Raw genomic sequence first — 288,358 nt, forward strand, 5'->3', positions numbered from 1 at the left:
AACATGAAGCTGTGAGTCCGGCTGCTCTGCTCAGAGACATGGTTCGCTCGCGCAGAGCAGCCAACCGGTCCTGTTCGGGCTCCAAAGCCTCCTCTGGAGCGCCACACCGTCCACGCATGACATAAAAGCCAGTGCAGTAAAGACTCACATTCAAAATAAATTGTTTACATGCACCACGATCTGATCAACAATTGGCAGAACCCACCTATCTCTATTGGAAGGAAAATTGGATCTGAATGAGTCTGATCGGGGCAGAGTATTCCAAATGATGTGTTTACATGACGCGGTTTTATTTCGATCAGGCATTTATTCTGATTACTTCTGTCCATGTAAACGCAGCTATTGTCTCAAATTTGATCCACACATTTTTTATACGGTTTTACTGTATTATAAATAATTAATTGTAAACAAATTTTGCATTTTTTCATATAGCAAGTGTTTCTTTTTTTGAAAACAACTAACTATGGATTAGTTATTCCCACAATAAAGTTTTGAAAATAAGCAACATTCTTCCCACCAAGTGTTGTTGAGATTTCATGGAAGCAGTCACTTTGAAATCAGCAGTTAAAAACCCTCTACCCTCTGCCCCATGGTGATGGGGCAGAAAACATGGACCAAACTTTTGTTAAGGAAAGTTTGGATCATACTAATGAGATGGGGTCTCAAAAATGCCTGTATCAAATATAATATGAATGTTCATATAGGATTAAAGTGATGCGAGACTGAATTTTACCACCTAAATAAGTGCGTTTGTGTCCAGAAAACCTAGAAAACGTTGTTAAACTCCCAGTTTTAACCAGTACATTAAGAGTTGACCATTCACAACTACCTAACTATTTTCGCTGAACTTTAGAAAGCCTAACAGGGTTTTCACTCAAACACAGCAACAGTCGGGGCAGTTCTACACTGGATTATACTCTGCAGGAAACAGACTCTGCAGACACGTTATCTTTCCAGGCCGGATGTTTTCTGCTCATCTAAACCTTCTTGTTGGACCTAATCTCTGCTGCATACCTGACCTGCCCTAAGCATTGTGGGAATCAACAGTAACAGCAGCACAAAGATCCAGTTCAATCAGGAGACCATTTCTTTCCAGTTACATTCAAATGTTCTTGCAGTGTTCAAAGCTCCTCACTGCCTCTGCTCCAGATCTGTTCTTCAAAATGCATGACAGTGCTCCTTCCCTTTACATTATTTGACCAATTGCAAACCAGGTGCCACATAGTTGACAAGACCAGAAACTATGTGAAAACTACAGATTTGAGGACTGTACCCCCCTAAATATAAACAGCTGAGGTCTTGTAGTCGTGCATGCATATCTCACAGGGGTGCAACATTAATCGACTTAATTAATTAATCAGTTTATATTCTTATGATTCAATCAGATTCAACTCACAACTCTTTCGATCCAAATCAATTAAATTCAGTTCAATTTTGAATTTACATGGTTTACACATTTAGACATATTTGTATATAAATGCATTAATAATCTATATATGTCTTGAATATATTCATATTCAGTCAGCGATGTATGTGGTGGTCGAGCAAATGTTAGCATTGGCCATCCTGTGGGAACTTTCATTATACATTAGCATCAAGCTAGCAGACTTTGGCTTTACGGTAATTTTGTGTTAGGAAAAGGAAAGGCATAAAAGATCGATCTCTATTTTTATGGATCGATTATTGATTTATTAAGCTTGGGTTGATTCAGATCAAATAATCAATTTTATCAACCCATCCATACTGGAAACTTTTAATTTGAATTGAGGTGCCGTATAGGTTTATTTTATTACAATGTTAAGACGACCATCTTAATGTGCATCACGCATCTTATTGATGTCTGATGCACTCCATAATTAAGTCCAAGGAAACGCGTTGAGTTTAGCAAAGTTGTGACCATACAGTGTGGTAGAATGTTCTATTAATGTTCCCTTAGGAAAAACAACAGCGGGTGGAACTTTATAAAATGTGAATGGATTTGCCATTAATTCTCATTCACTTGTTTGTTTGTACACATATTTGATTTACACTTGATTATCTAGTAAGAAAAACAAGGAATCTGGAAAATGTCACCTGCACTGTTCAGGTATTTCTCTCTGAGTCTCACTGATTAAAGTTTTGGCTAAAGATGTCCTGAATCCATTTTAGGTCAATGAATCAGATCATTTAAAATGAACCAATATCGACTATAAATTGCATCATCAATCACAAATTATGATGTCAATCGGATAGTTGTTCAAAAGATTTGGTATACCCCTGATATTTCCTCTTTTGCAGAGTTTTAAATATCCTTTGGTTTCTCGATGTTATGCATGCTTCCAGCCCAAGTACAAATTTTAAAATCTTGTCTTATTGGAAATAGTTTTTCTTTGAGCCCCCACCTTCTGTTTCTAAAATCAACACAAATCTTTCATTACGAAATGTTGCAGTTCCTCAAATGACCACTGGAGGCCGATTTTTAGAAAGGCAGTTTTCCAGTGACTCCTATTTTATGTTTAACTCAAGTTTAGACGGCTATTTTTTACAGTATAATCTTTTTTTTATTTTACCATAGTGGAATTTTTACATCGTTAAGCCTTTAACATTCTTTCCACTACTTTAACCTTTAACCGTTTTACAGAATGAACGTTATTTTTATTTTTTTCATTCATTATGCAACACTTTACGTTGCAAATTGTATTTCGGTGCAAAGCGGGTTTTAATCACGTCAGAATCAGCTGATTCGTGCTGATTGCGTAAACGGTTGAAAATCTACGGCTTTCAGAGAGCGTGTATTAAGGTGTCGCTGGCGAAATCACCAGTGTTAAAGAGTTAAAGAGTGTTTTTTCTTTATCCAACCCACTTTCAGAATTTTCTTGAAGTGGGACGTTTTCATGACGCCCTTTAGGCTTGATTCATGGAATCCCTAAGGTGGCATTAAGTCAATGATTTTACCAAGCTGAAACAAGATGTCAGCATTTAATACAACCTCAAACTGCTTTATAACATGTAGTTGCTGCTAAAGACATAGCTACTTGAACTTTCTGAAAAACATAGCAAAATGAAACATTTTACACCAAAACAACCAGAGTCCAAATAACTTCCAGAGATTATTTTAAATATACTAAGAAAGTTTTTTTTTTTAATCAATTACCTTTGGTGTAAATATTCACTTTCACACTAATTAAAGCTTAGAACTGTGGCTACCGGTTGATTTGTCGATTTGGACAATTATCAACTGAAACCGTTGTATTCAGGAGTTTGGTGGAGTATTGAGGGCATCTGCCCCACCCAATGATCTCCAGGTTTGTTTGTTTTGAGGATGCAACAGCCTGATGCTGACATAAATGTTGATAATAAACACTTGAACTCCTTGGAGGAGTAAAACACACGACTCCCATCCAAAACTTTGCAGATTGCAAGTTGCAACAAAGACAATAGATGACAGCGTCACCTGCTGGTGGGAGGACATAATGGCAAATCAGATGGGCATTTTTTCCACCAAAAGGTTTTTTACAAACACATGAATAGAACTGAATAAGAAAGAGTAGAACGATGCCCATTTATCTTCATCAAATAGACCACGAGATGGGTTTTCCATTGGAGCTAAATGGACCAATGAGAGCTTCTCCCCCACAACCTGCATTAGTGAGAGTCTTGAACTGATTCCTCAGGACCTGAACCGGTTTCTTTCATAGATCGGAGTGGCGGCGCTCTGCAGCGTTCAGCCTCCTCTCCGCCCCAGAACCGGCGCAAACCATCAGCTGTATGTTCGCAGGCTCCAGTCGCATGCGAGGAAACATGAGCGCAGGCAGATATTCAGGGTCCCGGGCTGCCTCTTAAAGAGGAGGAGGAGACGGCGGTCCGTGCGGTCAGAGCTCAGGAACTCAGGAGGGGAACATGTGAGCGGGGCATGGGCGGCTGGAAACGGGATTACAGCTCAGCAGAGACGCAGGAGGGACGCGGACCAGGTAACCCAGACAAACGCGGCGCGCGCTGTTTGGGAGTGAAAAACGGAAGCCCGCTGATGCTTTTGAATGGACATTTTATTATTATTATTATTATTAATTTTTCAATAATTTTAAATCTTAGACTCGATATAAACCAGATTCAGTTTATTTCTGTGCAGAAACGTTTCACTTGGCTGCTGCGCATCCATTTGCGTGATGAGAAACCTGCAAACAGTTCACACTGCAGCGGTCACGTTTGTTTGTTTTGCTTCAGAAACTCTTCCTAAAGTAGGAATCTCTACTAGAAGAGGAAGAGAAATATTTCAGGAGTTTAACTTGTTTTCTCCCATTCATTAATACATGTAAATAAAATGCGTTTAACTCGAACGAAATCCAAGTCTTACGCACGAGTGCCAAATCTTCCTCATAAACCAAATAACATTTATTTTTCCAGATTTATGTGTTGTATATAATCTGCGCAACAAATAAGCGGATTTTAGATTTCTTTTGGCCACTCTGCACAAACATTGTTGTTGTGATTTAGATTACTTGCAGAGCATGAGTGACGGATCAAAGCTGCGCGGTTGCGCATGACTTTCATTTAGCTCGCTCTGCTGCGTTCACACTAACTTATATATAAACTCACAGAGAGCCTTGTTCACTATTGTTCTATAAACAAATAGTGTAGATATGTTCGTTTTATTTTTTCAAACCTGCACTTGTTTTCATAGGAGAGACACGGTTCTCAGTCTTTACGCACTGCAGAGACGCGTCCAGACTGTCAGAGAAAATGAACACCATCGTGTTTAACAAGCTGAGCACTCAGGTGCTGTTTGAGGACAAAGCGAAGGAAGTGGAAATGAGCAGCAGAAACTACTTGGAAGTGATTGACGGGCAACATCCAGACCTGCTGTCCGGAAACCAGAGTAGAGACAGCCAGGGGATCCGGCACCGGCGGAGCGGGTATGTGTGCGCGTCCTGCCGCTGTGGATAAGTGCTGCTGAACTGCATGTTTGGATGAGTTAAAGCTTAATATATGAGGAGGGAATACCTCCGTTTCAGTCATTTCACGAAGTTGGCACAGAGTGAAATGTTCTATTCCCATGATATTTGCAGAATCTTTGCGTTTGCATTAAAAAGAAAGATGCAAAATAAACTTCTAGTTAATTTTTGACTTTATGATCTTTATTCTTGTACATAATAGTTTTCAATAGGAAAAAAAAGTTTATTGGAGTCTTCTCATTTTAGCTCCTGCACCTGCGCGTAATTAAGCACTTGTGCGCAAAATAATTGCCGTTTGAGTTCTGTTTTTTTTAAAGCAGCACTTGTGTTTTATATCTCTTGATGGATCTTTACTACTTATTCAAATAATTATCACGTGCCTGAGTGGATCACAAAGCCAACATTTGGCGCTTTTTATCCTGGTCCTCTTGTGAGCGCTGATGTTCACAGCTGATCTGAGCTACTCAGAAGCCACCTTTAGAAGTTTCCATCTGTCTTCGATAAATAAATCCACCCCTTGAGCTTTCTGTGTGGTCTGGTCCATCACATAAAGACCAGTATTTAAAGAAGTGTGTGTTTGGTATCAGTTTCTGTAAAAAGTCTAGAAGATCTTCTTGTTTTGCTTATATTTGGATGTTTTGAACCTCATGTAAAGAACGGCTTCACAGTGGAACCCTCAGTGAACATGAAACAGACCAATACGACTTATCTGACTTTAAAACCTCACTGAAAGCTTCCTGAGAAATTAAGAATCTCAAAGCAGAAGTGTGGACCTCTGTGTGTGAGAGTTAAAATCAGAAGTTCAGAGCACGCTGTGAATCGTCCTTTTGGATGTCCACGAAAGATCTAGATTACAGGGAAAATATTTGTAGAACATGAACCTCAGACTTTGAGGTTAGACTGAAATATGTTACATCTGCACTCAGTTGAGCTTTTTTTTTTTGGTGAGATAAAGGGAGATGAGGAAAACGGCACCATACTGACATCTACAGGTCCAAAAAACCTGGAGCTGGAGCTGCAGGTGAGCAGCCAGCAGATTCCTTCAGTCAGAAATGCTCCACCAAGACAGTTTTTGGTTTCGTGGGATCTTTGACTGGTATAAGAATTGCTTATTTGGGTCTTTAAATTTGAACAAATATAGTGGATTTTCCAGATCTTTCTGGGATTTAATGACGAAGTTTAAAAAAATGTAAAAATTAAGCTTTTTGTTAGCTCCCATGCTGAAAAACGTTGTTCTACGTCTCCACACTATGTAAAGTGAATCTGGCAGTGAGAAGTTTGTGAGCAGAATGGTTTTGTTTGTTTTGTTGGTGGTTTGTAGGACACACTGTGAAGAATAAACTGGCTGCTCTCCTCTCCTTGTCTTACATGATTCAGCTTCTATAACGTCATCTTTTCTTTAACCCAGCATCCATTTGTGTAGCTGCAACAAGAAAATCCAAAATAAAAACAGTAATGCATCTTGCACCTGCTTTTCATAGAGGCCGTCCCAGCGGTGGAAAAGTGCGGCACAAACGCCAGGCCCTGCAGGACATGGCACGGCCGCTCAAGCAGTGGCTCTACAAGCACAGAGATAACCCCTACCCCACCAAGACGGAAAAAATCCTGCTGGCGCTGGGCTCACAGATGACTCTGGTGCAGGTGAGTCCGATCCCTTCTGGAGTTTCCTCTGTGCTGCCTTTCGGGTGACAGAGAGTATAGGGAAAAGTGCAACTTTGCTGCTTTCCCTGCGGGTTCGGTTTGTTGAATCTGGTTCTGATGGAAAAGAAAGGAAGTGATTTCATTTTTATGGATCATCTTTAAGATGTAAGACCTTTCCAGATGATCTTCTCTTATTTACATAACAGATACAGAAAAAAAATCATAGAAAAGCCACAAAAATGTTGTTCTCCTGAATTGTTATACTTTTTAAATTGTCATTTGTATAAAACCTCATTTATTTTGGTAATTTTTATATAAACAATGGACTCCCGGCCATTCAGAAATTGCAGAAACTCAACCAGCCGAAAGTCTTTGGCGCACAGAGGGAAGGCAGCGTCGGCCGCGTGTGTGTTTGGCAAGCGGCACGTGCAGCTCCGGGTGTGTGTACAGTATCATCTGGCTGACGAGGTCACTGATACGGCCTCAGAGAGTCTGCAGCGGCTTTCTCGGGCTGCCGGCCACTGAGCTTAATCTGCTTCTCATTTCGGGGGGCCCGGCGGAGCTGTTTGTTTTGGTGAGGGCGCGGCAGAGCGCCGAGGAATGCTTTGTGTTGGATGCTGCGCCGCCGCCACACACGCGCACGGAGGAGACACCCCAGTGCCAGCGGCGGTGTCAAAGGTCAAGGGGGAGGTGTTGCTTGAAATTAAACGAGGGCGAGGACAGACGGAGAGATTACCATTGAGAAATATAGCAAGTAAAGGAATCTGAAGCTTTTTGATTTGTTCCAGAGAAATCCTAAAAGACGATTTTATTTTTCAATTTTGTGAATTTGTTAAAAAAAGAAAAACACACCTGCATGATGTCCTTTTTTCCTGACTGGATTCCTCAAAAAAGCGGTATGAAGTTGGTTTAAACTGCGACTTCATCCTTCTTCTTTTCCACTGGGGTTGGGTCCAGACAGACGGCTGTCGGGCCTGCCGTGATGCCCAACATTTCCCATGGAAAGCCCCACCTGGAGCGAGGTGTTCAAACCAAGTGATGTTTCAGCAAAACAGCCGCATATTTTTCCGTGTAAATGTTGGGATCCTCCAGAATCGCTGCCATCTCTCCGCCGTTGCCGCCTCAGAGCAACCGCAGATGAAGCTTTTTTTTTTGTTTTTGTCATCTCTCGTCTCACCTCGCCTCTCCTGTCCTCCACATCTGTCCAATCCCACCCCCCGTTTTTAAGCAGAGCTGGCCCCCAAACAAAAGGATGTCTCAGTTAACTGGAAATTCCAAAAGAGGGGGATCTGAAAAAACGAAGGCCTGGTTTCCGCCCCTTCATAAGCAGCTTGAAACCTATTGAGCATGAAGAGTTTTTCTTGTATAACATCTAAGAGTCGAGCGGCAGCTCAAGTGTCTTTTATTGCATCTTGAAGTCCAAGTTGGAAAAAAAAAAGTCATTTTGGAGAAAGGCTGCGTGAAGCAGAAGGAACACACATGCACGTCAGAGAGAGAGCGCTACTTTAATGAAACGTCGCCCTTCAAAATGTATGGCGTCAATGCGAGACGATGCCTGCTGGGGAGTCTGGGAAGTCAGAGCTGCTCTTGCAATCTGACCCCACCCACGGCAGCAGAGCCTGGATTCAGAGCGCTCACCCCCTCCCTCTGCCTCTTCCTGCAGGTTTCCAACTGGTTCGCCAATGCCAGGAGGCGGCTGAAGAACACAGTGAGGCAGCCGGACCTGAGCTGGGCGCTCCGCATCAAGCTCTACAACAAATACGTCCAGGGCAACGCCGAGAGGCTGAGCGTCAGCAGCGACGACAGCTGCTCGGAAGGTAAAGGGGCACCTCCAGATGTGCGCGTGGCAGCTGGAGGCCATGATGGGATGTTCTGCCTCCATCCTAATCCCTGATTAACTAAGACATCATGTTAAAGACCCACTCCTAGGAAAATGGTGTTTTAATATGTTCTTGTGGCATTTTCCTGATGATGGAGGACATATAGAAAGAAATTTACAGACATTGCAAACACACAATGGCAAATAAGGAGAGAGCCTTATACAGTATACAAACGTACAGAGGAGACATGATTTATGATTTTTTACATGCAAATACTCTCTACACTGTTTTTGTATAAAATGTGTTAACAACGGGTGAACAACTCAATTTAAAACTATAAAAATGAGACAGACGTTTAGAGACGGCTGGTCATTTTAAAATCCAATACTTTATATTTACTAAGAATCTTACCATAGACTCTTTTTTTAAATAGGGACTTGAGTGGCTTCACAAGTTTTAAAACCATGTTGTCAGACAACATGTTGAAGACTAAAAATCAATGAATAGATGAATACTTTCACTGCCTTAGTTGTAAGATCTTTTATGTCTAAAGTTTATTAAATTAAATGTAATAATGCTGGAAACCTTTTCTGCATAATTTTTAAAGGGTAAATTTGAACCAAAGATAACACCAACATATTTATTTAAATTGTGTTTGTGGTGTTTTCATGGCATTTTTCTGATGATGGTGGACAGATATCAAGAAAATTAAGCTTAAAATGGCATTTCTGAGTATTTCTTTATTCAAATTGTTGGGAATTGGGAGCAGATGAATACATGCAGTTTGTGATGTAGAAAAAACAGCACAAGCTCCATTCTGATGCATCCACTTGCAGACAAAGATATTCATGTACATCTTTGTTTTCCTCCCCTGAGCTGGAACCTGGAGGAAATGACTGGATAGCTCTGATATTGCTCGTTATTTTTGTTTTACTTCTAATGTTGGGTTGGAAGTGTGAGGGGCTGTAAGCTAGTGGGAGAAAGTGTAAACAGATGGAGAAGTGAAAGAGAGATTACTCCGTGCCATCATCCTAGAAAACGACACAGGTTTTTGGATTTTGGCTAAAAATGACATAAATGCAGCGTTAGGGCGCTCGACCCATCGTAAGATTACAGGTTCGATTCCCGCTTTGCAGGCCCATGAGTCGAAGTGTCCTTGGGCAAGACACTGAACCCCACCTTGCCTCTGGTGGTAGGTTGGCACCAGTGTTTGGCAGCGGAGCCGCCACCAGTGTGTGAATGTGTGTGTGACTGTGTGTGTGAATGGGTCTGTGACTGTAAAGCGCCTTGGTCCTTGTAGGTAGAAAAGCGCCATATAAATATACGCCATTAACTGGGAATGCTTTTACAAGAAATCATAAATCATAAGATGATCAGAGTAACAATAACAGAGAAACATGCTGAACTCCCAGACTTTGTGAAACCATCCTGGGTGTAACAGAGGTCACAGAGATCACTTCAGACAACCAGAACAGGGTTTCGAAGGAAAAACTGTGCCTACACGTTTACACAATGTAGTGAATTCTTTGTTGTAGCTATTTTGAATTTTATTGTTTCCACAATTCTAAAGCAAAGACATGAGAAGACATCATATGAGGGGAAGCATCAAGTAGAGTTAGGTAAAAACGTTTGTTTTTGTAGCGTCACAACTCCCACCCACTGTCTTCCTGAACAGAGATGTCTGTGGTGGATTTCTGCAGGAACGAGGGCGCAGATCTGAGCTGTGGAGCAGAATCAGGGCAGCAGACCAAGTAAATAGACCCATGCAGGAAAGGTTGATCTGTGAGATTTTGATTTCTAAAGGGAAAAGGCCTTAAAACACATATGTTTATGTAAATATGCTCCATCAGAGCCAAGGGTCATTTCCATCTTTCATGTCTTGGCAGGTCAAAGCCAGGCGCAAACCATGTTCACAAACAAAATATTTCTGTGTTTGAGTCTGACAACTGCTTTATGAAACAATACATGTAAAGAAAAATGATTCTACCTTTATTTCCATTCTTGGGAATTCACAGTTTAGTGCTCAAAACTTTCCTGACTTTAGATTCAGGAGGTTTTTATCATCCAAGAAATGTTAAAAATCCAAACAATCCATTTTTTCGGATCATCTTAAACAAAAATGAGGAAGACAGTGAAATGTTATCCTTTGTTATTCCTTTGAATCAGTTAAAGTTTAAAGACTCTGACATGTCAGATTGCTTTCATTAGCTCTCAGCTTGATGTGGATCCCATTCCTTACCTGGAGAAACCGAAAGCACCTGAGTAACGACCCTGCCTCATTCTGAGCTGAACAGGAAGGAGGCGCTCCGCCATTTCACAGGCTGTTGGCTAAACTACAAAAACAGTGTTTTCTGTGGGAAGAACCTGCCCTTAAACACTGTATATCTGTCACTTCAGGCCCTTTCTGGGGATTTACAGATGTTTTCCAGCTGAGATAGTGTTTGTCTTTCCCTCAGCCCCACCCACACACAGAATGCCCCGCCCCCTTCTCATGATTTGCATCACGTCACTGCAAAAAAAAAAATATATATATATATTTATATATATATATTGTTCCCACAAACAACCCTAACACTGCAGCTGACTGTGGCTTAAAAAAACTTTTTTTTTTAAGTGAAAAAGGTAAAGAAACTACGGTGGGCCTGAAGTGCCAATCACATTTACAAATCACGATGACAATTAAAAAAGCAAAACAAATATTAACCCTTGTGCTATCTTAGATGACCCCACCCTTCACACATTGATGTGTTCTCCCTACCATGACAAAGGTGGATAAAGGTGGAAAGACTTCATGTAATCCAGGGACACCAGTGAAGATCACAAATCATTGAAGAAAAAAGTTTCAGAGCACTGTCTAGTGGGGTCTAGATGACCCAACTCCCAATGTTAAAGTGCCTAGGATAGCACAAGGGATAAAAGAACATTATATTTTGAGAATAAAAAAATATATGGAAAAGGAACGTTTTGGAAAACAAAAGTAATTTCCAGAAATCAGAATGAAACATTTAAAAACGAAACACAATAAGTAACTGGAAAAGGTAGGCATGCGTTCACCTTTTCAACCAGCATGGTAATATATTTTCTCATAGACGATAAATGAGCAGGCAATTAAGGGGTTAAGCATCTGGCCACAGTCGCTGAAAACGTTTGTGATACATCCAACTTGATGTGAAACAGTGCAGAGTTGCTTTAGGAGAACTCTATGCATGGACCATTTTGAAACGGCCTTGGAGAAAGGTACATTGTCTGCAAGACAACCCCCACCCCCCTCTAGCAGCACTCATTCTCAGGCTTTTTTATGCAAAACAAGCTCTGAAGGAAATTTACAAAAAAAACAAAAACACCGTAGTCATTCAGCCAGTGCAGAATGAAGTGCAGGAAGACAGAGCGCCATGGCGTTAGTAATCTCTAATTAAGCATGTGAGGAGGAGAAGCCGAGCATGTGGCTCGCAGAGGAATGCGTGCACAGTGTTTGCATTGTGTCTGCCGCAGGCCGCCGTACCACCGGCGGCTCCGTATATCTTCCTAACTCCTCTTACTGTCACATTATGGTTATGAAGCTGTCCGCAGCCTGCTCCCACTTCTGACCCATGCAGAGAAAGGCCTTCCATTATGATCTTAAGCCTATGCTTTTGTTCCACAGACTATTTATGGGGCCAGCTACGCTCCCACTGACCCGGCGTACATTTCTCTTACACTTCTGTTACAGTCCAGCTTGTTGTGTAAGCTTCATCCAAGGGAAAGCAGTCTGCTCTTCTCTGTGGCGTAAATATGCTGCCGACTTGGCGTGAAAAGCTTTATCTAAAAATACAGCGGACATATATTTGGAGTGACAGTGTCGTGGGATTAAAATGAAAGGTCAGATGTGTGTTGCGAGAGTCCCGCCTCAGACAGGAAGCTGAGCCATGTGTTTCTGATATATGGGAGCTATAATTTTAATTTGGCCTCAGCTGAATCAAGTGTCCGACTTGCCCAAATTACAGAATTACAGTCTTGGCGAGGATCATTTCTAGAGTGAATTCTCCCTGATTGCCCCACTGCCAGAGGATATCTGGTTATTCGGTAGTGTTTTGTCTTCCTCTTGTGTGTTTCATCAGGTAGGATCTCGTGCTTTAATTCGATCTCTTCAGCTGCGTAGAAATGATTTTATTTCTGCGGGGGATAGGAAGGGCTTTTGGAAGGAGAGGAAATCGTTTGCCATCCGTTCAACTGGGGTTTCTGCTCTTGAGGTGCCGCCAGGAGTAGGGCGGCAGTGCCAGTTTGAAAATCTGCCTGCTCTGGTTTTAGATTGAAGATTTGCTGGGAATAAGTAACTTCTGTGCTGGTTTACTTCAATATCAGTCTGGCTGAAGCTAATGGGGTTTCCTCAAAACAGATTTAACCTTAAAGTCCCTCTCCGATCATCTTTTGATCTATTTTAAAAGCATTCCTAATGGCGGGTAATATTGGAGCATCCAGCTGTACAGTTTTGAGCCAGATTCCAGCTCAGGCGACCAAAACAAAGATGTCGAAGGGTTTAGCTCAACAATTGATTCATCAGAATGGAGCAGAACAGGAAGCTTGTAGTGTATTTTTGTCACAAATATGATCTTTTTCCAACAGCATTTTTTCCTCTGCTCCTGATTTACAACAATTTGAGCAAAGAAATACTACAAGAAATGCAATTTAAGCTTTATTTTCTTGATATGTGTCCTCCATCATGAGAAAAATGCCACAAGAACATGTAAAAAACATGTAAAACACCAATTTCATTGGAATGGGTCTTTGAGGACACAAGCATATTTCTTTCTGCTTTTCAGCTGTAGTTGAATTTATGGATTCATGTCTGTTTGGTATCAAGCCTAAAACTTTTACTCTGTCATCAGGTGGATGAATCAGAACGATAGTTTGGCCTAGTATTTATAGGAAGAATCAAACGATTTCTTTTGACACAAGAACTGATTATTTGGAAGGGAAATTCACTGCAAAACACGACATTGTTAGTATTTTGGTCTGGGCTTGTTGTTGCCGTTGCTCTGCTAGATTAAAGTCTAGATTTTAAGCTGCAAGGTCCAGACTCTACAGCTGGGTACCAACCTTTTTCAGGCCATGAAGCAGTTTAATGTCAGATAACAAGGCTGAAGTGGGCATCCAATTTTCTTTTTCATTAGCTTCCAGTCTCTCTTAACTTTTGAGGGTAAAGTTGATCTTTATCTTCTGTAAAATATCTGCATCTGCTTTAAAGTTTATTTGCACTCTAGTTTTTGTGTAGGAACTAGGAACAAGTCTGTGGAAGCAAAAAGTCTGAGTTTCAGGGTGTGAAAGATAAATACAAAAAGAATAAAGGTCACTAAAACTGTTTTTTTTTTAAATATAATAATAAATGTCAATCCACCATTTGAGCAACTTTATTAGCAGCATCCTCTTAACATTAGAGAGCTGGTTGTTGAATATTATCCATTATTACTATGGTCTGTGGGAACAACTGTCACTATAAATCCATATTTAGATTAAAATCTCCTGATTTTTGTCTGTTAAATGCAGATTTATTTTATTTTGAAGTCAAAGGCTCGTCTTCTGTTTCCTCACTGGCTCTTTTCTGCAAAAATAAGCTTTTCAAACACGTTTGTTTGTTGTCAACTTAGCTAGCCTGGCGGTCTCAATGAAGCAGCTGGAGCAGCCGCTGCAAGTGGCAGATGGATTTTGGACACTTGACTGAGTGGGATGTGGTAGAAAATCCATTTTTTTTCCTAAATAAAAATTCCTTTAGAATCAGATTATTTAAAAAATAAGAAACATTTAGGTCCTGTACCAATTGTCCAATGGACTGGTCCTGGGATGTACTGCAGCCTGGGGGCTCTACATGACCCCCACAGAGCTTCATGTGCAGTGAAAACTCTAGAAACACTCCAAAACGTTTCTTTTGTAAACTTCATCCTAAAAGAAAGTAGGTCATTCAGGAGGACAGCCACTCCAAACACACACGCTGTCCTAATGCCAGCGTTAGTGATGAATAACAAAGTTAGAGTTTTGGGATCTTCAAGGATAAGTCCCGACCTTCATCAAGGAAGAAAAAGATTAGTGGTGCTGGAACATGCTGTTCTGCGTCTGATGGGATGTGCAGTACCTATTTCTTAGATTTAGCCAACAACAGCTTTCTAAACGTCTGTTCTTTTATCTTAATGTTTCCAGAGATTCCTAAATTCTGTTGTTTTTTTTCCTGTAATTTGTCATTTTCTAGATGATAAAAGCATTAAAAAAAGCAACCATTAGGGTGATGAATCTGTATTCAGAAACCTGGCAAAGAACAGGTTTTATCCTCTAAAGGAGGTCAGGTATAAAAAGTTAAAAAGCAGCCAATCTTGTTGCTCAAGATCACATCTATAAAAACTAATTGGTGGTTGAAACTTTTGACCAGACATGTTTGTCTGAGAGACTCATAAAATCTAACAGCAATTTTAGATAACAAGAGTTCTTGGGAAGAAAATTCACGACACTTTATTTATTGGTTGAACTTGGAACTCGGAAAAGATGAAGAAACGAAAACTTGATCTTTGTTCCTATAATACTACAGATGTGGACAACCCGCAGAGGAGCCAAAGCGGCCCGCAGGAGCTGGGTAAGCCCATGTACCAGAGCGTGATCAAGAAGGAGGGCTCCTCCATGGTGGGCATGGCCATGGGCATGGGCGCGGGTCTGCGTTCGGAAGCCGCCTCGCTAGCAGAGGACTACGTGTCTCCGCCCAAATACAAGAGCAGCCTGCTGCACCGCTACCTGAACGACTCCCTGCGGCACGTGATGGTGGCCAACGCCGTCATGGATGCCCGCAAGAGGAACCACTCCGGCTCCTTCAGCTCCAACGAGTACGACGACGACCTGCTGTCACCGTCTTCCTCTGAGGCTGAGGCGAACTTTGTTTACCGGGCTGGTAAGTAGCCACATTTCTTGCATTTTTTCCCTTTGATAGTCTCCAAATCCTCCTCCTCTGCCGCTTTTGTTCCTTTACTTCAATTACACATTTAGTTTCAGCTGCTCTATTGCTTCCAAACGTCCACCTCTCCAACGCTGCTGAACCCTGTTCTCGTCACTTCTGAAACAGAGAGGTCATAAGAAGGCCTTGAAGTGTTTTATTAGATTTGAGCAAAGGTGCAGTGGCTCATCAACACCAAGAACTAACTTACTCTCGCATGCGAGCTGTCCATCACCCACACCAGCCAAGCAGAGATGGAATTCCCACCATCCAGCTACCCTGACCGGGATCGGGAAAGGCCAGACACAACAAGGCCGATCCACTTTCAGGCTACCGTTTGGCATGCTTTTGATCCTGCTGAGGCCCTGCTGAGAGCAGGGCCACCGTCTGTGTGTGCAACAAGCTTCTTCTCTAAAACCTTCTGAGTACAAATTCACAGCCTCCTTGATATGAAAATCCTAAAAAAAAGTTGCCTTAAATTGCAACATATTGTCTTGATTTCTCAACTCATAGCAGCTGCGCAGAGTTTCTGCATAAAGAGTAGCAGCTAAAGTAAGGAATTTAAAGTAAAAAAATTACATTTCAGTTCATTTCTAAGCTCATTGTTTTTACTTGGGGTGTCAAAATATCACTGATCGCGATTAAATAATTAGACAACTTCATGTTTTTTTTTTAATCGAATTAATCTTATTTTTGTTCTATAACGTTAATTTTTCTGCATGTGATTTGTTTTAAAATGAAATCTATTTTTAGTGTTCAAGTGGCGTCTTCCAATGAAAGGTCCAAATCTACATAAATGTGCCTTTCGAGCTTCTCCATTCAAAACTCTCACGTTCTTTTTACGACCCTTTTTTAGGCTCTAAGTACAAAATGTGTGGCCATTGAACGACCATTAAACCAGGTCGAACCTTGACCAATCAGGGACTTGGAAACTCACCAAACTCGGAGTGTATCTAGTTTACCTGGTGAATCCAGACACGACGACATCTGCCTTTGTTTTTCAAATAAAGAAAAACCAAGACCACTCTACGGACATGATGGTAATCCATATCCACCATTGCAAGGATGCTAGCATCTTTTCAATTTGAATGCCTAATTTGTGAGTTTGTTTCGGCTTCGACATTTCACACCAAACCTCTTCCAACTGTAGGTGGTAGACATGAGCTAGTAAACAGTAGAAAAAGAAGAAGAAGCCCCTCCCTGCTGTTCCAGTGTGAACACCATGGGCTAAACATGCTACAAATGCCCGATGTGTACATAGCTTAAGGCGTTAACTGATGTCAACTTCCAGTGAGAGCAAGGTGAGAAGAATTATTCATAAAACTGAAAATGGAGAAGCACACGCGAGTAGTCGGTATTAAGGGTGGAAAATTCGCATTCCGAACACCGCCCAATGGAGCCATAGATGAAAGGGAGATGATGTGCTTTCTTTGTACAAAGTAGTTAGCCTACCACTGAAGAGGCTCCAGTTTAGTATATTATATCAAAGCACCCAGTTGTGGATGCAACCACGGCTCAAGATAGCAGCAAAGACAATTTCATGAATTTAAATTAAAAATCCCCAAATTATCCTTTTTCACAGCAATTTTTAGGTTAGCTTAATGATGAATAATCTTAATAATCTCATAATTAATGAATCGCTCAAAACAATTAATTGCATGACAGCACTAGTTTTCATCTAATGCCAGGCAGGTTGCTGCTTCCTAAGCTCCCATCTTACTTTACTGATCACTGCGTCCTTTTTGACTCAGGCCAGTTTGAAGTGTTTTACAACGATTTCTCTCCCAACTGTGAATTTATCTGGAAATCTTTGCAAACGGGAAAACTCTGCAGGCTACAAAGGCGTGTGCGGCGTTTGCGCTCGTCCAAGCCGTGAACAATCCAGGTCGGCTCTGTCCGCCTGGCCGGGAAGAACACTGGGCTTTTGTTCAGGCGGACCTCACGTCCAATAGTAATGTTTTCACTTGCTGCTGAGCATGGACAGAAACCGCAGGGGCCGGATCTGAAGGTGTGGGTTGTGCAGCGACGGAGGGAAGAGCCGGTTTTACTTGTAGAGAAATGTGTTTTTTATTATGTGAGTGTAGGAGAGGGTCTGTGCTGGGTTTGTATGAAATGCATCAACGACTGGGACAGCTCTTCTGATCAAAAAAAAAACAAAAAAAAACTCTGTGACCTTTCTGAAAATCAGGGGGTTTGACAGTGGAGCACCTGCTGAGACTCCCAGATGGAGAGGAAAGAAATAGATGAATAGACCAAGAGAGACTTATAACCTTCACTCCAAGAGATTTTAATAAGAGAAATCCAGAAAAGGGATTCATTCACCTGGTCGACCTGCTGTTTTTAATAGAGAATAACTATTTTATCTCCCTGGTTAATATAATTTCTTGGCATCGATCTCTCCCCCTTGGACTCCCCCAGCTCTGGCTCGTTTACAGAAGCGTTACTCTGTTACATGCGAGGAAAGCGCTGCAGTACGCACATGGAAAGTTTTCCGAGGCGGCGACGGCTCGAGGGACCAAGCACCTGCCGGGCAGTTCTGATCCCATCATCCCAACGAGCAATTGACACAAAGGGAACAAAATGAAATCTTAATTCCGTGCCGATTCAGACCTGACGAGAGAAATCCTTTTTCAAGCTCGGGTTTGCATCATTTCCTCTCCTTTTTTTTTTTTTTTTTCATCTGTGGGCCACACATTCCAGATATTTCTTGAGCAAAGACATTCCTTCTTTAACCAATAGTTTTACTATGTTTTCATAATGGGGGAAAATCTGTCCCTGAGTAGCGGGCTTCACATAAATCTGTGCTTTTATAACCCCCTTCCTTTTTTTTGTTGCATTGACATTTTTCAAGAGGTGAACTTTATTCCTAAAAACCTCATCTTTCATGATGATCCTATTATGATTATTCGCAGAGTCACTCCAGTGAAAATGGCGTTTTGGGAATGGAAATTTAACTCAATATTGCATTTCTGAGGATTTCTTTGTTCAAATCGTTGTGAATCAGGAGCAGACGAAAACATGCCATATTAAAGGGCAAATTTATGATTTAGAAAATACGCCAGCAGCTCCCTGCTCTGCTCCATTCTGATGCATCCTCTTGTAGACAACTGGATCTTGGTTTTTCTCATCTGAGATGGAATCTGGCTCAAAACGGTACGACTGGATTACTCCAAGATTGCTCAGAAATTTTGATGCAATAGGTTGGGGTTGTGACGGGCTGTAAGCTAGCGGGACAGTGTGGAATCAAAGGGATGATGGGAAGCGGGAGCAGGCTTACTCTGTGCCAACAACTCAGAGGTGAATTTCAAATGAACAACTGCCGCTCTGCAGAAACTTTGTCCTAGAAAACGATAGTTTTAATTTTTTTTTGGTTAAAAACGGCAGAATAAAATTAAAAGATCACTGACCGCTTTAAAAATAGAAAAAAAAAAAGATATTACAACACAGTTGTCTCAACGGGCTTCACTAATTGTACAAAACACAAATTAATTTTTGTAAATACAATTTTCTAAACTGCTAAACTAAACTGGACATCCCTGCCTTAGAACCTCCTACTAAAACAAAAAAAATAATAAAACAAAACTCGATTCCAGAGAAAAAAAGAAATGGGTCTGTAAAGCAAAGATGGTGTGCTGCATGTTGCGTTTTCCCATGGGGTTAAAGTTTATCACCGGTGCAGCTTATTGTGGTGGGGGCAGCCCGAGCCCCTGCAGCCACAGAGGGCAGGCCGACGTGGCAGAAGATGGAGAGCGTGCATTTGATTCACCTCAGTGGAAAACTAAACTTCTGTCGGCTAGAAAAGGACCTCATTTACAACTCACAGGCTTCAAACAAGCAACGTGCACGCATCCAGCACAAACACTCGCTCGCTCTCACACTGCAGTTCAACACAGGGAGTTTGGTTGAACAGTAGAAGCAGTAGAATTCCATCCCCCATGCCAGGGGGCGTGGGGGAGTTCATGCCAAATTACCCTTTAATGGGATATTAAATAGCAGGAATCTGCCCCAATGCTTTTTCTTCTTGCTTTGTGCCACATTTCTCTTCGTCTGATAGAGAATCAGATGGGTCAGCGTGCGCCAAATGAATGCGTCTGTGGACAGAGACTGAGGGATCTCATTCAGACATATTACATACTCTCTTTAACCGGCCCTGGTCACAGCTGCAAACAGTAGCGCCATGTTGAGCATGGAAAGCTTGCCGGTGCATCAATTGATGCAGAAAACTACTAGCTGTTTAGAACTACACATCTTAATGGCCAACTGCATATTTTCCAAATGTACATTTTCTTAATCATTGTTTTGACATGCCCTTTCCATTATGGTTTTCTCTAAACAGTTTGCACTGCTGACCTTACGTATCCTAACAAGCTAACGCCTCAGAGGCCTGTTTTCGTTTTTCTGTTAATCAAAACATTTTCTTTAACTAAGTTAAACCATTGCTTTATATGAGAACTGGACTGATTGACCCCTCCCACCTGGTATTCCAAACAGGAAGTAGCTGCTGGTTCCAAAAAGCCAACATCCCGTAGACTTTTATAAAGAAACACTCTCTATTCCTTTTGTCAGAATCACCATCCTTGCTCTGCTACCTTATTTTAACACCCCCAACCTAATATTAGCAGTGCAAACAAAATGGCGAGCAATATCGCAGTTGTCAGTCCAAACAGTTTAGAGCCAGATGCCAACAGAGATGAGAAAAACAAAGAGATTCAGGGATCTGTGTGTCTGCAGGTGGATGCATCGGAATGGAGTGGAGCACAGAGCTTGTGGCCTGCAGACTATAGCAGCTGCGTCATAGATACAGACTTTTTGAAACTGCAATTTTTTATCTGCTGCTGATTCACAACAATTTAAATAACGAAGTACCCAGAAATGCAATTTTAGGTGTAAAATGTCTTTATATTTGTCCTCCATCATGAGCAAAATGCCAGAAGATCACGTTAAAAACACCAAAAACACAATTGTCATAGGAGAAGGTCTTTAAGGACATGTTTTGGTCGTTATTGGATCCTGTCAGAGTACTACATACACTTTATGGATCACATTATGTGTCACGCGAATCCAGAGGTGACGTATTGTAACTTAGAACCATCTGTCAGTTTATCTCTACTAGTAGAGATGTTTTTCAACCTTGAGCTCCTTATGTCATCCAGGACATTCATGACAACCCATCAGGGAGTGCTCAGCCTGTATTGTAGCGGTCGATCGAACTCAAAGCCAAAGCTAAAGACTTCAAAGTCCATCTTCCATGTTTTTCCATCGATCGTTGCTTTAAATCAAGCCTAACTGGCATGATAACCTCATTACGATGACAACCTGCTGGCTTTTAGCAGGTACTACGTCTGACATGTTCTCCATCTTTATTTAGCATGATAGCGCTCCAATGTTTTTTTTTTTTCCGAGCACTAACCCAAAGGCTCACTAAGACCTCTGTAGATGTTATTAGTTTTGCATGCATCTGATCATAAACCAAAGCCCTGAACCTCATTTAAGGGACCACCAAAGTTATTGCAGCACAAATCATGGTGAAGGGGAACATGAGCGTCTAGAGAACCCAAAAATAAAGCACATATGTTCAGAATGGCTAAAATAACCTATCGGCGTCTGGTATGTCAGCTATTTCATCCATATGAACCAATCTAATATATAACAGAGAGCAAAGGAGGCTAGCCACGTCTCACTTTGTTCCATTTTATTTCTAACGGCGTTGCTGCCGTTGGGTTCTTCAGAGGCGATCAACATTGTCTGATGGCGGCTGCTGAGACTGCTCAGATTAGGTCACAGGAGGTGCCAGACAGTTATTGAATCATGGAGACTTTAGCGGCGCTTAAGCAGCCGCTAAAGATGGAAGGAAGAAAAGTCCTGTTAATGTGGAAACACATGAGAGTTTTTGGATTTCAAGAGATATAGAAATCAAGAGAACATGTTCTATTTAAATTTTCATCCAAGAAGATATACTTTTGGTATATACCCTACAGGAATTCCTTTACTATGAACATCTGTCTTGTTTTCCTTCCAAAATAAAGCTCAACTGTGGGGATTTATTGTGGAGGCACTGTGATGTTTGTGTTAGATTTAAGACTTTGATGTCTGCATCCTGATTGATGATCAGTAGAAAATCATAGGAAATCTACAGGAAAGACAGTCCTCGACCTGCAGCCACTTGATGACAATGAGCCACTCCCAGGGAATGATGGATGTAAACTTCTCATCCCAGGAATCCAGAGATGTGGACAGACTGGCTACGATTTCATCTTTCCACTGTTTCATTGGAAAGGTGAACGAAAAGGCAGGGAGAGAAGAGGGGGTTTAGGATGCCGTTCCAAGACGGCAGCTCTTGCCAAGATTCGCTGAGTTCAGGATCAGCTTTGGAGATCGGTGTAGAGGAGAGAAGAGATGAAGAGTTTTATCTACAGTGAGCATCTGGGAAAAGAACGGCAGCATGGAAGACAGAGAAAGCTCACAAAGACAAGAAGATAAGAACAATTCGAAAAGGACAAATAACAAAAAAAAAAAGTAGAGAAAAGTCTAAAAAAATAACCAAATTAAGAAGAAAACAAATTAATATTTTATTTATTTTTTATCCAAACAGCTTTAGACTGGAGTAGATTATTGGCATTATAGTGATTACAATGTCCGTTTTGCTTCTTGAAAAAGTTATGACTGTCAGTCAAACCTACTGCAAAATAATGAATTTCTATGTATTTTTACCGTAAACCAAATGTAAAACAATGCTAAAAAATTGATTTTATTGTTACATTAATTTTAAAGATGCAAAGTAAGACTTTAAAGGGTTTCTAAAGAATAGCGACTTTGTGACTGTGGATTAATGTAGTTAAACTCTTTTTTGCAGAGTTGCATTTAAAGTTCATTAACCAGCATCTCAGTCTGATTTGGCTGTTGCGTCCTGCTGTTTTATGAAGATTAAACTTAACAAAATGAAGAAAAGATAAGTTATAATATCAATGATATAATAATAATTGTCCCCTTTATGAATACAATAAAAAACGTTGTTGATCACACAAAGGGGAAATGACCTCATTACCATAGGTCTATTAAAAACAGCTGCTAGATAATAAAAACACTGACAATAGACTAGTGAAAATAAGAACTAACAATAATATTTGTCAAGTGACTATGAGATGAGGTCAAAAACACTCCTTCCTGCAGCCAGGTTTTTCTGAAGGAGCTCCCCAGTGCACCCATGGTTTCATGCACAGGAGGATGAAAATGAAGGGCACCGTCCATGATGGCTTTACCTCAGATCAGGGAATATTGGTTCCAAATTTTTAAAGATAATCTGGACCTTTGTGATCTTTTCAAATCACAGCAGGAAATGGTGCTCTTGAAGATCTGCTGGTGTGTTTTACTTCATCTGACAGCTTTAACTAAGTGATTTCTTGATGGGTCTTACTGTGGTCAAGTCTGGATATCACAACTGAGACTGAAATATGTTTTCTGACAAATGCAGCTAATGATACACCGTTTCGTCTTAGCAAAAGGAAGGAATGACTTTTTCATGTATGGTCAAAGGGTTTGGCTTTTTTCCCTTAATTTAAAATCCACAGCTTTGTTGATTTCCATCTCCTGAAATAAGTAAAACTATATAGCCTTAATTTTAGCATGGTTTGGTTGGAAATGAACATGGTCGCTAAAGAAAACTTGTATGAGCCATAAAATTTTAGCTGAGTCAAACAGTGGGTTTATTGCTCATAAAGTTGTTGTTTTGTAAAAAAAAAAACTGAATCATGCATGGAAATGCTACGAAGGACTGGGAAGAGGGAATTGGTGAATGGAAAAGTGGAAGAAAGAAAAAAAAAAGCTTCAAGGTTATGTGGTGTATTGGCGGCTCTGAGGTTGAGGCGGACTCAGACTGTTTTCATTCCTGCTGTTGGTCCTGCGGAGACGAGTTGGGAGACAAACACGGACGCGCTCTTTACACGCCAATCCCCAACATAGAACTGAGAATAATAGGCTGTGTCGTTGTGACCGTTTTCCAATTGCTGTCACGCCAGTGCTTTCTGTGGAGATCACACACACCATGTTGGTCGTCAGCTGTTGGAAACCCCAGAGTGTTTTCCTTTTACAGCTCGCGCCTTGAACAATGAGCTGCCTTCCCACGGAACGGAGCGGAGCGGAGCGAGGCTTAATTAAGCAGCAGAGGTGTGACTCAGTGAATACTCTCCACACCCAGAAATTCCCTGTGAGTGTGAGAGCTGCTACCGCTGTGAAGAATCACAACATAATAATGCAGTGAGGGCCTTGGAAACATATCATTTAGCCTCTGCATCCCAAAAAAGGACTATTTTTGTGCACATGTAAACACTTAAAACCTGAATAATGTTTACTTGCAGTGTTTTTTTTCTTTTCTTTTTTTTAGTATTCTGTGTGATTTAGCACGCCGCAGACGACAGAAATGTTCAGCTACGTTCACACCGCCCTCAGGAAAGTGCGTTCAAGCGACCACTTTCAATGAAAAGTCTACGGAAACGCGTCTATATGCGCGGTGTACAAAACTCACGTTCATGCATCGCGACGCAAGTTTCTGCAGCCGTTTTTGGACTCTACGAATAAAAAACATTGAACACGGATTGAAACTCGAGCCAGTTGAACTTTGACCAATCAGGGACTCGGCTTTGATCGTGAAATATGGATGGTGTTCCTTTTTAATTCACGGAAGTGCCAACCATTTGAAAATGGGTCATGGAGGAGAATTTAATAATTGCGTTCTTTTCCCGACTGGTATACTGACACCAAGTTCTTCAAATATCGCAACAGAGCTGTGAAAGAAAATGCCTGGAGAAAGATTCAAGAGATTTGTACCACTTTGACATTTCACACCAAGCCTCTTCCAAGTGTCGGCTGCAGATTTGTGCCAGTAAACAGTGGAAAAAACAAGAAGTCCCTTCCTGCTTGTCCAGTGTGAACACCATGGGATAAATGCACAATCCTGCGTTTCTTAATAGAGCATTTATCCCATGCCGTCATGAATTCAGCACCTGGACCCCCGTTTGCTTCCAATGGCGGATTTGTCCTCTTTATTTGTCCACAGTACAGTGAAAACCAAACCAAACCCACAGCATTCCTACCTCATCACGACACAGATCTTGCAGCTCCTCGTCGTCAACATGCTCTTTTCATTTAGGCTGATTTTCTAGGGCACTGATTGCTCTCTGTTTACCAGCGCTCGTAAACACAAGGACAACCTGGCAGGCTTTAAACGGTCTCAAACACTGTTATTATTTCCTCATCGAGCAAGAAGACACAAGACAATCCTCATTGCTGGGTTATCTGGGCCAACCGCAGCCTCACCAGCGTGTCATCAGCTGGGGAAAACAAGGAAAAAATTGTTCAGAAACACACACAAAAAACTGCATTCGGGTTTGGTATCCGTCAGTCCACACTTGTCGTTTTTAATAGCACAGGAGCTAATTATTCTGTACTTTGGAGCTACGAAAGTGTGGTGAGGGCAAACAAAGAAGGAATTAATTTTACACCATGTGTGATGTCTTTGGCTGATGGAGTGGAATTGACAGTTCAGGGTTTTGAAAGGAAACACAAGAAGGAATGGCTGGAAAGGGCAAAAGAAAAGTCGTTGGCATGGCATGAGGCAGTAGAGCACCAAGACATCTCTGAATTCATTTGCAGACTCTAACAGACATAGAATCCATTAACAGATATTTACGTTAAAAAAAACATTTACCCTGAAGGCGACGTCAGAACAAAAACTGCAGGTCTAACCTGAAGGCTTTGTCACATCCTCTTCAGTTTTTGATCCAGCCAGTCACACATCTGCACATTTGGAATCATAAAATGACAAAGCTGCGTCTCTTGGCGTTGCTGAAGTTAAAGCCTGCGATTTTTCATCCACTGCCGATTTATGACTCATATTTTAATTGCAGTAAGTCCTGACTCAGGCCTGAAAGAGGCTGCATAAACTGTTCCCTTCCTGACTCGGCTGCACAGGTCAGCGATGAGCAGATTGTCGAGCTTGCAGCTCGGTTTCTGTTTTCAATCAGACTCTTTAAAGGAAATGGGCTCATTTCTTTTTCTTTATCCAATGAGTTCACAATTGCTTCTGTCTGTTGGCCTCCTCTCTCTGGTTTAAGTAATCCTATATCACTAGCAAAACATTTTTTCTTTTCTTTTTTTCAATTTTTGCTATTATTATTAAAGCTTTTTTCTACTTGAAGTGATTGTTTGACAGCAACTTCCAACAATGTTTTATTAGATTTTTGATGTTCCTACTGTAGAAAACTGATCTTTTTTCAAAGCTTTTTTCTCATGACAGAGAAATATAAATGTTTGCCCCCATAATTGGAACGATGAGGATTCATCTTTCCCTCCCACGGTGTTATAAATCCCGTTACTTCATGTAACATTCCCTCATTGCTCAAAAGGGATCTCCTCTTTCAGAAACAGCAACAACAGAAATGTTTTTAATGAAGTTAGATTTGTTGCAAAAGTATTGTCCGCCCGTAGAAAAGATTTGTGCTTGTGTTAAGAGATTTGTGTGTCTGGTAAAAAATGTTGTACTTATTGATAACAAATGCTCGTCTGTAAAACAGAAAAAGAAAACGGAGGAAAAGGAAGATATCGTTAGAATTTTTCTGAAACTAATAATAATCAACACTTCTTTTATTTAGTTACACATAAATTACCATGTTACAGGCATCTTCAACCTTTTCATCTTGTCACCACTTAGATTAGGAAACTCATTTTTCCTGGCATAGATATCATGCATCTTATTGGCTGGCCTTCTGATTGGGTGACAGTGAAAGGCTGCTGATTGGTTGATTTATTGTACTGGTAACTTGGGATTGTCACTGTAGATCAATGTTCTTGTTTGTGTGCATGACGCTTCACGCACGGACGAAACATTTTTCCGGACAGAACTTTTCCTATGAAACAATTTCACAGACAAAGACTGTAACATTGCATTTATAGTGATTGGGTGGAATTAGAATGGTCTGTGTCAAATTACTGGTGGAAAACTTCTGCACATGGTAAATCACACCACTTTACTCCAGGATCCTCTCGACAGGTGGAGTGTCAGCCACTGTTTACCCGTAATTTTCCTGATTTTTTTTTTTAACGTTAGATTTTTTCTCTCTCCCTTTATTACCCTGCCATAACGTTCAGTGAGCTAATATTTTTGGACTTTCACTGAGGTGCCAGAGACCAGCAGACTTCTTAGCTTTTCCCTCTGGCGGTGCGTGAAATCCCACTGTTAAAAAGCCCAAAGGCAACAGTGCAGTTCAGTGAGTGTTCAGTAGCAAAGTAGTAAAACAAACAAAAAAGAAAAAGGAAAAACACAGGTCCTCCATGATTTATTGGCAATTTACTGTCTTGCTGGCTCAGATTTTGTTTTTAAAAATCTAAGTTTTAGATGTTTTAGGCAAAGGGGCTTTGGAAATAGTTTTTTTTTAATGCATGCTCCAGCACATTTCCAGATCCTAGTGTTATGGGCTTTTGAAGGGTCTCATTTGGGGTGTTATATTGGCGTGAAACACTTCTGTGCCCTCAGCCTGTTCTCCCATTACTGGGAAATATTCTCAAAAACAAAAATATAAATTTCAATTAACAAAGTTAAGCAAATGTAACTTTGCATTATCACCATTGATATACAGGTTTTATAGATTTATGATTTTAAGCTTATGAAATGTTTTTTTTTACCCCTCATAATTTTACGTTTTACGTCGTAAAATTTTGACGTTTTTCTTCATAAATGTTTGAGCATTCGCATCACATTTGGACTTTTTCTCTTATTATTGCACAACTTCATTTACATACAATTGGAACTTTTTTCTCATTATTTTATGACTTCATTCATTTCGGCTTTTTTTCATAAGTCTGTCACTCCTTTCTAAAATTGTTTGTTGTTATTGTTGGGCTGATTCAAGTCCCAGCTGAGGAATCTGAAAGAGAACACCAAGGGGGGACCTTTCTGTGTGGAGATGCATGTTCTCCCTGTGCATGCGTGGGTTTATCCGGGGACTCTGGCTTCCTCCCACCATCCAAAAACATGCTGCATAGGTTTAATGGTTACTCTAAATGGGTGTGAATGTAAGTGCGCATGGGTGAGTGATTTGTGGCCCTGTGACAAACTGCCGACCTGTCCAGGGTGTCCCAAGCCTTCGCCCGCAAGTGGCATCTTTTTAGTTTTTTTTCTTCTTCTAAGTATTAAAAACAAGGAATTTGCAGTTTAATCTTTTTCTTTTTTCAGGGTGGAATTTATTTTTATTTATAATTAATTTCTTTAATTGTTAAAAAATTGTATTAAAAGAAGGGATGTAAAAAAGTAGAAAACAGGAAGAGCAAGACAAATACAGCAATGGAACAAATACGACAAAAAAGCAACTACTGGTACACACTTTTTGTCCGTTTTTGAGTGCCTTTCTTTCTGTTGTTCCATGCCACACACACACACACACACACACACACACACACACACACACACACACACACACACACACACACACACTGGAAGCACTCACAGCTGAGAACAGAAGAACTCAAAATGCTGCCACTGGCCGCACACAGACTTTTCCTGCCTGTCTTTTTTTATCTTTGATGTCTCTGCCATTGAGTTCTCCTCCGCTTTCACCAGCCAATCTTTGCAAGACAGCGGTAAACATTGAGCTAACATAATTTGGGGTGAACATAAACAACACATGAAAACAGCGCACTGAGCCTGTAATTACGATGCTGTGATTATTGAGAGTGGTGCACATTTTTAATCAGGACCAATCTGCTTTGGAGCACTGGCAATCATTAAGATATAGACGAGAGAAAAGAGTGCAAAATTAAGAAGAAAAGGATGGAAAAAAAGGTAAAAATAAGAGATGTGGAACATCAGAGACTTTTGAGAGACACCACATGGCCGCCTTTTATTGAAGCAGACGGGAAACATTGCATCTGTTGTGATTGGGTGGAATTAGAATGGTCAGTGTCAAGTACTGGACCAGACATTGATACAGCATATTTGTGCGGTGAGAGGGGAGTGGGAATGAGGGATGATCACAGAGTAACACACTCACAGATAGGGCTGTGTGGAAATGTGCAGACAACCAGATGAGAAAAATTGTTGGAACACAGCGACTGATAATCTCGTCTTGTCGTTTGTACCTCTGGGTTATCGTATTCTCACCTCGCACTCTCGCGTGTGCGCTAACATTCCTTTTTCTTGCAAACTTGAGAGATCTCTTCCAAGACTGAGGGGTCTGTCTCTTCTCTGCTGAATTCAGTAATTGCAAAATGAACTGGAAATATATCGGAAATTCTATAATCAGCCTCACATTTGCCTGCGGTACTGCAATCCCTGTACTGTCAACATGTGTTATGCTGCACTGGAACTGATTTAAAAAGGAATAGCTAGGTGTTTACGGCCACCTGCGATGTCAGAGCACTGGATTTAGATATTTGGAAAATCTACAAGAGGTGGTGAAAAGGTAATAAGCCTGAATGGGTAAAGGTTAGTTGGGTGGGGTTTGCTGTCACAACTAAACTTTAATAAAATAATCTAAACTGTTTCCAGTCCCATCCTACAACCATTAGGAATAATGAAGGCAGGAGGTTTCATTTATTTGGAAATGTGTGTCAGTAACACTTGTGCTATCCTAGGTACTTTATTATTGGGAGTTGGGTCATCTAGACCCACTAGACAGTGCTCTGAACCTTTTTTCTTCAATGATTTGTGATCTTCACTGGTGTCCATGGATTACATGAAATCTTTCCACCTTTATCCACATTTGTCATGGTAGGGATGACACGTCAATGGTCATCTTGACCCCGTAGGATAGCACACGGGGTATAAAGGAATGGGAATGGAAGTCTTTTGACTTTCCTAAGTTGTCTAGTCATTCACACCCGGTCAACTGTTTATGTCTTCGTCAAATGCATCATACGGGTGCTGCGTATGTCTGGGAGGGTCGTAGAGAGGAGCAGACGCATCTTAATGGGCGACCATGTGGGTCTTGCAGTTCTCTTGAGGCCTGTGCGACCACTGTAAGAGACATCATGAAAATAGATCGTACAACTGTTGTGTGTGTTCTAAGTGTATCGTGAAGTGTCTATAAGGACAATTCACGAACTTATGACACGGGTGATGTGTCAAAGAGTGCCCTTACGCCACACTCTAGTCATTAGTAAGTGGTGAGTACTGGCTCCTTACTGACCGTGCGCAAATGCTGCAAGCACAGTGTGCAGGTGATACATAAGAGTTTGGACGTACATGTACGTTCTGGTTAACTAATTTCCTAGTTTCGAACAGGCGGGCAGCACGCAAGGAGCACGCACTTATCATGTGAACAGCACTAACGGGCCCCTTGTGCAGTGCGCATGGTTCAATTGGTTGAAAGAAAAGAAAAGTTCGTACAACACGCCTGCGTTTCACTCACCTCATCCTTACCCTCACATGTTAAGTGTCCGCTGCAACCTGTTGCCCAAAGCCAAGATATGCATGTTTGCCCATATTGTGCTTGTATCCACCCGTACGGGCAGTTGGTACTAAGGCATTAAGAGCTCTCATGGCTTGTGCTGTGTAAGGTCATTTGACTTAAAGAGAGCTTCTTCAGGCTGCACGGTTACAAAATCCAGATGCGTGTTTCTTCTGTCATGCCTCATAAGGTACAAAGCTTTTGTCATTAAATCGACGGATGGCAGGTCCACAACAAACCCCAACACTCGCACTGAAATAAACACACTGAAGAAAGTTTGGTTTCATTGCTTAATGACTTAGCTATTCCCCGCTAATGTCTTACATATGACACAGAGATTGCTCCCATTCAGAGAGAACCAGAAAGAGGCCGTCCGTAGTTCTGACGCTGACTCCGTCTCTTCTCTTTCATTCCTACTCAAATTGTTCACGTTCAGTCATTTCCAATCTGGATTTCCTCAGACAGCTCAACTAGACTGCCTTTGTTCTCCGACAACATAATAAAGACTGGAGATTATGAGTCATGAGAAACATCCTTTCATTTCCATCCTATGAGGTACCTTGCTGATGGATTGCTTTGTATAAAAAAAAACATTCTGTTTGTCCCGTGTCATGGATGAAGAGAGAAAATAGAACAACACGTTTGCACAAAGAAAAACTCAAAAACGGCTTAATCCTTTCTTCCTGCATGTCCATGTTTCCTGATAGATCCTCATTGCACAATTGACCTTTTATGTCTACTTGTGCTTTCAGAAACCGCCGACCATGGATCAAGTAAATGTGACAAGTAAGTGGACCTTGAAGCTCCTGAAAACTCTCTCCAGTTGGGGCTGAGCGTGACCTCTAATGCTCCTTCTGTTTGTGTTCTCTCTGTGCATGTTTGGCTCTTCTGGTGATTGTCAGTGGCAGCGGTGGTGTCGCAGCTACGCAGAAGGAAAAGGTGAAGGGCAAAGATGAGACGTACTGGAAGGAGATCAACGCCGCCATGGCCTTGACCAACTTGGCACAGGGGAAGGACAGCGTCTCGGGGACAACCAGCTGCATCATCCAGAAGTCCTCCCATATAGCAGAGATCAAAACTGTAAAAGTGCCGATGGTGCAGAAGTTTTAGTTTTGGACGTCACTGCCCCATCCTTCTATGCAAACCAGCAATCATTCCTCTTTTAGTAAAACCCAAATAAACACCTCCCGTGGGCGTTAAAGTGAGAAAAACTCATTTGTTGTTGCTGATTCTCCGAAAGAGGCCTTGACCATCCTTTTCCTAACGGGGCTGGTTTGGAAGTGTTTCTGCAGCATTTCCTAAAAACAAGACACTTTTTTTTTTTTTTTGTAATGTTAACTTATTTTTTTATGAACTTTTCATTCATTATTGTTTTTTAAGCTAAACTTTTTTACATTTTTGCCAAAGTGCCTGTGTTACCGATGGTGGCATGCATCTACCGTTTGTGAAGGACTGGAGGGGACAAAGTCCCTGCAGCATCGTGTGCCTTAAGAAACACAGAGAGGCAGGCAAATACTCTTGCAGAAAATTGCCAGCTTGTTCAGAGACTCTGTTTTTATTTTGACTGAAGTCTTCATTTTGACTGAAGCGTGCTTTGTCTCACCCGCACTCTGGCGTGCAGCAGGCCATGCGTAATGGCTGCAGATAAGCAGCCTCCTCTTTCCTCCTTGTCTACGTCACGGCCTTGGATTTCAAGAACCAGCGAAGGATTCCTCTCTTATCGTTGCTTTTAGTTGCTAAAACGTGCACAAGCGCTCAGCTAGACCCAAGTGAGGACACCAGTGGAACAGATTCAGCCGTGACCTAAAAGGGATGTTTTGGTTGTTTTTTTCTTTTTCTTTCACGTTATCAGTGTTCTCACGTTTGAGCACAAGATAGCCTGAGCAATGGAAAAGCCGAAGAGAAAAAAATCCTCTGCACCCTTCAGCCTTTAAATTCTTGGCTCCCTCAGCTGCTTAACATTACGCTCAAAAGACTGTTTACAAGAAACCAGAGGATAGGCTTACATGTTTCACTTTTTTCCCCAAAACGTCTCGATTCCACAAAAGATTTCAGTATTATATGTTTGTCAACCAAGCAATTAATGTGTGCTCCCAGTATGTTTGGTTGTGTTGTTTTTAATCAAATGTTGTGCATTAAGTTTTATTTTTTGGCATACATGGAAAACTCACTTGTTTGGAAAAGTAATTTAAACAAAATTTGAATTCATGTACCATATTTTTCGGAGTATAAGTCGTGATTTTGTGTATAGTTTGGCCTCGGGAGCGACTTCTATGTGATTTTTTTTTAAACATTAATATTGGCTCATATGTTGTTATTTTCCCATAAACAACCGGTTGCCCTTTAGCGGCTGTTTCCCACTAACAACCACTAGATGTCACTGTAGGTGTGTGTATCAGTATTTGCTACTGACAGCAACGCAGAAGAAGATGCCCTGTCCAAAACAAACATAGTGGAGAATCTGAGCATTCCTTCCCTGAACCTCATGATAGTTTTTCTGGTTCGTATAGAGACGTTATTTTCATTTTTTCGTTCGTCGGACGAATGCAGGACAGCAGGTCGTCAAACTGGGTCACAGAGAGATAGAAGTACCGCTAAACACCCCATCATTGAAATGCATTGAAAAAACAGACATGGGGATGTGTTTACCGGTGCTTCTTCTAGAGCTCTTTACATTTATAAACCTGATCTCTCAATGTCATCCGTGTTTTTCATGCATTTTAAATGTGATATACAGTCAATGCTTCTCCATTAGCTATGAGGCTAAAAACGTGACGGAAGCTATTCCCACACGCGATAGGAGAATTTAGTTTATCAACACATTTTTTTGACCAAACACCGAGTTTGATGTGCATCAAAAAAGAGGCAGTGGATGGAAATGTGACGCATGAATGGCGTTTGGTGTAAAAGCGTCATTATGCACGACTTGGTGGATTTGTTCAAAGCATTGCACTTTTTCCCCCAAAGTACAACTTATACCCTAGTACGACTTATATTTGATTTTTTCTTCTTCGTTATAATTTTTTTTTTTTGCTGCGGCGACTTATAGTCCGAAAAATTGGGTAAATTTTTTAAGGTGCTGTTTAATGTATGACACTTTTTGATGAACCATGACTCTGCGACTGTTGTGTTCAAGGAGTTTGAGTGGGAGCAAAGATGCACCAAGTGACTTTTCGACGTTTAATTGTTGTGTTTTGAATGTGCAAACTGTTCAGAAAAAGCTGCACTTCTTGGCTGTCGTTGGAGTTTTGACCAAACAGCGAAGAACGGTGAAAGAAAAATGAAGAAACACAGTGTAGTGTTTCAGTCAGAGTGCCTCTGGAAGTGTAATGAAATGAATCACACAGGCATTATTTGCTTACACAGTGGGGGGGGGGGGGTGCACACGTGTAATTCATACAGCTGATTCAAGCAGGACAGCAGGGGGGGTGGGGGTGGGGGGTGGAGAGCCTAGTATTCCTAATCGCTCCTCTGGACCTCTGGGCCGCTCGCGACCCTCACACCTCACACAATAACCCCACGCTGAGGGGAGATGGAGCAAGAAAACTGGGGATTCATGGCTCCCCCAGCACCACACCAGTATTAACAAATGGGTTTGTACAGCCACGACCTTGGTACTGTACTTTGTCTAGCACAAGCGCCATTTATTAAACCATGCAGACAGATGCAAAGCAATGGTATATTAAACTTATAAATTATTACTACTATTATTTTGAAAAGAAAAGCAGAGACCACGTTGTTTTTTTTTTTAATTGTTAAGTTATATAAATTGAGATTTTTGTTTTTGTTCATTCTGAAAGAGACTGGATTTCCAATCCAATGACCAAATACATATCTCCTTGTATTGTCTCATTTGCTCTCTTGTAAAGTTTCTTTTGTAAAAAACATTTGTTAGTTGCCCAACAGCAGTGAATAAACCTCTGAATGAAATAACTTGCATATATTTTTTATATGTGTATTCAATTCAGACAAACATCATTTATTTAGACCTAATAGGGATTTTAACTTTACACCAGAACCCAAAATGATCCTTTGGCAAAGGTAGCTAACTCTAACCCTGTCAAAAAACAGCTTTTGGGTTTTGCTGTTGCTGGATGGCACAAAACAGTCTAGTGAAAAATGTATACAGAGGAAGCGCTATTTTTAACCCTAGATGACCCCACCCTTACATTGACGTGTTATTCCTACCATGACAAAGGTGGATAAAGGCGGAAAGATTTCATGTAATCATGGACACCAGTGAAGATCTAGTGGGTCTAGATGACCCAACTCCCAATGTTAAAGTGCCTAGGATAGCACAAGGGATATATATATATAGATTAATTTTTATATCAAATGTTGCACCTGATAATAAGTCACACCCCCAAAATATTAAAAAGGAGCAATTTATACTCATGCACTAATGCATAAATACGGTAGGTGCCCTGATGAAGGACTGTGATGTCTGTCATGAAGATCTAAACAGAACACATCAAGTCTTTAGATTTATGAGCTTTTTGTGTCATTTCTTTTATTACTGTGAAGTCACCCAAACAAAGGAAGAATTTCCTTTTGTTTTTTTTAAGTCAGTGTCTTCCGTTTTCTGCTGCATCTGTGTTGCTGCCATGCGGGGCAGCTCCCCAGTCCCAACGGCGATACAGAACATGTTGGTTTACACAAAATATGAAGGGGGTTGGTTTTCAAGAGCTAAACAAACTAATCATGAAAACCACCAGAGGAGGAGCTGCTTTAAGAGGACATCTGTGCCTGACCACGTACCTCACATTAGCGGTTTGAGACCCAGCTTTTGTGATCTGTGTATTTTTGCTACCTTAAGAAGCAGGAACCGCTTTATTTTTTCAGGCCAGGATTAGATCTAAACCGGTCTTTCTGCAGCTCAAGGGAGCAGAAGAAGTGAGATATAGACGCTTTGAAGCAGAAACTGCATAAAGTTTGGGTTTTCCATATCTGTTTTTGGCGACCAAAGGGAGTCTGCTTATATAAACCGAAAGCTTGAGGTTTTGTCATTCCTAAATGAGAGACTTTGCAGATAATGGGCCTTTGTGCAGTGTGGTATCTCGGGGAGGCAAAGGGACAACTGAATTTACTTCTCACTCATATGAGGTGTGTCCCGTTCAGTCCATCCCATCTGTTTTCCAAACTTGGTTTATCCCTTCTGGGATGCTGGAGCCTATCCCATCCACTGTAGGGCGAAAGTGGGAGATGATGGTGTCCAAATCCTTCAAAGCTAAGTCTCCAATCCTTTTTTTATGTGTGTTAATTATCTAAGCATGCATCTGCCAGCCTCAAACTACAACTAAAAAGATGGTCCCCACCTAGTAGGAAGCCCCTGTACCTGTGTGGATTTAGCAATCAGGATGTACATTAAGAGATGACTCAGTGGCTTCGAGATCAGCATCCTATGGGCTCTCACTCCCTAAAACAGGTTTTGACCACTTATCCCTGACTGCCTTGGGCTGGCCAAACCTCAAATACATTGAGTCACATTTTCCAACAAAGGCCTAAGTAAGATTCCATTCCGCTGCCTCTCCACTCTCCATTTTCATCCATGCCTCCAGCGAGTGATGCTGAAACATTTGACAGACGTCCCGGAACCGCACGGTTATCTCGGAGCAGGAGACGGACAAGTGGAGATTCCCACTTCAGCGCGACCCGCCTGTGTTGCCTCCAGGCACTAATTTAGTAAATAAGTTAAAATGTTAATAGTGGTGAATTTGAATGTTTAAAACGTTAAAAAAAAAAAAAGAAAGTAAGTAAATTGACCGAAAATAACAACTTCCGGTTTTTCCGCGCAACTTCCGGTTGGCGGGCAACTTCCGGGTTCCGGCCTCATGTAATCAGATCCGACGAAGCCCAGCATGAGGTCAGAGATATCTGTCGCCATCCACACCGAAGCTCAGGCAAGGCAATGCCGTAAGTTCATATTGTTGTTTATTTACACTCAGGGAAACATATTTTTGTATTATTTGTATGGTACGCTTAGTTTAAAGCGTAGATAAAATATTTATTTTTGTGTTATTTATACATCATTTTTAGAGAGAATCGTGTACATTTGTTTTCAGTTTTCACCATCTGGAGAAGAAATTAAAAGCTCAAAAACGTCCCTAGTGGTCCTGGTCTTCTTCAGTGGTTTATCTGCGTGTTCAAGTGGGAACATAACAGTGAAAAGGCAGCATTCAGAGCTTCATCGTGGTCAAGATGGCAGCCAGCAACAGATCTACAACAAATGCATCGGGGGTCACGTCTTCCTCTGCGACAAGCGCAGCTCGTGCTCGAGCCAGAGCAGAAGCAGCTAAGGTGAGAGCGTCATATGCAAGCAAGGAAGCACAGCTGAAAGTGGAAAAATTAAAAATCGATGCAGAATTGGAAGTGCTAACATTACAAAGAGAGGCAGACGCCGCAGTAGCTGAAGCAGAAGCGCTAGAAGAAGCGGAGGCAATGCTTGATGGAAACCAGAGCAGAAGATCAGTCAGTTAAAAGAGAAAGAACAAGAGAATATGTGCAATCACAAATGAAAGTGAGCAAACCTAATGACTCAGCACCAGTACCAGACACACAAAATCAAAATGTTGATTTAGAGGGCTCATTCATAACTTGGAGTCCTCCTAAAAACAACGCTGCAGACACAGAGCCACAGCCCATCAGCGCCAGGCAAAGGATCAACAACCACCATAAAACTTTGCCTATCCAGAATACATCATCCCTTCACAACCAGAATACATCATCCCTTCACAAAGTTGAGAGTGAACCAAAAGTTCAACCAGCATACAACGCTCTGAATCCATTCTCAAGCCCTTTCAGGTCTCAATATAACACACCTGCAGGCGTGCCACATCCAGCTGAACCATTTGCACAATACATGGCACGTCGTGACCTCATCATTTCCGGTCTTTACCAATATGACGACAAGCCAGAGAATTTCAGAGCATGGTACTCCTCATTTACGGGTGCTACAGCCGAAGTTCACCTCACTCCCACTCAAGAGCTCGATTTGATGACAAAATGGTTGGGAAAAGAGTCAAACTGTCAAGTCAAGCGCATCCGCTCTGTTTATGTCAACAACCCCACTATGGCTCTACAGAAAGCGTGGGAGCGACTTCATGAGTGTTATGCAGCCCCTGAAATAATTGAAAAATCACTATTTCAGAGGTTAGACAGTTTTCCCAAAATAACAACAAAAGATAACATGAAACTGAGAGAACTAGGAGATCTGTTACAGGAGATCCAAGGAGCAAAAGAGGATGGATATCTACCTGGTCTTTTCTATCTGGACACATCTCGTGGAATAGGACCAATTGTGGACAAACTTCCATACGGAATTCAAGAGAAATGGATGTCACAAGGTTCACAATATAAAGAAGAGAATGAAGGCTGTTTTCCACCTTTTAGTTATTTCTGTAAGTTTATATGCAAAGAAGCTAAAAAACGCAACGATCCAAGTTTCAACCAGCCGAACACACAAACATATACAAAATCAGAAAGACCAAACCTAAAGAATTTCAGCTCTGCTAAACCCATATCGGTGTACAAATCAAACGTCACATCTCCTAATAAGGACATTAACAAGAACTGCCCTCTGCACAACAAACCCCACCCACTCAAGAAATGCAGGACGTTCAGGAACAAACTGCTCGACGAAAGAAAGGCCTTTCTTAAAGAGAAAGGAATCTGTTTCAAGTGCTGCGCTTCAGACACTCATCTTGCTAAGGACTGTAGAACTACAGTAAAGTGCTCTGAATGTGAAAGTACAAGGCATGAAACCATCATGCATCCTGGACCTCCACAGCAAGCCTTCCGGGCTCCTGCCCCTGCTCAAGAGGATGGCGGGGAGGAAGAAAGCTGCTCGGACAGTGTTGCAGTAACTGCAACATGCACCAAAGTGTGCGGTCCAGGTCAGTGGGGTCGTTCTTGTTCTAAAATATGTCTCGCGAAGGTGTATCCCGAAGGTCATAGAGACAGTGCAGTTAAAACTTACGTCATACTTGATGACCAGAGTAATCGTTCCTTAGCTGGCCCAGAGTTCTTTGAACTTTTCAACATTAAGAACGAACCAGTCAATTACAATCTAAGGACATGCACTGGGATTGTAGAAACATGGGGAAAAATGGCTGAAGGCTTCCAGCTTGAGTCTTTAGATGGGTCAGTGGTAATCCCACTCCCTCCTCTTATCGAATGTCAGGACATTCCTAACAATAGGAGTGAGATCCCAACACCAAGCGCTGTGATGCACCAGCCGCACCTGCAGCCAATTGGAAAGTACATTCCAGAGCTAGACCCAAACGCACAAATACTCTTACTGCTAGGGCGAGATGTTTTACGTGCACACAAAGTCAGGGAACAGGTTAACGGCCCTCATCATGCGCCCTTTGCACAACGCCTAGATTTAGGCTGGGTTGTAGTGGGAGAGGTGTGTGTAGGTAACATCCACATGCCTGCAGTCAACTCATACAAGACAGTTATTCTAGAAAACGGTCGTCCCACAGTTTTTGCACAGTGTGATAATTTCCGACATCTTAAGGAAACACCCTGCACTAACTCGCTTAGCAAAGCACCAGAGCAAACTCTGGGACAGTCAGTTTTCCACACCAGCGAGAACGACAACAAGCTGGCTCCCTCCATAGAGGACAAAGTCTTCTTAGACATCATGGAGAAAGACATGTACCGAGATGAAGAGAATAGTTGGGTTGCCCCACTTCCCTTTAAAGAGCCTCGCCAGAAAATGCCGAACAACAGAGAACTAGCAGTCAGACGTTTTTTGTCCCTCAAAAGAAGCATGCAAAGAAAACCACAAATGCAGCTAGATTACGTGGAGTTTATGGAAGGTATTTTCTCCAATGGTCATGCTGAGGTGGCACCAGAACTTAAGCAAGGAGAAGAACGCTGGTATCTCCCAACATTTGGGGTTTATCACCCTCAAAAGCCCAACAAGATCAGGGTGGTTTTCGATTCAAGTGCCCAGGAAAACGGTGTCTCACTCAACAGTGTACTCCTCACTGGCCCTGACTTAAACAACACGCTTATAGGAGTTCTTCTCCGATTTCGAAAAGAAAGCATTGCTATAATGGCTGACATACAGCAAATGTTTCACTGTTTCGTAGTGCGTGAGGATCATCGAAACTATCTCCGCTTTCTGTGGCACAGGGACAACGACATTGAAAAAGAGGTGATTGACTTCCGAATGAAAGTCCATGTATTCGGCAATTCACCATCTCCTGCTGTAGCGGTCTATGGACTGCGCAAGGCCATCAAAGCCGGAGCAAAAGACTATGGGGCTGATACAGTCAACTTTGTGGAGAGGCATTTCTACGTTGATGACGGCTTGATTTCTGTGCCTACTCCAGCTGAAGCAATTGATTTGTTGCAAAGAACTCAAGCTTCACTTGCCGAGTCCAATCTACGTCTGCATAAGTTTGTTTCTAACTCACCAGCAGTTATGCAAGCCTTCTCCCCAGATGACTGTGCAGTGGTTCTTAAAGATCTGGATCTAAGTGGTGAAGAAACACAATCGCAGCGCAGTCTAGGCCTCATTTGGGAAACTGTGACAGACACGTTCACGTTTTCTGTGACCACAACAAGCAAGCCATTTACGCGGCGTGGTGTCTTGTCATCTGTCAATAGCATCTTCGATCCATTAGGACTGTTGGCACCGGTTACCATTCAAGGAAGGGCTCTACTAAGAGAACTCACAGTGGAGAACTCAGGCTGGGACACGCCACTTCCAGAAGATAAACGGAGCAAATGGGAAGCTTGGAGAGACTCTCTGAAAGACTTAAAGGAACTACATGTCCCAAGAACGTACACCTCTACATCTCTGAGTCAAGCAATACACAAAGAACTATGTTTGTTTTCGGATGCATCAACCAAAGCCATAGGTGCCGTAGCCTACTTGAAAGCAGTTTACCTAAATGACAAAGTGGAGGTCGGGTTTGTCATGGGTAAAGCAAGACTAACTCCTCAGTCAGAACCAACAATACCAAGACTTGAGCTGTGTGCTGCTGTTTTAGCTGTGGAGATGGCTGATCTCATCAAGACTGAGCTGGACATACAGTTCGACAAGGTTAATTTTTACACAGACAGTAAGGTAGTCTTGGGCTACATCTACAACGAATCCAAGAGATTCTACACATATGTCCACAACAGAGTGCAGCGCATTCGTCAGTCCTCAAAGCCGGAACAGTGGCACTACGTGCGCACAGAAGAAAACCCAGCGGATCATGCATCCCGCTCGCTCACAGCATTCCAGTTACCGAAAACAACTTGGTTCACTGGACCCTGCTTCATCCATCGTCCACTCACAGAGACAAAACACAAAAGCAATGAGTTTAAATTAATTGAGCCAGACAGAGACTGTGAAATCAGGCCACAAGTGAAAACCTGCGCCACCAACCTTCAAGTAGTCTCCTCCAAACGCTTTGAACGCTTCTCTACATTCAAGTCCTTAGTCCGTGGAGTTGCCTTTCTCATTCATATTGCAAAATCCTTCAATGGAACCAACTCAAACTGTGAAAGCAAGGGGTGGCACACATGTCAGTTTCCTCGTTCACCAGATGAAATGGATCAAGCAAAGCTTGTCATTCTCAAACAAGCACAACAGGACGCCTTCGAAAAGGAGTTGTCTGCCCTCAAGGCTGGCAAGCCCGTTGCCAAACAAAGCCCTTTACATAAACTCAGTCCAGTCCTAGGTGATGGCATAATTTCAGTTGGAGGTCGACTCAAATACTCAGAACTGGAAAAATCTGAAAAAAGTCCAATAGTCCTTCCAAAAGACCATCATGTGTCTCTCCTGCTTACTCGCCACTGTCATGACAAGGTCAAGCACCAGGGTCGTCACCTCACAGAAGGTGCAATAAGAGCAGCAGGGTTATGGATATTGGGCGTAAAGAGGCTTGTCAATTCTGTTATCCACAAATGTGTTATCTGCCGCAAACTGCGTGGAAAAGAGGAACAGCAACTCATGGCAGATCTTCCTCCAGAACGACTCAAAACATGTTCCCCCTTTAGCTATGTTGGCCTTGATGTTTTTGGGCCTTGGATGGTAACTACCAGACGTACTAGAGGAGGGCATGCACAAAGCAAGCGTTGGGCCATCATGTTTAGTTGCATGAGTTCAAGAGCCGTGCATATTGAAGTGATAGAGTCTCTTGATACCAACAGTTGTGTAAATGCCCTGAGGCGCTTCTTTGCTGTGAGAGGCCCTGCCACAAAACTCTTATCCGATCGTGGCACAAATTTCATCGGAGCATCTAAGGAACTGGGTATGGACAAGGCCGTGCAACAGTACCTTAATGATCAAGGTTGCACCTGGGACTTCAACCCACCTCATGCTTCCCATATGGGAGGCTCATGGGAACGGATGATCGGCATCGCTCGGAGAATCCTGGACGCAATGCTGCTGCAGAGTAAGGTGCAACTTACTCATGACGTGTTGTGTACACTAATGGCTGAGGTCTCAGCAATCATAAATGCTAGGCCACTCTTTCCAGTTCTTTCTGACCCAGACAACCCATTCATTCTCTCTCCCTCAATGCTGCTAACTCAGAAATCATGCCTCTCACCTCCTCCTGGAGATTTTCTGGACAAAGACCTTTACACCAAGCAATGGAGACAAGTTCAAGCTCTTGCCAATCAGTTTTGGTCTCGCTGGAAGCGAGAATACCTGCCTTTACTACAACAGAGACACAAATGGACTTTACCATGTCGAAACCTACAAGTTGGTGACCTTGTCTTGCTCAAGGACAAACAAGTTCCACGCAACAGTTGGCCCATGGCTAGAGTCAGTGCGACCTTTCCAGGCAAAGATAGTCGAGTCAGGAAGATTGAGGTTACAGTAAATGACAAAAGCTGTAAAAAGACTTTTATGCGACCAGTCACTGAGGTTGTTCTTCTTTTGCCAAAGGACTGATTCTAGTTAAGTATTGAGTTAAATTGTGACCTCATAGAGGCCAGGCGGGGAGTGTGTTGCCTCCAGGCACTAATTTAGTAAATAAGTTAAAATGTTAATAGTGGTGAATTTGAATGTTTAAAACGTTAAAAAAAAAAAAAAGAAAGTAAGTAAATTGACCGAAAATAACAACTTCCGGTTTTTTCCGCGCAACTTCCGGTTGGCGGGCAACTTCCGGGTTCCGGCCTCATGTAATCAGATCCGACGAAGCCCAGCATGAGGTCAGAGATATCTGTCGCCATCCACACCGAAGCTCAGGCAAGGCAATGCCGTAAGTTCATATTGTTGTTTATTTACACTCAGGGAAACATATTTTTGTATTATTTGTATGGTACGCTTAGTTTAAAGCGTAGATAAAATATTTATTTTTGTGTTATTTATACATCATTTTTAGAGAGAATCGTGTACATTTGTTTTCAGTTTTCACCATCTGGAGAAGAAATTAAAAGCTCAAAAACGTCCCTAGTGGTCCTGGTCTTCTTCAGTGGTTTATCTGCGTGTTCAAGTGGGAACATAACACCGCCGCTTGACGCGGTCCAGACCTCACCTTGGCCGTACAGCACACCACACTCCAAACTGCAGACAGCAAATCAACACACGTGCAGTGAAATCCAAGAACATAGAAGTTCTGAAAATTGTTTCCCATTTGATGAGGAAACATGAATCCCACAGCATGCTAAAGTAATTAGTTACCTTGGTGTAAAAGGATGCTCAGAGGAACCCCATTGCTAGAGCCAGGACTTGCTTTGTGTCTACTTACAGTGGTGAACAAAATTGTTGGTACCCCTTAGTTAAAGAAAGAAAGAAAGTCCACAATGCTCACTGAAATGACTTGTAATGTTCAAAAGTAACAATAAATTAAAATGTATTGAAAATTAAATAATCAAAACCAGCCATTACTTTTGAGCTGTTGATTAACAAAATTATTTTAAAAAACAAACTAATAAAATAGGGCTGGACAAAAATTGTCATGACTAGCTAGACAAAACAGAATCAGACGCTGGAACCCGGAAGGAGACACAGGTGAGTATTGAGGTGAGTAAGAAAGTTTAAATTCTCTTCTTGATGCTGTGGGCTTTAGGTGTAGCAGGAAAATCCGAGGCGGACCCACGACGTGGCTGGATGATCATGTGTGGCTCGTGGCGTCACTGGAGGATACGACTGTGGCTTGTGGCGTCACTGTAGTATCGGCAGAGGCTCGTGGCGTGACAGGATGAAATGAGCTGACAGAGGCACCACGACAAAAATGATGTTACCCATAAACTTAATATTTTGTTGCACAACCTTTTGAGGCAATTACGTCAATGATACGGCCGGGCAGTGGGGAAGCGGACGGCGGGCACAGAGGACTGTCCAGAACTGGCTTAATCTGGGAGATATGGAAGGATGGGTGTACCTTGAGTGCCTTGGGCAGATGGAGATGGACGCAGGTAGGGTTGATGACCTTGTCAATGACATAAGGTCCAATAAACCGATGAGGCCAATTTCCGAGAGGAGCCTTGGATAGGAATGTTCCGAGTCGAGAGCCAGACCCTCTGTCTTGGTTGGTAATCAGGTCCCACCACCATGCGTCGATTGGCAAGGCGGCAGTTGCTCTCCTTGGTGCGGAGGAGAGCAGCCCTAGTCTGATGCCAAACGCCATGACAGCACCGTAGGTGATGTTGGACAGAGGGCAACGCCAGATTGAGTTGCTGCGACGGAAACAGTGGTGGTGAGTACCCGAGGCCTCGAACGGGGAAACCCCTGTTGCAGTGGAAGGATGAGTATTGTGGGCATACTCGATCCAGACCAGAAACTGGGACCAGTCCTGTTGGTTCTGTGCCGCCAGACAGAGAAGAGCTGCCTCCGATTTCTGGTTCGCTCTCTTCGCTTGACCATTGGATTGTGGGTGGTATCCGGAAGTGAGGCTGACCGTGGCCCCCAAGGCCGCGCAGAACACTTTCTAGACCTGGGAAACGAACTGGGGTCCACGGTCGAAAACAATGTCAAAGGGGATTCCATGATGACGGAAGACGTTATTGACTCAATTTCGGTGGCTGTGGGTAGCTAAGGTAACGGGATGAAATGAGCCATCTTGGAGAAACGGTCGATTACTGTAAAAATGACTGTATTACCGTGAGAGGGGGTAAACCAGTGACACAGTCTACAGCCATATGAGACCAGGGACGGTTAGGAGTGGGAAGAGGATGAAGGAGTCCAGCTGGAGCCGAAGATGACGATTTGGAACAGGCACAGGTAGTGCAGGCGGAGACAAATTCTCGGACGTCCTTCTCCATAGAGGGCCAGAAAAACCTCCTCCGGATAAGATGTAGAGTCCGGTGCACACCTCCATGTCACGCCACCCGGGATAAGAGTCCCCATGAGATGATGTCGGGCCTAAGTGATGATGGTACGAACAGGGTGCCCCGAGGACAAGGTGGACGATCAGATTCCTCACCTTGGGCTTGCTGGACCTTAGTTTCCACGTCCCACGTGAGATTTCCAACGATACAGGTGGAGGGTAGAATAGTGGTGGTGGGTCGTTCCATGGGACTGTATTTGCATGAGAGGGCATCCAGTATTATATTGCGGGTTCCTGGTCTGTAGGTGATGGTAAAACGGAATCGATCAAAAAAGAGACACCAAACAAGCTTTCCCAGAAGCTTTGTGGTTTGTCAACATGCATTTTTGCAAATTCTAGTCTCGCTTTTTTAGGATTTCTTTTCAACAGTGGTGTCTTCTTTGGTCGTCTCCCATGAAGTCCACTCTGGCTCAAACAACAACGAATGGTGCGATCTGACACTGATGTACCTTGATCTATATGTTCACCTTTAATTGTCTTTGGAGGCTGTTCTGGGCTATTTGGACATAGTCCGAATTATCCGCCTCTTCAATTTGTCATCAGTTTTCCTCTTCCAGCCACGTCCAGAGAGGTTGGCTACTGTCCTGTGGGTCTTAAACTTCTGAATAATGTGCCACTGTTGTCACAGGAACGTCAAGCTGCTTAGAGATGGTTTTATAGCCTTTACCTTTACCATGTTTGTCTATAATTTTGTTTCTAATGTCCTGGGACAATTCTCTCCTTTGCTTTCTGTTGTCCATGTTCAGTGTGGTACACAGCTTTTCACCAAACAGCAACGTGACTATTTGTCTCCCTTTAAATTGGCAGACTGACTGATAATGGGTTTGAAAACAGCTGTGATGTCAATTAAAGGACATACCTGAGTTCATCATGACCCCCTGGGTAATTAGTTCTCAGTCTTTTTGGAGGTACCATCATTTTTGTCCAGCCCTATTTCATTAGTTTGTTTTATATAATTCTGTTAATCAACAACTCAAAAGTAATGGCTAATTTTGATTATTTAATTTTCAATAAATCTGAATTTATTGTTACTTTTGAATGTTTCAAGTCATTTCAGGGAGCATTGTGTGGAGTTTCTTTCTTTAACTGAGGGGTGTCAACAATTTTGTCCACCACTGTACCCCTGGAGACCAATTTGAGACAAACCGCTGGGACAAACTGTTACATTACTTAAATTATCGACTGATTATAAACCAAGGCTGATTGGTTTACTGTCTTTGTAAAGCCAGGACTTTTGGATTCTGATCACTTTATATATATCCACTCCAATGAAAATTGTGTTTTTCATTTTTTTAATGATGGAAGACATTCATAAAGAAAACTAAGTTCGAATTTTAATTTCTGAGTATTTCTTTATGCAAATCTTGTGAATCAAGATCAGATGAAAAAATGTTTGAATAAAAATCACATTTATGATGTTGAAAATACGCTTGGCGGGCCACAAACTCCCTGCTCCACTCTATTCCAATGCCTCCATTTGCAGACAAACAGATCCATATGCGTCTTTGTTTTCCTCGTTTGAGCTGGCATCTGGTTCAAAACTGTACAGCTTAATAGCTCCAATATTGCTCACTGTTTTTGTTGCGCCGGTTGGGGTTGTGAGGGGCTGTTAGACAGTGGTAAGGGGATATCAGGGGATAGGTATAATCATAAAGAAAAGTCCACTGGGAAACCTTTTAAAATAAATCAAAAGATGATCGGAGTTTTCTTTAACATATAAGGTTAAAAAAAATGTAGGGATCAAATGCTTGGACCATTGCCCAATAGTAGCTGGGATAGGCTCCAGCAACTGCATGACCCCAGAATGGATTCAGCTGATTCAGAAGATGGATGGATGTCCAAGTTACTGCTTCACTAGAATCCTTTTCACATAACACATGGAAATGGAGGCTGTTCTGAACAGGAGTAGCCTGCTCACTGCTGGCTGACCCAAGTGGAAGTTTCACTTCCAGTGTATTTTTTTTTTGGGTCGGGGGGTTAACATTTGATTTTCACTCCAAAGCTCGCTGATCTTCTCACCCAAGAAAAAAAAATCAATCACAGCATCCATTTCTAGACTGTATTTTTGCTATCTCACGATCAGTTTCATTAACTGTCTTTCACTCAAGTCATTAAATTTAAAGAGAGAAACAATATTTCTCTTTTCCATTCCAATATCCAAACAAAGTCACATTTTCTTTTCCTTTTTTTTTTGATAGGGTCTTCTTTGCGAGACAGTTTCTGAGTCTCATTTTTGTTGAGCTAACCTAAGGCCACCGAAAAACATTTCCTGTCTTTATTTTTCATAATAAACCTCAACAGAAATGACCAAGAACAAGCTGGAGAGGCTAATGCTTACACGAAACCGCACAGAAATGCTGACTTTGGCCGAGTGAGGACGTACTGGCTGTTATTCCAGGTGGACATCTTCGCCACTTTGTTTTGTGAGAAGGAAAAATCTGACACACACCAGTTGAATGCAAAAGAGGTCAATTGCACATATAAAACATTGACGGTTTAGGCGTGCACGCTGTTCTGACCTGGAAAGGTTGAAAAATTGAGGAATGGAGCCGGTTGGTTTGCCAGAGACAATTGTTCCTACAGAGAGGAGGATGCTATTTTCATGAGGGTGACGGGAATCAGACTCTGAAAGCGAGGGGAATGCTTTGATACCCGGAGTTGAGTTTTTGTTCTTATACTCCTGACCGCCATGACCACTGCACGAAAAACAGATGCTAATAATGTCCTACAAAAGACGTAATCCTGGTTATAGTCTCGCTCTGAACCCACGTTCACACCGTACAAGGGACCAATTTAATGAAATGTTAAACCCGCGCTTATTCACGTTACGGGCTTCCACGTTCTAAACTCTCGCCTTCACGCATATTTCCGCAGGTTTCTACGACCGTTTTCAGGCTCTGTGTAAAAAACGAGCGTCCACCAAGCAAGCGTTAAAAGTCAAACTAGATGAACTTTGTTCATCAGGGACTTGGATTTGGTAGTGACATCTAGATTTGAATATTCATGGCAGTGCCAACCATTTGAAAATTGATCATGAAGGAGAAATTACTAACTGTGACTTGTACCTGGCCAGAATTCTATGACACTGAGCTTTTCATATATCAGAACAGAGCTACGAAAAAGCCTGGAGCAAGATTCACCAGATTTGTACTGCTATGACATTTTAGCACCACACCTCAAGGGGCGACAGTGGCTCAGGTGGTTGAGCGGGTCGTCCAATGATCGAAGGGTTGGCGGTTCGATCCCCGCTCCCACCAGCCAAAAAAAAAATGTCGTTGTGTCCTTGGGCAAGACAGTTCACCCTGTGTGGCTCCACTGGTGTGTGCATGTGCATGAATGATCCCGGTGATGGTCAGAGGGGCCATAGGCGCGAAATGGCAGCCACGCCTCTGTCAGTCTGCCCCAGGGCAGCTGTGGCTACAACTGTAGCTTACCATCAACAAGTATAAATGAGGAGTGAATGAATAATGGACACAATGTAAGCACTTTGGGTGTCTTGAAAAGCACAGATAAATCCAATCCATTATTATTATTCAACTGTGAGTGCCTGCACTAGTATCAGCCAGCGACAGTCCAGTGTGAACACCGTATGATACGGGTCGCACCACCACAGCTCTCATCTTCACAGACATGCCCTGAGTTTCCTTATTAGTTTATCAAAGGATCGCGTTCTTTAATTTCTCATTTGGATCCGTGAGTCCATCTAAGAGTCACAAGGTATCAAGACTGGACAAGCAACTCCTTCCTCCCAGACAAAATGCTGCTAATTGGTCTTCTCCAGAGACAGCCTAACAAACCAGCTGCTCCAAACAATAAGCCCCCGTCCAGGAGGGCTGTAGGTTCCTGTCAGCACACAGCTGCCAGCGCTGGATCTGGCCAGAACAACCCGTGGAGAGCAAAGCTTCCTGCAAAGCTGAGCACTGAGAATCCGTGCTTTCACTTCAGCTTGAGCAAGCAGAAGTAAAGATGGCGTGTCTGTTTATATAAACACATGAGATCCCCTGATGATAGTTAGGATTTTAGCATTGAAACTGACCCTGTGAATGTTTAAACTCTTTTTTTTTCCAACTAACATGCCTACTTCATTGTCAGTGTTTAAAATTCCCCCAAAATAGCTTTCAAACTTCAACGGCTGGTCTCACTGGAGGATCTGTGAAAAGCTTTACTTTGCTGTTTCTCTGCTCTGGTGATTTGGACAGTTGTCCACAACTTGGAAAATAGGTTTTCTTTGAGTTATGGCTCTTTGATTTAAAAAATAATAAATTTCCATGTTTGACAAAGTTCACTCTTTTGGGAGGAAGTTGGGTTATTGGAAAGCAATAAACATTAAGGACTTTGTGAGACTCTATATCTCCACAGAAATTTTCTAGAAATATTATTTTCCTACACAGCAAACATTAGGCTTTTTAAGTCCCATTCCAACAATATTTTGATTATCTTTTGATTGTTGCCAGTGGTCTTTTCATTATGATTATGCCATTTTTAGCCAAAATCAAAAAACCTTTATTGTTTTCTAAGATATAGCTTCTACAGAGCGTTATTCGAAATATACCAATGAGTTGTGGGTTGTTGGTGCAGATCAGCCCCGCACTTCCTTTCCATCACCCATAACCGAGAGCTTTCAGTTTACATGCTTTTCTGCTAGATTACAACCCCTCCCACCCCTAACCTAACATTACCGGTGAAACAAAAAATAGCGAGCAATATTGGAGCTATCCAGTCATACAGTTTTGATCCAGATTCCAGCTCAGACAAGGAAAAAATAGATGTACTTGGATCTATTTGTGATCAGATTGAAGGGAGCTCGTCGCTCTGTGTATTTTCTGCGTCACAAATGTGATATTTTTCAAACTCCGGATTCATAACGATTTGTCTAAAGAAATACTGAGAAATAGAATATATATTTTCTCCATCATGAGAAAAATGCCACAAGAACATGTTAAACCTTTTTGCACGCAAAAGTGGCTTTGTGCCATTATTCAACATTTTGTGTTAGTAATGTGTGGCATATCCGTGCTAGGCCGAAAGGAAAGACCGCTGTTGTCCGTGTCACTCTGATCATGTGAACGGCAGTAGGGTACCTCATAAAGCGCGTGTTTCTGAGGTGTTGCTGGTGACATCTGTGGTTTCAAAGGGTTAAACACCTTTCTCATTCATGCTATTTTCAAAGTTCAAACCTTCACAGAAAAATAATTCCAGTTTTATAGAATGAAATCAAAGATCGGATAACGATAAACCCTTGTGCTATTCTAGGCACTTTAACGTTGGGAGTTGGGTCATCTAGACCCACTAGACAGTGCGTTAAACCTTTTTTCTTCAATGATTTGTGATCTTCACTGGTGTCCATGGATTACATGAAATCTTTCCACCTTTATCCACCTTTGTCATGGTAGGGAGAACACGTCAATGTAAGGGTGGGGTCATCTAAGATAGCACAAGGGTTAATAATTTATGTAAATGTGGCAAACTGAATGTATTCTGTACTGGAGGAACGGTACGGAGGAGAATAATTGACAGTGCTCAATAGCCAATCAAGACGCAGAACACAGTCCATTGTAAAAAAAAAAAAAAGGCATGCAAAATTTCACTGAAAAAAACCTGTGAAACAGTGAGACTGTAAAAGGCGGACTGCGATATAGTGAGGGTCCACCGTAATACAGCAATATCGCCCGAAAACTATAAAAAAGCTTTGCGTAACCCTTGTGCTATCCTAGGCACTTTAACATTTGGAGTTGGGTCATCTAGACCCACTAGACAGTGCGCTGAACCTTTTTTCTTCGATGATTTGTGATCTTCACTGGTGTCCATGGATTACATGAAATCTTTCCACCTTTATCCACCTTTGTCATGGTAGGGAGAACACGTCAATGCAAGGGTGGGGTCATTTAAAATAGCAAGGGTTAAAGAAAATGTTACAAGTTAAGAATTCAGTTGTCAATAGCATTTTAGAACCATTAGTCCCCTAAATCTGTTGCATCTATAAGTCTAAATGCAACTACCGGATGCTAGTTGGACTTCATCTTAGCCCAGACGGGCTGAATCAGGGAAAGAGGGTTTTCTTCAGTGGGAACTTCCAGAGAAACCAACCAAAGTCTCTCAGCAGAAATAACTCAGCGTGGGATCAAGTGATTGTTAACTTATTTTACTCACGTTGTGTCTTCACCAATCCTTCCTGATCAGAGAAGCTGCGGTGCTATCACTCTCACCAAGATTTCTTGGAAGGCTCTAAAATTGTTCGCCTGTTTCTCCCCCTCTTTTATTTTTGAGACACAGACTCATTATCTTTTCAGAGCGTCTTTAAATGAAGTCCTCTGGAAAAGCCAAATGAGACGGTCATGCTGATCACAGCTGTACCCTGAAGCTGTAGGCTGTGATTTGGGGTAACACTCTATTTTCTCCAAAGTGATCTCACCCAGAACAACGACCATAAACTAGACTTTAATCCATAATCCAGACTTTATCCATTAAGAGGAATTCGAAGTTAAACCAAATTGAGGTGTTTTGATTGGAATTCTTGAATGAAACTTGGATATTGTGGGCCGCTAAAGCAGCTTCAAACAAAAATAAAAATGACGGCAGCACGAACTGATGAGTGACCATGATTGCAGTTTTCCAAAGTGTGTGGTGGTGTGTGGCCACTTTCTGATGTTAGTCCTCCAAAGCTGATGTGCCCGCCTGTTTCCCAGGAGGTAAACCCTTTCAGCCAGGCACGGAAATGCCAGTTTTGCACCAAAGAAGTGCATTGTTAACGTGCATCCCTAGATCTGCAACAAAAGAAAAACCTTAGATTTTTGCTTAAAGATTTGCTAACAAATCCACTTTTTTGGAGCATAAAATATAAGAATAAAAACAGATGTTGAGGCTAAATATTTCAGATTTATTCATAAAACAAAAAGAATCACTTTAAATAAAGAAATGAATAAAAGGATCATAAATAAATAATTGGCCGTTAGAATTGCTATTCTCATTTTATTTGGGGTATTTTTAAGCAATAGTTACATCCTAAATAAAGTAATTTACTTGTTACTAAAAATAAATTTGAACACATTAACGAACAATAAACCATTGATGTTTATTACTTAATCTTGTTTAACACATTAAAAATACATTTTTTTTAAGTTTTACGTTTTAAAATGTTTCATATTTAAGTGGTTTAACTGATAGTGAATAAACTTAGTACCTACCTTTGTTTAGGGAAGAAGATTTGCACTTTGTAAGAAACATTCCACAGTGAATAATTATGGTCACGTTATACTTACAATTTTGAATAATTGTCACTAAAGGGACACATGTTTGTACTTTGTAATTAAAATTCAAAAACCATACTATAACAATGAATTTGCATTGAGAAATGTTTTTTGTCAGGCTTGTAATATTAAATAACATCTCACTTCAGCTCAATGATGATTTACACAGCCTAGGAATAAAAAATGTCACCTATAGCGGTTTATTAATCCCCATCCAGATTACATGCAACATACAGGGTAGATATTGAACTCTATATATAAAACCACAATAAATGAGGCATGGTGCTGAGGTAGAGCGGTCAACATCTGACTGGAATATCTCAGGTCCGGTTCCTGTCCTGCTCGCCGACGATTTCCTTGCTCCTGGTGGTTGAAGTTTGGCGCCAGTGTTCGGCAGCAGATCCGCCATCGGTGTGTGAATGTGTGTGTTTGAATGGAACTGTGGCTGTAAATCACTTTAGGCCTTCGAGGAAGGTAGAAAACCGCTGTATAAGTATTTGATATTTACCATGATGACTGCAGACGTTACCCAAGGCATGATAATGTATTAGCAGCTAACATAGTAATACATCCCTAATGCTAAATAGTTGTCAAATGCAATTGTTTTTATGCTTAGTAATGCATTACATAATGTTGAGTAACATATTTTGATAAGCTTATTGCTAATGCATTCAACCATATGCTTACTACTGCTTAAATGCAATTGTTAATATATTAGGTAATGTTTAATTAAGGTTTAATAATGTGTTAACTAACATTAATTAAAGGACCCTCATTGTAAAGTGTTACAGATACAATAAATTCATGACTTGTGATTCAATTTTAATGGGAAGTTCCATGTTGGGTTTTGCAAACCAGCAGGAAGCACGGCTCTGCTGACAGGGGAGTAAATGGAGAGGACGACTGCTGTAAACACTCAGAGAGTTTAATGTTTTTTTCACTACTGTTTCTAAAGTCAGGCTCAAAACTATGTAGTAAAGACCAACCCTAACAATTCTACAAAAATATTCAGGGATGCTCTTTCTTGGAAGAACTCTACCAGCAAACCAAAAGAAGGGTCTGTATTAGATTTTTCTTTTTATTTATTTTTTACAGATGATGCAAATGCTGGTCGTCTTTCCAGAAAATACCTTCTGCTTATCTACTTTCCATTGCAGTGGCGTGAAGTTCTCTTACCGCATCAGCTTGTTGTTAAACCACATGAGGTATCCCACTATTCTCGCCTTGTCCCATTTCCTAAAATAACTAAGAAGCAGACATGTTCTACAGGTTAACAGAAATTCAGGCTAAAATGACTCCACCTAGCGAACAACAGAACAGACATCTGCTACTCTAGGAAAAAAGCTGGACTAAACACACATTTGTCAGAAAAAGCCCAAAAGTTAAAATTAAAGTTATTGGTTCCATGAAGCATAACAGATTCATTAAATTAGCTTAAAAGTGACTGACAACAAGCAGGAAAAGATTTTGTTTGTGCCTTTTTTGATTTATTAGTTTTCCTGTTTGGAACTAGTAGATTTTGAATGGACTGTCAATTGTAATACATGGGTGAACATAAACCTTATTTTACACACCACAGGGGGGGGGGATTTGCCTTTGTGGGCAGCCGTGGTGCAGCGGTAGGGCGGTCGACTTCTGATCAGAGGACTGCAGGTTTGATTCCTGCCCTGCGGGAAGCGTCCTTGGGCAAGACACTGAACCCCACCTTGCCTCTGGTGGAAGGTTGGCGCCAGTGTTTGGCAGCGGAGCCGTCATCAGTGTGTGAATGAATGTGTGTGTGAATGAATGTGTGTGTGAATGGCACTGTGACTGTACAGCGCTTTGGGCCTTCGAGGAAGGTAGAAAAGCGCTGTACAAGTCTAAGCCATTTACCATTTGTTTGTTTGTTTTTAAAAAAATAACGCACCTCATATTTTGATGTGCCTTGTAACCCTTGTGCTATCCTAGGCACTTTAACATTGGGAGTTGGGTCATCTAGACCCACTAGACAGTGCTCTGAACCTTTTTTCTTCAATGATTTGTGATCTTCACTGGTGTCCATGGATTACATGACATCTTTCCACCTTTGTCATGGTAGGGAGAACACGTCAATATAAGGGTGGGGTCATCTAAGATATCACAAGGGATAAATTGATTCATTCTGGTTGTGTTTATTGATCTCAAAGTGATTTTAAGAGGAACACAGCGCTCTCTCAAAATATTTGGTTGGGCGATATTGTCAATAAGCTAATGCAGCTAACATTTAACAGTATCGAACTGATTTATTTTTTTTGCGTGTTACTAACAAGGCTGGGAAAGTGTATGCCAGGGTACTGGAGAGGAGAGTCCGTCCGATAGTCGAACCTTAGATTCAGGAACAACAGTGCGGTTTCCATCCTGGTCGTGGAACAGTGGACTAGCTCTACACCCTCTTAAGGGTGCTGGAGGATTGTGGATTAGGACTAAACACTGGTTAATAATTATTTCTTTTGTTAGTGGCCACGGTATAAATCAGTTAATGGCCTTCGAAGTGTGCATTATCCCTTTTTAACGCACTTCGCGTCGGACGGTTCAGACTTCCACGGCATGCGATAAAAAGTGATAATCCACACTAAGTCTGCCTTTACCCCCTACGTAAAGTGCAGGAAATATGGTAATGAGTTACTACTAAAATTAAAAAGTATTCTCTTATACTGCTTAGTGGCAGCAGAAAGAAACATTACTGTAAGTCAAAATGGGCTGACAGTCATCTTCTTTCCTTATTCTGCTCAGTTTAAAAAGGTAAGAACAAGGGGAAACAACAGCAGCTTGATTGTTACAAAACCCTCCTAACCAGCCAAAGACGGTGAAGGGTGGAGTCTCGATGATGATGATTTGGATTTGGAGCAACAGATCCTGGACGCCGGGTCAAGCTCTTTTCAAGACTAATGTAAAAAATGAAAACTTGAACTACTTATCATATCTCTGGAAATGTACAAACCGCTGCTTATATTAGAGGATAAATTATGCGGGCTCATGTTTCAGGTATGTTGCTAAAGGTCCGGTGCAGATGGAGTATTCCCAGCAGCGTGATGAGTAGCAGCAGCAGCAGTAGGATGGAGCGGACTACAGAGTCAAACAGAAGCCACAACCACTCATAACATAATGACAGCTGGGGGATTTTGCGTAAGAAACAGTATGGAGGGGGGTCTGGTGTCTCTGTGTAATATTTCATCACAGAAAAACTAAATAAATTCCTTACTACTATGAAATGAAACCACGTCAATCGGGCAGATGTAAGAAATGGCAGCTACTGGAGGGAATGTGGTTTGGCAGAAAACGTAAAGTCTGCAGAGAGTAGAGGGTCCTCTCACGTTCACACTTTGTGTTTAGAAATACAAAGACTGACCGAAAAAGGTTCAGTTATTTCTGAATGAGGGTCAAGGTGAAGAGGTCCCTCACAAAATAGGGAATCTAGTCTGGATTAACTGAGATTATCTGGTGGTATTCCTTAAAAAAAGGTAAATAAAAGCAGTTCAAATACTGTATTTTCCATACACTTGGGCCCACCAATGAATGGTCTATTCTGAACTTATGTCATATACTGTATAAGACGTACTGAACGACGCAGAGACAAAAGAGTCAGAGATAAGTCTGTCTGTCAGCCAGACTTTATGTGTTAATAGTAACTCTAGAACTTGTTTGTAACACGTTACCCAATTAGAAGCGTTGGTGTATTCACAATACCTGTAGCTGCCAACCTTGTTTGAAACACACACCAAAAAAACAGACTTAATGTTACTGTGACTACGCTAACTTCTAACCTTGTCAGTAACACGTAAAAAAAAAAAAAAAAAAACAGGCTGGCACCACCAAATCGTTTACAATTACCTGTAACAAACCAGTCTGGCTTTCAACACGTAAAAAACAGACACATCTCGCTAAAATAAGTGTTACTGTGACTACGCTAACTTCTAACCTTGTTAGTAGCACATAAAGAAGCAAGAACAAAGTGCGATTTCCCTACACATTAGCTGCGTTAGCGTACTTACAAAACACCCAGACTTGCTTATATCTCATAAAAAACAGACTGACAGAGCGCAATATACCTCTCAAAATCACTTCGACATCAGTAAACACAACCAGCATTGATCCAAATATAAGGTACTCTGGATTATAAGGCGCCATGTCACTTTTTGGAAAAAATTACGTATTTTAAGTGTGCTTTATAGTGCAGCAAATAGAGTAAGTATAAGTTGACACATTAGAGGCTCACAGTTGTGGAGACGTTGAACAGTCTGCATGGCAGCCAGCTCTGACGGCCAGCAAACTCCAAGGCCTCACTCCGCTGAAGCGCTCAGCCAAGGCTGTAATGTTACCACGAATCTGGAATCGAGCAGTCAAATGCAGCCAACGCAGGAGCTCAGTCCTCCAGATGTTAGTTATGGAAGTCTTCTTTTTATTTTTACCAGATAAACGTACACATGTTAGGCGTAAAATTGCAGAGCTGAGCTGTCTGGATTCTTGTTTGGTTAAGTCAGGTTGAGACTTAACTCGCTGCAAGCGCTCTGCTCTGGTCCACTGACATTCATCAGACGAAGTTCCTGCGGCACACAGAGCTCATCTTTCTTTTTGAAAGTGGCTGTGAGTGGTTATTCCTCTAAGCTCAGATGGATGCTGGAGAACCACATGGAAGGCCTGTCTAACTTTGTCTACATGGAGTTTTCTATCCATCCGGCTGACTGTGGTCTGACAAAAATGAAAACGCTCTGTGTAGTTTTCTCTCCTGAGCGAATAATGTTTCCCATTACTAAGTCAGGTTTACTGAACAGTGTACTGCATTAACCTCAGCAGAAACAACAAATACTGAGAGTTGATGATAATTACTGTCATTTTCCATGACACGTGTAATCCTCTGATCAGAAAAGCTGTGCTATTCCTGATATCACAACAGTGATAGATTGTAATTAAATGCACACAGGTCTTCATTGAAAGGCCAACTCCGATCATTTTTTGATCTATAGTCAATTCGTTCCCAGTGGTCTTTTAATTACAGTTTTTCTCAGTCGCTTTAGTACAATTCTCAGATCAGAATGAAATTCCCAAAACTATCTTCACATCATGATGTCACTTGTGCACATCATATCAGCAGTTTCTCACTTCTTTGAACAAGTTGCAATTGCTTTGGTACATCCATGCAAATGATTATGTACAATTCTCTGTTCTTTGCTACATTATCAATTGTTCATGTCATGTTGATCAAAATGTATTATATAGTTCACTGTGCAATAGTCTTACTCCTCAAAACACCTAGTCATTAGTTCATCGTATAAGTCAATGTAAGGGTGGGGTCATAGGATAGCACAAGGGGTAATCTGCTTTCTGTCGGCTGCTGCTTTGTGAATTTCAGCAGCTCTTTCAGAATTCTCTGCAGTTCCGGACCGACCGGACTTTCACAGAGTCACTAATGCAGAAAAACCACGTTGTGGTGGAACGTTTGCCCACCTTCAGCTGAGGTTACAGGCCTTTTGCACAACCAGAACCCTTTGACATGAACAGCTTCGAAGTCGTGTTCTGGAAAACGTGAGGCTGTGACTGAGGAGGGCTCTGGTTCAGAGCTCACAGGGAAAAGCTCATGTCAAGCAGCAACATAAGACTAACTAAAAAAGATGCACTTCTTGCAGGTTTAAACGAATGAAATGGGATTAGTCAGATCCATAAGCCTTCAGTTCAACCTTTTAGAGTGACTTCAGAAAAATGAGTCAGAATTGTTCCTGTAACAGGCTAGCATGATTATTTCAGGTACCAGTGTTAGCAACAAAAAATGTTGGATTTGGAGTGACTAATCTGTCACATAAACTGAAAATGACACTATTAAAGTGCTTTTTCAGCCGCTCAGATGTGAGTTTGGCTTAAATTATGCTTCAGTTGCAGAAAAAAACCTGCTTCAGCTCCTTAAATTGTGAGTTAATGTGTTTCAGAGTGCTTAAACTGTTATGAAGAAATAAAAGAAAATGCAGGATCAGTTTATACAGCAAGTGAAGAAGAACCCAATGAGTAACCACCAAGAAAAACACTATTACCACTGATGATTTATCCAAGAGACTTTCCAAAAAAATATCAATCCTAAGTTGCTTAAAACTACTTCAGCTTTTTAGAAGAAAAATCTATCATGGGACGACGTAATTCATTCTAACAATATGTTGTTTAGTTTTTGGGGTCACCACAGCGAATCAACTTTCACCGATTGGCACAGGTGGTAAAGCAAAGATTTTCCTGCCGAATGTCCTTCCTGACACAACGGCGTACTGTATTCTGTCTGGGCTAGGCACCGGCACAGTTGGCCCCCTGGTTAGGTAGTAGAAGGATTAGGACCCACAATGGATGATGTCTTCCCTGGGAATCAAACCCAGCTTTCCTGTGCACCAACTTTGCACCCAACCAACTGAGGCATCCATTGCACCAATGTACCAATAAAAAAATCAAAAATCAAACAATGTGTTTTCCTGGATCCATTTTTTACATTTTGTCTCATAGTTGAAGTGCATCAATGATAAACATTACAGACCAAACTCATCTTGCAGAATTGGTGACTGACAAAAACGTATTTATTCCAATGTATTCATATAAATAAAAAGACTAGACAAAATGGAAAAAGCTGTCTTAATGTGTGCAAAAAATGCATATAGAGTGGACAATTTTCTTTTTTGGTACACACTAAAGTTATGTTTTGTACAGAAAGTGTGTAACAGACCAAACATGACACCCAAACTTGGACTCTCTTGTGGCTACATACATATATGAAAGTGAGAATGATAGTGAATGAGACAGAAGGTTTGAATTTGAGCCTGAGAATACTTATCTGACTGTATGAATATATAAATATAGGAGGGATTGTGTGGGTGTGTGAGAATAGATGCCTATGAGAGGGTCAGTTTAAATAATAGCCTCCGTGGTCTTTTTTCACTTGTGTGTTTGAGTTTGTTTATCAAAGCTGAAGCTGTCTCCTACAGTCCTGAGAAATTTAACTTGTGAGGACATCTCAACCTGATTTCCTCTAAAGCTGCAGATCGAAGCACAGCAGGAAATTTGTCAGCATCAAAGTTGAATCCGGGAGGACGAGACCGAAAACTGAAACAACTGATGCAGTGTAATGAACTTTTACTCTTCGGAGACAGGAGACACTCCTCTACCCCACACTGAGAATAAATATTTGAAAAATGTAAGAATTGCGTTTGTGCGCGGCACAAACAGAGCCCAAGTATCCAGAATTTAGGAGCCGCTTGGGAAACAGACCTATCCTGCCCTGCCTGGTGCTCCGGTATCAGCTGACAGGACAGCACATGGTATCAGTTTAGAGGAAGAGAGGAGATTTTTCTTTGATCATGGCATCACTGCAGGTTCTGTGTTTTCAAAAGCTCAGGTAAAGGCATGAACACGGAGGGAAGAGATCCGTCTGCTCTGCTTTGCTTGAGCAGAAGCTGCAGCTAAGCAGGATAATAACACATATTGATACTGAGCTTAGTAAGGGGCACACAAAAACAGGAGAGCCTTAGTTATGGCTGTCCAGTCTCTGTATAACCGGAGCAGGACCTTGGATCCCATAGCCGGCAGTAAGTCAGACCTGTTCCCGGTGCATGTTGGACTCCAGTAGGGCTGCCCTTTATCACCGGCTCTGTTCATAATCTTTATGGACAGAATTTCTAGGCGCAGCTGGGGATTGGAGGGGGTCTGGTTTGGGGAACACAGGATTTCCTCTCTGCTCTTTGCAGATGATGATGTCCTGTTGGTCAGCACCGCTGAATCTGAGGCAAAGGTTCTCGACCGGAGAAAGGTAGTTTGCCATCTCTCAGTTGGTGGCGTGTCCCTGCCCCAGGTGGAAGACTTTATAAATCTTGGGGACTTGTTCATTAGTGAGGGAAGACCGGAGCGCGAGATTGGAGCAACCTCTGTCGTTGTGCGGTCGCTGTACCGGTCGGTTGTGGTGAAGAGAGAGCTGAGCCAGAAAGCAAAGCTCTTAATTTACCCGTCGATCTTCGTTCCAGTACTCACCTATGGTCATGAGCTATGGGTCATGACTGAAAGAACGAGGTACCGAATACAAGCGGCTGACATGAGCTTTAGGTGTTTCGAGCATGTACCACTGGACAGAGGCCCCGGGGAATACACAGGGCATGCTGGAGAGACTTTGTCTCTTGGCCGGCCTAAAAAAGTCCTCGGGGTCCCCTTGGAGGAGCTGGGGGAAGTGGCCGAGGCGAGGGATGTCCTGGCATCTAGGCTGCTGCCCCTTTGACCAGATGGATGAGTAGAAGAATGGATATAGAGCAGAATTATCTGGTGCCCTGGATTTTAAAAGCAACTCAGACACCATGCTCACTACTCCTTTAATGTTTTATATTACAGTAAATGGGATGTCAAAGATTTACTGGAGTAAAAACCAAATAAATATGAACATTTTACGAAAACTGTGAATCCACTGTTTCTGATCATCTAATGAGCATCAATGCCCACTGGTTTTTCACAAAAACTTCAAACTTCAAATTTTTAGGACACTGGATTTTGGAATTGTAGAATCCAACAGTACTGCAAATGAGGAATGCATTAGGAAGATAGATAGATAGATAGATAGATAGATAGATAGATAGATAGATAGATAGATAGATAGATAGATAGATAGATAGATAGATAGATAGATAGATAGATAGATAGATAGATAGATAGATAGATAGATAGATAGATAGATAGATAGATAGATAGATAGATAGATAGATAGATAGAGGAAGGGACGGACGGACGAATGTACAGGTAGATGGATAGACATGTACATATATATTCATATAGGCAATAACTCCGCACACACATTTTTTTGTCTTAATCATAAAATAGACATATTTGCACTTACACAGTTTTGATTGGTTAATCACACTTAAAATGCTGCATGAACGCTGCTCGTTTTAGGTTTGGTGGAATAAAAAAATTGCATTAAAATGGTTCATTTCTTTTGTCCACTGTAATTGACAGTTTTGTTTTTCTGATGCGTCAAAGCCTCGCATATATATCATCTAAACCTGGATACAGATTTATGATTCAGGCTCAAAACTTCGTCAGTAAATTTGACTATTTGAATAAGTTTTCTTTTTGCATTTTCAACCCTTGTGCTATCCCATGGGGTCAAAATATGACCATAGAGGTGGTATTCCTACCATGACACAGGTGGATAAAGGTGAAGAGGATTTTGTCATCCATGGACACTAGTGAAGATCACAAATCATTGAAGAAAAAGGTTCAGCGCACTGTCTAGTAGGGTCTAGATGACCCCACTCCTAATGTTAAAGTGCCTGCCGTGAGCTGTCTTGACTCAAAAAATAGAATTTGAACCAGAGAAAAAGACTCTTAGTCTTACTTTATGGAGTTACTAAACACCTGACACCTTTTTATTCAATCTAGATTTAACTACAAAGAAATTCTACAACAGAGATGGACAACAGTAAATAGTTTGAGCTTGCAAGACCCAGCTCTGATTTCCTTTGAGGGCTTTATTCGACTTAGGCATACGGGGGGAAGGTGGAGGCTGTCTTTTTAAATTCAATAGTCTGTCACTGAGTAGAGCCGCCTAACCTTGATGTGGTGTGAAGTAACAAATACTGAGCACAGAGGACCACAAATGGCTGGACAAAAAAAGAGTGATGTGAGACTTCAGCTATGTTACAATCTATTGATCAGGTAAGTCAGAAATGTCCCCCCTCCTTGCACTCTGCAGACCAGAGGTGTGGTCTGGTGCTCAAACCTCTGGCAGGCGTTTGTGTCCACCAACTCAACCTCATTAAATCCAGAAGTCTTTTCAGTAATGGTGGTTTAAAAAAATAATAATAATAAAATATGGTCCCTAAAAACTTGGAAAAGAAAAATAAGCAACACAATTACTACACAGAGGCTTGATTTATTTAAACAGAGTAATGAATTTGTTTCTATACATGCCAATCATTTCCTCCAAAATGGAGTTCATTCATTTTTTGGATTTTATTTTTCCTACTGGGAGTAAAGAGTTACAGCCCAGCATGCATCTACTTCATGAAAATGTTGGAGGCATGTGGAAAACTTACACCCAGCTCATGTTGACTCTGTGTGATTAGTTTATTATGGAACCCAACAGGCTGAGTACATGGCTGCTTGCTCCCATGTCGTAGCAGTAGCCCTAGTGGGAACTGGACTATTGTCATGACAACAGAGGGGCCGTGTTTGGCTTCTCTGACTCACTATGAACTAGATAAACCGTGAACGCTGTTTCTCGTCCATCCATTTTTTGTGTTGGATCGTCGCAGCTTTAGGGTTTATTGTGACAGAAATTTGAGGCGTGGATGAAAGCAAGCCCAATGGCAAGAAGAGGTTTCTGCCCAGGTTTTCTTATGCTTTCTTTAGAACATATGAGTCTGTGTTTTTGGAAATAACAAGAGTCGGTTACAACAAAATCATTTAAGGTTAAATAAGATGGACAGGGTATCAAATATGAGGGAACTCAATTAAGGCTGCATTACTGACTGCAACGGCTGACATGGATGTGAGGCCTGGGGTTCACACCAAACAAAGACAGGTTTCAGGCTTGAAGGGGCTTGTTCCTATTAAGCAGGTCTGATGGGTCTGCAAACATGACAAGGCTGCCGCCTTTTTATACACTAATAACATTCCTACCAAATCCCAAAGTGAGATATCCTCCAGGAAGGTGGTCAGCTGAAACAATATTCAATACTGAAATAGGTTGAGTCGACCACAATAGGAGGTCCTGGGATTGTCATGGAGTCAGAGAAAGGGTAAGACGGGGGCTGACTGACCTTTGTGTGGCTCGAAAGGTACAGAAGGTCGCATATCAGAGCAAGACGCTTCCACCTCCTGTTGAAATGTCAAAAGGGTCTGGATGGGAATAAGTAACACACGAGGCTCCAAGTAATCAAAGTGTTTTCACCTGCAGTGACAGAGCCATCAGTTCTAGAGATGGCAGGCATTACCTCACCGTCTTCTGGTGCTCAGACGGTAATCGAAGAGAGACCAGAGCCTGGCTCAGGTGAATGTCAGAGGAAATACGGAGAACAAGTTATGGGGAACTTCCTCCACTTCACTATGGAATTTAAACAGAGAAACACTTTGCAGACCTACATGAAAGTTCAAGGGTTTTGTTTTGTTTAAAGGTTTCTTCCTCCAGATTAAAAGTGCCAGTTGTCCAGAACGTAGTTTATTTTGCTGCATTTGACAGGTTTAACCCTTGTGCTATCCTAGGCACTTTAACATTGGGAGTGGGGTCATCTAGACCGACAGTGCTGTGAACCTTTTTTCTTCAATGATTTGTGATCTTCGCTGGTGTCCATGGATTACATGAAATCCTCTCCACCTTTATCCACCTGTGTCATGATAGGAATAACACATCAATAGTCATTTTGACCCCATAGGATAGCACAAGGGTTAAAAGCCCATTTGAGCCATGCGGAGGATGAGACAAGTAAACTGAGGGATTCCGTTGGCTTTTAGATGAACCAGTACACAGCTAACCTAAGCAGAAATGGACACTGGAATGAATCTGGTTCAAGTCAATGGGAAATGACAAAAACATCTTCATTAGGGTTTACTTTCACACGTCAGTCACGAAAGGCAACCATACACTCTGTTTGAGAGCTGGATGGAGTGGTTGTGACATCATTCACAGAAAGTGGTTTACTTCTGGCTCTAATGAAATGAAGTCAACTCGATCAACATTTTTTTCTCGAAATGGATGCCACCATGTTGGAGCCAGACAACATCAGTAAGCAGTGATTGGTCGAAATCGGTAATCGTTTCTATGGCGACCACTCGCCAATCAGGAGTGAGCTTGTTGGAGGGCCACACCTCTATCTCTGAAAGCGGGCTCAGGAGAGTCTGTCGATCACACTTTTCAGTATGAGGCCACATTCTTTTATTGAGGCATCTGATTGGTCAATTTAGTGATATCTTGTCTGTAATGCAAGATGTCATTAAAAAAATGGAAATGACTGAGTAATAGCTCAGGGTGGGGGATGGGGAGGGGTCTCATGTACAGTCAATGGAGCCAACCCACCTGCAGGGGAACGTTACCCACCTGCTTGCTTGTACACCTCATATTTTGCCTTATTTTATAACTTATTAAGACATTTTCCACCTTTTTTGATCCCTGACTAGCACCGTGGGATATGAGCTACTGTGTAAAAAGCAGAACTTTAAGTAAAACAATTTTTTTTTGGTTCCTGCTGTAACCCTTGTGCTATCCGAGGCACTTTAACATTGAGAGTAGGGTCATCTAAACCCCACAATAGAGTGCACTAAACATTTTTTCTTCAATGATTTGTGATCTTCACTGTTGTCCATGGATTACATGAAATCCTTCTCACCTTTATCCACCTTTGTCATGGTAGGGATTACACGTCAATGTAAGGATAGGGTCATCTGGACCCCATAGGAAAGCACAAGGGTTAAGCAAAAAAGGAAGAGCTGGATTCATGCATAAACACGGTAAAGTCAGTGAGAAGCAGCTTAGAACATAGTACTATATAAAGTAGTATGAGTGAGTTCTGCAAGTTTTTCTTTTTCTTGCCTTACAGTACACCTAAGTGTACTGTGTAATGTGTCTAGGTGGTTTGATCCACTTTGAGAGGTTTAGGATAAAAAAAATAAACTTCCCACCCAACCAATCAAACCAACTTTCCGGGATTCTCCTGACATTGATGCCATCGGTCCAGGTAACCTACCATAAACACTTAAGAGGCCTGATACTCCCTTCAGGTGGTTGGATAATCTTTCCCTTTTCTGTCTGTTTTTCATTCTAACAGTCAGCATGGCAAAACAATTACCTGATAGCAGCCAGGCAGAGAGGATGACAAAGTGAATGACATTTAGGAACCCAACACCTCATGAAACGAAGCCCAAAGTCTAATAACTATTTTACACAGGACAGCGTGGCGGTTGTCTTGAGAGACTCATCTGATTGTAAATCCATACGGATGTGGGCGCAAAGAGGAGACAAGGCTGCTCTAATGGGAGCCAGATCTGCCCGTTTTGCTCAGAGCCTAGGTGGATCCTCCAAAACAGACAGCAGAGGAGCGCAGTAGTCTGTAAAAGTGTCCCAGCACAACAGGTCAGAGCACAGCCTCTGGTTGATTTCAACAACAATTCTTTGTTTTGTTTTTTTGGTGCAAAATGTTTTTATGGCATACATGCACAATAACATTTTGTGTCTGGATCTGAAAATGTAATCCCTCATGATGATGACTTAGACACCTTTGACCCATTGGTAACAGCTGGACTTGAATGCAAAAGACTCTCTTTTTGAGCATGACAACTATTTTTTATGTGGGGAGATTGGATGTAGAAACATAACTAGACAAAATACTTAGTCTCATCTGCCCTTACAGGTGGAGACAGGCTTCTGCAGGCAAAAAAAGGGTAAAACCTTTACAGAGCACACAGTTGGCCCACACAAAATGTCAAGATCATAGACCACTATGACCTAAATTGTTCATGCACATTTTTTCTTGGGGCATGCTGCAGGTAACAGGTCACACTTATAGAACATGTACGGGTAAGTAAAGGTGATGAAGGTGAGACACAGGCACATTGTAGGAATTTTTTTCTCTCAACCCCCTCAACACCTTTGCACCGCGCAAGGACCTCATTAGTGCTCTTAGATGACCCCACCCTTCCATTGACGTGTTCTCCCTACCATGAAAAAGGTGGATAAATCTGAGTCTCTGCTCCAGTCCAGAGCAGCATAAGTGACCATAGGACACAAACTACACCCCAGTGGTAGGGCGGTCAACCTCTGATCGTAAAGTTGCAGGTTCAATCCCCACCTTGCAAAGATTCAATAGAAAAAGGTAACTTTCAAATCAAGTTGGTGGTGTGTCGAAGTGTCCTTGGGTCGGACACTGAACCCCACCTTGCCTCTGGTGGAAGGGTGGTGCCAGTGTTCAACAGCAGAGCCTCCATCAGTGTGTGAATCTGTGAATGGGACTGTGACTGTAAAGCGCTTTGGGCGTTCGAGGAAGGTAGAAAAGCGCTGTACAGGTATACGCCATTTACCATTACCACATTCTACATAACAGGTGCAAAATAGACAAACGATTCTGTAAGAAACGCATTAACCAAGAATTTGTTTTAGGATTGGGGGAAGGCGTATGAAGGGCAAATGCCTTGTAGAGTGGCTAGTCCCTCCTAATGAACATCACAAAGTTGCACAAAGTCCCTTTGGTTAAAGCTCACAAATCAAGTAGCATACTATAAAGATTCAACATAAAAAAGGTAACTTTCTCATCAAGTTGGTGATATTTTCTGAACAAATTTGATAGAACTGCGCTGTGATCCGCTGACTTCTATGCCATAAAATATCTCTGACTAATAAGTTAACTGAGGATGTGAACTTCCATTTTCTCCACTTAACACAAATAATTACAAAAGTTAATGATGGCAAATTGGCCATTTTTTTCAGCTCAGCCTTAAAACACTCAATGTTTTTAAAGGAAACAGCAGACCTGCAGCTCAGCACACCGACAGGCCACATGAAGGCATTATTACGCCGTTGTTGTTTGACTGAGACATATTTCCAGACAGATGCCCAGACTGTGGCGAGAGATGAAGGACGCGCTGCGAGGGGAAGAGGCCTCCATGCAGCTGCCAAAGCCAGCCTTTCATAGCGGCGCAGAACGACGCACTTCCCAGTTACGGCACTGATGGAGTGAGTTATAGCTGTGGTGATGTTTCCTGAGAAGCTGGCCAGGGAGATGATTTAGACGGATCACACGTCTGGGCTCTGAGGGTTCCTCGGACACTGTTCAAACACCGGCCTTTATTCGGAGGACAGAGGAATGCGGAGGGTGCTGAGTGAAAAACCCATCACCTAACAGTAAAATTTCCAACATGGCAACCACGACAGCAGTAATTTCTTATCCTCTGGGAATCAATATTGCTCCTCAAGTAATATGTCAGCAGCTGCAGGGGCTATTTTCACACCGAGGTATTCACTTAAATGGGTGGAACGTTACAGATCATGCAAGAATTACTCCTGAAAAGTGCTAAAATAAACACTTTACATCTTTTGACTCCCTTATGGTCCCAAAAACAGCAACATCTGTTCAAGATGTTAAAGCCTACTTTAATTTTAAACGATAAGTTATAAAAAGCAAGCAAATAAAAGCAAAAAGTTAAAAAATAGGTAAACCCTGTAAAGTCCACTACAGCAAAGACTTTTAAACACTTTAATAACAATAATGTATGCAATAGAGATAGTACCCATTAATAAACGTAGCAACTTATGTATCTCAAATTTGATTTACACATTTACTAACAGGGTGTAAATGTGTATAAAGAATTAATCATCAACTAAATTAGCTTTGTGTCAATACAGCAAGTAGCCATTTCAATGAATAACAATAGAGCGGTTATTCTCATCATACATTTGTGAAAATCAGTTAAGTGCTCTCCCGCCGAAAGTGTTTTTGAGATTTCACGGAAGCAGATATTTTGAAATGAGCAGGAAAAGCCCTTATACTGCCTCTAGTGGAATGATGATGTACTACAGGATAGAAAACATGGAGCAAGTTTTAAACAATAGGTTTTTAGGGAAAGTTTGGATCATGATAATGAGTTGGGGTCTCGAAAAAAAGGCGCTGACAAAATATATTGTGAATGGTTATAGGGTTAACCACAAGCTTTGATCCAAAAAGAGGGTTTAACCTCCAAGTTTTGAGATTGACAATGACAGGGCCTCCCAGAATGCACTCTGACTCTCAGAGAGTACAAACATGCTCAGAGCTCAAGGGTGACAGTACCTTTTTAACCCTTGTGCTGTCTTAGATGACCCCACCCTTACTTTGACGTGTTACTCCTACCATGACAAAGGTGGATAAAGGTGGAAAGATTTCATGTAATCCATGGACACCAGTGAAGATCACAAATCATTGAAGAAAAAGGGTTCAGCGCACTGTCTAGTGGGTCTAGATGACCCAACTCCCAATGGTAAAGTGCCTAGGATAGCACAAGGGTTACGAGAGATGGGAGTGCTGCAAAATCCATCAGCAGTGAGAAGCTTTGATTCTGTGGATCGACCCTCATGACTCACTGCCTTGCTTCAAACCCAACACTTTTCCATTGTCTGTGACACAAAGACAAGAAGGAGAAACTGATATTTCTGATTGTATTTGTCTGAGTGAAGCGCTGCCAGCAAGTCGCACTCCATTAAAAGAAGTTGTCATGACAGAAGCGTGCAATTTGAGGCGTTTTCCTCTTTTTCAGCATCATGCGGAAAGCAAGCTGGTACCAGAATCTTTGGTTCATGCGCTCATCCTAACGCTGCAGAGGGGTTGGGTCAAAAGAACAAAGCAGGAGCAGAGACATGATGCAACCCTTTACTGTGAGCAGAGAGAGGGAAAACATGAGACCTGGACCAAGTGAGTGTGACCTTACCCATGGAAAATGGCTTACTTCCTGCTCCAACCAAATGTACAAATAAAAAGACAATAATAATGAAATACATAGATAATTCTGATCTTAAAATAATAAATGAAAGACATTGGTGTCATTTTTTTTAGATTGCCTCAATCTAAACAAAAATAACAAGATTTAACGAATTACGTCTATTGTTGTGACCCTTGTGCTATCTTAGATGACCCCACCCTTACATTGACGTGTTCTCCCTACCATGACAAAGGTGGATAAAGGTGGAAAGATTTCATGTAATCCATGGACACCAGTGAAGATCACAAATCATTGAAGAAAAAAGGTTCAGCTCGCTGTCTAGTGGGTCTAGATGACCCAACTCCCAATGTCAAAGTGCCTAGGATAGCACAAGGGTTAAGGTTATTTTGGAGCAGAAGTGTTTGATGGATTTATGTGCATAAACAGCCGTTAAGGGGTTCAACTATTTATTGATTATTTGTGCCAAAATTCAGAGAAAAGGGAAGAATGGGATATAAGACATTTTATTGATATTTGACAAGAGATAAAACTGACTGAGAAGGAATTTAAGAAAAATTTAGACTAAATTTGATTCACAAATAAAAAAAGGGGGATGGGGGATATTTCATAAAGTTTGCCTAAGGAAATTATGAAATAAAACAAGCACATATTTAAAAAGATGCTAAAATAGGATTTCTAAAGCTGCTGTGATTCGTGGGCTCCTGAACCTTTTCAGAGATGAAGGAATTCTCCTCATTGGCCTGTAAAAAGCGTAGAATGTTTTCTTGTAGATTTCATCCCATCTGTCTAACCCTAACCCTCAAAGTTTTACTAAAAAAAAAAGGGAATCTTTTGAAAATCACAATATTTAACCCAAACAGTTTTTTAAATACAAACTCATTTGTAGTTTAATGACATCGTACACTGTTGAAAAGCTCAGAGAGAAGCAGGAAGAAGTGAACCTATTGTCCTGCTGTCTCTAAATAAAAAAATAGAAATAATACAGTATCCAGAACTGGAATAAAGCGCCTAATAATTCTAGTCATCTGTGGCTTTGCATGAATAAATCTGGGGGGACAATTTCAAAAAGAAAAAACAAAGGATTAGTTGTCAAGAAAAGAGATGTATTTCGATGGAGGATGCTTCTTTATTTACCCCGAATGCCCCCCTGAGCCTAGTTTAGACTAGGGTTTAAAACCGCTCCTGCAAAACACACCAGAACTTCAGGGGGAAAATTCTTTGAGGGAAAACCAGGACAGATGGACACCATCAGCGTCCGCTACGCTGAATATATAAGCAGAAGGCTCCACCTTCTGGTGGAGATGCATGAGACAGATACCCTAAAATCAGCATCTCTTGTGAATCTTTTGTAATGACACATGTGAAAGACTGAAGGATAAATACAGAATAAACTTTTGGACACACCTGCAACAGTCACTTTTATTAAATAAAAAATAAAAAAGACAGTTGACTTTGGAAACAAACCATTGCTGATTGTGTAGCATCAGCATGCAAACTGACCAAATCTGATCTGACCAAAACATGTAAATGTAACTAATTTAGAATTCCTTTAAAACATAATGTTTCCATGAACATGAATCCTCACTCTAATGAAAGTGTTGTTTTTGGTGTTTTTAACGTGTTCTTGTTGCATTTTTCTGATGATAGAGGACATGTATAAAGACCAATTAAAGCTTAAACTTCAATTTCTGAATAAGTCTTTATTCAAATCGTTGTGAATGGGGAGCAGAAGACAACATGCAGTTTGAAAAAGGAGCGTATTTGTGACGTAGAAAATAGGTTGGGTTGACCACAGGCTCTCTGCTCTGCCCTAACTCTGATGCATCCACTTACAGAAAAATAGATCCATGTACGTCTTTGTTTTCCTTGTGTGAGCTGGAATCTGGATCTAAACTGTACGGCTGGATAGCTCTGATGTTGCTCGCCATTTTTGTTGCACCGGTAATGTTAGGCTGGAGGTAGTCCTTCAAACCGTCTAACTTTTTTTGTTTTTCTTTGTGGAGAGATGTGGCCCTCCAGCTTTCCTCTTTGACTTTGGTTTATCGTTCTTTTTATTTGCTCTTTTATATGCTTCTATTTATATGTTGTAGTTTACAGACTAGTTCCACCGCTAGCGGTAGAACATGTAAACAGAGACCTCTCAGCAACAGGGAGGAGAAGTGTGGGCGGACTTGCTCTACCCCAAGAGTCAGAGGCGAATTTTTAATGAATGGATTTTTTTAATCAATTAATTTTTCAATTAACGAATTTTCAATGTCCTTGAAAACACTTTTTTCAGTAAAACGCCGGCTCTGTAATGTTACAAAGAAACTTCTAATAATGCTTATGCTGTCCTATGACTCCACCCTTACTTTGACATGTTCTCCCTACCATGACAAAGGTGGATAAAGGTGGAAAGATTTCATGTAATCCATGGACACCAGTGAAGATCACAAATCATTGAAGAAAAAAGGTTCAGAGCACTGTCTAGTGGGTCTAGATGACCCAACTCCCAATGTTAAAGTGACTAGGATAGCACAAGGGTTTATTTATAAAATACTGATTATATACATGTTATATGAATGATTTGAATCTTACAGTCGGCTCCGTGAAAATATAGTCTGATTTTAAACTGCTCTGTGATCACATAGGAGACACACAGAACAGCTTGTTACCATAGCATGATAGCATCGTAGGATGATAGCATCAGCGTGTAAGATGTTATTCTGGAAATGAACTCTGTCTCCAAATCAACACTAAAGACAGAATAATCATAATTAAAAGACCACTGGAACAAATTTTACAATAGATTAAAAGATGATCAGAGTGGGACTTTACGATGTTAAACACCTCATAAGTGACACGTCTTAAGGGGCAACCTGACCCAAATGATTTAACTTGAATTATTGAGGCCTAATCAAGAAATGTTTATGAGGTTTCTCTTCTAGAAAAGTGTTAAAAGGAACAGCCTACTGTAAAGTCAAAACCTGGAAAGACAAAGGTCAGATGGTCTTTCTCGCTGACCCCATGACCTTATCCTGCTTCAGCCTGATGAGTCTGACAGGTTATTTTCAAATGTTGTCAAGAGTACTATAGCCGCCTGACAGGATATAATTATTGGTGATGAAAAGTGACCACAGAATGTCTTTGAACCTCTGCTAACCCTGGTGATGCACACTGGCATGGTTCCCATCCTGCCTTTGCCTAGAACCATGCCGTTAAATTATGATACGTCCACCGCAGACGGACAGACGCACGGCCTGCTTTCATGTGCAGAAACAGAAACAAAGCAGGTCTGTTGCTGAAAGCGCCACCTGCTAGACTCTTCAGAGAGAACCTCCTTCCAGGTCTGTATGACTAGAGGTTTACATGAAATCAACAACGCTGCTGTGTGAAGACCACCACAGATCTGTTTTAGCATCCACTGACAGATTTACACCTGGGAGAGTTTGGCAACCGTCCAGGGTGTCCCCTGCCTTCGTCTACAAGTGGCCAGGATAGGCTCCAGCAGCCCGTGACCCCGAAAAGGACTAAACGGAAGAAGATGAATGAATGAATGAATGACAGATTTACCAGAGAAAAAAAATAGTTTTTTTCTCTAACAATACTTTTGTGTTTCAAAATTAACCTAAGCTATATTTTTGCAATACAGATCTGCTTTTAATCATTTCTGTTTACAATATACAAAATCAAATGAAAAGCAGATTAAGATTTGACAAGTCTTTGTGAAATCCATGCTACATGTAAAAATAGCTAAATTTAATAGCTTTATTTTGTAAAAAAAAACAAAAAGAATTGTAAATTTGCATTTGGGGGCTGAATGGTGCAGCGGTTAGCACTCTGACCTCACAGCAAGCATGCTCTGGTTTTCTGTGTGGAGTTTGCATGTTCTCCTTATGCATGCGTGAGTTTTCTGGGGGAACTCTGGTTTCCTCCCACAGACCAAAAAAATTCTTCATCATAGGTTCATTAGTGATTCTAAAAGTGAGTATGTGCGTCCCCGCCTTTCTGCAACAGTTGTAGGGATAGGCTTCAGCATCCCCACATCCCTGAAAGGTTTAGAAAATGGAAAGAAATCTGCCTTAAGTAGATAAAAAAATGATGTCCTGAGCTTAGCTTTCACATATTAATCCTACTTTCAGTAAGTTTGGACATTTTATATAATTTTGCAACATCAGTACAACAGTTTCTGTGGCGTGAATGAGCAAAAACCCTTAAATTCAGTACCAAAACATAAGGAAGCACTACATGTTGCAATTCCCTTAATGACCACTAGAGACGGGTTTTACGTGAGCAACATTTTCCAATCCATGCAAAAAAATACACATGAAGGAAGGAAATGTAGTTGTTTATTTAGTCTTTTTTTGGTATTAGACATTTTTTGATTATATATTATTATTTTCAAATTTCTCAACTTTTTGCATAATTAGCTGCATTTATTTTTTAATGGCAAGTGGGCGGGACCAACAAATCTCTTCCCTTTTCTGTCTGGCCAAATGTAATAATGTTTTCCAAAATTTTCTAAGACAACATACATGAACAAATGGATGAAAACACTAGGATTTACTGTAAACAAATGTGAATATGTTGGCGACGTGTTGATGCAGCCACTCAGGACACACGCAACGTTTTCCGTGGTTTTCTCATGTTGGACACAACTTTGCTGCTGGAAGTCAGCAAATGAAAAACAGACCTTTGCCATCTGCACACAGTTAGGACTGTGAAACAAACACACTGAGGGTATGACAACACGCCCAGCTGGCTCCAAACAGAGATCCACGGGCATTGGGAGAGCTCATTTGTCTGCATAATCTTATACTGATTCATTTCCTCCAAAATGCATGAATACATTATTTAATTTATTTTCTGATTGTCCTAGAGGGAGAAAATAAGAGAATGTTGCTTAATTATTAGGGATTTTTTTTTCTTTTGAGCCAAAATGTTGGTCAGAATGTAAGCAGACCGGAATGAAATGATCTGTCTGGCAAAGAACCGGCCAAAAAGCCGGTAGCAATCAGCAAAACAAAGTGTTTTGATGGTCTAATCCTCTTCTGGACTCAGAACCTCCATACGCTTGAACAAAAACACTACTGTTGTTGGCTACAAGAGGTCAAAGAAACCTCTGTAACCCTTGTGCTATCCTAGGCACTTTAACATTGGGAGTTGGGTCATCTAGACCCACTAGACAGTGCGCTGAACCTTTTTTCTTCAATGATTTGTGATCTTCACTGGTGTCCATGAAATCTTTCCACCTTTATCCACCTTTGTCATGGTAGGGAGAACACGTCAATATAAGGGTGGGGTCATCTAAGATAGCACAAGGGTTAAAATGTAAATGTTGGGCTGATGAATGTCTTCTTGTACATCCTTCAAGATTGTTGAACTCATCAAAAAGTGGCACTTTTATCTGGTTTCTTCAGTAGTTTAACCCTTGTGCTATCTTAGATGACCCCACCCTTACATTGAAGTGTTCTCCCTACCATGACAAAGGTGGAAAGATTTCATATAGCACAAGGGTTACAAACCTACAAGTTAAACTCTGTTCCATAAAGAAAATCTTCATAATTAAGACACAAGTCCAGAGTCCAGACTAGACCTATAGAAAATGCCTTACCTTTGGCTCCAGGGAAATGAAACAGAGGCAGTCGGCATTTTTTCACAATCCAGGAAATCCCATTGTTTAATTTTTAACGGGGATGCAAACTCCACGCAGAAAGGTCCCGCATTTTTTGAACAATGGTGCAGAAAATTCATTTATTTTTGACTTTGTTTTTGCTTTCCTTTAAGTCTCCCCATTTTATTCTATTTTTTAAATAAAAAATTCTCACATTTTTGACTGGGCGTTTTCCAATACCTGCACGATTCTTTGACATCATGTAAGTTTATTCTATGGAAGGGCCGATATAAAATGTTTTTTAACGATCATATGAACTTGCTGTGGCTTTGCTGCCACCTTGTGTTCGCATTCTGTCATTACACTCTTTATAGTTTACTCCAGTGCTGTTTCCACATTTTCTATAAATTTTACTACTCATAATTATTTTTTAAACGTCATGTGCTTAATATAAACATATTACTTAGTAGAAACATTTTACTCTAACTTATTTAAGAAATAATTAAAGTTGGATTTATTGATTTACAAATCCTCCAGAAATCCGCTCTCATTAAAATGAGCCCTCTTATTAATCAGATGCTTTCCTAGATTATTTTTCTAAATCTGTTAATGAAAATGCCTCATTCCTCTCACGCTTTTCTGTGTTTCTACAACCTGCAACCCCGGATCCATCATTTCCATTGTGGCTTTTGGCTTTGAAGAAAAATACTAATCATTTAATATATAACAATGGTAAAAGGATGAATCTACTGTTTTATTAGAATAAGATTAAAGAACATATTTTTTAAAATTTGATTCTACACCAATGAATAGTAAAAGGGGAAAAAAAGATAACAGAAAATTCCATGTTGGACTTTCTTAAGTAAGTCTGCTGCTGCAGTAATAGATTGTATTTGACACAATGTGTTTTGTATGTTTTAAAGGATGCTGCTATCAAAAGTAAAAGAAGTCAAGATTGTTATAAATACAAAAAACTAAAACTTTTATTAGTAAATTATTGCAAATGTATGTTCCAAAATAAATAGATTAATGGCCAAAAAGTCATCAATAAATTGTATTTTTCTAAAATATTATTTGGAACTTAACTCATCTCAATAGAAGTCTGTGGGATTTTAGCGGCTACTTCCTGTTTGGAATGTGTGAGGGGAGGGGTCACTCAGTCCAGTTTCCATATTCTCCCTGGTTCTTACCTTTACTCGAACCTCCTACAAGTTAAAAGGAACAACAGTCGGTCGTGAAAGGCGAGAGGATTTTCTGCTGACCCAGAAACAGTTCATGCAAATGAAACCTTTTCCTTCTTGTTGGTTGGGGTTTATTGTGCAGCTGTAAGTAACATCCCAGCAGCTTTACAGTTAAGATTCACACCAAAATAGTGGCTTAAAAACAGGATTTCTTTGTTGTTTAATACAATGGGCGGTTTGTAGTGGAACATTCAAAATGACAGTTCATACAGAATATTAAAATACAGAATTTACAAGGTTTACATCTTCCCCTTGGCTTTATTATCCCAATACATTGTAATGTATGCACCGTTAATATTTAACTATAAGTTAAATGGGTTTGTAAATCTCCTCTTGGACAAAAACAAACAAATACATTGGCACAAGGCGCTCCCATGCAATTAAAAAAAAGTTTAAAAACAAACTTAATCTAGTCTGTTTTACACACCAAGTTTCAGACAAAGAAACCTCATTTCCCAGAATGCACCACAGCTCTCAAACAGTACAAACATGCTGCTAGATCCATCAGCTTTGATCTTTATCTAAACTCTGTGTCTGTGACACAAAGACGACAATGACAAACTGTGACAAAGGAGGCGTGCAAACTGAGCGGCGTGATGCCTTCGATGTGTGCAGACAGAGGGAGGGAAGACAGCATGAATCAGCATGATGGGGGGTGCAAATCCCGTCCTGGACTATCCTGCTTTTTTCCTGGATATTGTTCCCTGCTTCCTGATTACCTGGATCAGGTGTGTCCACCCAATCAGAAGCTTGGAAAAGAAGCAGCACAGAGAGTTTGGATGCAGAAAAGCAAAAACAGAAACGCACTAAGGCAAAGCGCTCCAGAGAGGACATGCTGTCAAACTGTTCCACCTTTGGACTTCCTGATCCGACTCATTTCTCTGCACATCGTTGAGGCAGAACTTGAATCTTTTGACGAAGGTTTTAAAGTGAAGAGAAAAAACTCTTTCATTACCGGGAAGGCTGAGCTGCATTTTAGTGCAGCGTTATTAGAAGAAAGTGTGCAAAAGTGTCTTTGGGTGGAGGCAGAGTGCGAGCTGGTGACCCACCCCGCCCCGCCTTCACGTCTGAGTAGAGGGCTCGGTTGGCTCAGCGTGTGGATAGTTCCTTTGTTCTTCCGCGTGTTGGTCGTCCGGAGTCTAAACCAGGGAGCAGTAACCTCCGCAGCTTCCGCCGCCGGCATCTTCGTCCGTCAGCTGCACGGCTCGGCCGTGGTTCTCGCTTTGCCACAAGCCGGGCGTCTGGATGACCTTCTCCACCAGCTCCTCAAACGCACACTGAACGCCATCCTTTGTCTTTGCACTCGCCTCTGAAAGAGAGTTTCAACAAGAGACCGGACATTAAGCCGTGGGTGGCTACCCGCCCCCGCCAACCCAACATTACCCCCCTTTCATCTCGGCCTGTCTGGCTGAGCAGCTGCATCAAGGCCCTCAGTATCCAAACTCCTCACTTTTTCAAAGTGGCAGCTTTTCTGTTGGTTTTATCACAAACTACGGCCAGACCCGGCCCGCCTCCTTGTTTGGTCCGGCCCCCAAAACAATATCGGAGCCGCATGATTATTTTTTCTTCCAAACACCACATGAATGCAAAATTTCTTTATAAGTACATCAAGCCTTTGGTGCAAGTGGCTTTAAAGTTAGAACAAAAGAAGTTTTGAAAAAAAACAACTGAAAATGTTCTGTTTTCAATTATATATTAATTTTAAGTTAATTTTGATTCCAGGTTTTTTTTCACTTATAAGGTGGATTACCAAATCACTTCACTCATCTGCTCCTGGTCCGGCCTATGAAGACCACAAGTTGAAAAGTTTGCCCACATCTGTTTCATCGCCATAGCAACCACTTTATATTTTGATCACCTGGGAGTGGCTGGGGGAACTAGGTCTATGTCATTTTTGAAAGAATCAGAAAAGTCTTGAGATGGAAAAGAGTTTAGGAGAATTAACAAAAGAAAAAGACAGACACGGCCAAGAAGAGGTGTGAACGGATTCAAGTCTGTGTTTTCTGTTGACATGTCTGCGTTCTACACGAAGAGAAGAGAAGAGAAACAAAATGAACCTTTCCAAAGCGTGTTTTGCTGCTCAGTAAAACACCAAAAACACAAATTCTGGCACTCTCCCTCCTCCTTTTTACATTCCATCATCCATGTTAGAGGAACATAAACAATCACTTGAGCAGAGGGGGGTATTCCAAAAAACATGTTTAAACTACCCTGACTTTAAGCCTGAACTGAACCTGTTAATGCACGTGCACAGCAGGTACATAAAGAAATTCTCAATGGATCGCCGATTTACGGAGTAACCATGGAAACGCATGGAGAAAAAAAAGAAGCGCGACAATTAAGTGAGACGGAGCCTGAGATTTTAATGGCGGCGTATGAAGATTATACGTCCATCAAAAAAGTAATACGGCTGCATCATCAAAAGAAACAGTTTCTGCTTGGAGAAAAAGAACAGACAAAGTAAACGCACCAGTTTTTGATCTTGTTTCCATTTTCATTGTGACGAATATATATATAAATATATATATATATATATATATATATATATATATATATATATATATATAAGAAACGTATCCAATTTTGCCAACTTAAATGAATTACTTCTATTGGTAACAAGTAATTGAATTAAATTTATTCAACCTAATTTCTTACGTCTATAAAACTCAATAGTTGTTAATACAACTCAAATTTACATATTTATCTAACTAAATGTCACATTACTCCAATTCAAGTAATCTTTTTTCCATCTTAGTTAATTATAATTCTTGAACTCTTATATGTCTAAGTTTAAGCCGGCAGATATCCTCATTTTTATAACAATAAAAAGAACAAAACAGTATGTGTTTAGTGCGTTCATTCATTTAGGAATTATCGATATTATCAATATACTTTTTGACTGTAGGGGTGCTATATAAACTCATCATCCTCCCTCTCCCTCATGGTGCAGAGACTTGACCAAAGTAGGAAAAAATAACTCTGCAAAACACAGTAAAACAGCTAAACAACTAAACACATTTGGTCAAAAACCCAAACTTAAACCCCAATCCTTCCAGACAAGCAAAGGGAATGGTATCCCACAATCCCTTGCGCTGCCAATCTAACAGCAGCACCAAAGTTACACCTACTTAATTGAATTAATTTGAATGAAAGGAAAATAACTGTCTGAAAACTACGTGTTATTTTTAAACTGACTAAACAAAAAAATGATTTATCTTAACTGAAGCAAATAATTAAGTTAGATTGTAAAAATATTTATCTTTCCAACATCCATACCTGGTATTTTCACCCTCTCACGGTGGAAAAAGTATTATCTGAGCTTCTTCATCCACTAAATCATCTTCAAATGGACACGCCATGCTGCTTCACCTCTCTGTAAACAAACTAACCTTCAACTAAACCTGCTCCAGACCAGGTTATGTTCAGAGCATGAGTTGCCATGGCAACTTGACCTACCCTGAAACATACCTCCATTTCTGGAACCGAAAACTGAGGTTATCAACTTCCTTAGCCTCAAACTTACCGTGGGAGCTAGCATAACCTGCTTTCTGGAATACCCCCCTGGTGTTAGCTCACCTTTGCACTAATATTTTGCGTGATTGAATGAAATATTTCACACTAGTTGGTCTGAATGCATAGGTATGGGTGTGTGAACAGCATTTGTATTGTGTACATGTTGACATGTGAACATTTTTGGAGTCAACAGGTGTGTTCATAACATTTGAGTGTGTGTGTGGACAGGCCCCGCCCCTACAGACGTGTATTACATCTGAACCTCACTGTAATGATAATAACCATCCAGCAACTTGTTGCTTTATGCTGCTTCATGGTTTTACCCCCCTCCTATGATCACCCTCCTATCCCCCCCCCCTCTCTAACATCCATCTCTCTTCTTCCCTCCTTTCCTTCTCCATCCAGTCCAACACAAAAGATTTTCAAACATGATTAAAATTAATAAAATTTGCCCTCGATTACAAAAGGGGTTTATTCAGACATACCACTCTGGTTTGTCTGAAGATTAATAACCCCTGTTGTTAAAGTAAAATATGTCCAACACAAGAGGCCTTCAGCTCTCATCTGTTTGCCCAGCTGTTGGACAGGACAAGTTAAAAAAAACAAAAACAAACACCAATTCTAAGAACAATTGATTGATTACTCGCGTTGAAGAAATAATTAGGTTGGTTGGTCAATTGGTTTTTGGGTCATAGTTTCGTTTTGGTTTGATATTTGATTTGTGTACCACAAAACAACACAAAACCTCATAATTTGGGGAAAACAAAACATTTTTTTCTAATAAGCGAATAACAATAAAGAGAAACTGTTAGCTTTTCCTAAACTGGGTGTAAGGCAATAATAATAAATCCTTCTTAAAACTGGCACAATTGTTTACCTCAAAGTAAACAGTCAAGATGCAACAATTCGGTTTAACGGTTTTACACAGGCTTTGGTATTAATATTAAATCTAGCACGTCTAAGTTTGTACTTCTGCTAAACTGCTAGTTAGCTACATGCTAAGCTATTCTCATCTACAACAAAACTGCAGAGTCAAAACTGCGATGTCCTGCAACAACAAAAATAAAATACTGCAATGCAGATAAATAGTCAAGTGGATCAGCAGCAAACAGAACCAAAACCAATAAAGATGGGGATTTAGCAAAAACAAACAGTGGAGGGAAGGAAGCTGCTTTCCTGGTGGGAATCATCCACTCTGAACATTTCAAGGAGAACGTTCTCTTACCTATAAAAAGTGTAGAATGTTTTCTGGCAAATTTCAGCCCTTCAGCCCTGTCCACTTCATGGCTTTCCTAAAGCAAAGGCAGAAATATTTGAGGTCTGTGGGACACGGCTGCTGGATCACAGTGAGGAGATGAATGTTCACAAGAACACATTCAAATGTTTTCTCCACCATGACCCATTCTAGATCTACAGAAGCTAGCCCCGCTCACCTTATCGATTTTATTCCCCACCAGCATTTTGACCAGGTCGTTCCTCGTGCAGTACGTCTCCAGCTCGTTCAGCCAGTTGTCCAGCTTGGTGAAGGTTTCTCTTCTCGTGACGTCGTAAACTGTTGAGAAGTTCAGAGGGAAGCAGGAAGTGAGTCTGTGTACCCAAAAAGCAGCATCCAGGACTGGAAGAAAACTCCTTGTAATGTAATTTTCTACACTATACGGCGCACCAAAAAGCTTTATTTATTTACTTATATTCTTGACCCCCTATATATAGATTCATTCAGGTTGTGCTTACTGATGTTGAAGCGATTTTGAAAAGGTACATGGTGGTCTGTCAAAATGCCAGTTGTAAACAAGGTTTTGTGTTTACAAAGATGCTAACGGAGCTAACATGTAGCGACGTCGGACCGTCTTTTTATACGTGTTACTAATAAGGCTGGGAGTTAGCGTGGACACAGTAACATTTGTTTAAGAGGTATTGGTCTGCTATTTATGCATTCCAAACGAGGTTGGAGTGACAGCTATGCTAAATATGCTAACAAGGATGTCGCAAACACGTTCTAGAATTTTTCCATTAAGTTCTGACTCTTTTGTGTTGCTGAATGCGCCTTCTGCTTCAGATGACAAAAGATCCTAAACAGACTGTTCGTTATAATCCGATGTGCCCTTTAGTGCAGAAAATACCGTAAAAATAATCTGTAAGCTTTGCATGAACAAAGCAAGAACTTCAGAGATGAAGTAAGAAAGAAAAGACAAAGGAGGATTTTATTTACCCAGAATGACGCCCTGAGCGCCGCGGTAGTAACTAGGTGTCAGGGTTCGAAACCGCTCCTGTCCTGCAGTGTCCTGCAAAACACACCAGAGCTTCAGGGAGAGAATCTTTGAGGGAAAACCAGGACAGACGGACACCACCAGCTGGAAATATAAGCAAAAAGCGCCACCTTCTGGTGGAATGAAGTCATGTGACAAATCTTACCCATATTGCCAGCTTTGCCTTGTTTCCATCCACAGAAATGGTCTTTACTTTAAAGTCCACACCTGGATGAAGACAAAGGTCAGACGGTCACTCACGCTGACATGAAGACCTCCTGCTTCAGCCTGATGAGCCTCACAGGCTCCTTCAGTTAATGCCAACAATTCTGTTATAATTATCCAGATGAAAAATGACAGCTGGAAGGATGCATACACGCCCACGGCAGACGGACAGACGCACGGCCTGCTTTCATGTGCAGAAACAGAAACAAAGCAGGTCTGTTGCTGAAAGCGCCACCTGCTAGACTCTTCAGAGAGAACCTCCTTCCAGGTCTCTATGACTAGAGGTTTACATGGAATCAACAACGCTGCTGTGTGCAGACCACCACAGATCTGTTTTAGCATCCACTGACAGATTTTTCAGAGAAAAACACGCCAGTGGCTTTGTGTTTTTACATGTAGGACCGCTGAGGGAGTTCAGTTCAGAGTCGAGAAGAAAAATGGCTTAATGTGAAGCAAACTCCCTAACAAGATGAGTCAGCTTCACTGCAGACTAGAGGGCTGCATTGGGATCGGGTCCCGCGGGACCCAACCCAAATCTCGCGGGATTGGGCGGTTTGGATTGTGCTGCGGGCGGGAGCGGGCGGCAAAAAATAAACCCCGCGGGATCAGTGCTGCCATGAATATCTCATGAATATATATTAACGGACTACGTTAGGCTGAGCGGCTGTTGGATTCTTATGTACTGAAGCTCCGTGAAGGCACCAGGTAGAGACGCCCAATGGGCTCTGTCATGTAACCTGATGTTGGGGGTGCGCCCCGCCCCGCCTCTTACTAAGAGCGCGCTTCAGGCCGTCTGTCTGCGCGCACACAGGGACACTTTTAACCGAACAGGATTTGTGAAAATATATTTAATATTTAAGTTGCACATTACACAAGAGGAATGCATCAAAAGATGAGGCTGGAGGAGGGACATGAATCTCTTTAATAATATCAATAAAAATACATGTTTTTTTCCTGCGGGACGGGGGACGATACAAAATCAATGCATCTCTATTACTGTGCGGGACTAAATTCTCTGAGTTTTGCGGGTGCGGGCGGGAGTGGACATACATATTGCGGGAGCGGGCGGGAGTGTAACGCATACGTTGCGGGAGCGGGCGGGATTGGTCAAAAATTCAGCGGGCGGGAGCGGGATGAAGAAAATAGTCCCGCGCAGGGCTCTACTGCAGACCTTTGACCCATGTACTCTAGGCTTTGTGGAAATTAATAATGACAACAGCAGCACCAAAACACAGGAGGCTTTTTACCTGGCCATGCTTTGGGTGATTTCTCTACACTTAAATGTCCTTGAAGTCTTTTGAAGAGGTCTTTTCCGGTTATGGGACACCTTACTGTCCAGTTATGTAATCGCTGACTCACAGCTGACAGAGACAGAGCTCGACTTGGGTGTCAGGAACAAGTTATGCGGACTCCATTTATAAAAAATGAGTCTTGCTGCCACATGTCTTAGCCATTGACTGTAAATGAGAACTGGACTGAGTGAGTGCGATGTCACTCACAAAAAATAGTTTAGTCCCAGCTCCAACCAAATGAAATAAATAAATTTCGTTGCCGCTTTTTAGGGATATGGATGCTGCCATGTTGGAGCCAGATGTCATCAGAAATCAGTCCAAGTCGGTTTGAGTCATTGTTTCTACGACAACCACTCTCGTCAATCAGGAACTCACTGGAAGGCCACACCCCTACCACTTGAAAGCTCAGGAGAATCTGACAAACGATTCGAATGTTTGATGTAGGGACACATACTTTTATTGAGGCATCTGATTGATCAGTTTATTACTTAAATAACTTGAACTACAGAAAAATGTGATTTAAAAAAGTTGGAATTAGCAAGAGCATGTTAAAAAACAGTATCGGAGCAAGAATGGTTATTCTTTTTTACCATTACTCAGTCTAATAAAAGGACTGAGTAATGGCTGTTTATTTCTCTATAGAAGTCTACGGGATTTTGGCTTCTTGGCGCCAGCAGGTACTTCCTGTTTGGAATGTGGGGGTGACGGGGAACTCAGTCCAGTTCTCATATACAGCCAATTGTCTTAGAAAATGTTGCTTTTTATGTAGTACAAACAAACAGCCTTTGATCAAATGAGTGTCCATACAGACCAGATTATGGTGTCTTAACGCTAAGCTAAGACTGCAATATTAGTTTTGCTATGATATGACTTGCAAATAGCAAAACAAATGAGAATATCATTTCTTTTTCTCTACGACCGTTTTATTTAAATAAAGGTCAACAAATGATCCACTTCTACATAGAGGGTGGGCTTTAACATAAAAGAGATCCATTTGATTGGTCAAACGCGTCAAGGGCTCTATTGGAATGGTCACATTACTTTAAGATTCTGTGAAATTGATTTAGCATGCGTGTAAACTTTTAAGGCAGGGGTCGGGAACCTTTTTGGCCAAGAGAGCCATAAACGCCACATATTTTTAAATGTAATTTCGAAAGAGCCATACAATAATGTAGTGTCCTTTTCCCACACGGAGACTTAACCTCTTTTAAGGTTCTTTATTCTGGTTAATGCAGGCTGTAACAAATGCCGTAAATTAATTCAGCAGCTCCTGAATCTCTCCCGCCGAGACGAGAGCGCTTCTCCCAACTTTATATTCCCCCCTCCCGCTCCAGCCCTCCCATTTCCCTTATTCGGCCCATAGCTGAACCCCATTGGTCCAAATTAACTAACAACAGGCTGAGCGACAGAACTAAGAGCCAATCAGATCTCTGCTTGATGCGTTCAAGGAACTCCAGAACTTTTAACGCGGCCCAACAGCCAAGTTAAACTCAGTCCGCTACAATATGTTTAAAACTAAATATTCAAGTGAATGTGTGCATTTGATATAATTTCAACACTTTTAAAGTACAATAAGTCTGTGGATTATTTTTAATAACATTGTTATGCTGTTGCTAATAAATGATGAGTATTTCTCGTGGTAGTTTTGTTGATGGTCTAGTCTGGTTGATACGTGGTGAGTTTCTGCTTCGTTCAGGCGTTGAGACTTTAAACGTGATCATAGGTCTGAATGTTCTGTAAATGTGAGACAGACTGATCACATGCAGACGCGGAGCCAAACACACACACTCACACGCTGCAGTGAGTGACGGGCAGCAGGTTTTATGTTTTTACAATCCCTGCGCGGTTCACCTTACTGACCGAGCCCACAACTCCACCCTCACCCTCTGCTTTCTCCCTCTCAGTCACATCCCGTCCCCGCTACTGCGCGCTCTTTCTCAGAGACGGGGGCGCGCAATTTTAGGCACGGCAATTCACAGGTTTCCGGCTGGTACAAACTCTGTGAAATAATAGATAATAGTAAAGTGATAATGCTGGCGCAGATCCTTCTCTCCAAGCACCGCTACTACTGTGCGCCTCTGCCATCGCATCGCGCCCGAGAAGGACTGGTCTAATGAAAAAGAAAAAATTAAAAATGTGTCTGCGAGCCACATGTGACCATCAAAAGAGCCATATATGGCTCGCGAGCCATAGGTTCCCGACCCCTGTTTTAAGGTAACCATTTATCGCAATTTACGCCTTCTTTAGTGAAACACATATCACACAGGCCAACATCGCGTTAACAATCCAATTGAGATTTATTGTGCGGGCCTAAACGAAACCATACCTGTCCTATGAAAAGCTAACATACCTGAAGAAAGGGTGAGCACTGAAACACAAACATCAACAACAACTGTTTTTAGGAACAACAACAACAAACATTGAAGCAGAGAAACGTAGAAATGCGTCTGCTGCCAAACACAGAGAGATGAGTCCCTTCAGTTGACTAATCTAGGACACATCTCTGCTGCTGTAGGGCCTTTCCCATCAAGCACACGGACAAGCATCGGTTTGTAACCACAGCACAACAAGATGCAACACAGACCGTAGGTCACCGTCAGCTCGATTATTACACATCTGTACACAACTGTAGGACATAGAAAGACCATCACAACGTGCCTGACTGAACTCAGACAGAGGATGTTGGGCAGTTTGTGACTAAATCATTTCTTTCTAAATGCATCAGAACATTTCTTCTAATTTACTTTAAAAAAAAACAAATAAGAAATTGTTGCTCAGTTATTCCTTACGATGAAATGTCAAAGCGCCAGTTTGTAAAAGAACGCAGATGAAGATGAACTAAGGAATCCATGGTGGCGGTACATAGCATTTGTCCTTTCTGAAACAATAAACTGATTCTAGATTTTCTCTTCATCAGAACTTTAAGGATTAAAAATGACCTTGGAGTTGTATTCAGACTGGAATAATGGGTTGGTCTGGACCCAGTCCGCTTAATTCGGTCCGGATCGTGTCCTGAACTTTGCGTTTTGGTCTGTATTCACTAAGACTGCCGTCAAGTGTTGATCTGTCCACATGTCTGGAAATATCACTGATCATATTCTGACGCACTTTGCAATCATCCATTTGCAAACATGTTTGCTATCACATGGTGTTTCAAAATAAAATAAAAAATAGAAAAGAATATTGTGCTTCAATGTGAAAGCTAGATGCACTGATATGCCCTAAAATTCAGACAATCACAGCCCAGCATGTGTAGCACTCACCTATTGTAGCAGACTGTTCTGGATCAAACGTATCTTCTGTAAATCTCAACAGGAGGCTGTGGACAGAGAAAGACAGATGGAACATTTTATGGACTATAATTAAGTCCATGTTCTTATTATTCTGCTCCATACAGTCAGTCGGGTATCTGTTTCCCAGATCACCAACCTTTCAACAAAATCTGCATTTTTTAAGAATCTTTTTCAAGTGCGTTCTTCATCATTGCCACGCTGCAGACAGGACAGGGTTTCTTTGTTTGCCGTGACTAAATCAGGTGCAAAGTTCTGACCAGGCCAACAATGAGAACATTTTTTACCTCAAGCATGACAACAAAAACAAAGCATTTATTTCCCCCCCAATCAGCTCACATGAAGGAGAAATAAATGTTTGTTGTTTGAGCTCCAAAACAGCCATTTGTGGGAAATTAGAAATGATTTAATGCAGGAAAATGGAATCACATGGATTCAACGCCAAGCAGAAGCTGTGATTGGAGGAACATTGATTTATTATCAGAGAGTCATTGAGAAGTGAGTCTACCCGTTATGATAATGCCATGTTTAGCAAAAATTAAAAAAACAAACTGTGTTGTGTTTTTAAGGACATAGCTTCTGTTAATAATCTAGAAAAAAACACAAGCAAAAAGGACAGAAAATGTCTAAAAACAGCTCACCTATCAGAGATCTGACTCTATTTGTGTCCAAATTTGACAAAATAAATTAGTTTTTTATCCCCTTACATGTGTTGTGCTTTCTAAATTAACAATACCACTGATGATTTAATAGATTTGGTGCTGTCTGCTTTGTAAAGAAGCCATTACTTAAAAAAACAGCTTAAATTTAAGGAAAAGATGAAGTTTTAGAAGAAGAAAAAAATGAAAACTGCTGCCTCGTGGCATCTTCCCACTAAAACTTTTGTTACAAGTGGTAGAAGGGTATAATTGTGTTGTTTGTTGACATTAAAATTAAAACATTAACATAAAAATAAAAATAAATTAAGTAAATGTAGTTTTTTTCTCTCTCAAGACAAGAGTTGTGTTAAAATAGATAAATAAAAACAACAATTCAAATGTTAGCTCTACGGCCAGATCATTTTTTCTTTATATTTTTGTACTAAAGCTTTGAATTTTCATCTATATTTTAATGTTGTACATTTGCAAAATAAAAGATTTTACAATTTTATTACCCTTTTATGATTAAATTCACACCAAATTTCATGTAATGTTTCTTTCAAGCAGAAGTTAAGTGAAGTTAAGTTAAGATAAGTGTTTTTTTGTATGTTTTTTTTTTTTTTACATAAACCGTGAATAATTTTTTTCCACATCAACAATCACTTATAAAACTTACGTCAGCTTTATTTTGTTTACACGATTCAATTCAATCTGTTACGAGGTTAAAACATTCGAGTTTTTGCTTCAGATCGGAACCAGAAAACTGGGATTTCAACACCTCAGCAGCATCACCTTCGAACAAAGATGACACGACGTAAGTACCGCTTTAGCTTAAAAACCACAGCAAAACAAAGCATTCTGCTTTTTGTTTTTAACCTGACAGTGAGACATATTTAAAAGAAAAATACTACTGAACATTTGCTCTGCATTTCTGCTGCTAAAAACGATCATTTTTTGACAATATTGTCATTTGGAAGCTAACGCAAACGAGCTAGCTTAGCAATTCAGCCACGACATCAGTTTTTCAGAGACAGCTTCGTCTTACCTGGACTTCCCAACGCCGCTTTCACCGATTATTAAAATTTTCAACGTGGTTAGGACGTCGTCTTCCATTTCCCTCTCACACTTCGCTATGTTACACGTTATAAATGGCTAAAAGAGGCGTAGGTTGCTGTTTACAGCTTCACAGCACAGATAGTTTATCAGTAAACCGTGGAAAGATGTCTCACTCCAACCATTTCCGACTATCCAAAGGCTACTTCCGGTTGCACAAACGCGCATGAATCATGCATGTTACATAATATGTTAAAACGGACACCGGTTTTTCCACTGAAAATGATGCAAGGAACAGCCTTTGGCAGATCGTTTAAAATGCATACTTTAAAATGATCTAATAGAAACCCACTAAAATGGTGTTTTGCTGATGATGGAGGTCATATATATATATATATATATATATATATATATATATATATATATATATATATATATATATATATATATATATATATATATATATATATATATATATATACACCCCCCCCCCACACACACACACACAGACAGACAGACAGACAGACAGACAGACAGACAGACAGACAGATAGATAGATAGATAGATATACAAAATTAGGCTTAAAGTTGCAGTTCTTATTTCTTTAAATGGTTGTGAAGAGACAAAAACATTTCATTTAAAAAAAGATCACGTTTGTGACAGAGAATAAACAATTAATAAGTAATCCACCCACAGAAAAATGGATCCATGTAGGTCGTTGTTTTCCTCGTCTGAGCGGGAATCTGGCTCTAAACTGTACGCTGGAAAGCTTCAGTATTGCTCACCATTTTTGTTGCACTAATGTTACATCAGGGCAGCATGTAAACAGAGAACTCTCAGTTTGATGGGAAGGGGGGTGGGTTTACTCCATACAAATAGTCCCACCCACAACTCAGAGGAGAATTGCTAATGAAGTCCTTTGAAAATCGATCAAAAGGTGACTGGAGTTGGTGTTTGAATATGTTAACTTTTACGTTGGAACTACAGCTTCTAGTTTAACACTTTATTGTATTTTCCAAAACCTTATATTGACAAAATTAAAACTTTATGCATTTATAAGTGCCACCAGACATGTACAGCCCATGTACTCAGCTCTGTTGCCCATCAACCAAAAAAATGTTCCCTACAAATATGTCGCAAACTACTCTATTTATTTTTTATGGGTATAAAATTACAAAGAAACACTGTCAGATGAAAATATATATATATATATATATATATATATATGTATGTATATTTGTGATCTGTAGGTTCTCTTTCCTTATACTCAAAATCTACTCGTGTCTAAAATCCAAGCAAAGGATGAAAAACGCATGAAATAAATCAGTAAGATGTCATGTTGATCATGATGATGTGTTTTTTAAAAACACTTCTGGGAGTGTCATTTTGGAAAGTCACACTCAGAGAGGCACAAAGGTTTTGTGTATTGTTTAATAAATATCTCAGGAACAGCATTTGGAGATGTGATTGAAAGGAAAAGGCACTTCGAAACAAACACAGTTAAGCTTAAGAGTGTGGTATTTTTGTGTGTGAGCAGAGCGGATTTATACCGACACGACATTAAAAAAACAAAACAAAAAAAAAAGTGTTCCCTCAAGTTAATAATTTGTGGCTGCAAATTTATATTTTGTGGAAACAAATTAGCATTTTGTGGCCAAAATTTCTGATTTTGTGCGAGCAAAATAAAATTTTATTTGCACAAATTAGCATTCTGTGGCCACATTTTAGCACTTTGTCCACATAAGTTCATCTTTTATGCGCACAAGTTAGCATTTTGTGTGCATAAATTAGTATTTTGTTTGCACAAATTAGAATTTTGTGCATTAAATTTCACCAAAAAAAAGCAAAATTGTGGCCACAAATTACTTGATTGTGGCTACAAAATACCAATTTGTGGCAACACATTTTTTATTTGAGAGGACCTTTTATTTATTTATTTGAATGTCATGTCAAGGCTCCATAGATTGATGTGACACTGCAACAGACACGCAAGTTTTTCGTCCTGAAGTCGTGCCATCACAAGATAACTCAAACCTAATCAAGAAAAAAGCTGACAAAAATATATTTGGTGTAGTAAAAAAAAAAAAAGAAAGAAAGAAAAAGCACCTTAGAACTGAACTAAACTGCAGAGATAATTTCTCGCTGCATGACCGCCTTTAGTGTCAGAACTTTACAGATCCTCTGATTGTTCCTGAAGGCAACAATTTCATAATTTAAACCAGTGGTTTACACTCCCTTCATTTATAGAACTGTACATCAAAGTGAACATAAAAAACTTACCTTCATCCTATTTCGCTTAGTCATGATTGAATCTTAATGTGAAAAAAATCTAGCTTACAACCACCGTCAGGTCGGTTAATCAGAAGAGTCTAATTGGAGCGGATTGTTATGAATAGACCGAAGAGGTGCAGTTTTATGCTGGGTTTATACTTCATGGCGATCAGCCTTCGTAATGCTTCGCTGCCTCAAATGTGCGGTCTAGTTCCTACCAAGGTTGGCTGGTTTCGCTTGCGACTTTCCGCCTAAACTACGATAAACGTTTCAGTGGTTTGGTATTTTACTAAAGTTTTTCTGAAGATGTTTGCATCTAATTGAGTTTGTGGTTAATTAATGGTGTAAACAAGTTAATTTTTTAAAAGTCTCAGTATTACAAATAACTATACTTTAAAAAAACCTCCATACCTTAATGGAATATAGCTAACGTTATAGTTGTGTTTTTTTTTTTTACTATTTAGAACTGGGTCAGACTGAAATGATGTCTAACCCCGTTTGTATCTTAGAATGCAGTAAAAGCGGCCTCATCTAGGAAATCCGGGGTCGTGGAAACTGAAATTTTCTGGATGGAGTTTGCTCTGATCCATTCTAATCGCTAAAATAAGTCAAAGTTAAAGATGCACGTGATTGTACTACGGCTGCAAAATTCCAATGAGGGATGATGTCATCGGCTTGTGTCACATTTCGCAACGATTCCCTTCACTTCCAATGCGGTTACAACATCGCCATGAGGTATACACCGGGAATTATGGGTAGACAATTAACACAAAGAGGCAAAAGAAGTCTGGCACATGGTGGTGTTCATCCACACAGTCCACAAGGTGTCGATAAAAACGGCTAAAAAGTGAAGAAGTCCTTCGCCCAAACCATCGGCAGATTTCAAAAACACAACTTCTGCAAAAATGCACCTTCAAAGTATATACACAAACTGAATACTGTACATCAAACGCATATAAAGCATGTGTGTTAGCACAAATATCTGATGCAGTGGCCGGATGATACATGATGCTGATAAAGTGAAGGGATAAAAAAAAAAAAAGAAGAAGTATTTCTTCCGTGTGCTCCGTCGAATGCGGCGGCGCTCAGAGTTCACTTCAAGCCTCCGGGCCGTTATTTGCCCTCGTATTTAGGATTGACCACCGTCGTCACGGCGCTTTTGTAGATGGGATTTTCCCCCTGAAAGAGAGGAGGCATGAAAAGGGGGAATGAGTGGAGAGGAGGTTTGGGCGGTTCGGACTGGCTGGTGCAGTTAGTCTCCCGTTTTCACCAAAATGACACCGTTGAAGACAAAAGAGGTGGAAGCCCCGAATTCAGATCACACACTGCAGACGGCCATGCTTCTGAGGGATAACACTAAAACCAAATAACACTCTGTTAAAGATCAAAGTTAGGTTTTTGGTGTTTTAACATGTTCTGGTGGCATTTTTCTCATGATGGAGGACATATATGAAGAAAATTAAGCTTAAAATTGCCTTTCTGAGTTTTTCTTTGAATGAAATCATTGTGAATCAGGAACAGATGAAAAAGAGCTTATTTGTTTCGCAGAAAATACACATTCTGATGCCTCTGCTTGTACACGACTAGAACCGTGTACGTCTTTGTTTTGCTCTTGCACTGCTAATGTTAGGTTGGGGTTGTGAGGGGCTGTAAGCTAGCAGGAGACGTGTAAACAGAGAGCTCTCAGCTAAGGGGAGGGGGGTTACTCTTCGCCAGAGGTCCCCCTCACAACTCAGAGGTGACTTTCTAATGAACTACCGTCACTCTGCTTTGAACCTAGATGATCGGCGTGGGTCTTCACAAATGCAATCATGGTGAATGTTTGTCTTTAAAACTGATTTAAACGGCATTTTTTTTACATTTTATTTTTGGGCATTTGTGTCTCAGACTCTCCATGTGTGCATGTTGATTTTTTTCGACACACAGATGTGTTGCTTGTGTTTGAGTGGTGCGTCTACCAGGGAGCCTCTGCCTTAAATAACTGTTTTTGTTTGTTTGTTTTTTTAAACATAAAAAGCATCTCTCCTATTTTTTAGTCCTTTGGTTCATACAGAATTCTTTATTTTCCAGGTATTCATTTGGCTTTTTCTCTCCTTTTGAGGCAAGAAGAAATTGTCCATCTTCTTCTGCTTCCTCGTTTTATCAGTAGGTTATCATATTTTTACACCAAACTGTGAGAAAAGACGATTCATTACAAAGGTTAGAATCTTTCAAGTATTTTTCTTAACTAGATAATTTCTAGATGGTACTTTATGAAAGCGATCAGAATAATATTTGCATTGTTAAACATTCCAGTTTTATTCATTTTCATTTAATTTAAACCCAATATGGTTGCAGAACCCTTTTAAAGGCTCGGTACTTGATCATTTTTTTAAAACCCTGCAAGCACATTTGTAAAGATGGAGAATTTGCATCTTACGTTTTTGTGTTTTCTTTCCTCTCACAGCACAATCATGCATTTCTGGCTGGTTACTTATTGCCATTAATGTTCTAGAGATAAATGCTAAAGGAGTGGGCTAATATCAGAGCACGCAAAGGGGGCATGCATGAACAGAAAAGGAAATACAAACTTAAAGAACAGGAGCTTTACGTCCGTAGTTGGGGTTCTGGAACTGATTGATTGGACTCTTGTAAATGGGGTTTTCTTGCTACAAACAGGTTGACAGTGAGGACACAGAAGATTCAAAAGAGAAAATGAGCACAGAGAAAAAAAGGTAGCCTATGCAGGAATAAAAGGGGCATGAAAGTGACAATAGGGAGACTGAAATAGAAGAAAAAGGTTAAAAAAAGAACAAGATTTAGAGACATTTTTATAGAAATGTCACCTGATGATCAGAAGGGTTTGTAGATGGAGCAATGGAGACATCATGAAGCAAGTTTGCCGGGAACTTTCCAATGATCTGTTAGCATTTAGAAGTGAACCTGCCCTGCTCATAGAAATGCTATGGAGGCCTGGAAATAATTTTAAAAATAGAAGTTGGCATTTTTGCACAAAGATTAATAGTTTGTGGCTACAAATTAGCATTATTTGTGCAAAAATTACTTTTTCATGGCCATAAATGAGCTTTTCATTAGCAGTTTGTAAGCAAAAGTTTGTAGTTTTTCCACACAAATGAGTATTTTATGAGCACAACTTAGAATTTTATATATTAGCATAAAATGCTAATTTGTGCGAACAGAATGATCATTCGAAGAAACAAAATTCTTGATAGATCCATCGGTTTCCTTCATTAAATCCACATTCCTAGAGGATATGACAGCTTGCGACCACTAGATGGCGAGATTTAACAGCAATGCCGAGCTTTGGCGGGCTCAGGCTTTAGGTCATATTGATGTTGGCCACAACGAGACAGAAAAAAAGAGTGGAAAGTCGTGGCCACTCCCCGTATGAAGTTTTTGGGGAGAACATAGGAGGGGAAAAAAAGGCTCCAGACAGCAGCTTTCGACCTCTTTTTTTTACTTTTGAGGGCAGTTACAAAGCTTCAAACTCAATCTGTCTGTGCAGCTGCAGGACTGCCAAGAAGAAAAGAAAAAAAGAAAGGTTTTGATATCAGTGTGTCTGCAAATCCTCATCTGCAGTCAAGAACAAGAATTTAGCTCCACAAGCTCATTCCTTCACAGCTAAACAAAAAGGCCAGACTGCGGCTGCTTTTCACAGTTGACTCACTCAACCACACTCCTGCCAAAACTCTGCTACAGTAGCCCCTTCTCAGTTTTTGGCACAGCTTCCAGCTCCTCACCGTGTCCCACTTGGCATTCATCTTCTCCTTTTCAAACTTGGCGAACTCCCTCCGGTCGTGGATGATCATCAGCAGCTTCCAGATGAGCAGCAGGGCCAAGCCGATCAGGACGATGCCGGCCACCACGCCAGCCACGATGGGGATGATGTCAGGACCTGAGGGGCAGTCTGACGCAGAGCAGGGGGCAGACATCAACAAAGGGCCTATTTTTACAGACCCCCCATAATTTAGCTTCTGTGGAAAAAGCGATTTGGCGAGACTTGCGGCTTTCTTACCAGGAGTTTCCACCACGTGAACCACTTTTTCTGTGTTGTTGTTGACGGCGTAGGTGTAGTAGAACCAGCAGTCGTTGGCGTCCCGCTCCTTGCAGTGCATAACGGGGTAGGAGGCGTCGTTGGGCTGGGGCAGCTTGTCTCGGTCCTTCACTTTGATCAGGGTAAATGTGCTGCACATTTCCTGACATTTGTCCTTCATCTCGCCGGTGCCGAAGGCCCGACATTCCACGCAATCCCTGGAGAGAACACGGATGTTCTTAGCCGTCACTAGCTACAGATGCACAGCGTTCCAACAGAAAGGAAGGGTCAGAATGTGCACTGGAGAAGCAGAAGTTACTTGTGCTCAGTGCAGACTCCGGGACAGGTGGGGCAGGCTTCGCAGGTGGGACCCTGGAATTTGGGGTCAGTGCACTTGCAGACGCCGCATTCACAGGTTCCTCTGCCGTTGCAGATCTGCTTGTTGCTGGCCAAACACGTCCGGTTGTCTTGAGAACACTCGCAGGCACTTCCCGTCCACATGGGGTCACATTTGCACACCCTGCACTCGCAGGTTCCGTGCCCTGCCAACCGCAGACGGGCACAGCGTCACCGGCTCAGCTCCGTTTCTGTCTGAGGCTCGGACTCGAGCGTCACTCACCTCCGCACAGCAGGTTCCCAGAGCGGTCGCAGTTGAAGTTGTCGCACTCGCAGTACAGGCCGCTGTACCTCTCGTTGGGATTCTCCCTCTTCTTGCACTCGCAGGTGCCGCACACGCACTCGCCGTTGTTGCTGCAAATGTCGGTGCTGTTGTCCTTGCGGCATGTGCGGTCCATGTCCTCAGTCGCCACGTCGTTGCTGCTGCATTCGCACTGTTTGCCCACGCGGCCTTCGTTACACCTGACAGGGAAGAGGAGCCTGTGGGTCAGAGGAAACCTGGAACACTGGAATAAGGGAGGGCGAGCATGCTTCAGGCTTACTTGCAGGCTCCGCACTCATACGTCCCGTTCCCAAAGTGGCACTTGGGGCTGTTCTTCTCACCGTCGTTGTGGCACTCGCACTCACAGATAAAGTTGAGGGTGAGTTCCACCTCCTCGGTAAATCCCAGAGGCTTGATCTTGATGGTTTCCGCCGTGCCTCCTTTGGGACAGCCTTTGGATGTGATGCTGATATTAAATGTGACCTGGAAACGAGAGAGCAACAAAGACAGCCTGACTCAGAGCAGACAGAAGGCTGAAGGTGCATTACTGGATTTTGGATGTGGCGCCACCAAGATGTGCAAACATCCTAAAGATGTCTTAGGACCAAATAAACACTAAGTCAGTGTAGCTGTGAGACAGCGGTGCTAACCTATGAATGTATAACAACAAAGGAAAGAATTTGGATGGCATTCAGACGTTTAAAGACCCACTCTGATGAAAATAGAGTTTTTGGTGTTTCTAACATGTTCTTATGGCATTTTTCTGATGATGGACATTGCTGGGCAGGTTTTGCCCTTTAGTGATGTGGTTTGCCAAGACAGGGACAGACAAAGGATAGTTTTGTGAGTAAAACAAACGCAAAGCTTAGTGGACGGTTCTTGTTGTGAAGACAGGGACGTCCTGGTCCAATCATGGGATTGGAAGTCGGATGTGGTATCCCGTTCAAGGATCCAGTATTTATTTTATTATTATCAGTTTAAGAAACGGTGTATATATCAAGCTTATTATTACAGATAAATACTCTAGTAGAAGTCTGCAGATCATTAACAGATCAAGAGATTCTATTGCTGCAAAGGGCAGCAGAATGCAGCACCAGTTTGAGCAGGAGGGACACAAAAACAGTTTGGTAAAATATATTATATAACATATTCACAGATTTGGATTTCCAGGCTCAATAACTGTTTTTTAAGAAAGTTTCGCCTTTAGTAAAAAATAGGGACCGTCCATAATCTCTTAAGAACAACCAGAATGAAGAAATGGTTCCATGGCTCTGAGCGAGTCATGAACACTCATCATCATATTCATGTAACAATCATAGAGGAAAGTTTTTAGTATTTAGGGATGTTTTATGAGGATATGAATCACATGATCAGAAATGTTTAATAGATCTGAAGATCCAAACTTTCTCACATGACTAAATATCACCTATTCTTAATCATTAACTATTTCCTGGTTGACACTTAAGTGTTAAAAGATAAAAGAAGGGGAACAAAATAAAAATAGAGGGAAAGTTGGATCTGTTTATTACATTTTTCTCACTTTTTAATAAAAGTATTGGATCAGGACTTTGTTTCAGCAGACATTCAAAGTCAAATGGCTCAGAATCAAATCGGGCCAAAAATAAAAGCCTGATCTGGACATTACTGTGGGATATCTTTTGGTGCTTTGTGATTCAACATCAGAAAAAGAAACCGTCTGTGAAGTTCCATTAAATCTCACATGAAACCCTTTTGCAGTTCCAAGTCTTTCTGTGAAGTTGATTTACTTTGGTATGATGGACAAGTACACAACAACAAAGTGGGGTCCTGCTGCTCACCTCATCTCCAATGGAGATGTTGGAGCACTTGCGTCCACTTTCCCCCTCGCTGACCACTCCGTTCTTGCAGTGCGATTTGTACGCTATGGTCACGCCCTCTGGAAGCTTGCTGTTCTCCAGGATGACCTCAGATGACAGAGACTGCCAAAAAAGCAGGAGATAACAGCATCAGCGTTGCCTTATCCAGCTCTGGAATGCCATCTGGTAGCTTTGCTTTGACAACAATCGATAAACAAAGACTTAGCTGTTCCAGCTCTGCAGACTCTCAAGTGTTCTGCAGCCCAGGTAGTAAAATCCCTATTCAAGTTTTAGACAATTCAATTTGTTCAAGTATTGCCTAAACTACTTACATTGTAAGCATCTATGATGAGGTTAATGACATTGCTGGAGTTTGCCGATAAAGTACCGACTGCAGACTTTGGGATCAGATTTTTCAGCTCCTGAAAAATAAGAAAAAGTGTTTAATTCCTGCTTGGATGCACTAATTTATACTCAAATGACTTCTATCTGTGGGGGTTTTGATACTAAAAGTTTGACATTAACATAACAGAATGTTAGAACTTATATTTAGATAGTCGAGTGATCTTTTAATTATGATTATGCCGTTTTTAGCCTACATCAAAGAATCTGTGTCGTTTTCTAGAACATAGTTCCTGTAGAGCGGCAGTAGCTCATTAGCATTAGTAGCTCTGCTCCATTCGGATGCAAATAGATCCATGCACGTCTTTGTTGTCATCCTCCGAGCTGCATCTGATTATCAGCTGTGCTCGCCATTTTTCTGTTGCACCAGTTGAGAGTGTGAGGGGCTGTAAGCTAGCAGGAGAGAGTGTAAATAGAGAGCTCTCAGCAACAAGGAGGGAAAGGGGAGGGGGGGGCTGCTCTGCTTCCACAGCACAAGTAGAATTTTGAAAGAACTACTGCCGCTTTGCAGAAACAATAGAAAGCGATACAAGTTTTTGATTTTGGCTGAAGACGGCATAACTTCTAGAAAACAGATCAAAAGACAATCAAAGTGGGACTTTAAGCATACAAATACTTATTTATGAGACTCATTTTAAAACATTATCAACAAAATAAAAGGTGTTCAACCTGACATGAAAATTACAATTGAAGTTACAGAAACCGATTGGAAAAAAACATCCGATCTTTGAACTTAACGCAGGTCATTTTAAAGCTGTTTTACAACTGAACCAAACCTGGTAAACCGGCTGGAACTCTTCAGTTACTGCAAAAATAGTCTGGATGTTGTTGTCGCTCAGCTTCTGAACCAGGTGTGCGATGGAGGGGTAGTCCTTTAGGCGAAGGACAAAAGGCACGTTTGTATCTCAATGTTAACATAATCCTTCCAAACGTGTCTGGGCAGCATCAAATCTCTCACATAGTAGTGGCTCATGGTATAAACGTTGTTCTCCAAGTGGCATTTTCCATCATTGGGCAGAACAATGCCTCCCAGTTTACCGTCTCCAGCAAAGTGAAAGCCGGCGTCAGTGGAGAAAACCAGCAGGCGAGTCACGTTTCTCCATCCAATCTGCTCCTGAAATGGAATTTTACAGTTTGCTGAATCCCTTTGTCCGAATATGCAAAAACGCGGTGACTTTTTCTGGAGGTGCAGCTCTATTGGATAGTGGTGTCACGCTTACCCCACACACAGCCACTTGCATGATGGCATCAAAGCCTCCTTCTGGGGAGTCCAGGTTTCCTGAAATGTGCTGCTGGCCCACCAGCGTGTTGAACAACTTGCCATCTTCGGTCAGCTTCAGCACGTTCTTGTAGCTGAACGGGCTGGTGCAGTTCTGGTCGCCTGTGCACGGGTTCCGCAGTTTGGCTGGGGTGGTGCTGATGTAAGGCATGACGGTTTTCTCCACAAAAGACCCAAAACCTGCAAAAAAATTTAAAAGAGCAGATTCAAAATTTCACTTTAATTTATTAAGGAAAGAGGGATCACAATGCTTTGCTGGATTTCTTGTTTAGAGATTCTAAAGGGGATATTTTTTTTACAACTCATTTTGCTCAATCTTATGATAACAGAGGACAGAAAAGCGTTGTTGTGCCATAATTATGTGTAATAAATAAGACCCACTATTATCTATTTTCAAAACTTTCCTAGTGGCACTTTAATTATGATTATGTCATCTTTAACCAAAATCAAAACCTGTGTTGTTTTACAGAAAATAGTTTCTGCAGAGCCGCAGGAGCTCCTTAGAAATTCACCTTTAAGTTTTGGCGCAGCCCATTTTGCCAAACCTACATAAATGGTCAACTGTAATCAGGGGCCTCATTTATAAAACTTTGCGTAGGATTTGCGTCAGAAGTGGCGTATGGATGAAACATAGGACGTGCGTACGCACAGAAATATTCAGAGTTATAAAACCGTGCGCACGCACATCCTACGCATCTTACCCTTAATAAATCACAACCAATTCTAAATGCTGCGCAGCTTTTGCGGCTGTATGACACACCCATAGTTGCCCATAAATAGTCCGTGAAACGCCCACAAATGAATATTCATTGATTGCGAAACCATGGCACACACCGAGAGGAAATGAAAAAAACGTAACTTCACTCAATGTGAAGTAGAAGTTATCGTTGGCGAGGTGGAAAAGAGGAGAATAATGTTGTTTGGAGGGCACAGTGTGGGCATTACTAATGCCAAAAAGGCACGTGAGCGGCAAACGGTGGCAGACGCCGTAAATGCTGTAGCCTCACAACCTCGGACCGTGGCCGAAATAAAAAAGAAATGGTCGGACATCAAAGTCAAGGCAAAAAAACGTCTAGCGCTGAAGCCCCCACCCCCCACCCCCACCTCCACACACACACACCCGTGTCTGCCACGGGTGTGGGGGGGGGGGGGACACCGGAGCTGACCCCTCCTGATGAGAGACTGGCGGCAATAATTGGGGAATCCCTTTTAAGTGGAGTGGTGACTGAGGCGGAGGGGGACACCGACGCGCCAGATGCACCGGGTGACACACCCCCAAAAGCCCGCAGAGGAAGTCGGAACCGGCTCATAAGCCACTCGTCCTCGTTTGCCAACAAGTCTCCTTGCTGTCTAAAGACACGTTCACTCCGAATTCTTCCATTTGCCACATCTTCTAAGAGCGCAAGATCAGCCATTGTGCGTCATTACGCATTGTGATGGGGCATTTTATTTCCATCCATTTAATTACATCTGAAAAGCTACAGATGTCGGGAATAATCGACGTGGAAATGGGAAATTTATCAGCGCAAATGTAATTTCTTGTTGCTTTCTGAATGGTTGAGACATACGCCATACATTGTTTTATGAAAAATAAAACAAACTAAAGGCATATGCATGAATACCATAATTCTGTAGCTTATGAAGAAATGTTTTACTATGAAAACAACTTTCCCTAGTGGACAATTAATGCATCTCTCTCTATCTATCCATCTGTCTGTCTGATTGCACCTATATCTGCTCCGCCAGACGGACACATTGACGGGAATGTCAGTTTTGTACATTATTTCGTTCTGTTAAATATATTATTTATGAGGATGAATTGCACTACATGCCAATATTGCAGAACATATTTCACTTTTCTTTTTCCAAATATGTGTTCATTTGAATTTCTGTTGTAATTTTCGTTTGATTTTTTTTTTGTTTGTTTCACTGCTGATCGATCAAACAGGTGTTCGTGTAGGCTGTTAATTGTAAGACTTGCTTTGTGAAGTTTTCATGTTATTTCTGAGAGGCAGTATTGTCATTTTCACTTTCACGTGTTTCTTCCATCTGCCGACGGTATCGCCGTTTCTCATTTCATCCGTTTTTGTGCGTACGCCTGGGTCAGAGCTTGCGTGAAGGACCGCACATTTTCCCGTCAAGTTTGCTTTTTATAAATCTCAACTATTGCGTAGAGAGTGGCGTACGCCTTCTTTTGTGCGTACGCAACGTTTATAAATGAGGCCCCAGATCTTTGTTTTCATGCTATAACACTGGACACATTTTTCCATGAAGGTTGGAGCTTTGAAAGTTTAAACATGAGCGTTTAGTGTGAAAATGTGTATAAAAAGTGTATAAAGTGTGTAATGAGGGGTTTTTCAGGGTCGGAACACCCGTCAGCCTACTTTGCAGATTTAACCTCTCGCAGGTAATTTTTAGAATGCAACTCCTGCAATAAAGAAGAGAACACTGTGCTTCAAAATGTGGTCCCTTATGATCCCCACCTATCCTGAAGTCAGATGTTATCTTTGACATCTCCGACATTAGACTGGTTCCCAAGTTCTTCACGTTCTCCAGATCGTCCGCCATGGAAAAGGACAGATCCATCAAGTAATAAAGGTCGATGGGATAATCCTCGGCTCGCTTGAACTTCAACTTAAAGGACTGAGGCTCTCCTGTAGGAAAGATATTAAAAAAATCTATCAACCAGCATAAACAAATACAAGTTTTTTTCTTTAGAACAGTCAACTCAGATATGATCGCACCAGATCGAAGGGTTAGGTTGAGTTTCTGGGGCTGGATCTGAGTGATGTCCTCCGGCTTTAGCTGCTTTGCTCTGGATCTGTCTTTAACTTTCTTGCGGTTTGTAACCGTTTTGTTCTGCAGGACCTTGTGCTCTCCGTGTGGGTCTTCAATCATGTCCTCAGTGCAACCCCTCGTCAACAGAGACTGGAACTCATCACAGCGGGTTGACAAGGACTCGCCCTGTTTCAAAAAGTTCTGAAAGTAGAACAATAACAAATGAATGGGAGAGTTCCGATAAACGGCTGGAAAGACAACACAAGCCAGTATTCTTCCAATTCTGAAAAGACCATTTTTTTCTCTTTATTATTTGAAATGCCAAAACTGCTTTTTTGTGTCAAACTTTTAAGACAATTTATTTCAGTTTGATACAATTGTAAAACTTTATGAATTAAAGCTGCGAGCAGCATTGTACAGCTGAGCGGGCCTAAGCAGCTGCTTCCCGCCCCTTACTCTTCCTCCTCTGCCTCCACCAGCTTCGTCAAAGATGCATGTGACAGCTTCATGATTAAAACCCTTTTTTCAAAATGGCGGCTTTTCTGTTGGTTTTATTTCCATAGCAACCATGTTGTGTTTTGGTCGCCTGGGAATGACGAATAGGTCAACGTCATTTTTAGAAGAAATCGGCAAAAGTAAATATTTGGATTTCCTTGGCAGCCTTGGCGTTTTTCGTTAACCACGCCCACCTTCCTAATATGTTCATTTTGTATGTTGCATCATTTCATTCAGCTTGAGCTGGAAGAGGATTCGTGTATACAATATTCCACATTTGCCTTTGAGACGTTAGCAGTTGATTGAAGTAAAGACAAAAAAATATTTTAGCTCCTCCTCCTTTTGGGGGTTAGACCTCATGATTTGACATGAGGTCTAATTACGCAGAACACCCTAATGAATTACAACCGAACCTTTACTGTAACTTACAGCTTCAAATGGTGCGTTTGTAAATAAAAGTTTTCAAAAAACGTTTGAAAACAACCATTTTAGCAGATCTGAATGGTTTTTAATGACATCACAATGGTTAACTCTAGCTATTCAACAAATTGTTCTTATCCAGAATTAAATATTCATGAGCCAGCTGTCACTCATTGCCTAAATCAAAGGCATCCACCTGCAACAATGGCTAGCAGATTTAGCAGCCAGCTTTTGCCAACATACCGGGTCTTTGCACCAGCCACATTTGGCTCCAGCTTGGATACACTCTCCACAGTATTTGGCATTGGCGTTGATGCACTCGTTCCCCTCTGCATGTGGACAAAACAGGAGAAAGGTCAGTCACTTGGCTCCTCCTTCCCTTTTGGAGTTCAGCTCATTTGAATCACTGCAGCTTGATGTAAACTAAGGACTGACTCAGATCGAATTCTTTGTCCTTCAGTTAAGCTTAGCTAAATCGGTATCGCACCCTCCTTTGGCTAAAGAAACCAATAGGCTTATTACAAATTTAATACCTAAGCTGATTATATGTTCAGTGGCACTTATTGTGGTTTACATTTTCTCTTCTAAATAATTATTTTAATATGAAATAATCTGTGACATCATTATGTTACAGTTCAGAAGCGAGACATACAGGTGTCATAAAAACAGAACACAACATCCGCAGTTTGGTAGTACTTTGGGATCCTTCCTCTCTGGTGCAGCAATGCCGAGAGTCGTCTTCCCCAAATGTGGCGATTTGCCTGAGAGTACTTGTGTGTCTGCGCTACAAGCTGTTCATCCTAAGCGCATTTTCAGCAATGCGTGTAAAGTGGTCGGACCGAAACGTGCCGGGTTAAAGCCAGACAAAGTAAATATGCTCGATTTCTGGCCAAAAATCTTTAGATGTGCTGCTGTTTGAAAAACATTTCCCGTTTAAGGTTTATGGGCCTTCAAATGCACTTTAGATCAACATGCTGCTGTTTCAAGTCAAGCCTGTTGTTTAATTTAGCTTAATTTCATAAATCAGGGTTTTTGCAGTTGCTCGGAGCGCCAGCTCACACACACGCTGTTTCAAAGCAGAAATGTCGCTCCGTCATTAGTAACCGTTCAAACAATCTACATGGATTTGTGTTTCCAGTCGTGTCCAGACAAAATAAAGGCTTAAGTTATTCCCACATATTTACGTGCAGCCAAGATGCAGATTGCGGCATGGACTTTATTTTCATCCAAGGCTAAATGTTGTTAGCGCGTTAGCCCTCTCATGAGTCCTTTACCGCAGTAAAATGTGGAGAAATATTGACGGTATTAATATTTGAATACCTCCCAAGTCTAGAAGCCAACATTTGTCTCCAAGACAAAACACAGGCTGACAGGAAAAAAAAATACTAATCACAATTTACCATAGCGTAATTCAAGAATCCAAAGTCCTTAAATGAATCTTACCTTTCTGAGCAAAACAGTAACAGAAGATCCCCAACAGGGTAGTCATCAAAAATAGCTTTAGGTCCATCTGTAAACATACAACAGATTGTAATTGAGTATTTAAAAAAACAACACATCAATACATTTTCAAAAAAATCTAAGCTTTGTGGCCTAAATGCTTACATTGATCATTTGAGAAATAAAGCTGCGAAGAGTGTGAAAGATGACAGATATCGTCTATGAATGAGCTGGTTTTAATGAAAGATACTCAATCATCCAGAGGCGGGAAAGAAGCTAAAGTCCGCTAATTTAAGCCACTTTCATATGCCTTCATGAATCCACACAAACATGCACAATCAAGTTGCCCTTGGCCTAACCTGAATTTGCCCAACCCCTTTTCCTCCAAATAAAATAGGATCCCTAGAGTCGTCATGTTTATTGATTCCTTGTCTGACAACAGGTTCTCTGCTCAGATGGCAGTGATGCACTTCAGCTACCCTTAATGCAAGCTCATGACTTACTAATGGATAGAGTGTGGGGCCCCCCCCCATCTGTGACCAGTGTCACAGGTATCACTGAGGTCTACAGACACACGTGAAGCTCTATGGAAGTGGCTGCAAAAGGCAAATATACGACAAATGAAAGAGGAAGTGGATGTGAGGAATGGTAACCATAGGGCCAAGAATAACCTCCAAAACATTCCAGGTGAACTCCTTAGTAGGGGTCCATTCACTGTTCGATCACACCATTAATGCCTAGACACAACTGCGCCTTAAAACGGACTTCCGGTTCTGGCTAATGTCAGGGCGCCATGTCATTGTTTGCAACCAGTTCCTGTTGACTTTTTGAGGCTGCTTTGCTGCATCTGCCACAGGCTGTCCTGAATCTGTGCAGGCACGAGGAAAATTCAAAACTATCCATTAAGGGTGTAACGATTAACTGACTTAATCAACGAATTGACTATAAAACTGTTTCAAAATGAAATAAATCGATTATATGGATATTGGAAAATATCATTTGGATCTAGACACGGTGGGTTTATTTCACTATAATGTAAAAACGACCAAGTGCATCACAGTGAACAACACGCGTGATGGCAGCAAAAAAAGGATCAGTCCATCATTACAGTCCAATGTACAGAAACACCTTGAATCTATCAGAGACATCTGACCGACAGTTTGGTAGAATGTTCCAATAATGTTCCCTCCCATCAAAAATTATTTTGATGTGGAAAAACAGCATTGGGCCGAACTTTAGGAAGGTAGAAGGTGACTAAATTTGTCATTAATTCTTGTTGACTAGAAATACAAGAAATCTGCACTGTTCAGTACCCAACTATTTATTGAGTCACAATGGTTGGATTTTTGGCTAAAGATGTTCTAGATCCATTTTTATGAATGTTCTATGAATGGTATCAGCAACCATAAATTATGATTTGATTCGAACTGTTGTTCAAATGAATTGTTACACCCACACTATGAACCCCATGCATTCTGGAATGCAATAAGAACACAACAATTTTTGTCCAATTTTGTTTTATTAATATGACTATTTTTTTAAAGATTCTGTTTAATAACAATTGAACATCAATGCCTGATTGTGAGTTTGTACTTGTTTCAGTGACCTCTGTGGGTTTGCTTTCATTAACAGAAAAGTCCCAACAAATCTTATTGTGTTGGAAACTTTTGTTGCTCTAAAACGACATTGTCACTCTATGTTAGCTGCATTCTACTTTACATTCACTACTGTACATGCATGCTTGTGTGGGAGGAGAGGGAGACGAGTTGACAGGAATGCACATACTTTCATTACAACAGTGTGTTACATTGCAGTGTGTTCCTTTCAGAAAGTCCACAAATGTGTGCACTTTTTCTGCTGCCAGTACTATACTTGTGCGACAAGAGAAAATGTAGAGGAAAATCATTTAGATTTTAGGATTGCAAGTAGTGTTCTAAATGCATTAATAGCCGTCCTCCCCCATCCCCAACTCAGTGCTTTATATAGAAAACAATGCATAAGGGGTTAAGAGAATGAATGGGCATTCTGAATCAAAGGGCTCTTGTAGTTTGCGATGGACTGGAACTTACTTGTGTCAAATCTCACTGGATTTTGTAAAGTAAACGTGTAGTATCGCATTTTACATTAAATCTCAAACTTTAAAGAACCATCAGTAAACTTTCTACGGAAGCTGACATGGTTCAAAAGCTTTTATCGGTTAATTTTTTGTAGGGGCTTAGTTAAGACAGCATTCCTTTACTCTGCTACTAAAGGATGCTTTGACTGGTGAATTCCTAAATGCCTCTGTGACTGTGTCTGGTGATTTATATAGACACAGACGGCCTGTCTGTGGGCCCCCTGGGTTGGATCAGATGGCCTGGATCTCCACTGCTGTAGGTGAACACTCAGTGAGGAAGCACGTTTTACTTCTATGATATAAAAGCAGTTGTAACCCATTAGTAAAGCTCACTATTAAAATACACTTTTAAATATTTTGACTGTTTCATCAAGTCTGCATTAACCTAGAAATATTTTCCACTGAAACGAAGCCTTAAGCTGAAGAATCTCAGCTCAAATTCCTGACAAAACAAAAACCACACCAGCATATTTTCCTTTCCTTCTGACTAAAGCTCCATCTTCAGCTTGAGTTTGCTGTTCCAAGGAGTCAAACAGAAGGCAAACGAAGGCTACTAAGAACTGTGATAAAAAAAAAGGCAGAATGGCAAACGCTGCCGAGGTCGGTGTAGGTACCATAACCAGTTGGCCTACAACAACCGTTCAGGGCCCTTTGAGTAGTGCTGACGTCACATTGTGTGACTGCTGTCCAAGAAGAAGATATTATGCGGTCTGTTTTAAACAAACAGAGCTCCGACATAGAGCAAGATTATCTTCTAAATGTGCTTTTATTATTGTAATGGTTATAATTAAGTGCATTTGCAGTCGAACGGACTGTGGTCCGAACCCTTCTCCGGACCGCACACTGTAACAAATCACCTTCCCTGCCTGCGAACACGAAGCTACGAGACTCCAGCTGCTCTGCTCAGAGACACGGTTCGCTTGTGTAGAGCAGCCGGTTCATTTTAACAGCCACAGATCCTTTTACAAAGTGGGTTGTGGTAAAATCTCTTTATAAACATTACAAAGAAAAATGTCAGACACAACTTATAAAGGAAAAGAACTTTGGGTTACAAAAGGAAACGTGAAATGAAAATATATAGAGCCCGAGCAGATCTCCACCCTATGTAGTTTGTCCAAGTGGGGCTACCGTACTGTGACGTTATCCTCAGTCGAAAAGACCCCAACGGTTATTGCAGGCCGAACGGTTATGGTACTTACACCGGCTCTAGGTTGACGTCATGAAATGGGCGACACCCACAAGAAGAGAAAGGCGGTGCCTCAGAGATCGAGTCGCCTTACATATTTACTTAGGTGGGAAAATAACTAACATTTCATTTAAAAAAAAGTTCTTTAGTGCCAAAAATATATTATCATACATATGGATACAGTTAGGTCGTCGTCGTCAAAAATCGGAACTTATCATAAACAATTTCCCAGAGCAGAAACCAAAGCATATCACCTATCACTATGATACTAAATACTTAAAAATAACTAAATCAAAAATCATTTTTCTTGGGTTTCACCTACGCTTTTGATTATTTTGAAGGACTACAATGCTAATTACACATCAGTTATTATGGTGATCCTAACACATACATTGTCGCTAACACAGTTGTTTTCATAAATGTTTGATTGTTCTAACAATTCATAAAATATTTGTAAACGTGAAAGACACTTTCACAGAAAATGTTTAGGCATAAAAATGGACTATAGAATAGTCTAATAGTCTTCATATTAGGTCCACTTTACATCTTTCTTAAATCAATCTTTAACTGAGCATTTAGCAGAGTTTGGACTTAATGTTACATAAATGTAGAAATAATAGAAACTCTTCCCAAGGCTATTTCAGTTATTTCTGACATCTGAGACTAAAGCAGAAAACACACAGTTCAGTTTCTACTGTTTATTACAATGCAAGAAGATCCCAAAAAATTGAGGTTCAAAAGAAGAAAGGCATTTAACAAAACCTAACAAATCACTAAGATTTTACTGATATTGCAGGAATTTACGCTTTGTGTAAATTGCTTAATGAGTATATTTAAATAAAGACTAGAAAATTATTAGTTTTAAAGTTTGTTGCAAGTTTATTCACATTTTGCTCAAACTTAAGCCTGACTTCTTTTCCTCTTTTTATATAAAATAAAATCCCTAAACTACGCACTCCTGATAGAACACTACTGTCCCAAAACCACTAAGAAAGCACAAAACTAAACAATTTGTGAAAGACCAAAAATCCAGCCAAGAATATTTGCTTGTGTTATTAAGTTAGACTTATCTTAATTACTGTATTTTAGGGCTGCACGATATGAGGAAAACTTGCGATATGCGATATGAGGGATTAATATTGCGATAACGATATAATTTGCGGTATATAAACAAATAGCGAAACTACCAAAAACATCATTCCCATTTTAATGCAACAGTTTAAGAATTGTACTCCAAATGACCCTCGTTGACATAGGAGGGAACATCTAACATAAAAGGGCTCCATCTGATCGGTCAACAACTCTAAAGGCTCTATCCGATTGGTCAAATGCATAAAGGGATTTATTTGATTCGTTAAATAATTTAAGCTGCCATAAGATTGTTTTAGCACATTTAAGGTAACCATATATTGCATTTTTTGCTGTGTTTTGCGATATGCATATTGCACAGCTTGATCTTGCGATAACGATAAATTTGCGGTATATTGTGCAGGCCTACTGTATTTCAAATATTTTTCCCCTTTAAGAAACTATTTAGACTTTTTAAAGAAAGTCCTATCTGTTCTCCAAGCATCTGCATAATAATCTAAGTTCTAAAATTATACTTTTGTTAAACGACCACCAGGAGCACTACGGAAGCCTCAGAGGGGAGACTACCTGCATGATTTTATGTCCAGCAATAAGCGCGATTGCTTTGACACACACTCAAGCAGCCAAACAGCATGGACCTAGCTTCAGCTCTAAGACACGTCCGTCATGGTGCAAGAAACACCCATGCTCAGCCGCATCCCACAATCCTTTGGTGCCATTAGACCCAACGTGCACGTGACCGCCACTACAATATGATGCAGCTTTCAAGTTAAAAGCAATCGTTAAAAGCAGTGTGAAAAAAATCCACCATCACCAACGGGTTTGGAAAAGTCGGTCTGCTGCGTGCCAGAAGTTTCCTTCACTGTTGTGGAAGGAAACTTCTGGCGCACGCGCCGCGCAGAGCCGCATAGACCTCGCATAGGCCCGTGCCGCGCGCACTTACAAGTCACCGTGCTCTCTTTTACTTGTATGTTTTTTTCATCCAGCCCGGTTATTTCCACATTGCTGCCGTGTTATAGGCGTAACGAGGGGAGAGCTGCTCTCGCGTTCCGCTGCAGCTCCATGCTCTTTCTTAAACACGCATGCGGTTTCAGTTTCAGGACATATACATCCTCAATCTACAACACAGTGTGGCGAACCAGGGTTAGCGCCGCCTTAAACCCCTAAGACTCATGGGAAGTGGGGAATCTGAGCGTGAATTTCCACACCATAAGTGAGGAAGCCGTTAGCTGATGTGACGTCCATGCTGTTTGGCCGACGTGGGTATATTCAAATTAATAGGCTATACTACTGGTTACTCCTCCCTCTCTGAGACTACTGTGGTCTCAGTGACATGCCAATTGAATTGCCACAACATGCGGCTTGTGTATGTAAAAAGTGGTTAATCCTCATTAAATTGGGTGGGTGCGGCTTGTAATCAGGTGTGCACTATAACCCGGCATTTACGGTATGCTGTTTTTAGCCAAAATAAAAAAACTGTTTGTTCTTGCGGTCCTTTAATTGCGATTATGAAGAGCAGGAGTAGTTCATTAGAAATTCGCCTCCTATTTGTGGGCGGGAAGTAAGCTTGTGCTGATTTCCCATGATCCTTTTGTCGACACTCACTCCCGTAAACACGCCGTTCGGAATACTCTGCGCCGATCAGACTCGATCAAAATTTCTTTTGGATCGAGATTGGTGGGTTATGCTGATCCGATCATGGTCCATCTAAACAGTCTATTCCGATCGTGGGTCACTACTGCTCTGGCTTTGATCCGATCAAAGATATTTTGCACATGTAACCGTGGCTAATGGAGCGGAGCAGGGAGCTTGCAGTCCAGCGACTGTGGCTCCTAAGTCACAGCTGCCTGCTTTTTCCAACTGCCTTTTTTTCATTTGCTCCTGATTCAAAACAATTTGAAAAAATAAATGCTCAGTAATACAATTTTAAGATTAATTGTTTATGTCTTCCATTATCGGAAAAATACTAAAAGAACATGTTAAAAACACCATTTTGATCAGAGTGGGTCTCTAAACTACGCACTCCCAAGAGAGTGCTGCATTCCAAAAACCATTCCCAACACTCTAAAACCACACATCTCAATTGTGAAAGACAAAAAATCCACTCAACAGTATTTGCTCGTCCTATAAAGCTTGATGTATTTGAAATATTTTTTCCTCTTTACACCCAAAGCGACTATTTAGACTTTTTACTTAAGTGTTGTCTTGGTGCGACCACCGGCATTTTAATCTAACAACTAAAATGTTTCAAATAAGAATACACAGAGGAATCCCGCAACAATATGACTGACTAGAGCTGGTAAATAGAAGTTAATATAGGTGTTCTGGTCTCTCAGTCAGACAACTTTTCCCCTCCACCAACAGCTGTGACAAATGAGAGCTCGGTGTTTCATGAAGCCTGCAGAGCTCTATCAGTTGGCAGAAAGTGAAGTCTGGCAGACACTGTGGTGCGCGACTAAAACGGGCTGAGCTTCTCAGGCATTCCCGAGCCTCCCAATGGTGCTAACCCTCAATGCTTTAGGGAAATGTGATCCTCACCACCCATGATGCAAACACAAGGCTTGTAAACCCCAACTGCTGGAGCTCTCACTCTAGTTCGCAGGTATACCAGTAAGGCTGCAGCATTTATCTTTAAGGAAATAATGCATCGTCAGAATAAACACATTCGAGTCTTTGGCAAGTATTTGGGCCATCAGAAAAGAGCAGCAGTTGAAAACCAGCAACACATTTGAAAGCTGTACAGCAGCAGCAGCAGTAGCAGCAGTAGCCGTAGGAGGTCTGGTGCTTTTCCCCACTCAGAATGCCTGCTCTCCTCAGTCTATGGAAAAAAAATGGACTGGAAAAGAAAGAAAAACAGGAAAGGGCGGGACACGGCTCAAAGAAAGAGACCCAGATCCATAGAAAAAGAAATCCCAGGCTTTCCTCGCCTCTAAGGTTGCCTTTTAGCCTCTCCTGATCCACACTACCCCAATTCCACGATGTGTTTCACTGTAAACAGAATATTTAGGACTATGAAAGCAAACAGGGCTCTGTGAAAAAGAGCTCTGTGTGGCTCAGTTTAATCCTATAGATCTTTATCGCCTAAAGGTTTTAATGAATTTCCTTTCATTCAACTCCCATCCTCCCTTTTGCTCTTGCCCCCCTCCCTCCCCACATTTTTTCTCTTCACTTCCTTCTCCATGAGCAGAACCAGACCAGCGGTCTTTCAGACTCCCTACAGCCTTCAGCTGCGCAGACTGGGGAACATGTCAGAGCCCTGGGATGTCCACGCACAGCAGAACTGAAGGAGAATACCAAACACTGTCCTTCTGTGTCTGACCCCCACCCCCACTTCCCCTCGCCATCCGGAGGGTCCCTCGCAGGGGAAACAAAGGAAATAATCCGTTCACCCTCAGAGACCACGACAGGGGGTTTGATACTTCAAGTGTCCCCACTTACAGCCCACTTCTTTGCTAAAAGACTCTGTGTAACAAATAACACTAATGAGCCTTGATGAAGCCTTTAATCCCTTCCCTTAGGGTACGGATACATGAATACACTTCTTTTTTGCACTTAAAAACAAACAAACAAAAAAATGTCACGACTAGCGACATAAAAAACAAAAATGAATAAAGTTGACATAGTTTCCACATTGCTCAAGCATTCCAGTTTTCGTACAATTCCCAAAAAGGAAAAGCTCGGAGAACACCTTTAGGAACAAATAACAGAGGTGACTACGTAAGAAAGAGAAAGAAATGCCAAGAATGTTCATTCACATCTGCCTCATTTGGATCCATTAGTAAGAAAAGATTCACAAGTCAGACCACAGTTTCTATTTGTTTTGTGTCTATGAGGAAGTGACTAACAGTAGCTAACAAGCCCAATACCTTTAAGGTACAATAAAACAATCCTCTGTAAAAAAAAAAAAAATGGAACAAGAGTGGTTTGACAAAAGTATTGTAGTAGTGCTTTTTTGCATTGTTTGGAGAGAGTTATACTCAAATGCGACTTATATGTCATTTAAAAACAAAAAATCGCTACAACCACCATAGGTGTGTGTATCAGTATTTGCAACTGACATAAACACAAAGGAAGAAGTGTCGCTCAGTCTTATGCTGGGCTTGATGGAATTGTTCCAAAGCGAAACAGACAAAGAATTCCACAGATTTTGTGATTTTTTTTTTTTACTCTAGAGGGACTTATAGTGCAGGGAATACAGTACTTTTTATAAGCATACTTAAATGTTTAACCTAAAAGGCTTCCAGAAAATGTTCCGTGCACTCCAAGTGAGACACCTCAGCCTTCAGCTTCAGCTGACTGACACCTTCAGCTGTAATTCAGGGGTAAGGGTATTTTTCTTAAATGTGACGCATTTATTCTCCCAGAAACCCCTCATTCTGTATGTCAGTGGGTATTTATTTTGAGAGGTTGAGTAAAATTACTGGAAATCACACCAAGTACTGTGCTTAAATAACCACAAAAACACCGGCATAAAGGATTATGTTATATGGATATATATTTAAACAGAAGTTAAACAGATTTGAGCTTCAACTGTTGAACAAAAATATCAAAAAAGTTGTTTTAAAAAACTCCAAAATAAAGACAATTTGGCAGAAATGGTTGCATGCCAGTCAGTTTTAAAGTTAATCATTTTGTTTTTTGTTTTTTTACCTACATAGTCTTAAATTCCATTTAAATCTGATTAAAATAGAACTTTTCTAGGAAATTCTGATGGAAAGATAACTACAGAAAGTGTGAACGTGCAAAACATGTAACTCACTGATGCATGATTGACTGGAAGATCTGTCTATGTCAATTAAAATAAAAAAGGTAAAATCTAAAGTCAAGATCTATTTTATTCCAAACTGCTGAACATTCATTAGACCTCTCTGATGCTCCATCTCAACCAATCAGACACCGTAAACATGACTTATCAGCTGTAGTTTAGAGAGGAGAACAACACGGATTAAAAATAAAATGATGAGCGAAAAGGCGCTTCATAATATTCAGAACATTAATAGAAGAAGTTTTTGGAAGATCATTTTGTATATTACAGAGCTGCGGCTCACTTTGTTTACAGTGAGACCCATTTCCTCTTCCGGTATTTTCAACACTACTGCGCATGCCCAAATGATTTATTCCGACCGAAAGTGTGACCATGTGAACGTTTGTTATGATCGCAAAAAGTTTTTCTGGGCCCATGTACACGGTTGAATTCTAATCCGACCATTGATCCGATCGAGATGTTTTGCCCATGTAACTGCGGCTATTGAGAGATCAGGTTTATTTATTTTGAAGAACTCTACAAAAGCATCAGTAAACACATTTCCATGTCTGGGTTCATTCAGAGACTCTCCCAGTACGGTAAGGTTCACCATCTACTGCAGGATCTGTGTCTGAATCACGACCACTTTCAACAGTACTTCAGTCTCTCTGTGACCCAATTTGACAACTTGCTGTCCTGCATAAGTCCCAAGAGGGAAAACACAAAAACAAGTATAAAGTAGAGGACCTTTTTATAATTGTCTCGACACAAATAAAAAAAAGATCACAAAGATCAGGAGCAAAACGAGCAGGAGCTAGAGAGAGTCTATTTGGGAACCACGTGAATTCATTGATGTTTTTTCAAGAGAAAGGGGGTTATACATCTGGCTTCCAACTTAGACCTTCAGTTAGCGTTGGGATGGTTTGCAGTTGAGTGTGAAGTGCTGGGATGAAGATTAGTGCTTCCACGTCTAAGGCTATGGTTCTTTACCAGAAAAGAATACCTTCTCCTCTCTGGGTAGGTGGAGAGCGCCTCTTCCAAGACGATACAACAAGTACATTGGGATGTCGTTCATTAGAAGGGACAACTGGAGTGTGAATAGGTAGATACAGTGGGGCAAAAAAGAATTTAGTCATCCACCAATTGTGCAAGTTCTCCCACCTAAAAGAGGCCTGTAATTTACATCATAGGTGTACATCAGCTATGAGAGACGAAATAAGAAAGAAAATCCAGAAAATTAACTGTGGGAACAATTATTAGAAAATGGAAGACATACAAGACCATGAATAATCTCCCTCCATCTGGGGGTCCCCGCAAAATTTCCCCCGCAAATGATCACAAGAACGATGAGCAAAAATCCTAGTGAATGACCTGCAGAGAGCTGGGGCCAAAGTAACAAAGGCTACCATCAGTAACACACTACACCACCAGAGACTTAAATCCTTCAGTGCCAGATGTGTCCCCCTGCTACAGCCAGTGCATGTGCAGGCCTGTCTAGAGAACATTTGGATGTTCCAGAAGAGGATTGGGAGAATGGCCTATGGTCAGATTAAACCATAATAGAACTATTTGGTAAGAACTCTTCTTGTCATGTTTTTGAGGAGAAAGAATGCTGAGTTGCATCTAAAGAACACAATACTTACTGTAAAGCATGGGGGGGGGGGGGGGGGGGGGGGGGGCATAATTCTTTGGGGATGTTTTTAAGCAAAGGGACCAGGATGACTGATCCGTGTAAAAGAAAGAATGAATGGGGCCATGTATGGTCAAAATTTGAGCGAAAACCTCCTCCCATCAGTAAGGGATTTGAAGATGAAACGTGGCTGGGTCTTTCAGCATGACATCGATTCCAAACACACTGCCCGGGTAACAGAGGAGTGGGTTTGGAAGACGTATTTCAAGGTCCTGGAGAGGCCTAGTCAGTCTCCAGATCTCAAACCCATAAAAAACTCTTTAGAGGGAGTTGAAAGTCTGTGTTGCCCAGCGACAGCTCGAAAACATCACCGCTCTAGAGGAGATGTGCATGAAGGAATGGGCCAAAATACCAGCAAAGGTTTTTGAAAGCATTCTCAAGACTTAGAGAACACATTTGACTGCTGTCATTGCCAACAAAGGGTGTTTAACAAAGTATTGAGTTTAACTTAAAATACTTATTTTCCACCATAATTTACAAATGTGATTTTCTGGCTTTTCTTTCTTCTCATTTTGTCTCTCATAGTTGAGGTATACATGATGAAAATTACAGGCTTCTGTCATCTTTTTAAGTGGGAGAACTTGCACAATTGGTGGTTAAATATCCTATTATCTGTCAGTCCATCCATCCATCCGTCCGTCCTTCCGTCTATCTAATACAAATCTCTTGTATTTAAAAAAAAAAAAAAACGTGGTTGTTTTTTTGTGTGTTTTTTTATAGGCAGTCTCCAGCTTTGTGGATTTTAACACAAAATAAAAACAAACATTGGATTTTAAGTGCAGTTTTAAACAACATAAAACAAGTTGACTCACTGAATAGTTGTGCATCACTGTAAGGAATGCAAGATTTTTAAGTGTGATTCTTTCCCCCAATGAGAAATTATAAGATAAAAAAATGATTACAGGTGTTTTACATTTTCCCTGCATCACAGCAGTATTTTAGCTGCATCCGTTGTTAAAGGGAAGTTTCTGGTTTTAAAAAGATCTGTACTTATCACAAAAAACAGCTAACCACATCTGTTCTCTCAAATGTTGCCAACATTCCTCTCGTGTGTGTGGCAAGGTTCAAGATACACTTCCAAAGGGAGGAGCGGTCCTGAAAACACACCCAAATAGAAAAATCTATAACACTTTAGCAGCAAAAATGTATTGGCATTGATCAAAGTTCAGTCATCATCAGATCCTTTCTCCAAGCAGCTAAATAAATAACAACAGAAGCTACACCATGACCTCTGGATGAGAGCCAAGTTCTTCTCAGCAAGGCTCCATCTCTGTGTTGAAAATAGCAGTGGTGTGCTAACAAGCCATTTCTGACCTGTCCTCCCATTTGGTTTCTAAGAGGACTCTAAAGAGTGAACTAAAGCCTCTTTTAAACTGCAGTCCCATCATCTCTGAGACTCATTCCAAAGGCACTGGAAGTGAAAACAACTGTCCACAACATCTGCTCCTGATGTTTTTAAACCAACCAGCCAACGACCAAAAAAAAAAATAAATAAATAAAAACGTAGAACATGTGTTACAAATATAGAGATCATCAGGGCTGCTCTGTCCACTCCTGTCTAGAATATAACATAAGTATTGATTTGCACTTGTTGATCAATATCAATAAGATTTTGTTGACATCACTAATTAGGTTTCATATTTGCTAACAGAAAAAGAAGCACTAGTGGATCATAATGGTGCTCTAAAAGCTGAGTAGGGTGTAATTAAATCTAGGATGAGAAACATTGAAAAAAACCGTATTATCCCTAAAAGCCTCTGTCACAGCTGCCCTTCTGGTTAGATACAAATTGTCTGTAGGCAGGAAAAAGGGAGGGAAAGTTGTATGGGACACGCAGGTGGCTTGCATGAAACATCAAGGTCAGTGAGCCCTTAGAGCAAAAATCTCCATGCACATTTTTCAACTGGCCTGCTGCGAGCAACAGGTCATTGCAGACTAGGGCTGGGCGATATGGCCTAAAAATAAAATCTCAGATTTGATTTATTTTTTTCATTCGATTTCCGATTTTCTCCCAATCCCCCCCCCCCTTAAGGAAAGCAAAAAGCACAAACGTCAGACAACTTAAAGCAAATTTTGCTTTGATTTAATCAAACGCAAGACAAATGCAACTCCCATTTCTGGGATGAATGATAACTAAATGAACAGACTCTTGGAATCAAAGTTAAGTACAAGACTTTTCTTCTTCTCACGCCCTTTTGGACTTGTGTTTTACATAATTTTTTTGTTTTATATAATTTTTGTCTTATTTCGTTATTCTACACTTGTTTTCACTTGGCCAAAATAAAAAGGTTACTTACTTAAAGTCCCAGCTGTGTTTTAAGTCACACTTTGTAGTCTAGACTAAAAGGAGAAACATTCACCTTGAGAGTAGCAACATATTCTCAAGGATTAACAAAACAGCTCATATCTGGGGTCTAAGGCTTTAAAACCCCGTCTTCTCCACGGAGAAGATGATGAAGCAGCAGGAGTCGCTCCAATCATCCAGCGGACAAGTAATTATTACAACGCAGTATTCTTTATTAACAAATAACAGTAACAATTAACTATCTAAATTATGAACTAACTATATAGGCGTTTTAGAATGATGTTGTGTATGTGTGTCGGGGCTCTGCGTGTGTAAGAGGACTGAGTGCGTGCCACGCGAGTGAGAGCCTTTGACTGCGATGGGCTTTAGGCAAATGTTGCAGTGTGGGGTCTCTTCCTCCACGTCTGTGGCAGCAAACCCATACCAGTTCCAAACAACAGATGATTTTATTCCTTTCTTGGGAAAAAACTTCCCACTCTCACCGGTAGCCATGCTGTCGCTTGCTGTTTCATGTGTGCTATGATGTTGTTTGTCGCTTGCCATATGGCCGTGTGATACTAACGCTACGGAAGCTCTGGGGAGCCAAAAATGCGCCATTACAAAAAAACTCGATTTAGTTATTTTTTTAAATCGCCCGTAACAAAAAATTTGAATTAATTCATTCAATCGATTTTTCGCCCAGGCCTATTTCAGAGCCTTATTGGTTAAGGCACATTCATTCTATTTTTTTTCTTATACTGAAAAATATTTTGTTGGGGAAATTAGACACAACTGACACTGAAATCAGACACAAAAGAAAAACACCTCCACAAGAGTACGTGTGTAGCCTTACTGTTGGAAAAAATTCAGACAAAAATTAGACAATCAGGATGTAGTTTGTTTGAGCATCTTTCAGGCGTTGTACAGCCATTTATGTATCACGTGTGGCATGTGCGCTGGGTCGGCAAGGGCCAGTTTTCATACCTTACTGACCAAGACTGTAGCACCACCAGGAGCAATGAGGGCGGGGTACGTCATCCCACCCAAGGACACTTTGACACATGGGTGGGTAGGGCAGGAATCCAACCTGCAATATTCCAATCAGAGGTTGACCACTCCACCTCTTATACACCTAGTCCTCTCAACGACCCTCAAAAAGCCCAGACAGCCCAAAAACCCACAGCACCCATATGTGTCAAACCTAGGACACATGTGAATAGGGCTTTATATGATATCAGGGGTGTTTATGCTCACTCGCAAAACAAAACCTCCATGTATTAAATCTCAATGCAAAGTGTTTTCATAGTTTTTCAAATTCGAAAAATCGACAAAGAATCCTGTTGTCCCAAGCCATTTTGCTTAAACATTCAACAGACTGACCCTTCCCAGATGGAGAACCTTGTAGATTTTTCCGAAATGTTGCTGATAAACTGTTGGTTTCCATTGTTTGTTTTTGCAGTGTGCTTCCTGTGTTCCCCCCTGAATTGCTGCCCCAGAGAATTTACTGTTGGGAAATGGTTCCACTCTGTGGGACAGAATCTCTCAATGTGAGGTGGATTTTTGAGAAAAGCTCAGAACTTGACACCAAATTCTGCTCATTTCTAAAAGAAATAAAAAGGACACATAAATGTCAAAGGCACTACACCAGTTCAACTCACTAGTTTAAGGTAGTTTGGCAGAGGAAATGTTTAAATAGTGCAGAGAATCATCAAATGTCTGTTTTAAAGCTGCCCTCGAGAAGCAGTTTTTCGAAATTAGCAGTTTTAAGAACGTGACTGAATGGCTTTGATTAGTTACACCCATGCACAGTTTGTGGCCTGAAGAGCTGCTGCACAGTACGACTCCCAAAAATTCCACACATATGCAGAGTCTGCCATTCTAGGCTGAAACACAGGACGCTATCCTTTAACACACAGGAAGCCTGTGTGAAGATGCACGGAAGGCAGCCAAATCTACCACTGGAGCAATGTTAAAAAGAAGAAAAAGAAGGCATGACAACGTATTCTGCAGAGCTGAAAAGCTGCTGGTTGCCAAAACAGCAGCGCCTATTGTCTTTGTGAATCAAGCACGTCTAATCTAAACCTAAACAAGGGAATAGCAAAATTCCAAGTTATGGGAAAGGCCAAACAAAATTTGGAACTGTTCTAAAACAATGACAGTAAGAAAGCCAAAAGACCCAACTGGAAATAAACAAAACAATGACAAGGCCATTAATTCTTGAGAACAATCTACAAATATGGGCAGAACACATGTGCTGCTAAACAGTGCGAGGAATTATTTATGTCCATGACAGCGCTGGCAAACGTCTGCAGCTCTGGAGGATTTAATGAATAGCCTGTTGAGACAGAGACGAGAATAAACGCATTCGCAACACAGCTAATGGTTCCAGCACTAAATGTTAATAAAAAAGAACTGATGCAGCTGGGAAACAGACGTTCACTCCACTTACAACTGAGACCCAAATTCATAGTTAAATGAATCAACATTTAACTGAAGGAAAGTGTGAAAACAGTAAAGCCTGCCTGACTACGATAAACATAATAGAGAAACAAAAAGATGAAGACCTTCTAAAATGCTTGTGTGTAGTCCACAATTTAAATTCTCTAATGGTAACAAATATATTTCATTTTTCCAGAAAGAGGTTTACTTGGCATAGATTAAGTGAAACTACAGCACAGAGATAAATCTCAAAGATGGCGTGTTATCTGCGACTAAAGGGACCAGGATGGATGCTATGTCAAAGGTTTATCAGATTTAACCTGGCAATAAGTCAGCTGTGCACACCTCCAGGGTAGGCAAAACTGCTGAGGCTGCAATACTGGTAAACAGACAATAATGAATGTCAGATGTCTTTCATTTGGCCGCAGACTTCACACTTCAACTGGGGGGCCTCGGTTTGCAGCAACAAGGAGGACAAAAAAGCTGTGCAGAGATTAGCGGTACGTGCTGACTGTTTCAAAATGCGTTTGCTTATGGAAACAGAAAAAGTACTTTTATCATATTTTATTCTAATTTCCTTCTTAGATGCCATAGACTTAATGCCTGATTGGATAATGCAAAAAACAAAATCTAAAACTTAATTGTTCCATACAGGCGGCTTTATCCCAAATGAGTAGGGGTGTGTATTGGCAAGAGTCTGGCGATACGATACATATCCCCATATTGTTCCAGAACACTTTTTTTTTTTTTTTTTTTTTATAAACATGACTTTGAAAACAGTACCTGAATGTCACTAAGTTTTATGATCACGATGTTAAGCACTGAAACATATATAATTTGCTTTCACCAAGGCAAATTCGTAATGCTTTTATTTTGGTAACTTAAAATGTATAAAGGGAACAGTCAACATCATCTGTTTTCCACAACAAAATATTTTTCAGTGTAAGAAAAAAAAAATAGAATGAATGTGCCTTAACCAATAAGGTTCTGAAATAGGCCTGGGCGAAAAATAGATTGAATTAATTAATTCGAATATTTTGTTACGGGGGATTTAAAAAATAACTAAATCGAGATTTTGTGTAATAGCGCGTTTTTGGCTTCCCAGAGCTTCCATAGCGTTAGTTTCACACGGCCGTGTGGCAAGCGACAAACAACATCATAGCACACATGAAACAGCAAGCGACAGCATGGCTACCGGTGAGAGTGGGAAGTTTGTTACCAAGAAAGGAATAAAATCATCTGTTGTTTGGAACTGGTATGAGTTTGCTACCACAAACGTGGAGGAAGAGACCCCACACTGCAACATTTGCCTAAAGCCCATCGCAGTCAAAGGCAGCAGCACCACAAACCTATTTCAACACCCGGGGGAAACCTTTTATTACTGTTCTCCTTCACTCCGTAACTCCAAACATGAACGCGCGCCCCCAACACTTGTGCACGCTCTCACCCAATATCGCGTGGCACGCGCTCATTCCTCCTACATACGCAGCGCCCTGACACACAAACAGTCATTCTACAACACCTATATAGTTAGTTTATCAGTTAGATAGTTAGTTGTACTGTTATTTGTTAATTAAGAATACTGCGTTGTAATTATTACTTGTACTGGTATTCATTTGCAATGCGGCCGGCGGCGAGGGTGGGGGGTAGGTGTTGACCGCTACTCCTACTGCTTCATCAGTGTGATGATCAAAAATCCCACACCGTCACAGCTCTAGTTTATATCTTGTGGGACACATTTGCATATCGCCAAAGACATGGTACCCATATATACCGTGGAGAGGACGGGGTTTATTAATTTAATTAAAACCTTAAACCCCAGATATGAGCTGTATTGTTAATCCTTTAGGAAATGGTGCTACTCTCAAGGTGAATGTTTGTCTCCTTTTGGTCTAGACTACAAAGTGTGACTTAAAACACTGCTGGGACTTTGATTCAAAGAGTGTGTTCATTTATTTATTATTCATCCCAGAAATAGGGGCTACATTTGTCTTGCGTTTGATTAAATCAAAGCAAATGTTGCTTTAAGTTGTCTGCCGTTTGTACTTATTGCTTTCCTTAAGTAGGGGGGGAGAAAAAAGAAAAAAAATCGGAAATCGAATGTAAAAAAATAAACTCTGAGATTTTTTTTTAAACGGTTCAGGAGCCTGAATGGTGCTTCAGAAATAAAGGGGGGGGGGGGGGGGGGGCACTAATTCTTTCCAGAAACAATAAGGTGTGATGATGAGGCAGCATGACAGGGTGAAGGAGAGCGCTTTAATGTAGCTAAGATGCTTTTGTCTATATCACTGCTGCAGGCACACTTTCTCACATGCAAATCGCCACGATGTCGGCCTTTTTTCAGAGAGTTGTACACACAACGCTGATCCATCAGGCCGCTAAACTAGAATCTATTGCTGTGAGGTTCTGCAGAACTTTAGTCCGCTTTGCCGATAGCATTTGCCTGGTGCTCCATGCATTAGCGACTGGGCAGCTGCAGTGCTTCACTCGTTCTTATCTGAGGCCACTAAAAAGCACCGCAAGCCGCATTTCTATATGCTGCTGGCAGCAACATGGCACTAAGTTAAGGTTCGGTACCCATCCAAAGTAAAAACTAAAAAAAAAACTGCCTCTAGCTGAGGTCTTCCTGTTGTTTTGTGCAGAGTAGAGCAAATGAACTGTTGCGATATATCGCCAAATCGATTTTTTCTAACACCCCTATAAATGAGCCTTGCAGTAAATCCTTAAGGGGGATTTACAATACAATTGTGAATATATCAATCCCTTGTAAGCCCAACTGCTGGTCCTAAAATCGTTGAAAAGGGGTCTAAAAAAATTCCCTCGCCATGACAGATACAAATTAGCGTTGGCCCTCCTGACTGTATATGAGAACTGGACTGAGTGATCCCTCCCTCCTCGCTTTTCAAATTGGAAGTACCTGCTGGTTCAAAGGAGATAAAATCGCACAGACTTCTACTGGGATTTAAACAGTATTTACTCAGTCATTTTATTGGTCAGGTTAACCATTCTTGATCTGATAACCTTTTTGAACATGTTCTTTAGTTCTGTAGTGTGAGTTATTCAAGTTCTAAACTGACCAATCATATGCCTCAATAAAAGTATGTGGTCGTATGTAAAACGTACAACACATTTGACAAACAGATTCTCCTGAGCCTGCTTTCAAGCGGTAGGGGTGTGAACCTCCAACAAGCTCAACCCTGTTTGGCAACACTGGTTGCCATAGAAATGTTGACTCAGATAAATCATTGCTTACAAACGCGAGGTCCGCATTGCAAAAAAGGCAACTGAATTTACTTAATTTCATTGAAACCGGAAGCAATTCCTTTCTTATGTGACATCATACTTACTTGATCCAGTTCTCAGATACAGTCAATGGTTGTCCCCTATGACCCTGTGCTTTTGTGAGACAATCCATTTAGTAATAAAAAAGATTAATATTAGTATTACCACCATGCAGAAACATTTCAGGATGAATTTTAGAGTTCAAGAAAATAGCCAAAGCATGGTTGCATGTGCTCCAAACTCAAGAGTTTTCTAAAGGATCATCATCAATTTGATATTATTCAAACATTGCTGTGGCCCACAAGAACTGCACCCTATTCACCAATGTTTCACATGCCTTTTCACCATGTCCTAGCTGCAAAGCAAATGGGCTATAGGCTTCTGTTACAGAACACATACAGTATATTACTGGACAGCGTGACCCCTCCCCCCTCGCATTCCAAGTACAAGTACCCGCTGCTTCCAAGAAGCCAAAATCCCATAGACTTCTATAAATACATCAAAACCTATTACTTAGTCATTCTATTGGTCAGAATAACCATTCTTGCTCTGATACTTTTCTCTTATCTTCTTGCTAATCTTAATTTTTTTTAATGATACATTTTCTTTGTCACAAGTTATTCAAGTTATAAACTGACCAATCAAGGCAAGGCAAGGCAAGGCAAGTTTATTTGTATAGCACAATTCGTACACAAAGTAATTCAAGGTGCTTCACAAAACAGAAAAATGCATTAAAATCACAATACATCATAGAAATAATCAACATAAAATTTACTTTAAAAGAAAAGAAGAAAAAAAAAGATTTAAAAAGAAAGGAAGGAAAGAAAAGTGCAGATAGGACCTTTCAGTCATATACACGGCTAAACAGAAATGTTTTAAGTCTAGATTTGAACATGAACACAGAAGAGGCCTGTCTTACGCCTTCAGGGAGGCTGTTCCAGATCTTAGCTGCAGAATATTGAAACGCTGATTCCCCTTGTTTAGTTCTGACTCTGGGTATCAACAGGAGGCCGGCCCCTGAGGTCCTCAGAGTACGAGATGGTTCATATGGCACTAACATGTCAGAGATGTATTTTGGTGCGTGGCCATGGAGAGACTTGTACACAAGCAGAGCTGCTTTGAAGTCTATTCTTTGAGGTACAGGGAGCCAGTGCAAAGACCTGAGCACAGGACTAATGTGATCATACTTCCTGGTTTTGGTCAGGACTCGAGCAGCAGCATTCTGGATGTACTGAAGCTGTTTTACAGCTCGTTTGGAGAGGCCGGTGAGCAGGCCGTTACAGTAGTCTAACCTACTGGAGACAAATGCATGGATAAGTATCTCCAGGTCTCGCTTTGAGATTATGTTTTTGATTTTGGCAATGTTTTTCAGGTGGTAAAATGCCGCTGATGTTACTGACTTGATATGGCTGTTAAAGTTCAGGTCAGAGTCCATGATTACCCCTAGATTTCTGACTTGATTTGAGGGTTTAAGAGACAGAGAATGAAGGTAGCTGCTGACAATTTCTCTTTGTTTCTGTGGGCCAAAAACAATAACTTCGGTCTTGTCTGAGTTTAGCTGGAGAAAGTTGTCCTGCATCCACGCGCTGATCTGTTGGAGGCAGTGGTTGAGTGAATCCACTGGCCCATATTCACCTGTTGTCAGTGACACATAGATCTGAGTATCATCTGCATAGTTGTGATAAGAAATGTTATTACTGCGTATTAACTGCCCTAGTGGCAGCATGTAGAGGTTGAACAGAAGGGGTCCCAGGATCGATCCCTGGGGCACACCACAAAGCGTAAACAGGACCGATCCTGTTTACGCTTTATATGTTACCCCTAGGAAACATAATCAGGAAACACAGCATTAATTTTCATTGTTATGCCGACGATACGCAGTTGTATTTATCCATGAAGCCTGACCAGAATGACCAGATAGAGAAACTGAACGCCTGCATCAGTGACATCAAGACCTGGATGACAATTAATTACCTCCTCTTGAACCCAGAAAAAACTGAGGTCATTATACTTGGTCCTAAAAACCTCAGAGATGCTCTGTCTGCTCAGATAGTCTCCCTGGATGGTATAAGTATAGCCCCCAATTCCACAGTTAGAAACCTTGGGGTTTTACTTGACCAGGATTTATCATTTAAGGCTCACATATCTCAGGCATGTAGAACTGCCTTTTTTCACCTGCGGAATATTGCTAAGATCAGAAATATACTTTCTAAGAGTGATGCTGAAAAACTCATCCATGCATTTGTTACGTCGAGGCTGGATTACTGTAACTCCTTGTTAGCAGCGTGTCCTAAGAGTTCCTTAAGAAGTCTCCAGCTTGTTCAGAACGCAGCTGCTAGATCAGGGGTGGGCAATTCCAGGCCTCGAGGGCCGGTGTGTCTGCATGATTTCCAGATAGTCTTGCCCTACTCATGGCTGATTACCTGGTTCAGGTGTGTCCAGCCAATAATCTTGCCCTACTCATGGCTGATTACCTGGTTCAGGTGTGTCCAGCCAATTAGAACACGCCAGAGCAGGGTATGCTGGAAAACATGCAGGAATGCGGCCCTCAGTGCCCACCTCTGTGCTAGATTGTTAGCTGGAACCAGCAGAAGAGATCACATCACTCCTGTGTTAGTTTCGCTCCATTGGCTCCCAGTTGATTCTAGAATTAAGTTCAAGATCCTCCTGTTAACCTATAAGGCCTTACATGGAATGGCCCCGTCCTATATTAAGGACCTCATAGTCCCTTACCAACCAATCAGAACACTTCGCTCGCAAAATGCAGGACTGCTTGTGGTTCCTAGAATTAGTAAAAGTACGGTTGGAGGTAGAGCGTTTAGCCACCAAGCCCCTGTCTTATGGAATAAACTCCCAGCTCATGTAAGAGAGGCCGACTCAGTTTCTACATTCAAAGCTAGACTGAAAACATTCCTCTTTGGACAGGCTTATTGTCAGACTAGCTAGTATTCAGAGATTATTTAACTTAATGTTAGTTTGTTTAAATTAAACTTAATAATAACTATTTCTTTTAAAAGGCTGCTAGAAGTTGAAGCTGGGGTAACTATGGTGCACTGGGGTTCTGTCCTCTTTCCTTTTTTACTTCTACCCTTCCTCTCCTCTATTCTTGATCATAATTTATCATTTAGTTCTCCATGCCTCTGTTTGGTGCAGTGCGATTCATGTATTGTCCCTCTTTTCCTCTCCCCTCCTGGGGAGTGGGAGTGCTTCCAGACTCCAGATGGCTCATCCGTGCTCCAGTTCCTGACCGTTTACCTCGCCTTTGCTCCTGCTCCTACACCTGGCTGTGGATCCTGCCTCTGGATCATCTCTGGCTCGTCTCTGCTCTGTACCTGACCGAGTACCTCGTCTCTGCTCCTGCTCCTACACCTGGCTGTGGTTCCTGTCTCCGGCTCGACTCGCGCCTTTGACTGTCCCCACAACCACGGCTGGATGAAGCTCGTCTGCTGGACTTTTATATATGTAGTTGTAGATTTAGATAAGTTAATTCTTCTCTAAGAGTTCTGGTAAATCGCCTGTCCGTCCTGGGGGAGGATCCCTCCTTCATGTGGGCACCTCTGAGGTTTCTTCGTTTTTTCCGGAATCCGGTTTTTTTGGGAGTTTTTCCTTACCGCGAAGGGGGGTCTAAGGGCAGGGATGCCAGTATAGCTTAGTCAGTTTGTTAGTTCATTTTAGTATTTTTCTATTGAACTCTTTGTATTCGTGATCCTTTTGATTTCATGTTTTACTTCGAAGCCCATCGAGACGACTGTTGTTGTGATTTTGGGCTATACAAATAAAATTGAATTGAATTGAATTGAATTGAATTGAATTGAATTCAAGCCCATGTAGTCTGAGACACAACTCCCAATTTCAACAAAATATTTCCTGTCTTCCAGATAAGACTTGAGCCAACTTAGGGCAGATCCAGAGATGCCAACCCAGTCTTGGAGTCTGTGCAAAAGGATCCCATGATCAACAGTATCAAAGGCAGCGCTCAGGTCTAGCAGGATTAAGACAGTGACTTTTCCATCATCAGTGTTCAGGCGGATGTCATTGGTTACCTTGATAAGAGCAGTTTCTGTGCTATGATGGGGTCTAAAACCTGACTGGAAAACATCAAACGAATTGTTTAATAAGAGAAAGTCAGTGAGCTGTTGGTAGACAACTTTTTCAAGGACTTTTCCTAAAAATGGCAGATTAGAGATAGGTCTGTAATTATTCAGTACAGTGGGATCAAGACCGCTCTTTTTCAGGAGGGGTTTAATCAAATGCCTGTGGTGCCCGCTTGCCCCCCACCTTGAACATTTGACAGATTTTCCTAAGCTCACTTTCATTGGGAGGTGTGTGGACTTCGAACAAGCTTTTTATGATTGGTGACAGCAGTTGCCCAAGAAATGTGACTCAAACCAACTGGAACCAATCCATGTCAACTGAGGCTATCACGGGAAAATGGCGACTGAATTGGCTTCCTTTCACTGGAGCCAGAGGTAAGGCTTTTTCTATTAATGACATCACAGCTGCTTTGTCCTGTGATATGCTGTCTATGGTTTAACTCCTAACCTCTGTTTTGAGCTTTTTGCCAAGGATACCAGGGTCCCATTCACACCTGCCAAAGAAAGAATTAACTACCCCCTCTGATCTACATCAAGACCCCAACCAGATTGTTGACTTTTGTACCTACTCACTTTTCAGCCACACCTCTGATGCAGTAAGCAAAAACAGTCAGTATTACCATTCAGCTGATGGCACCGAAGAAGCTACTTGGATGTAAAAAAAAAAAAACTATTTAAAAAAAATGCATGTGAAAACAGGTATTTAGATAAAAATGTTTTGACAGATTAAGTCATGTCACAGTCCTAACTCTAAAGGAAGAATTCCAAGGCAGTGTCCAGTTTGAAACCATTTGTTTCTTGACAAACTTAAGACTCTGGACTCACTTCCTGTCACCTCCCAACAATCTCTTATCTACCAGCTTCTTATCTCAAAACAGAAGCTGGTAAGGAATCCATGTTTGTTACCCCTCCCAGTTTTCATTTCTACAAAGTTAATGTCTCCATCATCAGCTCTGCTGTAAGTGGGAGGGGAAGTCTGCCCAGTGGTTAAGCTAAATCTGTACTGAATCTATTTATGGCCAACATGGCACGTTCGGCTTCGCTTTCTGAGCAGGACCTGACCTCAGAGGCTCGTTTGGGAAGCAAGAGGCACCGACAAAACTTGCTCAGAAGGAGAAGAATGTAGACAAATTGGCTTTGGGACAAGCTATTGGGGGGGCTTAAACTGTCTAACTGTTATAAGACCACAGTTGATACATGGCCTTTCATACGTGTTCAAGAAACCACACGTGTTTAGTCCATAGTGTTCACACCAGACAAGCAGGGAGGGGCTTCTTCTTCTTTTTCTACTATTTTCTTGTACACATCTCCCTCCTACAGTTGGAAAAGGGTTCGTGCAAAATGTTAAAATCTGGCAAATTGAACACAGAAACGGTTCGGTTCATTGCTAGCATACCTGCAATGTCTGATATGGATTACCATCACGTCAAGAGAGTGGTCTTGGTTTATCTTTACTTCAAAAACAAACAGACGTCCTCAGGCTTGCCGCCCTGTTTGGATTCAGCAGAAAAACCAGCTACGTTGGAAACGATGAGTTTCACCCCCTGCTCCATACATCACTACCAAACCGGAGTGGTCAAAGTTCAACCTAATTAACCTGGCAACACGTGTGTTTTGTACGTAGAGGCTGAAAACGGTCACAACAGCTTGCAAAGCTACACGCGAACGCGAGTTTTGAATGTGGAAGATGGAAACTCACATTTACGCATGTTTACATAGACCTTTTATTGGAAGTGACCACTTGGCCACATGTTTTCCAGGTTATCCAGTGCACAGGTAGCTTTGAAGGATTAAAAAAAAAAGAATGGCAGTCACAACAAGAAAAGAACAGCACATTAACCGTTTTCACTCTTGCAGCAACAATTTGACGTATAAGAGCACTAGCTGACATGACCAAAAAAAAAATTGAATCAAGTTTCTGTCTGTTAGCATAAATCTTGCCTACTAGTTAACCCCAAAAGCATTGCCAGCTCAACTGTGTTTCTGTTCTTAACTGTTAATTTTTCTCTGTGAGTTATTGTATGTGGGCCACTATCAAGCTTCGGTGAAGCCTGTACGACCGTATGAAGTATTTTTTCTTGCAGTATTGACATTTTGCCTCTTGAGTGTCAAAAACACCCATTAAAGACCGCTTGTAAAACAAATGTCTGAAGAGCAGAAAGGGGAGGACAGAAATTTGGCGGCATAGAAAAATCCCACTTTTACGTTTGATTTCTTATGAGATAGAAACGGCTTGGGCGTGGCTCTGTGTTGAATAAATAGCCTCATAAATCAGGTGGGACCTGGCTTCTGCAGTAGCAGCTGCTCCCCTGGGGGATGTGTGTGGGTGTGTGGGGGGGGGGTCCTGTGGCCACATTCATTCAGCTGGTAGCCACTGTTTCAGCTTCAGACTTTCAACTCCCCTACTGTCCTACATTTATCCTTCTCCACAATTAGCTAACCCCCCCCCCCCTCTCTCTTTCATACCCCCCCCCCCCCCCACACACACACACACACATCTTTATCTCCCCTTGACCCCCCTCGTTGTCTCTACCCTTCCTGCTTCAATTTTCCTGATGAAACCTCGTCTCTTCATCTGTAAAGTCAGCAAACTGAGCTCTTTTCAGGGCGTTGATCCCGTTGCTCCTCCTCAGATCAAATGGTGGGGGTCTGGTTGATTCAATCAATGGAAAACTGTGCAGACCGTCAGTCCTGAACTGCAAGAGCAGCAAGCTCTATTCAGTAAAGCTCTACATGCAGTCTCACATCTCTCTAGTGTATTCCGTTGCCAGACTGAAGCTATGCACAAAGTTCTGTGTTCTGGCAGCTAATTGCAGAAACTTTAATTCCTCTGAAAGTAAGACCAAAAAATAAAATCATTGTTTTATTTCTTTTTTTATAACAGCTCTGTTCCCCTGGGTGTCAACCTCATGTCTTGCCTAATTGATTAGCTTTACATGTTGGTTTTCCCTTTAAAGTAGACATGCAGAGCCTGTTGCATTGGAATAGGCCAAATAAATAGGCCCTACAATACCAGAAAAAGAATATAATGTTGGCAATATAATTATTTTTAACCCAGATTTTTCAAGTTTAATTTTAACAAAATTTCTAGTCATTTTCTAAAACTCTTATTTTGAAATTTGATGTATAAAAACTGAGGTAAAACAAACCTGGGCGAAAGCATTTTGTCTAAGCCACGGGGGGAAGACAAAATTGAGTTAAAAAGAAAATTCTAAGCTGGTATTAAAATTGGCGTGGATATATATACATATAAAGATTTATAATATACAGACACAAAAAAACTTGGAAAAATAAATTAAGGTTGTACCAAAATAAAGAAAAAATATTAAAGTATTTTTGTCAGCTTACCTTGCCGCAGTGATGTTTATATCCGAGGCAACATGCAGTAAGCTAACCCTCGTCCAGCTCGCGGCGAGAGCAGCAACTATCTGCCCTGTTGGCACCGGGGGCCACTCTCTCTGTCAACTCAAAGAAGACCTTTCCTGCCGCTCATTCCCATCAACTTTCCTTTGAGAAAATTTTCTATAGGATGTGAAGTATCAAGTGCCTAAAAACTCCAAGAGACACGGCTCCCCTCTCTAGCGTGGAAGTGAGGCTCTCCTATCGTCAGCCTCAATCGGGCAAAGCCGAGAAGTAAGTAACCCCCGCTTTCCTTTGCTGTCTTTTAGCGAAGCTCACTACCATTGCAACTTCCTGCCCTTTCCTTTAAAAATAAAAGCCATTTTTTCCCACCAATAAGGTAAAAGTTGAAATAAAGTTATTTTCAGATGACAAATGTATTATCACTTAAAAGAATTTTCGAGATAATCGACTAAGTGATAATATTTTTTATCTTAGCGACAAATCTGGCGTTCTTCAAATAACCTAAACTGAGCCTTTGTTTTATTTTGAAGGGTGGTTGGTTTGTTTTATTTTTGCCAACTTAAATCTCAGCCTTGAGTGTACGTCATCGTTACGCACCCCCACTCAAATAATTGCCTATTTATACAGATGCTGCTGGCACGCCTGCGTCATGCTCTCGCGCTGCATCAGTCAGTCATACCCATATATATCTACATGTAAACTCATGGGAAATAACCTAAATAAACACTTTCATCATTTAATTTCATTTGGTTTATTTGAGGTTTAGTCTAAACAATAAACTCTGCCAGATTTGTTTAAATTATAGAGCAAAGTTATTTTTCTGGTAGTGGCTCGAATGTTTAATAATGTTGGTATATCACCTTTGGTATGGACCACAATATAACCCTTTTTTAAGAGCCCTACTTTGACATTCATGATTTTTCTCTACTATTTAAAGTATTACCAAAAACTGTAGAATTCGCTGATAACATGTTTATTTTTATTATAACTGAAATGTATTACGAAATAAACATAATGTGATCTCTACATCTAAACAATTATTTACATTTTCGCTAGAATCGAAAAATACACTCTCTGGCCACTTTAGATACACCTTGCTAGTACCAGGTTGGACCCCTTTTTGCTTCAGAACTACCTTAGTCCTTGGTGGCATAGATTCAACAAAGTACTGGAAGAATTCCTCAGGGAATTTGATTCATATCGACATGACAGCATCACACAGTTGCTGCATATTTGTCGGCTGGACATCCACGATACTAATGTCCCGTTCCCCCACATCAAGGTGCTCTATTGGGTTAAGATCTGGTGACTGTGGAGGTCATTTGAGTCCAGTGACCTCATTGTCATGTTCAAGAAACCAGTCAGATTATTCCAGCTTTATGACATGGTGCCTTATTCTGCTGGAATTAGCCATCAGGAGATGGTACACTGTGGTCTTAACCCTTGTGCTATCTTAGATGACCCCGACCTTACATTGATGTGTTATTCCTACCATGAAAAAGGTGGATAAAGGTGGAAAGATTTCATGTAATCCATGGACTTCCGTGAGGTTCACAAATCACTGAAGAAAATTGGTTCAAAGCACTGTCTACTGGGTCTAGATGACCCAACTCCTAATGTTAAAGTGCCTATGATAGCACAAGGGATAAAGGGATGGACATGGTCAGCAGCACTACTCAGATAGACTGTGGAGTTGGAACCATGCTCAATTGGTACTAAGGAACTCAAAGTGTGCCAAGAAAACATCTTCCGCACCATTACACCACCAGCACCACCCTGATATGAGGCAGGATGGATCCAGGTTGTTGATGCCAAATTCTGACCCTACCATCCAAATGTTGCTGCAGAAATGGTGACTAGGCAACTTTTTTTCCAATCTTCTATTGTCCAATTTTGCTGAGGTTGTGTGAATTGTAGCCTCAGTTTCCTGTTTTTAGCTGACTGGAGTGGTACCCAGGGTGGTCTTCTGCTGCTGCAGCCCATCTGCCTCATGGTTGGGCGTGTTATGCGTTCAGAGATGTTGTTCTGCAGACCTCGGTTGTAACCAATGGTTATTTGAGTTCCTGTTGCCTTTCTATCAGCTAGGACCAGTCTGGCAATTCTCCTCTGACATCAATCAGGTATTTCTGCCCACAGAACTGCCGATCACTGGATATTTTCTCTTTTTCTGATCATTCTCTGTAAACTCTGGAGGTAGTTCCGCGTGACAATTTGAACAAACAATAAGAAGAAAAACTATAGTGTAATTTTTAGTCTAGCATCTGCACTGGCTCTAATTATCACATGATGACTCCTCTGTACTTAAGAGAAGTTAGATTGCTCAAGATTATGTGAACTTCTCTCCTTGAAAGTAAAAAGGGCTCAAAAACCGTGTTGTCTGTTTTTTGTTTTAGTCTCGACATTTTTGGTACTTCAAGCCTGATTCCTTACATCTCCAATCTGAGGGAGAAGGAAATGGTCAGTGCTAAAAGTCTATCGACAGTGTAGTGAAAGCCCCATGGGTCTGTAGAAGGAGGACCTCCACAATACAAAGCCTAACTACATCATAAAGAGGATATCCAGAAGTTTCTGGTCTAACTCCATAACCCCAGCCTGTATCTATAACCAGAGTCCAGGCAGTCTGCATACAGGTTGAGAAAACAATCAACTTATTTCAATAAACATCTGGCAGGAACCCCAAATGGGAATTTGGACCAGATTTAGCCTTAGCTTATTCTATGATTAAAGTTTCAAATCCCCATGGTAATAGGAATCAACCCATCATACAGGTTTACTGATAATAGACTGAGTTTCATATAAGAGACATAACCAGTGGAATGGCGAAGCTTGGCCAGTTAGTCAACCTCTGATCTGCCAGGTAAAGGTCACATATTAGCCTATGTAGATAATACAGTATTTTACTTGCATCTAAAAGTAAATCAGATCAGATTGCGATGTTAAAACACCTGGCATAAAAAAGACTCTAAGTCCATCCATCCATCCATTTTCTGAACCTGCTCAATCCCTTTCAGGGTCATAAGGTTGTTAGAGCCTATTTCGGCTACTGTTGGGCAAAGGCGGGTACACCTCGGACAGGTCACCAGTCAGTCACAGAGGACATAAAGTCCAACCATCCATCTTCTTTATCTACTGAATCCCTTTCGGGGTCATGGAGTTTCTGGAGCCAACCCAAATGTGGGTACACCTTGCACAGGTTGCCAGTCTGTTTCAAAGGACATATAGGCCAAATCCGAAATGCTTCCTTCCCTACTTCTCCGGCTCTTCCCTATTGCTCCAATGTAGGAGCATTTGAAACTGTAATGCTGTTAGAAAGTGTTAAGAAGTTGTCGTAGTGACTGCTGCTATCCCTCCGCTGGTAGGGTAATCCATGTCACACTGTGGCTTAGAGGAGCAACACATTTCTTCTTCTAAGTGTGCTCAGAAGCCCAAAAGTTTACACTTAAATGTAAGTATTGAGGTTTTGGTTTTTGCATGACTTTTTAAATGTATAAAACCAATGTTGTGATGTATTTTCTGAGCGCTGCAGTTACATGTCATGTAATTGACCGGCAACTGTTGATTGCTTCATCAAGCGTTAGTAACGTCCATATTTGAAGACACCATTTTTTTTCCATATCTCTCCACTTGGACGGACAAATGCAGGGACAGGGCGAAGCCATAGGCATAGGGAAGCCATTTGGATTCGGCCTTAGCCTCAAAACAAAAACTACAATTATGGCAGAGTAGTGTAAAGTATTTAGGACACACCCCTACAGCAAAAGGTCGAAAGTTAGATGAGGCCAGGAAGCAAGCCATTCAACAAATGCTGAAACCTGGAACTAAAAAGCAAATGCTGGTTTTCAGAGGATCAATGAATTTCAATCAGTAATGCTTTCGGATTTCCTTAGAAATAACCAAACCTCTCTGAAACCTTAATAAGAACTCCACATCAGCAGGATGTGACATAGTTGAATAAAATGCAGAAGGTGAAGAACCTTTTTTTAAATAAAAGTAACAATAGCTGTGATAGAAACAATTGTATTAACTTGTCGTTATTATGCTTGGACTTGAAAAATGGCCATGGGATTTCTGTATTACTCCAAAACAAGGAGAGAAAAAAGGCAGAGAGCGTATTATTCAACCAGACTTGACCGCGTCACGCTGTCTCTGCCTCTTTTTGAGCAAACTTTGGTTGCGTGCTTAAAGGCAGAGCAAGCCTCAGCAGCAGAGATGTTGTTTCACCCCCTAGTTCTAAAAGTAACTCATTTAGTTTCAGACACTTGCTTCCTGAAAGTAAAATGCAATATCTGCCCCTAGAAAGGCATTTGTCATGAATCCCCTTTTTGTTATCACACATTTAAGTGCTGTGAGGTACACTTCTCTAAATCCAGCTAAACGTAATATGACAACTTTTATTAGAAGCACAAAAGAGTGAACAAACATCAGAAAAACATGTGGAGAACAAAAAAACTTTAGAAAAAAAAAGATGACTGACTTTACTGTTTGAACAGCAAACCAATTCTAACCCAAGTCTTTTTTCAAATTACATACAAATTAATTGTGAAAATTTGAATGTACGGTTAACACATAATGGTAAAAGAAATATAAAGCTAAAAAAAAACGTTTAAACATGTATGTATGGATTTTGTAGATTTAAATCTTTGTGAAAATACTATCAAGTAATGTATAGATCCTTGCTCTATATGAAGTCATTAGGATGTGACCAATGAAGTCCGTTAGTTTAGATTTATTGTCGTCTTGACAGCAGCAAAAGCTCTATTAACCCATACCAGCCTATAGAAGACTGCAAACATTTTAGCCAGCTAAAAAAAAAAAAAATGTGAATCAGAAGATGTTGTACCGGAGCACAACATCTTCTGAAACTGTAAACTCATCTGGAAAGGACCTAAATAAATAGCTTAATTCTTTAAATTAATCTGGTCATACTGGATCAGTTTCAGTCTAAATAATCAAATCTACAAGACCTGTTTGTTTAAATTTAGGTGGAAAGTTGTTACAGCTTCAGCCGAGGGCTGGAATGGCAAAAATGTGGGGAAAAAACAAACGCAGAGGACCAGAGGTTCATTCGCTCCTGTTTATTTGCAGAGTGCTATAAAAGGGAGTCCAGCTTTTTATATCCCTGGCCTGCTCTGGTTTAAAATCCTTTTAGTATTAGTGGTTCAATGAACCTGCTGTAAATAAAAAATAATCTAAACTACTTAGATGTTGAATTTGTTGAAACTCTTTGTTTGCTTCGACTACACTAATAAGAGCCATGAACACACTCTGATTTTCTAAAAAAAAGGCTTAACAATTTAAGTGTAGAAAGCTTTAAAGTCCCACACGGATCATCTTTAGATCTATTTTCAAAGCATTCCCAGTGTTTTTTTAATTATGCCTTATTAGCCAAAATGAAAATCTGATTCAGAAAGATTTAAATAACAAGATAATAATCTTTTTTATTGGAGTTTGGCTTTAATTGATTGGATTTAAACTTTTTTTCTGTTTTTTATGTTTTCATCACCACAAAATGTCTCACTGTTATGAACGCAGAAAGATGTCAATACATCCTAGTTTATTAAATGAAGGACTTTTAGACACACTTTAGATCATTATCATAGTATAATTTCAGTGTTTAGTCTGTTTTTAGAGACTGTGACCATGAGGTCCTGCTGTGGGACTCTGACATTCCTCAAAAAGCTGGAGCCACCTTGTGGCCAACATAAGAACTGCATTGTCAAGTTGAAGTTACTGCCCCAAGGATTAAAATTTAAAATTTTGCCCGTCATATTCAGATTTAGGAGAAATTAAAATAAATAAACAAATAAACAACACATTCCCCAATGTTTACCGTATATGTGCAAAAGAAGCAGTTCATAATAGGAAGACTATAAATAAATTGAAGAAACAAAGATAAAAATTGCTCAAGTTACTTGTTTACTTAAGGAACCTGAAAGCTTAAAGTTACTTAGTGTCTTTTGGTGCAAGTGTTGATCATTTCTACGTCTCTTCTGGAGGGAAGGGAGGCTGCCAATGACATTGACTGTGCCATCAACAGATTTTGTCTGCTACCTAATAATGGCTAATCCTTCTTTGTTGTTAGCCATTTCTGTTCTATGTGGAAACTTTAAATAAAGTGCTCACATGTATTTACAAGTATTTTTTATAGACCGTATTGTTGTTAGAGTGTTCCTGCTGGTATCTTCATCCATGATGCAGCCGATTGTGTTGACCTCAAGATCTCAAGCAGGGATTAATAACAAAAAGGAAAAATAGTCACACACATCAAAAAATCTGCTATAATTGAAAAAAGTTGTCTGCCGTGACTACATTGTTTCTTAAGCTCTCTGTTCTTATGTTGCCTTTGAGCAAATTTCACCAATGCAAATGACTTCTAAATCATTCAAATTTTGTGGCTGTTGCTTCAGCTCTCTCCGTAGGTTTTCTATAGGATGGATTTTTAATCCTCCTGGCTTAAGGAGGGAGGTTCTCATTCAGGATTTGAGGGTTCATGGTTCCGTCCATCCGCCATTCACGTGGTGAAGTAGTCCTGTGCAGAAAAACACCCCCAAAGCATAATGTTTCCACCTCCGTGCTTGACAGTGGGAATGGTGTTCTTGGGGTCATAGGCAGCATTTCTCTTTCTCCAAACCCGACGGGTTGAATTGATGCCAAAGAGCTCAGTTTTGGTCTCATCTGATCACAGCACCTTCTCCCAATCAGTCTAAAGGTGGTTACTAACAAAAACCAGGCGGGCCTGCACATGTGCCATCTTAACCAGGAGTACTCTGCGATCACTGCAAGATATTAACCCTTGTGCTATCTTAGATGACCCCACCCTTACATTGACGTGTTCTCCCTACCATGACAAAGGTGGATAAAAGTGAAAAGATTTCATGTAATCCATGGACACCAGTGAAGATCACAAATCATTGAAGAAAAAAGGTTCAGAGCACTGTCTAGTGGGTCTAGATGACCCAACTCCCAATGTTAAAGTGCCTAGGATAGCACAAGGGTTACACCAATACAATGTAAAGTAGTACCAATGATTTTCTTGGTGACTGTGGTCCCAGCTGCTTTGAGATCATCAACTTATTCCTGCCGTGTTGTTTTAGGCCGATTTCTCACTCTTCTCATTATCATTGAAACCCCACCAGGTGAAATTTTGGTTGGAGCCCCAGACCTAAAGGTGGACTGATGCTCATGTTCTTGTATTTTGGGACAATAGTACCAACAGTTGACCTTTTAACCCTCAGCTTCTTGCTGATGGTTTTGTAGTGTATTCTAGTCTTGTGCAGATCTACAATTTTCTCCTTTAATCCACTGAAAGCACTTTGGTCTTTTCCACGTTGGCGAGTTTGGAGTCTGACTGATTTTGTGGACAGGTGTCTTTTCTACAGGTGATCAGTTCAAACAGCTGTCTTCAATTCAGGTCACGGGTTAATGCAGAGACTCTAACCAGTCTGTGTGAACCAGTAGTCCTAAGGGTTACTATAGGGGGATCAAATATCTATTTCCCCTCAATGAAATCCAAAAGAAAATCTAAAAATCCTCGAAAGTGGATTTTGTGTCTCTCACTGTTCAAATGAATCTACCATTAGAATGACAGACTGTCAATTTCTTTTTAGGTGGGCACATTTCCAAAAATTGCATAGGGATCAAATACTTATTTTCTTCACTGTACATTTGATAAATTTGTAAATATAGACAAAAAGGACTACATGTAGAAATCCCAAACCCATAAAGCAGTACAGTACAGAGGACATCAGCTTGTCATTAGGGGTCTGTCCCCTCCAGCTGTAATTTTGGTCTTTTGAAGTGTTTTTTTTCTTCTTCTAAAAATCTTCTATGGATGCATCCATCTGGACATAGATATCCACTTTTTGCAGATTAGAACTTTAAATGAATTTAAAAAAAACTAACTGGACAAAAACACATCAGCTAATAAAACAACCCAGAAAATGACCTTTATTTCAGATGAAGCTGTTTTATTGTATCTTTGGAGAGAAAGAAAGTTTTGATGATTTTTGTTACACTGCATCCTCGGTGCAATGGTCGGATAGAAAAACCAGCTCTTAACCAGACCGCCTGCTACCATGAAAGTAATAAAGGAGTGAAGAAAAAAACAAAGTTAAAGTCTAATACAACACAGATGTACCCAGTTGGATTTAAGGCCTTTGCTGTTTATTTTTTCCCCTCTACAACAGCAAAAAACAGAAGCAGTATTGAAAATAAGTCTTATTTTCTCGTTTGTGTAACAAAAAGCAAAAAGGAATCGGCACAAAATTCATATTACAGTATAAAATGATGCGTCAGTATGGTACATGTTTGGAAAGGAACATTACTGTTGAACAAAATGTCCCATCATTCTGAAAATGAAAACATTTCAATAGTTGTGGTTTTTTTTTTTACATCTCAGATTCATGTTAGATCATCTGAAATCAGGTATAAAAAAGATGGAACTAGGTTTTTTTTTTCTTTTTTTAAAGCTTTTTCTTTGCAAATGATCACTATAAACACATAGACCTCTTCAATATATTTGTCAGTGCAACATTGTTGGTTTGGAGTTCACGCTACAGTATCCTTTTTTCTCTACTGCTGCAGTCCTCAGCAGCTAACAGCGCCGGCTGCAGATCGTCTGTTCCAAAACGTACGAGCTGAAAATGATTTCACCACGTCACAACATATAAAGTACATTCTAAAAAAAAAAAAAAAGACGTTCCCCTTTTTCCAGATGGGATTTTTTTTTTTTTGATTGTATGATTGAGTTCCAGGACCCGCTGGCCCCTTTTGTGTCTGTGTTCAGTCAGTCTCACCCTCAATATCACCTCCTCTTTGAGCGTGAACCGGTGGGATTGTCTCATCTGTTCATCTGTAAACCAGAGTCTCAACAGAAGCTCGACAATCATGGTGGTGATTTATGATGCTTCCTTCCCAGTGTCGGTTTTTGAAGGACCAATAAAGAAACACAATCCATCGATGATGCAATTTGTGTGTTGGTGACAGCCCCCCCCCACCCCCACCCCCCACATAGACAAAACAGGGGAGGGGGCAACAATCCTTTGGTGGAGCCACAGAGGAAGGCCAGATGACCTGATGCAGGTAATGCCGCTCGTTCCCCCTCTGTACTAATGTCCCATCCTTATGACATCAAGTCTGACATCACAACAATATGGCTGCTACATGAGGAACACATGAAACTCTTTGTGGCCCAAAAAAAAGAAGGCCTTTGGCTACACAATCGCATGTGTACAATACAAACTAGGGGTTCACCGTGGAATTGGCAAAAATGACTGATAGCACCATTCTTCAGTTTAAACTTGCCTGGAACGGACTTCTCTTGTAAGAGGCGCAGAAAACAAAGTGCATTCAAGCTGCATTGTCCTGCAGGGGACAGTCCACAGTGATTTTGAGGGGGAATGAGCTCATTTGCATTTGAACTGAAAGCATTCACTAACTAGCCTGTTTTTGCAATGTTGTCAACCTCCTTTACTTGTACGACTCTCCCCTCAAACTGAGAAGAGGCAGGACGTGTGACGATCAACAGGAAGGAGTATTAGTTAGGAGTATAGTTAGGCGTATTTTGGTTGCAGCTGTCCCGTTGTTATTCATTTATTTTGCAAGGTGGGAGTATGGATGACAGATGGCTTGAATGCACGTTGAGATCGCTGCAACATCAACACACAAAAATCTTGCTTGCCTGAGCTACAAACTCTAAAAATCAACACCGCACTTTGCACAAAACGGACTGTATTTACACACACTCACGCACACACCCATGAAAAAAGGGATACTGCAGCTTTTTTTTTTATGTTTCTGTTTTTTTACTTTCTTTAAGAAGGGCAATAAAATATATTAAAACTTATTTACAGTGTGGGTTTTTTTTGGGACAGAACACAAAGCAGAAAAAAAGCACTATGATAAACCATAATCCTGTTCTCCAGGAGTTTAAAAGTTAATGTGCCCCTGTTTCCTGCCATCATAACTTAATCAAGTACAGTAAAAAAAACACAATTTTCAACAGCGGCGGCCAACGAAAAGCTATTAAAGGCACTGTCAGAACCATATGTTGCCATGACTGGGACCCTCACTTTAGAGTGAAAGGGGTCAAAGGGGGAAGGGTACATGTTTAGGGAATAAGGTTAAGGGCACACTCTTTATGCCACACCATGGGGCAAATCTACAGTTTTGCCGAATATGGTTCATTAAAGATTTCGATACGTCTCTTTGAAAACTTCAAAAGAAACAACAGCTTTCATGAACTGATGCTAAAAAAAACTCCTCACTCTCCCAGAAAATGATAAATACTTTTGACATTATTAATAAATTGGTCTCAACACCAGCATTCGATTGTAAAAATGAATGAAAATTAATAATACAAAATTAAAATATCATCTTTACATATTTTTTTTTCCTGTACGTCTTTTGTACACAGTGTCCCCTATTGGTAGGTTGTTTTACTGCAGCTCCTGAGAAAAGCGTGGATCAGTCCAAACCTCCCACTGATACCTGAACCGGGCCCTCATCCTGTCAGTTGAGGGCGTTGGCAGTTCCATTGAGCCTGGCGTCCCGCAGAGATACAAGAGGATATGCTCATTCAGTCTTGTGCGAGCTTTGCCCATCATACACTCATGCCTCTGAGTATGAGTTTTGCACATTGAGTTTGTCTTTCTTTAGCTTTACACCATCTACCAATTCAAAGTTATAGTTCTCCAGGGCTGATAAGTTCCTCTCTGACATGGCGCCGTGTGAGCAAGCGCAGTATAAAACCACTCCGCAGATGGCCCCGAGGAAGACCCCCAGGGCAGACATGGCAATGATGGTTATAAGGATGGGGTCTAGCTGCTTCAGCATGTTGCCTGCCTCACTGATCTGGTTGGTCTGTACAGAGTCGGGATAGTCTGTGGCTGTCTCAACTGCAAAAGACAAACACAAATTTTAGATAGTCTGTAAAACAAAACCCTAACTAATGATATGATACGCAAAGTAAAGGCATACTTATTTCGTTGAATCTATCCTCAGGTAGCATCGGCTCTGTGGGCACATCTGGATCTATAAAAAGAATTGATGTGCTTAGTTTTATTTCTTAATAATAGTAATAAACGTTTATGTTAACAGCAGTAATAGATGTTACACCCATGTTTCCTTAGACCAGAGCAATTCATATCAGACGGGTCAGGATAGTACAGCTGGGGTTTAATTTGCACTTTTGAGTGTACCAGTCATCTGGCAATAGCTTCTTTAGCTATATACCAACATGACAACACTAGTTACATTCAATGCAGGCAATGAAGTCAATGAACAACACAGACGAGTTGATGAAGAGGCTGAAGCAAAGTGTTGTAAATTGACTGCACATCTGAAGAAATGGGGAACTAAACAGTCACATTGCTTCAAACTACATTTTCAACCCCCCAAAAAATCATTCAAAATAGCTGCAAATTCTGTGGTAGACCTTGACAGGTATTGTAGTTCTACGGTTTGGGATTTCCCCAAAGCGGCCTATAAGTGTGCAGTCCCTGCGCAAAATTTGACAATCAAAGCGTAGTATGTGTAGGCATACTACGGGTGTCCTACTGGCCCTTATAAGGCACCTGCATGCCCCGTATTGTACGCGAACCTTACTAACAACTTGAGTGTGGTGTATGGGCACCGTATGAATGCTTCACCCATACAAATCTTTCACTATACACTTACCACACCATGACAATCGGACGTTTCATTTTCAAGACATCCATTGAGGTGACCGTGCGAGCCTCAGGGGAATTACAAAACACACCCAGCTGGTCCTGTCTACAACCCTCCAACCCTCCACAGGCCTAAACAACCCAAAAACCTGCAACATTTGTACAGGTCAACCCTCCATACGAGTGCATGTGACTAACTTTAATAACCAACGAGTGGACAAAAGAGGTCTACTGTTCAGTGAATCCCAGCAAAAGAAAACTCACTAGGAAAGCTTAGTAATCTTAATATTTGATGACTATACAAAATAGATTTTCAATGGAAACACAGCCCAAAAAACTCACCTTTACAGTCTTGCATGCTGAGGCCATCGAGAACCTTGATGTCATCTACAGCAATGTCTCCCCATCTCTTTTCCTCCACAATGCCTTCAATCACCACCTGGATAGAAGATGTATATAATCATGTGGGGGCTCTGGCATTTATTCACAAAAGAGTAACATCCATTTCAATTAGCACAGTAAGGAAATGCATTTTTGTTACCTGATAGGGATTATTGTTACGAGGCACAAAGACACGACCCTCCCGCCAACGGTTGCCTTGGTGACCGCTGACAGCCCAGAGCAGTATGTCTGCTGGCCCATCCTCTGTTTGCTTGCGTTGTTTAATGTGCAGCTTTCCGATGTGCGACCCAAACATGTGGTACCAAAAGGACATGCACAGGTCTGCGTCTGGGGAGGTGACCGTAGGACTCACCAGTCGAGCCACCTCTGTTTCCTGAAGACCAGTTGCTAGGGTGTAGATGAAATTCCCTGATCCACCTGATAGACAAGTAAACTCAGATTAAAAACAACAAACAAATCCAGATTTGGCTGTCAGCATTAGAATTAAATTGTTTTGGGGTGTCTCAACTGACCATAGTACTTACCAGTGTGGTCCATGTTGGGTCCGGTATTCAATGTTGGGGTGCCACTGGACTGGATCTGCCACCGAGAGCCAGTGTCCTCAGATGTCCAGCTGCAGAAGGATGGATTATTGGCCCAGCCAAAGTCGCAGGCAAACCACTGGAAAGCTGCAGGTTTTACAAGGTGCATTAATATTATGCATTAAATGTATTGAAATATCAACACAAAAAACTCATGACTAAAGCTGTTGGATGCACTTACTCTACAAATCTGCATGGCTCACTGAGGTTTTCTTATTATAAACTTTGATGGCTATAAGCACTAGAGGGCAGCAAAGGATTGCAGAACACAACTCTACTCAGAAACGGAGACAAGTTTCAGACAGAATATGAATAACATCATGAGAATGACTGACTCAATGCAGCCCTGACATTCTCCCAAAAAATATTATGAATGACTGTAACCAGGTGTTTTAAAACTAGAATGGAATAATGGTAAGAACAGGACAAAGACAGGGAATAGAAAGTGGGGGTAAGGACTAGTTCTGAAATAAGTCCACTAATAAATGACAATTTTAATGAGAGCAAGGGTTTGGGGTACGAAGACAGCTATGGCAACAACACCAAATCCCTTTCCAACAATGCAATCCCCCATGCCACACCGATGAAAACTCCACAGAGGCCAAAAAATATGTGAGAGCTTTGGTGTTTATCAAATTGGACAAAGGAAGACTTCCAAGAAACACAAGGGAGGGAGATGTTTGGGATGTTAGCCATGGCTGTGAACTCCTTTATGGGATGGCTTAAAGATACGACAAGGCTGCTTTCCAAATGGCAGAATATATGAGAACATACTCCCTTTGATAACAGGACTGTTTTAAAATAGCTTCTGCAGGGAAAGAACAATTTTCCCAATTAAACACAAAGGATGGAATTCTCATGTGGAGCCACATGTCAGACTCAAAACGACTTTTTTTCTTGATAGAAAGTCCAGTTAAAATAGTTTTGGTTTTTCCCTTTTATGCCCTCTTGCCAGGGCTCTCTGACTGAAAGATCAAAAACTTCAGTAAAATATGAATGGCCGCACCAATCACTTGTTTTTTATAATGAAGTGGCATTTCAAGTCTGATTTACATCATTGCGCCCATACATGGATGTATGGGTGATAATGGGTGAATAAACTTTTTCCTAAGACACTGATTTTTTTGTGAAAATCTGTAAATTTAAAAACAGCCATGATGTCACCCACTGATGCTCCAGCTACAGACAGGCCAAAGGGCCAGCTGACTAAGTGAATTGTGCTGGGTGGAGCCTAAGGCCCATTAGTGAAGGTCAAACTGGAGCAGAGTCTCTCCACTGACTGCTGCCTCATCACCCTACTCCAGGAGTATTTTTCCGTCCATGTGACTCTAGAGTACACCTAATTTCCTTTGGTCGCCTACTTTGTGTTTTCCGGTTGTGTGCCAATGAGCAACTGCCTTTAGTAATTAGCGATTATGCTGAGAAAGCAGCAGCAGAGCAACAACGCTAATCATCAGCTAACCCTGCAGCACACAAGCTCCTTCCAACTGTCAACAGGAGCCCTTCAGGGCAACATTGTCAGCTTTAATAACAGACGCACATCACAGCTGGAAAGCTGTACTTCCATGTATTCAATGAAATGAGTCCAAACCTGGTCTTAAGCAGTAAGATATTCACCCAATAATCTAATCTACAGTGGCCCTGAAGTGCAAATTACACCAGCAAATTACTTAATTAAAAATATATTGAAGATCACAATGAGAATAACAAAAAGCAACACAAATAATGATAAACAACATGACATTTTTTAAATCAAAACAAAATTCCCAAATGACTCGAAAAGTTTCGGAAAAGTAAAGTTAGAGTTAAAATCGAAAAAACTGGAAAAGGTAGGTGCGATGGGACATCGCTGATTGGATGACAACATTTTTTTCCTGTTTGGTTTTGCATTGAGTGATTTGTTGGTGTGATTTGGACTTCAGAGCCAGCATACTTATCTCATTCTTTACATACTGTATATAAAAGTCTTTGAAGACTACTTGTTCTGCAATGAAATAGCTAGAATATTTTTTATATTCACCTGGCGTGGTAACCACTTCGGCAGTAGTGGTGTCTGGTGTTATAGTCCCGCCTGTCAAAACAGAAAACAGAATGGTTAGCGTTCCCTGAAAACAATCACATCTGGGTTTAACTGGTTATGCATCAATGTTGGCACTAGTTTTTTTTATTCACTAGGTCAGGAGTTGAGTTAGTAGATAATCTTATGTAACAGCATTATTAGGCATGACTCAAAATCCATTGAACCTTTGGGTCACACATGGTCAAACTGTCACGGTTTTAGGTTCTTTGCCTTTATGTTCTAGTTGTTTTATGTTCGGGCCTGTTTGAGTTACTTCCTGTTTTATTTTGTAGCATTTCCTGTTTTGTTGTTGTCTCAAGTTTTACCTTTCCCCATCAGTCCTGAGTGTTTCCACCTGTGTCTTGTTCCCTTGTATGTATTTAAGTCTTGTCTTTCCCTTCCTCCTGTGCTGGTCCATATTCTCCTCTTCCCCAGTTTTGCGTGTTAAGTGTTTCGAGTTTCGAGTTGTGGTTTGCCTGCTTTTGCAGTGGTTTTTGGTTTCCTTAGTTTAAGTTATTAAAGCTCCTGTTTCCCTGCAACCTCCTGCCTCCTCTCCTCTCTGCGCCTGGGTACTCCCTCATCCTCTCCCCGTAACACAAACTCATTGTAACCCATGAGAAAAGTTTGTCTCTTGATGCAAAAGCGTCTCTAAAAAATAGAATAACTCACATTAAGTGCAGTTTGAGTGCTTTTGGTCTCATAGCAGTTGCTCGTAAATGAGCAACATTTTTGCAAAACTAGCCAAGATTTGGCCTAAACGTCTCTGCTATCTGGGACAAGTTTGATGTTAAGTTGCCAGTCGTTCTCTGAGTGCCAAATGGCATCCATAGAAAAAAAAAAAATGTTGGCCATATTTGCTGGATATGATACCGCATTCAGGTGGTGCCAACAGTATCAGTAAAATCCCAAAATGGACAAAAGATAACTGCAAACATATTGGGTTACATTATGAAGGTACCTGTGCTCATGCAATTCTTTATGCTTTGAAATATTTATGCCAACAGCAACTAATCATAATTGTCTTTTGTCCATGAGTCTATAGGAGAAACCTACAAATGAAAAAAACAAACATAAGAACTGGTTCATGCTCATCATTGGAGACTGCTGGTTAATGGGAAGTGCAGGGTCAGGAATTTATGGGAGCAGAAGAGTAGGGATGAAAGAGAGCTGCATAGCTGGCTATTAGGCGCTTTAGAAGCAGGTGTGTGCAGATCAGTTTCTGGTGAGGGAGCATTAGCCCTCTCCTGTGAGTTTCCAGAGGTGGAGACGATAAGAGACAGATTGAGGAGAGAGGTGGGAGCTACAGGTGCAGCTAATTGGAGTTGTAACGAAGCCAGCACACAAGTGGATGCGCGGGTGCTAGCAAACATGCGTGCAAGAATGCGTGCAAGAGTGCACACACCCACATAAACAGCACATTAGCTGCAGAGAGGAGAAAAGGTGACATTTAATCGAGGGTAGTGCCAAAGCAGAGTGGGGGATGGCATTGGGGGCAAAAGGGGGAGGATGGTCGCAGTCTCATGAAGGCGATGTTAGCACCTGTCACATCGTAGTCATCACCTGTGCCGCTGTGGCAGTTCGCCTGGTCGTCGTCACACTCGTCAGATGGGGTTGTGCTCGGCATGGTAGGAGGGAGTGTAGGAGCTGAAGGATGAAGAATTTAAACATGGATCAGCGTGGAGGCTGAGGGTGAGGATTTCATCAATGGATACACATTATTTCACCATTTAGTTGAGTTGGCTACGTGGAAATTGTTTCATTCAAGGTTATCAGCAGTACGTTTTGTTTTCCACATCACTGAACCAAACTACCGTATTTGCTCTATAAGGCTCACCAGATTATAAGATGCACTTTCAATGAATGGTTTATTTTTGAAGTTGTGTCATATTAAAGCACACAGAACTATAAGGCGGATTAAGCGAGACAAAAGAGTCAGAAATAATTCCATCAGTCATTCAGACTTTATTGATAGCGTTCACAGTAATTCTAGAACTTGTCGGTAACATGCTACACGTTAGGCGCGTTAGCATAATCACAACACCTGTAACTCCCAAACTTGATTGCAACATGAAAAAAACAGACTTATACCACTAATTGTCACGTCCCACAGCTACCTCGTACATTTTGTGCATTTTCCACATTTGGAATTTCAAGCTTTCATGATACATGAGTGATATACGCAATCCATCAATCATCAATGTGCCCAGATGTCCATTGAGGGTTTCGGCCGACGGGTCTTTACGCAAATTCAGTTTTAAGCTGTTGTAAATTTTTGGGCAGTTAAGAATTGTGCAGTGTATGCATATTTTACATAGTTTATATGCAATTGTTACGTAAACCTTACACAATTGTGTGGCAAATTTGTGGTTTTCCACGACTGTCCCAGGTATATCCACGTATGTCTAACAGGCTTTTCACGCATGTACCACTGATGCATAACTTTTATATCACGTATACGTCGCATATCACATTCAATTTACGTAATTGACACACTAATGAATTCCATAAAAACAGTGCAATAATCACACACGGTTTATGTCCTATTTACGTGTTTTTTGTGTGGTTTATTCGTACTTCTTCCGTGGTTTTAACTTGGTTCATTTGTGACACATCAGTGCACCAGGCGCAAAATGTACATAGTGGCAGTGTGACACGGCCTTAAAACGAACGTTGTTGTGACTACGCTAACTCCCAACCTTGTTAGTAACACATAAAGAAAACACAGTCCGGCATAGCTACACATTAGCTAGTGTACAGTAGCTGTGTCGTTGGTGTATTCACAATAACGCCTAACCTTGTTTGCAACTTGTACAAAAAAACAGACCAAGATTTTGAGAGAGCGCTGTGTACCTCTTAAAAATGTTTCCATATCTGTTTACATCTATATGTAAGGCATTTTGGATTATAAGGCTTACTGTCATTTTTAGAAAAAAATTAAGGCTTTTAAGTGCACCTTATAGTGTGGAAAATATGCTATAAGGCCTTAGAAACTGCAGGTGTTTGCTGCAAAAGTAGTTTCTTTCATGTAAAAAGGATAAACGTTGCATTTTTTAACATGGCAGCAAGAAATGAACATAACAGGCAATAATATATTCCTGCTGTTAAATTCCTCCTATAACCAAGTTGTGGGTGTATAAATAGTGACAACTGACGCTAATGCATGGTGCTTGGGCGGGTAAAAAACCAGACTGTGTATAGGCAGGGCCGATGTGGCCTGTCATTAGAGCCTGGTTCACTGAAATGTGGCCGACGGCCGAGATCCGATCTACGCTCCGCTGCTGCACAGCCACCCTGCAGTGTGTGTGCGCTTTGCTGAATGTTTTCACTAACTGAGTAACGATTAGGCTTCCACAGTACAGGTGGAAGAAAAAGAAGGAGCAGCAAGAGAGGCACAGACAGATTGGGGTAAGCTGTATGAAAAATGTGGATTTGTGTTTGTGTGTCCATGTGTGTGTGCTCCTGTTCCCGCCCTCTCCTAGATGAAAAATGAGGCAGATCAGCCCCTGTCAGATTGAGGGTGGGAGAGGTCGAGGATGGGGTCAACGCTGCGTCAGGGGAGCCCCCTCACAGAAATGAGGGTTTAGCCCTTCTGCTGTGGCTTGCTAAACACACAAACACGCGGACGGGCACCTTCCATTGTACTTCTGCAGCCACCAATTTGGAGTGGTGATGGTGGTTTTTTCCCCAGTGTGCACCTCTCCGTATGTGTGTTCAGCATTAACACCTAAGACAAGCATTATCGTGTGACTAAAGCTCCCGGTGGGAGCCCACGAGGCTTACAAGAGAATGGGCCTTCCTGAAATCCAATATGTAAATCCACTTAGAGCGAACACGCTCCTGCATCACTGAGCCGCTTCTGTGCTTCATCAGCTTTAAGAGGGACAGATAAGAAAGAAAAAACAAGGGTAATTTCAAACACTGCAAAGTGTGTGCTGGTCCTTTGAAAGACGAAAAGACAAAGCAGCAGCTGCGACGAGCTTGATGAGGACCAGGCTGCCGTTAACCGAGCTGGTCAGGTGTCCTTTTTATGCTTTCATTTGATTCCCTCCGGAAGAAGCTACCTGTAGGGGCAGCTTTGATCAAACGAGGGGAAATCTTTCCTGTTTGGATAAAGAGCACAAGCTGAATAATTGTGTGTTTAACAGACGGACCCTCAGGTACATTTTTAAATAACCATGTAAGGTGATGACAGATCTGGTATACTTAAAAAACCTTCATTCCTACAAGGGCTTCTTCGACTGAAACAAAGTTTAATTCCTACTTTATTTGGGTAAGCGTGAAAGGGGAGTTGGAATGTGGTAGGCCTTAGGGGTTGACCCACATGGTTCTATGGGTTTTTAGGGTTTCCGGGCCTGTGGAGGGTCGTAGAAAGGAGTGGCCCTATCCTAAAGGGAGCACAGGGGTGTCTTGTAGTACTTTTGATGCTCGCGCAGGCACCTAAAGGGACATCATGAGAATGGAACTTCTTAGTTTCTAGCAGCCAGGCTTCATGCTTATCGCTTAAACAGAAATTACGGGCCTCCTTGCACAGTGCGAAGAGTTCAAGTAGGTTTAGAAAATAAATAATCCATACAACATTCCTGTGTATCACCTACTTCACCCTTACTGACCATTGCGTATTAAGTGTTTGCTGTCGCTTGCAGCGTGACCGTAGAAAAGAAAAAGTTCATGAACATTTTCACTCTACAGGCTCACCAAGTGGTCAACAATCTTAAAATTTCATGCGGGCTATGCCCTGTACAGGTTTGCCCATTTTTCATCCGCAGACGCCCCATATCCAACTGTAAGGCCAGTTGTGATTAAGGTTTCTCAGCATTGCCTACCCCTCTGCGCTGAGTGGGTCTGTCCTGTTCTGAGCCTGAATCAGAACTTTGTGGTTAGAAGATTGTAATTTCTTTTTAATGTTTTGACATTCGTACTGGTTTAAAGGTTTTTCTCCAATAATAAAGGTTTTTCTCCAAAAAAGAAAATATAGAGACCAGAGAGAACCAAACATTTGACTGATGATTGCATGTTCTTCCTGCTTACCTTCGACTTCACAGCCCAGCAGCTCGAGTCGTAGGCCCATTCCGGCAGGAGGTGACCTATCCGGATAAATCCTGATGAAACGGGTCAGCAGGGGCTCCACTGTCCTCAGCTCAGGAGTGTCATAATTGCTGTTACCTTCAAATATCTGTCAGAGAAAGCAACAACAATGTTATATTTCTCTTCATCTTTCTAAGTTCTTAAGTGACATGCAAAGATGAAGAATCATGGGTTTGAGGGGGAAGGGGGGATACAATAATGGAAACCTAACCTATGAGAACTCTAAAGAACCAAAAAAAGAAAAAGCAAGTTTCTTTAATTTAAGCTTAAACTTTTAACAAGGCAAAGACAATATTGAAGGAGAAAGAGGCTCAAAGCAAACGTAAGACAGAGATAGAGGATTGATGGATGTGGATTAATGGATGTGATCACGTGAAGGATCCCAGAGAGCTTTGAATGCTGTGCAGAAACACAGCTAACCAGGACAGGCTGGATATGGATTCCCCTCACTCCCTTTATAAATCAACCCAGCACCCATCTTGATCAGATTTATGCCCTGCCAGAAACACTTGTAATTGGGGACAGGCCCTTCTTGAAAATGTGCGTGGCCGGCCGCATACCCCTGATAGGTGTCTTTTGTTTTTATATATGCGTCCAATGAGAAAAGCATTTCTTCTTTCCACAGAGTGATGCTGGCAGATAAATCTACGATTGCTTCTCTCTGAGTTTCACATCATTTCCTCTCTTGTCTTTGGTCTCCCGTTTTCTCTGGACTCTTCCCATCCCGCTCTCCTCTGGGGAGATTTCACCATCCATACGAAAGGCTGAACGGTGTGTGTTGAGCAGAATACAAAGCAGGAAACTGAGAAAAGGCCTCTGAGAGATTTCAGATGCTTATCCTAATGTGATTCAGCGCACTGCTGAAATTGACTTACAATAAGTGACTCATAACTGCGAGACGCAACGTCCCACTGACCGAACTGCGTCAAAACAGAAATCAATCCCCTGAGGGAAAGTTGAAATACCCGTTTTTCAATTTTGCTCTTTGAATATTGTACTTGTGTTGGAAAATCAAACTATCCATCCATTCATTTTCTAAACCTGCTCATTCCTGTTTGAGGTCATGGGGTTGCTGGAGGCTATCCAGCCGCAGTTAGGTGAAGGTGGGGTACACCCTGGACATGTTGGAAAATCAAACCATCCTAATCAAACCTGAATTAACACCCAATTGCACACCAAGTAGGCCACAAGGAGGCACAGTGGTTCGTGCTCTTGCCTCACAGCAAGAAGGCCCTGGTTCAAATTCTTTCTCCAGGTACTCTGGTTTCTTCAGACAATCCCAAAAACATGCTCTAACCCCATGACCCTGAAAGGCCTGGATGGATAGACACAGAGTCAGACCTACCTTTGGCTTGTTCCCAGTGGGGTCCAACACCATCCTCCAGTCAGAGCCGTTGCTGCTGTAGCCCAGGCGGAACTTCTTCATGAACACCTTGTTGTCACGGTGCATTCCTCCCTGGATGATCAACCCTTTCACTCGCTTCTCCTCCCCCAGATCCACCTGCAGCCACTCTTTGCTGAAGGGCTGCGGCTGGGGCAGCAGGGTCCACCCCGTCCTGCTGGTGAGGAGCCGGGCGTTCTCAGGTACCCAGTTCCTGTCGGTGTGGGACGATGCAGTGATCTGGCTGTCGGCGATCAAGCCTGATACCATTCCCAGCATGCCAGAACACGGATACTCTGTCCGATAAAACAAGATGAATTAACTCTTTGATGTAAGCCACTGAGACAAACTCAAAAAAAACTTTATCCAAAAGCTGGAGGTTCAGCATTATTTATTAAACCATCAGTCAAGTTTTAGTAGGACTCATGCAGGGAAGCAGGGACAGCCAAAGCCAAAGAGAGAAGGACCTTTCCTCAAATTCCTTGTGATGTTACTGTGATCTCTTTTTCTCTCTGTCTGCAGATCTCATGCATTCCCCTTGAAGCTGTTGTCTCCAAGCAGCCAATTAAAAGGCTCACCTTGGTTTCTGCTTCTACCTCCTGCATTCTGAGGGACCTAATTCTTTTCATCTCTCTCCTTCCCTCTCTCCTGACAAGCCTTTTCTCACAACACTTTGTGTTTTATCTGCAGCACTCATCGCTGCTCTACCTGTCAACATCTGTGAGATCAAAACTTAGTGTCCACTTAGTGTCCTGCATGTTTCCTCTTATCCAATCTCATTTTAGATCCTCATAAGCACTTAGAAGTTAGACAGCCGTCTTGAAATTTATCCTGATTTTTTGGACTTAACATCCTTCTGTCTGAAGCTACGTTCTGCCGCCCTCGACAAAGCGCTTTCAAGTGGTCACTACCAATGAGAAGTCTATACAAATGCGTGCTTTGGGCATCCGGGTTTAAAAAAATGGTCTTCACTTATAGCTATGCAAGTTTCTACAACTGTTTTTCAAGCTCCAAAGACAAAATGTGCAGCTATTGAACGCACCCTGAAAGTTAAACCAAGTTGAACTTTGACCAAACGGAAACTCGTATGGTAGTGATGAATGAATGGGGTTCCTATTCATTCAGCCAGTCATTGGAAAATTGATCATGGAGGACAAATTATTAATTGCAGTGGGGAACTGCCTAAATTATTGGACACCAAGTTTTTATATATATCGAAATAAAACTATGAACGAATAAGATTCACAAGATTTGCAACTTATTGACATTTTGCACTAAGCCTCTTCCAACTGCAGGTGCAGTTAAGCACGTCCTTGAACGCACGTCACATGCTCAATGTAAACATAGCATAAGCATGATGTAAGCATTTGCATTCTGATTTGATTTTTCATTTTTTTTACATTGAATTTTTGTCCAACTTCACAGAAAATTGAATAAAAAAAACGCCTAAATGATTTTTTTTTTATAATTTCCTTTGCAAACTTATAAAAAAACTGTTTCTGCATCTTAGCAAAAGCAACAAACACTGTTAATGTGGAAAAAACTTTCTTTGGTGTTTGGCCAGCGTCTGCTTGACAAGATCAGAGGAGCTAGCCTCTGGCTTTGAAGAGGGAGGATATATGTGACAGGTACCCGCATGTGATTGAGAGTGTGGGAGAGAGGAAGACTGATTTAGCCACTCAGGCGAACTCCACGGATCATCTGGAGCTGTTAATCAACATCAGCTGCAGAGGCTGCAGAGATGGCAGGACACACCCAGCGGAGGGCAAGAGCTGGTGTTTATGTTTGTGGATGTGGAGGAGATGTGGGCCACGTGCAGAGTTAGGGTGGAGAGTGCTGCTTGATCAGATATTTATACATTAAAAGCACAAGTCAGTCAATCTTTTTATTTTAATAAGTAGGGGGTGTGATGGAGGGATGTGGTGTTACATTTAGGGATTCAGGTCATCATGAGATCAAAAGTCATGATGATCAGAGAAAAAAAGATTAATTTAAAGTTCCACGCCCATCAGTTTTTGAGCTATTTCAAAAGCATTTCTGACAATCTTTTAATTATAAATATGCTGTTTTTTTAGCCCCCCCCCCCCCCCCCCCCCCCCCCAACAAAAAAACAGATTGTTTTCTAATAGTTCAACAGAAATTCACCTCTGAGTTGTGAGCAGGACAGTTGGCGCAGAGGGACCCAACCCCCCCTATTTATTTCCCTTCCCATTTCAGAATTCTCCGTTTACAGCCCTTCACACTCCAACCTAACATTACTAGTGCAGCAAAAATGACTAACAATATTGGAGCAATCCAGTTGTTTAGTTTTGATCCAGATTCCAGCTCAAATGAGGAAAACAAAGACGTTCATGGATCCATTTGTCTGCAAGTGAATGCATCAGAATGGAGAGGAGCAGGCAGCTTGTGGCTCAACCCAGTGTATTTTCCACATCACAAATATGCTCTTTTTCCTCCGACATTTTCTTTTCATTTGCTCCTGATTCACATTGATTTGAATGTAGAAATACCCAGAAATGCAGTTTGAAGCTTAATTTTCTTTAAACACGTCCTCCATCGTCAGAAAAATGCCACAAGAAGATGTTGAAAACACAGAAAACATATCAGAGTGGGCCTTTAAGGCTCTGAGTTGGAGCTTTTAGGACGTTATAAGCAAAAATGGTTTGTTCTAAAGAATTCATAGCTCAGTGCAAAGAAACCTGATGTCGCTGGTAGCATACAGCACAGTTGGCAGCATCTTTAAGGCACCCACGGTTGCTGACGTCACCCCAGAGGCCCTGTGGCAACTTCAGTCCTGTGATGTGGTCTGATTATGTGCCCCGAACACACGCCCAGACTGGAATCCCGCTTCAGTATTACACAAGCATACATGCTATAAGCGCCTCGTTCCATAAAAACACTCAGATGCTTTAGTTGGTTACGAGAAACCATGACCCTGGCTTTAATCTGAGGCTGACAACGCTGACAGATAAAGAGCTATTTCTCCTCCTGTCTGTCCTTGATATACTTCTAAGTGCAGAAGAACAAAGCCCAAAGGCAAGCTCTAATTAGAATTCAACACACATGTTCATAATCCCACAGAGATGCCGACAGATGTGCTAAAACCCTATGAAAGGGAGATGCGCACACACAGCATTTTAAAATATCATCAACAAAAAGCAAGACGAGAAGAGCGAAACCAAAGCTTTATTAGTGGAGACAGGCTGCGGCTAAAGAGGAGGCTGAGACACATCATCGGGAGGGAAGGGGGCTTCGCGGAGCCCACCCAGTTCTAAGTGTCTCTGCCTGCCAGCTGTTTACTGCATTTATATTGAATGAGGTACATGTAAACATTGGGTATCATGATCTGGTCTTGTGCTGTTCGGATGGATTTATTGTATTTAAATTCTGCGTGTGTGCAAGACGGACCCGAAAAACCCTAAACAAAGTCAAACCTGCTCAGTAATGCATTTTAAAAGAGTTTTTTCCGATGCAGCTGCCGGCAGAGCTTCAGTTCATGGGTGTGCATGACGAGGATTAACTGCTACGAACCTGATATCTTACAGCCGTACACTTCGAAGCGCAGCGCGATGCCCGTCTCCCAGGTAACAGGACGGATCCGTACGAAGCGCGTCAGCGTGGGTTTGGGCAGCTTTGTCTTGGCAACGTCTGTTGGGTTGGTGTTGCCTTGGAAAATCTATGAACAGAAGAGGAGAGGATCAAATTCATGAGTGAAGACCTTGGCAACTTACAGAGATTTCAATGGAAAAATTCAACTCAGAAAGGCTTTGCGCTGTTTCATTGACCTGACAGAAGTGGAGGAATTTCAGAGTAATGAAACATTTGAACAAGATGTGATTACTTTGAGGTTCGTAGTTGTTTAATTCTACGTTCACACTGCGCATGGTGTTCACACTGGACGAGCAGGGAGGGAGGGGCTTCCTCGTCTTCTTTTTCTTCTTTTTACTAGCACATGCCTACAATTGGAAGAGGCTTGGTGTGACACGTCAAAGAGGTACAAATCTCGTGAATCTTCCTCCAGACTTTTTCTTTCACAGCTCCATTCTGGGCACAAACTGCAATTGTTAACTTCTTTATGATTAGTTTTCCCAAAGTTGGCAGTTCCTTGAATTAAGGGGGACGCCATCCATACATCACTACCAAATCCGAGTCCCTGACTGGTTAAAGTTTGACCTGGTTCAACTTTCAACGCCCGATCAATGGCAGCATATTATGTGAGCAGAGGAAAATAGGGGAAGAAACGTGCGTAGCGTCGCTTCAATGTGAGAGTTTTGATCGCAAAAGCCAGAAACACGCATTTAAGCATGTTTACGTAAACTTTTCATTGGAAGTGGCCGCTGAAGTCACCTTGCCGAGGGGTGTGTGAACGTAGAATGAGACAGAAGCTCGATAAAACAGTTTCAAAGAGCTGCTAACTTCTGCCCTCGTGGCACATGTTGCAGCCTTTGAAACGCGATGCCGGATGTGCATCATTGACGACGGCAGATTGGCTAAAGAAACCCCCCCCCCCACACCTCGCCACCTTCTGTCCTCTGTTTTCCAATCTAGTGCAGGTTTTTCCTGCAGTCTCTCACTGAAAGGTCAGCCGTGTCAGCATTCTCCCTGGAGGTCAGTTGACAGTTTACTAGCACCATACGCGGATCCCGGCCTCCCAGTCGACCAACTCCCCACGGCCCATCACTTTTCATTCCAAGTAAATGAATCTCAAAGGTGACTGCGCGGCCTCCTGACCCCACTGACTGAGCAGTTATGGGACAGAGAGGAAACCAGCTGAGAGGGGAGGGATGAACAGAAGGATGTCAATACAGCTCATCTTTGAACTAAAACACCACCACGCCTGACCCATCAGGCTGACTAACACTGAGAGGAAAATCTGCCATCCCCATGTTTCTCCCAGTCTTTTTCCTCAACTCTATAACTGCAAAGTGGCTTTTTCTTACCAGAGCAGCACTAAGATGCCAAACTGCAGGCTCAGCATGTAGCAAATGGTGCCCTTCCATTGGAAAGCACTTAAGAAGGCAGAAAAACACAGTCCCAGCTTACAGTGGCACCGTTAAGCCACCACTTTACAAAAGGAACAGTGTACTCCGGATAAAAGAAACATGCCTGGGGGCGTATGAATGAGCCGCTCTTCTTCCGATTGGTCTGCTCAAACGCAGAACTTCTTCTAACTTCTGCTTTAAAATGCGCCCCGTTTTATTTTGCAAGCCACGCAAACACCAGAACCATGAGACACACATGCTTCCTTCCATGCACCTCCAGGCGCCTCCAGATGGACAAACCGGCCTGTCACACTCCGGTCAAAGCTTCCTGTTCTTTATCTGGTCCCACCTCCACCAGCTGCTCAAACATGACAACCACTGCTGTCTCAGTCTATCCCAGTCACCCTTCACTCCCGTGTGTCAAGTCCTTTTGTCATTGCTGCCTCCTGCCTGACACAAAACAGTGGCAGCCTTCTCACGCAGATACTTCACAGCTATATTTGGCCTGCGCTGTAAGTGCCTCTCACTGATCACTCTGCATGTTAGGAGGATATACAGTTGGGTATTTCCCTGTTAGCTGGTCTTAGAAGCAACAAAATCACATGTGTGATCAGCTGAGAGTGCTGTCATGACAGGAAAACGGAGCACATGTGCAGGGAGATTCAAAGGTCAGCTTCCCTCTGGTATTTCCAAAATGCAACCTGTGATGCTGTAATGTGACTCTCTTTTAATTGCAAAATATTTTTACATTTGAATTCACTCTGCAAAAACAGGCCCCGTGGAAATGAGTCATAAATTCTAACCTCCACTGGCAGATTTTCTTTATATAAGCGAAGAAAATCAGCCAATGGGAGTGAAAAAATGGTCTTACTATGACATGATGTCTTAGAATAAAACTTTCTTGATAAGATGATTCTTTTAGAAAGACAGAAACATTTTTCATGGGTCTTTTTACTGTCTCAAGATTCAGTTTTTGCAGTGCAGAGTTCAGACTAAACATGTTGGGTGGTACCTTCTGCTTGGAGCCTTCTTTTAGTGTGATCCAATCTTCTCCGTTGGAGCTGACGTCTACTTTGTAGGCCTTGACGTAGTAAATCCTCTGGGTTTCCTGGGAAATAGCGCCTTGGGTACCGATGGCTGAGACAAACCGCAAAAACCCAAGGTCCACCTGAGGGGGACAAAAAGAGGAGGGGCTTGTCTAAATCTGGGAACACAGAACTGCTCTCAAATAACATAAACAAAATTCTTCATTTTGGTCTTTTCTGGAAGAAAATTTTTTGCATTTTTTAAACTGTAAAGTTGTTCTCCATCGTTAGACCAGTGGTCCCCAGCCTTTTTCAGGCCACAGACCGCTTTAATGTCAGACAATATTTACACGGACCAGTCTCAACGAGACTAAAGTGGGCGTCTGATTTTTTTCTTTACCTTCCAGTTTCTCTTAATCTTTGTGGGTAACTATTTATTTTCATCCTCTGTAAAATATGTGCAGCTGCTTTAAACTTTGTTTATGCACTAGATTTCATGTAGAAACCATTCAAATATGAGATAGATTTTTCTTGAACCCATAACTTAGAAAGTGGATGCCAAAAAATCAGACACCAACTTCAGCCTTTTTCGACTTCTAAGATGCAGAAAAGCTTTTTTTTTAAAAGGTTACTAAAACTGCCAAATATAATAATAATCCACTGTTTGAGAAACTTTATTAGCTGTGTCTTCGTAACATTAGGCAGCTGGCAGCTGAATATTATACATTATTATCATGTTTTGTGGGAACAACTGTCACAATAAATCCATGTTTGGAGTAAAGACTCCAAGGATGGATTTTTGACATGCGTCAAGATGCGGTGGGGAATCCTCTAGTTTTCTAAAAACTTTGATAAATTACGTGGAGCATTTTCTTTCTTTCTTTTTTCTCTGCAGCCCGATACCAACAGTCCCATGGACCGGTACCGGTCTACACCCCACGGGTCAGGGACCACTGCTTTAGACAATGATGAACTGTTTTTGAGGTTCAAAATGCATCTTAAAACTATTCATAAGGAGTAAATTCTGCAGTAGCTGATGGAAAATGTCCCCTTTTTCCATTCAATAAGGCAGATGAGGATTGATAAAGATAAGTGGTAATGCTCTCACATATAACAAACTATAAATAAAAGGCTTTCTTCACACAGGCTGCATGAATAATACAAAGAGAAGCTTGAGGAATTAGAATGATCGCCTTTCCATCTCAATCACCTCTGGCCACAGTTTCATCAGCTGCTACCTGGAATTTAATAGACAGCCAACGACAAGATATTCACATTAATGAAAAAGACTCAGGATGACAGCTTAATTTCCTGAGATGGGAGACAAGAGCTTATTGGATAAAAGTGAGCGTTGAATAGATCAGGCTCTGCAATCGCATTATCAGAATCGGCCAGGAGGAAAAGAGGATACACGCTGAATTTCAAATATTGTGCCGGTAAAGCTGCTGAGGGGCTATTGCATTTTCACCGGGTGGCAGTGAGAGTCTGAGGGGTCATAGCGGCGTGTGAGCGTTTGCTCTGTTCTCAGAGCTGGTTTGTTTCCTGTTTGTTTACGAGCGATCTCTGAAAAAAACAACAACTTTATCACTTAAACGCTGCAGGTCTGGGTAAGAAACTTCTTCTGTGGTATTTGGATCACTGTAGAGGCTACTTAACCCCACATTCCATCGTTTCATCCATGACTGCCAAAAAAAACAAAACAAAAAAAAACAGATGGTGCTAAGGTCCTGTAAGAAAAAGCAGCATGCTTAATTTTAACAAGCATTAACACCACCACTGACAGGACGAGCTGACATTAATGAGGAGTAATGGCGCTGTGTGCAGACACCGGTGATGCTGGGAAGCCATGGTGCTGGTGGAACAGGTTTTGGGGGGATTGCGATGAGAGACAGGACTCTTTGATGCTGAAGAGAGATGGGAACTGGCTCTGATGAATGGCAACCAGGGACTGGAGTAGATTACTGCATTGTCTGGGAGGAAATCATCGGTGTTCACGTGTGTGGGTGTGCAGGGAAGACCGACTACAGCAAAATCCTTTGTGTGAGACTGAGAAGAAAGACAAATGTGTGCAGATATTTTGGAAAATTAAAGCCAGGCTTATGCATCTCCAAACACATTAATGGATCTCCGGTGCTGTTAAAGCGTATAGCTAAAAGTCAGCAAACTTAGATGCTTCGTGATTTTGAAGCAAGGCGGTTCTCCAAATGCGCCACCCCGTTCAGCAATACTTGCTTCAAAGTCATTTGGCAAAATGGTTCAAGGTGGTTTTGGACACCTCATCCAGGTATCGTATCTTCTGTCCTGGATTATGAGGCGCAGCAACAATAAATGGTCTATTTTTCAAACTTCTGTCATACATAAGGCAGATCGCACTATAAGGCGCATTAAGCGAGACCAAAGAGTCAGAGATAAGTCAGTCGGTCAGTCAGACTTTAACTGCATTCACAATAACTCTAGAAGTTTTTCTTAAAGCAACGCTCACACCGCCCCCGGCAACGTCCATTCAAGCGTCCATTCTCAATGAAAAATCTATATAAAATGTGCGTAAATGAGTGGTTCAAGCTTCTACATTCAAAACTCCCACATTTGAAAGTGGCGACGGAAGTTTCTACGACTGTTTTGGGTCTACGTACAAAACATGTGGCCATTGAGAGCACAATCAAAGTTCAAACAGGTCAAACTTTGACCAATCAGGGACTTGGATTTGGTAGGAATGTATTTACAGTGTCCCTTTTAATTTACGGAAAAGCCAGTCATTTGAAAATCAATCATGGAGGAGAAATTAACAATTGTTAAAATTCCAGGAAAATTCTGGAGCGATACTGACAAGATTTAAACCACTCTGACATTTCACACCAAGCTTCTTTCAACTAGTGGAAATGTGTTAGCTAACAGTAGCAAAAGGAAAAAAGAGGAAGCACTTCCCTTCTTGTCCAGTGTAAACATCATGGGCTTCTCTGCAACACACACAAAACAAAATGACTGATGCCACTAAAACAGATGTTACTGTGACTACACTAACTCCCAACTTTGTTGGCAACATGAAAAAAAAGTCCAACACTGCATTAGCATATTTACAAAAACACTCAACCGTGTTTGCAACTTGTAGAAAAGACAAACCTCTTAAAATGCTTTTGTTATCAGTCAGCACTAGAATACATCTATTTATTAGATGCTCCAAATTTTGAGGCACACAGTCATTTGTTGAAAAAGCTTTTAAGTGCAGTGACTAGTGCAGAAAATTCACACCAGTCCTTGCAGCTGGTAGAAATAAAGTGTGGGTTTAGCAAGAAAACAAGGTGGTTAGCAAATCTCCGGAACCGAAGTTGGGGCAGTCCTGATCTATAGGGCAAAGAGCGAAATAGGGAACCTTTTCTCTGCCACAGAACAATGGTCCTCTCTGCTCCTTAAGTCCAGTTTAAAATTAAAAAACAAAAAACAAAAAAACAGATGGGAGAGGCAAATTAGATCCTGGCATCCCATTTACTCATCAGGATTCAGGAAGAACCGCATCCAGACACAGATCACTGTTGTTTCTTGTCAACAGACTTATAGACGGATTTGCAGAAAGTCCCGGATTTCTTTTGAATGCTCTAATAGAAACAAATCAGATCCTGTAAGCCTCAGACATTCCCATTTAATAAGCCAGGAGCTGGAATTCTCGCTGCAGGGTAAACGCCTGTATTTGGTGGAGCTGGTTGGACACAGCGATGGATGGCAGCAAGCTAATTTAGCTCTTTGCAATATCTGCAGTCATCTGTTCTGACAGGAAGGATAGTTCACGGTGATATTACTCAATACTGGAATATTTCAATCAAAATCAGCTCATTAGTGAGACACGTTAAGTAGCTTGAGACTTTATGCAAACACCACTTTGTACTATTGACTGTATATGAGAACTGGACTGAGTGACCTCTCCCCCCTTGTAACCCAAACAGGAAGCATTAGCTGGTTCCAGAAAGCCAAAAGACTTCACTAAAGAGATAAACAGCTATTACTCAGTTATTCTAATTGTCAATTAACCACTCTTCCTCTAATATCTTCTTTTTAACATGTTTTCATTACTTTTTGTTCTCTAGTGCAAGTTATTTAAGTTATAAACTGGCCAATCAGATACCTCAATAAAAGTATGTGGTCTCAAGTCGAAGGGGTGTGTAATTCCAACAAGCTCACACCTGATTGGTGAGAGTGGTTGCCATAGAAATGTTGACATAGACTGACTTGGGCCGGTTCCTGACGTCGTCTGGCTCCAAAATGCTGGTGTCCATATTGTCAAAAATGGATCGAATGAATTTCATGGGTGACATCCGCTTGTTAGTGACTGGCACAGACTGTAGGATCTTGATTGAATTAATTGGATTTTCAAAATAAGAGCCCATCGCACACAACCACTTTTAGGACATGTGCATCAGTTTTCAAAATGTGGTCCAGATATTGCCTGAATTCCAACTCTGATCCAGGTCGTGGCAGGCCCTTTGAGGGCCAGGAGTGGCCCTAACCATATCCATGTTTCAGCCTTGACTTTCAGTGATATAATGTTAAAAAGACGAAGAAGAAAGAAAAGAGGAAAGAAAAGAGTTATGTGCTCCAAGAAAGTAGAGTTCACAGAACACAAAAGGATTTTAAAGTAGGCCTCCAACACTGATGCCTTGCAAGATGTGAAGGACAGAGGCATGGGGGTCTCCCCAGTGCAGCAGGCAAGATTAATTTCCCAGACAGGGGCTGATAACAGGGCACGAGTAATGAGGAGAGCATGATTTATTAATGGCTGCTTGTTAGTGAAACAGAGACTGCGCTAACAGAGGGAGGTTGCAAGGGTCAGAGAGAGAAGATTGTCTGCAGAGATGCTTGGATGCAAAGTCCACCGTAAACCACAGAAACCGCAGGCCCAGATAATGATTACTGCTGGGACTTATTTTAGCTCGGGTCCTGGACAGCACTCGGTGACCCACATGCACCCACTGAAATGAAGAAACTGCAAGAGGATTCTTCACTTTGGCCGAACGGCTGAGTCATGCTGCTGTAATCACTTAGCAGAAGGTGGGGATTATAATTGCTGAGCTGCTGAGCAAACAAAGCAAAAATCTGCTTCATATCAACCATATTGTTTGATATTAAATGCAACCCAGACATCATCGCTGTCTCTGGAGGGACCACACCAACTAGGTCGTAAAAATGCTAGGCAGAGGAAAAGAATCAGCCAAGATCTGACATGCAAGTGTCTGGGTTTTGTCAGAGTTTCTATCTCTGGCTCTGCTTACCTGTTTTTCTTTTTCTTTTTAGTGAGTCATGACTCAAAGTCTACGGTGCATGGCTTTAGCGCTTTCACAAATTGACAAAGTCAGGAAGGTGAGCTGAAATCAGCCATGCTCGGGCTTGTTGTGGTAGCCAGTTAAAGCCAGGGCGTGCTTGTTTTTTTGCAATTAAGGTGCAGGCATTTGAATGGAGGTAAATACCATGATTGCACTGAATTCAGGAACAAACGAGGGAGGCGACAAACAGCCGTCCATATATGAGTGTTTATGTGTTTGTGCAAGTTTAGTTTAATTTAAGAGAACTTCTAATTACCTCCCCCAGTGGAAGCGGTGGGTCTCCAACTGATGCACTGTGCTCCACCGATCCAGATAAAAAAGGTTGCACGATGTATATTTAAAGCCAAAGCCTTGTCAGTGTTGTGCAGGCGCCGCAGGTGGTTTATAAAACCAAAGCGAGGATGAAGTTCAGGAGGCGGCTAAAAGAAAAGGCGCCCAAACTCCATCTCTCTCTGCTTGATTTGCTTATAATTGAGTTGGCGAGGAGCTGCATGCAGCGATCTGTCCTCTGGAAGAGGAACTAAAATGTTTCTTTTAAATCCATTTCTCTGTTTCCCCAACAGAGAGAGAGGGGGGGGGGTGGCTTCTGTGTGTGTGGGCTGCTGCTGATTGAATAACCAAAGCCTCTGGGGGATTGGTTTATTCCTTTTTTTTCCCCTCCACCACTAGAGACGACGACAGAGAAATGCCAAGGGTGGAAACAAAAGGTAGAGCTCCTTGCAGCTGGTAGAAAGAGGCTCGCTTCAGGAGACGCAACCACTTTGTGTGACTGTGAGCATGATATGGCCAAAAGTCAGAACATTATCACCACCTAAAATCTGATTATAATTACCTGTAAGTGGTAATGAGTGAAAGCTGACATTTTCTGACTATGTTTGTATCTCCAAAGGCAGCACTTATAAAGCAGCTTTTAGCAATCTGCCCACCAATTTCACCCACAGTGGGTGGTGGAGGAAGCCTGCAGGAATAACTCCCTTTACCTGAGAGTGTAATTAATCCTTGTTTCATGAAAATTGCATCACGGCAGGACCTGTGAGCTCCACTCCCGACCTCTCCCATCTATCACATCATTCACCTGACAGAATTACAGTTTATTTTTAGCTCCCTGACACCTCGTCGGTGGCCTTAAATTATGCATGTCTTCCTGTGCACCAATCATCTGTTATATTGCCAATGAACGACGTGTTACTCATGCTGCAGCGCGATCAAATCAAAGCCGGTCTTTGCTTGTGAAATGTCCTCAGACTCCTGAATCATTCCCAAGTCTTCCCACAGACGCACGAGTCACATGCTGAGTAATGATTACAAAAGCAAGAGGCAGGGACAAGGATAGAAAATAGGGCGGCCAGAGGCTATAGTATGTCTGGAAGCTGCTTGTTCCCAGTGTGCACTGCTGCACATGACCGTTCAGTGATGAATGATCAGGAATGGCTTTAAAGCTACGGTCACAGCGCTCTTGACCAGTTAAGAGTCTATGTAAAAATGCATCTTGGGCTTCTTATGCGTGGCTATGCAAGTTTCTACGACCGTTTTTGGGCTCTACGTACAGATTGAGCAAGCGTTAAAAGTTATACCAGGAAAAACTTTGACCAATCAAGGACTCCGATTTGGTAGTGATGTATAGGTGGCCTCCCTTTTAATCCCCGGAAGTGCCAACCGTTTCAAAATTGATCATGAACGAGAAATAACCACTGTCTGTTCAGAGTATGAATCACTTGTTTTTCATAGTTGGACCAGGGGTGTTACTTATAATCAGAAGTGACTGATTTTTTGAAACATCAAACTGATCGTTCTCCTCCTGAACTTTATATTTTTTTTCCTCTTTGCATCAAGACAACATATATACTTGTTCCTTCCTTAAACTAATGCGGGACAGCAGGTCATCAAACTGGGAGACACGGAAGAACAGCTAAAATCGCCATCATTCAGACGCAGCTCCTGCAGTAGAAGGTAAAAAATTGCCCCCAAAAAAAAGACTGAATGATCTTATGATCCCAGTCATGGAGGTGTGTTTACTGATGCTTTTGGAGATATTCTTAATAAATAAATCAGATCTCTCAATGACATCCACATGCAGTCAATGCTTCCAAGTAGCGCTTAAGCGAAAAACTTGGCAGTAGCTCCTATCCACACATGACAGGAGCGTCAAGTTAATGATTACATTTTTGGAAAAGCATTGAGCATCTGATGCGGGCCAAAAGAGGCAGCGGATGCGAATTTGATGCACCTTGAAACAGAATTGGTGGACACAAATTTGACACGTAAATTACGTTAGTTGTGAAAGCAGCATTAGCAAGAATTTGTTTCTTTTCTCTCAAAAGTGCGATTTATACTCCAGGAAAATACAGTAATTGTGTTTTTTATGTCCAGCCAGGATTATATGACATCAAGTCCTTGATATTTTGGAACAGAGCTGTAAAAGAAAAAGCCTGGAGCAAGATTCACCAGAACCTTTTCCAACTGTAGGTGGCAGACATGTGCTAGTAAACAGTGGAAAAAACCCGGATGAAGCTCCTCCCTTCTTGTCCAGTGTGAACACCACGTGCTACACGGACACGTTACGCATTCTCAAAAGTGTCTCACACTATGTCCGTATCTTTAGGCGTTTTTCCTCTCTGCATTGCTGACGTTCAAATTGATCAGAGCCAATTGCCCCTTTCGTCCCTGTATACTTACGCCTAACTGTTTCAATTCATTACATCATGCCATCCTTCAGACTTTGATTTGCAGTCCCACTTCTTGGCACGCCTGGGAGTCTCTATCCCCTTCATTGATTCCCCAGACAAGGGACACAGATGGCATCCGCTGTTTCCATCCGTAAGACACAGTGATGACTTCACTAGCAGCTGAATCCCAGTAATGCTGCACTTAATACGGAGAAGTTGTGGTTGATTATCAAGTCCACACTCTGATCTCTCAGCGCTCGGCAGGGTGGAAGTACCCTGGAATGTGGACGGAAGTCAGAAGAGTTGCGACGGCAAAAAGGGGGTGTACATCGTAAACTGAAGTGCATTCAGAGGAGAAAGCAAAACAGGATGCAGGGTGGTTTAGCATGTCCCCATCAAGTGTTCATCAAGGAAGCGTGCAATCAAAAGTCATTCTTCTGATCAGCCGGTTGTTTGCTTTACGGATCACAGGAAGCATGGTCAACACAAGACATGCCACCCCCGACCCCCCTCTAGGGTTCCCAACTGCCATGTTAAAGCTATTGTTCTACCGTCAATGCTTCCCTCTACCTTGAGATGAATCATGCGGGACGGCGATAAGTAACCATTTTGTGCCAACAAACACTTTTATGCCTCTTAGTTTTTGTCAAGAGATTAAAGGCTATCTCGCATCAGATGAACAGAGAGGTGCCAGGCTTATCTCTGCTTGTGATTAAACAATGCAGGCAATCAGAGACGCTGATGAACTACTGGTAAATAACGCGAGACGACTGAAAGCAATGGAGGAGCTCCTGAAGCAAAATTGCAGATATAAACAGGATAAGATATGTTTTGAATTCCTGTTATGACATGCTCAATATGGAGGCTTTCAGGTATTGACAGTCTCTCCAAGACAGTCTAAATTATTGATGCGGCGCGATCAATAGCAGCTCCTTGACAGAGTCTTGGAGTCAGTCTTTTATTGGACCATTCGGATGCCATAGACCTTTGGTGGCCGTCAGGCACTTGAGCCGACAAATCCTACAAAGTCATTTCCCATAATGTCTTAGTCATTCCCAAATGTCCCAGAGGAACCATTAAGGCAGTCTGTAAACATGCCATACCTTCCCCTTGGAGAAAATGTGTTGCACAGACGCAGGTTTTCTCCCCCTTGTCAAAGCTATGTGAGTCCATAAAGAACGACCGGTCACTGACTGGTTTAGAACGGTCTTGTCTCATTTATTTCACCAGCTTTTCTCTGACTTAACACACAGCTACACTTTTGCTGAACAGGAAGTGAGGACTCTTGCTTCTTTTGTTTTCCAGCACAGAACCTCCACAAAGGACATCTGTCCATCTCTGCACACCCAAAGACTTGATTAATGACCTGGCTAACCCAGCATTCAATAGCAAACCCCACCAATCTAATTAGCCAGCCAAGAGCCTCTCCACAGCGGGAAAATAAATGAAAAATCTAGATCTTGCTCAGAAAAGAAAAGCAGAGTGAAGGAAGGAGCCCAGGAATCAAAGGCCGCCTGTCATGAATAATAAAATCGTCTGCAGTCGGGGAATGATCATGAAATAAATAATGAATTGATTACTATGCATCAGACTGTGCGCAGAGATGATTTGTACACGCCGCGAGGGTGCCTGAGCTTGTTGCAACACAGCGGACTGACTTAATGAAACAGGAATGAGAGATTCTGCTCTTTTAATAGCACTTGTGATAATTGGAGCTCAGGCTGCTCGGCACAAGTGCCTCGCATTTCTTAGAAAACATAAATTACAGGACTCTTCTGCTGCCTTTTGAAATGAGGAGCGAGTCTGTGTTTTCATCGACTTGGAAATCAGCGCTAGCGCCAGCTTTCGGTGCCAAGACAAATCCTCAATGCGATTAATATCATAACAGGGAGAGGCGGCGAATCGCTGCCATCGCTTCCTTGGGAGAGGCAAACGTTGGAAACGTCAGACGGTTCATCTGCAGGAGGATGTGGCGAGGGGAAGCCATGTTTCTTCTTTGCTCCACTCAAACACATGCTGCTTTCCTCTGCAGGACAATATGGACTCTGTCACTCACCCAGAACCCCAAACACACTGACACGCACTCGAGCATGGGAGCATAAACCTGCACACTCGGTTGCACCCTGATTAAATTACTATGACCTAAAAAAAAAAGTACCTCCAAGACAACATTTTCATTGCTATAATAAAGGAAAAGCTTGTTTATGACTTTCCCTTAGCAAATATTTGGCTTTGGGTCAGCTGTGTTATCCATCCCTTGAGGAATACGACGCGGCTAGGTTTTCAGTGATGAAGCAAAAAGTGCAGGAAAAGGGAGCAGGAACAGAAAGACAACCGGGGTATTCACGAGGCTTTAAAGCTCTGGGTCAATAAATCAAACATACTGCAAAATGCATCTAGGTAGTGCTGTGTGTCACTGGGGGGTTGGTGATATGAGTGGACTTAGTATATGTGTCTTATCACTGCCAAGCCAAGAAAGAACTAAATCCTTAATCTTCCCCCATAAAGTTCCCTTGGTGGGTAATGATCGCTTTGTACAGATAAGCTGACAGAGAAAAATATGACAGTATTTGTGTGTGTGTGATTGTGTGTGTGTGAAGCTGGGCTGGATGCCTGTGCTAAGCCTAAGCATCGCCGAAAGCCACCTCCGCTATCGACCAATGGGACGTTATCAGGCAGGACAGGAAGACAGACGCAGAGGGAGACGCAGGAGGACAGGCAGATAGTGACAGCAGGGGAGGGCGTTTTTTTTTGCAAAGCGCCAGCTTCGACGGGACGGTGGGCGAATGCTTTTTAATCTTTGAAGGAGAAGATGTGCCCAAACAGTGCAGAACATCTGCACTCCAAAAAGTTTGTTCTTTTTTTTAATTTTTTTTTACCTCAGGCTCTGCCCACATCACTGAATGCAAACTCCAAAAACACTTTCTAAGACTCGCGTTCCAATTTTAAGAGGAAAGTTTGAATCTAAGATGGCTTTCACAGCCAAATCTAGACTTGGTTTAACCAGGCGAGGATAACCCAAAGATTTGAACACCTTTTCAAGTCAAAGCAAGTCAAACTCTTTGGTTCTGACAAAGAAGTAAAAAATGCACAAATAGAACAGGTTCATCCTGGCAGTTTTCTGACTATCATATATTGATGTTTACTAACAAAACCTGTTCCATCAACTGAATGATTCACTCTACTGATGTGCAGCAGATATTCACTGTATAAGAGAACTGGACCAAGTGAATGTGATGTCACCCATAGAAAATGACTTTCTGCTGACTTCAATGAAGTCAATAGGGAGGCCATTTTCTTGTGATATGTTGGAGACAGACATCGTCAGGAAGTAGTTACTGGGTCCAAGTCGTTCTGAGTCAACACTTCCATGGTAACGACTCTCACCAATCAGTAGGGGGCTTCCTGTTCTGCTTCCTGTTATCCTAACCAGCAACCACATTTCTTTCATCCCCTAATCTCTTTATTTCTGCTCTTTAATAGTTTGCTGACTTTTTCAACTATATGCAACAGGGTTCACTTGCAAGTGAATAGCAATGCTTATTTTAAGATGGAAAAATATGTTTGTTTTTTAGACTATATTGGAGTTTCAATAAGCTTTCACATCTGCCCAAATGAAGTGGACTGCTGAGTCCAGTGGGAAAATGCCCTGAAATGACATCAAAAGTGACCAAAAAAAAGTTTAATTTGTTCTGGTTTTTTATGAGGGTGGAGTATAAAATAAAATTAAAATCTATGATCAAAATTCATTTACACAGAAAAGCATTAATTAAATATTTATTTTTAATGGTTCGGATTAGGATAAAGGTACTGGGTACTGCAGTAGGGTAATGCATCAGTACTGTGGTTTAGGATCTAGGAGTTTGACACAAAACCCTTTTAAGAACTTTAGTTTTCTAGATTAAGTCTCAGAATTCTGTCTTTAACCTCAAAACTTTGACTTTAGCAGAATCTTACTTTTTAGAGATTTCTAAAATAATGTAAAGTTCTACAGAAAACACACCAAGCCTTTTGTATTTAAAGTTATGTTCGGACTTCTCTTTTATTTTTTTATGAACTCACTTCTACTTTCACTTCCTCTCAGGGTTTTCTGTATCACCTGATTTCTCAAGCTTCTTAAAAAAAAAAAAATAGCCCTGAGCCAACAAGAATCTGGCTAACTTTAAAAACTTTCTTGTTCTCATTCTTCACTGCTTACTGTACAGTCAAATGTTGCAGCTGTAGCCTGAAATCTGCAGCATCATGAACAGTCTGCTTCCTTTGCACACACTATGTGCACAGAAACGTGTGTTATGGTGGATGTCTGTGGTTGTGTGGGGAGATATTTTCTGAGAAGGAGCGGAAAAACACTAATTCGGTGGTGGATCTTTTGCACAGATGTAGTCCCAGACAGTGACTCATCAGAAAGACGATGACTTTGCGGCTGCCTCCAGGAAACAGTTTTCCGTGGCGTGTCAAAAGAACGGCATGTTTGAGGCAGCGTTACCTGAATCCACTCTTTATTTGTGTCGTCTGCCGGCGTCCACGCATTTTCATAGTAGTTGAGCCTGGAGCGCTCCGGGGACCAGCTGGGGTTGTACTGGGAAGAGGCCATGATTTGGTCTGACGTGATCTCACCCGATTCCATTCCCAGAGGATCGCTGCAGTCGAAGTCTGAAAGGGCAAAGGGAGTCAGAGAGAAGACAAGCATGAAAGGGGCAGAGTGGAGGATGTTCAGCTGACGTGTGAGCAAACGGAGAGGAGTCAGCATCCCCGTAGTGCTGGAGCTTGTCTCCAGGGAGGGGGCCACCTCATGTCAGGCACTCAGCTCCGCTGTTCGGGGAAGGAACGGGGCATCGGCCGGGCCTCTAAATCCTTTCCTCTGTAGTTTTAATGGAAGCTGGATGGAAGCGTTCCACATTAAGACGTAAAAATGTCTTCATAAAACATTCAGTGCGGTTTACGCCGGTATTAGACTTTAGAGCGACTTCTCTCCGGTTATTTTTTTTCCACTGACTGAATCTGTTTACCTCACCTCCCTCAGGGCAGTTTATCTTTTTTGCAAACAGTAACTTATTTTTGTGTGTGTGTGTGTTTATTATCTGGATCTGGATGCCATATTTCACACTCAATGGCCCAAAGCTTTGGTGCCAGGAGGTGACTTCCCTTGTTTGTGTTGACATGGGGGCCACTGTTCTTGGCTCCATGGCCTGAAGACTCTGCTAGGTCACTTTGAGGTCAGCCTCTAAAACCCCAGTGGGTCAGACGGACTGACCCCGTTGAGGAGCAACGGTTGGAATGACATGCAAAAGTTTAACAAACTTCACACCACCGTACTAACATATATCCTGCTATTGTTTGGTCATCCTTGTCTTTACTTTGAAGAGGTCATAAAGGAATACATGCTTGCAGGACTGTGTGGCTGCTGCCTGAAAGCTAACACAGGTGGTCTAACCATCTGCTGCAGGGGGAGCTCACTCCTGGTCAACTGATTTTACACTGTAGCTGCATATGCATGCTTTGCTGCACGCGGCTCTGGATCTGCGCAAAGGGGGAAACATTCTCTCAAACATGTTACACCCAAACTCAAGCTGCAAGAAGCACAAAGAGGCATCTGTTGGCTGCGCGGTCTATCTGATCATGTGGGTTACCGAGCACAGTTGATAGCTGAGAAGATAGAGGGTAAACAAAGAGATTCAGGCCAAGAGAAACTTGTTGGAACTATCAAACAAAACCCTCTTTTCAGCATCTTATCGCCTTCATCAGATTCCACGCCTTCCCTCCTGGAGGAGATATGGGATGGGACTCCCAGAGGATATTCAAGTGTAATTAAAAACACTTTTTCTACTAACAAATGAGTGCAAATAGGTTCTGGGCTAAACTCAACAGATTTGTCTTTGGTAAATCTGTGTTGCATGTTTTCATTGCAGGTCAATCATTTTCAGCTTTACATTTTTTACAACTGATTAACGTTTTTAAGAATAAGTCTGTGTAGTTTTTCTGTTTACTTTTATCTATAAAAAGATAAAAGACAGCGACAACTAAATAAAAATAAGCTCTTTAACATACCGCAACTCCTAAACTGCAATCAACGTGAATCAGCTGATTTCAGCTTTTTATATCTACTTTGCACTTTTCCTAATGTAAAGTGCTGCAAAACTAGTGTAGAGTGTTGCATAACATTACTAACATAAAGTTTAGCATATCTATACTAATGTAAAGGGTTCCTTAACGGCACAAAGCCAGTTTTCTCCGCATCAGAACCAGCTGATTTACGTTTCTTGCTTAAGCCTCTCACTTCTGTAAAGTGTTGTATTTCAGCGCAAAGCTGCTTTTTCTGCTTTAAAATCGACCGGAATTATGTTGATTGTGTAAACAGACAAAGAATGTCAACACTGAAGCTGAAGCTCCGGTCATAAAGGGTTGACCAGTCAAATTTGCTTCTAACGGCAAAAGAGTTCAATGTAAATTTTGGATAAAGAAAATTAAGAGGTTCAAGCCTAAAATGAAGGAAAAGAGATTCCTTCAGAGACTTATCTGCGGTGGAAACATCAGAGTTTATGGTGCAGACCGAGCGACTGGCTTTAAAGTCGAGGTATTTAGTGATCGTAAGTCAGTCGTTTCACTGCGGCTCTTAAAAGTTGATTTGTGTAATCTTATCTCAGATATGTGATTAAAAGCGCTCATGCAGCTCAGAAAACTGACATCATTACTCCAAGACAGGCCCGCTTTACTCTCTGCATGTGCGCATGTGAGCACTCGCAGCGCCTGCGGGCGAGATTAAACCCTTTTTTTTTTCAGGGTCTGATAAGTAGACTTGTTGAATCGCCCCGGCTGCCATTCAAAGACTCTCTGTGAGCGCATGTCTTTGTGCATGGGGTGGTCTCGCTGCTGGACAGATTTATGACTCCTACCAGCGCTCCTCTTCCTTAATGAAATGTTTAGATGGAGCATTTTGCAAAATGGGGTCGGCGGGGTCGAGCCCCGTGACAGCGATGCTGCATGTAAATGCCCTTAGGTGGTGGTGGGGGGTGTTGTTAGTGTGTGTCCAGGCTTTCGGAGGCCGTCTGGGGTGCTAGTGTAAAGGTAAATGTTGTAAACTCCCGGTTTTGTAGCACATTGTCCAAACAAAGAGGCATAAGGCGTTTATTTAATAACTCTTAAACTGTGTTTAACAAGTGGGAATCTGCAGAAACGGGACAACATCTGCTTCTTCTTACGTGCATAAATACTCCTCTGGTGGTAACTTCACTGCTGGCGGGTTTTCTCACAGTTTTCTTAACTGAACAAACACCTCGACTTTGATTTTTCTCCTGTTTTTTACAGGTTTTTTTATTTATTTTCAGCTCAGGCTGCGGCGTCCTTCTGTTTTCTTTGCAAGGCTCACCCTCCGGAACAGTCCTCTCGATGACGGTGAAGTTGGCGGAGAAGCCTTCCTTGGCGATGGCGCTGTCGGTGTTGATTGTCAGGGCCAAGATGCCCGTGTAGGAGATGATCCGGCCCGGGGTGTTCTGCCCGCAGTACCTGCCGATGTAAGGCCCCACTGCGGAGAGAACAGAGGGCAATAGGGGGGAAACGTTGGTTATTCACAGCCAACCCAGAAAAGCAGAAAAGGGTTTAACCATTAACCCCACTTCCCTGTAGAGGTGGTGTTAAATGTGGTGTGTGACCGACACTATGAGGAGGCTCAAAAAGTGGGGCGGAGGTCTCTCTGACTGAAAAGACAGGTAAATAAAAACGGAAGAAAACAAGGATGGACGGATGCTAAAGAGAAAAGATGTAGGGATGAAGGTGAGGAAGAGCAATGACCTTGCCCCGTGCTCTTTGATGTGTGCCGTGATCCATGCACATTTATGAGTGTGCGCTCCTGTCAGTGTGCAGGGACCTGCAGCTTATCTGTGATTAGTAATGCTGTGATCAGCCTCCCCGCGGCCTCCTGTCATCCAGAACATGCCACTTGCAGCCCGGCTGAGACATGAAAGGCAAAGGCCAGGCCGTGGGGGGTTATGAGGCGGCGGCGTGATGGCTCAGATTAATCTTTATAAAGCAGGTGTTGTATGTCCCTGAGAATACTGTGTGCCTTAAAACCCAGAAAGACCAAAGCTGAACGGGGGGAGCAATATCTGGTGGATTATCTGCATGACTCCCCAGCTCGATGAAATTTTAAAGAACCTCGCTATGAACTCTGCGTCCTGCCTGCCTCCAGTTCCTCAGGGAAGATGAAGCAAGGAGCGGAGGTTCTTTCTTCAAACTGCTCCTATACCCACTGAGGTGTGCTGTAAAAGGGTGGCGGCCTGGGGAGGTGTGACTCCCCCTGCTGCTGGCCCAGACATCTCCCACTTCAACACACTCCGTCTGCGCTAATGCATTATCGAACGGAGAGGCGCAACGGGAAACGCCTGGCAAAAGCCAACACACTATTTCTTTCTCTGGGCTTATTTTTATAAAGCACTGTCTGTCACATGCGTCAGGGCCGGAAGGTGTGATGCCACATGAAGCGTGAATGTCCACTCTCTGCCCTGGAAAGACACACTGCTGGACAAAAGGGAAATTATTTTCTGACCTTTCACTTCTCTCTTAACATTTTTCTGTTTAACTCAGAAGTTAAGAGGAAAAGGCAAAGGAAGTGCTCTGATTTCAGTGCTAGAATTGCTCCTATTTTGAAGAATCTTTGAGAATCTCCATCAATTTTCAAAACAAAGTACTCACTCATGGAAACAAGTACATTTTTAGGGACCATCAATAAAAAGTTACCATCTTTACCGATCTGGACCTTAAAGATTCCATCTAATCAGCTTTTGATCTATTTTTAGTTGTCTTTTGATGCCGTTTTTAGCCAAAATCAGAAAATCTGTGTTGTTTTCTAGGACACAATTTCTGCAGAGTGGCAGGAGTTTATTAGAAATTCACCTCTGAATTGTGGGTGTTGGTTTGGAGCAACCCTGCCCCCACTTCCCCTCCCTGTTGCTGAGAGCTTGGAGACAGTAGCTTGTGGCTCACCCAATGTATTTCATAAGTCATAAATACTATCCTTAAGACCTTAGGGGGCAGCAGATTATAAGCGGCACTGTCAATGAAAGATTTTTTTTCAAACTTATGGTTTACACATGGCGCACCTAACTACAAACCTCATCAAGCGAGAACAAAGAGACAGAGATAAGTCCGTCAATCAGTCCGAAATTCTTAAGTGCATTCCCACTAACTCTAGAACTTCTTTGTGACACGCGTGCCCCATTAGAAACGTTAGTGAATTCACAATACCTGTAACTCCCAAGCTTGTTTGCAATATGTACAAAATAAAAGCTGACAAAGCTAAAACAAACATTAATGTGACCAGACTAACTCCCGAACTTGTTCCAAGTATATGTCAAGGCTTTTTTTTATGAAGGCTTTTAGTTGCACCTTATGGTGTGAAAATACGAGTCTCAGAAATGCAATTTTAAGATATATTTTCTTTATATATGTCCCCCCATCATCAGGGAGACACCACAAGATCATGTTGAAAACAGCAAAAAACATATTTTTCTCGGAGTGGGTCTTTAAGAAAAAGAACCTCCAAGAGGGGCAACGATTAACACTTCAACCCCATCACCTGCACCGCCAAAACCCGCTGAATACTGATGAGGAGCAGGTTGGATAATATTCAATTTTCGGTCTCTGATGGCTTTCATCTTGTCTGCACCCTACGTCGGAGGAGCCAGGGAGAAGAAGAAAAAAAAAAACCTAGAAGATGCAATATCGCGCGTCTGAGTTCAAAGCCTAATCCCGGGCTGTGGAAGCCAGGCTTTGAACAGGGCTACCCCCTTTTCTCATTCCGTCCGTCACCTGCTGGTTTTTAAGATGAATGGATCTGAGAATGCCGATTTAAGGCGGTATTTGATTATGTGGTGCAAGTCGATGTGAGTGCCGCAGGCTGGAGCAACCCTGCAACTAGATGGTTCAAACTGTTTCAGCTAAATTGGGCAAAAGTGGACGCCTCCCCCTCCCCGCCTCCCCCACACACCCCTTTTTGGTGGGAAACACAGAGAACCCAACAGAGGAAATTCCTGTTCGAGTCACTTTCCTGCACGATGGGGAATGTCACACAAAAACATAAATATCTCATCACAGATAAGACCTTGAACTCCCGAATGAATGAACTCCTAACAAACAGCAGGACACAATGCAGAACATAATTAAAACAAGGAAGGGTGGGGACTGCTGTGATGAGGAAGTGTTTGGCGTTGAGCAACGACTGGACATTGCTTTCATGACAGCTGCAAGATCTTGGTTTACAATGTGAAGTTTTTTTTCCTCCAAATTTGCTTCTTCCAACTCCTTACCAAGCATTAAATCAAGCTCTACTCAAAAATGACTTTTTTTAATGAATCTAATGTGACTTAAGCGTGACTTTGTTTTTGTTTATTTGTTTTTTTAATCAATGCATTTCATTATTTCTGTAATGAACGCAGAAGGGACGTCATGAAAATGGCACATATTACTGATTGTCATGTGGTAAGTGCATCATGTATTTGGAACTTACACAGACTTATGACCTCCACCCCAATCTAGTCGTTTGTAAGCTGTGTGTTATACTGGCTCCTTACGGACCATGTGTAGCTAATATGTAAATGCCCGTAGAATGCCCAGACAAATTACACTCTGATTGGCTTATGTTCTAAACTCTAACAGTCAGGTACTTATCACGTGAAAAGCACCAACAGGCTCCTTGCGCGACGTGCAGCATTCGGAGGGTTGGAAAAAAGTCCATATGACGTGCCAAGCTTCACACCTCCTTCACCGTTACCTACCCTTACATGTTTAAATCTTCACCACAATCTTTCAGTCGCACCATTTACCTATTTTTCACCCGCGGACAACCCGTATCCACCCATAAGGGCAGTTGTGACTACAATTTCAGCTGTATATATATATATATATATATATATATATATATATATATATATATATATATATATATATATATATATATAGTGCTTCCACTGTTTGTAAAGCTTAGCAGATAAATCTTCAGATGGTGTGCAGAATCACATGTGCTGTTGTTCAGAGTCCCAATCATATTTATTCATTTATTCAGGTCTGTCTGAAACCACGCCCCCTTCTGTCACCTTGAAATAGCTGCTTTCAGCCTCACTACTTTCTAATTCCAGTGCAGACAGAACGTTCAGGTTGTTCTGTAGAATCGTCTTTTACATCCTACATTGTCACTGTCACTGTCCCTTTAAAGGCTCTACCCTGCAATTAAGACATAATTAGCCAGTAGCTAAAAAATCCCTACAATGTAGATTATCTGTATGTACCCCATTATCCTTTAGGTCATGCATTTTATTTTGTTCGTTGTACCCCGTAATTGGGAAATAATTACCCAATAGGTACATACTCTATGCAGTAATTACAGGGTAAAACGTGGGCTGTATTCTAAGGCGTTACCAAACTGGTAGCATTAAATATCTTTGCTTTTATTATCTGGAATCATGGCTGTTTTAAAAGTAAACAACCAGTTGTAATTGCGTATATACAGTCAAATACAGAACTTTATCCACAGAAACTTTGACAATGTTCAATACTGAGCTGAGAGTATCATATATCTTCACCTATCATTTTGAAAAACAGGTACAATAATAAACTTTTGGGCTCACCTCCAGGGAAGCCATCCCAGATCTCCAACCGATCGTAGCGGCAGAACACACCAACAGGGGGCGTCGCGTCGGGCTCCAGCTCAAAATTCTCAAACTCCAAAATGATTTCAGACATCTTTGGGGCAAAGATCATGAAAGTGCAGTCCAGGTTGTTGGGGTACTTCTCTGGAAACCCGGGCGACTTTATGACGCCGCTGCTGGAGGTGAAGTTCCTGGAGCACTCGGGACCTGCAGAGAGGTTGAAGGTGAGACGGAACGTGAGATGTTAAGAAAAGAAGAACAAAGCAGGAGCAAGAGGTCACGACTGCAACTGGCAAACGTGAAAGTGTTTGGCTTGGGTTTGTTTACATGGTAGCCATTGTGAAGCTCGGTTCCCAGCTGCTCTATTGACCGCAGCAGTTTACGGCCCATAACTGAGGGACCACCTTGATTCTTCTGTTCACAAGGAGCCACATCTGGATCTTTCCACTTTCCCCTGTACTGCTCTTTCTAAGGCCCCTTTTTACCTCTTCTTAAAGCAAATAACCCTCCAAAAAACACTGTTTTTTGAAAACCTGGACTAAAACCGTAAACTTTATTTGTAAAATTATAAAGGCAACAGTAACCAGAGTCAATACACGATGCACAGTTTGATTCACGCCTTTTGTAAAAAACCTCCTGCACACTTGTTAACGGATTTCTGTGAAACACGCTCAAGCGTAAAGCTCCACTGATGGAAGCAGAGACTGCACACATCATCACATACACAGTTTTACAGCCAGCAAATCTAAAATATTTATGCACAGCCTCCCAGAGAGTTGCCTCTTTGCCGATGAAGAGCATTAGACCTTTTTTTTTATCGTTTCACCCTCTCGGATTATGATTTTAGAATGAATGACATGATAAAAAATTATGCTAACAGCTGCAGGGTGATTTTTTTTTTTTTTCTTAAAGCGTGGTAAACGGAGATTTTCAGGCTTAAGTGCTGGTCGGAGCTCTCCTTCACACAAGCGCACTTAAAACAGCTGAAAAAATAGATGTACTGTGCTTTAAGGCAATTATTTGATACCATTAGTTGCAGAAATGTACCCAAGATAATATAATTTTCCTGCTAGTGTGGCAGCTGGCGTGATGGGTGCAGATGTGGCCAATCAAACCGAAAATTGCAGGGAGTTATCGCTGGCTAGAGCCACAGTTCATCTGCCATTGTAGCTTAAGTGAATGTGGCAAACTGCTTTTGCCAGAGTCACTCAAGCATCTTGCTGGGCCCCCTAATTGAAGACCATCAGGCCCACTTGAGCCTGTCCACCAGCAGACAGAAAGAAGGGATTGAGAGCTGTATTGATTATGTTTCTCCCAAAGATGAAAGCCAAGGCAAGCTGCATTTTCACTCCGAAGACAGCTGACATTTAGCGTCGCAGCTAAGCCAAGCTTTTTTGTAGCACAATAGGTGCCATTCAAATTTTACCATTGTATTTCCTGAGCAAAAATGGTGAGTTTTAGGGTAAAGAGCGGCCATAACTTCACCAAATTCCACAGTGTGTAACTTTTTGTTGCAGGTGGGGGGCTGGGGTGGATTGGGCGTAAAAGGATGGAAGCAAAGTTGGTGTTCGAATTTCCACCCTAACGCCTATAACTACTAAAAAACTATATAGTGCGGGGCTTTGAAGTGCCCTGGATTTTAAAAGCAATTTGGACACCATGCTCACTACTTTTTTTTTCTGGTCTATATTCGACAATCTAGTGAGCATCGATGCACACTGGTTTTTCACAGAGACTTCTGGGAAATTTCTAGGGCACTCGATTTTGGAATTGTAGATTCGGACAGCACTACAAAATGCCGAATGCACTATATAGTTCACTATGTAGGGGTTAGGGTGGGAATTCGGACATAAGTTTCAGATATCCAGCTTAACAGTAGAGAAAGAAAAATCTATTCAATTTGAATATCTGTCATTAGATTATACAAAAAGCTAGAATATGAAAATTGTTAAATGAAACATCGTCTGTTCAAAATACCAAATTTTCTGCACTACAAGGCAGACCTAAAAGTCTAAAATCACCTTAGGAGCACCTTATTTCTGGCTTTTTCTGCTGAAAACAAGTTTGGGTGTTAGCGTGAATATGCAAATGAGGCTAACATGTAGCGGCGTCAGACTTTTTTTTATTTTTTCTACGTTACTAACAATGTTGGGACACAGAAATGTTTGTTTAAGTGGTATCAGTCTTTTTTTCAAACAGTATTGGGAGTTACAGGTATTGTGAATCCGCTAACACGGCTAACGTGAAGCATGTTATAAACAAGTTTTAGAATGACTGAACACAGTAAATCTGACTGACTTACGCACTTATTTCTGAGTCTTTTTTCTTGCTTAATGGGCTTTATATATGACATAAATAAATAAAAATACAAACATTAAGTGCACCTTATTATAGTAGTAGTGTAGCGGAGAATACAATAGTTACATTTTCTTCCCTAGAGATATGTCTGATTAATTGGGTCAAAAAAAATAATCACCCTGACCAATAAAGTATGTTATATATGTCATATAACTTGTTTAGCCTCTGAACTGATTTAAACCAGATGCATAAGGTCAATATTCAGTTTATGATTAAAAAATCCGATTTTATCTACTTTAAATAAGTATTCAAGTTTATAATTTACAGCTACATTAGCATAGTATTAATAATAATAATAGTGGATAAGATTTATCTGTGCTTTTCCAGATGCTCAAAGCATTTAGAATGTGTCCATTATTCATTCACTCCTTCATACTTGGTGATGACAGAGGCGTGGCTACCAGTTTGTCCCATTACTGGGACATTTATACACATTCATAAACCGGTGGAGCCACAATGGAGGCAGGGGGATAAGGTGTCTTGCCCAAGGACACAACGACAGTTGACTGGGGGGATCGAACTGCCAACCCTTCAATCATTGGACGACCTGCTCAACCACCTGAGCCCTTTACAAACTTTACAAGTTTTCATTTAACTACTGATTTGGGAAAAACACAGGAAGAGTTTGCATTATTAATACTGATATTGCCTATTAAAAGATAAACGCAAAGCAGTATATTTCTCCCACTGAGTTACAAGAAATTCCATTAAAGAAAAATCTATTTGTGGATTTTAAAGATTCATATTTTGTAAGTGAATTGATTCCACCAGTCTTTGTTAAATCTGGGACTAACCGTGGGTAAAAATGGTTTTAAAAGCATAAAAGGTAAGCTACCTCATACATTTTATCTTGAAAAAAAGAGAAAAAACTTTTAACAAGAGCAGCAGAATCTACTGCAGGAAGTTAAGGCAAAGAAAGAGAAGCAGCTTTGAGTTCCCAGCTAGCACTCTGATGTTTGGTGTTGTCGGTTTCTAAGGAGCCTTTACATAGTGAAAGGGAGAGAGGACATATGCCATTTGCCACTGGCTTGATGGGTGATCAGGGTTTGTTTCAGAGGTAGAGTCGTAGCCTGTGGAATGGTGTTTAATGGAAGTTCATTCCAATCCAATTTCAATCTGTGCAAGTGTTTGGGATTTATAATGAATCTTCAATAAATATGTCTCCCACATTAAGAGAGCCTTTCAGCTGTTAGTCTCCCTGATGACTTGTCCTCTACATCTCCATAAAGCTGCAACTCTCAGAGTTAATCATTACACCAACACAGCACCGAGGAGCAGTTAAACCTGACCGCCTCCTCCGCTTTTTTATTATGTGCACATTCTCGGCTTTGTTTTTGCCCTACGAAGTAAATGACCACTGTTTATGCAGCATACCCCTCCCCTCACTAACTTTGCCACCACCCCCCTTTTTGTTCTGTCCTCATGTCCCGTTGATGAAGGGTTAATCGCTGGTGGAAAATCAACTCTTTCAGCACTAAATCAATCATTGTCCTGAAGCATGTGGAGGGGGCCTTTCACTGAAACAGATGGAGAGGCAGATTCACGTGAGCGCGCTCACTGGCAGTGCCGTATTTAGCATGTCATCCGAGCCCATGATGTCACCCCTCCCCGGCTTTAATAGAGGGAGGGGAAAACTGCGCTGAAAAAGGGAGCAGGAGGGTCTCCCTTTCAAGGAACTTGTTATCCTCCTACGACGCCTGATGACACAGCGTCTCCATGCCAGATGTGACCGCGCACAAAAAAGCTCAATGTTCCACAGAATTTCAAACTGTTTGGACAGGTGGCTGCCATTGACTGTATAAGAGAACTGGACTGAGTAACCCCTCCCCCTCATATTCTAAGTAGGAATACAAATATAGACAAATAAACATTTGTCAGAATATTAGGGGTGTAGCGATTTGTTGTAACGATTCGATTCGCATCATAATCTTTGGCTGACGTTGCTATTTGGTGACCTAAAATGCATTCAAGACATTTTTAGCTAGAACTTTAAATTAGTGTGACTCAGAGAGAAATACCTGAACAGTGCAGTCGACGTTTTCCAGATTCCTTGTGTTTCTTACAAGATAATCAACTGTAAATTAAATATGTGTACAAACAAACAAGTAAACAAGAATTAATGGCAAATCCATTCACATTTTAGTCACTAAAGTTCAGCCCACTGTTGTTTTTCCACATAAAATAATGCAAAGGGAAGATTAGTAGAACATTCTAGCACACTGTCTGGTCACATGTCTTTGCTAAATTCAAAGTGTTTCCACACATTGGACTTAATGATAGACTGATCAGTTTTAACTGCCATCACATGTGTGTTGTCTTGGTCGTTTTTACGTTATAGTAAATTAAACCTACCATGTCTCAATCCAAAGGGTATTTTCCAATATCCGTTTAATTTATTTTGAAATTATTTTCATACATTATTATTTTCTAATGGTACAGGTTGTTTCGATAACCAACTTGCCTCAGACAGATACATGTGTTTGGACCGTAGGAATAGAAATGGATTAATTGATTTTGTATAGCCTGCGTTCAGGTAGTAGGGGTGTGGCCTTCCAACAAGCTCACTCCTGATTCGTGTTAGTGGTTGCCATTGAAACATTGACTCAAACAGATTTGGACCAATCACTGCTTACTGCTGATTTCCGGTTCCAACAAGGTGACAAGAAAAAAAAATGCCGACTGAATTGACTTCATTTTGTTGGAACCATAAGCAAGTCATTTTCTATGGGTGATGTCACACTCACTTGGTCCAGTTCTCATATTCAGTCAATGGTGCCTGCTCACACTAGAAGCCCCCCCGTGGTCAACCGGGCCTTGAAATGATTGTAAGCAATGTAACGGCACAGGCGTGGGCTTGTCTGGAAACTTACAGGTAAAAAAAACCCTCTGCTAGTCTTCTAGTGGATCTATGCAAATGGCAGAGCTGTTACAGTAAGAGAAACATATATCTGGCATGCTTAACAGGATTTCTCTTATGTCACAGGACAAAAAAAAGCACAGCTCCTGGAATATATCATCCCCACTTTCTTTTGGGAAACAAAAATACATTTCTTCAGCTTTTTCACCCGGAGTTTGATTACTGTCTTGATGTCCAGGGCCTCCACACCGACAGACACGACCACCAGCCTCCCTCTCCTTCCTTCTCATCTCTCTTCCTCGTCTGCGGTCAGACTTGCCAGTAGAACAAGGCTGCCAATTTGCAAGCAATAAAATAAATAGCTTATGCTAATTAAAATGGCTGGATGGGACTGAAGAGGAGAGAGGGACAGACGTGGAAGCAGCCAGAGAGAGCCGCACAACAACCTGCTCTCCAATTAGACACTTTGCAGGCCGCGGCTGATCAAAGCCAGAGCTGCGAATGTTTTTTTTCAAGTGCGAGTGAAAGCGTATTTACATAGTTTACAGCTTAAGTGGGCCAGCCTGCGCATATAAACATGCTTTTATAAGTTGGCATGCGGTTCCTAGGGGAAGTAGGTGTTTACACATGTCGGTTTGGTGAGTTTATCCATCTTCTGTGTGACCTTTGTTTGTGTAAATCCCAGAGGTCGCCTTGCAGTGATCCAGGCCCATAATCCCTGCAATAAACAGCCGGTGTTCTTTGCATTTCCATTTCATTGACATGCAAAAGCCTCCCATTCCTCTATCTGCAATCAGAGCATCTGTGCATCATCATTAACGTAACACGTGTTAGCCAACACAATGTTTTCCCAGCTAATACCCTGTTTGTTGATAAGCTGCGCTAATCAGCTAGCTTTGTCTCTCTCGTTCCGCGCGCCTCTACCACTCGCTCTAACAAACAGAGCTGCTAATTGAACTCAGAGCCTTGTTCTTGGCGAGAGCGAGAACAGCACTAGTCAAAACACGAATTCCAAGCTCGCCGAGGGTCTGGATTCGCTGAGGCTGAGATGGCACACCCGTGGTGCTCCTCTCAGCGCTGGGGGAGCGCAGCGAGGTTTGAAAACACCCAGATGAAAACGGCTTGTTCCTCCACACCAGCGCCAATTTGGAAACCAAAAGCAGCGTTATCACAACTTTCTCTGCTCCCTCAGAAGCCTGCAACCATGTGCGCCACTGGCGAAGGGCACCTAACGCAGCTCATTTGTAATCTGGTTAATAGAGGTCGCTGGGAAATACCGGGCTAATCGTGGAAAGAATGCAGCCGATTTAAGCGGCCTATGGAGGCGAATGGGGAGGTGCGAGCGGACGGGTCTGTGTATGTCGAGGTGGAGCATGGCTTTGATCTTGTAAATGGACCCGCACTCCACCAGCTGCCCAGCTCCGATGGGGACACGCGCAAAGTCACAGAAAAACAGGCACACAAGCCCAGATTAAAGGAAGGAGGAACCTTGCCAGGCCATCCATCATGTCTCAGAGGTCATGAGGAGGCTGTCCTATGGACTGCTGCTAAGGTTAATTAATGAAAGTGGAGTCTCTGGCACCTGTCTGACTGTCCTCCTTTTTCCAGCCCAAACAAAGAAAGGCGGTATGCCAAACGAAAACTCTCCCTCACTTTCCATTATGTTCTGATTAGATAAACATCCCCTGAAATGACGGAATGTGACCCGCAGATCTTACTTTTGGTCGCTGCATTCAAGATCCACTTGAATGAAAATTGTGTTTTTTAATATGTTCTTGCATTTTTTGTTGATGAAAGACATATTTACAGAAAATTAAGCTCAAAATTCTATTTCTGAGTATTATTTTATTCAAATCATTGTGATTCAGGAACAGATTAAAAAAAACCTGTTGGAAAAAGAATTTAGAAACTAGAATCAGGAGGCCACAGGCTCCCTGCTCCGCTCCATTCTGATGTATCCACTTGCATACAAGTAGATCCATGTATGCCTTAGTTTTCCTCATCTGAGCTGGTATCTGGATTAAAACTGTACGGCTGCATAGCTCCAATGTTGCTCAGTATTTTTTGTTTCACCGGTAATATTAGATTGCGGGTGTGAAGGGCTGTAAGGTAGCGGGGAGAGAGTGTACACAGAAGGATGACAGAAAATGAGTAGGAAAACACCCCAACAATCTCGCCCCCAACTAAGAAATGAATTTCTGCCCCTCTGCAGAAACTATGTCCTAGAAAATGACAAGTTTTTAGCTTTTGCCTAAAAAAGGCCCGATCATAATTTAAAGACTACTGGGAAACGCTTTGAAAGTGGATCAAAAGATGATCGGAGTGAGTCTTTTAGGAAAAGTTCGTCAACCCCTTCCCGACCTCACTTCAACTAATTTCCTTTCCATCCGCCGGCAGATTGTTGGGGTGATAACAACAGTTCAAACCCTGATTTCTAAACACCATCTGACTATCCCCGCATTTGTTCAGTCACTGCTCAGCAAACTTATTGCAAAATAACTCACTCCAGATATAAACTACAATAATGGAACATATGGGGACGATGAGTCATTGGTTTTGTATGTGGCCCAGAGCTTGCAATAGTCCATTTACATAATTTACATAATGGTGATACCCTGATGTCTTGACTAAAGCACAAACAAACCATGAAATTAGACAGAGAAGGCGCTTCTTGCTTCATTATCAGAATTGTTTCTGCAGCTCATGTATCTGCTGTTGGTAGAGTCAGAAGTGCAGAAGCGTTTAGTGACCCTCAAACCAAGAGCCCATTAACATGGGGTCAAATTAAATCTCCCCAAATGGAACACAAGTGTAATAGGTTTATTGCGTACTAGGGATGACACAATGTTCCGTTTAAAAGCGAGCCGTGTGTTACACCGTTGAACTGAATCTTGGGGAAAGTGAATTGTAGCATCCCTACTGCATACCATTATGGAATGTTCACACCGGGCTCAGAAACGCTCGCTGGGCGACCACTTTTGATGAAACGTCTTTGTAAAGGCGTGTATGTGTGTGTTTCAGACTTCTGTGCTAAAAACTCTTACGTTCATGCATGATGACCAGGAAAAGCCTTTCTACTGCCTCTAGTGGACTGATAGTCCAATACAGAGCAAGAACATGGACCAAGTTATATACAATGGGTTTTTGAGGGCAGTTTGGATCATGCTATTAAGATAATGGTCTCTGTAGGGGTCTCTGTGTCAAATTGGAAGCTACAGCCTCAGCATTCAAGCGGCCACTCCCAATGAAAAGTCTATGTAAACACAGATTCATGAGATTTGTACCGCTTCAACATTTTGCACCGAGCCTCTTCCAGCTGTAGATGCGCTAGTTTCTGGTAGCCACAGTCCAGTGTGAAAAACTGTGTGCTAAAGGGGCGTTCAAGAACCCACGTTCCATCATATGCCTGGTGTGTATGTAGCATTAGGTCCACGTTTAAAGTATCAGATGGGTCTTGTGCTAAATTTAAAAATTGATTTGTTATTTATTGTTTTATTACATGACACCAGGCTTGGTATAAGCTAACTGAAAGGATTTTCCTCATTGTAACTTGCTTATTATTAAATTAAAAAAATGTAGTTTTACATTTTTTTTTTTTTTGCTGTTTTGTAAAATACAAATCCTTTATTGAACCGAAACAAAACCGTGACCCAAAAATTGAGGTTTTGTACCAAATCGTCAAGACAACGTATCGTTGCATCCTTATTGTGCACAGAGATGTGTTGTGTTAATGTGAGCTGCTAGAAATGTTCGGTATGCGCCAGCAGCTTACCAGTCTTAAAGATCTCGTATCGGATGGAGAAACCAGCTCCATGGGTCTCGTAGTCGGACACAAACTTGATGAAGAGCTGGTTCCCTGAGGAGACGACTGGGGACGGGGCGATCTTCCCGCAGTACTTCCCCACCAACTGCCCACTCTCGTCCACGCCATCTCGCACCTCGACGTAGTCATACCTGGACACAACAGAAAACCAGGGGTCTCTCAAAACAGCACTTTGTTTTCTCCGAATTTAATGGCTTATGAGTGATATTTATCCTCGGAGGAGCCCAGCATATTGTGCAGGTAATGTGGTGGAAAGAAAACACCGTGTGCTAATGAGGTCTAAGGTTAGAACTCAGAGAACAGGTGGGGAGGTAATATACTTTCATTAGGAAGACGCACGCAGTCACACGCGCACACTGATGAGGTTCCGTGCTCCCCGTAGGACAGAGATCGACTTCCTGTAACCCCATTAACTACTGAAATTCCCAGCAATCCCCCCCAAAAAAGGCTTCCACAAACTTTTAGCCATGGATCCTCATAGGCCCTTAAAGTGTCTTCGGTTGCTTCATCTGACTAAACCAGCAATCTGATATCAATTCTGCCCGAACACACCCAGTAAATTCAGAAAATGTGTAGATTTGATCACTTTTTACGTTGGGATTATGCAATAAAGGGCTGGAACCTCGGGGGTTGAGAGATTCACAAACAGTTATTGGTCATGTTAACAAGGTTGAAACTTTATTTTATCATTTCAATTAACGTTTAGAGGAGGACTTACAGCTGAACTCTTATCTCACATAACCAGAAAATATCTGCTGCTCAGCATGTGTGTCTTTTTCCATTCAGTAAGAAAGAAATTGGATTGGAACATAATTATATTTTGGCCTTTGGCTTCGATTTGTGTGAAAAAAAAGAAAAAAAAGAACAGGTGTTGAAAGTTTGAAAAAGCTGCAGACACTCAGAGGCTGCAGTTAAATGGAATTTCAGACCTGCGGCTATTAAAGGGAGCATATTAATTGAGCCTGCAATGATTTGGGGAGCAGAGGAGGTGAAGAGCTTTGCAGGAAGAATGGAGACTCACAGACACGAGCATGATGGTTGGCATGCAAAAGCTAAGTCAGAGGAGGAGAAATTAGAACGCCTTAGACAACATTGGTGGTCTGTGGCCTGGTGTTATCGGTTTGTGTTTTCAGGTAGCTTTTCGGAGCGTGCATTAAATCTTTCTGAGGTGTGGTTTTTCGCTCTTCTGCCTCCCGGCATGAATGTGTCTTTGAAGGATGAGATAACTTTTCCAGGTTTTGTTTCAACTTAAAGTTGCTCCAGAAGCAGATTTTAGTTTCATCTGTGTGCAATTTGCCACAAAGAAGGCTCTGCCAGGTTTGCAGCTCCTCTGTCATAAATATTCTGCTCCAAAAATGTGACGGTGTCGCCACCAGCCTCTGAGGAAACCAGAGCGCTTTGAACACACGCAACCCGATCCGAGCGTACGCGAGTCAGACTTCCAGCAGGTGTGTGGTCACGTTCAGTTACACTCTCCTTCCCAGACTCTTCGGAAAAGACGCGCCTTCCGGGCAAAGGGGCCAATTTTCATAGTTTTGCTTGATTTCCCCAAATGATTCTGAACCCACTTAATGTGTGGCTTTTTGCACGCTAAAGGGAGCTTAACCCAGAATGACGGCGTTGTTCAGCTAAACGCTTTGGATGCGCTTTGACCTGCATCAACATGCACCCAAATGTGCCACCTTTTTAAGAAAATGTTTGTTTTTTTTTCCTCCAAGAAGGCATTTTTGGGAGCTCGGTAAGGATTTCTGGGGAAAGGTTTATCTTGTGATCATCTTAACCCCTAAACCCCTGAAAGAGACCAGTCTTCAATAACCAACAGCTTTACAAACTGCCCACTATATCCCTTATATGGTCACAGGGTTGCTGGAGCCTGTCCTGGCTACTGCTGGGCGAAGGTGGGGGAACACCCTGGACATGTCGCCACTCTGTTCCAGGGCGAAAGAGCTGCGGTACTGTAAAAAATAACAGACCTCTGTATTGATCTTGAAGTTTCCAAATTTTGGATCATCTGGGTAAAGTTCCTTCAGAAAGCCCCCCCCAGAAATGTCCTTCTGCCGCTTCTATTTCTAGCCACGAGTACCGTATTTTCTGTACTGTAAGGCACACTTTTTAGCTGTAATTTTTATTTTTTTTAAAGAGACAATGCAATTTTATAATCCCTAGCGCGTTGTATATAAATTAACTCTGGTTTAACCATATAATCCAGTGCACCAAATAGTACAGAAATGACTGTAATTCTTTGTTTTAAAGCCTTGCTTGATATTTTTTCATCAAATTAAATAGATCTGTGTATGTTTACACTTCAAAGTTAAGGTATGCATTGGTTTTTTTTCCCGTCAGAGATCGCCACAACTAATCAGTCTTTACCGATTTGCACAGGTGGTTTGGCGGAGAAATTTACGCAATCCAAGGTTTCCTGCGGGCTAGTCCCACACTTTGCTAACTGAGCCATCTAGTCGCTGGGGTGCTGAGGTTTAAAAAATACATGTGTTAACTTAACAGATACCCCGTTCTTGCATGTACGTGTACCCCGAAATCTTTCCAAAAGTTCTTAAGTTTAGCTTTTAACAGATCTTGCAGTATTTTTGTAGCTAAGATGAGGAATTAGTTTAAAACAGAAAAGGTAACCGCAGTCTGGCTGTTAGATATAGTTTGGAAGGATCTGAAGAAAATGACTGAAGACCACTGTAGCTTTAGCTCCACTATTTTTCCAACTAGCAAAAACCGATATTAAAATGTCCGCATCAGCTGATTGACATTGAAACGACTGAAGAGTACGTCAAACACCGTGCGTTAAAGGGTCAAAACTGTTCTATTCTTTACAGATTTAAATATCTCCATTTGTATGGGTTGCTGCTTGAGTTTCTCTGATTTCTTATTGAACAACGTTTTGACCAGATCTTCATCTTTTTTTCTTGGTTTACACATCCACTGCTGGGATTCTTAAAAAAAAAAAAAGAGGAAAAGCTTGTTTCCTGTAGTGTTCACAGCTCTATCCTTCCTGCGGTGCGACGAAACCTCCAGGAAGTCAGTCATTATTTGGTTTAAAAGGCTCCCCTGTGTAATGATGTAATATTGTTTGATGGCAGGAAGATCTTATTGTTGTAAAAGAACAGATATTTTTTCTAAATACAGAAAATAGTGTCGGATCTGTGGGTTGAACTCTGGTTTTAATCACAGAAGATGCATCAGTGCTTCTGCTCCTCCCATCCGCAGTCTTATAATTCAGCCCGGTGCCACTGCAGATGTCTCAGCCTTCCCCAAATCTGAGAGCTTGAGCGACTCCACACACCTGAAAAATTGATGCAGAGAAGCAAGTTCCTGCGTGGGTTGGTTTTTAATGTACACGCGTGTGCAGATGCGGCGGCGGTTTGCATTTTCTGTACACTGTATCAGGCAGGGCACACACACAAATAACATAACCTAGGTTTTCCAGTCAGATCTTGTTTCTAACATCCAAAAAGGAGAAGAAAATATTATTTTTTGGCTCACATTCGACTCCTCGTTTCTCCAGAAAAGCTGTTTACTGTCTGGGCCCATAACCAGCTCGGATGGGCCTCGTCATTGCGACGCAGCGGGGCAGAGAACGCAAATGGAGGAGAGAATGCATCCCAGGAGGATGCATTCTGAGCAAGATAGGAACCCATTACATCAAAATGTCTCCATTTGTGCCTAAATGAGTGGTGTGTCAGCCAGAACTCCAGCGGTTCTGCTCCGACGCGTCCACATCCTCCGCTAACACAGATCCATTCCGGAAAGGGGTTATGGGAAATGCTCCAAACTATCGCCTGATGCTAAATGTGGCTCTAATCTATCCCACCAAACACCTGTGGGCACTTGCTTCGGTGGTTAAGAGCCCTCAGGAAGGACAGAGGACGGTTAACAACCTCTATGTAGGACCATTAAACAGTTCCATGGACACGTCCTACTTCCAAAGCCCACACGGTCCAACAGTTTTGGGTCCATCCAGCCAGGTTAAACTTAGAACTCTCTTTTCACTCGAACCTCATGACAATACAATCATCCACGCCACTATTTATCCATCTGTTCTGCCTCTGGTTTGGGTGGGCTGGCGACTACAACACAGATAATTGCACACACACACACTAAGCAGCCTACCACAGCGCTAATAGTGAAAACGGTTTGCCAATCCAGTGGGGAAATTAAAGGGGGGGCGTAGAAAGAAGAGAAAATGGGGGTAGGAGGGGGCTGTAATTCTCCTCGACCTTCGCTTCAGCAACTCAAATGTATTAGCCTGCCTTCTTTCTTCAGGCACAGAGAAAAAGCAATCCGCCAGTGTCAAACGAGAGCATTAGTCCTCCCTGCAAAGCCAAAGAGAGCGGTACAAACCACCACCCTAACAATATAACTGCTATATTGCCTCAAGCTTTCCCATGGAAATAATCTGTCCTCCCTCCATAAATGTCCGCTTGATCTGGTTCTACAAAAGCAATGCAATCTAAGGCAATGAAATAACGCTATGACAGAGTGTATAAGCCTCGCACAATTGGTTAGATTTCTCAATCAGACCATTTATAAGCTGAGGCATTCTGCGGAAAGTCCCACAACAAGAGCCCTTTCTTTGCCGCTGCCCTCTGGTTCAGCCGCATTCAGAACAAATGCCACAGCCTTTCTCCCACTTCTCTCCAACTGCTTCGCTGCTGACAATGTACAGCTTTGCTGCTGTATGAAAACATGTCACCTACAACATGTCAAAACACATCTGGGTAAGTGGAAATGCCTAAACACTGAACTCTGGGCGGCTCCAGACAGCCCAGGGAGACTCATCTGAAACAAAAAGAGCTGGTTGTCAGCTGTCAGGAAACTCCAGCCAGGGGACTCCAGGTATTAACGAGTCCCGTCGCACAAACTGTCACTCGGGTCTCAGGCAAAACATCATTAACGTTTGTACAAGGGGGGCTACGACAAAACTGAGTTCTCCGTGCCTAGAGGGGACATACCTCGCTAAAATAAAATGGTCTCCTTTTCTCTAGTTTCCATCCAGAGCTGCCTCCCCACTGCATGTGACATTCATTAACCCCAACTAGAATAACAGGTTTCCCTTTTCCTTGGGCACCGATCCAGCTGTAATGACCCCCGTTTGGGTTTGCCAGGACAGACAAGTTGAAAAAAAGGAAAAAAAGGGGCCAGCAACCCAGGTCTGACTGCTCCTGGTTAGAAACATTAACCCTAATTGACTTGGACATTAAGATTTTTATTGAAGGGGAAGAGCAAATCGTTTTAGATGGACACTTGATCTATGCATCATAAAAAAAGAAAAGATATTTGGGAGGCAATCAGGGTCTTTGCTGATTCTGTGACTCTGCAGGAAATAACTGCAGAAACCACCGACCAATCGGATCGGTTCCCTGTTGCACCACATGTGCTTCCACAAGCTCGACGGAGTTGGAAACATGGATTAAAAAAGAGTTTTTTTTCCGCCGCCTTGATGGTCCAGCTGCAGTGGGCTCTCCTGCTACCACGTCACTGCAGTTTTCCACAGCATATTTAACAATTATCATTAGCCCTGATGAATTTAGCACACTTACATCCATTAGCTTTCCTAATTATGCTGCAGAGAGATTTGCTGTCGCCAGCAATCAAATTAATGATTTTGCCTGTTTGGACTATTACATTGCACCCCCCTCCCTTCCTGCACAGTAATCCTTTATTTAAATATGAACACATATTGACAAGATGAGGTGGTTTTTTTAAGGTTTTCTGCTCCCTAAAGACTCGAGCATGAATTGGTGGAGGAGGTTGGAGAACAGAAGGAAGTAGAGGTGACCACAAAGGCAGCCAGTGTTCGGTGGTGAGCACACCCCCCTCGCTCTGACAGTAGAATAGTCTTTGAACCCTGAAGATGCTGAGACAGCTGACTGTCCAGCTGATGCTTTTCCGTGCCCATGAAGGATGGTATGAACCATGACTTATCCCTTCCTATATCCAGGATCATGGTGCACAAGGCATAAAAAAGTTTTAACAAGTTTCTGAAAGTGAAAACTTCTTTATTTGTAAAGAAAAGGTGCAGTTTTTTTCCGCCTGAAGGTTTCAAATAAGCTTGTTTTCATGATCAATTCCTTATCAATGAGTTGATTAATGCATTACAATACATATTTAAGAATGAAACTACTTTTATTTAGCATAAATTGACATACATGCGAATATGTGGTCAAACCATAAAGTCTACTAAGACTTAATCACAAAAAATATATATAAACAATAATTTTCAGGCATATAAGGCATGTTTTGATGAACAGTTGTTATAGCAAAAATTCCTTTGGTTTAATTTTAAATTGTCAAAAGACTGAAAAACTATTTTTTAGTCCTGTTCTGAGAAAATTCTAAATCTCAAAAGTATTTTTCAGTTCTACATTTTAAAATACATAGTTTAAAAACTCTTATGGTGAAGGGATTTACATGTGATTTTTTTTATTCTCATAGGGAACCAGAATAGCAGCATAGTATATTAAAAGCACACCTTGTTTTCTTTCCCAAATACTTCCAAAATCTGTCAAATAACACTTACTGACTCATGAAATCTTCTAAAGTTGCATTCATGATACTGACCGTAAGCAAAAGTTGAAAATAGTTTTTGCTTTAAAAAAAACTTTGACTTTATATGTAAACTAACAATTACTTAATTACCAATATTCCATTAATACTAATTTTTAAATAATGGCAGCTAAAATGAAAGTTTTTCAAATTTTTGACCGTTAAAAAATAATTAAAAAAACTTGTTGATATTTAAATTTCCAATTCCTATTTAAAAAAAACAAATTTTGCACCAAAATTCTATGTTGCTTTTATCAGCTAATCATAAACAGGTAGAAAGAGTGGTAAGTCATCGCATTTTCCCTGTAAAATGTCTGAAATTTGCTGTCTAAAATGCACAGATTGTTTGCTTGTCAGCGTCCAGATGATACACATTGTGAATGGTTGCATTTTAAAGTGACCCCACCAGTTCTTTGGAACATTTTCTAAGAGACCCTTCTTGTAATCCAAGCAGAAACTCAGTGATGGCCTTATTAGAACATCATTGAGACCGATCGGAGTGAAATGCATCAATTATGCATGCTCTCTTGAAAAGCATGTTTTATTCACTGCAGACCGAAACTGAAAGGATCTACAAAGCAAGGCAAGGTAGTGCAAAACCAGGAAGTGCAAAGCAAACTGGATTAAATAAAGGATACAAATGTAGAAAATAAAAAAAGAAATAGGAAACATGGAACCTATTATTGAAAGAAAATGGCTCCCATTCCTCTCAACTTGAGATTCGATGGAATCTGTGATCACACAGGATAAAGGGGTGGACGCTGTTACAACAGAAGTTTAGGGGGGACGTTAACAAGGTGCCCGGAGAGAGGGGTGATGTGGCACAGCTGGGTTCACTTGTACACCTGTGTTTTCTGAAGACAGCACAGGTGCAGCGGGTTGGACAAAGGAATATTTGCACACCCCGCTGAGAGGACAGAGTTACCCCTGGGTGAATTATCATAAAGGGTTCAGACGAATAGCGTCCAACAAGTGTTGGTCAAACATGCTTGTGTGTTTCGTGAGCAGTACATGGAGTTGGTTCTTTATTGCTAAGTCACTTTTAGGTCTCTGCCAAATCCTGGCACTGACTCATATTGTGGTACTGCCAATCAGAGCTACAATGGCTTTTTAGTACTTCAAGAATCTGAACGGCTCTATGACCCCATCATGACAGGGACACTTCATGCTGGTATCCCACAAAACTAAGTTGCAGCACAATTTGGAGCTTTAATACAATCTCCAAGACTGATTGAAATTTGAATTTACCAATTATGTTCTTGCCTAAGAATGAATACCTTGAATGCCTAAAAAAAAACCTATAGTTACCAGAATGTGTCTTGTTGCAAAGCGTTTTATAATTGAAAAGTTCACTGAAACAAAAAAAGCTAAGAGGCTCTTGGAGGAAAGACCCAATCAAAAGGATCTTGTTGATGTTTTAAGAGAGAGTTTTTCGTAGAAGTTTAATGAAAGGTTTTGTGCGATGACATCATTGGTACGCTGACGTTTTTTCAAAAAATATGAAAACATTTGTTAAAAGTCTCAAAACTGGCATCAAATGTGACTTTACCATCTTTTCTAGGTTATGAGTCGCATTATTTTTCAGTCCCTGGGAATGCAACTTATACTCAGGTGCGACTTGTATGTGGTCTTCTTTTAAATAAATAGCAACAACCACTAGAGGGCACTGTGGGTGCATGTAGATGGGTGTTTGCTACTGAGAAGAAGAAGCAGTATTTCTCAGTCTTCAACCAGGCTTGAGGGAGTTGTTCCAAAGCAACACAGAAGAACTAAACAGATTCAAAACTCTAGCATTCACACGTAGTTACGCACATTTTAAAGACCATTTTGGGGCTCTACGCACAAAGCGTGTGGTCATTGAACAAACCTTGCCAGTTAAATCAGGTTGAAATTTATCTGGTGAACCCAGACATGGCGACGACCCTGACAACGTCTGCGTTTGTTTTTCAAATAAAGATAAACTAAGGCCACTATGCTGACTTGATATCAATGAACCGTTTTGTGACCAAATCGTGAGATTTGCACCTAGCCTATTTAAACTGTAGGTGCCGGACATACGCTAGTAACCCATAGAAAAAGAAAAAACAGATAGCAAAGAGAAAGCCTCTCCCTGCCTGTCTGGTGCGCTAAGGGATCGCGGGTCAAATGTCCGGTGTGTATGTAGCTTTAGGGGGAACAGCCCACTCAGAAAGTGTCTCAGTCTGAGAAAAAAGGAGAGGAAGGGACGGCGGAGGTCAGGCAGAGGTGACGTGTTTGGTGTCGGTTGAAACTGTCCTGCCGCTCCACAATAGGCAGGAAGAGAGCATTGTGGGTCCAGAAGGGGGGGGCAGGATTTCTGCGTGAAAAGGAAACTGCTGAAGGAGATAGAGAAGGAATGAACTACTTGGTGGATGATAAAGCGAGTGAAGGAACGATGACAAAAGAGAAACATTGTGCAAATAGCTGATAGAAGTAATTGGCAAACAGATGGAGGCAGTGAAAGGATCAGTGGCACAAAGCCCACCTTCTCACGGAGATTGTAAAGAAAAGGTCGCCAAATGACAAGGGAGCTAAAGGGGGAGCACCAACGATAAGTGCTCTGGGAATTATTTAATTAAACAGCGGTGACCTCCCCATAGTCGGTCAGGGAGCCGGCTGGCCCATGTGCGCCATGACCCGGTCATCCGGCCGATAAAGACGAAGCCTCGGGTCAAACCATTCGCCTTCCTGCAAACTTCAGTCCACAGTTGGTGATTAAAACGCACAAATCCGTCGGCCCTTTTTGATCTGTAGTTTCCAAAGAGAAGTTTTGTGCAGGGATGCAGCCGTCTGGAAAGCTAAAGCAGCCCGTCTGAGCGAGCCACGTGCCAAACGCCGCATCTCCTCAGCGCTGCCAGCCGCAGAGCCGGAGTTCTTGGCATTACAGCGGTGATTTAGTTGCTGATGGTTGGCCAGCAGCTGCCAGCCTTTTGAAGGGCAAAGTGACACTTCCACTTACTGGTCTGACAGTTCAACCTCCCTGTCATTTTGGAGTGGGAAGTGGAAAGTGTCACTTATCCTCGTGCAAACAGGGGTCATCCTGCACAAGCTGGGCAGGCTACAGAGGAGCAGGCTGCTAATAATACTTTCAGCACTTACCCCACCGAGATAATGCTGAAAAAAATGCTTTTAGTTTGAATTTACGTCACTCCTTTTCAATCGCAGCCATCTAATAGAAGAAACAAGAGAGGGAAAAAGTACAGAAAGACCTCCGCAATTTCGTGAGGAGAGATCAAGCTAGGCGCAAACAAAGCATGGGATTGTGAGGGGCTCTAACTCAATCATAGAGCAGTGGGGTATCGCCCCATCAATCACTGTCTGCTTGCCCCCATGGTCGGATCAGGCAGGGCTGAGTGGTAGAGAGACGCCATTGAAGCAGAGGCCCGCTGAGCGCCAACGGTGACTGAAAATGACCACGGAGATCCAGAGCAGAGCTGGTTCCCACTTCCCTCTTACCCTCTGTAAACAAACTTTGCTTCCCCTCAAATCCCCTTTGGGGAACAGTCTGATTTGATGAGTGGGGAGCCCTCCGGACGCCCCCGATTCCTCTCCTCCTCCTCCTCCTCCTCCCACCTGCTGCCCCTTTAAGCACTGACGCATTAGGACAACAAACAAACTGTGTATGGCTGCAGCCACATCAATCAAAATCACAAGCCCCATTCAGGGTAAGAACATGGAATAAAACACGTCTGACAAGCACCAGCATGGCGTATTAAGGCGCCCAGATCTCTTTCATCATTTTAGCTTAAAACCCTCACAAACAAGACATTCTGAGGCAATGTCTGATTTTTGGTTGGTGTTGTGTTTTTTTATTTGCTCTGCCACTCACGTATAATGAGCAGAAAATATATTACCACTATGATGTCTTCTACATCAAACATGTGGAAGACAATTCTATTTTTTGGGGAGATGCCCATAAGATGTTTTTGTTGATATCCAACAAAGAAAAGGTTGCAACATCATATTTTATATGTGATGTATATCGAGCGATAGATAGATAGATAGATAAAGAGAGAGAGAGAGAGAGAGAGGGCATTGGATATGCTAAAATGTAGCAATTCCCTTCTTCCATTTTCTCTCTCTCTCTCCCTCTCTTTCTATATATATATATATATATATATATATATATATATATATATATATATATATATATATATATATATATATATATATATATATATATATATATATATATATATATATATATAATTATCTAATTTTATATATATATATAATTATCTAATTTTGACCAGACATTTTTGAACATACATCCAATGGCTGGTGTGTACGTGACTTAATACCTTTGGTTGTACAGAATTTAATCATTTTTAGATTAGGTGAAAACTGACAAACGGGTGCTTTTCCTTTGAAAACAAATCTTTAAATCCTACAGTGTCTTTTCAAAAATCTCTTTTTCCTCAGATAAAAGGAAAAGATCAGACGACTGCCCTTCCGTATAAGGAAGCTAGGGCAGTTTTGAAGCTGGATAAAAAAAATAAAAAACTGCCAGGAAAAGGCTTAGAGGCAAAAGGCAACACAAGTTGCTCACTCCACCTCGAGATGAAAAGCCAAACAGGAAGACGTGTGAGACTGTGAAGCTTTTGTGCTGGCACAGATCCCCAGCAGAGGCATGGCTTATTTATGAGCAGGAGCCTCCTCCATTCCTCCCTTTTTCCCACTCCTCTCTGCTGTGAGCAGAGCTCGCGTCCCGCTGCGAGGCGGAGTGGCTCGCCTCCCGGTTTCGGTCAGGTTGTGCATGAATCAAAGCGGTGACAGAGCAGCGGGGAGGATGGCAGATGCCGCGGTCGGAAGGCTTTTCAATCAGGCTGCCCTTCCAAGCCGCGGCCAAGGTGAAACACCTCGCAGACAGATGAAGAAAAGAGGGACCCTCAACCTCAAGGTCCCTCTCACCCACACGGGGAAGGAGAGCCTTATTTTAATCCAGCTCGTTAGCCAGAGAGTAACCCCTCTATGAGATGAAGGGTGAAGCTTTCTGCTGCCCTCTGCCTAATTAACAAGGTGAACACTTCAGATGCATCAACGCCGCTGCTTTCCTTCCCCGTCTGCCTCATCTCTGCAACAGAAATGCAACACGCCAGGTGATTTCTCCACGCTGACATAATAAGGTTGGCCATAATTGCCGTGAAGTGCAAACAAATTCAAAGCAGATTGCTCTTTGAGATGCTGCTGACAAGCTTTTCTGTTTTTTTTTTTTTGTGTCCAAGGGCTTCACAGTAATTGGAAGTCTAATTTGATTTCCAATGCTTGGGAACTGCGGGAGGTCAGCAGAAGAACGCCAGGTGCGCCAGAAGATGATGTTTTAAAAGCTTGATTTTTGAGAGGGTGGACGCCTCTGTGACATGAACTTTTTGTAATATTGTTTTTATTTTGATTTTTGGTACATTATCAACCATAATCACAAGCTTTACATCCAATTTGTATATGTGAACTAAAATAGAATAAAGAAAATAGAACAGAGAAAAAAAAAACAACTAAACAATAACAAGAAGAACAAAAAACAGATCAACCTTTACTAATCAGGAAATTAAAAAAAAGCCATCTTTTGATACATTTTTCAAATAAATTTTTTTTTTTTTTTTTTTTTTTTTAAATACTGAAGGTTTACAGAGTATTCTTAGTTAGTCTTGGTCATCCACAGATCCATTCTCCAAATTAAGACTCCTCACAAAACTTTTTAGAGGACCCCACATTTCTGCAAACAGTTCCAACTTTCCTTTCCTAATACATGTAATCCTTTCTAATGGAAAAACTACGAGCATCTGTTTCACCCAGTGAGTCAATTTGGGCCTACAGGTTCTTCTCCAAAACATTGCAATGGTTCTTTTTGCTTGTAAAAAACACATGTCAATCATAATTTGTTCGCTTTTACTAAACTTGGGATTTGAAGGATATATACCTAGAATAAACATAACAGGATTTGTTGGAACAGTTTTTGAAACAATCATCTCCACTGCTTTTCTAACCTCCTCCCAAAAAAGTCTTATCTCAGGGCATTGCCACATGCAGTGGAAGAGAGTCCCTTTAGCCTCAGCACACTTACAACAGATATCTGGGATATGACTGTCATATCGGTTCAGTTGCGCTGGTGTTATATATGTTCTCATAAGCCACTTGTATTGCAGAAGCCTAAACCGAGTACTGATTATCTGTTTGTGAACTTTGCTACAAGCTAACTCCCAATCTTCCTTTGACAAGGTTGTTTTGAGATCCTCATTCCAGGCCTTAAATTTAAAATCAGAGTTTTCCTTAGAGTTGGACAACAAAAGATCATAAAATTCGGATATGGCACCTTTATTCCGACTATTTTTAGTAAGCATTCTTTCAAGTGATGTTTTTTTTGGCTTAGCTAATTGATTACCCTGCCTTTCTCTAATAAAACTCCGTAACTGAAGGAATTTAAAGAAACATTTCTTATCAATGTTATACTTGCATGTCAGTTCGTCAAAGGACATTAGTGATTCTGAATTTGGTAAATATAGATCCTGTATTGATTTTAATCCTCTCGAAGACCAGTCTTGAAAGATAATATCTGCCCTCCCTGGGATAAAATACTGGTTTCCCCAAATTGGGGTGTACAAAGATAAGTTATTAGTTTCATTAGTATGCTTGTATACCCTAGACCAGATTTTTATCATGTATTTAACAATTGGATTTGAAGTTTTCTTAATCAAATTAAAAATCGTATCTGAATAAAGATAATATGGCAGTGGTAAATCTAGACCAACAGATTCCATTTCTTTCCACTGGGGGGCATCAATAATTTCAAAATAAAATTTTATTGATCTTAATTGTGTAGCCCAATGATACCAAATTATATTTGGACATTTTAACCCGCCCTGGTTATATGGCAGTTGCATCATGGATAACCGAATTCGTGCTTTATCATTTTTCCAAATAAATGCAAGAAATTGTTTTTTGATTTTTGAAAAGAAATCATCAGGTGGGGGCAATGGTAAATTCTGAAACACGTACAACATTTTGGGGAGAATATTCATTTTTATAGCATTAATTCTTCCCATCAAGGACAGAGGTAAGGACATCCACCTATCAATAGACACTGTAGTTTCATTTATCAAAGATTCATAGTTAACCCTAACAACGTCGTTTAGTTTACGTCTGATTTCTATACCTAAATATGTAAAATGATCCACAAGTTTGAATGATAAAGCCCGCGAGTTAGGATTGCTAGCTTGTTTTTTTTGAGAGCTGGTGGGCTTCTGCATGACAGAGGAGGAGAGCCAGCTTCAGACTGAGGTAATGTGCTGCAGTCAGGGCCCGAGCACCAACGGCAGCAGAGGCGCTGCCCTTCACAGCAGGACAGGCCGCTCTGCAGGGACAGCTCAGCTTGAGGCTGGAGAAAAGGAGCAAAGAAAGCTCCCAGTTTCAGCATCAGATTGCATTCATTTAGGAGAGGATACCAGCTCATCCACCTTCAAAGCATCCTACCTAAGGATGCTTTGAAACATGAACTTGAGAGTTTACAGATCATAACCCCCCAAAGTGATGACCTGCTCTGCTTCTGGTAAATTCTTGAATCGTTTAGAAAAAAAAAAAGGACTTTCCCCTTCTAACAGCATTCCTAGAATAGCTCCGCTTCCCGGCACCACCCTGCCGTGCATCTACCTCTGACCTCCCCTCCACCCGCTGCCACATGAGAACCCCAGAAAGACGTCCAGACAGATAAGAAGGCAAAGAAACGACAGGAGGCCGAGCTCCTCCACTCTTCCAACACAAACAGAGCAGCTCCGACTGACTGACTGCGAGGAATCTCAGCCCAACTCTTTGGTTTGGTCAGCAAATCCGATGCTATCAATGATTCATAACGTTGTCGGGAGTGCTGGGGTCTGAACAGAGCTGGCTGTCAGCAGGAGGAGAGGGGGTGGAGACAGAAAGATCCATGAGAGGGAAAGTTTTCTCCAACATTTTCTATTAGACAAAAGGCTCTGCATTGTTCCTGCGTGCAATCGTCTTGTCCCCATGCTTGGATTTAAACCAACACAAAAAACAACAACACCTCGCTGGTATCTTCATCCAGCAGTTCAAGAAGCCAGAAAAACCTGATACTTCTTATCGGATCAAGAAAAAAAAGGAGTGTTTCTCATTCGGCCACTTTTCCGAGCAAATTGACTTTAAATATTTGCCTGGATGCGGGGTTTGACTCTTTTCTTCGACCTCATTAACCACAAGAGGCAGCTCTGTGAAAGTCCACAGCGGTGCGTGAAGGGTAAACACGCTCTGCGTTCAGGATTGCCAGGCGGCCTCCTTATCTCTGCGATTGAGTGTTTTCCTCCTCCCGCTCTCAGGATACAGGCCCCCGCACTTCCCCAAACAAAACCTGACAAGTGAGGCGCACACGTGCAACAACACGGCGGCCGCCATGCACCGCCCGCTCACAGACGACTGTTTTTCTTTTTACCGGCTCCACTTTGAGTGCTCCTTGTTTGCTTTGCTGATAAGAGCCATGTTGGGGAACATGGGGTGCATGTGTGTTCCATTTGCCCGCTAATTAGATTGCAAGGGAGTGCATTGAAGCATGCACTGCGACTCCCCCCCCCCACCTCCCCCCACACTGCCAGTCCATCAGATAAGGGAGCCGTTCTGACTCTCATCAGTTTCCATTATGTATGGGCTGAGGTGGTGAGCGGGGCTTTGACAGCCAACCCACACCCAACAAGTAGCTGACCGCCTGCTGCTCAGTCAAGAGAGCGTCGCCGGGCTCGGTTGCCGGGCGCGACCGTCAGAACGCATCACGAGGCGGAGCCAAAGTCCCGTGAAAAAGGTCCATTAACGCCATTAAAAATGAAACGCCACCCCGGTTAAAAATAGAAGGATTTGGGCTGAAAACCTCTGCGTGGCCTCTGCGAATCTTCCAAACACTCAAAGAATGACGTAAATCTTTGGCGCACAAAAGCAAAAAGCTTGACTTAAAAGTCCCACTCTGATGAAAATTGTTTTTTTGGTGTTTTTAACATGTTCTTGGGGAATTTGGTGGAGGCTCAAATTGCATTTGTAATAACCATATTCTCCGCACTACAGGGCACAGCGTAAACCGCACCGTCAACGGATGGTCTATTTTCCAACGTATGTCATATGTAAGGCGAGAAAAAAAAAGTCAGAGATGAGGTCATTTATTATTAAATGTGTAGTGTGATACAAACAGGTTCTAACATGCTGCACATTAGCCGTGTTAGAACCATTAGCTGCATGTTGAGCGCCGTGTACCTCTGAGACCTAAACCATATATAAGGCACTTTGTGTTTTTTGAAAAAAATTAAGCCTTTTAAGTGTGGAAAATACTGTATTTCTCTATTAAAATCATTGTGAATTTGAAGCAGCCAAACAAAAAATTCCATTTGTGACAAAGAAAATACACTGGGGGGGCCACAAGCTCCCTGCTCTGGTCCATTCTGATGCATCCACTTGCAGACAAATAGATCCGTGTACGTCTTTGTTTTCCTCGTCTGAGCCGGAATCTGGATATAAACTGTATGGATGGATAACTATGACATTGCTCGCCATTTTTGTTGCACTGCTAATGTTAGCAGGAGAGCGCGGTAAACAGAGAGCTCTCAGCAGTGGGGAGGGGAAGGAATGGCAGGTTTGCTCCACGCCAATGGTCCCGTCCACAACTCGGAGGTGAATTTCTAATGAGCTACTGTCGCCCTGTAGAAACTATGTCTTAAAAAAAAGGACACAGATTTTTAGATTTTGGCAAAACTGCAAACAATATAAACTTTACACTTTAACATTTTGGATTAAAGTAATGAGGCAATCCTGTCACCTCTCCTACTCTTTTAATTTGCAATATTTTTTTAAAAGGTTTCTTACTTCACTGCCTTTTAAAAGACTTTCAGAGGTTTGTTTTTTCTCTTTCACGTTCAGCCCAGTCCTTTAAACTTTTACCTATTTATCTTTTGGGCTTAAATCTTCAAATCCAGACATGAACCAGAGCAGTGAAACAACTTTAAAAACCATCCTTGCTATCAGTGTTTGACTTGGTTGCAATAAATAGTCTTTCTTCTGTTGCCAAAGCCACAGTAAGCTACCAAACCCCTAATGTGCAGTGAGTTCTGAAGAAGCTGGACAAGTGGTGGACAAAAGATGAAGTGGCATGCCTAAAAGAATGTGTAAACACTTGACTTAGGTGCCGATTTTAAGCTTCAGTGATCCACAGGTGAGGGATAAATGGCTTACGGAACAAAAGCAGCGAAAACACAGGCACACAGCTTGGAAGACGGGCGAGAAAGCAGCTAAAAAAAGCTTCAGGAAGATCAGGACCAGGTTTATTTTTGAGCCTAAAAGAGTTTTTTCAGTTTTAGTTCTTGTTCATACATGAAACATAGCTGTGGCAGCATTTCTAATGCATAATCTGATGCCTTTCATCAACAAACTAAGACGAATAAATCACTTTAAGCTATCTAATGTCATAGTTTCATGGACAAAGGGTTTGAAACTCAACTCAAACGATCAAACAAGGAATCGTCAGCTTCAGGTGATGGCAAAACAAAATGATGAAACATTTGTCATTTAAATGAAAGATTAGGGATAAATTGATCAGCCTGTGAGGTCCCTTTGAAACCAGCTTTCTTCTACGATCCTGCACCAACTAACTAAACTGTGTTGTGAGCGCTTAAACACAGGAAATTCAGTCCTTACTAACTAGATTAGCACAAGCATTGTTATCTTGCACTTCCTCCCTCCTGACAGGGCATTTTGAACAGTTTAATAGTCCCTCTGGTGCTGAAACTGAAGCAGTAAGAAGTGTCACGGAGCATCCAGGAGGGTCCAGTCTGCCTCAGACCTCTGACAGCAGCATCCAAAAGGTTAAAGTAGGATTAAAAGTAAAACCTTGGATATTTGGGGTCCATTCAAGGCGCACAAAACAAGCAGGGGGCGTCCTGATTCTTTTTTTTTAAGGGGTGGATCAGAGATACAGTAACAGGATCCAGTGCAGCTCTCCTGAGCCCTGCAGCGTAAACAAACAGCAGAGACAGAGCAGGGCGCGCGCACAGAAGCCACACACAGACGGTGTGGGGAAGGACGCTCAGACAAGGCGCTCTGCCCAGGCACAGCTCACCTCCAGGGCACGCACACTCACACAGCCTCATCACATTACTGTCTGTCTCTGGTTTCACCGGCTCAAGCTGTCCCTGCACAAAAGCCTGGCCGCTCAGCCCTTCTGCTGGCGCACACCAATATGGATCTTTTACGCACGGTCATCGAGGGTCCAAATGGAGTCTTCACAGATTATAATCTGATATTTGACAAGGACAGTTTTATTTTCTAACGCAACAAATTTTCATGTTGTGTAGCTGTGTCTTCAAGGAAATGCATTCCCCCCAGAAAAGAAGAGTTTGTTTTAATTTTCACAGACAGAGCCTCGGTTAATTGCCTTTGGTGCGTCTTTAGCCCCGCGAGGTGAGCTGCAAAACGACAAAGATTCCAGTCAGAGTCCAAAAATCGATACTTCTACAACCCCCCAGAAACAGAAATAAAAAGCACATTTCTGAGACCAAGCACGCGGAGAGGACGAGCAGTTCCTCCGCCAGCGTCGGAGAGCGCCCTAACGCTAGATGGCGCGGTTTCACGCGCAATGGGCGTGATCGGCTGTGTCCACACACCATGCACGCGCGTGCATGTGCCCCATGAGTTAGAAATACGCCAGATCGAGCCGTTTTGGCTCTTAAATTACTCTCAAGCCATTTTTTTAATCTTTTGTGCATTTTTAAATGCTTGCTGGAAGTTTGTTTGCCCACTTACTTGCACTCCCGGTCCTCCAGATCAAAATGCGGGTTGAAATTGATGAAGATCCGCAGGTGAGGACCAGGCGCCGTGATCACCCAGGTGCACCTCTGGGAGGCGGGGTAACTACTGGGGTATCCGGGCGAGGTGAGGTAGCTGGCGCTGGAGATTCTGATGTTGCCCCCACATTTATCTGAGGAGTCAGACGCACAAAGGCTGAGCTCAGAGCCCTCCTCGTGTTTACAAACAAACTTCTACATTTTTCTTGTGCGCATTTTTTCCCCAAAAAGAATAAAGTCTTTCTTTTACTCCCAGATTTAATTTTAATTTGGAGGAAATCGTTCCAGACATGCGCACAGTCCTGCCGACAGTGCAGCTGGATTTAAACTAATTAACAAACAATGTGGGTTTATTTATCAATGCTTAGGCATGCAAGTAAAAAAAAAAACTGGAAAAGATACGTTTTTTCACATGACAAAAAAGCAAATTCAGGTGTTTGGAATACGCAATTTAAACATTTGAACAAGATAAAAGTGTGAATTTAAGGCACATCTGTTGCTTTTAACTTAAATTCGTTCGAAAACTCATAGTCTTATCATACACCTCTTTTAAAATAGGTTTTATGGGCTTTTACATGTTGCAATACCAATTATGCGCAGAAATGTAAAAAAAGTCAAAAAAATTCTGAAGAAATTTAAAAGAAAATTTTTTCTTCCTTTTTCCGATCAATTTGCGCCAAATCAGAAAAAACAAACTCAAAATGTTAAGAAGAACATAAAGAACAACTTAGAATCAAGGGAGCGACATTAAGGTATTAAGAGAATAATCACTAAGGAATGCTTAGTTGGGACAATACAAAGCTTTCTTTAGGCGGTGTCAGTGCGTGCAGGTAAGCATTGAGTTTGCCCACAGATCAGCGGAGATCAGAGGGAGCTAATCTTTAAAAAAAATAGTGGAATTAGTGGCTTTCCAGAGTACATAAAAGCTTTATTTGAAAAGATATCAAATGACACACTTACCTTTTTCCAAAGCCTTGACCACCAGGAGGATTCCCATTAACAGGATAAAAACTAATCCACAATGCATCCTTGTTTTGTCGCCCAAAAGAATAAAATCAAACATCCAAAGAAAAAGACAAAGGAACGAAAAAAGCATCCAAAATCCTCCAAAAGTTTTTTTTAAAGTTTAATTTGTCAACATAAAGTGCCTCTTTTTGAGAAAAGTTGGAGCTGATGTGAGCCCGAGCTCAGGTGGCTGGCATCCTGTCTTTCAGCTCCTGTCTCCTATCGTTTGCGCGCGGTGTGCCATATCCTCTCCAAAGATGCGCCAAAGAAAGAAAAGAAAAGGGAAAAAAAGAAATAAGGGTCTCCACCTTGCTTTCTTACTCCTTCTTCAGTTGATGCCCAGGCGGGCTGCAGTCCTTGGCTGTGGAAGGGAAATACAGTTCAAAGGATAAATATATTGAGGGAGGAAATGGTGAATGCGCAACCACCGTGCGCCCTGGACGGTTTTCCCCCTCAAATATCTGGAAACACCCGTCTGTTAAAGATAAGGCGCGAGGCTGATCATTCTCCCGGACTCAGAGAGGCTGAAGACTGGTTTGATGAGGGCTGACTTGGGTCTGAAAAGCCCCGTGCCGTCGTGCGTAAGAGATGTCTCAGACTGAGGCTCGGCGCGCCAGCGGTGCGTTAAGTGACATGGCTCTCTCGCTCGTTTCTTTCTCTCCTGCCCCCTCCTTCCCTCCCTCCCACTTTCCTTTCTTACAAAAAAGAAGCAGGCAGCATGAATGGGAGGTGTAGTGGTACAACTGGACCCCCCGTCGGAGGTAGTAGCCAACACAAACTGGCCAGTTTTACAAAAAAACGCGACCCAAGTCTCATTTTCAAATGATTAAATTATCTCCTCGATAAGTTGTATTATGTTTCTGATCACAAAAGAAAACAAAATATAACAAAGTGCTATGTGTTTTGTGTGTTTTTTCTTGGAAATGCACACCTTTTAGCGCCATTTCTTCCACTATTCTTCAAAGCTTTCACTATTATTTCTATTGTTTTAGTCTGTTTCATTTGATAAAAATAAATAAAACTTATTTTCCACTTTTTAGGCTCCAAGACAGGAAAATGACTAAAAGGTCATCCCAAATATTTTGGTTCCAAATCCCACAAAGCACAACAGATTAAATTACAGATTAAATGAAGAATCTCCAGTTTTGACTATAAAACTTTTTAAATTAAGACAAAATTCTGTTGGGTTCTTCATATTGTGGAATAAAAACAAATATTCACCTGCGTCTCGAGGACTCCCAGACCCGTAGGCATCCGGCCCTCCTCTCTCCACTCCCCACATGCGTGTCTCCACGATCCCACGGTTCTTTTAGAATGGCAACACGTCCAATCCAGAGGTTTTCAACAACAATTTAACTTGTTCCTAGCCTCCCCATGCAGACTCTCCCTCCCCAACAGCGTGGAGCGGCGCAGCGCAGACGCGCAGCCGGGTATACCCGCTCTGTTCTCCGCGCACAGACACGTCTCCTCCCCCGTTGATCCTCCGTCTTTCACTCTGCGCTGTCACATCCCAAATCCAGCTACAGCGAGGGAAGAAAGGGAGGATTCCTGCGCGCGTGGGGAGGTACAAAGAATGCGCAATATATCAAAAAAATAAAAGTCCTCACATTTAAGTTTCCTCCATTATTTTTTGCCCACCTTCTCTCCTTTTCTGTTCATCCGCTCCCGATTCAGAGACCGATGAAAATGTGGAGGGGGGGGCTCGCTTGAGTCTTTGCCCGTCCCACACGCCCCCTTTTTACGCACGCTCGTGTGCGAGGCGCGTGCGTCTCGCGGTCGATATGCAGATTTCCCTCAGCTGCCTCAACCTGACGCTCCCAGGAAAACATGAAATGCGCCCCTGACTCATCCCGAATCCGATCCGCCTTCTACTTCCTGAGCTCCCAAGCAATCCCCCCGCGGCTCCATATACATGTGTGATAAACACGATTGCTGCAGGAATACTTCGGGATCTTATTCAAACTGCCGATTGGATCTCCAGTTCCCTCGGAGCGCGGAGATAAAGAATATTAAGACGCGCGCAAAGGTCGCCACAGCGCGCCACACGCAGATACTCCCTTTGGAATATTGGATATATTTTTCTGAATGCGCAACTGTGCGTCGGCAGGGGCCCAGAGTTTCTTATCCTGCTGACAGTTTATGTTGTTGCAGACAACACAGATGTCTGTTTGCTTCAGCTTGAAAAAAAAAGTGACTGCATATGCTATTTTGAGCTAAATCTGTTGACACCGCTGGTATGCGGAGCCACATCAAACAGGGGAATGGAACAGAAGCCGCGCTGCTTTCTGGATTCATCACGAGTTGAGATAGCAGCACATTGTATGGGGTGGAGGGGTGGGTGGAGACAAAGTTTTTAAAAAGGAACCAGCTTCTTTGCTCCATTTTAAATCTTTTTGTGCAACTTTAATAACTGAGACTGAGACAGGAAGGACCTGCTCCGAAATCTCTCCTGGACTCGAAAGAGTTAAAAGTCCGGCGCTCTCATTGCGTGAGCTCAATTGACTCCAATAAAGAGACCTCCGGCTGCTGGGCTCCTGGTTCTGACCTGAAGGGGGCAGCAGAGCAGGCAAACTAAACCAGTGCTCCCTGAATTAGTCACATCCGTTTTTAAGAGAAAAAAAGAACAAAACGTTTTTAAAATGTAATGTGTAAAATTTTTGAGTAAAAATTCACATTTTTAACCATCAATTATAAAAAACAAAGAATTGAGGATAAAGATAGCACAAGGTGATGTTTTTCATCTTGGATCAAGGGATTCTACACTGCTTCCAGCCTCAGTAAAGTATTTTCTGCAGTATAAAGCGCACTGAGTCAACAGTGTGCCTTATTAATTGGACAAACTCTGGTCATGTTTACTGATGTCAACATGACCAGAGATGTACACAACTCCCTGTCAAAATGTTCACCTTTCAGCATATCCTGTCAGGGGTCGCCACAGCACATCAGCCTTCGATAATTAGCACAGGTGGTTTGGCAGAGATGTTTATGCCTGATGCCTTGCCTTCCTGTATTTTATCCGGGCTGGGGACCGGCACAGGGACACCCAGAGCTGAGACTCCTTGTGGCAGTAGAAGCAATCTGAATGAAACTCATTGGGGAGTTGGACCCTGATTTCCCGTGTCCCAGTCCCCGCACTTATAAACAACTGAGCCATTTAGTTGGTACGCATCTCAAAAAAAATGGTATCAATCTGTACTTTTTATGAGTTGGGTGTAATTTTGACCACGGGTACATGTAGCGGTGTTGGAGTGTTTTTTTGAAGGGTTTCTGTTGATAGTTATCATAGTCACAGTAACGTTTGCTTTAGCTGTATTCGTTTTTTTACTTATTGCAAACATGCTTAGGTGTTATTGTAAATGTGCTTACGCAGCTAGTGGGTAGCGTTTTTTTGCGTGTTGCAAACACATTTTAGCAATGAATAAAGTCTGACTTGCTGACAGACTCATCTATGACTCTTTGTCTCACTCATTGCTCCTTATTTATGACATAAGTAAAAAAAAAATCGACCATTCACGGAGTGCCCGATAGTTCAGAAAATAGGGCAATTCTCTTTCTATCTAATAACAGTTGAAATTTAGCGGGTTTCTCTGACAAAGGCAGTATAATCAGGATAACGGAGGAACAGCGGCTGAGAGTCACTTCACAAGGAGCCACCGGTGCCGTATCTACACTGACGGAACAGTAAAAGAGCCGTTTAAAGGATTGGGATCTTCACACAGATTTATGGTGATCTTTAGCAGAGCCGGATAAATAATTGCCTCCAGCACAAAAGCAGACATTTTATGGCCCCTGTGAGCAGCTGGTTTGATTTCATTAGTCGGACTGTTATTCAGCTAAAAGCATGACGACAGACAGTCTTCTTTTCTGATTTAATATCAACTGCTTAGAGTAAAGATGTTTCGTTTTTGGGGGTATCTGCAGCTCTGTCTACAAGTGTTTGGTTTGTTTATCAATCCAGACTGTTAAGTTCTAGAATGGAGTTTATCCTCCTAGGTACGGCAGAAGCCAAGAACATCTAAACTTTGAACAATTGAGCACCAGTCTGCCTTAAAAAGAGCGCATGCATTAACTTACAAGTGAATTGTGATGTGGGTTAGTGGTGGTGTAAATGCAGTGGAGTAAAGAGCTGAAATGAACCAAATAGACAGAGTACTTGCAAGTGAAAAAATAACAGCTATAAGTGTAAATATACAGAATAAATTGTATAAAAGTAGGAAACGTGTCTGTCAGGTAAACATCAACATTTCATACTTGGAAGAGAAGCGAGACCTGCTGGTTTTTGTCTTCATGGTGCTTGGTTTTTATGTAATACTTCTATGGTTTGTTATTACGAGTTTTCTGGTACTTACCTTTTGAGCACCTTCAACTCATGTGGTAAGTTTATGTGTATTTCCTGGTAATTACCATAAGTACCATATAAATACCCAGTAAGTACCGTACTGTAAAATATAGCATTATTATGCTTTTTTCTTCAGGGTCAAAACTCAATTGTGCCCTTAATGACCGCTCAGCTAACCCTAACCTAACAAAATGAAAGACGTTTTTTAGTATTTTCTGCCAAATCGAACTTAATCTGAGGGATAGCCTGAGTATGAAACAAACACAATTCAAACGTTCTTATAAAAGTATGAGATATAACATTTTTGGAATAACAACACCACAAAACCTGAAAGATGAAGAAACAGAGGTGACAATACAGGAGCTCACAGAGAAAATCACAAGCCATGGACGTTATGGTTGTGTTTTCATGCTTGGCACGAACAAGTAATCTGGTTTTCATACCGCCATGATCTCACATAAATGATTTCCACTTAAATTCAGCTGCATTATTTCTTCTTTCTTTGGAAAGTTGAGTGTTGAGTATCGTCAGTGATTGTTTTGTTGAAGTACTTTTGGAGAAATCCGATGACCTGGGAAAAATCTACCCACGGAAACCCGGTTTTTCTAATCCCCTAACCCTGGTTACAGAGGCCAATGGCCCTTTCACACAACTGTTACGCAACAGAGGTGCAAACTGAGGTCTGTCTTTGTCCTGCCTTGAGTCTCCTAAGGTTGATTCACAAAGTCCCCTCATCAGCAGATGATTGTGAGTGTATTCACGTTAAATTACTCAACTGTGGCACCAAAGAGGGCGTAACCACAGAGACCCTTTGTGATCCAAGCATGCTATGTAAGGCGAGCTGAGAAAAAGCAGTGATACTTGCAGGGCTGTAGTCAAAGGCTGTGTTTATCTGTGTTTGCAGTGTACCTGAGGCAGACGCAAACAAACGGCTGTGTCGTCTGCACCATGCTGATGCAAAGACTGAAAAGCAATGTGGGAGAAAGTCAACAACAAGGCTGACAGGTGGACAGACCTCAGGTGGAAAGAAAGTCAGCTTCTTGTGAGACTTTACCAACTGCAATAATAAAACCTCTGCCTGAATCTTTAATATTAACTAGAAAAATCATCTTTCATGTCCCCATACCATTAGGAAGAGCAAAAAAATAAAAAATAAAAAGTTAAATCAAGGACCCAATATGATTAAAGTTCATGCAACCAGCTAAACAATTTTTTTAAACAATCAAAAAAACGATGTTGGAACACTGCATGTTTGATTGAGTCCACTTATCGGTTTACCCATCTACCAATCAAAAAATACACACTTAATCATGGAAATGTTTATTGTATTTTATGCACTATTAGGTTCATCATCAATAAATAGTCTATTTTCGAAGTTTATGTCTTACATAAAGCGCATTAAGTGAGACAAAAGATTCAGAGTTGTATTTAACTAGATTAACTGTAATTCTAGAACTTGTTTGTAACACGCTACATGTTACCCGCATCAGACGTTTTAGTCACGTTAGCAGATTCACATTACCTGTTACTTTCAACCTTGTTTACTTTATGCAACACAATAATTAAATAAAACGTTTATTGCGTAAGCGGTCGAACAGTTAGTTCAAAGAGCATTTGTTGTTTGCCGTCATCGGTGACAGCTCCGCTGTTAAATGGTTAACGTGGGAGTCGTTGGGTTTCTTTCTTACAAGAGCCTCCAGTGGCCATTTGAAGAACTGCAGCTGCTTTAAATTCGAGAACAGAATCAACCAATTAATCAGACTTTATTTATAAAGCACTAAAGAATAACACAAAGTTCTTTACATTAAAACAAAACAAAATAAATAATATAAAACAAGCATGAAGATTAAAATAAACAAGCACAAAAAATAAATAAAAATATAAATAGGGCACAACCCCCCCAGCCCCCTACTTGATGGAATAAGAAATAAGAAATAGGCAGAGCACGAAAACAAGATGTTGGAAATGCTGATAATTGGAACTTCTCTCTCTGTGAACCGCCGCATGACCAGCCAAATGCAGCATCACAGGCGCGGACCGCTCCACCACAGCTAAGAGGTGATGCAGGTCCCCATCCAGAGCCGGAGAGGCTGAACAGCATCCAACCCAGAGGTAGAGGTCCCAACTGAGAAAGTACTGGAAAAAAATAAAATAAAATATAAAAGAGAATGAAACAGTAAACATATTGATAAAAGCAATAAACAATAAAACATTGAAATAAGATAAATTAAAATTAAAATAACACATTAAAATCTAGTGTAAGTTCATAAGAAGATAAAATGAACAAATAAAAATACATAAATAAATAAACAAATAAATAAATAAGGCGAGAGTTTGCTCGGTCATGCGGTACAGCTGACACAAAGACTTCAACACCTAAAGAAAGAGAATTCTGTTACTTTTAAACACATTCTATTAAGGCGTCTGAGGTTTTCCCCCTAAAATTCCAATCAATGCCGACTAGAGGAGTTTTTGCTGTTTAAACTGGGTTTTATTTTGTGAAGATGAAAACGAATTAGCCGTAAAATTAGGTCTATTACTACCAAATTCATTTTTTTAAATTGTTGCAGCATCTGTCACTGCAGAGTGATGCAGCTGTTAGTGTTCTGTCCCACCCTTCCAAACACTGCCAGGCTTCAAAGTGATGGCAACAGTGGTGATTCAGAGACTTGCTGAAGTAACAGGATCCTTCAGGCACGACTGGAACCCGTTTTAAAGAAAGAGGTGGAGTAAATAAGGAAAGATGTGTCACCAAGAAGCTCTGAGCTGACCTGTGTTTACTGCAGATTAGAAGGAAGGGAGCTCTCCCAGAAGAGGATTTTATTTAGATGCAGTCAGTGTTTTTGGGGGGTAAGTCTCTAGCCAAAGCCCTGAACAGACATCCAGATAAGATTCCTGGAAATGACATATATCTGAAATCTCAGGATCAGCTTTTAAACCAGTTAAATTGTTTGTATCGTTTTGTTCAAATGAATGGCATTCATTACTGCTGACCTCCGTCTGAACCCAAGCATATGATCTGAAACCCTGAGCTAAAAAGGCTGCTAGTTGGGATGCAGATGAAAAGGGTCAGCAGTCACTCCCAGCTATACTTAAGTAGAATTTGTCTCCTCTAGCTCTGTGGCACACTAGATCTGCAGGAAGAATAGCGTTCTGTACGTATCTTATCCTTCACTGGTTAACCTGTTAAAATTACACATCCAGAAATGCAATAAAATGAATTATACCATGGTCCGGTTGAATACTCGATTCTGATTGGCTGCTGGGTATGCGTTAAAACCTGATAACCGCACGGTGAAAAAAGAAGTTCCGGTCGGCTAGCTTAAATGATTTGTATCACTGCGCCGGCTTCTGTAAAACAACCTTTTGCTTCATCATCGGGGCAAAAACAAGCGGTAAGCGATTAACTTTCCCTCTGAATTGATGCTTTATTCAACCCATCGGGATGATCAGCATATATATATCGCCGAATCTTAACTGCAGCGGTGGTGCTGCGCGACGCGGACTATATGTTACGTGATGCGGCGCGATGCGCCGCATCACGTAACATATAGTCCGCTGTTTATGAGAAAAGTGATCCAAAACGGAAAAAAAAACAAGAATTAAGGACTAAAACCTGGTTAATATGTATTGCTTTTGTAAGTGACCATGGTATAAGCGGGTTAATGGCCTTCGAAGTGTGCGGTTACTACTTTTTAACGTACTTCGCGGAAGCAACCGTCCTCCGCTTCGCGTCGGACGGTTCAGGCTTCCACGGCGTGCGTTAAAAAGTAGTAATCGCACACTTCGTCGGCCATTAACCCTTACATATCTTGCAAGAAAAGCACAAGCATAAAAGGATCAGTTAAAAATACTCAGTCAGATCATTTAATAAATTAAAACAGCTTTGTATGGCCTGCAGGATCCCCCCCCCCCAACCCCTTACTCTCGCCCTCAGCCTCTGCCAGCCCGGTCAGAGCTCCACATGAGAAATTCTTTAAAAATAAACTTTTCCCCCCAAAAATTAGGTTGGTTTTAGCCAAAATAAAAAAAGAAACACTTGTGTCATTTCCTAGGACATAGCTTCTGCAGAGCGGCACAAAAGCACGCCTTCTACTCCAAAAAACACGGTATGTCCAGAAAGATGTCGCAAGATGTTAAAAACACCAAAAGCACATTTTTTATCGGCATCTTCATAGTTGCAGACGTAACATTTTTGCACTCACCAAAAGCATTTAAGAAAAGCTTGTTAGTCAGTGATCACCTGCAGAGTTCCAGCTCCTCCTCTGTGCACCTGCTGCAGAAACGGGTTCAGGACCCGAACATCTCCCCCAGTACAGAAGCTGCTCTACCTGCCCCACACTTTTGATAATTACTAGGCAGCTCCGTGTTTCACACACTGCTGAACAAGTTCACCCGCACAAACGACGCAGCGCTAACAATGTGCTTTAATCCCGAGCTTATTTGTTCAGAGGAGCGTGGAATGCACCTGTGCATGTTTGTGTGAGACCAAGGAGGGAGGCATGGAGGTGAAAGGAGCGGAAAACAAGCAGAAACTGAAATGAGCTCGCTCTCAGATGATTGCAAAAGAGAGCTGTGGGTGAAGACAAAAGGAAACCGACGCTCGGCTGAGTCCCGCGCAGACGACTGCTGCTGGTTGTGGTGCAGGCTCAGCTACATCAAGGTCCCCAGTAATTGCTACAAAGGTGGCGTTTCTCCTCGGAGGCGTTTGGTTGAGGTGAAACCAAGTGTGAATGGAATTAGCGGCGGTGGGGGTATTGAATAAAGCGCCTGTGAAGTTTGGAGACGTAGCAGTCGCAGGGACTTACAAGGAGGGGAAACACTGGCAAGAAGGAAGAAGAAAGTGAAAGCAATGGCTTCATTAGAAGTAAAAAAACATTCACAGTGACATTTAGTAAAGCGGAGGGGATGTATGAATAAATATGCATAATGTTGCCGGGAAGCACTGAGGGCTTCTCAGGGGCAGAGGGAGGGTGAGAGTGATGGCTCCTGAATTAATGATGAGGGAGCCTACTGTCTGTCTCCGTCTGCATATGGGTCTGCACATGTGACAGTGTTTATCTGCAAAGGGGTGTGTGTGTCATCAGCTCACGCTCGCGTGCACATCCAACTCACCCATCATCACTGATGGAAATTGCTCAATCCCAGATACCCAATCAAGCGATCACTTCTGCGGAGACACACCGATTTGTGATTCTCCTGATGCTTAATTACATTTTTGGGAAGAGCCAAGGAGCAAGTTCCAATTTTAGGGGCTGCAGACATTTTTTTGTTGTTGTCTGGGCTAAATTTCACGTCTTTTTTTTTTCTTTTTTCCACTTTGCAGGCTGAGATGATGAATATTGTGCTGCTCATCATCAAACATGCAGAGAGAAGCCCCAGAGATGAGGGCAGCGAAGGGGAGGGAGGTGGAGATGTGGGAAGGAGCTGTCACGGGGAAATGCTATGTAGGTCAATAAAGAATTGCACCGGGATATTGCCTCCTCAGCTCACAGCTGATTTGATTTCCGGTGAATCCATCCGACTTGAATTATGAGCGATCCCCGCCCCCCTCTCCCTCCCTAAGATCACCTTGGTGCTGCCGGAGGAGCGTCTGCTGTCAGAGCTGTATGTCCAAGTTTCTTGGAGTTACCTTTAGGTATGGCTAGGAGGAACTTTTTAGGTGCAGTTCTGGTCATTGACTGTATATGAGAACTGAGTGTGACGTCACCCATACAAAATTACTCCGCCTCCAACCACACAAAGTCAATTCAGTTGCCATTTTTGGGGGGATATGGATGCCGCCATGTTGGAGCCAGATGATGTCAGAAGGTGAAATGTTTTGCACTATTTGTGTGTTTTCTTGTCCAGAATCTGTTAATCAAAAATTCCCAACGTTGGACATGAGACCACGTCGTTTTATTGAGGCATCTGATTGGTCAGTTCATAACCCGAATCACTTGCAACAAAGCAAAAATATCATGAAAAAAAATCAGGATTTGCAAGAACGTGTTAATAAAAAATATCATATCAAGAACTGTTATTCTGACCATTAAAATGACTGAGTAACAGTTGTTTATTACTTTTTGGGATTCTGGCTTCTTGTAGTTCCTGTTTATGGGCGGGAAGGGCCACTCAGTCCAGTTTTGATTTATGGAGGTGTGGAAAATAGTCAGACAAAAAAAAAAATAACCATAGAAAATTCAAAATGATGGTTTCACTTTTCCAAATCTGCCTAAATCAGTGTGAAAAGGAATCGGTTTCTTACGAAATTGTGAAATTCTTGTGATTAATCAAACTTTTCAAAGATCTTTATAGCTGAACATGCTCACCAAGAAAACAGACAAAGCAGAAGAAGTGGTCTGATAAAGGGAAGAATATAAACAAAGCGATGAGGAACAAAGTAAGAGATATTTGTCTTTGTGGGTAAAGTTACAAAGAGGCTTTGGCTCCAGAGAACCTCATTGAGAACCATTATCTACAAAAACAGAATCCTCCCCAGAGACAGCGACTGGCCCAAAGGATTCCCAGAACAAAATGAGTAGTCTTCCAGGGGGAAAAAAAGGTCAAGAGCTAAATTTAAAGTCCCACTCTGCTCATCCTTTGACCTATTTTTCATTTTTAGTTACGGTTATGCTGTTTTTAGTCAAAGTCAAAAAAACAGTGTCGTTTTCTAGGACATCGTTTCTGCAGTGGTTCTTTAGAAATTCCCTCTGAGTTGTTTGTGGGACTGTTGGTGCATCATTTCATGATTTCCCATCATCTTTCTGTGTACATGCTCTCTGGCTAGCTTCCAGTCTCCTACATCCTGAATCTAGCAGTGGCGGTGCAACAAAAATGGCGAGCAATATTGGAGCTATCCAGTTGTACAGTTTAAAGACAGCTACCAGCTCAGACGAGGAAAAAGAAGATGTTCATGGATCTATTTTTCTACAAGTGGATTCATCAGGATGGAGCCAATTTCAATTAAAAAAGTGCTCAGTTATCAGAATTTTCTTTATAAATGTACAGAACATGTTAAAAACACCAAAAACAGCATTTTGATTGGCGGGAGTCTTTAAAGCTTAAGAATTACTTTTAGAATTTAAAAATATTTTTTTATTTTTAATATAGTTTTAGAAGTGCATATGTCATGGAGGGAAAAATGAGCCATTCCTGTGTTTGGTGAGTTCCTGGCAGCAGCAGGGAGTTGGAAAAATTATCTTTAAAGATGACGAGCGCTGAAACGCTGTCTCGGCTTGCTGCCTGCTTTGGGAACCACACACGTCTAGGATTGTGGAAAAAGAATTCCCACAGGCTCTTTCCACTGACCTCACTGTGTTTCTGCAGAGCTTCTTTGTCCTGTGTTGTGGTTTCACCAAACACAAGGACAAAAACAGCTCCCAAATCTGTGTGATTGATTTATTTGTTGCATTTAAAAACCGATCAGAAACTTCAAATCCTGCTGGATGTGTGGACAACAAAAGTGTCAAATCTGATAAAAACCTAATTGTGGAGCTGAAATAAACCAAATATTGAACAATGTTATAAAATACTTTAATGTTAGAGGTCAAAATCAAGAATAGAAAATGTACAGTAGGTGTAAAATAGGGCAAAAAAATGAGAAGAATCAAGGATTATAAATGACGTTCTTGTCATTGATAATTTTTTAATAAAGTCATAAAATGATCAGAATAATTAATGAGTTACAGCCAAAGGTTGTGTTTTACTTGCTGACGGCAAACGGCTGATCATAAAAACATTAGAAATGAGTCCAAAGGCCAACTTGGATTGCCTATTTATACAATTAAAAAAAAAACAAGGAAGGAGACTCTTATTCTGAAAGTATCTCATTAACAAAAATAGTTTTTTTTTTGTTTAAAAAAAGTGGAAACAGATTTTTGGTGTAATTTCTTAAGAGAAAAAGACGACATAAATAAATGTGGATCCACCAGTTTGTCTCTGATGAATCATTTAGTTGGAACAAAAGCTCTCCTTACATCTGAGAACAATAGTGCTGGTTTTCTCTGTTATTATGAATAATGTGAAGTAAAAAATGTTAGTTGGAACCCCCCCCCTCACTGTTCAATGTGCTTTGTTCAGTTTGTAATCAACTCAACAGGTGGTAGACCCAACCTGGCCCCCAAAAGACTCACCCGGGGGGGGGAGAAGACACTGCAGGGCGAAGAAAAATGGACCCGCAGAGATGTAAGAACAAAGCCCAGCGTCCTGGTGATTAAGAAGAGGAAGTGACAACAATGGTGGAGCAGCCTGTGATGGTAATGATGAGCCAGTGAGAAGGCCAACCGAGGAAGATGAGAAGTGGGTTTTGTACACTCTGGGTGGTGAAATGCTGGAGGCACGGGAGGTTCTTCCTTCCAGTTTTGTGGGTCTCTTCTTATTTTAACATTTGTGTGCGACGGTTGTGTTGCTGTGGTGGTTGTTGTTGTGGAGCTGCTGCGGATCCAGCAGTGTGTAATGTAACATGACTGCTGATTTAATGCTGGATCATTCACCACGGACAGACGGGAGAGAACTGAAGAGGCTCCTGTCATCCCAGCACCAAATGCAGACAGACGTGTATTTAGGCCGTGTGTCACACAGCCACTACAGACGTTTTTCACATTTACCACGAATGAAATTTCAGTCTTTTTTTAATGATAATTGTGTGATATACGTAATTCACAAGTGTTTCTTGTGTTTGTCGTTCGTTAATGTGCGCTGATGTCCGTCGAGGGTTTCGGCTGATGGGTCTTTACGTGAATTTGTTTTGAGCTGCTCAAAAGCTTTTGGTTAAGAATTACACAGTTTATTAAGATTTTTTTTTAAACTTGTCCTGTTTAACAGCTGAACAGACAGATGAGAGCTGAAAGATTCTTGTGTTGGACATAGTATACTGTTACAATAGGGGTTATGAAACATTTGACACACTAGGTGTATACTTAAATAAACACCTTCTGTAATTTTGGCTAAACTTTATTCATTTTACTCAATTCTGTAACAGTTTTTTGTTGGACCGCATGGAAAAGAAAAGAAGGGAAAAAAAAGATAGGGATGTCGGGGGGTAGGAGGGTGATTAAAGAGGGGGGGGGGGGGGGGGGGTTAGAACCGTGAAGCAACACGTTGTTTCAATACAGTCTGGTTTATAAGTAATATAAATCCAAAAGGGGGGGAGGCCCTTTCCACACACACACCCAAATGCCACAAACATACCTGTGGGCTCCAAAAATGCCCACATACAAAACTTTTCAATGTGAACACAGTTCAACGGCTGTTCACACACGCATACTTATGCATTGGGACCGACCCATGTGAAATCTTTCAAAGGTGTGATAGCACCTGTGCTCGAGTGGGTCTTTATGTTCTTCTTAAGTGGATGATGGAATATGAAAAGAAGGAGGGACAGTACCAAGCCATCCCCACACCAAGACCCCCGCTGAAGCAACAGCGGCAGCCAGGACCCCCCGTAACACCAGCACAGCAGCAGATAGAAAAAAAAAAAAAAGAATTACACAGCTTATGCGTATTTAACATAGTTTATACGTAATTATTAGATAAATCTTACGCAATTGTGCGCGATTTTTTTGCTAGATGCAAATGCAAATTTGTGGCTTTTCACACACGCTCCACATAACTTTTTTATCATGCATACCGTCCACATATCATGTTCAAATTGCGTAATTGATACACGAATAACTTATGAATTACATATCAACAGCGCTTCATGTCACGGATTCACATGTTCTTTGTGCAGTTTATTGGAACTTTTTCCATGGTTTCAATGTGATTTACATCTTGAAAATTTTCACGTAAAGACCACAACTTTTCTCACTTTTTCATATATTTATACATATGACCAATTTTCGTCTGTGCAAAATGTGCAAAATAGTGTGACACGGCCTTCAGCAACACTTCCAGACACTTCCACAAATAAAGTTAGTGACTTAGTAGTCCGGGGGCTGTTTTAGTTTTTTTTTTCTAATTTACAAATTGCTCTTATAATTTATTTTTTATTTTAGGCAATGATTTTTCTTTGAAGTACAACCCCAGCTTATTCTTTTTACAAACGTATTCTTGATCATATTACACAATAATTTCACAGTGAACCTAAAACCAAAAAAACTTAATTCCGAGTTGTAAAGTTTGTAAAGTTTGTCATTTATTTTGTCTGCAAAAATTGATAAAAATTCAAATTAAACATTTTACATTAAACATAGATACAAAATAAAAATGTATAAATCCACAAACAAAGCAAAGATGAGGTCAGAACAAAGTGAAAAAAGTCTAAGAACCAGGAGAAGTTCCACTCTAAGTTTCAAGGATTTATTCCAAGCATTATTATTGTGTGTCTTAACTCCTACTACATTTGTTTTAAACCAAGAAATTCCAAAGATAAAAACTTTTTGAATCATTTACAGTCAAATTTCAATGAAACCAATACTAAGATGGGAGGGTGGGGTTCGTTTCTGCGTCATTGTAATTAACAAATAATAATTGGACAAACTCACAAGTGAGTTCAGAGACCACTGAAAATTAACATGTATGAGTAAAAAAAACCCACTCATGTATCAGAGATCATGTGATCGTGTCACGTGAGCGAGAATCTGGCTGAATAATGTCTTAATAATAAAGTTTAATAATAATAATAATGTTCTTAGGTTTAATTTAATTTCAGGGAGAATGGAGAGCATTTGTCTACATTTCAGACAGGCCTAAATACATTTCTCAAAAAATGTCGGCTTCCAGGTTAAAATTAATTCTCTTGCTTTTTTCTCACATTGTGACAGTACTAAAAAAGTTAATCAACATACTTTTAAGTGTGTATTTAGTGGGGAAAGGTCTGTTGATCCGGATCGAGTCCTGACCTGAACCATGCATCTGGTCTGTATTCACACTGCCTTTTAACTGGACTATTCTGTTTCAAACCAAAGCTTGTAAACGAAATCACATGACACAAGATTTCTTTAGTTATTGGACAGGAATTACGAGGACGGGGATGAGGAAAAAAAATGGAAGTCCTGTACTTTCCAATCCTTGTTCGGACAGTTCATTGATTCAAACTTTATATTTTGCTGATCAATTTTGAACGTCTGTATCAACATCAGGCTCAACACTTGACTCGCTTTTTTGGGTCTGGCTGAGGCATGAGCCTGCATTAATCTGGCCACATTTCAATGAGTTGCTGTGTCTCACTGTTGTAGTATTGTGGCATTATTCTAAGAGAATTCTGTTCAGAAACTATAAAGTAGATTTTACTATGACGTCACAGCAGCGCGTGCCGCGTTACGAGACACAGCAAAGCATATAAGAAGCCTTTTCAGCGTTGTTAAAATAAACGTTCTAACAAATGAACAGTTAAGACTCTTTTTTTCTGTTTGATAATACGACAGTCGTTGTTTTATATTTGTCTGCGGCTCATTTGTTTCTTCAGACCATTGTTTCTTCCACTGGCTACGATGGCCGTTTTGGTTCAGTTGTTCCGCTCTGAGGATGGATTGTTTTTAGACTGAGGAATCTCAGAGCGAACCAAAGCACATTCCGATTGGAAATAAACTGAGACCACCTTGAAAGATGGGTCCGAGAGCGGTTCCTGGTCCCTGTCCGCTTGGGTGTATTTAGACTGAAAATTTGTTCCGGGTTATCGGGGGAAACGATCTCTGGTTTACTTTAAACGGACCGAATGTGTTCAGTCTGAATACACCCTTAGATTGTGTTCTGCCACCATAATCTGTAGTGGTTTATTCTGGTGGTCAACAAAAACCTGGCCACAAAGTCTGCAAGCAAACCTTTTTGAACAGTTGCTGTAAAGCCAGTGAAACCATATTTTGCAAATCCTAGTGAACTTGTTAATAAAACCTTTCAAAATCAAAATGATACAGTGGCATTATATCTTCACATGCCACTCTTCTGTTTTCCCAACTCTTTCCTCAGCTAATATCTGCAGACATTTAAAGAATCACCACTCTATTCTGCCAGCTCTTAGTTATCCTCAAAGCCCCGTCTTCCTCCTTCCTGTCAATACAAAGAGTTGTTATCCTGACTGCAAAGTGCTGCCGTCAGTGCAGGAACAAACTAACTCCATTTCAGCATGTCAGAGCGCAGCCCTCAGAGAAGCCAACGTCTCCGCTGAGACAAATGGAAACGGGCAGGAGGAAGAAAGAGATGCAGCAGGACAGCCGGCGCGTGGAAGAAGAGACAGGAGCAGGAAAAACCCAGGCAGGATGAGGCCATGAGACGTGAATAGAAATTTTTCAGAGGCAGACGCAGCGGAGGGATTGGGAGATGAGGAGTGTTCAGTGAATAAAGGAGGAAAAACGGGAAGATGTGAAAGAATTGATGAAAGAAAAAGTCAGGATGAACTCCCTTAACCCTTGTGCCATCTTAGATGACCCCACCCTTGCATTGACGTGTTCTCCCTACCATGACAAAGGTGGATAAAGGTGGAAAGATTTCATGTAATCCATGGACACCAGTGAAGATCACAAATAATTGAAGAAAAAAAAAAAACACAATTTGTAATAGTTTCATAATTATTACCCCAAAATTTGAGACAAAATTCAAAATAGCCCCAAAAAAGAAAAACTGACGATGTCTATGGCGGGTATTTCCACCATTTGGAGCAACGGCAGCTTGACAGTGACGTCTCCTGCTCCTCACTTTTAGGCTAAAAAAAGGAATCAAATACACAAAAGGGGAACCATGGCTGGTGGGCAACACTTTAACCAATGCAGGCTAAAGGTATTGGGGGGTGGGGGTGTAAATGATAGTTTATTGATCCATTTTTAAAAATAGTCCACACTTGGTTTTGTTTAAGTTACAGCAATCAACCAGTGGGGCCGGTGTGTCTGTCAAGTGAAAATGACAGGGGACGGAGAAACCTTTTCATAAACCAAACCGAAATTTTCCAAAGTTTTTCAGCGCCAACATTTCTCAGCAGTGATTGTCATGTGGTGGTGGCCCCACACTCCTTTCAACAGTCCATCCTTTCCTCATGACCTGTTTGAAAATGCAACCATTCAAGCTCAAGTCTTTCCCTTTCTCCATCCACCTTCCCAGGATCATTCCATTGGATACTAAGGCTTTCTTTGGGCTCACATTAATGTCATTCTCGTGATGAAGCCTCTTATGTCTCCACTGGAAATCGTTGTGACCAGAAACCACAACCAAACTACCACCAGAAGCAGATGAAAAAGAGCAGCAGCAGTTTCACACAGATACCTTCCCAACTGAACTACTGACAGAAGGGATCTCCATTTTCCAGCCCTCAAGAAACTCTGACCTAAATCCTGTGTGCTCTGCCAATAAAAGGTGCAATGTGGTCGGAGAGAAAGAATGATAGTTAGCCTTGAGGGATTGAGGTGTGCATCTCCAAATCACACTATTTCTAATTCAATCTGAAGGAAAAGGTTTGAGCCAGGCTTAAGCTTTTGTCAAAACTCCCTTTATGGCTAGACATGGGCTGTCTGGGGCACACAGTTGACCTGCACGAAAATGCAAGGTTGTAGACCAGAGACGATCAGAAGTACTGAGGCCACCGCACCTTCTCAGGCGTTCAGACTTCAAACCTGATAATGATGTAGATAATATTTTATTTTAGACATGTACTGTAAAAGAAAAAAAAGGCTGAGAAAAAAACATAAGAAGTACAAGAAATGTCCAAAATAAAATCAGAACTGTCGCAGAAATCTCGTTAACCATGTCGTGAACTCAGCTTTGGCCCGTGACGTGTTGATGACATCATAAATAGGTGGAGTCCAAAACCAACAAAGAGGAGAATGGTTGTTCTACTCCTGAACTTCATGGTATTTGTAGTTTTATGCATCAAGGCAAAAATAAAAAAGATTATTTTTATTTTATTCTAACTTTTACTTTTTCTCTACTCAGACTTATGCGGGACAGCAAGTCGTCAAAGTGGGTCACAGAGAGTCAGAAGTACCGCTGAAAGTGGGAAAGACTCTGAATGTCCTCATGAACCCAGATATGTTTACTGATGCTTTTGTAGATCTCTTTAAAATAAATAAACCTAATCTCAACATCATCTGTGTCCTTCCCTGCATTGTAGTAGAGATGTACGAGAGGCTTAAAACATTTAGACGGTAGCTCCTCCCCCACATGTTTATTAACAAATTTTTGGACAAGTGTCTTAAAAGAGAAGCACAACGTTGATGCACGAATCGTGTTTGGTATGAACGCAGGCTAAACTTTCAACTCTAGTCCCCAAAAAAAGTTTTTTATGATGCAAGGAAACATTCTAAGATGGCCTTGACAGATGTGCTGTGTCACAGACAGGGTTGATATCAAAAAGAAGATTGTCTTTGTTTTTCCTGTGAGCATCAGGGCTGCAGCACAGAGCCCAAAAAGGAACCCGTTTATTGTTACAGACCTCCAATCCATGTCTGACTGCTAACTAAGTATTTTCACAAGTTCCAATCGGCCTAAGACAGCAATGAAACTGATCGTGGCAGCTAAAAAACACAAACACTGGTGTTGCTTGACTTTAGTTTGGAGCATATGTACGGTCTCCCAGAAGAATTTTTTAATTGTTGTTGTAAATTTTAGATTTGTGGGGAATTAGGTAGTGTTGGATGGAGACTCAGAGAAAATAAAGAGTCGAACCAGGCCCCTCTATTCCATGAAGGCTTCTAAAATCATCCCTCTCAAAGACGCCTGGGCCTGTCTCTTGGACAGCAGACAAAGGATACAGCCCACCACAGTTTCTAGTCAAATTTTATGGCTAATTATAAAGCGTTTGATGAGGGAGCCTGTTTTTTAAAAGGCCAAATGGAAGGGGTGGCAGTGCAGCAAGAACATTCACAGAGTAGACATATGGCTGGATCTAATCGCCACAAGGTTTTAGTAAACTCTCCAAAAGCAGGGAGGGGGGGTTACTGGCACGAGTACACACAAAACGGGGGTCTTGTACTCATCGCATCCTTGTTAGCTGTTCCTTTAATTTTCAGTTGGACACATGATCATTTTGGGCCCTGCTGGTTCTCAAATGCCCCCCTCCGTCTCTGCCTGCGCTGACATGACTCCGGTGCCAGACCGTTGAGCTGCTACCCAGCGGCTCTTAGAGTGTCAACTCTCGGCTGGGTTATCAGCTTCCCCTGTTTCTGCCAGACTAGCAGTCATACTCTTAGCAGCCTGAGACTGACTCTGACAAGTTATCAACTTCTAACCCCATTTGTTCCACTGCCAGCGCCTGATGTGGCGATACGCCTCTGTGTGTTACATCACTTTTGGACTGCACCTCCACACAGTGTCAGGGGATCGCATGCACCCAGCAGCACACATGCATGGGGAGGTTATGAGGGCTTGACACACTCTTTGACTATATATCAGCCTATTGCTTTTCTAGTGTTCCCTATTATGCCTCCACCATCATCTTGTCAAGTTAGAGGAAGTGCGTCTCAACGGGCACTTAATTTGTCTTGTTTTGTCATTAGTACAACAGCCACAGACCAACCCTCCTCCTAACCCCAGCAGCATTGATTTCACGTCAGCCGGCGTCGCCTCAGACTCAGAAAAAGCGATCTTGCATTGTAATGTTGCCTTTGTCATCTGCATCGACTCTACAGGCTGCCGAGAGATGAATTCGACTGATGACATTTGATGTGTTGCACAGCTTTGATATATCGGTGGCTTCCCGCCATCGCAAACTTCAGGATACGCTGCTCTGGTCTGACACACTTACCTAAATCATACGTTGCCACAAATGATCAGTTTAAGAGTGATAAAATCTCAGAGCCGTTGATCTGACTTTATTATGTTGAAAAATTAAGAGAGATTTCATTTTTTCCCCCAAATTTCAATTAAATTCAGAGTTAAACTGATGCTATGTTTGCACACGGCGCATTCTTGAACATGCTTTTAGCCCATGGTGTTCACACGGGAGTGTCACTGCCCGATACCAGCGCATATCCGGCATGGATGATAGGAAGAGGCCTAATGCAAATTTTCTTTCACAGCTCCATTGCAACATATGAAAGAATTAGATTAATCTGAACAATAGTGTCTTCCAATTTGGACTTTACTTCCACTTGATGGATTCATCAATAGCCACTGGTCATCTATTTTAGCGCGCAGCTGTCAGCACTTGGACAGTACAAAACAACATCGACTTTATAATTTTAAAGTCATGCAAAAACCAAATCTCAATACTTACATTTAAATGCAAACTGATGTGAATGAATGTTTTTTTCTTCTGCATCACAGCGCGATGCAGATGGGATAGCCAGGTTTAAGCCGCTACGACTCCTCCTCTACAGCTTCAAATGCCCCCACAGTTGCAGCAATGGGTAGGAGCCAGAGGGGTAGGTAAACAATTTGGCTTGTCATATCATTCCGACCGGAATTAATAATAATGAATTTCTCCTTCATGATCAATTTTCTAATGGTTGGCACTTCTAAGATTAAAGGGACGCCATCCATACGTCAATACCAAATCCGAGTTTTTGATTGGTCAAAGTTTGACCTGGTATAACTTTCAATGTGCGTACAATGTACGTTTTTTACAAAAACAGTAGTAGAAACTTGCGTAGAGACACATTAAAAAGTTGTAAACGCGGAAGCCCGCAATGCCCATCTACATACATTTTCATTGGAACGTGCATTTCCGAGGGTGCTTTATGAGAGAAATGTGGATATTTTTGTGTTAATCTTGCCAAACTGCGGGGATCGCTCTGGATGACTGAACTTTCCCCGCTGCTCCCCAAGAGCTGACAGTTTGAAGGACAGGGGAAGTTTATGGTGGTTTGGATGATATATAGATCTGCGGTTCCACTGGGCTGAACCCCTAGACAGTGACGGACTACCGTGTTGAGATGTCAAGAACCTGCAGAGCTTTCATCGAGGGAAGAATGGTTAAAAAAAAGGAAAGAAAGTGCTTCTAAATGACGGCATTATGTTTGCTTGTGCAGTAAAAGCATGTTGCCACATTGATTTAATCCTTGTTTGACACTGTTTTTCGTCTTGTACAAATCGGTTTCCGTTTTTTTTAAATCTTTTTGGTCTCCAAGTCAATTAGACAGTTGGTGGTTTAAGCTGTTCCAGCTGTCCTTTGTTGGGTTCTGTCAGAGATAGTGCGAATGGGTTTCAGTCCAGCGGATGGATCAAAGTGTTTGCTCATGCTGTGCAATCTATCTCAAAGACAAAGTGCGTTACTGTCGCTGAAGCTGTGCCTAAAAAAATATGTTTGCATATGTAGTTGGATTGTAAGTACAGGCATTTTCCGCCTGAAACAAAAGTCTCTTTGTGATGTATGGATGAGAAAACAGCCTGAAGTTATTGATCACACCCTCAAAGACATGAGACAGTTTCATGTCTGGGTTTGAGACCAAAAAAACCACAACAGTGGTGCAAATAATATCACAATGTTTATGCCTAATTGCTTTAGCCCTGCCGGTTTTATCAGTTTCTGAGGAAGAATAGATGTTAATGGAACTTGTACTCTCGAAGTCATCGTTATCTACCACTTTCTGGAGCTTCATGAAATAAAGGAAAAAATATAATAAACTTGTGTATTTTGAAGTCTCATCTTCTGTTCTATGAACAAAAGATTAAAAAGGAATACATTAACCACTTAAATTCCCGGACTATTTCAATAGAACAACCAGTTTATAATGAACCCAAAGTAAAATAAAAAATCTAAAATTTGGTCATCAATGTATTTTTTAAACCCACTAAATGCCGTATGGGTCATGGGGTTGCTGGAGCCTATCATAGTTACCGTTTTATGAAGTACACCGTAAACTTGCAAAGCCCACTACTTCAAAGAATTAAAAGAAAACTCAATTTCTGGAATTAGAACTTTTATTTTTTTTTTTCACTTTTCCTGTCCAACAGCTGTGCAAACAGATGAGAGCTGAAGGCCTCTTGTGTTGGACATATTTTATTTTAACAATAGGGGTTGTTAATCTTCAGACAAACCAGAGTGGCATGTATGAATAAACCCCTTTTGTAATCAAGGCCAAACTTTGTTCATTTTAATCATATTTATAAAATCTTTTGTGTTGGACCAGACGGAAAAGAAAAGGAGGGAAGAAGAAAGATGGGATGTTAGAGAGGGGGGGATAGGAGAGTGATTATAGAAGGGGGGGGGGGGGTTAAACCATGAAGCAGCATAAAGCAACAAATTTCTGGATGATTAGAATCATTACGGTGAGGTTCAGATGTAATACAGGTCAGTAAGGGCGGGGCCTGTCCACACACTCAAATGTTATGAACATACCAGTTGGCTCCAAAAATGTCCACATGTCAACATGTGTACAACACAAATTCTGCTCACACACGCATACCTATGCCTTCAGACCAACTAGTGTGAAATATTTCATCCAATCACGCAAAATTTTAGTGCAAAGTGTAGCTAACACCTGTTATCAGGTGAGTGTTTATGTTCTTCTAACATGGATGATGGAATGTAAAAAGAAGAAGGGAGAGTGCCCAGTCATCCCCACACCAAGACCCCCGCCGCAGCGGCAGCAAGAAGCCCCCAACAACCGCACGGCAGCAGATAGAGAACAACCGCCCCCCCGGGTGATCACATCCGCCACCCAGGTCAGGGCCAGCAGGACCGCCACGGGGGCCCCCAGAGCCAGAGAACAGGGAGCCATGGGGGGAACAGAGAGTGCAGCTCTGGCCCAGCCAGGAGAGCCCCAGACGCGAGCCAGTCCCCCCCCTTAGGCAGACCCGCTCCACACTCCAGGCAGCTACCCACCTGGCCCATGGTTGGTCCAGGAAGGCGCAAGGCAGGGGCCGGCTGTCCCCGCCCAGGAGGAGGACACCCAGGGGAAGAGGGGGTCCAGAAGACGTGTTGTAAACATGGCCCGACCAGGCTCGGCCACAGTTGGAAATTTGGCGAGGCCCAGCGCTCAGGGGCAGGGACCAGAACCCACACCACAGGGACCCTGACACCCCCCGGCTCAGGTGTGATGTGATCCCCGCCTTCTGGTCTTGAAATATATATATATCAGAAATATACGCATCATATGCGACACCAATGGTTTTATAGAGTCAAATGGGTGTAAAGCAGACATTGGTTGTCAAAAAGATTTTCCATACATACAGTAGATTTGTACTTAACTTCATTTTCTTTTATTGTTGACAAAAAAAAACAACAACTATGAAATCCTGACACAGTGTGTTGAGAGTGTTTTTGTCTTTTAAACCACAGATTTTTGCTTGTGGTCGACAAAGTTTCCTGTGAAATCCTTATGGTGCTCACTCTGGTCCCTAAATGACCAGGAGTCATGGCTGTCTTCAGTCCTGCCCAGAAGAGCCTTCAGTTTTTGAAGCAGGGCACACAGATGCTGTAAAAATGCCTGATGATTTTTTTTTCAGCTTTGAACAAGTTTGGGAAAAAAAGGTTGTGGTTAGAACTGCACACACTATCTGTGCATGCAGCCATTAAAAGCATTGTAAAATGTTTTTATTTAAAATTGCTACACTTGATTTCAATTGCACTCCATAGAGTTCAATAAAACCCCAATGCGACAGCTTCCATAACTGTCTAATAGTTTAAACAGGAATCAACAACAAGACATATTGACAGTAATTAAAACAGCAAAAATGCCAACACTGAAGAACAAAAGTAACCAGGTTGCTCCAGCAACCCTTTGACCCTAAAAGAGATAAAGGGAGTTAAGAAAATTGATAACTCCCAGGTTCCTATAGATCTTTGTCACTTTTTAAAGTTTCTTCTTCCATGTTTAGTCTTAGTTCTCTCAGGTTACTTTTCAGTTTAAGGTTTGTTCAAGCTTTTGTCATCTTCTCCTCCTCCTGGGCCCATTATAAGAACAAAACGCAAACCCTTAAAAATGAGCAGAAATAATACCTTTTTACAGACTCCCTGCAGATGCACAGCTTAAAATAACAACTTAGACTTTTAGCAGTTATAAGAGCTAAACAAAAAAAATCCTTTTAGGCCTTTTTTAAACAGTGTAAAAGGTATAACATGTTTAGCCTTGTCGGGGTTCATGCATTTCTAATGTCCAGATATGCAGTTTTACAACATCATAGAGCAAAAACAGACTCTGCAGTGCTGCAGTTTGAAATGTTGTTTACCCATCTCCAATTGATCCTTACATTCGCTGTAAAACTGCCCAGAACTTTCTATAACAAGGTCAGATGTTTACTTTGTATCAGAAGATGTTCTATGCCTCTTCTTATGTCTTAGTCATGCTCTGTTTCCAGGCAACTGAAGGGCATGGCGATGAGAACTGCATGCTTTAATACACGGCTGCTGCAGAAACTTGACAGGTTTAATGAAGACTGGCAGAGAAACAGAAAAAAAAAAAGAGGTGAAATCGAAAAAGTGTTTATCTACTGAAAGGAGGGTGGAGGAGTGGTGCAGCAGCAGATCCGAATGTTTCCAAAACCTTTCACCAGTTCGGGTAGAGGACCACAGCCCAGCCTTAACTTGTGGTGGTTTTTATGCCTTATGCCTTTAAATGGACACTACCGTATTTTACAGTTGCAAAATTCATAAGGCTTACTTAATAGCCTTCATTTTTTCAAAATAAACAACAGTGCCCCTTATAGTTTGCAGCGCCTTATTAATGGATTAATCCCGATCGTACTTCCTGATGTAGAAGTGATAAGAAGCTATACTGAGGCGTAAAAAGCTTTCTGTCAAAATGTTTAGTTGGGTGTTCATTATGTTTACCGTCACAACGTTAATGTGTAGTTGCAATGGACTGTTTTTTTATTTTTATTTTTATGTTAATCAAAAGGTTAGGAGTTAGCATCACAGTTACTTTATTTTTTGGTGTGTTTTTTTACGTGTTTCTAACAAAGTTTGGAAATTGGTATAGTCACAGAGTTTGTTTTAGCAGGATCAGTCTGTTTTATTGGGTGTTGCAAACCAGGTTTGGTGTCACAGGTATTGTTAACACGCCAATACGGCTAACGGGTTGCAGTGTCGAACCATATTTTTTATCTGTTACAAACAAAGTTAGGAGGCAGCGTAGTCTCAGTGACGGTTTCGGTCTTTTCCTTTATGTGTCAGAAACAAGGCTGGGTTGTTGTAAATAAGCTAACGCTGCTAACGTGTAGCGTGTTACAAACACATTCTAGAGTTCCTGTGATCGCAGTTAATAAAGTTTGACTGACTGACAGACTTATCTCTGACTCTTTTTTGTGTGCTTTACACATGACAACTCTCAAAATAAACCTTTTTGACAGTGTGCTTTAGCCTTTAATCTGGGAATATCAGGAAAAATAGGGTTTTTGACCTCAATTTGTTGTGATGATGCTGTGGAAAAGTCCCTGTCAGTCGACACCCACAAAGCTCCTTCTATGTAAGATTAGAGTCTTCTGCTGGAAGATCTGACAAATAACTGAAATTCCTGTGAATATTTGAGTCTGTTATTGCTTATTTAACAGTGGAATGCAGTGGCTCTGAACCATTCAAATACCCTTCTGAAGTGTTACAGTTGAGGTACTCTCAAAACGGTTATGGTGAACATTATATCCTGGTTATTTGGGGATTCTTTTGAAACCTAAACCTTTCAGTTGCTTTATAAAAGCTCCAAGATGTTCAAGGAAATGTTGAATGTACATTTTCTGAAATCTAAAGCCCGGATAATGGCTCATCCTCCTGAAAGGAAGAATGAACTTCAATAAACAGCGTAGGTTGGCATGTCCCTACTGAACCTACTGGTGGCTTTCGTTTACATTGGTCCCTCGTTTATGGGTTCTCTTATGTTCTAAAAAATAACCCGCTAGTGGTGAAATATGCCAAGTAGGATTACAGATGTTTTTAGGATGTAAAACTCCTCAATACACACTTTCCACACTTTTTTTAAAAAGATCTGATTGCGATTAGAGATTTATGTTGTTTTGGCAAACTGAAACGCATTCTGTACAGGAGACATGGTTCAGAAGAGATTGATTGACAAGGTTTACAGCCAATCAGGACACAAAACACAATGCACTGTTAAAAAGACAAAAGAAGAAAGAATGGCGAGACCGCAAAAGGCAAACAGCAATATTGCCAAATTCCACTGTAAGTCTGCTCCCTTGATAAGATCAAAGTTTTACAGAAAAAAGAAAAGAAAAAAAAATATTTCTTTAAAGATGTTGTTTTTAATGTTTTATCACACAACCCTTTTGAATTTGGATTTTTGCAAACATTCACAGTTAAACTTTGACAGATTTTTACAGTTTGTCTTTAGGAACTCTTTGTTTCCAGATTTGTGTTAATCAGGGAGGGTAGATGCAGAATGTGTCTTTTTATGTGGGTCCATTTGTTGAGTTCACATCAGAGGGGAGCTTGCAGAGCTTTTATCTGAGTTAATTACTAACACTGCATCAAACAGCAGAACATAAACACTCCCCATGGTAAATGCTGGCTGGCTGGACATTTGGTTACCGCTTACAAAAAAGCAGTCCCTGACAGACAAAGCTTGTGTTTGTGCGCAGGTATGTGTGTTAGTTCTGTTGGTCTGTTCTGCCTGATATGAGCGTGTGCAGTGCTGTCATGTCGGGCTTCCAAGAAGAGTTTAAACAGACTTCACTGTGAACTGTGAGTTCATGCATAGAGTTTTGAAAAAATACTATTAAATAGTAACAATGGTGTGACTGAATGCAGTTTTGTCAAAACAAATCGACCAACGTGACCGAGACAGTGAAGTGAAATGTTATTAATCTTTCGTAGAAAAACTGTCTTTTGCAAGAAAAACAGGAAATAAAGCTGCAATAAAAGTTCATTACATGAGAAAGTAATATGTAGACATACATAGCTTTTTTTGTTTTAAACTTAATTTTAAATGAGTGGGCTCCAGAGCAGGTCCTAAAGACGTCATGAGATCAAAAGTTTCACTGAAGATAACACTAAGTCATCAGATCTTGTTTTATTTTGTAATCTCCTAAAAAGTCAGCTCAGTCTATTTATTAGAAATTGGTAGTTTGGCCACAGCATTGCACCAAAATCTTGTTAACGTTGATTTGAAGCTCACTGCTGCTTCTTTGTTTCTTTAGTTCGTCAGGAAAATTCCTCTCGTACTGCTGAAGGTGCAGGATAGAAGCAGCAGGAAACACGTTTCTATAGGCAGAAATGGCGTTTGTGGTTCTGCTGGGTTTGCTTACATAGTTAGGAGCGCTATGAAATTCATGCCAACCTAAACCTCTTTAAATTTAAAGTCAACTGATGTCCATCATAAAACTTTAGGAAAGATCCCCAAAAAATCTATGACCTTAACTTATCACAAGAATCCAAATAACGTAATGGATGAGGTCAGACTCAGTCTGAAGATACGTTCAAACTGCCCCCGGCAACACATGCGTGGAAATGTGCTTTCCGGGCTTCCATGTTCAAAACTCTCACGATATGCAACATTTAACTACAGTTTTCTGGTTCTATGTACATAATGATCATCCATTGAATGCATGTTGAAAATTGAACCAGGGACTTGGATTTGGTTGTGACGTTTGGATGGCGTACCCTTTATTTCACACAAGTGACAACTATTTGAAAATTGATCATAGAGGAGAAATCAATAATTGCAGTTTGTGCCCTGCCAGAATTATCTGACGCCAAGTCTTTCATAAATCGAACTAGACCTGTGAAAACAAGGCTGGAGCAAGATTCCCGAGATTTGTCACTTGCTTTGACATTTGCACCAAGAATCTTCCAACTGTAGGTGGTGGGCATGTAAGGGTTAATGGCAGACGAAGTATGCATTATCACTTCTTAACGCCGTTGAAGCCTGAACCGTCCGACGAGAAGCGAATTCTTGTTTTTTTCCAATTTGGAAATAAGCGTTGCGCCGCACCACTTAACAAAATAGTCCGCTTCGCGCCCCACCACCGCTGCAGTCAAGACTAGGTGATATAAAGCGATATATCTATGCTGATCGTCCCGATGGGTTGAATAAAGCATCAGTTCAGAGAGAAAGTTCACCTCTTACCGCTTGTTTTTGTCCAAATGAAGAAGCAAAAGGTGGTTTTAAAGAAGCCGGCGCAGTGATTCAAAACATTTAAGCTAGGCGACCGGAACTTCTTTTTTCACCGTGGGGTTATCCTGTGGTATATCACTTTTTAACGCACACCCAGCAGCCAATCAGAATTGAGTGTTCACCCGGACCATGATATAAGTAAGGGTTAATGGCCGACGAAGTGTGCGGTTACTACTTTTTAACGCACGCCGTGGAAGCCTGAACCGTCCGACGCGAAGCGGAGGTTGCTTCCGCGAATTGCGTTAAAAAGTTGTAACTGCACACTTCGAAGGCCATTAACCCGCTTATACCATGGTCATTTACAAAAAAAAATATTTTTCAATCAGTTTTAGTACTTTATTCTTGTTTTTTTTTCCGATTTGGATCACTTTTCTCATAAACAGCGTACTATATATAACATATAGTCCGCGTCGCGCAGCACCACCGCTGCAGTCAATATTCAGCGATATATATATGCTGATCGTCCCGATGGGTTGAATAAAGCATCAATTCAGAGGGAAAGTTAATCGCTTACCGCTTGTTTTTGCCCAGATGGTGAAGCAAAAGGTTGTTTTACAGAAGCCGGCGCAGTGATACAAATCATTTAAGCTAGCCGACCGGAACTTCTTTTTTCACCGTGCGGTTATCAGGTTTTAACGCATACCCAGCAGCCAATCAGAATTGAGTATTCACCCGGTCCATGGTATAAGAGCTAGTAAACAGTTGAAAAAGAAGAAGAAGAAGCCTCTCCTGCTCATCCATTGTGGGCTAAACACACATTCAACAACGCACGTTTGGGTCACATGACTGGTGTGAGACTTGGACCAACCCAACTCTAATGGTTAGGTGGGAAAAGAAAAGTCCAATGAACTCCTGTCGCTCTGCAGAAACTGTTCTAGAAAACCTTTTTTGATTTAGGCAATAAACAACATAATCATAATTATTAAACCACTGGGACAGCTTTGAAAATATATCAAAAGATGATCGGAGTAGGTAAGAAAAGGTTTCTTTCTGTAGTCAGTGATTTAAGTTCTCCGGTCAGTTTGAGAGGTTTGCAAACGCATCGTGTGTCGATTTCATCTTCCCGCAGGTGTTTATTTTGATTTGTTTCAGTCACCCTGGCACAGTGACGGACGCTGTACCACAGCAAGTCTCATCCACTTCCAAGTTAACCCCTCAGTACCGGCTTCTGCTCCTTCTACAGTTTATCTTCACACTGACCAAGTCTCAGTGTGTTGTAAAACACTCCAAACCCCTGGTGTCTGTGCTCTCCTCTTGTTTTTTTTTACCTCACTTGTACACAGTGAGACTTAAATGTTGGCAAACGGAGGGTTTCTCTCTCTGAGAGGGGCTAAGAGGAAGCTTGTTGCCTGTAAGAGCTGTGCTTGTTGGAGTCGGCAGCAGGTCCCACCACCTGCCAAGCAGCTGACTTATCCTTCCAAAACCCTCCACGACAGTCACTGGAACTTTGGACGGAAACACTGGCGAAAGGAGGCGAGGCACGCTTCCACACATGCAAATCTAGGCGCTAGTACACGTGTGCTGCTCCTTGCATTTGAAGGTACGGCCAAACATTCAGACGTAACAAAATACAGACAGATTTAGCTATTCTCTCAAAGTCAGTTGTGCAATTTTTTGTTTGTTTGAGAGTTTTAAACCCAATATCTCAGTGAGTAAGCCTATCTTGAGTGCTTAAGATTAAAAAGAACAGCTCTGGAATACTATTCTTCTTACACTATTGTTGGATACTTTTTATCTCGCCCAGGTAAACATCATATCTCAGGCTTCTTTTATTAAAATCTCAATTTTTTTCTTTTTCTATTACATTCATGCCCGGGTCGCAGGATATGACACAACAGACGGATATATTTGTCCTAAATGGAAGAATGATTTGCAAACAGCTTGCAAATAAAAGTGAGTATTGCTCTAACGGAAGAGGTGATATTGGGTTTGAGAGAAATCAAATTGACTGGATCTGGATTTGCCAATTTTGAAGTCGAAGTGATGTCGAAACATTACATGTTTTTCGAAGATAAGTAAGAAAGAACTTCCTAAAAAGTAGTTTTTAAAATTGCCACTCAAGTTTGCAGTCAGTTGTAACTGTGAAGAGGACATGTTGGATCCCAAGTAGTTACAAAAAATATATATATGTTATAGACTTTTTAAATTGAGTTCTTAAAAAATACAGTGGGTGGAGTTTTGCATCGTTTATATCTTTCTGCTTTTAGCTACATTTAGGTGTAATATTCTGTGTAGGATGTTTGTTAATCCAAGTTATACCATGGTCCAGGTGAATACTCGATTCTGATTTGCTGCTGGGTGTGGATTTAAAAATGATAGACCACAGGGATAGTCTAAAAAAGAAGTTCCGGTCACACAGCCCAAATGTTCTATATCACTCCGCTTGCTACTTTGAAACAAACTTTAGCTTCATCATCTGGACAAAAACAAGTGGAAAGAGGTGAACTTTCTTAAAATTCATTGAATAATTATTTCTTCTGTAAGCGACCAAGGTATAAGTGGGATAATGACCTTCGAGCGGTTCAGAGTTCCATGTCTTCCATTAATTTCTGTTAATAGACACCTCGTCTGCCATTATCCCTTACACAGATTTCACTTTAAACACAGCCTCAGTTTTGGATAAAACATTTGTGTCTTCTGATTAATTTACACTCTATAAGTTATAAGTTGTGGAGGTACTGCGACTTCAGTTAATAGACTCTTTTGTTTCACTTAAAGCGCCTCGTGGTTTGGTGTACTGTACTTAAGGAAATCAGTGGCGTCATACTTAACGCCTATGCTATCCTAGGCACTTTAACGTTGGGAGTAGGGTCATCTGGACCCCACTGGACAGTGTGTTGAACCTTTTTTCTTCAATGATTTGTGATCTTCACTGGTGTCCATGGATAACATGAAATCCTCTTCACCTTTATCCACCTTTGTCATGGTAGGGAGAACACGTCAATGTAAGGGTGGGGTCATCTAGACCCCAGAAGATACCACACTGGTAAAAAAAAATAATAATTTGAGAGTGTGCTTTTAAAATCCAGTACACTATATTGTCTGTTAGTAGTTAAGGAGCAGGGATGAAATTCGGACATATCCACAGAGAATCGGAGTAGTTCTTTAAAAACTCATGCAGGTAGATTGCTTTGTTCCGCCTAGAGGAACTTTCACAGCTTTCCTTGCTTGTACACAACAGCAGTGATGAGACGTGCGCTTACAAAGGTCAACTACTACAAAAACCCTTTTATTTTGCCCAATGTTAACCTTTTACCAGGAGCAGCTTTGAGGTCTCTGTGAAACACAAAGGCTAACAAGGTCACACAAGCTTGGCATCCTGTTCACATGCCTGCAGGGTCCAGACTCCACTTTTCCACCCGAGATAACCTTCCCAAACAACAGAGGTCCTGGGACTGAGTCACTGATAAACAGTGTTTACAGAGGTCGACGTCATCACGGCTCGAGACGCAAAAAAGCCCAACAGCTTATCTGTCGCCTGGCCTCGTTGGTCAAACAGGCTCCTGTTTGAGGAATTAGAAGTGGAGCTTTCACAAAATCTGTTGATGCACACAAGAAAGAGACCCACCAACTCCTGCTTAAGTCGGTTCACTAAAAAGTTTGCAATTGTCCGGGGAGAGCCAGTCTCTCTCGTACCCACAGGACTTAATTAGACCCTCCTATTTCACAAAGAGCAACATGGCGGTAAAGTTCCAACTGCAGGGCTCGGCTGAACCTTTTGATTAGCTGTGGTTTGTGGTTGACCGTTACCTCCATGTTTCCCAACTGTGCACCATGTAGACATTGTGTGTAAAAAGTTTTTTTTTTCAGTGTACGGGCTGCTAAGCCTGTGCTCAGAATTTCGATTTCCCGGTAAAACAAAAAAGTGTGGGGGGAGAAAAGAAAGAAACGTGTGTAAAACCTCAATTTTTCAAAACCACAAAACAAAGTGAAGATTGTAATTTTGTGTTTGCTATCCTCTGGTGCAGCACAAGTCTGTCTTTGCCAACTCTTCAGGATATAAAACATATTTGCAGCGTAATTATGCTCAACTGGCTGCTAAATTGCCACATAATGTGTGCTCAGAGATGGTATTGTCCTGGCTTCCACCCTGCCGTCTCTCTCTCTCTATCACACAAACACATACACACACACAAACAGGTGACACCCCTTATCAATCAGCCACGGGAGAACAAAGATGCACCCACAGAGCAACTGTAATCTACCAAGTGGATCATTGTTCTAAAGGCTCTCCTCTGTCTTGAGAAGGAGAAAGACTAAACGCTCACCTGTCTTGTGCGAACGGAGTAACAGTTAGTTTTTCCTGTCAGCAGAGTTTCCCGTGACAAGAAAACGTGCACACACGTGCAGCCACACAAATGCAACCTGAGGGTTTCTGTTAAAAAAAACCTGCACACAATTGCACATCTGAGCTAAACAGCAGGTAAGAAGGAATGAAAGGGCGCCACTGTGAAAGCGGCAATCTTATTTGGCTGCTTTCATTTTGTTTGGCAGCTGGCGCGCGTCATTTTTCTTTGGTATTTATTCTAAGAAAGGAAAAAAAACACAGGAACTTTTTGAATAAAACTGCATTTCCTGGAGCACGGTGCAGAATCACTGCTAGAAATGCAAACGGGTTGAAGTTTGGCTGCTCGGGCCATTTGAACAAATATTTCTTTTCTTTGAAGGCGGCAACCGTGTCTGAAGCAACAACCAGGAGCAACAGGAATAAGCAACACGTTAGCACAACAAGCAAAAAGCTTGATAAAAATGAGTCCGCGTAGAGAGGTGTGACACTGACAGTGTAAAAAACAAACCCTTCTATGGGCTGCAAAATATTAAAACTAGCTAAGAGCAAAACTAAAAATAAAAAGGGATTAAAAAACAGGTGACTTCCAGCATTCCTTTTATGTGGACGAAAAGTGTGAGAAGCTGGTGGGTTATAAAAGAAAGGAAAAATTATGGAATTAAACAAAATGAGGCAAATTAAAACCTGAATTAAAAGAAAAAAAAGTATATATATTTTTAAAACAGAACGCGTTGTAGTTTTTATTTCAAATCTGAGACTTTTGTTCTCACTTTGGTGCCAATTCCAGCAATGGCTTGATGTCCCTCAGGGAAAACCTCAAGAAATGTTGCGTTTATGTGCTGTTGGATTGATGGGAGAAAAAAGCCTGTCCGACTAGGAAAACAAACATGAACGTCAGAAAAACAACTAATATTCCAACACCACCTGTATGCAGAGTAATTTCCTCACTTAAAGAATGATCGATGTTTTTAGTAGAGCACCATCTATGGGGAGACACCTGAAATTCAGGGAAAACAAAACAATAATTAGGATTATCAATATGATTTATTTTAGTTTGGCGGGACAGTTTAAATATTTTAAACGGGTTGCATGAGGCCCCGGAGCCCCAGTTTGCTCTAACCTGCTCTAAACTCTAGAAGACTTTATACTGGACTATGTAGTGCCCTGGATTTTAATGTAATTCGAACACATGCTAATTTTTTTTATTGGAAAATTTGACATAATTGAAGTAAAAGTCTAATAAATAGGAAACGTTTTACAATGACAATTTATCAATCCACTGAGTTCTGATGATTAAAACTTGCATAATTTATAAAAAATAACTTTAATTAGATTTTTTTCAAATGACAAATCATTGAAACACAATAGTCTATATTCCTCTGAGCATTGATGCACAACGGTTTTTCACAGGGACGTTTGAAATATTGTCAGGTCTGTGGGTCCTATGATGTTATTTTTTTCATTTAAATTTCATGTCACATTACGTTAGCTTATTTTTAAAACATCATTTATAGGTTTTCATTAGGAAAAAGGAAATTCTTCTGTTTGATTTGTAAATAAGAAATTTATTAATATGGAAAAGACCTAATTTGGGAGTTAACCTTTACCTGCATATCAGAAAATATAACAATCAAAATTTCCTTTAGATGATGTTGACTTGTCTGCATCAAGCCTGGAGTTGTGACCTTTCCTTCACTGTGTCTTCAAAAATCAATTTTGACCGTCCAAATCTGTCCACCTGCTTGTGACATACAGTATAACGGGAAAAGAGTTTGGGATTAGATGTTCCAACCGCAGTTTTAGTGTTAAGTCTTTGATGGAGAAAAAGGAATTTCCTGGAGGTTTGGACTCTTGCAGAAACGTGGGGAAGTTTTGCGACTGCATGACTTTGATGGATTCCAAACAGCTGACAGGTTTCCAACCATTTGTGTGCATATTACAACTAGACTGCGGGATCGGATCCATCTGTGACGGGGACAACTGTGATGAGTTGATGCGCCACGTTCACACCGACCCCCTGCTGCTTCTGCCAAACACTCCCGCTCTGCTTCATTCCTCACTTCTTTCCTTCCCCTGGTGCTCTCTTTATTATGGTATCTTATGGAAATGATTCCCTCTTCTCCAGTCGAGGGTATAATGTTCACGGGAGCTAAGGACATCCGGCCCTTTCTCCGCGTTTCCCACTGGTGGTTTAATCGCGACCGTCTCCTCGAATCTTTCTCTCAGACAGAGGATGGCGGTGATGAAGATGCTCATCTTTGTCCCTCCTCTGGAGGGCTAAATTGCTCTGTTGTGTCATTAACTAGAAGTTGCTCTCGCGCCTTGGCAGCTCATTAGCATATTTTATCTGCAAGGGCTACTCTCACTTCCCAAGTCAGCCGGGGGTTCTTATTTCCCTCGCAGTGATGTGTAGACGTTATACGTTACCATAACTTATGTGGGTTGTTTAGGCGATATAATCAGCATTTCCTCATCAGGGGCGAGTATCTTTGCACACACTTACCAAGAGCAGAAGAAAAAACATTGCTGAATTTACGGAGCTGTCGGTAATGTTTTGGTGGCAGGGAACAGAAACTGTGACCGCACACATAAACAAATCCTTGGCCACACACTGACATAGAATTACACGGCATCTGTCAAACAGGAAACGGCGGGGGGACTCTGGAAATGGGGAGCGTGGCGGCCCATCTATGTCTCAAAGTCATTAAAGATGCATTTCAGGGACTCTGCTCGGATAAACAGAAATGTTTGTGCCGAGACGAGAAAAAGTATTTGCCTCCGGTTTGCCCTGCATTTATAGTCTTCTCTGGTTCCTAAATCACGCCACAAATGGCCCAAACCTGAACTTTCTTTGTGTCTTTTGAATAAATCTATCTTAAAGGTCAGTTCATACGGTTCAGTTCACATCTGGCTCATACGTCAACGCGATATTACAATATTGGTCCAGTTCACAACATTTGAGCCACATCCTCACCACGTAACGCAGGCTGGTGTTGTAAATAAATGCCCCCGCTATCAGAAAGCCCATAAAATGCACCTGCATGCCCTGGCCTCCCTCAGTAAGTTCCTTTCATCTGCTCCTTTTGTTCAGTGGTAATGGTCCACGGCAGTCTTTGGCCGTCCTGCCCGGCAGGAATGTTTCACTGAGCAGCAAAGAGGGACGTTAACTCGTCGGCGTTTCAACGGATTACGTTTTTGACCTTGGGGGCGAGGCTGTAAAAGCTCTCAAATCTCAGGTGAAGATTGAGAAGGTGTTTGTGCCTCTTTATTGACTCAGTGAAAAGGCTAACACTCGGCAGGGGAGGGCAAGCGCCAACTCTCAGCTGGAGCCAGTGAGGATAACATCTTGTTAAACATGACCCTGCAGTCGTTTCCAGTCATGAGTTTTATAGCATTAATGGCTTTGTGAGCCCGTTAAGGCGACAACATACAGCCGTCCCGACATAAAGCTCACAGCTTTTTGGTAACCTGGATGTTTCTGAACTATTAGGCCTTTGAATTGTATAAAAGACAAAAGAGAGTCAATGAAATGTTTAAAGGTTTTAATTGTCATCACCATATTTTCTGCACTATAAAGCGCAATTAAAAGCCTTAATTTTTGGGGTTTTTTTTTCATAAAAACAACAGCACGCTCTGGAGAATCCACCTAACACTTGAACAACTATGAAGGGTTCCCTGCACAGTGCGCAGGTTTTGGAGGGGTTGAATTGAACCCTGAATACAGACCTGCTCTGTCTTGTGGCTACATCCATTCATGGAAAAGCCTCAAGGAGTTAACCTCAAGGAAAAATCTGGTGTCAGCGTTCCTAAGGCAGCTCAACACTGCTTGCAGCTTCGCTCTGGCAACTCCTGCAACAACGGCGATGTCAACCTGTTGCAGCTTTGCTGTTCCTTTGGATCCATTGACGACGTGGAGAGTGGGGGACCCGCTACTTGGGCAACAGTCTGTCCTCAATATCTCACCCTGATAATATCCGATCATACCTCACATTAAACCCTTTCTGCACCCTGGAGAGGACACTCCAGTCTCGCCAGTGTTGCTTGCTTGAAAACAACACGAGTAGCAGTGGTTTGCCAGTAAGCCACAGCTTAGGTGGCGTTGAGCGTGCCGCCAGACGGTGGGAGGAATCTTCAGGTCTCACTGGACAGTTACTTCCTGCCCCCAGTTAGGTACAGTTAGGTACTGCCTTGCAATCTGCTTTTTTCATTGGGTGCATTAGAATTAGGAACACTCAGAATGGCAGGCTGCAACCAACACACCAGGGATCAATTTCAGATAAACATGTACCAAGACAAGAGTTGAGATATGCCATCCATGGTCAACACTGACCAACGGAGGCCTTAGCTTTTTTGTGTGTGTGTGTTTCCTTGCTTGAAAATCCATGTCCTGGAAATTTTACCCTGGAATGTTTTCAAAATGGTGCAACACCTGGCTGCGAAACAAACAAACCCTACCGATAACAACTGCTTTCATTACACCCCATTGATGCGTGAAAATATCATAGATAATACATGCATTCACTCCATTAATGGGCGCGAGGCAGCTCCTTGCAAACTCGTCATCAGCTACTCTAAACCACAGAGCTAATTACTCCTTATCACATCCAGCAGGTAGTAATTAGATCTTTGTTTAGTGCTATCACAGTGTTGTTACAATACATAGCACTTAGGCTACAGTTGTTCTCATGATTGGGATGATGTAAGGGATATAATGCTTTTTAGTAGCAATGAATTACGATAACACTTCGCCAAAGAGAAGAAGACCATGCTGTCTGTATACTAATGTTTATTCATGGAGTGAATGAGCATGATATCATGATTCATCCCGCTCAATCAAGAGTTCTTGACTGCTGATGATGATCGATATGCAAAAAAAAGAAAATAAGACTCCTGCCTCTGTTGATGTATAACTGAGGCACAACAACAAGCAAAGCGGCTATTTAAGACGTCAAGCTGTGTGAAGGGCTGATTGCCAAGTGTGTCTTCTGAAGATGATGTTTGTGACACCAAAGAGATGATGAGGATTCTGGGAGCCGGGTCTGATTTTAGGAGGAGGACACTTAAAGGACACTTTGCAGATTGCTGCCACACTCACAATCACCACAATTTCTGACAACTATGTATGTTTTCTTACTTGCTTCCGAATTTCATTTCAAAATCTGGAAAATGTGACAGCACAAGATTGTTTCCCTGAGAATTCAGCATACCAATAAAAAGCTGGAATATCTGCACATTTTACGGGATTTTTGTGTTATTTATTAACCTTTTCCTCCATGTTCTTGGTATTCTGATTTTTGCCGTGTTTAAACAAGACGATGCACACAGTCTGCAATCAACATTAATCCTGAATCTTTTTGATCCTGCACTGAAGTTTTTGAAAGTTTTACCATATGGCACCATCTATTAGTCAGATAATCAGATGATGGATATTCATCTACATTAGCAATCGGTTGGGGCTAAAAGTGACGCTTTTAGGTGCTTTTACTTTTTCATGCCTTAATTTCTTCTCAGTTTCCATGCCCTTTTTTTAAATGAATGAATTATGGAATTTTAATTGGAATAAATAACAAAAAACGTTAAATGAGACATGCAGGGATTAGAGCTGAATGCACAGAAAACTGAACAAAAGTATTCTTTATTAAAAAACTACATATACACACATATACAATCTCAAATCATGCTCTTTACAATTATACAAACAAAAACACAAATATAAACATTTTTTAACATTTAAAGGTAAACTCCTATAATTTTTCTTGGGTAAAAGCGACTTGTATATGAGATACAGTTGTGCTTAATGTTGTGATCATTAAATAAAATACATATTATTACAATGAAAGGTGTATTAATATTTAGGTAGAGTTTTCTTTTTCCAAGTAATACTCCTATAATATATCACAATATGGAAAAATTGTTTTGGTACAGTATAGCGATACGTATCAAATTGCCAAACTTTTGCCCATACAGACTGGACTCTGAAATAACAAGAATTATAAAATGCTATAAGCAAAACCAATAAGTCTTTATTTAACTACACTACCCAGAATGCTTATAGGGGCCAGGAGCAAGGCAATTGGTAAGAAGAGTTGATGGGACATTTTTCTACTGAACTGTGTTGTTGATTCATGTTTGCCTCTTTTATCTGTAATGAGAAGCCTTTGCAGAAAATGCAACACAACAGATACTTCAAACTTTATTGACGATAACTCAACAATGTTCAATTAAAAATACAAAGCAACACGCCGAGTTTTCAGTTCATTATGTTGTGCATAATGTGTACGTATCACTCCACCAGACTCCTGACTTTATTGACAGTAATGCTCCAACAATCCATCAAGCAGTTCGGCTTTGTAGTTTACCAAAGTCGTACTTACAGACAGACAGATTTTTGGGTGCTGTGTACCACACGAAAATCAGTTCCAGGTCAATCACTACAACCATATTCACACAAAAGACTCACTGGATTAAAATCTGTACTGTCAATTTATGACAAAAATTAAAGGCTTTTAAATGTGCCTTATGGTTAGCAAAATAAGCCTATGCTTTGTGATGCAAACTTCTCATTTAAACAAGGCTATTTTTCTCTGTTTTCTTACGCTTTCTTCATTTTATTTATTGGGATCTTATTAGCTGAAACATTGCGGGATGAGCTTCATCCAGTGTTGGTCCTTGGCCGAGACACTTCATGCTACTGCCTGACTACGTGGCCACAAGGAGACCCAAGTCTGGGTCTTCCTGCGCTGGTCCCAAACTGATATGGTGCCTCTGTCAGACTCCTCCCCCTCTCCTCTCCGCTTGGCTGCTGATTCATCCCAGCTGCGACCACTTACCTCATCACCTCACCTGCCTTCTTAAGGAGCTCCAGGATCATCATTCTCCGCCAGTCCGTTGCCCCTGATGGTGCATGGTTCATTTTCATGTCAAGCTCTAGTTTGTCACGCTACGCCAAGCCTGTGCCTAAACTCTCTTTCTGCTCACCCCCAGGAATCCATAACCACGAGTGGTCGCCAGAATCAGCCTCAGCCCGGATCCCCCATTCTGTCTTCTCCTGCGGTCACACCTTGAGCCTCTGCCGTCGCCCCTGTTCCTCGGACCTCCACCTCAGACGGCTGCACATTCCTGCAGAGGAACCCACCAGTGACGCCTTCAACATCTGCCTCACGCCAGGGACCTACCTCAAGTCCGGCTCACACTCTGCCTCCTGAATCTACCATTAAATCTCTTACCTGCCACGCTCGTCTCCCACTGTGTTTCTTCTTGGTTCCAGCATCTGGGTCCGAAAGTGTTCTGTAGCCATGACACAAACCCAGGTAAAATACAGGGTTGTGTTTGGAAGGACACAACAATCTCTGCCAAACCACCTGTGCAAATCAATGAAAGCTGATTGGCTGAAAGGTGAGCATCTTTTGTCTTCTTTTTTTTCTTCTTTTGTCTTCTAAGTGAAATGTGAGGCTCATACTAGCGCTTGGTTCCAAACGCATAATAATCTACACTTTAAACTGCCTTCTTAAATGTAACACAATCTCAACAAAATGCTATCCGAATGTGCTCAGAAAAGGCCCTCTGCCCACAGTTTTTGTCGCCATGATCCCTGCCAAACTGTAAAATGACCTTTGTTATTTCTTTGTGGCATCTCAATGACGGAGTAGCATTTCTCTAAACGAATCTTTGTTTGATTGTTGTGATTTAACTCAACTCCAAAGTAACTGTTTTGCTTTCTAACACCACATTCATTGAAACTTTGCGTACTTTTATGGCTTTGTGTTGGAGTTGTTTCTTTTGGTGGTTGCAATAAGTCTTCCAAACAGCTCTGTGAATGTTTCATGTACCTCCACCACCTTCCTTTTCATTACACCATGTGATTGCCCTGCCCTGGCCGGTTTTGCCCTTTTTCTAAGTTTCTAGTTAGTGTTTCTGTTTTGTTTTTCTGTAATGTGTTTGCTTTTCCTTTCTTGTTATCTTGTTACACCTGGTCTTGGTTAATAATCTCAAAGGTTTTCCACCGGTTTTAACCTGTCAGTATTTACTCATCTTGGTTTTCATTGCTCCCATCTGGAACCTCTCCTATAAGATAGGAGCTCCATTTTTAGAACCCATACAAATCTTTTTGTCTGAATCAATTTTAAGGTATCTGAACGATTGACAACTTAAACTTCCCCCGGAAAAATACAGTTCATCTTGTGCAGCTGCCTTAATGTTTTCTATGGGTGCACGAACAGACTCATCAGCTAAATGTCAGTTGGTTTTACAGCAGCTGTCCTAAAGAAAGCATAAGACAAAAACAGTTCTAAAAAGAGATTAAAGGTAGCAAAATGACAAAGACATGTCTGCACCTACTTCTGAAATTAGGAGCAAAAGCATGAAAGAGTCCATGCAGAGTTTTTTTTTCTCTATCTGTTCAATTTTAGCAAATAATTTGAGCATTTAAGCAGATAAAACTGTACCTGGATGACTTCAACAAATGCTTAAAAGGTCTCTTCCATGCCCTCTGCATACCAAGCTGTCCTGCACCCATCCTCTTTCAAAATCCCAAAGCGATCCAAACCCCATCTCTCCCAGGCTATATATAGTATTTTAAGACTTAAAGGCTATGTTCACACCGCATTCTGAAACGACCCAATTCCGATTTCTTTTTTTTTTTTTTTGCCCCCATGCGACCTGTATCTGATCTTTTCATGACAGTCTGAACGATACAGATCCGATCTTTCAAATGCGGTCCAGGCTACTTGGGTATGTGGTCCTGAATCCAATACGTATCCGATCTTTTGAAATGCGACCTCCGTCTGATCGGCCAGGCCATATGAATCCGACCCGTAGGTCATCGATACGCTACAAACGTCATAATTCTGTGTTGAAGTAGGCGGGAACGAGAACATAAACATCAACCATGCTGCTGAGACCAGTCAGTGGAATGGAAGCGAGGTCACCGATTTGATAAATATTTGGGGTGACAGCTCTTTTCAGGCCAAACTCAAGGGCTCTTATCGCTACCGAGCGGTTTTTGAAAAAATTTCTAGCAAAATGGCCGAGTGCGGTGTTGAACCTTTCTGGCGATAGCTTTTTTTCCCGCCTTTCCGACCGTGGACGGAAGCGCGGGAGAGACCGGCTTCTCCAGGGCCGAAGGCGGATCCTCCTTTGGGGTTCACTTCCCCGTTCGGACCCTCAGATTCTCCAGAGCAGGTTAATAAAGAGTCAATAGCATTTATTCTGGGGGAAGCCTTCTATTATCGTTCTCCTTCCTCCCTAACACACAACATGAATGCGCGCCCCCACTGCCCCCCTCATTCCCTACCTCGCTGCATGCGCTCTCTCCTCTCTCTTACACATGCACACACCCACACACACCGACACACACACACACGCAGCCCCATCACATTCACATCCACATTCCACAACAGTGGTTACAGACGATCCTGGCTCCAATGCCTTCTTAAAATGAGAAGATTGTAATTGTGCTGGCTCCTTTGTGAAAATAAATGTATTAATGCAAAAAGAGCTGTTGACATCCATTGTTAACGTTAGCTACTTCCGCAAACAAAGAGTGACGTCGTTCCCCCTTTGAGTACTATTCTGCGCATGTGGGTCACTTCTGGGTCATTTCACGGTCACACAGGAGATCACAGAAGTTTGCGAGATGGAGTCATGGTTGTCCAAAGAATGTTGAAACTGACGCTAGCTCCAGTGTTAAAGAGTTAAACATTTAATTTGTATTTTATTGACAAAAACTAGCGTGGCTTTTCTTTCTCTTCTATTCTAAATGTGTATCTTGTAAATGAGTATCTTTTAAATGTGTATCTTCTGTTATATTTATTATTCTATTGTATTAAAGGTAACTTTCCACAACACCCCTTTTAGCTAGGTTTTCTTTAACAACTCCAGTTTTGTTTTACTTTTATTTTGTTTTTATCTTGTGTGATAATAAAAATAGATTAATTTAGTGACAGCACAGATATATTTTCTCGAGGTCAGGCAATGGTGTTGTGGAAAGCCCCCCCCCCCACCCCCCCACACACACACACTGCCTGACACTCGAGTATAAACAGGGTTTTCTCCAGGTTCTCTGGTTTTTCCCTCTGTCCAAAAAACACCAAACTCTAGTCCCCCAATTTTTAGAATTAAGAAATGAATACAATTAAATAAAAAAAGCAACAACAACAAAACAAAATTTTTAAATACAGGGATTTCTCCAGGTGCTCTGGTTTCTCCTGTCCAAAAAAACCCCCAAATTCTTGTCCGTTGATTCTTAAAAGTAAAAATAGAAAGCAATAAAAAAAAAAATCCCCTCCTTGAATTGCCAACTTATCGCGGTGGAGGGGTTTGTGTGCCCCAGAAAATCCCCAGTTCATAGCCACTGCCTGGGTCTATTGATGCCATGGGATTGGCCAGACTAAGAGCAATTCACACAATGAAAGAAAAATGAACTGAGACATTATCAAGGTTAAAGTTTACTCTGTCTAAAGAGTTACCAAAGCCTAACACTAAAACCCACCCCATCAGTCACAGCTGTCCTTACGGGTGGGAACAGGCTGTCTGTAGGCAAAACAATAGGCAAATCTGTACGGCAGGGGTCACTACTGTGGACGAGAGGTGCAAGACACGCTAACATTTAAGATACAACTACAACAAATCCCAGTACAAATGAAACACAACAGCAAATCATGAAACACGTTTGCTGTTGTGTTTCGTGATTTGCTGTTGTGTTTCGTGATTTGCTGTTGTGTTTCGTGATTTGCTGTTGTGTTTCGTGATTTACTCTTGTGTTTCATGAATTGTTGTTGTGTTTCATGATTTGCTGTTGTGTTTCTTGATTTGGTGTTGTGTTTTGCTGTTGTGTTCTGTGATTTGCTGTTGTGTTTCGTGATTTGCTGTTGTGTTTTGCTTTTGTCATTCATGATTTGCTGTTGTGTTTCATGATTTGCTGTTGTGTTTCATGATTTGCTGTTGCGTTTTATGATTTGCTGTTGTGTTTCATGATTTGCTGTTGTGTTTCGTGATTTGCTGTTGTGTTTCATGATTTGCTCTTGTGTTTCCTGATTTGCTGTGGCGTTTCATGATTTGCTGTTGTGTTTCCTGATTTGCTATTGTGTTTCATGATTTGATGTTGTGTTTCATGATTTGCTGTTGTGTTTCATGTTTTCCTTTTGTTTTTGTGATTTGCTGTTGTGTTTCATGATTTACTGTTGTTAATTTTTTGTTAATTTTTACTAATTTAGGAGATATTTATTGATACACTAGGCCTATAAGCGGAAAAGAAGGTAAAAAATAAGAAAGTTGTGCACCTTCCGTATACGTTTCCTGTTTAAATTTTTCATTAGAAACTTAGTTTTTAAAACATTTCTTTTCTTTGGAAAATAAGCACAAACCACATCTGACAACAGTCTGCCAGTGTTGCAGGAAACTGCTCTTTAGTTACATCACTGTGTGTAATAGCTATGGGTTCAATGAAATTCCCGTCATGTGGGTGGCAGGTGGGTGTGGGTTTGTTGTGAGTCATTAATGGCACAAAGTTAATTTTGTTTGCTATCAGACAGATTTTTTTTAGATAAAAGCATTTATTAAAGTAAATTACCTAAATCACCTCTACCTTTCAATGCAAGAACATTCCTACCGCAGGTGCAACAACAGTATAAGTTTTCCTGCTTTTTTTCCCCACTATTTTGTCTCAGTGATGCAAACACCCTTGAAATTGCAGGGAGATTACATTTTTCCCCCCCGGTTTAAAGAGTTCAGACGCACGGACGCTGCTGCCGTGATGAATCAGTTGTAGTATTTGTGTCCCTTCTAAACCAAGCTGCGAGTGCTACTCTTGAGGCCTTCTTGTGCATCTGTATCACGCTATCGATGGCGATGCTATCAAACACGACAAATACATTCAGCTGCCGAATTTTCTTTGGGGCTTTCATCTGCTCTTGCTTTATTCAGGAGGAAGAGGATGGCATAAGTGGGGTGACATTTATAGATGTGCTTGTGAGTGATAACATATGTGTGCCTGCATCCAATTCTTATTTTTTTCATCTTTGAAGAGTGGGGAAGAAAAACACTGTTTTAGAGAAGAAGCAAGATAAAGACAAAAAAAAAATCCAATGGTGATGTGTTGCTGGGCTTCCTGTTGAGTGGGGCAGCAAGTGTAGACATATAGGTTACCGCATATGTTTAAGATTCAGTAAACATATGTTTACAATAGAACACCAAGTAACCACATGTGTTTTTTTCGAGGGCTGTGGTTCTTTCGATTCGATTCACGAATCAAGATCAATGGTTCACAGATCAAACTACAATTCTTACTACTTAAAATATTATGTAATATATAATAGTTATACATGTGGAATGCATAAAAAATTAAAATATGCATTTATTCACCATCATTTATGCTATTATTTTGAAGAGTAAATCAGAATCAATAAAGCAGCAGATAAAAACGCAAAGATTTTTAAAGAAAGAAAAGATATGAATCACTTTAAACAATGTCACACTCAGAGGTTTTTGTCAACTTTCTGGTTAACTTCAGCTCTAAGCAACACATAAACATCACTGTTATTTATCCTTTAACTACAGTTCCTAAAAAATGTTTTGCAGCCCAAAGTTACAGTAGATGGATTACATGAAGAAGTAAATAAAGGCACAGTCACAACAACTGGAAAACAATTCTGACAGAAGTGTTTAATATATTGACTTTTTTCCATTTTAGGTGAAAAAAAAAAAAGATCACACTTTAGATGAACATTTTTACGGTACAGCTTCTCCGGGATGCTACCAGACAGTCACGTGACGTCACACTGCACGAGATTTTTGTAATCATTACATTTTGTATTCAATGTGTCGAATATATTTAAAGCATTTTCTTTTATTTAATTATAAAAATAAAATTATATATTATAAAGTCCATCTACCAAAAACAATTGAGACTTTTTCTTTGAAAATGAGAAGCTTTACTGACACCTTACTTTGAAATTATATTTACTTCCAGTAACAGCAGTGCAAAGATTTTTTTTTTACTAAAAACGTGACATTATGTCACATTTTAGAGCGATAAATACATTGCCTGAATCTTGGTAGTGGTAAAAATTCACAAATATTCATACTCGAATTTTGATTACCAGATTTCAAGCGTACTGGTTTAAGCTAACCAAAAGGTTAGATGTAATAGAATTGGTTAATAGTGGACTCAAATACAGACTTGAATTAGACATGACAGAAAAATTAATTATGTTATATTTAAACATAAACTATGAAAAAAAAGACAGAATCTGATGTGAAGCGACAAATGTATTCATTAATTCACTAACACATTAACATGTGGATAATTAACACTATCATTCAGGTGCTGTCACGAAATGAGGAGACACAGCTAAACAGAGCCTAAAAAGTCTGAACAAGCTAAAGAGGATGAACGAAAAACACAAAAAAATGAAGCCAAACATGGCGATTATCACCTTTACTTTTTGGGTTTCTGACTTTCAGAACAGAAAAATGGTTTGATGTGACCGCCAATGAGTCTGTGACCATTTTGAAAGCGTTTCAAAAGTTTTAAACTCCAAGACAAGACAGTTCGGTCATGTCTTTTAGGCAAGACATCCCCATAAATGCATGGGATTCTATAAAAGTTACCTCACAAGAAACATTTGCCGTTTTTGGCCAACAGCCATGACTCAGAGAGACACTGAGACTGAAGCAGCTGCATGGGGGGCTGACTGTTAAAAACACTGTAACATATGCAAAGCAGTTTTGTTCCATTTCTAAGTGAGACAGGTTGGAGCAGCGCTGTCTGAGCAAAGTCAGTTCAGCAGAAGTAGTTAGATCAAGAATGTACCTTTTAGCCGTGGTCCTCAATCCCCTGGGCACCTGTCAAAGTTTGACAGGTGACTCAGTCTCAGTCACAATCCTCTGTTTTTATATACGTCACATCACTACCATTGGATGACTCTGACGAAGACAGATGACATCCGTCAAAATATTCAAGGTATTTGAAAAAAACACAACTCTGTCTGATAATAGAAGAACCTAAGAAGTAACATATACACACTATGAACTTTACTGAACACAATTACACAATCTTTTTTGCAACTGGAAAAAAACAGACTGACATTTTAAAAGAGCACCGTTTGTCTCGCAAAATAGCTTCTACAGCAGGAAGCACAACTAGAATTAATTTTAAATAAGGTGCTCCGGGTTATAATCGCACTGTCATTTCTTGCAAAAAATGTAAGTATACTACATACAGTGGAAAATACAGTATGTGTAGGGAGTAGCTAGACTAACTGAACACTTCTACCAACTAAATTGGAACATTTTAGGTTTGCATTATATAGACAGTATATAAAATGTAAACTTCAAGTATGCTGGCTTACTTTTAGTATAGATCAAGTATACTTGTAGTACACTTAAAAAGACCACTTTTTGCTAAGGGATTACTGTTCCAGAACAGCAACGGTCACAGTTAAAATGACCACCAAAAAAGCATACATACAAAAAATAAAAATGTACTGATGTAGGAATGTCAACCAGAGGGTTAGTTTCTGTCTGATAGGTCAGATACCAGATCCAAGTACGATAAAGAGTCTGGTTCTGGACAGTCCCATTCTTTAATCTTTAATGCAGTAGTAGATGCTACAAATAACAGGAACCATAGCACATTTAAATCACAAGACAGTTCTTCATTAGATTCTTGACTGCAAAACAGCCAGAACCTCTGGAAGTGCTTAGTACCTACCAAATAGGAGCCCCTGCGGTTTGCAGTACGTGCTGCTGGGCACGATTAGCCCCTTTGAAGACTGAAATTCTGTGTTAGGAATGTTGTGGCATCTTGACATACATTTATCATTTGGCCATCCAACTCACCCCTTAAAGAGATCTACACAGCGCAAAGAACATCTATCTTTCTGTCAACCTTACAAGACAATTGTTCAATAAAGATTGGTCTAACAAATTATTTTGTCTAGATGCTAAATAGGACAGTAAAGGTTCAACTTCAAACATATCTTTGGAAAATAACATAAAGGTGTTTACAAGTACATCTGCTGTACTATTTTAGCCCACATGTAAACTGTGAACAGCTTTAAGATTGATGGTGTCGGACATTTTTGTCCCCAATCTTTACCAGCGCCTCATTTCGATGCAAGTCATTCAAGTGGGCAGAGACTACGACCGCTGTGATTCATTGTCCATGTCAAAGAGGTGTCAGCAGCCAAACGAGCAAACTACAGCTGCTCATTACAGCCGACATCTGAATTAATGAAATGATGGACAGGGAAAAAAATAATAAGCTGGAGAAACAACCCGTCTGCGAGAAGGAGACGAGCATATTGATGGGCCAAAAGGCGGCCAAAGCGACAATGTCAACGAAATGTCATCAGTCAAATCAGCTCCTTCATCTCTTTGTGGCTTCGATCAAATTTTCTTTTAGCTTAACATTGATTGACAGATGAAAGACTGAATGTTTCCACATGAGTTTGTCTGCTGCTTGGCTGGATGTTCCTCTGCCTCAAACTAGCAAAGTCAATCCCAATTAACCTAATCACCCATTTTTATAGATGTAGACTTTTCTCAGTTTGAACCTGTAGGGGCTCTTCAAGAAATTGATCAGAAGAGGTATGCTTGTTGCAGGCGTGTGGGCGGCTGTGAGCAGTGACTGGCACTTTCTCTAGAGCTACCAGATGGCCGTGCGAGGACCTAAGCCAACAGGGTGAAGGGACCCTGTGTCACTGTGCATCTGCAGCCCATGTCAGGAATTTGGCAACGCCGCAATGTCTCCACTCAGAGACCAGCAGTCACGAGGATGAAAAGGCGAACTGGGCAAGCGATAAGTCAAAACGCAGCCACACACCTGATGCCGGTGCTGACGTGCAGGGAATCAGTGGCAATCATCCAGATAAGATCTGAGAGTATCGACGGGAGTTAGAGGGAAATTGGCTTTGGCATCTGTACAGCCAACCTAAAGTTAGAGTTAGAGCTCATCAGAAAGTTCAGGTTAATTACAAACTTGGCAAGGTGAGTTTCAGCGCCAGAGAAAGTCTGTTTTGAATTTTAAGCAGTGTGGAGCTCAACTTTGATGTCTGAAAGAGGCTTTTACCTTCCACTAGTTCTCTGTTATCTATAATATGTGGCATGTGCAGAATGACCTGTATTTATTGATTAGCTCCTTGACAATTGACATTCTGAGATACAGAGGTGTTGATAGGCAGCAGCCAAAGATGTCAGACTCCTGTGCCAGCTTCATAGCTTTAGTAAGATGGCAATTTCTCTGAGGACAAATGCATACAGCAGCTGGTTTAATGAAATCTTCTTGTCCGTTTGTCCATTTTAAAAAGAATTGTTCAAGAAAAAGATCTGTTTAGAAATTAGATTGTCCATTGGATGGTTATGTGTGCAAAGCATGAGAAAAGAGTCAGAGTTTATAAATAAAACTACATTTTTGTTTTCTATCTTGTTTACTTGTACAGGTCTCTACCACTAAGGGTTTGTTATGCGAGTAAGTTCTACTCTGTCTAATGGAAAATGATTCATCTTGGGCAAACACAACTTACTCCAAACCCCACCTTGAAGACCCACTCCAATGAAAATGATGTTTTTTGGTGTTTTTAACATTTCAACGGACTCTTCAACGGACATTCTGAAGCAGAGAAAAGTGCTTTTCTCCGAGTCAGAATCAGCTAATTTACAGATATTTAAAGATTTATGTTATGTCAAAGTGCATGCGTTGTTTGGGTGCCACCGGCAACATACAGGGTGTTAAGGGTTTAAGGAAAGCTAAAGTGATTCCCACTCTGATATATGGTGTCTACACACTTCCTTTGTGTTCAGCAGGACAGAAATCTCACAAAAGTATAGTTCATCTACCCTGAGGCCCATCTTTAGGGATTTGTCTCAGGGGCTGAATGAAACAGTAAATAGGAAGTATGTAGCTTGTCACTATGCAGCTGAAGCTCTGTGCTTCTGTTGCCATAAAAACAGCCGTGTCTGCCAAAGGATCACGGGCAAGCCGGCAAGATTCTCTGTTTTTGCTGCGCAGTTATTTGATTCCTGAGAGCAGCCGACTGGCCAAGAGTAACCAGCTCACAGAGAGAGTGGCTGATCAATATTTGAGCAGCTCAGTGCTGCCTGAGCTCCCCGGCCATGTCATGTGGGTCCCTGTTGCTCTCTAAGGGACGAGAGCCAGGACATGTGGCGCTCTTTGAGGCCTGCTTACTAAGGTGATCCACTACCAGCAGCTCAAACATCCACTGATTCATTATAGATGAACTTGGGAGTTTGTTGGCAAGGGTGAGTGAGCAGCTGAAATAAAGAAGGTGGTAACATTTCTTCTCAGAGGACAAACATGTAAGCACGCTGGGCATGTGCCAAAAACACGAGCGCTTACATGGCAAGCCACGGAAACAGAAACACTTCGAAGTATCCTCCTGGGGACTCGCAAGCTGGCAGCCCAGGACCACCTCATGAAGAGGTGGGTGGATGACAAAAGAGCGACACTTCTGTCACCACTCACAATTAAAGGCTTAAAGGCGTCAGCAGTGGCAGCGGCGCTGGTAGCTTTGAAAATTATAGTCGTGTTGGTGTGTTTTAGAGCGAGCTACCCACACAAACGCTCAAATTACAAATCCAGCAGAGCCACTTGAGCGAAGAAGTGGGAGTCTTTGATAGCATTTCTTCAAAGTATAAAGTTTCTGTCTATCCACAGAAACTTTCCTGCAACACCAAGAGCAGAATCTTTCAGATTCCTCGTATTGACAAACTGCGGCACAGGCATGCAATTATTTTTTGCAGATTTGTTCTCATCTTTTCGAATCACGCATTACTTTGATCAGTGTCCAATTACGCAAGAGTGAGCACAAGATTGTATTGCCTTGTGGACACTTTGGAATATGTTATCATCTGGATGCACGCAGGGCTCTCGTTTATTTTGTTGTGCTTGTAATACAGTGTTAATTAGAAGAGGGGAGGGTCACTAAATTAATGCTTGAAGGGGGGATTTAGAGCACGAGATTCAATCGCCCAACGTGTCAATTAGTGGCATGGAGGTAAAAATTAAAAAGTCACATAACTGACATTGTGTTGAACCCAAACATGCAGCTAACAAGATAATTTTTTAAACCTACGGGAAAAAAATTAAGGTGTAGAATAGCTCAAAATATATATATATACATATATTTTAAAAGAAGGCTATTTCTGACCTTTTTGCTTGTGAAAAGACCAAGAGCTTCACTGCCAACCATCAATGTCTGGATGTGTCACAGGACATTGCTAATGTCAGAGTTGACTTCAGGTTCTGTTCTCCTGTCTTGATCCAGCATCTCTCAACCTCCTGACATGAAACTGTAAATTTATTTCATTCACTGTTTCCTTGGCAACTCTCTCTGAGAGCTTGGAAAACTTTCAGTTGGAGAAAGAGTGCAGTGGAGTCATTATTTACTGCAGGGCTCAAGCTCTGATGTTCACTGACACGCTTTACAAGTGTCACCTCCTTCATTTCATGTCTATTTCCACCACTCTCATCCTGATGTTTGTAATTACAGTCTCCATGGCCATGTTACTGGTTTGGTCGCTTTCCGAGCTAAGATTTTTCCAACTATCTATCCTCTCTCACTTGTCTGGGGCAGCAGTCTAAGGAAAGATGCCCAGACCTTTCTTTTCAAATAAACCTCCTCGAGTTTGTCCTGAAGTAGCTCAAAGATGCTTCCAGGCCAGCTGAGAGACATCCAACGCATGTTGGATCTTCTTTGGGGCTCACTCCTGTCGGATAAATGCATCTAGACATTAAAGAAAAGCACAATTAGAAACAACAGACCACAACAAGAATCAAGTTTCTCATGCACGAGGGAGAAGAAGCAAGTGTGACAGAAGACAATCACCACGCTTCTCTTCTCAAAGGACTGCCCCTCCTCATGCTGCTTTTATTAAGAATTCAAGTAGGAGGTTACAATTTCCAGACAAAGAGAAAAGTTCATTAGGGGGTGTCGTCTAATGACCCATTTGGGTGGATTCTAAGTTCAAACAGTATTCCTTATCAGCCAAGGACAGTGTGTCGTAAAACCCCCTCTTCCTAGCTGGGGATGAGAAACAGATGAACAAACACACAACTGTTTTTCTAAAAAGGTACAAAGGTCAATCTGAGTTAACATTTAAACATACATTTAAACAAATACATTTAAACAATGATAATAATAAAACAATTTCCTTCACAACTCCCCAATGGGAAATGCCTGGAAAACCATCCAAGAGACTTGGAGGCATTCAGGAAAATGTCTGCGCTACCACAACTGGACTCTCTCAATGTGATGGAGCAGTCTACTCAGAGCTCCTCCTGGGTGAATAGCTCCTCACCCTCCCACAGGTTTGGTTCCCGCCTTGCCCATTCATGTGTCAAAGTTTCCTTGAGCAAGACACTGAACCCCACATTGCTCCTGGGGGTTATAGATTGACGCCAGTGTTCGGCAGGGGAGCCTCTATCAGTGTGTGAATGTGTGTGGGTGAATGAGACTATGACTGTAAAGCGGTGTGATGCTTCTGAATCTACGTTCACAGCCCCCTCTGAAACAAGCAAACACTTTTAATGAAAAGTCTGCGTAAACATGTGCACAATCGCGTATTGGCCTCTAAAACTGATTAGTCGAACATCGACTAATAGCCAACCCTAAGTTCTTATGGCTCCTCTTTAAAAAATCAAGTTTAGATACAAGTGCAGCTTCAAATGCCCCTACATGTGGAGTAGGGAATTGCTCCCCCCTTGCTCCCATTTGGCCTGTAAAACACGAAGATGATAAGAAAGCTGTACCGACCCGGAGGATGTAACCCCCTTGTTTACCGCAGCAAACCTCAACAGATCATGACTGAGCTGGGAGGCTAGGAACAAACCCACACTCACCTCATCACGGGCAACTCCATAGTGGAAGAGAGTCCAACCCCTCTTGATGAGTTGGGTTTCTTGTTTGTGGAGGAAAGCTTAACTTTACCTAGCTGGTACTGCTCAGCCTTCTGCAAAAGCTTAGACTATTTTTCAGTTGTGACATTTTATGTCCTGATGGTTAGATTCTATTGGGCTGTCGGGGCACCATCCCTTGAATGCTGCCCATATCACAAAGTACCGTCCCTTTGTGGGTCAATGGAAAAACAATTCCCCATGGCCTTTTTGGGCTGAGCCCAGCTGGGTCCCGCTGGACAAAGCCAAGTCACCAGACTTGCACTGTGGTGAGTGTGACTTCACCCATAGAAAATGGTTTACTTAAGGCTCCAAACAAAAGAAGTAAATGAAATCACCTTTTTTTTTTTATAGTTAGCACTCTGGCCTATCAGGAGCGAGTTTGTTGGAGGTCCATGCCCCTTCAACTAAAAGATAATCTGTCAATCAAACCTTCAACATAGCAGCTAGTTGGCAGAACATTCTTTTATTGAGGCATCTTATTATTCAGTTCATAACCTTAATAACTTGCAATACAGAAAGAAATATGAAAAAAAATTGGATTTAAAAGAACGTGTTAAGAAAAAGTATCGGAGTAAGAACGGTCATCCTGATCAATAGAATGACGGAGTTAAAGGTGTTTATTTCTCAATAGCAGTCTTGGGGCCAGGAAAGGGGGGAGGGGTCACTCAGTCCAGTTCTCTCATAAAGTCAATTGTAAGGGCATTGCTTCTCATTTTCATGAAAAAAAAATGTATGATGTTTGTTTTAATGAAAGAGACACAATGCACATGATTTTTACTCTTTGACGGAGTAGCAGGTGGAAAATGCAAAGAACTCTAAACAAGTGTTTAGAAGCTCGCTTTTAAATGTATGCTTGAGCACTAATTAGAAGGTATTTTAGCAGCTAATCATTGTTTTTGGTTCAACAGCCTCACAATGAAGCAAAGTAGACGGCGAGGCCACATTCTACCCGGTGATAAATCTAAATTTGAAAAGTGTGAAATTCAATAAACCAAGTCTTTAATTACAGCCCATGTTCACTTTCTCCATTCGACCATGACCACAAGCGGAACAAGGCTGCTCGAAGCAATTGCAGCATGCAAAGAGAGAGAAATATTTTCACCTTGAAGGGAATCTATAAATTATTAGCCGTCAAAGTCACTGGAGTCTTTGTTTATTTGCATTTGTTAAACCATCATACTCATGCAGTACAGTCATGCAGGGGGGCCAAAAAAGTATTTAGCTGTCATGGATTCTGCAAGTTTTCTGACTTGAAAGATGAGTTTGGTCTGTAATGTTCATCATAGAAATACTGCAATTGGGAGAGACGGAATGATAAAAAAAAAAATCCAGAAAATTACATCTATTAAGTGGCTATTAAGTAATTTATATGGTACATGGGGTCTCCGCTGTCATAAATGAAAGTGGTGCCAACCTAGAACCACCAGGAGCAATGTGGGGTTTGGTGTTTTGCCCAAGGACGCTGATACATCGGCAGTGAGGTGGGAACCGAACCTGCAATCTTCCGATCAGGGTTTGACCGCTTTACCTCTGTACACAGCGGCCCCTTGTAAGTATGATGGTGCATTGTATTGTAGTACTTGGTCAATAATAAAAGTTAATCTCAATACTTGTAAACCTGGTTGGTAATGACAGATGTCAAAGGTTTCCTTTGGCAGGCTTGCACTGTTCCTGCTATTTTGGTCCAGTCTTCCATTCAGATCTCCTCATGAGCTGTGATGTTTTGGGACTATAGTTGGACAACACTTTCAACTCCCTCCACAAATTCCCTATTGGATTGAGGTCAGGAGGCTGACTGAACCACTCTCGAAGCTCAAAAGGCTTTTTATTTAGCTTCTCCTTTGTTGACCGGGCCACCTTTCATCCTTAATATTATCAATGATAGAAGGAGGAATTTTCTTACTAGTCTAAGTGGGCCATGTTTTTTTGCACGTTTGTAGTTATTTTCTGGAAAATACTTTTTTGCCCCACTTAATATTTTACTACACCAGGTTAACTTTTAAATAAAGAATCTGGAATAAAGTCAACGCTAAAGCACGTCTAAAATTCAGATATCATTCTGCATGAGTGTGTTCACCTTGCACCTTTGAGGGTTGGTTATTTCTTTTTTTTTCCATTTTGGTCATTTAATTTAGTGTTTTTTTTGTTTTTTTTATTGTTTTCAAAATTTGAACAATTTGAACACAAAAAAAATTGAACAGTTTAAGCATCAAGTATCAAAAATATGTCAGCTCCCCCACCCCACCCCACCCTTCAACTTCCAGCAGCACTTGACTTATTTAACCAGTAATACCATTTACACTGTGTAGTGTGTAAAGACTAGGGATGTTACAGTTCTCAGTTAAAAACCAAACTGTATGTTACTCTACTGAACTGATTCATGGGAAAAGTACCAGGATGTTTACGTTGAAAGTGTCAAACACAGGGGGGCGGTTGTTCCCTGCCTGCTGCCGTGTGGCGTTGGGGGGGTTCCGGCTGCCGCTGCTGCTGCGGCGGGGGTCTGGGTGTGGCTGGGCACTCTCCCTCCTTCTTTCCACATTCCACCATCCATTTTAGAAAACACTCACTCACCTGAGCACAGGTGTTAGCTCACCTTTGCACTAACAGTTTGCATGATTGAATGACTGAAATATTTCACACTAGTTGGTTTAAAGGCATAAGTATGCGTGTGAACACTATCTGTTTTGTGTACATGTTGACAGGTGGACATTTTTGCAGCTAGCAGGTGTGTTGATAATATTTGAGTGTGTGTGGACAGGCCCCGCCCTTTTTGAACTACATTTGAACCTTACCGTAATGATAAACAACCAGTAAACCTGTTGCTTTATGCTGCTTCATTGTCTTGGCCCCCTCCTATTATCACCCTCCTACCCCCCCCCCCTAACATCCCTCTCTCTTCTTCCCTTCTTTCCTTTTCCGTCCGGTCCAACACCAAAGATTTTCAAACATGATTGAAATTAATAAAGTTTGGCCTCAATTACAAAAGGGGTTTATTCAGACATACCTTTGGTTTGTCTGAAGATTAAAAACCCCTGTTGTTATAGTAAAATATGTCCAACACAAGAGGCCCTCAGCTCTCATCTGTCTGCCTAGCTGTTCGACAGGAGAAGTTAAAAAAAAAAAAGAAAGTGTCAAACACACATGTAGGGGGAATTTCTTAGAGCATAAGCAAACTGATAGGCTATACTTCATTGTTACTCGCTTATTAGCAAATTTAGAAGACTTTTTCTGAATTTTTATTTTTTTTAATTTGTTTTGTAATACTCAAATCATAAATCTAACCGAGCAAATCTGTGACCCAAAAATTGAAGTTTGAACTGAATCGTGCGGAAAATGAATTTTTGTATCCTTAGTAAAGACCAACAGTTGCTGTACGTGGTACAGTTTTGGTTGCTTACAAGTCACATGAGCACAACCAACACTACAGTCTGTAAGAAAATGAAAGTCACATCACAAAATTGAAAGCAGACTTTTTATGACCGCTTTGTACCAGACTGATGCATTTGTAGGTCCTTTTTTTTCAAATTCATGATCTTTACTTTTGCATCTGTGCTACATTGAGGCTGTAAAATCCATCCTTCTCTGCAGGCAGTACCATCAATCATTGGCGATGCCATGCAGAGCTGCTGCTGGGTAATGGTGAGGCAATGAAAGCAAACGGTCATTTTCTAAAAAACAAAAATAAAACTCTAAAAATAGTGATGATTCCTGAATGGTTTTGGCTTTAAGGAACAGAAACCAGTCATTGGGACTTTCTTTAGCTTACTTGACGCAGACCAATCAGTACTTACTGACATCGTCTGGCGCCAACATGGCAGCATCTGAATTGCAAAAAAAGATGCTGACTGAATTGACTTAATTTAGTTACAGTCAAACATAATTCATTTTCTATGGGTGACGTCACACGTACTCGCTCAGAATCTCTTATACAGTCAGGGGTTTTGCTGCCCGTGGAAATTCTCTTAAAGGGTCTATGTCATGCAAAATCGATCTTTTGAGCTTTTATATATATTTTAATGTTCATTCCTCAAAAAAAAAACAAAAAAACATCTATTCACAGTATTCCCCTAAAAACCTGCACTCTGAGGTTGAGGCCCTCCCAATCTACGTAAATTAGTGGGTTCTCACACACAGACTTTCACTCGCACTTTCGTCGCAGAACTAGTGGTGATTGGCTAAAGGCTTTTGTTTTATACGAATTATATGCACATCCGTCCTTGCAAAAGATCGGATGCGAGACACAGTGCCTCAGAGATCAAGTCGTCTTACTTCTGGTTTGGAAGATGAGCTGCAAAATAAATTAACATTTTTAACTAAAAAATGCATCCTTTAGTGTGCCAAAGATCATATATTATCATATATATAGATATAGTTTACTCTGAAAGGCTTAAGAGAGAATGATTTAGGCCATTTAAAGACTGTAAGAACATTTACATTGAGTTATTCCTTCTGAAAAAGATTGGCACTCCACATTGACTTTGTTTACATGAGAACCATATTCAACAAAAAAAAAAAAAAAAAATATATATATATATATATATATATATATATATATATATATATATATATATATATATTCCTGTACACACGTTAGTGACAGCGTTCTACACAGATCATTATCACCTGTATCAACCGGGTTTTACCGTGAAGTTCTTTGTGATTTTTATCTTGAAAGGTGCTACACAGATAAAGTTTATTGTTATTATTATTGTTATTATTATTGTTTATTATCAACAGTGAATATCAGCACAACTTTCTTTCAACAAATAAAAAAAATCCTGTTTTTCCTGAAAAACATTTTTATCACAACATCTTTAGTGAAAAAACAATCAAACAAAATTTTAATTGTTCTGCAAGTGCAGCAAATGTACTAATTATGTTTTTGTGCATATTAGCCAGACACAATAAAAGTTGTTTCCATGTTGGAATATACTGAAAAAAATAAGCATGTTACACATGTCTGATCATGAATTTGACCCGATTATTCCTCTGGGTAATTTAATCCATTAAAATAGGTCCTTTGCTGTGTTTTTTCAGGATACGGGCGTTTCTTGAAAACAATAGGATATTGATGTGCTTGGTTGGTCCCTTTTCTAGATGACAGTTCTAGCGCTCTTTCACCCTTTAAAGCTGCCTGTGGTGAGTTCAAGGCTTCATAAACGCGCATTCAGCTGACAAAAGCGACTTTTAATATCGGCTTTCATATCATTTCATATCAAGAAAAATAAACTTCCTGGTTGAATAAACATCAAAATGAAAACAAACACAAAAATACAGCTGCTAACCTTTTTTTTTTTATTATTTGTTTTTTAAGAAGACATTGGTTTATTTTTCGGGGCGACAGAACCAGCTGATTTACGTTTTTTAAATAAGCACATCACCACTGTAAAGCGTTGCATATCAGTGCAAGCCTACGGTGGCTTTGGACAAATTACTCAACGCAAAAACATTTAAAAGGTCACAACAACAATTTAAAAAAGTAAAACAAATAATTTAAAAACTCTGTTTTTTAGAATAAAAAGACATGGGGGTATTCCAGAAAACATGTTTGCACTACCCTGACTTTAACCCTGAACTCTGGCTGAAATCCGCCTGAACTTGCTTACTCTGGGTATGTGGGTTCCAAAAGACCGCATATGAGTTAGCGACTTGGTAACCCTGGGTTAATTGCTCGTGCACAGCAGGTACATACATACAATGGACGATTTCCAGAGTCACCATGGAAACCATGGTGAAAAAAGAAAAAAAAGAGAGCGCTATACTCCAGTGAGACGGAGTCTGAGATTTTGATGACGACGTATGAAGATTATACGTCCATCAAAAAAGTAATACGGCTGCATCATCAAAAAAAAAGAGTTCCTGCTTGGAGAAATGAACAGACAAAGTAAACACACCAGTTTCTGACGCATATATGTATGTATAAAACTTCCAATCCTTTCAATCCAATTTATCCAACTTAAATTAATTATTTCAATTGGTAACAAGTAATTGAGTTAAATTTATTCAACCTAATTTCTTACGTTTATCCAACTCAATAATTGTTTATACAACTGACATTTACACATTTATCTAACTAAATGTCACATTACTCCAATTCAATTAAATGTTTTTCCATCTTAATTTATTGTACTTCTTGAAGTCTCATATGTCTAAGTTTGAGGCCGCAGATATTCTAATTTATATAAGATCAAAATGAATGATTAAGAGTGTAAGTGCGGTATAAAGCATGTATACAGTTATCATGACTCTGAGTTTGACTTCAGTTTGTAAAATAACAGAGGAGGGATTCTTAATAAACTGACCATCCTCTCCCTCCTTCTCACTCATGGTGCGGAAAGAATCAAACAAAATACGACAAAATAACTCTGCAAAACACAGTAAAACAGCTAAACAACTAAACACCTTTGGTCAAAAACCCACACTTAAACCCAAATCCGTCCTGACAGGCAAAGGGAATGGTATCCCACAATTCCTTGCGCTGCCAATCTAACAGCAGCACCAAAGTTACACCTACTTAATTGAATTAATTTGAATGAAAGTAAAATAAATGTCTGATAACTATGTGTTATTTTTTAGTTGACTGAACTCAAAAAAATGATTTATCTTAACTGAAGAAAATAATTAAGTTAGATCAATGTAAAAAAGTTTATCTTTCCAACATCCATACATGGTCTTATCACCCTCTCACGGTGGAAAAAGTATTATCTGAGCTTCTTCATCCACTAAATCATCTACAAATGGACACGCCACAAACACTAAAGAAATTTCCAGAAATAAAAATAATGATAAAAATAAAATCAAAAAGCAGGAGAGACATATGACATTGAAATCAACAGATGAGTCACTTTTAACCTTAACAATGACCTGCTGTGTAAAACAGCAGATCCTTTCCTGCGGGAGGAAAGCATCGCCTTCCACATAACCTGTTCTCCTCCTTCAATGACTTTACCATTTCCTTCATCCATTAGATGACAATCTCTGGAATACCAAAGACCTTGATGCCCTTTTCCTCCAGAAATAGATCACCTTGAAACAAAGAGTCGCTCCCGTCAGAGCCTTCGAAAACAGCCTCCTCGACAGACATGCAGGTGTCATCGGACCCCCTCTCCTTGACTGACCTTCGGGATTGCCTCGCACCACACGCCATCTTTGTCTCGGAAATGGCAACAATTAGAGTCTAGAGCCAAGCATTGAGGTTATTTTGAACGTGTGAGGGGGGGATGGGGGGGGGACAAATAGGGCGAGAAAGGAGAGCGTGGGGATGGAAGAGAACTGGGAGAGCCATAGGGGCCCAGAGTGGGAGGCAGGGAGCAGAGAGAGCCAGAAGGTCAGGGATAATTAGAAGCCTCTGTGGCCCTCTCAAGAGATTCAGGTGGAAGTCCACAGATGGGCCCTTGGCTCTCAGACCTCATGGTAAGAGGGATGCACACAAACACACACACACCTGAGGATGCTCTAGCTGAAGGAGACAAATAGATGATAGTGGGCACAGATGAGTTTGGAAAATACAAAAACCGCAAAAAGCTGGAAAATCACAAAACTCTCGTCTAATTTAGCAAATTTATTTATTTATATAGTATATTTTTATACTTTATTTTTATTGTTTAAAGTGTATCTTTAATATGAATATCATTACATGGTCCCCGAATTGACACATAAAAGATTCAACTAATCCAGTGGTGATAGAGTCCAGTTGTTTTTTACCTAAATGGAAACAATTTACATATAATATTTATTTGGTATTTTAAACTTTAAATGAAATTGCATGCCTTAACAGAGAAACCAGCACTTTTTTAGTTTTTTTTCACCAGCACTTTTTTACTTTACAGAACCTCTCTGATCATCTTTTGATCTATTTCAAAACGTTTCCAGTGGTATTAATTATGATAATGTTGTTTTTAGCCAAAATCTAAAAAACGTCGTTTTTTTTAGGACCAAGAGTGAGCTGTTGGCGGGATCGTTGGCACAGAGCAACCCCACCCCCTTTCACATTACTGAGAGCTCTCTGTTTACACTTTCTCCCACTAGCTAACAGTCCTTCACGCCTCCAACCTAACATTGCAGTAAAAAAGCTGTCCAGTCGTACACTTTTGATCCAGATTCCAGCTCAGACGAGGCATGGATTTGTTAATTCTGTAGGTGGATGCATCAGAATGGAGCAAATCAGGGAGCTCGTGGCCGCCCAGCGTATTTTCCAGGATCTTTTAAAAACAGCATGTTTTCATCTGCTCCTTATTCACAATGATTTTAATAAAGAAATACTCAGAAATGCAATTTTGAGCTTAATTTTCTTAATTTTTCATTGGAGTGTCTTTCAAGGAACATAACAAAATGTGACAAAAAAAATCTGTCATTTTGGATCTTTTAGAGTTTTTTTTGTTTTTGTGGTTATGAAAAGGTGCATCGTATTTATTTATTCTAGTGTTGTGAAAAAAAGGTTTATCATCTGCTCAGTAACCTCAACACACATCTCTCACTGTGGTTCACCTTCAGCCAATTGGAACTGGCCCAACGGTGGAAGCAAGCTTGTGATTGGATCTTTTTACATCAAAAAGGCAAAGACAATAGAAATACTGAAAGTTTGCCAGAGACAAATTATTTATTTTCTAGTAAATTTTATACCGTTATCATTTTACACCAACATAGTCTTGTTCATATCTGTGGTTTTTGTTCGAAAAGGCTGTATCTTTATTTTTTACATCGTTCGTTTTTTTTTTTTTTTTAACAAAGGACATCACAAGTTTGTGTTAAATCGGTGTGCTAATATTTATTTCTTGGGTCACTGCTGCACTGCCACCAGTGCTTGACTGAAAAATCCCAAATGTCAGTTGTGTCGCCTTTTCTTTCTGCGACCCACGGAGAAACAAATTCATTACCGGAGCTGCGACCCGCACGGCCCTCGGGTCAGGAAAGCGGTTCCAAAAGCCACAGCACTGACATTTGAGTTCAGGCCACATTAAAACCACTGTTTTGTTTGGAGTGGTTCACATCAGAGTGTGCTGGGGTGAGCACTGGGATAAGCAGCGTCAGCAGTACTATGATCCTATGAGGATGAGCATTTTCTCACTACAGGAAGTACTTATGGCATCGACAGCTCCTGCAGACGACCTCAAAAGGCTGTCTGGGTTGGAACATGCTGATATAAGCGCTGCTGCCCTTCTATCTTTGCTGAGTCGCTGTGCTGCACATTTTTTCCTCACTACTACTGAATGACAGAAGAAAAAACCCTTTTGCAACGTGTGTTCAAATGACCACTTCCAAAGAAAAGCCTATTTTAACACGGATATGTGGATGTTTTGCTCATTCAGTTGAACTTTGACCAATCAGGCACTCGGATTTGGTAGTGACAAAGGGAAGATGTCTCCTTTAATTTACAGCAGTGCCAAACATTTGAACATTTGGTCAATATAATAGAGTGTATATGCATGTTTTGGGCTTCCACAGGAAAGCCATCCATACGTCACAGGTAGTGACGTATGGATGACGTACCCTTTAATTCACGGAATTGCCAACCGTTTGAAAATTGGTTCATGTAAACGTGTGTAAATTCACGTTTCGAGCTTCCGCGTTCGAAACTCTCGTGTTTATGTGTTGCTCACATGTTTTCCAGACCATTTTTGGGCTCTATGTGCAAACCATGCAACAATTGAACGCCATTGAAAGTTAAACCAGTTAAACTTTGACCAATCAGGGACTCAGATTTGGTAGTGATGTTTCATAGCCTCGCTTTCAATTCATGAAAGGGATTATAGTGGAGAAATTAAAAAATTGTGGTTCGTGCCTAGCTGGAAATATACAGCATGACACCAAATCAGTCAAATATCGGAAAAAGCCTGGAGCGAGATTCGTGAGATTTGGACCTTTTTAACATTTTGTACCAACTGAGTGCATGCGCAGGAATTTACCACGTTCTTGAATGAGCATCACATGCCCGGTGTCTGTATGTAGCATTACTGTGTGTTCATATATTTGCATTTAGATCATTTTTTTCCCACAAGTTCTTCTCCAGGTGAGAGTGAGAGTGCAGAGGACTCCCTGCTTTATATTCTGTCACTGCTTCTCCTTAAACATCCTCCAGTGCTTCAGAGTTGGGAGATGCAAATGCTGCGCAACCGTCTGATGACAGAGGGTCAACATTGGACCGCGACGCTGACAGGTGAGACAGTAGGAAGAAATTACACCTGATTGATAGTTTGCTTCTTGTCAGGAGAGCAATTTCAACCTGAGCAACCGGCGGGATTGACAATTTCCCTCGCGGAGATCCCGGGCTTCGCTTCACTGCCATGTAAATAAGTAGTGTGTGTAACATTTTAATGAGGGAAGGGGGGAAGCCAGGAGTAAGTGGATGTCTTGGGTAAGCTGCGCAGGTCACGTGTAGTAAATCTTAGCATGATAGATTGGGTGTAATTGCTAAACTTTGTTTAATCTGCAGCTTAGTGTTTGGCATGCTAATTTGGCATCGAGCGCGACATGTAAATATCAGCTAAATGTCACCTTCATTAAGGGTTGTGCAGCCATGTTGATGAGGGGCGGCCTTTCGTGCCGGCTGCGGTGGATGGAGATGACGGGACAGCCTGGAGGCCTGGAGACGGGTGGAGCTGACGGGGATTCCCTACATGGGGCTGTCCTCTGAGGGCTGCATGAACATGTCAAAGCTGTCTGCAGATGCTCCTTCACCAGCTTTTTCCTACCCTGCTGCTAATAAACACTGACATGAGATGCCAGTTTTTCAGGATGTGTCTCTTTGATGCATGTAGAAACTCACCGAGAGTCATTCTAATCAGTCTCAATTCTCCCATCGTACATCAGATTTGGTCAGTTTTTGTCTAGAAAGACCCTCTCAGGTCATTTTTTGATTGGTTCTAAAAGCGTTCCCAGTGGTCTTTTAGTTATGCTTTAGCCAAAATAAAAAAATAAAAAACAGTGTCTTTTTTTTCTGATATATTTTCTGCAGAGCACCGTAGTTCATTAGAAATTCAATTATAAGTTATGGTGGGACCGTTGGTAATCTCGCCCTCTCTTCCCATCCCGGTTACTGAGAGATCTCTGTATTCCAGCCATTTATAAAAGCATTACTGACAGCATTATTAGTTAATTAACGGTGTAATCTAACTAATTATTGTATCCTCACTACAACGCTGTCAGTGTTCCTTAGTATATGCTCCTGTACCTGACCGTACCTCGTCTCTGATCCTGCTCCTATACTACTGTGGACCTTGCCTCTGGCCCGTCTCACGCCCCCAGCCATCCCCCACCTGCATCTGGATGAAGCCCATCTGCTGGACTATTGAAACATGTAGTTGTAGAGTTAGATAAGTTCATTCTTCTCCAAGATTTCTGGTACATTGCCTGTCAATTTTCCTATTGAATTCTATGTATTCGTGATCCTTATGATATTATGTTTACTTTACAATTACAGAGGCCTTTACAAATAAAATTGAATTATACAGTGCGTTACTTCACAATTTATTAATCAACCTATTAATCAAGGCTTCTTTTTTTTTTTTTTTTGCGCGCTTCACATCCACAAGCGTCTTCTGTGTGTCGCTGGAGTACAAATAGTCGCATTTGCGCTGCCACAACCAAATGTGGCAGTGATGTGGAATCTGCCGACAAAGGCTGCACTTTCAGGCCGGAAATCCATCCATCAATTTTCTCTTTATCCCTTTCAGGGTCAGGGATTGCCGGAGCCTGTCGAAGGCAGGGTATACACCCTAGACATGTCGACAGTCAGTCGCAGGGCACACAATAAAACACACTCACACATGCACACTTTAAAGTAACCAGTTAACCTGTGAAGCATGTTTTTGGTCCGTCGGAGGAATCCGGAATGCCTAGAGAACACGCAACATGAACATGCAAACTCCACACAGAAAGGTGCAGTTGGAATTCGAACCAGGGCCTTCTTACCGTGAGGCGAGAGCGCTAACCGCTGCTTCTTGCAGCCCCAGGTTGGAAATATCAACACTATTTTACCTTAATTGGACCAATAGAAACAAATGTTTACGTCAAATGCATGTTGTGTCCCGGTACAAAGACATTACTGAGTGGTTACTTTGCTGAGTAACTAATTACTTTTAAGACACAGTAACTGAGTCAATATCTCAATTAGGTTTTTAGTGAACTAGTGACTATTACGTAGTAACTTTGTTAAAGTAATATGCCCAACACTGCTGTTTACACTCTCTCACACTAGTTTACAACCTTTTTATTTTGTGGTGCAACAAAAAATGGCAAGCAATATCAAAGCTATCAAAGCCGTACAGCATGTCCTACATCATCAGAAAAATGCCCCAAAAACATGTTAACGCTATTTTCCTCAGAGTGGATCTTTAGAAAACATTTCATTTTTGAACATTTTCAAATACACAGAGGATTGTTGAGGTTTGTCACACTAAACCTCATGAGAAGAAATCCCCAAGTCCCTTTGCTCTGCTAGACAACAAAATGGAGGTTAAGCTCAGTGCAATCCATGAGTATTGATGCACACAAGGTCGCCCAGATGGCCAATATAGTCCTACTTCCTGTTCCCATTATCACCCATCCTTGGATTTTTCTAATCTGCCTCCTTTGAGAAAGGAGCTCCCTGTGGTTTCCTGCTGGTTCTGATCGGCAAAACAGCAGCTCTGGCCTTTCCCTCTCTGGAGATTTGCTCTGAATAATCCGCTTTGTGTGTGTGTCTGTGTGTGTATTGTTGTGTGTGTGCATTTTTCCTGATAATTAGCTAATAACAGTACAGTTGTGCAGGAAACCATCTGTCCAAAAAAAAAAGGTATCACACATTTAGATGAGGTGTAATGGACAGATTTTAGAGCTTATCAGGTGTTGGACACTCTTTTGTGTCTTTAAGTGAATAAAGAACCTACAAATTTGTTTTATTTAACCTTTTTTTATGTTTTTTAATGGATAAAGTGGAAGTTTTCTATTTTATTTAGTATTTTACAAATTTAAGCTCAGTGGTTTTTCTTAAATTTTACACAATCATAAAATTGTTTTCTAAAACTACAAATAAAAACAAAGAAACAGTATGTAACCTTTACTTTTTCTGTTCAACATCCCTGCTGAGAACCAAAATTATCACAATACTTTACAAAACACTGAAAATTGAGGTCGTGCTGACTTTTTCTTTTCGTCTCAGTTCCACCTTTCGATCCATGTGTCAAAATATTGCAACTTTTGCCCCCTGAGGGCCTCCGCACTATGACTGATTGCTGCGATCTGTTAGAATTTTGGGTGAATTAGGCACACAGCCTGAAGCAGAGAAAAATGTGCATTGGTCTGGAGAAGGAGAAAGCTGCACGAGCAGAGGTTTCCACAAAGACACGATTTTCCACAGTGGGGAGGATGAACTTGTCGAGAATAGCGGGGAAATACAATGCCTTGCTCTACTGCAAAGTCACTGCAAAGTTTGGTTTTTTTGTCCCTTTTGCAGCAAATGAAGTGCAGTCTTCAGTTAAAATAGGAAGCTTAATGAGTAGAGGACTCAAAAGTCTGCACTCTATACGCACAAACCTGCTTTGTTTGTTCTGCACATTGAAAGCTGCTGCTGCCTCCTCACTTGTCTCTTTAAGCACACAAGGCAGCTCATCGATCCGCTATATTGAGGTGGGTCACGGGCCGACCATTAGTTTACACGGACCTGAGCAGAACAGGAGGAAATGGGTGGGTGAATACTACCTACTGGCTTTTTAATAAAAGACCAGTGAGCTCTCATTTTTTTTGTACCACATCTACAGGGTGTTGTCGATTGATTTCATTCTTCCACAAAAAATATTGATAGGCTTCATGCTCCATGTCGGGGAAAATCGATGACAAGATGCAAAAAAAGAAGAAAAAAAAGGAAAAAAAGGGATGGAAAACATAGTGATGGGTAAAGATGGATTGATAGAAGAGGGAGGGGGAGTTGCTTTTAGCAGCTCCTGGTGTTATGCAGGGCGACAGGAAGTTCAAGCCAAGAAAGCTGGATGGAAGTGTCATATAGAGCAGTGTTTTTCAACCAGTGTGCCGCGGCACACTAGTGTGCCGTGGGAAATTGCCCTCATTAACTGATCTAAAAACATTTCTTATCTCCAGGATTTCAGCTCTCTGTTCATCCAAACAGGCCCTGATAAAACACTGAGGAGTTAGGAATATAAAAGATGTAAAATACATTTTCTTTGCGTTTATTTTATTTTATTAAAGACATTTTGATAAGAATGACTGTACAGTACCGCGATTCAGCTGCACCTTCGGCTGTATTTTGGAAAAGTCCCGTCCCTTTAACTGTCTCCACCAATCATTCTTGGGGAGCTTAATCACATGTCATCAGTCTGACCAATCAGAAGTGCTTAAAGTCTTCACTTCCTTGTCCCGATTTAGCTCATAAAGTCGCTCAGTTCTAACAAAAATACCAGCTAAAGCTCGTCTTTATCGGTGTAGCTTTCCACAGAATCCGGTATCAGACCGTGGAACAAGTGAACAAAACCATGAAGCTCCGAAAACCGATCTCCAGCCGTTTTATGCACTACATCTCCCATGATGCATTGGGTCATGAGATTGACAGCGCACAAGGAGATCTGTTGTTAAACGTCTTGAAACAACGAACACACATCAAAGAGTTTTTAAATCTTCTAACTTAACTTTTATTGCATCTTTTAGAAAAAACAGCTGCAGTTTCCAGCTTTTTCTGACACAATTATCTCAAAAATGCATGTGAGACTGTGGAGGGAGGGGCTGTAGATCAATACAGACTATGAGTTTCTCCTTTTTTTTTTTTTTGGGATGCTGGTGTGCCGCGGGATTTTTTTTAAGGTTAAAGTGTGCCGTGGCTCAGAAAAGGTTGAAAAACACTGATATAGAGGACGAGAAAGTGAAAAGATGAAAATAACCTGTCAAATCTGATTATTTGTATGAAAGCATGCAATAAATTGAAACTAAAATAAAATGAAAGAGGCTAACGGCTAAGGCAGGGAACGTGAAACAGAACCCAGAAGCAAATCGGCTCACTTCCACCCATAAGGGCAGTTATGACTAAGGCTTCCAGGACAAAAGTATTGCCTATGTGCTTGCAGTAGCTTCCAAAACAAACACTGGTCAGGAAAAAAAGAAAACACTTAAAAAAATGTTGCTAGTGGTGTCAATATAGTACCTTCCATTCATCAAAACTCCAGGTTTATTGTGATTAAATACTGGAACTTACAGTTGCTTTTCACTTGAGTTCTTGCTTTATAAATTCACGTAAACCAGAAACTTGGTTTCCAAACCAGAGCAGAGACTAAAGCTATGTTCATATCGTTTATGTAAAGTAGCATACATGCGCGTTTTGGGCTTCTGCATTCGAAACTCTGGTGTTCACGCATAATCCAACTCTTTTTTGGGGTCAAAACCCCCGGTCATTAAACGTGGTGTCAAAAGTTAAACCAGTTGAACTTTGACCAATCAGGGAGTCGGATTTGGTAGTGACGAATTGATAGCATCGTGTTTAACTCACAACTGCCGACCGTTAAAACATTTGACCATGAAGGAGAAATTAATAGTTGCGGTTTGTGCCTGGCTAGAATTCTATGACATCAAGTCTGTCGTGTATCTGAACAGAGCTGTGACAGAAAAAACCTGGAACAAAATTCACGAGATTTGTACTGCTTCCACATTTCACACCAAATGTAGGTGAGTAAATGGAAGAGAAAGAAAAAGCAGAAGAAGCCCCTCCCTGCTTGTCCAGAGTGAACACGCACGCTATAGAATGCGCGTTTAGCCTGTTCTTGAATGCACGTCACATGCTCAGTGTGCTTTTATCAGATATGTGCTGTTTGCTGGGAATGTTTTCTCACATCTCTCACTTCCATGAATTCACTCCTGATCTTTAGTTCGTTAAATATTCTTTATGTTACCACACTGTTGTGAACTGATTAGGGTTCATCTGCAAGTGAGTTGACTCTCCTGCAAGTAAAGTGAGTGCGGCGTTCGCTCGTTTGTTGCGGGGGGTTTCTTTCTAAAAATGAACCGAAATAGGTGAAATCTGTGAAGTAGGATTACAGATGTTTTAAGGCTGTATAACCCATTACGACAGACTTAATACACTTTTTCAGACAGACATGAACATTTCCACACTTTTCTGTTTTGCTTCAACCCTCAAAGTTCAGAGCCTCATAGAAAAATAAGTTCAGTATTGTAGAATGAAAACAAATCTGATTGTGATCAAAAGTCTAAATTGGGCAAGAGGAACAGATTTTTTAAAAGAGACATGGGGGGATTGATTGACAAGGTCGACAGCCAATCAAGACACAGTGCACAGTGCACAGTGGATAATAGTTTTTTTTGTTAAAGTACGCGTCCCACGATACGATAAATTCGCAATATTTTACCGGAATACATTTTCTTTTTTTGTTTTTGTATGACTCTACCTGAATAAAAATAAGCCTTTTATTGTAAAAAAAAGGAAAAAAAAAAGAGGTAAAATTAATTTCATTTAATGATCACAATGTTACAGTTTTTCTTAAAGAAAACAGTCAAAATTGTCTGAGTTTTAAAACAAAATATTTTTCAGTATAAGAAAAAAAATAGGATGAATGTGCCTTAACCAATATTGTTCTAAAGTATGATTAAGGAAATAAAGTGCTCTTTATTTTCAATATTGCTTAATGTAGCTTCTCCAGAACTTTTAAACAGTCCAGGAGCCTGAATGGTGCTTCAGAAATAAAGGAGAAAAATAAAATAAAACACCAATCCTTTCCAGAAACAATTAAATGTGATGATAATGCAGCATGACAGGGTGAAGAAAAGTTGCCTTAATATGGCTGAGATGCTTTATTTATATGACAGTCTGCACTGCAGTTTCAGCTCCGCTTTCTTTCATGCAGAAGTAAACGCTTATTTCAGCACCACTACATTGGCCTTTTTTCAGAGCGTTGTACACATCACTCTGATCCATCAGGTTTCCAAGCTACAATCTATTGCTATGAGGTTCTGCAGAACTTTGGCCCGCTTTACCGATAGAATTTTGGCTGCATTGGCTGCTGCACAGCTGCAGTGCTTCACTCGTTCTTATCTGAGCCCGCTATAAAGCACCGCAATCCGCGTTTTTATATGTTACTGGCAGCAACATGGCACAAAGTAAAGGTTCGGTACCCATCCTAAGTAAAAACTAAGTAGTGCATGTCTCATAACAACAAAACAAGCTGCCACTCACTGAGATCTTGCTTGTTTTGTTCGGTGTAGAGCTGCTCTGCTGCCAAATAGCTCGGATGTTGAAGTGGAAAACAAGAGTCGGACGTTGGGAGACGCCCATAAATAATTGACCTGAAAGCATTTTATATCAATCCAAATATCGCCAAAAGAAATATTGCAATAAATAGTCGATTTTTTCCTTGACCCCGACATAGAACCCACAGAACTGACTACACGGGAAGGACAAAAATGAATTAACAGTTAAAAAAAACGGAAAATCTGTTGCGGAAACACATACAGGAAGTGCAAAGCTAATTATTCTCAGAGATGTGAGCAGAATCCGTCTGTTTAAATACACAGAGCAAAGGTGCATCCATTTGTCTCTGCTGACGAAGACCCTTAAATGAATCAAAGATGGTTTTTCAATTATTTCATCCATTTCCCTGCCCTCCTTAATTAAATACAATTCTTTTAAATACTTGCATAGATTGACCCGAGTCACTCTGAAGTGTTGTTCAGATTCAAACATTTTCATGCGTGGGCACGTTCACCGCCGTCATCAGGATACTTGCTTTGGGGCTAAATTCATTTGTACTTGAGAGCTGATCAATGCTCCGGGGCATTAAATGGAAAGGAATCCGTTTCTTAAACTTTTCTTGAGAAGGTCAAAAGTTTATGATATTGTTGCAACATTTGCATCACCCAGTTTTTTAGAGTGCCAATAACTTGATAGAACTGCTGTAAGTGCCTATTAAATAAAACACAATTATAAATCTTACAGCTGATCAAATGTCATACTTTATCATTGCAATAAAATATCATAACATCATATTAACACGTGTTTTTCAAATGCAGTAAAATAAAGTTTATTACATTGAATGGAACTAATTGTATTTGCTATGTCATTAATAGCTAAAGACTTCTTATGTGCTTTTCTTGTACTAATAAAAAAATAATTACATTTTCTGTCAATCATTTATTTAAGAATAAATGTTAATAAATTGTAACCAGACAATTTGATGTGGAACAAATAAGGGATGGTGTCTGTTCCACAACTGCTGTAATGACACCAGCAAGTCTTCAGACTGATGAAGCCTATTCGTCTTCATCAGTCTGAAGCTCCTAGAGGAGTTTACTCTAGAGGCTCATGGGATGGCACCAGCACAACAACTGTATAGTTCCCATTGACTGTAAATGAGAACTGGACTGAGTGACCCCACCCGCCTCATGTTCCTAACTGAAGCACCTGCTGGCTCCAAAAAGCCAAAATCCCACAGCCTTTTTTACAGAAAAATAAACAGCTGTTCCTCAGTCATTCACCATTCTTGATCTGATACCTTTTTAACATGCTCTAGATCAGGGGTCAGCAACCTTTTTTAGTCAAAGAAACCATTTGGGACTGCCCCTAATGAAAAGAAAGCACCCGGAGCCACAACCCGTTTTGACATCATTATATATATTATGCATGTATTTATTCTTCAAGGGGGCTCATTACGTCGATCGCGATCGACCGGTCGACCTTCAATGACATGAGTGTAGATCGCGGGCCAGAAAATATTTAAAAAAAAAAAAAAGTACTTCTTTAAAATCGACCAGCCAATCAAAATCCTAACTGAGAAGTACGGGACTTGATTGACATGTAGATTGGGCAATCGGACATCGTCTGAAGCATACGTCGCTGCAAATGCACATTGTGTTCTTTAAAGGATGATACCGCGGCCGCGTGTGGGAGGAGCTACTAGTTCTGGTCTGATCGCTGCATAGAGCGATATGTTTGTCAATGCATGGTAGACGCTGAAAATTGGAGAGATCAGGTTTATTATTTTGAAGAGTTCTACTTGGTAATCATGTTTCCATGTTTGAGTTCATAAAATCTTCCCAGGGAAAGTCTCTGCTTCAACTTGTTTCTGCGTTTCAATCTGACGCCCATGTTTGCATCTCCTGACCTCTCTACCTGTTCATGTCCTCTGCAGCTGAGATTTGTTTCCCCCACGCTCCTCAGTGTATTATACTCAGAGAGCGCAAAATACGGTCATAGCAGGATGACACGATAGTCGGGGCGCTCCAGCGCAGCACAAGGATGAAAGAGCCGGAGGCAGGTTATAGAAGATTTCCGGTTCCGGGTTAAACAGCAGGACGCGTTGCGTGCCTCTCTGCGAATACAACTATCTTCAAATTACTTAAAAGGTTGATTTTCCCCAAAAAAGAGAGCTGACCAAGCCCCCGAAGAAACCCCAGGAATACGAAGACCTCAAAAAGACTCTTGACATTATTTAAGAAACGCTGAAAAGTTTTATGGAACAAGTGTCGGCTAAACTAACGCCACTTTGGGAAATGATGGAAGAGTTCCGAAGATTTCGGGCTCAAAACGAGCAGCGAGAAAACCGGGTCGAGATTCTGGAGAAAAGACTGGACGATGTGGAACAGCAAGTAAGGATGAATACTGTCATTCTCACTGGAGTACCGATCAAGCCTCGACCGAAACTGACAGCAGGAGCAACCTGCTCCCCAGGAGAAAGGAGACGGATAAACCAGCGATCCTCATCAGGTTTGTGAATCACAAACACAAGCTAGCTTTGATGACCCAAAGGAAACAACTGAAAGGTTCGGCTGCTTATCTGAACGACCATCTGACCAGAAGGAATGCTGAAATCTCAAAACATGCACGGCTTCTCAGGAAGCGTAAGCAGATTGAGAACACTTGGGTTAAAGGCTGTGGGATTTACGTCAAACCGCTCGGTCCAGAGGACCGGTCCAAGGTTCTGGTTGTGAAAACCATGAAAGACTTTGAGAAGTGTTTAATCACGGTCGTCTGAAACAACATGGAGTAATAAACCAAAGAGCCAAATAATTTCAAGAAATATGACACGTGGATTCATCACTTTCTCTGTATGTCTGACGTAACCTGAATAACAGCAGAGCTCTGACCTGCAGACAACTTGACCTCAACTTTCACCGTCGCTGATATCAGCTGAAGAAGGATATGAACCTGAATCTAATATCTGCAGTCATAACATCGAAGAGAACTATTAACTCTGTTTTGAACCCAGAAGAACGGCTGTTATCAGTAAAAGAAGAAATACCAACCTTGGACAATCGACAGTTATGGACCCTTTTTATTTTTCCCCTACAGCATTACTTTATTATAAAAAAAAATAAAAAATACAAAAAAAATGTTAAAAAAAGTAAAACAAATGATTAATCACTTATTGAAAATTGTTAAATTGATTGACTTTTAATGATAATATTTCAATTTCTCCAAAAATTGATAAATTGTTTCAAAAAGCGTCCCTAATGTAGCATAATTTTGCACATGTTTTTAACTTTTGATACTTGATGAAATTTTGCTATGAAAATTCCTGAAACAGTGTTGTCTACTTTACTGATATAGTATTATGTTTTATTCATATGAATGTCTTTTATAAGTAACATATATATTTCAGATGACTGATCTGCATTTGCCATGTTGATTTCTAAAATAGTTATTTTTGACGTACTACTTAAGTAATTCATCTTTGTCATATGCTTTATCGATATTTTATGATTTTTAATTCTGTCTGATAAAAACTGGGAACCGGATATTGATAAATCATGTAATAAAATGGTTACAGTATAATCGGGGTGGGATTATATAAGTTTGCTTCCTTCCACTCCCTTTCAAGCAATATTTATTAATATGTCTAATTATCCTAAGTTTGATTAGTTACTGTATGAATGTATAACTGATGATTATATTGCTGTTGTGTATTATTTCTACTTAATTGCTTGAAATAAACCATTTCAAATCAAAATCAAAATAGCGGGGATTGAGCGGGTTAAGCAAATGAATGGAAGAAGGCGGCCCGCTGAGGAAATATTCAATATTTTACATATTTTATTATTAGTCTGAACTTTCTTTTATTTAGAAAAATCTTTTATTTTGCTAAATCAGTCAAGTACGAAAAAAAACATCAACAAAAGTTGTGTTGGGTGGTTTTTGGCTGGGTCTGGCGGTTTTCAGATGACTTTTTGGCTGGAAAACTGTGACTCTATCTGGCAACACTGGCGCAAACTCTCTGTCATCAGCGAGTTGCTCTCTGCCCCGCAGCACGTCAAGTTCCCGGCAGAAGATCGGAGCTATCAGCTCTGCAGGTCTCGCCCAATAAATATGAGCTCATTACAAAGCTGTTTTTTACGTGGCTCGCGCTTCATGCGGAGCCAGCAGCGCATTTGAAATGCCATGAAAAATAAACAGACTAAAATAAAATTTAATTATTATAAAATACTCATTATTTTCCAAAGTCACAGGGAGCCACAACAGATGGATGAAAGAGCCACATGTGGCTCCGGAGCCATGGGTTGCCGACCCCTGCTCTAGATAATCCTTCAGTTAGACTTTATTAACTGTGCTCACGGTAATTCTAGAACTTGTTTGTAACACGCTACAGGTTAGCCACGGTAGCATATTCACAATATCTGTAGGCTAACTCCTTGTTTGCAACACATGACAAACAGACTGATACTATCGAAACAAATGTTACTGAATATGCTAACGTACAATTTTGTTAGTAAGACATAAAAAAGACCCAATCTGACAACGCTAAACTTTAGCAACTTGAGCGCATTCACAATACCTGAAACTCGCAACCTCATTTGCAACATGTAAAAAACAAACTAATACTGCAAAGACGGATATAATTGTGACTACACTAACTCCCAACCTCGTCAGTAAAGGCCCGTACACACCGGGACGAATATTCGCCAGCCGTTATTCGCCAGCGTTTTTCAACACGTTTTTTGTGTTCACACCCAGGCGATTTTCGCTGACGATGAGCCGAGCGAACATGCAATTTCATTCCCTGACATTAGATGGCGCTTAATGTAAAACAGAAATACTCCTGTACACAAGGTGGCGCTGCGCAACTTTACGCTTCTTAAACTCGCTTTTCACTCAGAAGAAGAGAGCAAGTATTTACGCGCTTGTCAGAATCAAACAAAGAAAACATGAATATTTGCAGCACCAGTAGCTCTAGCTCCAGTTCCAGCGATGAAGAAATTATTGTTCTGTTGAATGATGAAAGACGCCGGAAAAGACGTCGATTTTGGGTACATCCCATAGTTACGAGAATAGAAGAACATGGGGAGTTTTATCGACTGGTACAACAGCTGAAAATGTATCATGAGCGTTTTCGGGGATATTTTAGAATGTCCGTCATTATTTCTTTGCGGCAGTGTAGACGCTACTTGGCGTCTATCTTCTTCGCTGGTATGTGTGCTCAGAAAGGCAGTTCTTTGTTTGAGCGCCCCCAAGTTGTGTTTTACTGTAACTTCAGAAGCTTCAAACACGTGTGCAAAAGCGCCATTCTCATTGGTCGTATAGTTTTTGACGCGGCGGGTCAAACCAAAAAAATGAACCCGAGGCGTTTTTGAAAAAATGACGCTTTTACGCGTGGCGTTTTTCGGGTCGGTGTGCACACTCACATTGGTGCCCTTTGTTAAGTCACGTGGCGTTAAACGTCGGCGAATATCGCACGCAAATTTGTCCCGGTGTGTACGGGCCTTAACATGTAAAAAAACACAGTCCGATACCGTTAGCCCTGTCAGCATAATCACACTAACATTTTGACAGAGCTCCGAGTACCTTTAAATATCGTCCAACATCATTAAACACAACCAGAATTAAACCATATATAAGGCACACTGTTGTTTTTTTTATATAATTAAGACTTTTAAGTTCACCTTATCCCTTGAGCTATCCTAGGCACTTTAACATTGGGAGTTGGGTCATCTAGACCCCACAAGACAGTGCGCTACAACTTTTTTCTTCAATGAAATGGGATCTTCACTGGTGTCCATGGATTACATGAAATCCTCCACACCTTTATCCACCTTTGTCATGGTAGGGATAACACGTCAATGTAAAGATCGGGTCATCTGGAGCCCATAGGATACCACAAAGGTGAAAGCGCATAAAATACAGTTATTTTTTATGGATGTTTGTGACCCTGTTCTTTAAAATTTAAAGGCGCTTTGCATACTCAAACGCCGGTATCTAACTCTGAATATTCTTCTCCACTCAGTTTGGATTTCCCTTGATCTGTCTACTCCAAAACAAAAAGCTTCCTTGCGTTGCATCTGCAAGCAACACCTGAAATAAGGTTCTGCAGCCAGTGGTGTTTGTGTCAGTTCAGGTGTGAACAGCAACTATCCTGGGCCCCAGTGGGCCATCCATCCATCCGTCGCAGACACTCCGCAGAAAATAATTTACCTTGGTCTTCCTGATATCTGTCCTCGAGGACCACAGAGGTGTAAAGACCCTCCAGTCCTTATTTCATTTGATAGAAGGGGCAGGATACAGAGAAAAGAACAATAAAGGAGGTGTCAGAAGGAGAGGAGCCCCTTTTCTCTGAAACACAAAATTGGTCAGAATTTTTTAAGAAACTTTTTCGTATCTTTTCAGGTGAAACATATCAAATAGTTTTTTTTTTATCGAATTTGTTTTCAAACCAGTTAACTTATGTGTATTTAATCTGTTCTCTGCCCAAAATAGATGATTTCTGAATGCTAAATAGATTCAAGCACATGTACGGGTTACTGGCAGAATCATGCCTTTTAGGAAGATTGCATTGTGGGTAATATGACATGGCTGTTTATATTTTGGGAAATGAGGCAGCAGAACAGATATCTGAGGCTGATAAATCAGGCTCTGAAGTGCACATTTACAAAGCTGGCCAAGTAGGCCTGCGGCTTCAAATTATAAACGGCACCGAGGGGAGGGTCCAGCTCTGCAGGCACCGGTCCAACTATGTGCTGATCAACTCAAAAAAAGGGGGGCAGCCACTTCTATTTGGTAATGGACGGTGCAGTCTGCCGTGAACATGGCAAATTAGCATTCAGTTGGTAACAAAGGGATCTCAGTTTTCGATCAGTGTTGGGAAAGTTACAAATTACTTGTTACTACTCTATCCAAAAAAGAAGCTAGTTATTGCCTTATTCACAACTGGCCTTTACAGGTGGATACCTGTGGTCAGTGGGTGAAAATGGGCAAACTTGAACATGATACGCAGGTGGCTCACATGAAATATCAAGGTCGTAGACGACTCGTTGAAAACTTTCACGTACATTTTTATTCGGGCATTCTGTGAGTAACAGGTCGTCGTAAACACTTCACACAAAAAGGTAAGTAAGGGTTCAGAATTAGGTGAGACGCGGGCATGCCGTATAGATTTAGGTTTTTTTGAGCCTCCCAAATCCTGCCCACTGGGCTTTTTCAGGGGTAAACCCAGATTTACGCCGATCCGTCTGCGGTGAATCTCTGTTGCATTGCATGGGGAATCATTCTTATGACTGACAGTTAGTATGCATTGATCTCATCCTTGATCCGTCTCTCTCCCGCCTGGCTACCGGAGGAAGGGTTTGTCCCGCTATCCATGTGTCATCATCAAAACGTAAGTAATCAGGCCCCATGGCCTCTCCTTCTTCAGTGAGTTCTTGTAAAACGCATGTTTTGTGTCATAAATGATGATATGATTTTGTACTTCCGAAATTAAACTTTTGTCGTCCATGGCAAAAATGGACGCCGGTGTCATCTGCGCTGTTAATATGCTTTGTCGTGTGGGCATGTCACCTTAAATATAATATAAAAACATTTTTTTTAAATTTTGAAACCCGGACCAGTTTCTGGTTCTTCAGCTTTCTGCTACGTCATTTACGCGTCAACAAACTGGAAATAGACCTCCTGTGTGAAGCTTGCGTTTCGTTTTTAAGGGATAGACGTGAGACGCTGAAATGACTGAGGTGATGCAAACATTCGGACTGATTAATAAACTTTGTCCTTTTGTGTCAATTGTGCAACATGTGTGCAACTTACATTAGTCCGAGACCTACCTCACAACACACTGACCACATGCATGACAATCGTACGTTTGCATTTTCCTGATGTTGAAGTGGCTGTACGAGCCTCAGGGGAACTGCAAGACACACCTACATTCCCTTTTAGATATGTCCATTGCACTGTTAATTTTGACAGAAATTTTAATTAAGTTTAAGTCATAGTCTTTTGACTAAAATAAGGTTCAGTTTTAGTCATAATTTAGTCATGTTGATTCTATTAATTTTAGTCTAATTTTAGTTCAGCCAAAAAGAGTAGAGAAAAAGTCTAGAGTAAAAGGTAAAGCATAAGTTATGAACATATGAATAACACTAAAAGACTTAACTAATTTGAAAAAAAAACATTTCATTTCACTTTGCTTTCCAAAGTTGTCATTTCTGCAAATTCAGCGTAACAACCTGTTAGAATAAATTTGTACATATGTTATCCCATATTTATTCAGAACTTTTGTATTGTTGTGTTACCATATATGATAAAGTGTGTTCATTGTTTTTCTGCAAGGATGATCCTGGGAATGCAGTAAGAGATTTTGTATTGACCAGGAGGCAGCTGTTCACCTCAAATCTGCAATAAATAGACCTGATCTACAGCGGTGAACAAATGATCTCAAGGGATGTTTTGATTAGCTTCCTGACGATGTCAAGAAATCTTTAGATTGGTTTCCTAACTTTTGTAAACCATGTGTGTGTGTGTGTGTATGTTTGTACCCCTTACCCTTTAGAAATAAATGTCACATGTTGTATGCTAGGAAACGCCCAGATTTTAATAAAGGTGGGAGCAGAGCTTTGCAAAACTCAGAGCAAACTAGTGCATTGTCTGAGTACAAGCTTTACTTTGCTATCCACGTGAAAGGAGTTCCTCGAGTCCGCGTCCTTTCTTTCGGCATATATATAGTTGAGAAATGTTGGTTTAGGTTTAGACCTAACACAACCTAAAAACACATTCAAAGAAAATAAATTCTAATTCCACCACATTTATAATAAATGTGTGAACATAAAAGGAGCCTTCATTGAAGAGGTAGGCAAGTGCAATACGTTTTTCCTTTATTTTATTAACAATATTTATTAGGAAATTGACATTAAAACTTTTGGCACAACTAATAGCCATGAATGAAGCAGTCAGTCCTTTTTTCGTCCACAAATCCATCCCAATAGACATCTTCCGAGAAGCAGCCTACCACCTCCTGAATGTTCTCTAAGATCTTCCTAGTATTTGTCTCTCCGGTTCCTTAGTTGAGTTTTCTTGGGAACAGTCAGCTTTTTATCAATTGTTTCCATCATGTGAACAAAGTCTTCATCTTCAATAGATGTGATTGGTAATCCTGTGCTTCCAATCCATTTAGCTATTACTTCTTCTTTGCTCAGCTGCTCTGTTGAGTCCCTCTTGTATTTCAGGACACTTTGAATTGCAGTTTAAATACTCTGTTGGGTAGCTTTAGCCTTCTTGGTACCTGCTGGCCCACTGTCATCTTCCAGAGGTTTCTGTTAAAAAGTTTTAGATTATCTTTTCATTGTCATGAAAAGTGTAACTTTAACTTTGGAAGAATGCTCCATAATAATAGTGTCTGCATGCTTACAGTTGTGTGGATTTCAGGGTGGCTTGTCTGCAAATGTCGCTTCAATTTTTTTGTTTTTTCCAATGATGGCCGCTCCGCACAACATACAAAGACTTATTGATGGTCGCGTTAAATGTAAAATGTGTCCATATGTCTGTTCTTCTTCTTCTACCCGGTGTAGGCCTCTTTTATACCTAACTCACAGAAACGCAATTCATTAAATTAAATTAGCATCTTCTCGTTAAAGAGGCATGGCTGGCCTCGCTGCAGGACTTTGTGTTCTGATTGGATCACTTTCCATTTGCTCCCGCCTTCCTCTACCAGCGGTCATTATGATTGGATGTCGTCATCAAAGGGCATTTTTGTTTTGTTTTGATTTGTTGACGAAAATGTCAATATATTTTGTTAAAGTTTTTGTGTCTGAGCAGGACATTTTGTTTAGTTATCGTTTCGTTTTCATTGGGGGGAAAAAAAGGTCGTTAACGAAAACTATGACGAAAGATTTTTGTCAACAAAATGAACACTGGTCCACTGCTCTCTACCATCCTCCATGGGCCCAGACAACCCAAAAACCCGGAGCTCATGACTCAGTCTTAAAGGATTTTATTTAAACTTTTGGAATCTTCACCACATTGACCTGGTACAACTGTCCACTGTATCAACTCCTGTCAAAAGCCCACAGAGTCATCCCCTCATAACGGTGCATGTGACTAAGGCTTAGGCAACTGAATTACTTTGTAGTTAAAATAATTAGATACCAGGAAAAGTACCATTGCATTACTTAGTTGTACACGAGTACAATGGGCGTGTATAGGACATATGGGGGCTGGTCTGTAACACAATGATGGATCCGACTGTTTAATAAACCACATGACTTTAGACTATCATAATTCTACAGTTTTTATCCCCACCAAGTTTCTCATTCTGGCAGAAAGACGCTCTGGCACAACAGGAGTCCATGGTGTGTTTGGTTTGCACAATTTATTAAATCAGTTAAAGTAATGCACCGCCCTTATTATTTGGTAAAGTGTTGTTACAACAAAAACAGTAACTGGTTGGATAGTTCCAAAAACTCCAGGGGTTATTACAAGCCCTGGTCTTGTTGAAAATGTTTCGGTAAAGCATTCAAGACTGACTCCTTCAAAATATGTTTTTGTGTTCTGAAAGGTAGAAAAACAGATGACCACGCCCATTTTGCACAGGAGCAAAAAAAAGGGCCATTTTTGGGCTGATATCAGAGATAAAGCCAATAGATATCCAAGATGGTTCATCCACTAAAGCAGAAATCTATCCAAGAGTTTCTACGAGAGGTCATCTTCTCACAGTGTTTTCTCATATATTTCCCAGAGCCAAAAAAATAAAATAGTGAAATTTGACAAACGGAGGATCCTTGCCCACTCTCTCACACACACATGCCTGCATTGTACAAACATGAGGCATCTCTCCGTCAGCCGAAACATTTAAAAGATGTTTTTGCTGGCAGCAGACTGTGATTGCATTGTCCAAACATGAGCTCACACTGTTCCTGGGCTTCAGTGGTCAGACAAAATCGCTGTTTGGCTTTCTTTCTTCGTGGATTCACATTAGGGAGAAGACGGACAATGGGAAACTGGCCAAAAATAATTTAACAAAAAACTCTTTTGCTGTCCATAAAATAGATAGTGCGGTAGGAAAGTGCTCCAAAGCCTGCCAGTATAGTAGGAGTGGCCAAACTGGACAAAATGCAAACCAACAGAAACATAGGAGCCAGTTAACAGATCATTTGAGGGACCTGGCTGCCCGACTAGTACTGGATTGTGGTGAAGTACAGGTTCACTTATTTGGATAAAGATATTTTTTATTTTACTTTTAGTCCATGAAAGGATATTTAGGTGTTTTTGAAGCTTCGACTACCTTTACTAAAGGAAAGGCTGAGGTTAATTTTCTAAAAGGTCCTGATTTCAAAGATTCTATATTCCTTCTAATGTTCATCATGCTTGTTAACTATAGAAAGAGAGATCAAGGCCAAAGTGAACTTTTTATTACATTTTCCCATTGTATGACAAATCTTTTCCTACCACATCTCTTTTAACGACGCATAAAATAGTTGTCAGACGACTCAGTCTGTAAATAAAATATTAGTTGAATAAAATCATTCTTTTCCTATGTGGATGGCATTCCACTGCATTGGAAAAAAAAAGCTGCAACAGATTTAAAGTAATACAAAGAGTTTGGTTGAACTGTTAGCATGTTCTCAATGGTTATCTGAATAACTGTTCATATGCTGCTTTAATATACTAGATTCCTCCAATGTTTCATTAGTCTAATCAAACAACAACGTGTCACGATAGTCAAATGTGAAAATATTCAGTCTATTATTGTTCTCCATTCCATTATTATGATTTACCTTAAGCTGAAAAGTCAATTTTTGTTCTTGTATTTTGTTGAAAAAAATTCTCTTAAAGGTAAGACTAATAGTCATGGGATTTTGATTCTTCTTAATTGTGTTTTTTTTGGCTGCTGCAACTTATGCTACGTTCACATCTGCCTCTGCGACCTGCGTTCAAGTCACCATTTTATATGAGAAGTCAACGTAAATGCACTTATGTGCGTTTCGAGCTTCTGCATTCCAAATTCTTTCGCATCAATAAACACGTTTTTAAGTCCATTTTTAGGCACTCTGTACAAAGCGTGGAACCATTGAACGTGCTGAAAGTGAAATCAGTTGAATTTTGACCAATCTGGGACTTGGATTTGATAGGGGCGTATGGGTAGCGTCCTTTGTCATTCAACGAGGTGCCAACCGTTTGAATATCGATCATGAAGGAGAAACTAATAAATGCGGTTTGTGCTCGGCCAGAATTCTATGACATCAGTGTGTCATAAATCTATATAAAGCTGTAAAAAAAAAAGGGGGAAAATTTGCTAGATTTAAACAATTTTCACAATTCACACCAAGCCTCTTTTTTCCGTAGGTACAATCGCTAGTATCGGGTAGCAACAGTCTAGTGTGAACACCATCCGCAAAAAGCACATTCAAGAACCCATGTTCATCACATGTTTGGTGTGTACGTTGCCACATACTTCAGAGTGACTTACAGTCTAAAAAATTCTGATAAAAAAAAAATACAACTCCAGGAGGAGCTGGGGGAACTGGCCGGGGAGAGGGAAGTGTGAGCTTCTTTGTCTATACGGCTGCCTCCGTGACCCGGTCCCGGACGGACAGACGGATGGAAAACTCCAGGAGTTCCTCAAGGTTTGTCATGGTGCCTCTATCAATTCTCCTCCCCCTCCCCTCTCTGCTTGGCTCCTGATGCCACACAGCTGCGACCACTCAATTCATCACCTGCTTGCCTTCTTAAGGAGATCCTGGACAGCATTTATCGACAGTTCGTTGTCCCTGATGGTGCATAGCATGGTCTTCACATTCTTGGTTATTGTTTCCAAGCCTCTGCCTAAAGTCTTGCTCTTACCTTGTCTCCAGGAATCTATTACCACTAATGGTCGCCTGAGTCTACTGCTCTTCCAGACCCCAGTCTCGTCATTATCTCCTGTCCAGCCACGAACCTCTGCCGATACTCCTGTTTCGCCACGAGCCACGGTGGAATCCACCAGTGACGTCACGAGCCACCGTTATCCTCCATCCTCGTCGTGGGATCGCCTCGGATTACTCTGCTTCGCCTACCACCTATTGGACCACGATCTGAAAATTATAACCTTTACTACTCACCTAGAACCTCACCTGTGTCTCCTTCCGGGTTCCAGCATCTGGGTCTGTTTTGTCCCGCTAGTCATAACAAGGTTGAAAGACACTTGACAACTCTGTTCTCTTCAGGCATTAGTCGTTGGTAAAAATATATTAATTTGTACGTTTTTTTCCCTTCAGTTTTCTTTTCTTTTCAAAAAAAGCCGACATTAAAGTTGATGTCTGTTTTAATATCCCTCAAATGAGGCCACCCTACACCTCTTAGCACCTTATGAAAGACAATTTTGCAATTGGCCTTTCCTAATAGCATACCTGAGAGTCCTACAGCTTTCAGTGTTAATTGGAAAAACTAAAAATATGATGTACAGGCACATGCAGGGGCAGCCTAATCTCTGCTAATGAGACCCTTGTAAGGCATTGAGAGGGAGGTAGAGAATTTCAGGTCAACTCCCGCCTCCTCCTCCTCTTCCTAACACCTGCGTGCAGCGCCTTCTTTTACAAATAGACGCCCTGCCCAGTTGCTTCTCTCCCAGCGCTTTTTATTGCATCTGGTGCCCAAGACAAACAGCAATAAAGTCGAGGTAACCATGGATACACAGGAGCCATGTCCTTTTTGATTTTATTTTATTTTTTCCCTGTCAATGCTTTTAAAGCATGCCTCCTTTGAATTGAAGTGGTGGGGGCCTCTTAAGACCTGTCCAGGGTGTACCCCGTCCCACGCCCGATTACAGCTGGGATCATGCCCCCCCCCCACCCCCCACCCTCTGCAACCCTGAGCAGGATGCTGCTCGTATTAAAAATGGATGGATGCTTGCATTTTTCTATCGTTCCTCAGGGTGATGAATGATGTGTGGGAAGAAAACAATGTTGCTTGCCTGAACAAATTTAAAAAAAAAGAAAAAGGAAGACCACCAAGGTGGTGTTAGAAAAGAAGAAAAAAAAGGAAGGGAAATAAAAACAGCTTTTAAAGCCTTGACTTTTGATTTCTTTGAATGGAGCGATTAGCAGTGGAAGCAATGAAGCTGCAGAAAAAAGAAAAGAAAATTCACAGAATCATCTTTGACTCCTTCCACAGCTAAAGCAAACATCCCCACAATGGAAACAACATTACCAGGCAGCCTGCCATCCTGACTCACTGAACGCCTAATCTCCTGATGGAGCTAATGAACACATCAGTTAATTAGAAGCACAGCTTTTATAGTCCCACCACAATACAAGCAAATGTGTTAACCTCTTCTCAACCTTTAAGAGAACAACTGCCGATAAGTCTTTGTTTCCTACCTAGATTCAGCACACAAAGGTACAGTCATGGCAATCATGTATTTACTTCTCTTTGGTGTGGATGAAATGGGACTTCCCACTGCTGCTACCAAATGGAGCATCAAATTCACTTCCTTTAATGCTTTTCCCATTTTTTTTTCATCGTCAACAGTAAAAATGTGGTGACACAGACAGAAAGAAAGGAGAGGTGCAATAAGAAAAAAAAAAGCAACGTGACAGTATCTTTAATAGATTCTTCCCTCGCCTTTCTTAGAGATGACCAGCCTGTGGGAGAAGGTGTGTTCACTCATGACAGGTGAGAAGGCGGCCTTCAGAGACTTGTAAACCATTGGAAATGTGGCCCTCTGGCTCGGCTTCCAGGTGTCTCACTATATTGCGTTTGGAATTGAAGGCCAACGTGCTTT

At 41.3% G+C, this 288,358-nt stretch overlaps 5 protein-coding genes across 8 annotated transcripts; 2 read left to right on the plus strand and 3 right to left on the minus strand.

Moving 5' to 3' along the window:
* The first annotated feature begins 2,900 nt into the window (after nucleotides 1-2,900).
* mkx (mohawk homeobox) lies at nucleotides 2,901-33,718 on the plus strand. Its single transcript, XM_011488742.3, has 7 exons — nucleotides 2,901-3,950; nucleotides 4,661-4,892; nucleotides 6,413-6,572; nucleotides 8,236-8,389; nucleotides 14,946-15,299; nucleotides 30,532-30,565; nucleotides 30,682-33,718. Exons 1-7 carry the CDS (start codon nucleotides 3,893-3,895, stop codon nucleotides 30,887-30,889), a joined length of 1,200 nt encoding a protein of 399 aa, XP_011487044.2. The 5' UTR covers nucleotides 2,901-3,892; the 3' UTR covers nucleotides 30,890-33,718.
* Nucleotides 33,719-35,332: 1,614 nt separating this feature from the next.
* LOC105356652 lies at nucleotides 35,333-42,239 on the plus strand. Of its 2 annotated transcripts, none has more exons than XR_002292620.2 (2): nucleotides 35,333-41,991; nucleotides 42,141-42,239. XR_002292620.2 is itself a non-coding variant. In XM_011488723.3 (2 exons), the coding sequence occupies exon 2, from the start codon at nucleotides 36,225-36,227 to the stop codon at nucleotides 41,679-41,681; it is 5,457 nt and encodes a 1,818-aa protein (XP_011487025.2). In that variant the 5' UTR covers nucleotides 35,333-35,692; nucleotides 35,842-36,224; the 3' UTR covers nucleotides 41,682-42,239. The 2 variants fall into 2 exon arrangements, 1 of the variants encoding a protein (XP_011487025.2); XM_011488723.3 differs by having other exon boundaries at nucleotides 35,333-35,692; nucleotides 35,842-42,239.
* A 32,379-nt stretch (nucleotides 42,240-74,618) lies between these two features.
* Nucleotides 74,619-87,029, minus strand: rab18 (RAB18, member RAS oncogene family). The gene is made up of 7 exons (XM_004080887.4): nucleotides 86,820-87,029; nucleotides 85,110-85,165; nucleotides 80,496-80,557; nucleotides 80,293-80,365; nucleotides 79,517-79,635; nucleotides 79,309-79,375; nucleotides 74,619-75,879 (listed from the first exon to the last, which is right to left on the minus strand). Exons 1-7 carry the CDS (start codon nucleotides 86,885-86,887, stop codon nucleotides 75,710-75,712), a joined length of 615 nt encoding a protein of 204 aa, XP_004080935.4. The 5' UTR covers nucleotides 86,888-87,029; the 3' UTR covers nucleotides 74,619-75,709.
* Nucleotides 87,030-88,242: 1,213 nt separating this feature from the next.
* itgb1 (integrin subunit beta 1) lies at nucleotides 88,243-129,018 on the minus strand. Of its 2 annotated transcripts, XM_023950366.1 has the most exons (17): nucleotides 128,711-129,018; nucleotides 102,442-102,508; nucleotides 101,242-101,327; nucleotides 100,050-100,284; nucleotides 99,789-99,959; nucleotides 97,247-97,485; nucleotides 96,985-97,140; nucleotides 96,803-96,898; nucleotides 95,957-96,046; nucleotides 95,607-95,747; nucleotides 94,070-94,272; nucleotides 93,751-93,989; nucleotides 93,451-93,673; nucleotides 93,114-93,349; nucleotides 92,839-93,005; nucleotides 91,669-91,746; nucleotides 88,243-90,277 (listed from the first exon to the last, which is right to left on the minus strand). In XM_023950366.1, exons 2-16 carry the CDS (start codon nucleotides 102,506-102,508, stop codon nucleotides 91,669-91,671), a joined length of 2,427 nt encoding a protein of 808 aa, XP_023806134.1. In that variant the 5' UTR covers nucleotides 128,711-129,018; the 3' UTR covers nucleotides 88,243-90,277. The 2 variants fall into 2 exon arrangements, with proteins under 2 accessions (XP_023806134.1, XP_023806135.1); XM_023950367.1 differs by lacking the exon at nucleotides 91,669-91,746.
* Nucleotides 129,019-136,675: 7,657 nt separating this feature from the next.
* On the minus strand, nucleotides 136,676-205,690 carry nrp1 (neuropilin 1). Of its 2 annotated transcripts, XM_023950444.1 has the most exons (19): nucleotides 205,603-205,690; nucleotides 205,186-205,512; nucleotides 203,920-204,325; nucleotides 202,919-203,093; nucleotides 184,511-184,692; nucleotides 175,503-175,730; nucleotides 171,251-171,406; nucleotides 168,371-168,537; nucleotides 155,894-156,049; nucleotides 153,431-153,575; nucleotides 149,864-150,195; nucleotides 148,462-148,606; nucleotides 144,973-145,077; nucleotides 143,395-143,445; nucleotides 141,318-141,461; nucleotides 140,933-141,210; nucleotides 140,734-140,830; nucleotides 139,703-139,756; nucleotides 136,676-139,620 (listed from the first exon to the last, which is right to left on the minus strand). In XM_023950444.1, the coding sequence occupies exons 3-19, from the start codon at nucleotides 204,053-204,055 to the stop codon at nucleotides 139,334-139,336; spliced, it is 2,838 nt and encodes a 945-aa protein (XP_023806212.1). In that variant the 5' UTR covers nucleotides 204,056-204,325; nucleotides 205,186-205,512; nucleotides 205,603-205,690; the 3' UTR covers nucleotides 136,676-139,333. The 2 variants fall into 2 exon arrangements, with proteins under 2 accessions (XP_023806212.1, XP_023806213.1); XM_023950445.1 differs by having other exon boundaries at nucleotides 144,994-145,077; nucleotides 205,186-205,648.
* Between the last annotated feature and the right edge of the window lie 82,668 nt (nucleotides 205,691-288,358).

This window comes from Oryzias latipes, chromosome 20, assembly GCF_002234675.1.
Source record: "Oryzias latipes chromosome 20, ASM223467v1".
Lineage (NCBI taxonomy): Eukaryota > Metazoa > Chordata > Actinopteri > Beloniformes > Adrianichthyidae > Oryzias > Oryzias latipes.

Bases quoted from the DNA above. Each gene is read 5' to 3' on its own strand.
- mkx (XM_011488742.3), top strand. From the start codon at position 3,893: ATGGGCGGCTGGAAACGGGATTACAGCTCAGCAGAGACGCAGGAGGGA. The intron at 8,390-14,945 runs GTAAAGGGGCAC...ATAATACTACAG, and splicing joins CGACGACAGCTGCTCGGAAG to ATGTGGACAACCCGCAGAGG. The intron at 15,300-30,531 runs GTAAGTAGCCAC...TTGTGCTTTCAG, and splicing joins GAACTTTGTTTACCGGGCTG to AAACCGCCGACCATGGATCA.
- itgb1 (XM_023950366.1), bottom strand. From the start codon at position 102,508: ATGGACCTAAAGCTATTTTTGATGACTACCCTGTTGGGGATCTTCTGT. The intron at 100,285-101,241 runs GTATGTTGGCAA...TTCTACTTTCAG, and splicing joins GTGGCTGGTGCAAAGACCCG to AACTTTTTGAAACAGGGCGA. The intron at 94,273-95,606 runs GTGAGCAGCAGG...TCTCGTTTCCAG, and splicing joins ACATCTCCATTGGAGATGAG to GTCACATTTAATATCAGCAT.
- LOC105356652 (XM_011488723.3), top strand. From the start codon at position 36,225: ATGGAAACCAGAGCAGAAGATCAGTCAGTTAAAAGAGAAAGAACAAGA.
- nrp1 (XM_023950444.1), bottom strand. From the start codon at position 204,055: ATGCTTTTTTCGTTCCTTTGTCTTTTTCTTTGGATGTTTGATTTTATT. The intron at 168,538-171,250 runs GTGAGCCTTGCA...TTGCCCTTTCAG, and splicing joins CGAGAGGACTGTTCCGGAGG to ACTTCGACTGCAGCGATCCT. The intron at 139,621-139,702 runs GTATGCCTTTAC...TGTCTTTTGCAG, and splicing joins GGATAGATTCAACGAAATAA to TTGAGACAGCCACAGACTAT.
- rab18 (XM_004080887.4), bottom strand. From the start codon at position 86,887: ATGGAAGACGACGTCCTAACCACGTTGAAAATTTTAATAATCGGTGAA. The intron at 80,558-85,109 runs GTGAGTGCTACA...GTCTTCATCCAG, and splicing joins AGAACAGTCTGCTACAATAG to GTGTGGACTTTAAAGTAAAG. The intron at 75,880-79,308 runs GTAAGAGAACGT...ACTCTCTTTCAG, and splicing joins ACATTCTACACTTTTTATAG to AGGCGAGTGCAAAGACAAAG.